The 266,893-nt window shown below is 38.1% G+C and overlaps 1 protein-coding gene across 4 annotated transcripts; it reads left to right on the forward strand.

Annotated features, from left to right (window-relative positions):
* The first annotated feature begins 9,919 nt into the window (after positions 1 to 9,919).
* Positions 9,920 to 240,898, forward strand: enox2 (ecto-NOX disulfide-thiol exchanger 2). Of its 4 annotated transcripts, none has more exons than XM_030145753.1 (16): positions 9,920 to 10,074; positions 73,052 to 73,145; positions 124,280 to 124,426; positions 164,518 to 164,649; positions 180,384 to 180,539; positions 193,734 to 193,940; positions 198,278 to 198,511; positions 201,738 to 201,950; positions 207,230 to 207,336; positions 214,186 to 214,300; positions 217,586 to 217,773; positions 221,936 to 222,076; positions 227,614 to 227,670; positions 228,428 to 228,533; positions 233,022 to 233,107; positions 240,075 to 240,898. In XM_030145753.1, the coding sequence occupies exons 2-16, from the start codon at positions 73,112 to 73,114 to the stop codon at positions 240,204 to 240,206; spliced, it is 2,055 nt and encodes a 684-aa protein (XP_030001613.1). In that variant the 5' UTR covers positions 9,920 to 10,074; positions 73,052 to 73,111; the 3' UTR covers positions 240,207 to 240,898. The 4 variants fall into 4 exon arrangements, with proteins under 4 accessions (XP_030001613.1, XP_030001614.1, XP_030001616.1 ...); XM_030145756.1 differs by lacking the exons at positions 9,920 to 10,074; positions 73,052 to 73,145 and adding exons at positions 88,960 to 89,050; positions 138,888 to 139,047; XM_030145754.1 differs by lacking the exons at positions 9,920 to 10,074; positions 73,052 to 73,145 and adding an exon at positions 88,480 to 88,745 and having other exon boundaries at positions 240,075 to 240,206.
* Positions 240,899 to 266,893: the final 25,995 nt, after the last annotated feature.

Raw genomic sequence — 266,893 nt, forward strand, 5'->3', positions numbered from 1 at the left:
AACTTTACATCCAAAGTAATACTTGTAGGCAGTTTTCACTCTGTCAGCAAGGTTTTTACGCTGGCCACGTGGAGTGTATTTGCCACAAATATAGCAAAAGTTATCAGGGTGATTTACACAGCGACGCCTCTCCATTTTGCTCTTATTAGTGAAAAAGATTATGTGATTGTAAAACTATATGTTGTAAAATGAAGAGCTATTCTATGCATGAAAGACACCTTAACGTTCAAGAGCTTGTTGAGCCAAAATACTTTTATTCTCTTGCATTTACACGGCCATCATTATTATGCGGTTATTCATTAAAAATAAAGCCTATCTATAATAAGAAATCCTGATGTGCTGGCAAAATTTCGACTTCAGATTAGAACTCAGTGGACATGATATAGCCTATAACACATGTTTTCACCCCAGTAGCAAAATCTCTGTTGACCAGTGTAATTAATTTACAAGACACATTTTCTAGAAGGACACCCCAGAAGCAGTCCTCAGCTTATAAATGGGGGTCTTTAAACATGTGACAAGAGACACAATTGACATTATAATCTTTAATAAATTCAAATGTTCTAAATAACTACAAACATATCTATCTAACGATGTTTCATTTCATTTCCTTTTCCTGAGTTCTGTTGTAGTCTTGTTGTCAAACTTTAGATCCAATTCACCAACGTTACATAGATGGAACTGACAGGTGAGACAGAAAAAAGACTGACTCAACTAAAAATATACAACATTACTAAATCAAATATCCCTAACATGAGATATTTGTTCAATTTTAGCCACAAAAAAAGTTCGAGCATTACTTTATTATATCATACAACACAGTTCCTTTCTTCCTTGAATATCCTTCCCAAACCACTCTCCGACTGACCCACACTAAGCCACCCTTTTCTCACATCCTCAGCTTTAGTGGTTCCTAATAGGACTTATTTTAAGACTAGTGAGATGTAAGAATAAGACAGTTAAAGGCAGGTCAGAAACCATGAGGGACAGGAAAAAAATGTGTGGGTGTCCAATTCAACCAGACAAGATAAAATTATTTCAATACTCTTGTTGCCTTACATGACCTCGTTAAAATATACAGCGTGGATTTAACTAGACAAATAGATAAGAGCCTTAGGTTGAATAAACACTGTTTCAGCTGCAACAATTTCTTTAACGGATGCAGTGTGTAGCTTCACATTTCTTAAGCCTTTATCAGACAAGTGACTATTTTAGGTCATTTCCACAAACATTAAATATGGGGCCAATCCCGTGGCCCAGTGAGGTCAAGAATCATGTTGTGTTTTTTAAAACACTACACAGTGATTAAGAGAGATTTTATAGACATTTTGAAACTATAAATAGTGAATATGAATGATTTTGTCAGTTTATGACCTTATAACAGTTGTTTTATTGGATGTGTTTACTTTTTAGCAAGTGCTGCTCGGATATTTTATGGCAAGAGGAGGAAGATGATGATATCCAATAACATACAAAGGTTGAAATTTTGAATTTCAGAGTATTTCAATGAGTGACCTCTCATCTCTTTCTGTCCTAGTCAGTCTGTTGTGTCCTTGGGCAAGACACTTCACCCTCCTTGCCTCCAGTGCCACTCACACTGGTGTATGAATGTGTAGGAATGTTTGGTGGTGGTGGGAGGGGCCGTTGGCATGAATTGGCTGTCACGCTTCTGTCAGTCTGCCCCAGGGCAACTGTGGCTACATATGTAGTTTACCACCACCAGAGGGAGAATGTGAGAGCAAATGAATAATGGGTCAATAATGTAAAGCGCTCTGAGTGACCAAAAAAGCGCTATATAAATCTAATCCATTATTATTATTATTATTATTATTATTATTATTATTATTATTATTATTATTATTATTAAAGGGCTAAACATCCATTAGTTTGATAGAGAGTTTAAAGATTGGACTGCGTTGTAATGCAAAAATATCATGTGGTCTGATGGGTCCAGGTTGACTCCACAAACCCCACAAACTTAAGAAAAATTTGTAGCTTTTAACATAACAATCCCACAAATGTAATAATTTTCCCTCAAATATAATAACAGTCACCTACCACAAATGCAATACATCATGTCCAGACATTTTATTTACATGGTTTGAACATAGGCCTCTATTATATTTAATGAGAATAAATAATATCCAGTTCATACTGAAGCTTTTATAATAACATTTTTGCCCATTCTGCTTTGTTCCTCCACTTGTATTTGTAATTAAACACCTATTAATCTGGAATTAGTACCATGTGGTGTAACTACATTTGATCATTCTAAAAAGGCAAATCAAATCAAATCAAATTTTATTTATATAGCACCAAATCATAACAAAAGTTATCTCATGACAGTTTACATATAGAGCCAGTCGAAACCAGACTCAAGCAAATTTATAGAAACCCAACAGAATCCTCCAGGAGCAAACACTTGTGACTGGTGACAGTGGAAGGAAAAACATCCTTTTAACAGGAAGAAACCTGGAGCAGACCCTGACTCCTGAGGATGGATGTCTGCCTTGACCAGTTGGGGTTAAAGAGAGAGTAAAGGAGGAGAAAAACAGAGAGAGAGCTAGAGAGACTGGGGTAGAGGGGGAGAAGGGGGAAGTAGGGGGAGACACATGGATGCAACTGATGCACAGATAATTGAACTAGAACTGTCAAAAAGTAGATCAGCTGGTGTTAGTATAATTACTAGAAACCAGAACAAAGGTCCATGACTGTTTATACTACTACTACATAACAAGTAGTAACAGTGGATGGACTACTACTAAGTATCTACTAGCAAGTATCCAAAGGACAAGAGTAAATGGGAAGAAAAAGAAAGATGAATGAATATTTATTATTTTTGTGGGAAGTTATTACAATTTTGGAAACTGAATATTTTTACCATCTTACAAACATAATAAATCCCCACAAAAGTAATAATCATTACATTAGTGGGAAATGAGGTATCACGTTTGTGGTAGGCAACTGTTATTACATTTGTGGGATTATAACATTAAAAGATGCAAATTTTTATCATGTTTGTGGGAGTTATTATGTTTGTGGGGTAAACAGACTGCTCCAGTGTGATGGTCCATCAGGATGAGAATAGAGGTGGATGATGTGATTACCCATCATGCATAGTACCTGCAATACAAGCCTGTGGGAGTAGTGTTATAATCTGGGGTTGATACAGTTGGTCAGGTTTAGGGTAAGCACAAAAGAGAGAGAGAGACGGGGGGGGGGGGGGGGGGGGGGGGGGGTCAGCTGACTACCTGAATTTGACTAGGTTTGAACATCAGTGGGTTTTTTAACTTCCCTTATGACACAGACATATCCCAGGACCATAACACCAGGATTCACCAGGCTCAAATTGTGAGAAAGTGATTCAGGGAGCATGAGATATCATTTTCACACATGGATTAACTACTACAGAGTCCAAACCTGAACCCCATTGAGAATCCTAGGGATGTGCTAGAGAATACTTTGCACAGCAGTCTGACCCTGCCATCATTAATACAAGATGTTAGCATTAAATGAAGACAAATGTGGATGAAACATTACATAAGTACTGCATGGCAAACAAGCAGTCCAACAAAAATATTGTGTGTGACTTTTTTTTTTTGGCTGGGCAGTGTTAAATAACATCTCTGCTACATCCTTCCCTAAATATAACGTAGAATCAGCCAATATGCAAATACTATCTGTTTCATAAGAATAACTGTTAGATACATGATGATATTGTGATTTTCTAAAAGTAAATTTTCACTGATAGCTTCAAGTTTCCATATAGCATTTTACTGCAACATTAATGTGTTGGCTCTGTAGATCACAATTTGCTCCAAAATATATAAGATGTTACAAATCTTCCTTGTAGGTCTATCCTTACACTTGCAGAAAATTAGTCCCTTCAGCTGCTGAATGAGAAACAGCCTGACAGTGAAACTCAGTGATTATAATGAAGGAACATGAAAAATGACTCCTGCTACTTTTAACTGGAGGGGGGCTTTGAGAATGCTGCAGACCAGATCCACAGAATATATACACAACTGATCAAAATTTTAAGACCAGTTGGAAAAATTGCATGAATTTACATTTTGCACTGTTGGATCTTAAGAAGGTTCTAAGAAGAGTTTCAAAATGCAAAAAGAAGAAATGGGAATGAGAGAAAAAAAAATGTGAGTAAGCTATTTATTGAAAACAATTAAACTAAAATAGGCTGTTCATGAGCTGATCAAAAGGTTAAGACCACAGCCTTTAAAGTACAAAATCGGTGCAAAAATGTGGATTCAGTGTCATTTTCTGTCAGATATTCACAGTCAGGACCTCCTGATGGCAAAGGCAAAAAAACTTGGTCTCTTTGAACGTGGTTGGATTGTTGAGCTACATAAGCAAGGCCTCTCACAACACACCATTACTGCTGAGGTTGGACGCTGATAAACAGAATATTTCAGTTTAATTGTTGTTTTCAATAAACTGCTTACTCAGATTTTTTTTTGTCTCACTCCCATTTCTTCTTTATGTATTTTGAAACTCTATTTAGAACCCTCTTAAGATCCAACAGTGCAAAATGTAAATTCTTGCAATTTTTACAACTGGTCTTAAGATTTATATTTATACTTAGTGCCATTAAAATTGCACGGGTCAGAATAATATGTATATTTGGAGACATATTAAATTAATTGGTTTGGGGTTACCTTCATATTAAAGAGGGAAGCACTGGTCATTAGAGAATGAACTGCAGACAAGTTGTGATCAACTTAACACATTTATTCAGTCACTGAATACAGGTACTCAGATATGGAAAGTGTCATCATTCAATATCGGGTTTGCCCACCTCTGGATTCTAAACAAGCAGTGCAGCAACGACGCATGGAACTAAGTCTCATGATCCTGTCCTGAGGGATTCGATCACTCAGACGACTGATCGTACTGCAATGACAGCGCAGACAGAGAGTGACTTCACCAGCTCGTAACATGCCAATGGCACGTTCTCTCTGTTGTATAGTAAGTCGTGGCATTTGGAGCTGACAAAAACATTTAAGCGTTTTCTTTGCTGCCTTTATGTCAGCTATTGACCACACCTAAAGTTACCAATCAAGACTCTGTACAAGAGATTCGACTCAGTGTCCGACATTAAGGGATTAGTCCAAACGCCAACGTCACACGCATCAGGAATGAAAAAAAATACAGCTGTTAACTGTGTTTCTCATCTTGTGAGCAACATATACAAAATAGGCACCTGAGCAAATCATTTTCTGGAAATTTACTACATGTTTGGACCGTGCGTTTTTAATGGTGCTAAGTATATATAAATCTTAAGACCAGTTGTTAAATTTTTACATTTAAGCTGCAAAAATTTTAGCAATCAAACAAGTTAAGCCTGTTCCCCATGGCTCAAAATGTGTGAAAAAAGTCTTATAACAACAGCTACTTAGAATCAAAACTACACATCAGACAGAGAAACTGCACCTCATATGTTTAATATTTTTCTAACACAAACAAACAATGACATCCAAGAAAAACTCGCTGTGTAGTATTTCCACATTAAAGAACATCAGGGTTGTGTTGTGCAGCTGAGGCTGTGCAGTGGGTGTCTAATTGAAGCAGCCTGCTGTGAACCAGGTAACAGTACACCTCTCCAGCTGGGAGGTACATGTTAACTAGGATTATCACTCATTTGGGAATATTAATGGCTCATTAAGCCTTTATAGATCCCTGTGATCAGTATTTTCACTGTACCTGTTTGTTGCTTCTCATCAGAGCATATTTAACATACAGTGCAGACCTGCAAAAGTCACTGAAGTTTAGTGAAATAGCAGAAACACACATCTGGTGTAGGGAGTGCGAGCCACAGCAGACAAATCAAGGAAGATGAATGTATGCAGATTTGTTAAAACTTGTCAAATATGATCTTTGGCCCTGAGGGGAGGGCGGGCAAAGGAGATCAAAAAAAGCATTAGCAGTAGTGTAATTGGCTGTAAATAGTCCAAAACACTTAATGATGTGGGAGTGGAATGCATGCCGGCACATATGATAATCCCCTTGTAATGAGAATTCACTAGATATCATAGGCTTTGTTCATGCCCCTGCATCTCTAAAAGAGCTTAGCCACCAGAACAGTAACAATAAGCATGGAATAAGAGATGGCATGGAATACAACTGAGACCAAAGTGAAATTAACAGACAAAATGGAATGATTTGCCTAATAAGTGGTACAAAGTAGTATTAGACACTTTAAAATGACATGCTCATTATCACAGTCTGTTTCAATGAATAAATAAAGATGTTTTTGTTACGAGGGGCAGCGGCCTGATGGCTAACTCTCTCATCTATCAGTGAAGGTATACCTAAAGTGGAATGGGGCAAATCTGCTTCGACCTATTTTAGTTGGCATAGATTAAGATGCAGACAATGTAAGATCCACAGATCTGAGGTCTGAAGTGCCACAGAAACAAAGAGAAGAATAAGCGCCACAATCATTGAACATATGAAATCATCTCACATCTAATTCATGACAGTTTAAAGAGATGCATATTTGTCATCACTATATACTTTCACAGGAAGGAAAAGCAAACTTTGATGTGTAAAACATGTCAGAGAGGCTACACTGGAGACATTTAGTGGAAATCTTGGAAATTCTGTGAATAACTCTCTCCCAAAAGGGAACCTCATGCAAAATCACCTAGACTTTCAAACCAATCTACATAAGTCTTGTATTAATTTGAATTAAAATGTGAAGTGAATCCATTAAGTAACAACAAAAGAATAATGACAAGTGTAAAAGAGGATTAAAACTTCTGATAATTGCAGGAGATGGACTGACATTAGTCATCTGAGTTTCTCAACTGCTACAGTAAAAAGCTTAAGAGACAGATGTGAACTGTCAGCTTCAATAGGAAAGTGTTTTATATTTCTGGATAATTACTGAAAGATAGTCATCCAGTGCATTTCATGTGAAATAGGATAACTACTAACATTCTATCAAAGTGTTCTTTAGAGTTTTGAGGATCTCTAAAACCTAAGGCTTGATGCAATAATAGCCTGCAGCACAGAATCAATAACCAGAATATCCGGAAAAACCATGCATCCTCAAAATCATTTTGTAAAGCAAAACTGCATTTTGAGGACACACATCCTTATCTGTCAGGCACTGGATACATTTTCTGCTTTAAATAAATATCATTCTACAAAATTATACTCTATTAGTGTTAAATATTTGGAGAGAGACATGGCACAAAGCTCACTGAACAACATACAAACTTCTCTTGGAATTCTCAGTCTGAAATCTAAAGCCCCTTTTACCCAACACTTCTGTTATTCCAGCACAATGTCTGTGTAAATGAAAGGGTGGATCATTTGGTGCCACCTTTATCGGAATGGCTGTGGAGCTGGTAACAGAGCTGTGATAAAGATGGAATCATGATTACGGAACACTATGTACTGTAAATGAAAATAAAACAAGTTTAATAGAAATGTTGAAAATGCAAAACTATATTTAAATGGTATGGAAATAGAAAGACTTTATGAAGCTAAAGTTTTAGGTGTCATCATTGATAGTAAACTGTGTTGGAAACCCCATATTGAGTATATTAAAAGTAAAGTGTCAAAATCTATATGCATACTGTATAAAACAAGGGACTTACTAAACAAAAACAGTATATACATGGTATATTGTTCTTTGGTTCTGCCCTACTTAACATATTGTGCAGAAATATGGGGAAATGCAGGAAAAACTAGTACAGATACATTAATAAAATTACAAAAAAACAGCTATTAGAATAATTAATAAAGTAGGACATTTTGAAGCAACTAATAATTTATTTATTCAACTCAATACCTTAAAACTGCCATATATTGTATATATTAAAATGTTACAGATGATTTATAAAATAAAAAATAATATTGTTCTGTATAGTATTCAGGAGTTCTCTCTTTGAGAGCGAGTAACTATAATTTAAGCAGTCTTTATATTTTTGAATGTACTAAGGTGAGGACAAATGTGACGTCTAGATGTATTGTGTAACTGTGGGTGTGAAATTATGCAATGGACTTTATGATGAATTTAAGTTCACTTCTCTGACAAAGTTTAAAAAATGCCTTAAGTATAAAATCAGTCAGGAATATTAAGTTGAGATGGTAGTTGTGTTTTTGTTGTTGTTGATTGTTGTGTTATAATGAGAATGCTCGATAATGTACATATTTAATTTAATGTAAGCAGTCTGTCAGGTGAAAAGGAGAGGCACAAAATAAGATGTTGCTTCTAGTCTATTCCTTTTTTTTTGTTTTAATGATTGTGATTGTACTATGTGCAATGACTCATGTACTAACAAAAAATAACCATTCATTCATTCATTCATTCATTCAATCATTCTTTTGTACAGTACTATTAGTATAAATGTAGAATGATATAATAATTTACTAAATAAATTGTGTTTACTCACCAAATTCGGTCCTTTGTTCGTTCCTCTAGTGCAGGGGTATAAAACTCATTTTAGTTCAGGGGCCACATTCAGCTAAATTTGATCTGCAGTGGGCTGAACCAGCAAAATAATAACATAATAATATGTAAATAATGTCAACTCCAAACTTTTCTCAATGTTTTAGAGCGAAAAAAGTTAACTTACATTAGGAAAAGGTTTACATCTACAAACTATCTTTTCAAAAGATGTGAATAACATGAACAAACTGAAAAAATAAGTGTAATTTTAACAATATTCTGCCTCAGTTTATCATTTACACACGTACATTATAACTTACAGATCACAGTGGATCTACAAATACACAAAACATTTAGTATCAGGCAGAATCTTGTTAAAATTATACTTACTTCTCTCAAGACATTTCATGTTGTTCATATTTGTTCAGGTTAGTCACATTTTTGCGAAATTATACTTTGTTTTAGTGTAAATTCATGAAAATATTTACATTTACAAAGAGAAAAATTTGGATTTGTCATTACCTATATGTTATTATGATAGTATTTGACTGGTCCTACCCACTTTAGATTGAATTGTTCTGAATGTGGAACCTTAACTTAAAGGACTGTTAATATCTTAGTGTAATTTTTGCATTTCATAAATTCATCCCACGGGCCAGACTGGACCCTTTGGTGGGCCGGATTTGGCCCCCGGGCTGCATGTTTGACACCTGTGTTTTAGAGAGTTGACTGTCGAAATATGTGAAGGAAACACTAGAGCACAGGTATCAAACATGCGGCCCGGGGGCTAAATCCGGCCCGCCAAAGGGTCCAGTCTGGCCCTTGGGATGAATTTGTGAAATGTAAAAATTACACTAAGATGTTAACAATCCTTTTAGTTCGGGTTCCACATTCAGACCAATATGATCTCACGTGGGCGGGACTTGTAAAATACTATCAAAATAACATAGAAATAATGACAACTCCAAATTTTTCTCTTTGTAAATGTAAATATTTTCATGTATTTACACTAAAACAAAGTATAATTTTGAAAAAAAAAATGTAAATAACCTGGACAAATATGAACAACCTGAAATGTCTTAGGAGACAGAAGTACAATTTTAATAAGATTCTGCCTGTTATTAAATGTTTGGTGTATTTTTTATAGTATAATGTAAATGTGTAAATGATAAACTGAGGCTGAATATTGTTAAAATTACTTTTATTTTTTCAGTTTGTTAATGTTATTCACATTGTTTGAAAGGATCGTTTGTAGATGTAAACCTTTTCATAATGTAAATTAACTTTTTTCGCTCTAAAACATAGAGAGAAGTTTGGAGTTAACATTATTTCTATATTATTATGTTATTATTTTACTGGTCTGGCCCACTTCAGATCAAATTTAGCTGAATGTGGTACCTGAACTAAAATGAGTTTGACACCCCTGCTCTAAAACGAAACTGAAAAAAAAAAACGTCAACAAAACGCACGTGTCGGCCTCTCGCTTGCCGTAGTTGACTCCGCCATTGTATTGACAGGTTCGGTTGCTAACGAGAGGCTTTCCTAGTTACCCGCTTCTTTAAAATAGCAGAAAGAATCCATGAACTTCTTAAATATGGATTTCAGCAGAACCCAACAGCGGCAGAGATAACCTGGAAGAAAACAGACGATGTAGCGAGGTATTTAATTCGCTTTTTGTTTTCGTCTTTCACTTCCTGAGTGCTAACTGCCCGGCAGTGGGTGCTAGCTTCTCTGATGCGGAAAGTTTGTTTTGAGAGCTAAAAACGTCTGCGTAGAAGATTGAGAGCATTAACATGTTTTGCTGCCTCCAAAACATCGGGTTGGAGCGAAACCGAAGTGTTAAGCCTTGTATTATGTTTGAACTCGGAACTGTAAATGACACGACATCGAATTAAGCTGCTAATGTTTACTCAGTGTGACCGTGCAGGTGCAATGGAAGCGTAAGGATTTCCTCGTATTTCCACTTATAATAAACTTGCACTTCTATTTAGAGGTAGTCCGTTGTTTGTAAGTAAACCCCTTCATGCAAAGCAAAGAGTAGCAACAATAACGTAATAATACTAACAATTTATCTCTGTATTATGTCAGAGAAGTGTTTAGAAAGTTCTGGATTTTTCATGCGATTATTACAGTAATATAGCAGCAGATGTCTCAAAGCACTGTGCAGCAATACTAATCATTCCATATCTGCTTTAAAAAATGAATTTAGCAGCAGCCATAATAGCTCAAATTGTAGGTCTAAGCAAGTACTTTAACATGTTATTAAGGAATAATGGCCACATATTTAATAAAAACATGAATTTATCATCGTTGACAAAGTAACAGAGTGAAGAAAAATATACAGCAGTTATTCAAGGTTTGGAAAAGACGCCAAAAAGTACTGTGTAAATATTTAACATACCACACTTTTCTTAATATATAAGAGTACATTATTTCCAAAAATGAAACTGATATCATTGTTATTTTAGTTTTAAAAGACATTAATTCATGGTAAGAGTGAGGTGTTTGTTCAGTGTGATGCACCATAATAATGAAAGGTTTTATTAAGATACAGATTAAATTATCAGTCTTTGGCTACATATGTTTCATTACTATATTTAATACAAATCTTTCTGCTGTTTTTATAATAAATAACATTCAAAATCATTATTGTATTTGATTATTATGAAATATAAGATTCGAAACAAGCATATGTTTTGAACCTATTTATTTACACATTGCTATTTACATTCTGAATTTATGCTGTATACATCAATTTACAACCTTTACTGTTCTTAATTTACACTGTATTCTCATATATTTTCTTATATATCCAGTTGTAATTCAGGTACAAATTACATAAACACTATTTTAGAAACTAGAGACATATGACTTTCATACTGAGTAACCAAAAATATTGTTTTAGAGAAAAAACAAATTGACCTCAGATGTTTACTTTTGCTTGGTCAGGGCCCTCAGAAGAGTAGTTACAATACAACTTATATTTCAATAACGTGTTAAATATGACTACTACTGAGGTGCCTTTAGTGGAGTTCATGCTGTATGTAGATTTCAGTATCAGTATATTATAGTCTGGTGCAGTTTCAGTGTTTTAATGCGTAACTTTGTCTGTCTGGGTAGTTGTCCCTCTGACATGAGCTGTGCATGACCTTACCCAAAGGCAAATAGCCCTGAGCAAATACCTAATGTCTGTTCCTGTCCCATACCCACTACAGTTATCTCCTGGACTGTGTGCAGCAAGGACTATTGAGCATTAGTTATTAATTATTCATGTTTTCAGCTGTGTGTTTTCTGCCTATTTTGTTGCTATTGTGTAGTTTGTAATCTGCATTCTAAGAGACGCTCCACACCTGAATTATTCCAAAAGGGGAAACAGTGTATCTATTAAGGCTGAATGTCTTGCAAAAAATGTGACATTTACTGAGAATAGAATAGAATACACTTTATTGTTATTGTTTGGAAAGGCACAGCAGATTTGTGGATGCTCCTTGAAACAGTACACTGTGCAGCACTGTGATATGAGGTAAAGGAAATTTCTGTGTTTAATTTTTACTGAGAATTTGTAAAAATGGCTGTTTTTTTACTGGGACCTGCACCAAACCACATCCTTTATGTGTGGAGAACATGATTAGGAGACTGGGGTATTTCTTTATCACTGCTTTGCTTCATTTATGGGCCTGGCCAAGTGAAATTGAACATCAGGGTCAATTTCTTTTTTCTCTAAAACAATATTTTTGATTACTCAGCATGGCAGACATATATCTCTAGTTCCTAAAACTGTTTACTATTTAATTTGTACCTGAATTACAACTGGATATAAGAAAATATATGAGAATGCAGTATAAATTAAGAACAGTAAAGGTTGTAAATGAATGTATACAGCATAAATTCAGAATGTAAATAGCAATGTGTTCAAAATATATGTTTTTGTCTAATCTTATATTTCAGCAGAAAGATGTGTATTAAATGTAGTAATGAAACATATGTGGCCAAAGACTGATAATTTTATCAGTATCTTAATAAAATCTTTGATTATTCTGGTACATCACACTGAACAAACACTTCATTCTGTTACTTTTTTGGATTCTCACTCCATTACCATGAATTAATGTCTTTTAAAACTAAAATAAAAATGATATTGGTTTCATTTTTGGATATAATGTACTCTCATATGTTACGAAAAGTGTTGTATGGTAAATATTTGCACTTTCCTTGAGGAACAGCACTTTTTGGCTTTTTTTTTCAAACCTTGAATAACTGTTGTATATTTTTCCTCACTCTGTTACTTTGTCAATGATGATAAATTTATGTTTTTATTAAATATTGAGTTATTATTCATTGATGGCATGTTAAAGTACTTGCTTAGACTTACAATTTCAGCTATTATGGTTGCTGGTAAGTTCATTTTTAAATACAGATAGTCTATGGAATGATTAGCATTGCTCCACAGTGCTTTCTCACTCTGTTACTGGCTTGGCCAGGCCCTTATGCTGATGTGCTGTGGCAGAGTTTAAGGTACAATGTTGAAGATTCTTGCATGTGGACATATTTATATAAAGTTTGCAATGGGATCTGTTTTGTGCTGCGAGCCACTCAGCTGTCAGTGGTTTCAGTTGGTTCCATTTCATCTGTGATAACATTATGTGCACTGATTTCTACATAGTGAACACGGAAAATCCTCACGCCTGGTCTCATCTTATTACGTGCATGTCCTCTTCTCTTGCTGCAACCGTCTGCAACACTAGACACTGTTAGCTCAGAAATGCAGTTAATGTCAACACCCTGCTCCCAGCACAAAACAGACACCAACACATACTTAAAGGTTAACTCGCACATGCCCACATTTGACAAATACAATCCTTAATACTAACAACAACTTATAGTTCCTTTAATTTGGATGCTGTTCCTGGCCATATTGTGCTCTGTGTAACTTGATAGAGGACCTTGAACTTCGGGTCGTCTTCATTAATGCAAAATATGTGACGACCACCCTGTCGACCATCATGCCTTGCTGAATGCAGCTCATGTGTGGGCTGTCACTAGGGATGGGTCACGTTTCTCAGTGACACATCATACCATGGTCCTGCTTAGCTCCTTCTCTGTCACCCAGACTGCGGTGATTGTCCAGCATCGACCTGTTCAGCCACTATTAGCTGCTGTCTGTTCTCCCAGAGTGTGTCTGAATCCAGGTGAATTCACTAGAATTGAATAGTTTTTACAATTTTATTTTATGACTGTGACACTGGGTGATAGAATAGTGAATGGGCCCCCATTTAAAAGCTGAGGTCTGCTTCTGGGGTGTCCTGTTACAAAATGTAGCCTATCTTGTAAATGAATTGTTGATCTTAGATGTTTGTAATAATTTTGTAATAAGTTGATTGATGATGATGAATGGTAATCACTTGTCCAGATATGTTAATAATGTAATGAGTGTGAGTAATGAGCAGTTATTGATTAGCCTATATTTTACCTTGAGATGCCTATTTCTTGCCATATTGCCATCCAAGCCATATTGTCTTCAGAAAAAATAATACATTTATTTTAGTGCTGTCAAACAATTAAATTTTTTAATCAGATTAATCACAGGGTTGCTGTAGATTAATTTCAATTACAATTAAATATCATTCATTGTTAATCTATATTATTCCCGTTTCATTTTGCATGAGCAAACAGACTCAAGAAAGAAGGGAATGTATATGCACTTAACGTGTTTGTTAAACACCGTCAACAGTTTCAACAAAACAACTTGAAACAACTGTTCCATCTTGTTTTTTTTTCATATTTTCATCCAGAGGACGTTTAGTGTCTTCCATCTTTATGGGCTGGTTCTGCTGCCTGTCACTACTGGATCAACTGCCCATTTGTTCATGCGTGACACTAACTCTACTTGGACAAACTGCCCCAAATGCGGTGCCAGAGGCATTCATAGTCATTCAGCGCTGCAGATGGGTTTATTACGTGACATTTTTAAATCAGATTAATCATGATGATGGATCAATCTGCATTAACGTGTTAAATTTGACAGCCCTTATATATCTATTTGTATTTATGTGGACAGCATGTACTCATCATTTTACTTCTTTATTGACTTTAACCCATGAAATGACCTAAAATAGTACATGCTGTATATTCCAGATTACTTTTTTTTTGGTAATTTTTTTTCATCAGCTATGAATGTACACCGTCAGTGAATTAAAAAGATATGTTATATGTACACATTATAAAATTACATTTATAGTACACACATGTCCTATCCTATCCTACCCTACCCAATCCCATCCCATCCCATCCCATCCCATCCTTTTTTTCTCTATAATGTAAATAATGAATTTTCTTGAAATTACCTTTGTGTTGAAGCAAGAACCTTCCATCAAAAACTAGTTTACTGGAAGCATAATTAGGAAGTCTGCACACGTAGGAAGCTGTCACCAACAAGTGCTTCAGATTCCATTGGTTCTTATTGCTTTTTATGCCTCTTTCTTGTCGGTGAGCTGTTCAGAATCGTTGATGCAAGTATAAATTGCAGTATAAAGAAAACAGATTTTAGTTAAATGGCAAATTAATTATTAAACTTGCTTTTAATTCAGTTAATTGACTAATAAATTAGTCCAATGTACTACAGGTAGAGAATACTTTGCAGTTAGAGGCTGTGATAAATTCTCTTTGCTGTAAGATGGTAATGTGAGTATTGTGTTAACGATATAAAGAATAAAAAGACTAACCACTATAGTACTAATCTAGACCAGTCTGTGATGAGGGCACTTAAGTGAAGAACTCATCTTGAAAATACTGAACACCATTAACATTAATTTTTGCAATTATCCCTCTCCAGAAATACTCATAATTGGGTATATTTCTGAGGAGAGATTTGACGGATTACTGAGTCACTGGTAGTAACCTCATGGCAGTGATATATGAGATGTCATCCACGGCTGAAGATCTAAGGCTGATAATGAGCTGAAGCATGTCTTCATAGGTATAATTCTAAATCTTAACTCTACCTTTTGTTAAGAGAGGGTCTGCTGATAGAAAAGGTTAATCCTCCTATTGATTGAAAACCAAGGATGTGATTTATTCTGGCCCTCACCAACTTCCTGTTGTCAGCGATATAGTAACCAGAACCCGGGCAGGAAAAAAACGAGTAGTCGAAGAGTTTAATCAGTCCAGTTAATTCAAATTAAACCATCGGCAGCTTTTTCTGTATTCTACAGAGCTGTGCATGAGTACCTTATGTTTCATTTAGTGTTTTTTTATGCTAACGGCAGTAAAGAGATGACTAATAGACGATGTTAGCAATAGCAATCAATAGTTAAAGGAAACATGCAACCATGCATGCAGGCTGAGGTTTCATCACTCACATAATGCTGAAAAGATGGGAAGTTGATTCATCAGAACTGAAAATTAATCATAAGCAGTTTTAAAGCTGTTAGTATTTTAAAAGTCATTTTTCAAGACAGTTTAATCTAGGGCTGTTCAATTAATAAGATTGCACTCATAATCGCAATATCAATCTGTGCAATCATACATAAGGATGCAATTTAAAGGTTTGCATTTAGGAGGATTTAAGTTGTTGTAATTGCAGCCCTAGTTCAAGTCTCGCTAGTGCTTTTGTGTTTTCAGATTTTGTAAAGTGATCATTTTTAGGATATGAACTTTTGGGAAAAAATACAATGCAAATCACATACAGTGATCATATCTTTCTGCGTTGAATAGATGACTGTAAACTGATGATTTATAATTTTTCCTCTTGCTCTATCTCAGTAAGATTACAGCCTACTGTATTTGACACCAGTATGCTTACTGCAATAATATAAAGTAAAGAAATGGACTATGCAACTATTATGCACAGTACTGTTGCTGGAAATGTTTTTCTAATGAATGTACTGTGCAAATTCAATTACTGTACAATGTATAATTCCAACACACTATTATGCTGAGAGCAGGTCACTATTGAAGTTAGTTATCTACTGATGGCCTTAGTTGCTATGAAAACAGCCACAATACACTAATAATATGTATGTAGAGGTTTCAGGTTGGGTTTTTGTTGATTTCATAAATGATTGCCACGAATTTCACATAACCACTGGAGCGCATGCAAATTGTAGAGAACCTTTAATGTAATTATCCACTTGACGAGAGCGGCTTCAACCTCAAGTTTTTACCCTGTGCACCTTCAGTGTCTGTCTCCATCAAGGAGACAGAGTTTGTCATGGGCCTCAAGGAGACTACATTTTTCATGGAGAGAAAATGTTTTTTTTTTCTCACCATGTTTTCAGTGTGTATACAGCCTCCTGTCATCACCTGGAAGCAGATGGGTAGAGTATCGTGGGAGTACAGTAAAAATAAGTGACATACTATGGTTTTATTTTTGTTAAATAAGTTATCGTAGGAGAGCTCTGTAAGCAGATTACTTAATTACTATTGCATAAGGATAGGTAGGCACAGGGCTTTTGATCAGTATAAATGGTTTACACTAGGGCTGCACAATTTTGGCCAAAAATAAAATCCCAATTTATTTTTTTTCCTCTAAAAACTCGATTTTGCTTTGGGCTGCTGGTGGCTTTTTAGCCCACATGTCATTTTCGTGTGCGGCCCGCAATGCAACGCATTGCTCCCACTCTTTGGCGTGATGAAGTGTTAGGTGCTGAAATAAGTTGGTCATGCTGCTGTCTTTGACTGATACCACCTTCAGGCTGAGTTTGCAGCAAGGAATGATTTGGTCTTCATCAGAAACTTCAAATTCCACACAACTGATTTGCTCTTGCTATTTTTATTGACAAACTTCTCACTTCGCATTTTTGTACTGATGTGTGGAGACCAAAGACTGTGGAGACCGCTCTCGCAGCTAGGAGGAGGAGCCTATGGTAGCCCGGAGGCACGTGACCCGGAGACACAAGAGAGATGAAATTTGATTTGATTTTAAACATCGTTCTAATTAAATAATCCAATTTCGATTTAAAATAAATTAATTGTGCAGTCCTAGTTTATACTATGTTTGTCACTAAATAATCAAAAATTCAACACTGTAGGTTCGTCTTATTGTGTTCTGAAGGATGCTTACATAATGCAGTGTGTATTTAATTGACTCCTATTAAGTGAAACATTTTAACACGGCAGAATATATTAACAATGGCAGCTACTAAATGATTTAATTATGTGGCATTTTTGAGGAAACCCTTTTTCTTTTTGTCTGTAAACTCTTGCTCTATTCTGTTTATCGTGTCAAAGATCAGTTTCAGAGGGTTACCTGTCTCCCTCGACTTGGGTCGGATTTATTAAAGGAGCGTTGAGGACTGCAGGACCAACATGTAAAAGGGGTGTCAATATTCGTCATGTCAGCAAGTTGTGCATCATTAATCTGGCCGATTGATCCAGCATCCATGTGCCTCCATGATCTCCATGACCTTGCTTTGCACAAATAAGAACCGAAGCCATGCCGGTGTTACCTGATCTACTGCTCTGTTGATGGCTCTGTGCTTATTGAAGCACAGGGCAGAGACATGTGGACACAAAAGATGCAGTCACTAAAGGATTTTTTTTTTTCCTTGTAACAAAGTAGGAGGTGTGTTGTTACGTTTTGTGATGTGTGTCAGGTAGCAGTAGCAGGAGTAAGTCATTGAGGTCCATTTCTTTGTTGAATGTCTGATGGTCTGGGACTGCCAGATACTAGAGAGAAGCAGTAATATGATGAGAGGATGAGGTCTGACTGTTCAACATTAGCTGATATTGCAGACAGTGACCTCCAAACCCATACCACATACCTACTGCAGACCTGATAGTATTTTAGTGACATAATAGATAAAATAGCTCAAATTGATTTCTTGAGCCCCGCGACCTTAGTGAGGATAAGGCGGGTTCAGATGATGAAATGAACGAAGGAATGATTTCTTGAGGCAGTGCCAACTCAATGATTAATAAAAGAATGAAATACAGTGTTATTTCTCTCCAGCAAATGATGGTAGTACCTCAAGTGTGAGCGTTCTCCCTTCCATCTCTGTTTGAGTTGCATATGCGGCAGGTAAAGATGTTGAGCAAGATTTCCCTTATGCTGGAAAAAGGAGTACGGTTGGCTGGTATATTGCCTAGTGTAGTGTATCTACCATGCAGTTTTAGAGCAACATCGAAAAATATGTGGTTGTATTTCAGAGATATGTCAAGTTCCTGAAAATAAAAAAAAAAAAACACATTGCTGAAGTGCAGTAACAGCAGTTGACAGCATGCAGCTAAGAGGACGACTGAAACCCCTTGTTAACATCAATTAACTAACAGTACATGATTCAGTTTGTGTATTAGTTAGTTAAAAAAGACTATTTTTCTGACCCTCAAGACCCCGCAAGAAAAGTTTTTCGCTATGTAAGTTTCACATGCAAAGGGAATAAGGAGTTTGACAATTCAAAGAAGTTAATCTAAAATGAAAATGTTAATTCATATACCAATAATAATAATACTAATAATAATAATAATAATAATAATAATAATAATAATAAGAGGTAGTATCACAATCCATAATCTGATTCTTAATTTTCTAATGACTAGAAAATCTGCATTTTATACCATTTTGGACCATATTACTGCGATATTTTGGCAGTAGCTGATGAAGGAAACTCTCGTCCACATTTACTCAGCTGTACATAAATCTGTGATGACTGCAACATTTCCATTAATTACTCAGACTGTAGCAGCCTAATTTGGCGGGATGGAGATTTACAATGAACCAAAAATGCTTTCGCACTCTAACGTAACTCTTAAAGCATCGATGGAAGTCAGATCCACTGTCCGCCAGTGTTCAGAAGCCGGACCGTAGACACAGGCTTATGGTAATTTGTCATTTTGTCTGCCATTATTTCTTCATCTGCAGCAAAACACTACGTTGCACAAAAATTGTCAAGTTAACATGGACAAAAACCAAACATGTTACGTAGACATGGACTTAAATAAAAATGCAAGCATAACAACTTACTGCTAACAGCTCATAGTGCAGTACTATATAGTGCTGCAATGCTTGGGTAATGTATGGCAGTTATTTTAACCCTCTGACACCATTTGGGACCATTTTTGACATGAATGGTAAGTGTTTTTTTTTTGTTTTTTTTTTTTACACTGATGCGGCTCAAATCACAATAATGCATAAAAATCCATGTTGTAAATCATTGACATATACAAGGTGCTGATAACTTCATAAGTGGAAAAATATTAAGTTATCAAATTTTTATGGCCCTTTTTAGAGTAGGGAACCATTTTTGGCAATAATGGTGTAAATGTATTACAAGTGTATGGTGTCAGAGGGTTAAAGGCTTGATCTTGTACAATTCCTCTGAAAAGGACATCATAAGCCAAGTTAAACTCAATTCTGAGCTAAGATCTTGAGATCACCCAGCCCTTAGTATTTATTACTGGGGACATGTATAGATCACTAAACTAAATACATACAGACACCTTTCACTCCTTCATGTGAAGTGGTATACATTTCAGACTACTCAACCTACTCCAACAAGCTGTATTTGTCTGTTCTTATTAGCAGATATTCTGAGCCCAGTTTTTGAAATTGAAAGTGAGACGGTTTTCATACCCCATCATTATCCTTGTCGTGAAGGGCTTTCTAAATCTTATTTGATATAAATGCCCTTCAACCTCAATTTAAAAGAGAATCCCTTGCTTATGTTACAGTCAGCCGTGGTAAACTTACTATAGAATTTATATTTATGAAAAGTGTGGACTTCATTCCAGATCTGTCGGTTTAGTTAAACATACGCATTAAATAAGGTGACCCAGGCTGCTCAGAACAAAGCTCAGAGTTAATAAAAATGCAGTAACCTTACGTCTTACGTCAAAAGTTGCATTACATGCCGGGGGTACAAATGTGGGGTAGCTGTTGTCAGTTTTGGATTAAGTTTGCTCAGAAGGTGTTCTTTTAAGATTTTAAATGCTGCTAGTGATTTGTGCTGTATATATATCAGTTGTTAAAGTATATAATAAGTGGACATTTGGTGATTGTGTTTTTTTGTGTATAAATTGTCAGACAATTTTTAGTCAGATTAATCACAGGGTTGCTATGGATTAATTTAGATTAAATAAATGGTCAGTACTTATATAGCGCTTTTCCACACTTTAATGGTGCCCAAAGCGCTTTACAAAGCCTCACATTCAATCATTCATGCACACACTCATACACCAGCAGGTGGCTGCCGCCATGCAGGGCACTGCCAAACCCTACTGGGAGCAATTTAGGGTTCAGTGTCTTGCCCAAGGACACTTTGACATGTGGACAGTTGGAGGCAGGATTCGAACCGCCGACCCTTCATCGGATGACCCGCCCTACCAACTGAGCCTCAGCTGCCACCAATTTACTAATCACGATTAGCCTAAATATCGTTGATTTTTAATCTATATTGATCTCATTTCATTTTGCATGAGCAAACAGACTCAAGAAAGACGGGACTATATATGCACTTAACGTGTTTATGAAACATCTTCAACAGTTTCCACAAAACAACTGTTCCGTCTTGTTTTTTGTTTTTTTTGTCCTCATATTTCCATCCAGAGGCCCAACATGCTGTGTAGTGTCTGCCATCTTTATGGGTTGGTTCTGCTGCCTGTCACTACCGGATCAACTGTCCATTTGTTCATGCACGACGCTAACTCTGCTTGAACAAACTGCCCCAAATGTGTTACCAGAGATGTTCAGAGTCCTTCTGCGCTGCAGATGGGTTATTTTTAATCAGATTAATCATGATGATGGATTAATCTGCATTAACATGTTATTTTTGACAGCCCTAGTATAAACATATCCACTGTACACTGTATTTATGTGTTTTTCTGTGCCACCAGCAGCACTGATGATGAAAAACAACCTTTTCTTTAGATGTCCAATCTTATGTCGGCGTCAGTAGAAATATGCATGTAATTTTCTTCTGTAAAACCAATTTAGTTTATTAAAATGCAGTACCATAACAGCACTCCCACTTCCCACCATATGGTCAATATTTTTATTACTAGAAATTGCTGTGAATGGTGGGCAGTCTCTGTGCTTTCAGAGCCCACATATAAAGTGTGTGTCATGTCCTTGATTATCATAGAGCAATGTTAGAGTATCTGGAAGCTTATTGAGGAATATTAATGAGATTTCTGGTTTAAATGTTCATAGCGTATATGTTCAATCTGACTCACAACATATAATTATATTGTGCATTCTGTGGTGTTTTTACAGAACATGTCAATTATAAAGCAACCAGATGAGTGTAACCAGCAGCTGAAGCACAATTCTGAAGTGCTGCTATTGTGAAATCTGTAATTGAATATCAATATTTTCTCCATGCAGAAGAGAAAGGGAGGTTCTCAAATTCCTGTCTGAACATAACTGTTACTTCTGTTCACAAATGCAGAACAGGCTGTTGCAGTAAAGAATTCATGGATGCCATATTTTCTGTTATTTTTGACTCACCAGTCACCTGTAATGTGTGGGAATGTGTGAGACTATCATTTAATAACATGAGGACTACTTAATTTTTGTCAGACGACTTTTTGGGTTGTTATGCCATGCTGTTAAAAAGGGCCTCAGAACGCCGCAGTTTTGCTTACACGTGCGACCAAAAACCTGTCAACTGCAGCTAAATATTTTCATTGGTTATAGTGGTGTGCCTGACATTTAGCAGAGCTGTGTGAGTTTTTTTTTTTTCCCCCTTTGCATTTTGTTGAGAAAATGCCCTTGCACCGCCTCTTAGTAGCTCTGATCCTTAAGCGGGGTACACACATAAAGATAATCGGGATGTTTTTGACCCGATTTTCCCCCCTCCCGACCAAGGCCAGCAAATGCCAGACTATCTTATGTTTTATAAGATTATCCTATAGATTATTCTGTGGTCTGAGGTGTGTTAAGAGTGAATTTGTCCCGATAATTGGCTCCGAAATGGGTCGGGGCGACAATCGTAAATATTAAACTTGTTCACTATTTACGATCAAAAATCCTCATGTGTTTTTTGGGTAAGCCGACAACTCATGACTCGGTCATGACTGTGAATTGTGATGTGGAACGTAATGTAGCCAATCAAGAAGCAAGCTGACTGAGGAGCAAGGAAGCAAGCGTAAATAAAAACAAGCATGGCTGATCTGAAACATAAAGTTCAGTGGACCTCAGAAATTCATAATTTTTCCGTCAAAAATAGTCCCAAGATAACCATAATTTCCTCCTCTTGTATGTCCTCTTCCATGTTGCATGTAGTGTTTTCTGGTTGTTGCTATGTTTCTTCTTCTTTGTTTTTGTTAGATCACGTTTGATCATGCGAAATTTCTGGCTTTGGGGACTAGATTCTAGACCGGTGGTGGGACAGACTTGTTTTGTGTGTGGTGTGGTGTGTTCAGATTATCGGCGCACACCACACACAATACGATCAACACTGTTCAATGCCTGATTTTTTATGTTCATGTGTGGGGTCTGTAACAGATAAAAAATCTCTTCAGATTTAGAAAATCCTTATGTGTGTACCTCGCTTTACATTCCTCTTTATTAAATGCACCCAGCCTGAACCTAATCTGCATATTTATGTGTGAAACCGTGCCTGTTACTGCTCCTTAAATAGCAACACATTCTTAAAATATGTCAACTCAGACTCAACATCATCAGTGGAGGTAATTGTTTCATGTTTTCTGTAAAATAACTAATCTGGAGTAGTGGTTGTCTGATTTGACTTTTTGATGGATGATACCGATGCTATTTCTGACAACTTGAAGAGCTGGACATCTGATACCTGATATACTATATAATGCTGAGATCATTTTGTCATTGTATTTTGCATCTGATAAAATAATAACAAATGAGACACAAAACCACTGACCTTAAACGAACGGTCACTCACACTCTTCTGCTTCCATTGTGTCTGCTTAAGTAGACCTGCTGTTCTGTCTGGAGTGCATTTATTTTACATAACAAATCGGCAGTGCGAACGTTGTTCCTCAGGAAGCACATTGACCAAAGCAGCCTGCATTGCAGATGTGTCTGCGCTCATTTTTTTGTTTACAGGACTTGTGAAATAATTGGAGGCAGATGCTTATTATTTCAAAATGCCAAATAGTCGGCCAACCAAATAATCACTCTATCTGTAATCCTGACCCAACACCTTTGGTTGAGATGGCCTCATCTCAGTGCCTACCACATACAATCTGCCTTATTTGCCTTTTGCAAAGAATGCCTGGTCTATTTTCCATTGCTCAGATATGATAAAGGCCCATATTATGCATTGTATTTATTGCAAAGGGTGCGTTCAGATCATGGCAGGAAATGATGCCGTTGTTGAGGGCAGTGTCTCTAAGGAACACGTTTGTTGCATCCTTTCATCATCAGGCAGCAGCACTGATGAATGTGTAAGTGCAGATTATTCTGCACAGAACACAGCAAAATGTTTACTAAATTTTGATGATTTTGAAGTTAGAGTAGCGAGTTAATGATGTGAAACTATTTCACAGCTGATGTTTTTGCACCCATAAAAATAGGCACTCCAATGAAAACCATGATAAGAGTTAGTCTTGAGTTCTGTTAAAGATGTCAAGTCATGAATGTAAATGCCATTTATAATTCATATGCCTTTCCTCCCTTCTCCTAATTACTTACATTGTGATGTTTCTTGCTCCGCTGTTTCTCGTTGCTTATTTTAAATAAAATACGCCTGCATCCTTACAGCCTTGTCACATCCTGTTTATCCTGGGATTGTGAGTTCACCCTTCTAGATTTGTCCGACTGGACTTTTTTTGCCTCAAGCAAACTCACTAAACATAGCTCGGTGGATGGCACCATGTTGAGAAAATTCCTCATGTTCTGAACCGAATTGTGTTTTTTGTTCCAGTCCAGGTGACGAAAGGTGACAGTTCTCATTACGAGATGTTTTATTGACCCTTAAGGGAATTTGGGAGATAGGCTAGATGATTCAGGAGGCGATGAGAGGTTGTTACCAGTAAACGGTGCTTGTATTACAGGCATGTGTATGTACCACATCCTTTCTCCAAGACAATAGAAGTAAGTCAAAGGACAGTAAATAATAGGATATCAGTAAACGAGTATGTAATATTTTGTCTGTAAATTACGATTAACTATCTAATATGTGTATGCTTTCAAACTGTAGTCTTACCACCTCATACCCACTACAACCATTACATTAAAGGCAGGGTTCTAGCAAGCAATATACTGAATGAAGAGTGCAAGCACCATAAGTAAGGAAAAAAGCTGTGAAATAGAAAATATAAACTATTGTTTGATTGTTTTCACAGCAATGCTGTTCTAAAGCACACATAAACCCACACTATTGCAAAAGTCTGTAAGAATATTCTAAAGCCGTGGTCACCAGGAAATGGATTGCGATTGACTGGCAGATCTTTGACGCTGTAGCTTTCAATAGTTGCAGAAAATTAAACACTGATATATGCATTCCTTGATTAAAATTTTTCTCAAACACCTTTTCCCAGCTCAAAGATGAAGCCAATGCAGAAGTAACCAAAAAGTTGCTATGCCTCTGTCTTATTATGAGGTGTCAGTAAATTTTTATCCAGGAGTCATTTTCATCTCGATTCTTTTATTTGGACCCAGTGGTCCAACCTTAAAAATTTTGCAAATAAAAGACTTTGTCTGAGGTGTTGGGCTTTGATTGACAGGTCCATATGACACCTTGATCATCTGTAATTCAGACTTTTGAACGCTCAGTTTATTTAATGAAATGCATTTTTTTCCTAGACAAACACCTGGACTGTAGTTGTGGTCAATGGGTTCCACAAGACTTGGTTAAGAAATGCTTGATGAAGTTCACCATTGCAGCTAGTTAGTAAGGTAGCACATATCATTAGCTCACCTCTGAACTTTAGCCTCCCAAAGTTACACCCCTTTTGTCCAAATATGGTTACTTCTGGCTCTAAAAAGTTAATGGCACCTTATGTGAGCTGCTCATTTTCTTACCTCATAATTTTCAACAAGAAATTCAAGGCAGTCATTGTCTATTTGATATGTTTGTGTTTTATCCTAAATAAAAGTCCTCAAATTGGGAGTATAATCTGGGCTCCTCTTCTCTTAACTCTTCTATAGGTAGATTTTGTCTTTCACCAAAACTGAGGTCAGACATCTTGGGCTTTAAAACACTGAGGACCACTGTTCTAAAGGGTAAGATTACCAATACACAACCTGTAACCTACATCCTGCACTTGGTCTCACCGACAAGGAGAGTATAGTGATTGAGAGGGATTGACATTTTAAGAGTCCATATATTATTTTTTTAGCCTTTAAATAAATATGCATTAAGTATAGTTTAATGTTTTGGTCACTATTATGAAAATCGGATTGAACAAACGCCATGTAATACTGTAATTTCAGTTGGAAATCAAACCTTTATTTTTAGTACAGACAATAGCAAGATGACAAGAATTGAGAGTGACATACGAGATAGAAAAGAACATCCAGGAGATGCAGTTCACCGTCGGTGTCTTAACCTCATAAACCATAGGGGGCCCCTGTTTGTTTATTTATTCTTCCATACCGGGGAAAAAATGAGCACCCAGTCATATTATCATTCAGAGCAAATGAATAAAGGCAGAAAATGTTTTCCTCTCAATGTGCCATAATGAATCAAAAGGTGATACTAGCCAAGGTGAGGTAGAGTTTTTTTAATTTAATATTCTTTTTCCGCTTTAGCATCCAATAACACACACTGTATTAATTTTCACCATAGATATGAATGTGTAAATGATCTGATATATGCTGTATGGAGAAATGAGGGCTAAGTTAATGAACAAATGAAGACATGAGCTTGGCACAGTAACTTAATTATAGTCCCTACAGTGATAGAGGTGTGATATTACCTTCTTTTCAATCTCATTCAAATGGCTGTTAAAAATAAATCTGCTTCATAAATTACCATCACTTACCAGCGTACTACAAACAGAAACTAGCTTACATGACAGTATGGGAGCACACAGTGTCGGTTTCCCGGGAGGCTTTAAAAAACAGAGCAGCGCATTCACTCATACTCAAGTGAGTGCCACATGGGATCTACTGCATCTACAATGCAACATGGAAGGTGAATACAATTTTCACTACGACCTTGCAGGATACACACAAGGATGAAAACATATATTGCATTAGTTTTAATTTCAGGGCAAAGCTCAGCGCTCGATAACAGATTCAGTTTAATCCTAAACACTGACCTTCTATTCTCCGCCTGTTTTTCCTGCGGCAGACGGAATTGCTGAGATTGGTCTAATCACCTGACTACAACATACTTAATCACTCCCTGTGGTCAGTCATTTAGGCTATGTGGCTTGTAGCTCTAAGCTAAATCTTCACATCAGGTCTCAATGGACACTGATCTTTTGTGAAGTCTGTGAAAGGTGTGAATTAAATTAATTTCATACCCCAGTAACTCTGGTAGCTGCACTGACAGTGACAGGTAGGGGGCAAGCTGAGCTGTACTTTTTATTTTGTTTTTCTCTGATTAACTCTCCTTCTTAGGATGACCTCAGAGCTTAGCAGCAATTACTCTCCATAAATGCCATATACTTCAATAGGAATGAGAGCTACACTTTTAATCAGGCGGAGCTGATGATGGGCTGTAATTTGGGCAATTGAGCTAAATCTTTACTTATGATAAGCTGTAATGACTTTGACGACATGAAGTAGATATACTACCATTGCATACTTTTACCCTTAGCTATCTTGTCCTGGTGAAACGAATGAGATCTACACTGTTGGAGTTGAAACTGGGTAATGCAAGTTTTCAGAACCTGCAAAACCAAACCCAGGTTTCATGTGACTGGTTTTCATTTGATGTTTTCCTTTTATTTTGGGATAGTTTTATAGGCGGCTTTATATATAATATCATACACTATGAAACAAGTCTACTTTTATATCCCCCGGAGCAGGGTTGTAGCCAAATATATAACACACTGGATCAGTTTATGTGACTGTTCTCAAACCCATCAAACAGAAGCACTCTGAAAGCCCGTACAACTGAAACACACCCTCACCACGGTAGATTTTGTAAAGATAGGATAGGCCCTGCCACTGTGCCTTTTTGATGAAAGATAGTGGCTGATTAGCTGCCAAGGCTGTTGAATTGACTCCAGCTGTAAAGCCAGGATACAATTCTGACAGAGCTCTGTGTCTGAAGCAGCCAGACATCTGGATTAATGCACTGAAGGATTTCACTGGTTCCCTTTGTCAGAGTAAGTGTTGGAATCAGATGTATAGACTGAAACCAAATATTTCTCCTTTTTATTCTTTCTGGGTAAAATTTTAATTCACCCCTAACTGTAACATTTATTATAATTTTTAATACTTGGAACTTTGTAATACAAAGGCTCTAAAATCCTCGAGGTTAGTGAAGTGCTTTCAGCAACCACATGTTCATCTGTCAGTACAGCAATTGAACCAAGCAAGGTTGCATTTACCTGTTTTTCCAGAGTGATGAACATTAAAGCTGGATGTTTTTTGGCTCAGATTGCAAGCCCTGAACGTGTGCTCAGAGTAATTTGTTGATTCAGATGTTCAGACTAATAGTAGAAGATTTATTTGCTCATTTTTGAGGCTGTACTCTTGCATATATTCACTTGTAATAAATAAAGAAGTCCTCCATCAAGACCTTGTTTCAAGATATTTTCAAGGAGTGATATTTTGCTTTTTTTAAATGGAATTATGCATTTTCAAACATTTCCCTGTGGTCTACATAAACTGTGAATGCTATGCTTGGGTCTGAATTCTTCATTAATTCAATCCTATTTCTGAGTAATGACACCAGAAAGGTCGTTTTGAGTGCTGGCCCTTTAAATGCACATGAGCCACTTCACACCCCACCCCCTCCAGGTTGTTGGCTGTGCTGCTCTGTGCCGTTCAACCAACAACTGAACATTTTAGGCAATCGGCTCAAAGTTTGGACATATTTTCAGTATGGACTACAACCGCTGCTGCTGACAAACAATTATGGCGTACTCGGAGAAATGTTCGTCAGAAGTCTTGACCTTATATGTGCAAATGTTGTGATGTAACTAGTTATAGACGTAACAAATTAAGCTGGAATTAAAACAGGTTGTAGAAATCTACTCGATTTTTGCTCGGAATGAATATAAAGATAGCTTTGCAGCACCTGGAGGGTTCAAATTCAAACTTTTTGAACTATTAGGGACTCCAAATACACAAATAAATGTACCAAAGACTAATAAAAGTGGGTTTGGCAAAATATGACCCCTTTAAGATATATACTGCATAATATATATATAACTTGTAAATGCACTTTAGCTATTTGTCATAATGTGTATTTATGTTATATTTATGAAGACCAATACATATGGTAGAAGTGCTTGCAGCAAAGCCCATTATGGGAAATCTGTAAACTATTATCTTCCCCTGTTGCATTTTAGTGATCAGTAAGCTCATGTCTGTTGAGTACGTTCAATATAGGGTCATGTTTTGATGCTATAATAAATTGCACTTCCCAGCATGTTAGTGCAGATAGTTGTTTTTTTGTTTTTTTTTTTAAATATGCAGTTGCGTTGTCTTAGTGGTTGGTGCTAGGGCATTTGTCCACAGAAGGTGGTATCTGCGTATATGTCTACATTCATTTTTTTTTGTTTAGTTGCTCTGTAAAACAACTGATGATGCACCATTTGCAAAATTCTGGGATAAAACTGATGGTTAAAATATTCCTTTTTTTTTTTGTTTTTGTTTTTGTTTGTTCCTCCTTTTGCACCGAGGAGCAAAGAAATCTTGGCAACTGTTGTAATAGCTTTCAAAGCCTAGTCATGTATCTTTAATCAAAACAGTGTTATACAAATTTATAAAACATCTTTTCATATAACTGTTAAACATCAGCTACTGTCATTGATAACATTAGATTTTATTTGCTGTCTTAAAGGCTAATATTGTCCAATAATCATGTAACACAAACAATATTAGTTTCTGTCCAGAATCAGTATTTTTCCTTAAGAGTAGCTTGTGAACTGAATTAGGCCAATATTCACAAGGCGTTTAAAGGAAACAGATGTGCGATCATCTTTCTTTTTCCCAGCGGTTGAAGGTGAAGATGGTTTCACATGCCGCTTGTGATCGTGAATTTTCTTTCCTCTTGTGTCCGAGCCTTAACCTTTGCCTCCGTGTGAACTGCACCTGTGATCCTGGCCTCGGCTCACCTGGGTGACGACTGACAGCTGCTGGAATCAGAATGAGGAGTGACACAGACAATTACAGGCCTGGATTCTGCCTGGCCTAACCTTCTGATCAATGCACTCCTATTTAGAGCTGGCAGGCTAGAGACCGGCACTCTTTTTCCAGACTAATAAAGACGGTACAGAGAGCAGCTCCTAGGCTTGACTGCCAATACTTTTAACACCCCCATCGATTCTCATTACTGTTAATGGTTTCTTTGCTAGTGTGAGCCGGATGTTGAGGGGGGTGTGGGTGGGCAGTGCAGTCAGAGATTTGGGTAGGGGTGAGCTGATCATACTGTGACCCTGGTCAGTGGAGTGCCTGAGTCAGTGTGTTGATTAAGGTGTGGGTTTTCTTAATCGTAACAGTGGTGACATTTATGTGATGGCTGCTTTGTGAGTACTGCATCCATTTGCGAGTATGGCTGGCGCAGGTCCTCAGAAACGAAGGCTACGTTCAGACAACAGGTCTTAAAGCACAATTCGGATTTTTTGTGAAATCCAATTTTTTGTGTGCTCGTTCATATTACAGGGTGGGGAAGCAAAATTTACAATATTTTGAGGCAGGGATTGAAAGACCGTGTATGACCAATTAGTTTATTGAAAGTCATGAGAATTTATTTGCCACAAGAAAATTGACATAATAGAAAATGTTTTTATTCTATGTGTCCTCCTTCTTTCTCAATAACTGCCTTCACACGCTTCCTGAAACTTGCGCAAGTGTTCCTCAAATATTGGGGTGACAACTTCTCCCATTCTTCTTTAATAGTATCTTCCAGACTTTCTCGTAATAGTTTTGCTCATAGTCATTCTCTTCTTTCCATTATAAACAGTCTTTATGGACACTCCAACTATTTTTGAAATCTCCTTTGGTGTGACGAGTGCATTCAGCAAATCACACACTCTTTGACGTTTGCTTTCCTGATTACTCATATGGGCAAAAGTTTCTGAAAAGGTATGGATAGTAGTGTTAGGTATGATTATGACATCAATATATGTTTGGTTTAAAAACAATTGACGTAGTGCCTGCTGAGAAAAACAACTAAATGTTCATTGTAAATTTTGCTTCCCCACCCTGTACACAAGATGGGAGATTATTCCATCTTTATGTTATTATTTATTCAAGCAGAGGATATCAGTGATCCACTCCACTGACTGACCCGTTCAACTCACTGTGTGTGTTAGGCTGTGTAATCAGCAGCACGGAGGTTTCATCATCACTTTTCAATCACTTCAGGGTGTTACATTTAGAGACCATCTACAATGACACCTCCATAAGCAACATGAAGTTGTTTTGTTATATCATGCTTTTCTGGCAGTTTTATACAGCCTGAGAGTCTGCGTTCTGATGATGCAAATGCGTGACTAAAAATAAGTGTTACTTTCACTAACACAGTGTAGCAAGTGATCTGATTGTACATACCTCTTGATCAGCACAATAATGAATAGAGTGAACTTGGTCTGACGATTTTCTTATGACTCAACCCTCCAATGACACAAATTCTTGATGCATCTCCATTTGCCACTGCCTCAGTTCATGGCTGGTTAGGTCAGCTCCTCATGGTTGCAGATGTTAATTCAATGTTAAAACTGCTAGTGTGGTTCCAAAGATTTGTTGTATAACTTGTAATTAGGGATGTACCGATAGCACTTTTTTCCAGACTGAGTACAAGTACAAGTAGATACATTTGATAACTTGCCGATACCAAGCACCGATATGAGTACTTAATAATACCATTCCAGTTCTTTACTTTTGAAAATGTGCTTTATTGTCATTGTCATTAGTCTGACTGTAACAAAGTGCTGCTACTGATATTTAATGCATTGGAATGAGCGTTTCTCAATCAATCCACCAGAGGGCGCCACTCTTAATAAACCATATTTGCCAAATATCACGAAGAAGAGTAAAGTTTTTTGAGAAGAACAAAGTCATTAATAACAAACATGGCGACGACAGAGGAGGTAATACTAATGTGGATTCTAATGTTGATACTGATATTGATGAGGGTAGTTGTCATAAATATGTCAGTAGTTTTTCATTAACTCACACAGTCGCTCTTTGAAAAGATCCGCTACCTCCACGGTTCCTGGTGGTACTGTTTCTCCGTCCTCTGGCTACGCACAGAGCCTTATAAGATAATATGATGATCTTTACATGGCTCTGGGTTCGGATCCGCAGGCTCCCGGAAAACAGACAAAATTACGTTTGGAATGTACGCAGAGGACGGACAGAATGCTCCATCCATATCCATCTGTGTCTTTAATGTAACTTGTAGTCACCGTGACTTTTGTCACCATAGTTTATTTTTAAAATCTCCACACTGCTGACATTACTCCTCCGCCGCTGCATTATGAGTTGAACATCACGCTGCCGTCGAATGGCATCGGTGTGTTTGTATCAGAGCACTTTTACGAATATGAGTATTTTTACACGGGCTCAGTATTGGACTGATAGTTGATACTGGTATCGGTATTGGTGCATTCCTACTTGTAATGTGTCATTTATTTGTTTCATGCTTCCAAAGAACATAAAATCTATGTAGAATGATGTGCATTGTGGAAATACTGAGTGTATTTTTTTTATCACTTGCTTTATCCCTTCTACCTTCTGTTTTCTCTCCCAACATATGAAATTAAATTAAACCAAATGTTCACCAACAGTTTAGAGCAACAGATCAATATTGCAGGGTAAGAACATAAGGCAGCTTCTTGCTTTATTGTACAATAGGAGCACCATTAGTAGGTTATAAATGTGTGTAGGCCGCAGACTCCCATTGAAGTTCCGTCATTTCATGAATGCAGAGGTCCGCCTCATGATGCATCTTCGAATCACAAAATTTCCCTACCTCTAACAATTACACATCTGCCCACTTGATGAGCAAAGAACGCCTCTGAAGAATTTGAGCCATCTGACTTCATCCACATCTTCCATCTGAAGAATCATCATTGGTGTTTCTTTAAGAACACAAAGCACATCAAGCCTTTAGAGATGTGACAGGGCACGAAAGAGGATGATGAAAAGAAGACTCTTCTGGGTCTGTTGCAGTTTGTGAACCCATTCTTATGTTGGAGTAAATAGCTCTCCATACATATTTTATTGGCCTATAGAGCTGTGTATTATACTGTGTTCATTCTTTGGCTCTAATTAGTGAGCAGCCTGGATGTTAATGTGTGTTTGGGGGTAGATCTATGGGTGATTGTTATTCTGCTTATCTTAGGACAATTCTCAGTAGTGTACTGTGCCTTTGAGTTTTTGTTCCACGCTCAGATGTTATGGGATTAAAGCAACATTGTGTACTCATCATTTCTGCATTCATTGCCATATTAAAAGGTTTTCATAGCAACTGTAGCACTTTGGAAAAGCAGTGCAAGGCCATGTTAGTGTCGGCTTGGGTGGGGGTAAGGAAAATGAAATACGAATGAACAGGCCCAGGATGAAGGCTTAAAATGCAAAGACGGCGCTTTATGTCCTTGTACTCATCGAGGTTTGAGAGTGCAGCTCTGGGTAGTTAATTTTAGCTGCAGAAATAACTGTCTGCTGTATTTCAATGCTGCTCAGGTTGGCAGCAAATTAGTACGATGCCACAAGGTCCGCACTACAAGGCATTCTTCCTTATAGGTGTGTGTGCACATATTTGATTAGGCGAATTACCTTCTGCAGTAACTGAAGAACTTGAACTGTTTTCGTGAATCCTGCTGTGACCAGCTCCCCCGCTGAGCTCCAGAAGTGAACTTATTGAAATGTTAAGAAGCCTGCATTTTTGTAGCTGTATTATTGTCATTATGAAAGCTGCCCCAGGCTGCTTTTTTGCATAGAAATCTAAAATGCGCCATGAAAAAAACAAAGACTTCTCAGCTCTGGTTCAGAAGCTGAAATGTGAAGGTTAACATATTCAAGTTTCTAGCAGTGACAACTATATTGCCACACTCCCTGATGAAGCGATGATGTCTTCTTTTTAGGGGTGATGTGGCCTCATTAAGAGAAGTTGATTTATCACTGGAAGTTGACAGTTATGATCTTTATTGCATTTTCAGACATTTTCGTTGGTACAATGAGACAGCAATCTACTGCTGTCAAATGTGGTGCATTCTTAATTTGTCTGCTAAACTTCTCCTGTTGGAAGGAAATGGTTTAATAAATTAAAATATGCAGTTGCTTAGCAGTCTTTGCAGTTCGCCAGTAGCAATTTAAACACTTTGCCTCCTTTATCATTCATTTTGACACTTTTCTTTAATGCCTCCTAAATTAAAAACTTTTTGTCTTAGCACTGTTAATTAGTCATGTCTCAGGAGGAAATGAAAACAAACTGTGTTCTAAAATTGACTTTTAAGTCCTTGAGACCCCTTAAAAATGAAGTTACACTTTTACCCTTAGGTTCCAAAATGGTCCTTCTCATAAAAGTATGAGAATGTATTATATCGGCTAAATATTTTTTCTGACTTTCACCACATCAAGTCTTTGTAACAACAAATTAACCATGGATATAAAGTTTTTTAGTTTTTTTTTTTTTTGGGGGGGGGGGGTTAATGTTTTTTGTTTGTTTGTTGTCCTAACTTTTTCATTGGGAAAATACAGTATCTGGGATGAGATTTGTACAGCCTTCACTAGCTCACTAATTGATAACAACTTTGATTTTGATGCATTTCCATACATTTTTTTTGGTTCAGTGAGACAGCAATCTACTCCTGTCAAATGTGGTGCATTCTTAATTTGTCTGCTGAACTTCTCCTATTGGAAGGAAATGGTTTGATAAATTGAAATATGCAGTTATTAAGCAGTCTTTGCACTTTGCCAGTAACCATTTAAACACTTTCCCTCCTTTATTGTTCATTTTGACACTTTTCTTTTAACACCTCCTAAATTTAATTTTTTTTTTTTCAGAGCACTGTTAATTAGTCATATGTCTCAGGAGGAAATGAAAACAAACTGTGTTCTAGAATTGACTTTAAGTCCTTGAGACCCCTTAAAAATGAAGTTACACTTTTACCCTTAGGTTCCAAAATGGTCCTTCTCATAAAAGTATGAGAATGTATTATATCGGCCAAATATTTTTTCTCACTTTCATCATATCAAATCTTTGTAACAACTTCAAAATTAACCATGGATATAAAGTGTTTTTTGTTGTTTTTTTCTTTTTAATGTTTTTTGTTTGTTTTTTGTCCTAACTTTTTCAATGGGAAAATACAGTATCTGGGATGAGATTTGTACAGCCTTGACTAGTTCACTAATTGATAACAACTTTGATTTTGATGCATTTTCATACATTTTTGTTGGCTCAGTGAGACACCAATCTACTCCTGTCAAATGTGGTGCATTCTTAATTTGTCTGCTAAACTTCTATTGGAAGGAAATGGTTTAATAAATTAAAATATACAGTTGCTTAGCAGTCTTTGCAGTTTGCCAGTAGCAATTTAAACACTTTACTTCCTTTGTCATTCATTTTGACACTTTTCTTTAACGCCTCCTAAATTTAAAACTTTCTTTCTTAGCACTGTTATTTAGTTTTATGTCTCAGGAGGAAATGAAAACAAACTGTGTTCTAGAATTGACTTTAAGTCCTTGAGACCCCTTAAAAATGAAGTTACATGTTTACCCTTTGGTTCCAAAATGGTCCTTCATGTAAAAGTATGAGAATGTATTATATAAATATTTTTTTTCCCACTTTCACCACATCAAATAACTTCAAAATTAAACATGGATATAAAGTTTTTTCTTTTTCACGTTTTTTGTTGTTGTTGTTTTTTTGTCATAACTTTTTCAATGGGAAAACTCAGTATCTGGGCTGAGGTTTTTACAGCCTTGACTAGCTCACTAATTAACAACAATTTTGATTTTGATGCATTTTCATACATTTTTGTTGCTTCAGTGAGACAGCAATCTACTCCAGTCAAATGTGGTGCATTCTTAATTTGTCTGCTGAACTTCTCTCATTGGAAGGAAATGGTTTGATAAATGAAAATATGCAGTTATTAAGCAGTCTTTGCAGTTTGCCAGTTGCATTTTAAACACTTCCCCTCCTTTATCATTCATTTTGACAGCTTTCTGTAATGCATCATAGATATAATACCTTTCTTTAGCACTGTTAATTAGTCCTATATCTCGGGAGGAAATGAAAATAAAGTGTGCTCTAGAATTGGCCGGTTTAAGTGTAGCCTATTTCTGTTGTTCTTGTAAATTCCGTGAGCGCTTCACAGACAGCTGGCATTCAGGCAGGGTTTAATCCTGACATCTCTATTCTATACAAAGGGTCTGTAGAGTCTGACTGTAATGAAACGTCCTTTTGCTTAAAAGTAACACAGGGCGTGAAACGGTACTTAGAGTATTTTGCTTAGAGGATATGTGCCATTCTTTGTTGTCCCAGAGGCTCAGGCGCTGCTTGCTTCAAAGGGGTATTAATACTAGAATCTGCCTTCAGATTCAGCTGCAGATAACGGCACAGTATCTCCTCTAATTGCCTGTTGCCTAAAAACTACTAACTACTGAAGATGTGGGCTGCATGTCAAATAGTTTTTCATAACCAGATTCTGTGTCTGCATTTGGGCGCTTTAACAAATCAGAGTCAAGCTCATGTGAATACACTGCAGTAGACTTTTTCCCCCCTCACTGGCATCATTTTATAACCTTCATTTTAATTTAGAAAATGAAGGCGTATCACCATAACATCTTGTAAAATTGTTGTTGTTTTAAGACCTCCACTGACCAGCTCCAAAACAATAATGTGCACCGAGCAGATGTTTAGTGCTTAAATTATCTGTTTAACTCAGTTGTAACAGAACAGGCTATCAATGCTACACTCCTCTTTACTCAGTTTAGAAATACTGAAATGTTGGTGTTCATTTCAGTCACATAGAAGTCCATATGGCATGTGTTTGCAGTGGCCCATATACTCCACGGTGGGCAGATAATGTGGACCATATGAGTTATAGATGCAGTTATTTGTACAGTGGAGGTTGGAAGTTAACCTTGGCTAAATGCTTTCGAACTCTCAGTTTTTCACTGTTTGCAGCATTTAGTGTCAGTATATTCCTGCTGTTAGTCTAGTTAACCTTGAACAGTTGCTGATGACCAAAAGCATCTATTTAGTGCTGCAACAATGAATTGATTAAATCGATCCAAATCGAGTCTTAAAGAGTTGGCAATGAATTCGGTAGGCTCGCACACTGTGTAACAGAGGAAAACACAGAGCAGCATGGCTGAGGCTTTTGATGCCAGGCCAGATTTTTAAAGCTAGGTTTACATTATGTTCGCAGTGGCCATGGCAGCCCTGTTTGCCCGAAACGTAGTGCGCCATTTATGTAACAAAACTTGAACATGGAGGAAAAAAAATGGCCAAAATCCCACAGTGTACTATGATTCGGGCAAACTGGTCCGCCGTGGCCACTGCGAACATAATGTAAATATTAGCGTAAGATAGCCTACGTGTCGTGATTACTGTAGCCCACTAGCTAGTTAGACACCAGCATCATTATTGTAACATTTTCATCCATCTCTGTTTATCAGGCCACCAGACTAACACCTATCGTTGACTGGAACTAATACCCACAATGCTAGTTTGATAGCTTATAACCAGAGCTGGTTGAAGACTAGACTTTTGCTTGTCTCTAGCCATAACAAGTCTAGATAGTGGGTTTGTGCTTAGGGATGTAATCATTAATGACTTTTTTGCAGTCTATATTGCTTTAGGTTAAATACTGATCATTGAGAATTGAGTGTTTTGTGTTCATCCGATGAATCGATTAGTTATAAAAAAAAAAATCTACAGGTTAATTGATTGTTAAAATTATCGTTAGTTGCAGCCCTACATCTATTGATGTAAAACATTGACCATTAAACTATTAACACAACTATTGAACCATTAATCCCATCAGTGCGTTGAATTATTTTCAGGTAAAATGCAGGTTGTCAGCTTTGACCCATCAGAGACTCTGTTGTGAAATTGGGAACACCGTCATCTTCTGAACCATTGATTCACCAATAAAACCCATGTAGATTCACAAATGACAGTGGTTGTAGATGCTAGTTTTTATGTTCAGTTGATGGCATATTTCGGTTAAAAAGTCATATTTTTTTTTTCAGTTTTTCATATTTTTATATAATGACCTTGCAATTTACTCTGAGCTTGTATGAACGAATATATGGCCATTCAATTAAATGTAGGAAAATACCTGATTTTCTCTGAAAAATAAAAAATGCAGTGGATAAGATAATCAATGGTGATAAATCATCACAAAAAGTTGTAATTTTGATGATGGGAAATGTTAGGATAACTGAGAATTCTTAATTTCACCTTTAATTATTTTGTCACAGTCTTGGGCAGTATTAGGTGGCATTGCTTTTAAGTTTCGCAGTTTGAGTTTAACTGTTTGTGTAACTTTCGACAAGTTCAGAACAATCCTATATCTTGCTGCAGAACTCTTAGAACACAAAAAGGTTTGTGGGTGTTGCACGGATCTGCTTGCACTGCAAAATGTCAACTTTGTCGGACTTGACTCACATTGGTACTAGTCATTTTCCCAGAATGCTATGCCTTCGAGTGTTGTCCTGCCCAAGACCCCTGTTCTATTCATATATTCAAAGGGTTTCTGTTTCGGCATCTGACCATGATCTAGTGGTATTTAGAAGTGGAGTGTAACATTTGGCAGCATTGTACAGTTAATGACTGTGTACTGAATGTCATTTCACAGTTCCTGTTCTCATCCAAAACACACTATCAGACTCACTTTCAGAGGTTCTTGAGTTAACAATGCTTGTTACTACTTGTTTCGAGCAGGACTCATTAATGTAAATTGTTGCTGTTATTTATAATTGTGTGGAGTGGGAACTTGGCAGCGTTAAGAATTAAATTGAAGACTAACAATTTCACTGAATTGTATCTTGGTGGTTTTTAGTATGTGGTAATTAAAATATACATAAAGTAGCCTAATGGATTTAGTGTTGCCTAATAACTGCAACCAGTGTGGTTAACAGAAGTTTCTCATTTTGTTTTGGCATGTTTATCTTTTGCCCCATAAAACTTACCAAACAACACTATAAGCTCCGCTTCCCTGCTCTGTTTCCCTGGTTGGTGCCTGAGTTTGTATTACCCTCAATGTCCAGAGAGGCAAAAGGTGCAATGATGCAAAGCCAGGATGATTTAGCCTACAACATGTTGCCGTGTAAAGAAATTAAGATCCGAAGCTTCATTGTTAGCTTGACTGTTTGCTGATTAAAGCCTCTTTCTAATTTTAGACACATTAGATGTCCATGTGAGAACAGATAGTGTCCTAATTTAAGGCCCAAAGAACAGTACAGTTTTATTCTTGTTTATTTGCTTATGTTATGCTTATTTCAAGCTTCATTTTTTTCTTTCTAAAGGACTTGGCTGTTAGGTTAAGGTTAATGAAAATGAGAAATTAAAGAATAAATGTTTTTTTTTTTTTTTTTTTTATATCATGCAAATGATGAATTTAGGGCCGGGTGATAAAATGATCACAATATATATCGCAAAATAACTTTTCCTCGATAGAAATATGAGACATCCTTGATACATTTTTGATAGAATTCATTCTTCCATGTTTTGACAGACATAAGAACAGCCAGTCATAATTAAGTAGTGCCACACCAAACCAATCACGCTAGAGCCACGTCAAGTTAGGTTGACGCACACAGCACAGGCGTAAGAGCAGTCGCAGCACACACACTAATGTTTGGGCTGCAGCGGGAGGTAATGAGTGTTCCCTCAGGAGAAAATTTGACCGAGAACTCGGGTGACCGGGTTACTGAAAAGTAGGGTGCGGAATGTTTTGGTTCAGGGCCTTCAATACAACACAGAGGTGTACCCAACGAAAACATGTAGCCTGTGAGAAGAACACAAACACTCACCTTTCTTAAGTTTCACTTTTGGTTTTACGCCAGTTACAGCATTAAAGGAACCCCCCCCCCCCCCCCATGTATATACCCCCAGTATTGTTTTGTGAAGATGGTTTGTTTTGTTTGTGTTCTCTTATAAAACTTGAAAGCTTTTTCCTACTGGTCAGACTTAGTTTAATTTTAAATATATGTATCTGTTTTATTTATCTGAAACAGTTGTATAATGTTCTTCAGCACATCTTTCATGTTCAACCTCTGACAGAAAACAAATCATATTTGAATCAAAAATAACCTTGTGATGTTTTCACAACTAATTGATGAGTAATGGAAAATTGAAGCTTGACAAAAATAGTGATTTGATTTATATCATGATATATATCGATATTGTCTGATATGAAAAAAATTGAGATTTTTTTTCCATGTCGCCCAGCCCTAGAGGAATTTCAGCAGTACTAAGTGATGGCAGATATTGTGTATATATGTAAGAGGTTGATTTCACAATTTTGTTTGAAATTACTACTGTAAATGCACAAGTATTTAGTAAAACAGGACTAGAAATCTAACATTGTTCTTTGCACTGTTCCTTGTCATTCATAATGTGGACAATCTGCTGACATGTAAAAGCAGATTTTCTTTGTCTGTGGATTATTTTCATCTTAAATACATAAACAAATAATTACATAAAATAAGCAAGTTAAAGGGTCAGAGCTCATATTTTTAAGGTGTCTGTCTTCAGAGGCAGTGTTTCACAAAAATTTCAAGGTGGAAAATGTTGATTAGGACAGGAACTTGATTAATATTGTCGTGTAATACCAGAACTTTGTATTTCACCAGCTATTCATTGGTGAGAAAAGTCACTTATAACAGGGTTTTCAGTACTTTATTCACAGCACCTAAGCCAAATGAAAAGGGGAGAAATTATGCTTGGAGTTCCCGACCACAATTTGCAATAATGTAGTTCAATCCCTTCACATTAATTGCAGCTCACATCCTTTCATTATATTTTAACCACTGTTATTTTGTAATTATTATTTTTATAGTACATAAAAATGTGGGAGATTACGTGAGGACATTGCATGTATTTCATTCATGAGGCTTTCTGTGTCTCTTTGTCTGAATATAAAGTAAAAACCTGTAACCTGCTTTTTCTTTTGAATATGATAATAGACAAATAGATGATGAGACATAACCCCCAGATTCGGTATATGATGACATTCGAGCTTCTTTCTTTCAATCTTTTTATTTCTGTATTTCTTTGTACCTTTTTGATCTTCGTACTCTCCTACCACCATGACCACATACATACATTCGGTGGGAGAAATGCTCTCCAGAATAATGTTCGTCAGCCTCTTTCTGGTTATTACAGCGAACAGCTATTTGACATTTAAGAGCAACTCGGATACCACTGAAATGGAGAGGATATTACCTGTTATTTTCGTTACAGAGACGTTTCACAGACCAGGACAAATGGCTGTCAATTTCTAATTTGTCATACTGATGGAGCCATTTTCTGTCAAGTGCTATATGCATTTTTTCTACTGTCATTCTCCTACTTGTTTGGTGAGGTGTGCACTTTAATACTCTACAAGAGGCTAAAAGCACAGTTTGGGGGTGGGGAGGAGTAATAGTTCTGGGGATTGATGCTCAGTGCTCCAAAAGCACATATCTTTTTCACTGTAACAAAATAAAATCTGCTTTTTTAAACAAACGGACAGCTCTGCAGTGAGGGAATCACCGGTCAAACCGAAGAGAAAAATGAGGAGATAAGAGTAATTTCATGAATGACAAATGTACTAATGTCAGGTCTGAATCTTTTTTAATACATTAATGCATGATTTTTCATTAAAGCTGAGCATCTTCACAGACTTTATTTGTGCCAAATAATAATTTCCTCCAAAACAGGCCTGTAATTTGAATTTCATTATATTGTTATGTTTTTTTGTTGCATAATTGCTGATGACATGTTGTGCAATAGCTCCAGGCGTCTTTGGAAACCACTTTTGTTTTGGACAAATTCTAATCAACAGATAATATAAACTCATTTGCATTCATTACAACTGTTTCATCTTGTTTATAGTTTTATTTTTAAGTATTTACCCTGTTTTTTGCCTTCTTTGCTTTTGTGCTAACGTGAGGTGCCAGGCACAACAAACCCCGCCCCACGCAGGCATTGTAGCTTATTTTTGCATCGATCCAGCTGATGTCATCATGTCTATGTGTGTGCTGATGTCAGCATATCAGTTACCTCTATATATGTGCAAGTTCGAAGTAAATAGAAACAAAATGGATGTTTTTATAGACATTTGAAATTATGCCCATTATAAGTAAATGGAAAAAAAAATGGAACTTTGACCTACTGTTCTCAAAATGTAATCAAATCTATTTTGGGTCACTGGCAATTTATAAACCCAATTTGGTATGAATTCAACCAATAGTTTTGCTGCTAGAGTATTAACAAAGAAAGAAACAAACGGAACCAAAAAACAATACCCCTTGCCTCCCCTTCGGGGGGCAAGGTAGTAATGGGGGTGATCTACACTCCGCCTCCTGTTTTTTATGTATGAATGTGTTTATTTATTAGTTTATTTGGTAGGGATAATGCACATTAATGAACATCTGTATTGAACAATATCAGATGCAAATATGGCAGATTATACAAAAATGCAAATTTGCATCCATAGTCTTTAGGCAGGTAACAGAAAATATCACAATTAAAACATACAAATAGAACATTGAAAGTACAGACACAGAAAAAGGTTAAAAGTTAAAAATGACCACAAGGCTGGTTGGCCTTTAGCCACTATTTGAGTTGAGTTTTGCAGGTGGGTTATGTGGTATAGAGTAGGGCTACAGCTATCAATTCTTTTTGAAGTTGAATATTCTACAGAATATTTCAGCGATTAATCGAATTAATCGAAATTCAAATTAATCAAATTAATCAGATTTTTTTTTTTGTTTTGCATTTTTAAACAATACTATTGCAGCTGCAGTTGGGTCTGAAGGGGGGCAGTTTAGAAGAAATGGCATTTCTGACTTTGCATCACTACCTGATGTGATGGAGGGAGATTTCAGAATCAGAATAGCCTTTATTATCATTTGACAGCACAGTAGTACATCAAACGAAATTTCAGCACAGAGGAGGTTCACGTCGTGGTGGATGGATCATGGATCTCCAGGAGCGGGGAGATGCAGTGCTCCTGGGGTAACTGCGGGACCCCCCTTATATACTGTGGGATCAGGAGGATGTTTTCAACTTCTGTCTCACTGATGAGATAGTCCAGATGACCGTGGACTATACCAACCTCCAGGGAAAATGCTCCGTTCAGGACCGGACCGATACCGACCCACATATATGTGCATATGTGGGCCACCTTCTGCCAGTGGGGGTGTACTGCTCCCACAACGGGGCAACCCACAGCATGTGGGACAGACAGACGGGGCCGCTCTGTGTTTTGTGCCACCATGCCCCTAAAGCAATTCTAACCCATTAACGCCACGATCCAGTTCGATGACTGGCTATCCCGGTCCTTGCTGTGGCGTTGCAGCACGGAAAAGCCGGCAGACTTCAGACAGGTGTGGACAGGTGGACAACTCCCCCCAATATTCAACCTCAGCCATGACACCTGCGTGGATGAACAGCTGGTTCCTCACCAGGGCCGCTGCTCATTCCTCTGATTCACCCAGAGGGTGTGTGTCGGGGTGTGCCACTTCTGTGTGTGCCGAAGCAGGGGATGAACATGCCCCTCCTAGGTACCAAGCACCAGGACCCGGTGGTGAACAGCGGTCCAAGCTGGAGCTGCTTAATGAAATTAATAATTAATCGAATACTCGAGGCAAAAAAAATGATCTGAGGATTTTTTGTTCTCGAATTACTTGAATTACTCGAGTAGTTGTTGCAGCTTTTGTATAGAATAATATATATCATATGTAACTGAAGTCAAACACACACTGTATGTTTATTCTGAGTGCGTTTACATGACTGACTCCACACTTTTAAATGCATTAAGTCAATGTACAGGTATAGCTGAACGGCAGGTGCTGTAGACACTCATTTCTTTTACAGCAAAGATGCACAGACAGAGGGAAAGAACTTTTTCGAACTGTGGTTCATATTGTTAACCTCTTGTCCAAAGCGACATGCCACTGGCAGCAGCAGCAGGAATATTAGCTCTCACCTTTGCACCATGTGTCAGTCAGCCTCATGCTCTTTTTTTTCTCATTCACTTTCTCATGACAGACTCACACCTGAGTACTGCATGTGCACCCACTCAGACTGTGATTTAGCTCCACTTTGCTCCACCTGTTCTTCAGGCTCTGTACTAAGCTCTTTTCACTTCTCCAAAGTGAAGAACAGATGTCCCAGAATGCCGAGCCCCATTTCACATTCACTCCTTACAAACAACACATTGATGATTTAATGACTCTTGTTGAGTTAAATCAACCTTGAGTGTCACTTTTGTCCCTTTTTGCACCTACGCATAGTAGGACATTAGTGACTTTGGATTTTTTCAGATCGACTTATTTGTGGATGAAGTCGAAGTTGAGTCAACTAGTCATGTGATGACGTCATCACATTGACAGCAGAGGAGCACCACAGACGCACAGCTGTTCAACAATGAGCAACTTGTACTAACGTTCACTGTAACATTATCAATGTACAGTAAAGAGCAGAATAAAAAACTTGAAAGACACAAGTATCAACAGTCCTTCTCAGACATTTAACCAAAACAACCAGACTAACACCTTGAATTTTCTTTTAGATTTAAGTGAACAACATAAAGTGAGAAAAGGTTAAGACGACGGCAGCCAAGACGCACAGCATGTTGGAGAAAAGAGTGCATTGTCTTAATGTAGTAAATGAAGAGAACAATCCAAACACACTGGCTGTCCAAATTAATATTCAATATTTGTTGTGCTTCCACGCTTCACAGAACATTTAAGAACTATTTAGTAATCCTGCCCTGAGTCGTCTTCTTCCTTCAGTCTTGTCTTTGCGCTAGCGATGCGCAGGTCTTTTTTTTTATTTTTTATTTTTTTCAGCCCGCTTTTGTGGAATCATTTGACCTGCCCCACAAATAACGTGACATTGTTTGGACCCGCACCAACCCGATCTGGGTCCGCTGATCTGCGCATCACTACCTTGTGTTCCATGTTTTCATGTAGAACGATGAGAGTATCGACATGTGCTGAATGAAGGCTCACGCGCTGTCGGATGATGGAAGGTAGAGAGAAAGTAGCTTAACACATGACTAGTCAACTCCTCCAAAATAATGTCGACTTGTGCCACAGACGTCGACACCTCGACAAATCGTTTTTTCTGTTAATGCCCTAATGCACAGTTAATTATTGAGCTTTAACTGTTCTTTTTTTTTTTTTTTTTTTTTTTACTTATTTAATGATCTATGGTATCTCTGGTCTTTTGTTTGACATTACTGTAATTGCATTTTCTGACTAATAAGTGCACAGTCACATTTTCTAAAGCACTGCAATCACAGCTGAGTTCAGTGAACAGCAAAATCCCTGGTATAGCATAATTTTCCACTGCAAAAGTTTTGTTGTGGTGGTAGTTAATTAAAATATCTTTGCTTCATATCTGCCTCCAGCCTTTTATGTTTCAACAAGGCAGGTGGTGATTGGATACCTAGTAGGCTGAAAAGGCTGTTAAAGCACCTACACACTCCAGGTCTCTCTTTCACATTGACTCATATGTATGAATACCCATAAAGGGTCTGTGAGTCGTAGTCATTTCAGTGTTCAATGTTTGTGACCTTAGGAAATGATGTTGCAAAGATATTTTAGTTCGATCAAAGAGTTTACTTTTAAAGTCACAGAGCAAAATTAAAGATATAGGACACAGCTGTTGATGCTAACCACGAGTAATTAATTTCTTTTATATTTAATTTATCATTTATAGAAAAGTGAATGTTAGCTAGGCTTAGAAATGACTAAATGCAGAGCTTAGATGCTCATTTGGTTCTTGACATGTTGTACAATAGGACTACCTGCTAAGAGAATTAGTCAAATCTTCAATTGGAGACAAGACCCCTGAGTCAGCTGTGATTCTTGAGTGCCTTTTTTGTTAGTCAGTCTGCATAGTAATGAGATAAAGCAGACAGAAGCTTACAAAAATAACACGAGGTACTATAAATAAGGAGAATCATAAATATATTTAGAGCAGTTGAGTAGTTTAATTTGGAATCTATGCCGTAGTCTGGAGCATCATGAATTCATTTGAAACTGTTTCTTTTATTCATTTACAGTTTTGTTTGTTTGTTTAAGTTTATTTCAGATACAAACATAATACAAAGCATAGGAAAAAAACAAAAACAAAACAAGACAAAATAAAAAATATATATATGTAGAAATGGAAAATGGAACAACTATTGTGTCTGAAAGGGAGTAGGAAGAAGCTAGTGCTTATCCAGTCCTACCCCCCGATTCCAGACCTCAGACTATTAGTGCCTAATCACATGTTATACAACATTATATTGTGATAATCCATTAACATATATACACACCCCTACAAACTTGTACACCTATACACATATAGTCAAATACACATACACACCAAATTATATCTACATCTGTACACCAACCCATGTGTATACAGGGTGGGGAAGCAAAAATTTACAATATTTTGAGGCAGGGATTGAAAGACAGTGTATGACCAATTAGTTTATTGAAAGTCATGAGAATTTATTTGCCACAAGAAAGTTGACATAATAGAAAATGTTTTTATTCTATGTGTCCTCCTTCTTTCTCAATAACTGCCTTCACACGCTTCCTGAAACTTGCGCAAGTGTTCCTCAAATATTGGGGTGACAACTTCTCCCATTCTTCTTTAATAGTATCTTCCAGACTTTCTCGTAATAGTTTTGCTCATAGTCATTCTCTTCTTTCCATTATAACAGTCCTTTATGGGACACTCCAACTATTTTTGAAATCTCCTTTGGTGTGACGAGTGCATTCAGCAAATCACACACTCTTTGACGTTTGCTTTCCTGATTACTCATATGGGCAGAAGTTTCTGAAAAGGTATGGATGATAGTGTTAGGTATGATTATGACATCAATATATGTTTGGTTTCAAAACAATTGACGTAGTGCCTGCTGAGAAAAAACAACTAAATGTTCATTGTAAATTTTGCTTCCCCACCCTGTATACACACACACACACACACACACACACACACACACACACACACACAATACAATATAAAAACCTGACAGTCCAAATAATGATCACACCCTTCCTTGAGCAATATACTGTGACAAAACCATTTCTTTGTACATTATTTTGAATTTTTGAATGTTTGGACACCACCTGAGGTCTACCCCTGACCCATTCCACAGCTTAACCCCACACACTGATACACACAAACTTTTGTTTTTAAGTTTAAAGTGGTATAAAGTGCTTGTAGCTTGCCCGCACTTATATTTTATAATTAGTTTTTAACTCTCAGAATACGTCCCAGTAGATTTGACACTTGATTCTGTGAATTTTCAGCAACATGACAATTACAAAAACAGCTGACAATATCACAGTCTTCAGTAACAAAACAGTCGGAAATTGTGTTTCACCACAAAATAGCGTTTATATTTAGGGTGATAATAGTTTCCATGTTTAACAGTATCATGGAAGAATTTGTGTTGTAAAATTACTTTCGCACAGAAGCATAGAGGTGCACAGTTTAAAGTAGGATTTTCTGTTTACCCATCTCCTCTTGTAATATGCTAATAGCAGTTTTCCATGCTAATCACAATATTTACAGTCATGCTCTGGAGTTTAAATTGTAAACCAGAGGGGGAATAAATCACGCATTATTGGTTGAAGTGAGATAACACAGTTCATGACATTAGCTATTTGTGCTCAAAAGTTTAGTAACAGCAAAATAAACTGTCAGGGGATTGTAAGAACTGTGATAATGGGTCTGATATGTAATTTCTGAATGATTCAAATTCTTTACTTTTATTGGATCTCTTAAACACAGTGACACGTTAATTTCACTTGGTGACATGTTCATTACTGTGTGAAACGCTCTCTGGAATGAAATATTGGTGCCACCAAATTACGCACCCGTGCCACTAATGGGAAAATGTCAGCAGCGGCAGGAGCAAAAAATAGAGCTCTTTGGGGGTTTTAAGTTTAAGCAACTCGTTGCCTGGTTTAATTGCAATGTGATTTATTCCAGAAGTGACAGATAACTGCTTTTACAGTTGGGCAGAGTTCACAGAGCCAATATGACACAAAGCATATCACTTTTATTGTTTCTCACTAGACATTAAAGTAGATATGTCTGTGTCTGTGCTTTGCAGATTTTGGTGGATCTCGTGAAGCCGCTTGTCAGGTTTATTTATTTATTTTCCAACTTTTTACTCCAACTTTGACACTATCACAAACTCAAGCTTTGACATGAGCTAAATCAAAGGCTTTATTTTTTTTCCTATACTGTTTGTCAGCTATGATGGTACTCTGAGCTGAGAAGGATATTTTCTTACTCAAGTTTTCATCTTGAAATGTAGCTGTTTCTTGTGATTAGTCAGAAGCTTCTGAATCACTTTGCAAATCAGCACAATCCCAGGTAGAGCTGCACAATATATCGTGGAGCATCGTCGTCGCAATGTACGTGTGCACAATAGTCATATCGCAGATTGTGCGAAGTAGGAGGCAAATGAACTCGACATGTTCTCATCTAATTTTAACCGGGGTACCTGACCAAAGGGACATGAGGTCAAAGTGAACAACTCAAAGTGTCAACAAGGTCATATGAGGATCCATGTTGTGACTCATATAAAACCCAAACACTAAGCTGTATTTTGTGTGTTGCATTTCTGCACCATTTTAGTCCGTATTATTTCAGTATTTGGATCCGATGAAGTGAACACGTCCATGTTTTGTTCTGCACAGTTTTCATTAGTTACAACAGTGTGACTAATTTGTCGTGTTGGAGTTTTATAAATGAGTCGGAAACACTTTTTCACCATTTTGTAGCATTTTATGAACCAAACGATGAATTGATTCAAGGAAATAATGAACTAACCAGAGCTGCACAGTATATTGTTTGAGCATCGTCATCACAATGTACGTGTGTGCAATAGTCACATCGCAGGTCCTGCAATGTACAAAGTAGGGCTGTGCAATTAATCGAAATTCAATTACGATTTCGATTATTACACGCAACGATTACAAAAATTATGTAATCGAGAAAAAACGATTATTAATTTTGAGTTGTTTTAATTCACAGCGCACGCAAGCTCCCATGAGCTGCTCTGCCCCGCCCCCTCTAAGCTACAGCTGCCTGCTAGCCGGCAGGTCCACCCCAAGAGGAAAGTTGTACCTAGCGGTCTGGAAAAATGGCAGGAGAATCACAGCAGAAGTGCTTGGTAAACAAAAAAGGCAAGTCAGATTCAATTGTATGGAATCACTTTGGGTTTGATGAAGAAGACGAAGAGCAAAAACACATCACGTGCAAAAAGTGTTTCGTTGTTGTGTCCGCACCGACCGCTAACACAACAACCTTTTTAACCATCTAAAGTTTAACCACCGCACCTTTATCATATTCTTTATCTTATGAAAAACTAAAAACGCATAAAACAACTTCGTCCGCAATGCAATCTTCAGTCTCCGAATCTCTTTACGCTGCAACTCCCGTATTAACCTAACCTAACCCGGATAACCCTAACGTGCGTATTCTACAGGGTGTCCCATAAGTCTCCATACATAGGAAAATAAACGTTTCTTGACATAAACCATTTTTATTTATATAATATGCTCTATATGACTGCCATTTTGTCGGGAACACATTTCAATGCGTGTCCTCCAATGCTGAAGAACTATAAAGAAGAAATATAAAGAAATACATGTTAGAACCATATGTATTACAGGGGTTGGACAAAATAATGGAAACACCTTCTATGATGCCACAATGTTAGGTGTTTCCATTATTTTGTCCAACCCCTGTATGTCTCCTGTGTATGGAGACTTATAGGACACCCTGTAGATGGCTGTTGTATACAGAAGGCCTTAACTGAAACCTCACAGCACGCCACTGAATTTACTATGTTTCATACTACATTGAACATACTTGAATTTATAATTGCACTTTAGGTGAGTTTTTTTTTTTTTTTTATTGCTACAGTTCTATGGCAAGTCTATAGCAGTTTAATTACAGTGCACTATTTGTTTACAAAAGGAAACATACTTGAATTTACAGTACACTTATTTGATTTCAAAGATTTTTTTGTTTCGTACAAAAGTGAAAATGCTTTGCTTTAGTGGTTAAAAGCTTTATTTATGTTTAAAGAGTATATTTTACATTGTTTTGCAAGAAAAAAATAAACAACTTTAAGGTTAACAAATAATCGTTTTTAATAATCGTGATTTCAATTATTGCTAAAATAATCGTGATTATTTTTTTTTCTATAATCGAGCAGCCCTAGTACAAAGCAAATGAACTCAATGTGTTCTCATCTAAGTTCAACTTGGGTACCTGACACACACTGCCCACAGCGATCCACCAATCACAATCTTTCTTAATCAGTTTGCTGAAGCAGACCACGCCCCTGCACATGGAGTGAGTCACTGGTAACAACATTGAAAAATGAGCAGTGAACAAGAGAAAATCACTGAAAACAAAGACTTGGTGCTCAAAAGAAAAGCACTGTCAGTTATCTGAAATTATTTCAGCTACAAGAAGGATGATACACGATGAACACGTGTTCTGTGTCGACAGTGTCCTCCACCTGTCGACACAAGAGGAAACACAACTAATTTGTTTGACCATTTACGTCAGCACCACACAACTACTATATCCTCCCTAGTAGTTTTTCATATCTCAATATATAACGCAGAATTTAAAAAAAATTGCAATATCAGTTTTTTCCAATATCGTGCAGCCCTAATCCCAGGTTCTGTCGTGGCTGAGGGAGTGTACAGTAAGCAGAGGAGGCTGTGTCATTAGTTCAGTCCTCGGGCAAAGTCTTACAGGGAACAAGAAAGCAGAAGGTCATCACACTGGCTCCTTTTTTGTGTTGGGAAAGTCACACAGAGCTGCCTCCCCCTGGGTCTGTGTGTGTCTCAGCTACTGGGCAGTCCTGGTGTAAATTATTGTCCTGGGTATAAATAGGCTGACAGTCTGGCAGGGCCAGGTGGTCTAATCTGCCATTTCAGTGTCCTGCTCCCTGCCTGTAAAGGTGATGTGCTGGTTGTTTGTCCACACATTAACATTGGCCTCAGTGCCCACAGATGGGCTACTGACCTGGCACACATTTTACCAGTCTTGTGTACAGATGAATAAATAGGTGGACTCAGAAGTACTTCATTGAATATATTAAAAAATAACAGTAGATCTTGTATTAAAAATCAAAAATATATGTTTCCACAAAACAGTAAAATGGGCCCATATGTCTTCTTCCTTTTCAATTAAGGTGAAAATTTGGATTTTGTCACCATGTTTTATGGAGGATTTTTCTTTGTGTTGTAAATATTTTCTGAGGAGATATCTGGTGGTGGAGCCAATTACGGATTCTTGTGTCCATGGGTGCTGCATATTCAGAATAACAAGGATTTCCCCCTAGTGACAGTTTTTGAGCAGCAGCAACCATCATTACTATGTTGTTACTACAACCTGTCCGCCACAGTTTTTCCATTGTGGGTTTATTTGTGGTGCAACATATTTATGGTGTTCTTCTTTGCATGCTTTATTTTGTTTAAGTGGTTGCCTTATGAGTTTTAATCAAGGTATTGAAGTGTAGAGTCGTTTTCGTATTGTGCCTGCTTTACCATTCCATCCCACCAACTGCAAATGATGTTGTTTGGAAGCCATCTCAGTGTAAATTTCCTGCTTATTCTGTCTTGTCCCCATGTTGTCTATCTCGATCTCCCCCGTCATCATTTTGCCCCATCTTCAGTCGTTTCCCATCAGAGGTGCCAACATGTCACCAGCAGCGCTAAAGTATAAATGGCTATGGGAACATTTTCTTTGACACCTGCAGCAAACATGAAGCCTGCTGGGCTGCAGGGAGAACAGAGGGAGGTTTATCTGGGATGGCAGGCCTTGCCTCCATCACCATGCCAATAGAGACGGCAGTGCAGAGTTCTGTGCTTCACATCCAGATAAGGCCCCTAGACAAAGAAGCACTGCAGCAAGACCCCGCTCATCACAATGGAGTGGAGAAGACGAGATAATATGAGTAATAACCCTTGACACTTTGCTCCAGTTAAAAGCTTTAGTTTTAGCCTATGACTTGGTAGTCTTTATTGCTATCAGGAGTATAACTTTGAGCTATAAAAGTTTGAATAAGGAACCAAGGTTTAGGACACACAGGATGTTGTATATTGTACTGATTGTAAGACCCCTTGAGGTAATTTTGTGATTCGAGCCACATCAATACAATCGACTCGACTAAAGGTCAGTACCGTATCATTATTCAGAATGTTGATGGTGCCCTCAGTTCCCTCACTTGCAATGAGACAGAAGTGTTTCAGGGTGTGGCAGCAATGTGAACTCGCTGGTCTCAGGTCAGCTCAGGCCAGCTGGTGGTGTCACCTGTGACTCCTTTTGTGGCTGGTTCTAGAACACGGTGTTTATATAGAGGATGTTTTCATTATTTATAGACTATAGCTTACCTGCCACTAAGAAGCACAGTGTGAGATATCCTCCCCGGTGAAATGCTGTCTTGATAGTATGTGATTTTTCTGCCTATTAGAGGTAACACCATCTCCTTTAAACAACGGAACTACTCTGGGAATAACCTAGTGATTTTTTTTTTTTTTTTTTTTTATGCCTTTGCTGTTTTTATCAATACTAGAAACTATACTAAATGACTCACTGTCACTATCCTCGTTCATGGCTCAGTCTAGAAAACTACAAATCACACCCAGCTACAAAAAAGCCTGAAAAGCTCTGGTAAGACTGGAAGTAAAGAGAGTCATTAGTGTTTGGAAACAATGCCCCATCTTGTCTTGACGCATTGGTACAAACTGGCAGGTTTTCAGAATCTTTCACTTTGTAAGTAGTTGCAAGTTTTCAGCTCATCTCATCATGAATGGATTGGTCAGCGCTGGGCTTTAAAGGTTATCATGAGTTAGGCGTGAGATTCATGACAACACATCAGCCTTTGACAATACACACAGAGGATCTGTGTTATGAAATGGAGACATAAAGATGAGAGCATTCAACAGGCAGGGGAGGTCTAAGTAAAGATACTATTGAGTTTTATTGGGAGAATCGTAGGAGTTTGTGTTTTTAAAGCTTAATCCATGCTAGAGACTAAAATTCAGGATATCTCTTGACTCTGCTGCATTGAATATCAGTCTGTATCTAACATTCCCCCAGTGCAATACCTGATCACTGGAGTACCCAACTTATTATTACCTCCTCCAAGGAAGTTCAGTTTTTCTTATAGTTTGCAGGGTTATAAAAAAACAAAAAACTACTGCACGATTCTCATGAAAGTTGGCAATGCAAGGGAGAACACATTCAATTTAAAAGCATATTCAGTTTTTCTGGCATTGCTAGATATGGGTGAGGAAGTAGAGATCCAAAGCACTCCTCTGGTAAAAGGTTTCAACAAAAGCCAGATGAGTACTTTATTATGAGATTTCATTTCATGATGTACATTTATGATGTACTGCTTTAGATTTTCTCTATGAATGATTTGTTTTCCTCACCAGAGAGCATGCTCTAAGTTTTTCTTTCATGGGTGTTGCATTGAATCACAGGAATGTCTTTGTGGAGTAATGCGTGCTCACAATCTAGTTTTGCCTCACAAATCGAATCAAGCCTAAAATGACACACTTCCCACCAAAGTGTACTGTTTCTACTATGGACTAGTAGATTGTACACACACACACACACACACACACCACCACACACACACACACACACACACACACACACACACACACACACACACAAACAAACAAACAAAAAAAATAGTACAGCATACAGTAATAATGTGATGATTAAGCATGTTCATGTGCTTCTGTTAGGCACCAAGGTCGAAAAGGCCATATTCACAATTACTATGTATTAACTGCCTGATTAGCTTTAACTACCTGATTAGCATTTTTAAAGCAATTTTCCATATTATACAATTATGCAAATGACCTAATCAAACCAGCACTTTACTCTAGCATCTGATTAATAATCATTACTGCACACACCCAACAAGGCAGCATATCATTTTTATGAATATGAATTATTCAGATTTCCTTTTAATTCCTTTGCAGTGGTTTGGCCAAGGGATCGGAGCTATGGGTTAAAGGTGAATCCAATGTGGAAATCTCCTAAAGGGGTCATATTTTGCTAAACCCATTTTTATTGGTCTTTGGTATTTATTTGTGTATTTGGGGACCCTAATAGTTCCAAAAGTTTGAATCTGAACGCTCCAGGTGCTGCAAAGCTATCTTTATATTAACTTTGGCAAAAATCAAGTGGATTGATACAACCTGTTTTAATTCCTTCTTAATTTGTTTCGTCTTGTTACTAGTTACGTCACGACATTTGCACATATAAGGTCAAGGCTTCCGACGAACATTTCTCTTAATTGTTTGTCAGCAGCAGTGGTTGTAGTCCTAAAATGTTCAGTTAATGGTTCTATTAATGAACATAAGTGACTGAATGGGACAGAGCAGCATAGCCAACAACCTAGAGGGGGTGGGGCGTGAAGTGACTCATTTGCATTTAAAGGGCCAGCGCTCCAAACAACCTTTCTGGTGTTATTACTCAGAAATGAAGTTGAAGATGGGCCTGTGGAGTTTAATTAATGAAGAATTCAGACTCAAGCATAGCATTTACAGTTTATGTAAACCACAGGGAAATGTTTTAAAATGCTTAATTTGACTTAAAAAATGCAAAATGTCACTCCTTTAATAGAATAGAATGACTTTATTGTCATTGTGCAGGTACAATGAAATTGAAAGTGCAATCATCTTTAGGTGCCATAAAAGTATAAATATTGTATATAAAAGAGTATAAAAACTGAAAAATATAAAAGAAAGACCCTGACGGCATAAATATTTAAAAAGCAGCATAGAGAAGTGTCACTGGAAGTATAAAAGACACAAAAAAGACACATAAAACATCATCATATACCCCTTTAAACTGTAATACCGCCACTGGCCACTTGATGATGCTTCCAAAAAGAATGATTCTCATAAGCTTACATTGAAATTCTTCCTAAAATCTTTAGACACTATTTCATTACAGGTGTTACTTTGGTGTCTTTTGTTCTCTTTGGACCCTCTAATAAGTGTTCTGGTTCTTAACATTATTTATTTATAAACAGGATTTTAGTCTCAGTAGAAAGCTTTGTTACCTGCTGTCTGAGGTTTAGTTCGACAGATGTGATTTACAGCTCCCCCGGAGAATCTGTTTTTTTTTTTTTTTTGAGCCTCTGTTTATTGAATCTTTTTTTTACTTGACAGACAGCTCTACTGTAGGTCTGCTTCAAGTGTAACTATACCCCCATGCTCAGTCTAACTCCATTCTCACTGTATGATTGTCAAAGTTCCTACAAAGATAGAAAGAGGCTGAGAATGGGGTGATTATTGGCCAAATGGGCAGGTGGGGATGTGCAGTTCAAGGACATCTGTATGACAGAGAATCTCAAAACTAGAACTGTATGACGCTAAGAAGGGGTTATTTTGAGGATACTGGCTTTACTTCCCAAGAAAGTCCAGCTTAAAAAAATCAATAGCTATATTTAGAGTTTTTGGCAGTTTTTTACTGCCATCATACAGTTTTTTTCCATGGAGAACTGAAGCCCTGAAGCACTCAAAACCCGCCATTCAAAAAGAGAAAATCTGCAGCTTGTGCCGTGGTGTTATCATGGTGTTTTAATATGTGATTTGGGCTTCAAAATCACAAACAAATTAGCCGTTTGAAACAGCATTTTTGGTTTCTAAAAAGTCTTGCGTGTGTGTACTGGTTCAAAATAGTGATATAAAAGCCTCAGTTTGAAAATTCAGAAAATTAATCTGCATGTTCTGTGTGCAACAATACAGTGTTCAATCAGATATGTCTTCTAGTCAGTTCATCGAGTCCAAATTAATATTTTAGTACAATTTTAAGATTTTTCCATCTGTTCCTGAGATATTCTACAATGGCTACGCACTGACAGACAACTGATTCATATAGCTCTGGCCAATCCACACAACAGTATAGTTATTCAGAGGAAGAAATCTGTTTGACACAGCATCTAAATCTACACACTGCACAGTAAAATATTAAACCTACATCTTACACTATTTTATTTTTTTCTTTTGGAGGGATTTAGCCATTTTAATGATGAGGCTTTTCATTCCATGAGGAATAGTTTCATCAGAACAAGTCCCTTTTTCACTACATTGGCTTCCTGTGAGTCAAAGGATAGAGTTCAAAATCTTACTCCTGGTCTACAAAGCACTGAATGGCCTTGGACCCAAATACATCCTAGACTTCTTAGTTCCCTGTGAAGCATCCAGACCCCTGAGGTCATCAGGGACAGGTTTACTGTGTGTTCCCAAAATCAGAACCAAACAAAGTGAAGCAGCATTCAGTTCTTGTGCTCCTCACCTGTGGAACAAACTTCCTTAATACCTGAGGTCTGCTCAAACTCAACTCATTTAAATCAGGCCTGAAAACATTATTGTTTACTGCAGCTTTCTTTTAAAGTCTTAAATGTAATGTCTTTTAAATGAACTTTAAAATCACATTTTATTGCTGATGATTTTAATGTCTATTTTAATGTGATGTTAATGTTTTTTATATAATTAATGTCTTTTATTCTAACTTTCTGTCATCTTAAATTTATTTTTATGCCACTCATGTGATGCTGTTATGTTTTATAGACTGTATATCTATCTATATATCTATATATACACACACACACACACACACACACACACACACACATATATATATATATATATATATATATACACACACACATACATACATATATACATATATACACACACACACACACACACACACACACACACACACACACACACATATATATATATATATATATATATATATATATATATATATATATATATATATATATATATATATATATATATGCATGCCTGGTCCAAGGCGATTGAATTTGTTTCAAACGTAAACCTTTCTATTCTGGAATGATGACGAGTTCAACAACACTTTTCTTCATTGCTGGCACACCTTTAAGACATAGCATGGAGAACAAATCTGGCTCTGTGAGGGTAACACAACAGTATTGAAGCTAGTGTCTAAAGGGAGGGGAGGGTTTGTGATTGTTCAGTGACAATTGCAATAAAGTGTAACACAATGTGTGTCCATGCATTTGAAGGGAAGCACCTGAAGGAGCAGGATGTAATTGTTTGGCTGCTGAGTTCAAGTACCAAAAGTTTTTCTCAGGAATGGCTTACTCCACCTTTGAGGAAATCTTAAACGTGTTTTATCTGGATTAACTAAATATGGTGCACACACAAACAAATCTTCAAGCGTTTCATGCTAGCATTTGCAAATATTATGGTGTGTTGTGGATGTTAAAATTCTCATCACTTTCCTCTCCCACTGGCTGACTGATTGTGAATCAGTCACGATATTGACAGTGATGGCTCTGATTCAGCTTTTTTCTCATGTCCAAGGAACATGAATTTTCCAGTGCCTTTCAGTATCTTCTTTCCATAAACTCCCACTATTTTAACTGTATATGCATTGCACCCTCACAATCCGTGGGTTATTGCACATGCAATGCTTTGGCCTTGGATTTTAGCTTTATATTTTGATAACCTTGGTAGACAAATATGAGTTGCACACTGTAGAATCTCAAGATGCCAGAGCCAGTCTGTCGGCATGAATATGAATATGAATATGAATAAGTGGATTTATCTTCCAAGACTTGGATATGACCAGGAATAATATGGATTAAACCAAGTCAGGTTCTTTTGCCCACATTTTTCTAGCATGAAACCCACATCTCATTTCTGCATAGACCGTTGTTTTCATGCTTTCATGGAATTTGGTAATAGTTATCTTAGTATTTATTTGACCATGAGGACAATGTTTATCTATGTGGGATATCTGGGCTGTTAACTTTGCTGAAAAGTACAGGTCCTGTGTTAACTTCTAATTTTGACATTGTTGGAGGTTCCATTATAGGTAGTTATTGTATTGCACAGTTAGCTACCAACATAATCTTGGCCCATTACCTCACCAAGGACAAAATAACAACCCCATTCACTTGAATGTCTTGGAGGAAACTCATTTGGCATGGGTCACCTTATGCGCTTAAAATCTTTGCTTAAAGCAGAAAGAGAAAATAGAGCCATTCAGATGATTCTGTTTTTCGTTTTTGTTATTTATTGTGTGTGTCGGCATAAGTGTTTGTGCTTGTCTGGCAAGAAATTAACTTTGTCACAGTGGCCCTAGACAATAGCAGGCAGGAATTGCTGAGCTTAATGTTGCACTCTGGGAACAGTAAAGTCATTTCGCTCCAGCAGACCACTTAATAGCTTTGGCTGATGCAGAGTTTGGAAATCCATCAGTCAATTGGGGCAGGCAGAGATGAGCAGCCTTCGGAGTGCCAGGATGTTTAGTATGTGAGGAAACAGGTTGCTGGACAATGGAGCTACTCTCATTATGAAGCCCGGGTCATACAGACATCTAATGATATTTTCAGATGACACAATTTCAGCCAATAATGTGCTTGATCCACCAGAAGTTGGGTATCGGGAATAATGAAGCTCTGCAAATGACAATTGCTTGTTTAATCCTGTGTGGCGTGCCAAAGCATGTGGCATCCAGTGCAGCTAGCGATTGTCCTCTCACATTCTCAAACACTAACACTAATTTTTTCAATCCAGGATTATAGCATGAAGTAGGCTAATGTTCAACAATGAAGAGCGTGGGCTGTGTTTGGTTAGAATTGCAGACTTGTTGCCAGTTAGCGTAATCAGCTGATGCTGAACTGAACTGGTACTCTTGTGCCCAAAAATGATTTCTTTTTGTTTTTATGCTTCATGGCTCAACTAAGATGAGAGGAAAAACTAAATCTGAGTAACCATGGTCGCCACAGATCATTAAAATGCTTTAAAATGAGTGTAGTTTGTAGGAGGTCAAGCATTACATGTGATTCTTTTTTTTCTTTTTCATATTTTTCAGGTTAAGGGTAGAGTAGTATGTACAGCCAACATTTCTGCTTGGCTGTAGATACCAGATATGATTTGTATATTGCAGATAAATCCACTTTGGAAAAGTCTTCAGGCCTCACTCCCAGTCATCAGACAGCATTTGGCACTTTTTCTAATACGGATACAGTCAATTCAACTCCATTCAATTCACTTTTATTTATACAGCGCCAATCATAATCCACAATTTTCTCAAGGCACTTCACAAATACAGATCAAGGTCTTAAAAAGACTATATGGAGAGGAAACCCAACAAATCCTCCAGGAGCACACCCAAGGCGACAGTGGGGAGGACAAACTTCTTTTTACACAAAGAAAAAACCTCCGACAGAACCGGGCTCCGGGTAAGCAGCCATCTGTTTCCACTGACTGGCACTGAAGGCTGAAGGATGAGGGGAAGTGGGTTCTGCATATGAGTTGACAACACGCTTACACTTCAGATGACAGTCTTCAGGAAACGAGTTCTGTAGTCAAGTTCATTGTTTGTTGCTGCTTCAATTATTTTTCCTTTTTTGAGGTGTAGAAAAGATTTTTAAAGGGCTAAAAGTTGTAGTTAAAATGAGCCGATAAGTTTGGTAACACTGTTAAGCAGTGACTCACGAGCAACAGCTTTAACCATCTTCTCCAATTATTTCTTGTATTTTCAAAATAATGAGAGCTAAACAACAAATTTAAGAGCTGCTTGAAAAGAATTCTCCATTTTTATTAAAAAACAAACGCAAAACTCTCAGTTGGTTTTCCATTGACCCTCAAATTGCATCAATATAACTTGTGCATAAAAATTTGCCTGATGGAAAAACAATTTTGCTAAAACTCTTGTTTTTTGATGAAAAGTTTTTGTGTTGGCAAGAATTGTTTTTTTGAGCAGCTATATCATGCAAGAATTGTAATGGAAAGACCTTTTTCCGCAACTGAAGTCATGTGAATAAAAAAAACCCAAAACTGATGATGCCATTACATTACGCACCTCTGTTTTTTTTTTTTTTTACATTTAGTAAATATCAGTAAATTTTTGCACAGATGTCCAATGGAAAAGCCACTATTGATAATTAATGGACAAATAATGACAATGATCTTATATACGTACGCTATATAGGCAAAAATATTTGGACACATCATGGCTACAGCTCGTAAGATGTCCTGTTCATGCTGTTTAGAGATATAAACACCAATATTTCCCTAAAGTTTAATGGAAGATTTTTCTTCCTAAGTGTGATGTGAATAAAGTAGATGGTTAGTTGTGGTAGAAAGTTATTATTTACAGTCAGAGCATGAAAAATATTTTAGAAATTTAGAGGTAGAACATTTAAAATCATAATCACGGATAAAAACAAAATCAATGTTGAGAGAAATTAAGTAAAAAACGATCTATGAGGCATTTTGGAAGCAAAGATAACTAAACTAACCAATGCAGTGATATTTATCACAGCAGACTGTCATTGTTTTGTATCCCAGACCCCTGTTGGAAAAGAAACACCTGAATTCAACATGTCTCAGTACTTTTGTCCATGTAGTGGATGTATTTTAATGTACAGTTTGTTGTTTAATTGAGCCTAGCAGCTGCATTATTGCTGGGAATGTAGACATTTTTACATAAATGCCGTGTATGTTTGATGAAATACTAGAACATCTTAAAAACCCAGTGCTGATGCTACATTCTGAGACCAGTAGGTTTAATTGTGCCAGTGTGCTGCACAGTTTCTTTTTACCTTTAAGCAGCTCAAACCTCTTATCAGAGGCGACTCCAGTGTTGAGACAAGGTAATTAGGTGTTAAGAGAGGAGGCTGCAATGAGGAGCAGAAGTGACTCATCTGCTTTTCAATCAGAGGCTGTGCACTCTGGTCAGGGCCTGCAGAGAACACAATGGACCAGCTAAATGAGGATGCCTCCTCAAACCATGCGCTCGCAGAACAGACAGTATTATTCCATTACTGTGACTGACAAGCAAATCTTTATTCTTTCTAATTGCGGATCCTTGCATAAAATATACACTCCAGCACGAACAACACTTCACGTATTCTTTCAGGTCTTTTAGAAGTAATTGAACTGTGTGTCCAAGCGCCAGGCAAAGACACAAACAGAATCTGTTAAAAGTGTAGCAGCTCGACACTGGTGTTTTGTGTAAACTCGGGGAAGTATGTCAGAAAGCTGACATAACTTGAAATATAGATAAATCCGACTCCAACATTATACAGCACATTTTATTCACTGTGGAATAAGTGAATGAGAAGGTAAAAAAAAAACCACTGCCTGTGGTCACTGACTCACTACATCCCACACACGTGTAGTACTTGTAACATGAAGCAACACCGTCCTCAGGTCATTAGGGCTGTTTTTGGTTGCTTGAGAGTATTTCAGTCAGGGGCAGCCTATGTAATGAAAACCAGGTCTTTGGAATGTAAAAGCTATCGTTGTTTCAACATCCTTTAACCACTCAATTTTCAATCATGCCCATGAAAGCCCTGTCTGTAATGAGAATGTTTGAACTTTGATTCTCTTTAAACCAACTAAGCATTTTCATTTCTTTACTGATTTGCTTAGCCTCTTTCTAAGTATTTCCCCTCTTGATTTGCGTTTAATACATTTGGCTCTATGTTTAAGGTCTTAGCTGGAAATTAGCGTTAAAGACAGCGTGTAGTGGTGGTATTGGCGTCCTGTTCCCGTCCTTTCCCCTCTGTACACGTCCTTAAGCCCTCCCTTCTACCTTTTCTCCCTGACTTAAGTACTTGTGACAGGAAGACACGAGCCCCATATAAAGTACCTCCTCACATGCAAGAGTGCGTTTTAAACATTTATTTACCAAGGGTGGGTTGACTCAACATCTCTGCTCTTTTCCAGCAGTGCTCTCACGACACATTCAACCAGTTGTAGTGTTCAGACTCCAGATATGTGCATCGTATTAGGTAGACGACAATGGTTTTCGTGGTGTGATGGCCATTGCCGCAACTATAACAGTTTTGACTTGCTGTAGTATACATTATTAAGTTATATTATTAAATTATTAAAAATCAGTTACAGTGATCCTGAGAACTCATTTTTTGATAACAAAACACTATTTTCATTGATATTCTTGTACAATAAATACAATAAAATGAGTTGTACATCTACAGTGTGGACAAAATAAAGGAAAAATTGAGGAAGACCAAATGCGTTTTTATTTAATACTGTAAAGCTCCTGCAGATTATGAGATTTTAGCAGTCTTGTAAGTTTACTAGCAGCCACACTGCAGCAAAGATGGAAACAAATTTGGCTCTGACATGTATGTAGACTACAACATACATAGATGTACAAAAACATAACATCATCAGTTTATATGGTTTATCTGTGCCCTATGGTTGCAAACTAGTAATGTCCCGATCTGTATTTTCTTTTGCTTCCAATCCAATTTTTTTTTTTTTATTAGTTTTGCCGATACCGATCTAATACCGATCCAATACTGACTTTTTACACTGAAGTTTTGATTTAAATTTGGAGTCATTATTTATAGGCTATGATGCTATTATTTACTTGAGATCACACTTGGGCTGAATGTGGAACCTGAACTAAAACAAGTATGACACCCTTGACTCTTAATAACTTTAGTATAATTTTTGCACTTTCCAAATTCATGCTGTGGGCCAAATTAGAACCTTTGGTGTGCCGGTTTTGGTCCGCGGGCCGTATGTTTGCCACTCCTGTAGCACGTCTATGGACAGGTCCGTCCAAAGATTATATGGGGGTGCGTTCCATGCCGTACATTAGTGATGTGCACATCAGCGGGTCACTCGTGGATCAGGTTGGTTTGGGTCAAATAATTCCACAAAAGTCCTGTGGGTTGAAGATAAACTGACTCCCACATCACTACCACACATAGGCTACCTCGGAATGAGTACACACAGAGTGAAAGTGAAACTTATAGACGCTCTACTAAATCCGATCCGATCTTGTAAAAAATGCCAGATCGGCAGCCAATACTGATCTGTAGACTGGATCGGGATATCCCTATTGCAAACAATGCTAAGCTAATGGTCTCACCATTGCAAAACTGGGATTTGAATCAACAATAAAACTTCCAAAGTTTAGGGAGAAATGACAAATGAGCACCTGGTTATCGACTCGATATAACATGACAACTTTCTCTATACGTAACTGTGCGTAAAAGGAGTGCTGTATTTTAGCCACAACCTAAGATATGGCTTTGTGTTGTCATGTTTGTTCTGGAATAGTTTGAAATCTCAGTGTATACCTGACTTTAAATGAACAAATGTATATGGTATAACCCAACAGTTTTCACAGTTCACCTTTAAACTGTACACCACTGCAATCCTGCAACCATGTGTTTTAGTAAAGTTTACTAAGTGCCATTTCCTAACCTTCAAGCACATTTTAGCACACAATTTCAAGGAATTTTAGTAAATATACAACCCTTGGCTATCATAAGATTGGCTCTTAAAACTATTTACATAGACTTATTTTTGCTTCATTTCGCTGTCAGTTATTTTCTCTTATACAGTTATATATATATAATGAATATATTTTTTTGTCCTGCTAATTAGCATATTAAACTAATGATTGGCAGTAGCACTTGAGTATTACATTTTTTTTTTCTCTCGGGTGGAAACTAATCCACACAGTAATAATTATCCTCCTAAGCAGTTGTCTCTGACTCTCCAGCAGATATTAAATCCTGTTTATGTTTCCTTTATTTTTTCAGTTAAATTCTGTTTTTTTTTTTGGCACTGTTGAACAATATCCTGGAGTGGAGCTCACTGTATGTGTGAGTTAGAAAGAGAAATGATTTCCCCAAACATTGGCCATGAATGTAAGAAGCATGTGTGGCTGTGGCTGTTAAACAACACACACTGGCTTCCAGCCCACTTGTAAATTATGGAGCGAAAGCCTCTCCCTAGACTACCTTTAGTGAATCAGTTCAGGCACTAGGGTTGTCTCCTATAACCACCACCACAGCTGTCAGTTAACAGACTTCTGTGGCTTCGAGACTGAGACAGTGTTTACAAATGATGAAAAGAACTTGGCCAGGTTCATTAGTTTCGCTATTGCCTGTGTTTTTATTTATTTATTTATTTTTTATATGTGGAGAATTTTTATTTTTTTTTTCACTTTGCCTCAATGGAACTTTAACCCCTTGTAGACTGTTGTCACTAATTTGCCTCAGTATTCCACTTTTTTTGTAATGAGAAGCTGCTCAACAGTCCTTGTGAATGTACATATTTGACCTGGTTATCTATGATCCCTGACAGTCATGGGTCAATTTCAAACACCCTGTTTGGTAACGGTGTTGTTTATTTCATGACATTCTACTGATTTTTGGATCTTTTTTGTTTTGTTTGGAATGACCGGAGGAACTGATCAATAGTAGCATCAGTAAAATAATCTACATGCCTGAGGCCGGAAAATCTGTTTACTTACTATTATGACAATGATGCCTAATGTCACTAATTAGCATCATAGCTATTATATGTGCTATATTCAAATAAACAATCTCCACTTTATTAGCATCTGCTTGACACTAACAATACAAATGATTAATTTTTTGAATGTAATTGTAAAGAAATTTGGACAGTAAGTGGTTCACAAGGTACAAGAGTGACCAGCGAATAAATAACACTTTGTTTTGCAAAGACATAGAAAAATACTATAAACCATTTGTTACATGGGAGAAGTTTATTTTCAGGGATTTCAACCCATTGTTATTTGTGGGTCTGTTTAACCCAAACCGATATAGCTTCACATGGGTCACGAACCCCCAAAAAAGCTAACAGGTAAAGGCAAAGCATGTTACATTTTCCATAAAGGACCCATACAGACTTTTACAATAATAACCCTCTCAATCATCACTTCTGATCTTCTGTCAGTGTGTGGTGGAGTCTTTACCTACAGAGACCCTGCCCTCTTCCTGCTTTTCTGCTTGTCTTGTTTGGCTGTGTTTGTTTTGTTTCTGGGCAGCGACCTTCAGGTTTGCTTCTCCACCTAGGGCTGGGTGATCTTGCCAAAAACCCATATGACGATTAGGAGGTAGAATCAGAAACCATGATGAGAATCACAAATTTCTCACCTCAAATGTGGGCAAGTTACAACCAACCTTTAACAATTTTCATCTGTGTTTCTCTGATTTCTGGAGGCATAAGTTGTTTGTTGTTGTCTGACTAGAAACTCAAAATTTTCCAGTATTTTAGACCAACAGTACAACAATATTTTGACGGTATCTAGATGATACAAACATACGTCTACATTTCCTAACTCTACACATGTCTGTGACAGCTGCAGTATTTTCATTCATTAACTAGACTGTGGCAGACTAATTCTTCCTCTTGTTTTTACACTCTGAAGACTTACTGCATGTCGGAGTTCAAAAGCCAGACCTGCTGCTGACAAATTTACATTAATTGCAAGTCATAATTTATTCAGCAACAAAATAACACATTGCACAAACTCTGGGAGGTAGGAAAGTCTTAAAAGAAGTGTCTTGAAAGTCTCCTGCAACCACATAGTAGATGATAAATACTTTATGCATCACCAGTGATTTGCATTGGCCCTGTTCTCACTATGGGGCTTTAGAAATCTGCAGTTTGGCCACATAGGCTTGTTGTGTAACCATTTAATTGTATTTGATTTAACAGTTGCATTTTCATTCCTCACACAAAGACAAGCTCGTTTGTTGTCTGTGTTTGAAAGACAGTGGTGCATTGGTCTCCTGACTATATCTGTTAACATTATGGGAAATTGTTTTCAGAGTTTTAATTTGACTCATGTCGAAGTGATAGAAGACACACACACACACACACACACACACTGCTTGTAAACATTCTTTTCTTCCAATCTAATCCATTTTATGAAGCACAAGTTTAAATAAACACAAAGGTTTACAAAGTGCTGTACAGTTAAATAAACACAATAAAAACATAACAGATAAAATACTAAGATAAAAACACAATGAAACATAATAAATAAATAAATAGACTGACCACCCCAGATAAAATATCCATGCACGTAAAATCAACAACCTACATGGTGTGAAAAGCCAAAGAGAGTCCATGCTTTGTCCTTCCTTTCTCTTTTTTTTTATTCTGATATCTCTGGCTTTCTTGAACTTGGGAGAACATAAATGGCAGTTTTTTGCGATATGTTAACATGCGTAACATCAACACTGCTAATGCTTTACACTCTTAAATAAATGTTCGAACTTCTTAAAGGGATTCACACTTTTGATTACGAAAAACACTGATGACGACAAATACACGGCCGTATGTATCTTAATAAAATCCATCCAGAGGGCACAGATGACTGCTGTACTTCTTTGTTTACATTTTAATGGATTTCTAAGAGTTTGTATGTCTCCACTGCACATATTGCAGTGCTGTGGTGCTGCCATCCCTCCAACATGTTTCTCTGTGTGCAGGATAGCTTGACAGACTGTCATCTCTTCAACACGTCAGCAGGGGCTCATTAACAAAGAAATATAGCGCCGCGTGTTTATTTGTTTTGTTATGGTGAAGAACAATCATGGCTTTATTTTTAGTCCTCACTGCTGCTTCTTGTTTTGTTTTATTTTTTTACATACGTATTTAGAAATAGACAGAGGATTAATTGTAGAGCACACATAGTATTTCAAACTGCAATTGTGGGGAACGCATTACAGTAAACATGACAAAGCTGCTGTCCAATGAAGCGTTTCCATTGCCACAATGCACATATGACGTCTGACAACTGGAAAGAGTCTTCCTGTCATAACTCATATATTCATCCAACCAAACAAATGGAACCCTAATACTTGTTAAAATCTGGTGTTGACTGTTGAACATGCTTTTTACATACTGTTTGTGGTACTCCTTGCTCGCCTTTGGCATTTATCAGATGAGTGAACACTGTAATAGTCAGTTTGACTCCAGGCTAAAGCTGTTATAGTAATCTGTGAATGTAGTTTTCCTTCCCTTTCATTGTAATTTTTACATGGTGGCATTTGTTGAATAAATCAGGTGGTGGTTTTTACCCTACTTAGTGTCGCGGACAAATCTTTATAATTTCCAGACAAATGTAAACAAGCCTCCTTGTCATCTCTGTGTGGGAGAGGAGGTACTTCATCACGGAGATAAGCACACCGGCTGAGGGACAGCTACAGGAAGAAAAGGTATGAGAGTCGTTTGTGAAGTAGGGATCAGTTCTTGTGAAGCCGGTAATGATTAATCCAGTACTGCAAATTGTTGCAGAGGGCAGTTTGGTTCACGTCTTCCCTAGACTGTTGTTTCCCACTGTGAAGACAAAAGATGAATGGACCCATCCGGGCTATTATGGGGTATCTCCCTTCTCCATCACCACAGGGGCCAGTTGACTCTGATAATCCTCTTTTTGCTGAGGAGACCCTTTAATCCTCGCTAGACACAGGTGTCTGGCCTCACGGATTCCTCTGGATGACAAATGCACTTAACTATGTGTGAAAATACATAGGGAAGTTTAGAAATGCAGCTTTTTACACATGGAAGGTGGCACAATAAATATCCGACGGAAGGGATTCAAAGCAGATGTCAGACCTAATGCCGTTCAAAGCAGTAAAACTGACGGTGTCTCTGTTCACTCTATCGATCCGCTACTTAAACATGAGCAGGCATCGCTCATAATTGTACATGCGTCGCCCTGCAGATATTTTTTGACCACTGCATAAATTGATTCAAAAAAATCATCACCTCTTATATCATCCGTTCTTCCACCATCTTCATTTTAATAACCTTCATGGTTTCAGGAAGGATCTATCACTCTCACTCTCCAGCTTTGTTCTCCCTGCAAATCTCCCATATCTTTGAGCGTGCTGGATCGGAATTACAATTTCACAGACTGATTTCTAAGGCCACTGAGAAACTTCTCTCCACCCACACATGTGCTTCATTCATAATCATTAGTGCACACATTTGCTAAAGGTAGCTTCTCAAGCTTTTTTCCATAACATAGAAAACATATTTTAGAGCTAAGTGGGTAGAAATGAAAAATGTTGTTAATACCCACTATGATGGGAGAGTGGGTGCCTTAGATTGATGAATGCCATTTGTTGTTCTACCCACAAAGGAGTTGAAAAGTAGTTTTTCCTTGCTTTCCACCATTAAGAAAACTCTTATTTTTCCAAATTAGGATAACTGTCATTATTCTTCTGAAATTTAAGGCTTATGCCATGCTAATCTAGAATAAGTAGCCTATTTTTCTGTACTCACAGTGGGTGTGTGCATTTTTCTCACTGGCCTTGATTTGTCTTTATAGTTGCCATTACTGTGGTGTATGACATACTCGTATTTATACTGGTTTTACTAGGGATGCACAACCTACATTTTTTCCATGTCCAATCCGATCCCGATATCTGAATTTGGGTATCTACCGGTACCAATACTATTTCAATACCAGAGCTCGGTTTGCTTTAAAGGAGGGATATTTTGCTTTTTTTAAATGGAATTATGCATTTTAAGACATTTCCCTGTGGTCTGCATAAACTGTAAATGCTATGCTTGGGTCTGAATTCTTCATTAATTCAACTCCACAGGTCCATCTTCAACCCTATTTCTGAGTAATGACACGAGAAAGGTCGTTTTGAGCGCTGGCCCTTTAAATGCACGTGAGCCACTTCATGCCCCACCCCCTCCAGGCTGTTGGCAGCGCTGCCCTGTCCTGTTCAACCAGCAACTGAACATTTTAGGTAATCGGCTCAAAGTTTGGACATATTTTCAGTTTTTACTACAACCGCTGCTGCTGATAAACAATTATGGCGCACTCGGAGAAATGTTAGTTGGAAGTCTTGACCTTATATGTGCAAATGTTGTGATGTAACTAGTTATAAAACGTAACAAATTAAGCAGGAATTGAAACGAGTTGTAGAAATCCACTCGATTTTTGCCGGAATTAATATAAAGATAGCTTTGCAGCACCTGGAGGGTTCAAATTCAAACTTTTTGAGCTGTTAGGGTCCAAATACACAAATAAATGTACCAAAGACTAATAAAAGAGGGTTTAGCAAAATATGACCCCTTTAATATTATTACTATCATTATTGTTGATTTTATATGAGGTGATAATAAACGCCTCTCTACAGGCAAGTATGATATGTACGAATGTATGCATGTATGTTCCAAAAGGCAACCTGAGGTAAGTATAAGGTCAGATAAACAGGATATCCTGTTGACAGGAAAAATCCCACCCTGAAAACAAATATGCAACTGTAAGGGTTTCAAATTGACTGTCAATATTGAAGTCCAGTATTGTAGGTCTTGATGGAGTTTCCGCCAGTCAGTACAACGGCTTTGCAAACATTGCACGTCGCTGTCTTGCTTTGCGGTCTGTTGTGATCAAAAGTTGGTTAGCCACAGTGCTGCTCATTGCTCGCATGCTAGCTGACTGCAAAGTGTGGAATGGGTTTCCTGAACGGAGGCGTGTCTCATTACTCCGTTTCTCATTAAGACACCCCTCCATTCAAGAAATCCATTCCACATTTTGCAGCCAGCTAGCGGAGCAGCCGGCAGGGAATCACTTGTGGAGTCATTTCAGCAGGCAACATTAAAGCACAGATATGGCTCATAGTCGGATATCTCCGCAGGTGGGATCGGAATTTTCCGATCATTGGTATCGGAACCCGATACCGATACTGGATTGGATCGGCCCCCCTCTTAGGTTTTACTGGTATACTGTACAGACCATTGAGATAGCGTTGTGTCTATAATAAATGACTCTACTCAACTCAGTGCTTTGAAGATTGAATGTGCGCATTGTTTAATTTCTGCAAAACATTTAAATCATATTTACAGAGAAAAGACAGTTCAGACTGAAATCCATGTAATTTTACACAAAGCCTAGTTTTTTCTTCTTTTCTTCCGTAAAAATCATCCCTGTACTTGTTTCATTAGTAGCATTCTTTCACACTCCAAGGCTTAGTTAGTTGTTGATTTTCGTTTCAGCATGCTAAAAAAGCTTAAATAGGAAGACAAGGACCACAGGCCATCATGTGTTGATGTGTTGAAAAGGGTCCTAATTATTGGACTGCTGTTTCACCCCCCCCCCCCCCCACACACACACACACACACACACACACACACACACACACACCAAATCTTATACGATCTGTTTCTCCAACATTCATGCTTCAAGAGCCCTTTTGAACACATGCCAGTATTTTAATCATGTTCCTATTTTTCTCCTTCCTCAAGTATTTTATTACAGTCTGCATTGTTTTTTCGCAATTGAAACCATGTGGAAAAGAAGGAAACAGAATGAATAAATAGTGTAAACATCCCCTCACTACTCTGTGTGTTCCTGAGGTTTTTCTAGTGATAATCACTTGTATCAACTGAATCACATTATGAGATCATAGCAGATCTGATTATAGTCATTTTGATAATAAAGAAAAATACATGTTAAGATGACTGTGTTGCCAGCATCCCTTCGGTTGTTCTTTTTCCAATAACAGTAATGGTAGTAAACCGTTTGTGAATGTGCCAGGTGGTGTGTTGTTTGGATGCTTTAATTTTTATTGTTTGAGTCATATAAATTAGTAAAGATGAATTTAACAGGATTTCACAAAGTTCCAGAAGAGTTATTAAAATGACTCCTAACATCTCATAGTGTTTACAATGTTTGGAAGACGCAGAAAATAGCAAATGCTGAATCGGTTTATGTTGGGCAGATATGTTGGCTGTTAAATATATTAAATAAAATCCTGAAAAGGCCACATATGATAACATCAGCATAGAGAGTGATTAGCGGGGGTGACATCTGTGACTGTCAAGGGCTTTTTTCACTGTTTATCTGCTATGATGGAGGTGTGAAAAGCTGTTTGCAGAGCTTTTATGGTAGCCTTCAAAGATACCATGAACATGTCATCATCGTCATCATCTTCTACAAATTGTCATACATATAATAATACAAACCTTACATACATGTCATGTCAGGGAGTGATAAGAATCTTATTACTGCCTGACTTACAAGATAAAGCGTAACGTATTTCATGCACTGAAAAATCCTGTCGAAGCGTTACAGTGTTCTTTGAAGATGTGGTGACTCTGCCCGCTTGCACATTTTGATAACAGATGATGTTTTATTTTCAGTGGTATGTACATTATTGGAGATGCAGTGAGTTTTAGTTTTGTTGAGTAACATTAAATTACGGTAATAGCAGCCACTTTAATAAGCAATGAATCAGTTTTAATGGGTTTTTAGGGAAAAAAAAAGCTAAATTCTCTGATTTTAGCTTGTTAAATTGTACTAATTGTTTTGGTTGCTTTCCTCTTTTATATCAGTAAACTGAATATTTTTGGGTTGCAGACCAAACAATTGTTTTAATTGTTTTCCTACTAGGGATGCAAATTATCGATTAATTAATTAATTAATCATTAGTTGGTTGACCTTGTCGATTGATTAACGATTAATTGATAAGTGGTGATTTTCCTGTGAACCTCAATTTCTCTTTCAATAGGGTCTATAAGAATAAAAGCTAAATATTGTTTGTTTGCTTCATGGAAAAAGCATGTCATATTCCTTTATTGTACCATTAGGGATACAGTACAGGCAGTGACATTTATGTAATATAACAAAATAAATTCTGCAGAGGATCTAAACAAAATAAATGGATCTGAAGAGGGGCAGTTTAGAAGAAATGGGCATTTCTGATATTTGGATTACTACCTGACATGATGGAGTGAGATTTCAGTACGGAGGAGTTTCACATGGGAACAACCAGGCAACCCGCAGCATGTGGGACGAACAGACGAGCCGGTCTGTGTTTCATTCCACCATGTCCCTGAAGCGATTCTAACTCATCAACGCCACAATCTGATTCAATGACCGGCTATCCCAGTCCCGATGCTGGCCGCGGTGTCGCAGCACGGACAAGCCGGCAGCTTTCGGACAGGTGTGGGACAGGTGGACAGGGTGACTCCCTTGATATTCAACATTAGCGATGAAGCCTAGTTTAGGCAGTGTCGACATCTGTCGACATCACAAATGCTGCTGTGGAAAAGGGCAGTTAACCGACTATTACTGTAATTACTGTATTACTGTAATTTATCGAGCAAATTCTTATCGGCAGTGAATTGATAGTCGATTAATTATTTGCATCCCTATTTCCTACATATTAGAGACCTCACATTAGGGCAGCATGATACTGGAAAAACTGACATTGCGATTTTTTAAAACTCTGTAATATATATATCGCGATATGAAAAAAATACTCCAGAGGATATAATAGCTGTGTGGTGTCAACGTAAATGGTCAAACAAATTAGTTGTATTTCCTCTCGTTGTGTCGACAGGTGCAAGGCACTGTCGACACATAACACGTGTTTCAATTTCACTCTTTTTGTACCCGAAATAATTCCAGATAACTGATGTTGCTTTTCTTTTTTGCACCAAGTCTTCGTTTATGCTGATTTTCTCTTGTTTGTTGCTCATTTTTCAACGCTGTTACCAGTGACTCACTCCAAACTGATTAAGAATGATTGATTGGTGGATTGCTACGCGCAGTGCGTGTCACATACCCTTGAAATTAGATGAGAACACACTGAGTTCATTTGCCTCCTATATTGCAGGACATAGGATGTGACTACTGCGCACATTAACATCATGATGATGATGCTCAAACAATATATTGTGCAGCTCTACTTCACATCTAATCAAATAATCAAAAAGAATCATGCATAGCCATATACTTGGCTTGTGTGAGCTGTTTTATATGACATTTGCGGTGGCTGTTTTTTTATCTGTGCCACAAGCTGGAATTCTCAGAAGCAGAAAGTATTTATTATAAAAAAATAACTTTAATATCCCTCTGAAGTACAGGTTAAATTCTCTAAAAGTATAAAATAAAGGTCTCACTGTGTACCTCTAGACAGAATTCAGTGCCTGCTGCCAGAAGTGGTGCAAGGTTCGGGGATCGCTGTGACCTTCTCAGTGGTCTGAGCGTGTGCTGGCAATGCCATGACTGATGCAGATTATCATAGCTGGAGAAAGCCAATTACTCTGGTCATCACAGCACCCTCAGGGCCGCTCTGGCTGGAATGAAATGCATTACAGAATTCTCTTTACATCCTTCTTTTGGCGTTTCATATTTCCCCTATGCTGACCCCCCCTCCTCCAGTTTTAGTGTTAATAGTGCAGTCAATGGGGACACTTTGGAGCTTCAGAGCCTTGTCTGACTCGGATGAGCTTCTGCTCCACAAAGCAGGGAGGTCGTGGCTTCTGGAGGAACGGATGAATTAGATTCTCCTCTGTTTGTCTTCTGTCTCTATTCAAGACAAAGCCCTTTTATTTTGGCCCATCTTAACCGCTCCCTCTCAGTCATTGTCCTTGAATGGCTACAGAATGAATAAGTCGGGTTGCAGACTTTGTGGTTTAACAAACTCCTCCATGGCATTTTTTTTTTTTTTTTTTTTTTTTATGAACAAAACAAACAGTGACTGATCAGACTGTTGTTATTCTTATTTTTTATTCAGAACCGGATTTGCTACAAGGCTAGCGAAGCAGGGATCACACAACGACGCAGCAGCTCTAGGATGTACAAAGACTACAGATCAAGCCGAGTCGCAGGTAGGAGGCATGGCTTTTTGTTTGTGTCGGAACTTTGTACACAAGTATTTCTGCTGAGTTTTGTTCTAGAGGAGGAGAGGTGGTATTTTTAATGAAAGGCAGACATTCCACATTACAAAAAAGATTAGATGCCTTTGCAGTACACTCTGACAAATATATTCAATTTCTTTTTAATATTTACTACTGAAAAATATCTTTTTAGTTTCCCCAACCACTGAACCTTCCTCGCCTTTGCCCTTCAATTACATTTTTCTTTTTCCATTCACGTTTGTTCATGTTCTTACGACATCCTCGGTTTAATTATTCTCAGAGCTTTTGATTCAAGTTGTTTAACTCACACATTATTAACAACAAAGGCACATTTGCACTCTCTCAAATGCTAGATGACTTTCTTTTGTGAAGTGGTAGCGAATGATAATGTATTTATGAATGCTGCATTAATCTAAAGTGACATCCATATGTGCATATATACTGGGTATGTCTGTTTAAAATGCGTTCATAACCAGGCAACTTTGGTGTTAAACACGATATGGAGATCCAGTTTAGTTGAACATTGTGTACATATGCTGACTTTTACTTCAAGCCCAACATAAACTCGATTGAGTCTTTTCAAAAGTAACTGAAGACCTTCTTGTTTAGACAGGCATTTAGTTAAGGGTGGCTTTTATGACCAGTTGGTTTTGTATTTTATTGCCTGTGTCTGTGTATGTAACTGTGTGTTTTATTTCCGATGTATCTTTCTTCTGATTTGATTGTAAAGCACTTTGTGAAATCTTTCTGCAAAAATTGCTATATAAATAAACTTTATGATTATGATTATTATTATTAATAATAATAATGATAAACACTATCATTCTTTACTTTCTTAGATGTTATTAGCAGATGGAGTACCAACCAAAAGCAGCAAATCATTTGTTGAGATTAGTCTTACATCATGTTTGCTTTGTAAATGATGCAAATGTTTTAATCTGTCGTGTTTAATTTCTAAAGTGAAAAGTGAAACTTCCAACACAAATTACACACCATATTTCAGAAAATCCAGAGGTCCTATGATAATACAGTTGCGGAAAAAATTATTAGACCGTCAAAAGTCATCAAAAAACAATGGTTATGCAGTCAAGTACTAACTCCTGTGTGTATCATGTGACTAAAACAGACAGAAAAGAAAACATAGAATGTCTAAAAGCACTGTTTCTGTCAGTACAATGCTGTAACTGTTGATGTGAGAACTGAAGTGATTTTGGTTATTATCAAGAAAACATGGAAAATGGCTAGATATCAGCTCTGAAATGAAACGATTATGAGCTCTTTTTGTCGTTATCATTATATTTGTTCAAACAAATGTACCTTTAGTTGTACCAGACATTAAATTGAACAAGAAATTGAGGAAAACAAGGGTGGTCTAATAATTTTTTCCACGACTGTGTATTAGTCCTGTGTGAATTGACATCTCTGTAATTTGGTGGGATGTGCAGCATTTTCTTTTCTTCCGTGCGTTTATTCAGCCCATATCCTGGTTGAGGAGTGTGAAGGCTGCGCTAGTGATGATGATAAAACAAGGTGTTTTAGGTGGAAATCCAGGAGGCTCATACCACAATACAGCAAGGATATTCACTGAAAGGACATACTTAAATCCTTCAGAAGAGGGACATTTGAAAGCATAATAAGATGGATGAAAATAGTGATGGTTAGAGGAGGAACATTTTTCTGTTTTTCAGCAGTTATCTCCAGGTAGTGAACCTGCCCTTGACATCAGAACTGTGGAATAATGACACTACATTCGAGTAAAAAAGTGACTTTGCTCATCCCATGCAAAAACACAGACGTGGGAGGTTAAATTTAAAATCACCAGAGGTCACCAGGTTATATTAATCCTGTATGAAACATATTGTGATACCCAAGCCGTTTTTGCACGAAATTAACTTAAAATCTAAATCAATGTGGAGAGGATCAAACCAAAATAATGACTCTTCCTGGGTGTATCTGTTGTTGCATGGTAGGACTGCAGCTTACGATAATTTTAATAATCGATTAATCTGTTGATTTATCCGATAAACACAAAAGACTCAATTCTCAAAGATCGGTATTTAACCCAAAGCAATATAGGCTAGGCTACAGAAAAGTCACTAATGATAAGATCCCTGCAATGGGTTTTGGTATAGTTAGCGAGCACTAGCCCGCTACCTAGATGTGTTATGGCTAAAGACTAGCAAGCTACAGTCTTCAACCAGCTCCAGTTATGGGCTATCAAACTAGCGTTGTATGTGTTAGTTCCGGTCAATGATAGGCAACGGAGATGGATGAAAATGTTATAATTACAACCATAGTGTCTAACTAGCTAGTGGGCTAAAGTAATCACGACATGTAGGCTATCTTAAGCTAATGTTTGCATTATGTTCCCGGTGACCACGACAGCGCCGTTTGTCCCTAAACGTAGCGCGCCATGGGATTTTGGCTACTCTTTTCTCAGTATTCAAGATTTGTTACATAAACTGCTCTCTACGTTTCGGGCAAACGGGGCTGCTGTGGCCACTGCGAACATAATGTAAACCTAGCTTTAAAAATCTGACCTGGCATCCGAAGCCTCAGCCATGCTGCTCTGTGCTTTCCTCTGTTACACTACACAGCGTGCGGGCATGCCTCAGTACTAACGTGCTCAGGACCCAACGAATCGACTACCGAATTCATTGCCAACTCTTTTAAGAATCAAGTTGGATCGATTTAATTGATTTGTTGTTGCAGCACTTTTGCGTGGGCTGTGCTTACTTATTATCTGCTTCTGATTCAAAACAATGTAATATTATTTATTGGAAAATGTCTTTCACACACATAGGGAAAATGTTTTAATAATCTAAAATTCCCACACTGCGACCACAACATCTAATCCCCCCTGAAAAAAAAACCCTCTTCACACTCTGTCTTATTTGCCTCCACATGTAAGTAACAGAGTAGAAACAAAACACTTAATAGTCCTCATTAAATGAACAGATGACCAATGGAGAATTTTAAAGGATTCTTTATTATATTGGCTGCTGTGTGTCCCTCAGAACCATAACGGTACTTTCAGAAACAGTGTGATCTTACAGTACATTGTCTGAGAATAGTAACAGAGTAAGAAACTGACAGATTGTTTAAGTGAGAGGAAAGAGAAGGGGAATGAAAAGCGCCTTTCTTGCTGGGCTTTGGCCGATGAGTGTGTCCTTTCCTATTATGCTCACACAGAGCAATATGCAGGTCAGTCAGGTGATAATGAATGCTCTGTCTGATACTTGGCCTTTCTCCCTCCCTCCCTCCCTCCCTCCCGCTTGTCTGCTCCGCTCTGTATGTTGCATCCCCTCTCTTTCCTCACCTGTGTACACTGCAGAGTTTGCTACAGGGTCTACTACATTTGACTTTAGCTAGTTTAATTATCTACCAATCTCCTTCTCCTCTGTTCAGGAACATTCAGTAGTTTAAAGGTGTTTCGGGTCAGTTTGCAAGACAATGAAGATGTCAAGTCTTTTCTGTCACTCCTGTGATTAATGAACACTGACTTAAGGCCACTGTCATCTCGCTACAAACCTGGTAATTTTCGGCTTGTATGAACAAAAAGAAAAGATACCTTGATGGATAATTTGCTTTAGCCTGCACAGTGCACAAAGGATTCCATGAACTAATTTAATTCTGTGCACACCGGCCCTACACTGCATAACTGTCTGAAGTAGAAGTGGATGTAATAATGCATTCATCTAATGTTTTGCAAAGGTGCACAATGGAGAGTTCAAGGTTTGATGTGGTGATTTGTCTGATTCATACTGCAATATTTTGTTGCAAATGGGCCATGCATTTTTGCTAGCTTGAAAAAAGGAGGTTGTCCTACTTCTCAGAATCAACAAACAGGTCTCTGTTGTCCTTTAAAACAATCCACAGTGATGGTTCAGCATCTTCTTTAACCCACGTTTATAATGATTTCGTATTCAAAATGGATGCATATTTTACTGTTTTATTCATCAAATAAAGAGATGACCATGTAACGTATTGTAAAATGTAAGCATTGTCAACCATTTGACATCTACTTAGCGGTCTTATTGCTGAGCTGGAAGGATTAATCAATCTGGACAATAGGACGTTTTATAAACCATCAGTATCAGCATAATTTCTTTCTTTCAGTGGCTGGACTTTAGTGGAAAATAAAAACTAAAACTATGATAATGATAGACTTTATTTCGAACATCAGTAGGAATAAAAGATGAAGATGAACAAAAGGCAAAAAGAAATTACCAGTTTAAACAGAATACTCCATTATATTGAAAGAAATAAATCAACCCAAAAAAAAAAAAAAGTCACACAATGTACAACTATTTCACTGTGGCTCTTTAACAATAGTTTACGTCCAAAAAGGAGTAGGAAGAAGCTGAACTTACATTGTTCTACCCCAATTTTACATGACTTGGCTTATCGGCTAATGTATAGAGTCTGTAACAAAGAATAGGTTAGTTATTAAATTACTGAAAAAGAGAAGTAATTATAACATACCATCAATAACTATTACAATTGTACTCTAGGTCATTGATACCATATCTCTGGAAAATAAAGTTTATATTCATCTTTGATATTTTGTCACATTGTATTCCATAAAACCAGTCCACAACATGAAATGCATATCTTTTAAAGATTTGTTCTAGTGAAATGTTGTTTCATATTTAGTTTCTGTCTCTCTGTAAACTAGCTCCTAACTATATTTTTTGTGGTTGGTTAGGGTTAGTTTGAAGTTCAGTTTCAGATTTATTTATTACTTTTAATTTAATGATCAGTGATCCATGTTTATTCATTTACTTAAATTTACTTTGACTAGATGCTCAGTTAATGATTGTTCATTTGTAACCTACTGAATTTATTCTGTGGGTGTGGGTATAATATCTGCTTTTCCTCCTTCAACCTACTATTAATATATCTGCCTATAAAAAGTCCATTATTGGTTGATCTCTGTTGATTATGTATAAATGTTGTATACAGGTTTCCGCTTCTATAAGAACATAAAGAAGTTGGTTAAAATAGACACATATAAATGCTCTATTTTGTTAAAATATTTAATAATCAAGTCTTGGTGCTTAACGTATCCCATTTAGGCTAACGCTCACCACAGTCTGTGTAACCTATTGGTGTTAGCTGGTGGTCTGGGTACAAGATGTAACCTGGCTTTGTGTTAATGTTACCTTTGGGGCTGTTAAGTTTAACGCCTGTGGTAAAGCTGCTGGTACGTGCCAGACATCACAGCCATACGGCTGCACAGCACAGCCCCCAAAATGCACTACAGTGCCCACTTACTCGCATAAACTGCTTTTTTTCCCCTGCTCGTATCAGTGGAGTTTTTGCATTTTAATGCAGTGTGGTAATGTAGAACAAACATGATTTGTCATCGCCACCTCTTCTGGCTATATTGATGGCAAATGCCCGAGTGGTGTTTGAGTCAAGTGATCCTCTGGCTGTGAATGATGGCGGGGCAGCTAGTGCAGTTAACAACATTTCAGCATAGTGCAAAGGGGTTAACAGTTGTTTTGCACTCTGTTTGAGACCCATTTCCATCAATATTCATACTAAGGAAAGATTCTCTAGAGATTGGGCTGGCCTCCTTTTGGATGTAGCCTAATCCAATTTTTAGAACAGATGCGTCTGTTACCAAGGAGCCTACATTAACTCTCTCCTGTAACTCTCTCTTCTATCTATGGCCAAGATGATTCAAAACACATCAGCTCCAGTTACTTTTTATGGTGCCCTGTCACTCCCCCGCTACTCATTAAATTCATCCAAGTAGGAATACACCAGTATGTGAACTGGGACACTGTGAAGCTCATTTAATGAGGTGTGACTTAAGCTGGGGAGTCACCTCAACCTTTCCTGTCCAGATGATCATCTGCTAACCATCAGTCAGGGGGCAGGGATGTGAGCTAAGGAGGGAGGAGGAGAAGAAATGATGTAATTAGAAAGAGAAGGATTAAGAACGATGGAGGGCAAAGATAACTAGCGAGGGTACAAGACAGAAATGTCCCCCATCTTCAGTACAGAATTTTGTGCTGGCTGTCTTCCTCCATAGAGGGCAATGGAGTTAATGACATTTTTCACTGGTGCCTGGGCCACAAACACACCATTCATTGATCTCAAAATGGAAGACACCAAATACCACTGCAGCCACTTTAAACTGATAGGCTTTTTGCTGAGCAGAACCTTTTTAAATATCATCCTCTCCTCTTCTCTAAAGGCCTCGTGGAGCAGCTACCTGAACCCTGTTGTTTGACTGGAAAGGGCATATTGATGCTGCACAGTGCAGCGATACCAAGAGAAAATAGGACGGTGTGATTTGGGAAATAAAGCTGGCTCCACGCTAGAGATAATTAGGTCGATTTTGGGTCCATTTCTCCTTGCGTAACATTCCAGGGAGCGTTCTTATTTCGAGGCTGGTCGGAACCATTTATCTGCTAGAATTGCCTGGCATTATGAGCAGTTTACAAATATAATGTGAAATTCAGGAATGATTCTATCCAACTGTTGGAGCATGAAAAAGTTTACGTATGCAAGTGCAATGAAAACCAGTTTAGTAAATTATTGTGTCTGTGTGTGTTGACCAGTAAGGAGACCAAAACCGCCCTCGATTTGATACAAGAAACAAACATAAATGCCACATTAGGTGGAAAATGGCAACAAATGCCACAATGCATGACAAACTGCAGGAACAAATGCGAGACAAAGGATTTAACAAAATGTGAAAGAATTTGAAACAGTGTTATATGATCCACACCGATGGTTCTGTTCAAGGGGTTAAACCAGCTTCAGGTGTTTTTTTGTCAGAATACTTCATACATCTATCAGCTCCTCAGTCAACAGCTCATGGAGTATACTACTGCATGAAGTACTACATCAAACTGGCAAAGTTTTAAACCATGATGATGATGAGCCCACTCTTGATGTTCACATAACAGTAGTGGGTGGAAGATGGATGGTTTTCTGATATATTTGGATGGACAGCTGATTAGTACAACTTCGAGCTCAGTCTGCAGTCTAGAAAAGCCATTCTGAATCTGTCCTCTCAGACACCACTTCATCCACCAGTTTCTCTTTTGTTTTCTTTTGGGAGTGTTAAGTGTAAGACCCAAAACCAATTGATGATGTTGGTGTGCCTCCATGTTTGTTTTGCTCTAAAGTCTTGTTTGATCCCTCATGTTACTGTGATATCTCTGATTACTGTAGTACAGAGAGTCTCTGGAAACGCCACCTGTAGTTACACTGATTCAACACAATAAAAGGCAAGGCTTTATAAAAATGTCTATTCAACATTAATGTCTCTCTGAACACTGACATAGACAGTGTTGAAAGACAGTGAAAACTACACAGAAACATAGAATACAAAATAAGGAGTGCATCTTTCAGTCTTTGAACGTCTCTCAAGGCAAAGACACACCAACCCGACTGCCGATCGTTGGCAGAAAAGTTAGCCCAACTGATCTTTTGGCTCCTGTCTCCCCAACACGGTCAAAAAAGTGTGAAAAACACACCTAATTGACTACTGACTTGAGTGTACATTCTGCACCTGCGTGAGACGTAAACAGCAGGCGGTGTCAATCTGTATTGTGGCCCAAAAAAGCCCCCGAAAAACCGGAAATAACGGAACATCTCTCCAGACCAAAACACAGAGCTCACTATTGTCAGTCATTGTTGTCAGCAGAGAGTGTTAAGTAGTCAGGAAGGATTGTTGAACTCATTGAACGGATGGTTAGTAATAAGAAGATACTGGCATTGTCAGCTCTCAGGCCTCTGAAAGATTCCGGTCTTCTCGTTCACTGATTAGGTAGTCAAAGGTTATCCCTCTACCAATCAGATTGGTCAGACTGATCGACTGGATAATGGCCGATTACACATGTTGAATCGGCTGAAAAGAATGGCGACGGCGTTAACGACGGCCCGATCGCATGTAACACACCAAACAGACTCATGTTCCCGACCTCGCCAGACTGCCCAATGACGTCTGACTGCCGAAAATCGAATCAGTGTCTTCAGCCTTAAGCTACCACAAGGAAATAGACAGATTCCAACATACTGGCATAGCAGCAGATTCATTCAAAAAATGTTTGATAAAGTGTCTGAACTGCATCACAGTGTCCAAGTAGGAACATAAAGAAATGTTAAATACACCACAAACAATAAACAACTCCTGAACCATGTGCAGAATTAGCATCATCTTGGGGTTGTTGTATTTGATGTATACATTTTGACTAACCCATAATGCCACAGTAGAGCCCATTTCTGCTCTGGTCATGAGATCCACACATACAATAAACATTATACACAAAGCAGTCATTTAAAACCCAACATTGGCATAGATATGTTTTAGATTTTTACCAATTTTACTACTATTTTTAGCTTACTGGCCAGTAGGCCGCAAGCTATTGTCGTCATGCGGTGTCCGTCGTCGTCATCTGTCGTCATCTGTGCTCCGTTGCAAAACTTTCAATCGTCTTCGTCTCCAAAACTACAATTCCGATTGACTTCAAACTTGGTATACAGCTTCTTTATGATGATGTCAACAAAAGTTAGTGAAATTATTTGGATCCGGATCTGATTCTGGATTTGATGCGAGTTTGAAAAATTTCACCATTATAAGAGCTAGGAAGTGGATTGATGCAATAACTCAGTAAATATAAATATTATTAAGTTGAAATTTAGATATAAAAAGGCAATGTATAATGAATGCATTGTAATTCTGCTCCTTTGTATGTTCTGTTACCTTGCTCATAAAAAGATAAATTAAAAAAAAAAAAAAGAAATTTCTACAGTACAGCCCTGATGGGGAGATGACCAAAACAGAATGGCCACATGCTGATCAGGATCTCCTTCTGGATCCAGGAACTTACAGAAAATTTAACATGGGCTCTTATGGGGAAAACATTTCGATCGTCTTTTTCTCCAAAACTACAGTTCTGATTGACTTCAAACTTGGTATACAGCTTCTTTATGATGATGTCAACACAAGGTATTGAAATTATTTTGATCTGGGTCTGATTCTGGATTTGGTGCCACTTTGAAAAATTTCCCCATTATAAGAGATAGGAAGTGGATTGATCCAATAAATCAGCAAGTATCAATGATATCAAGTTGGAATTTGAATTTTTTATAGATCTGATTGGAATATGACCAAAACATGGGCTATTTCTGTAATATAATAAATACACATAACTGGGTGATAATAAATGGCATCTGGATACATTTCCCAAAGCTTTTAATTTGGCTGGTAAGCTGCAGGGCCATTGGTCCTATTTTTTACATTTGTTTCATTTTCAAGGGACTATTTAAACCCAAAGAATGAGTTACGAGAAATACATAAGGTAAATTTCAGCACTGTTTCGTTTTCTCTGACAGTTAACACCAGTCTGAAATTGCATTGAATAAACATCAATTGTGTGGTCTTGCATTTTACTAGTGTGTGTGCTCAGTATCAAAAATCTATTAAATAATATCGTTACATGTGTGGTGACAAAACCTGAAAAAATGTTGTCAAAATCTCCCCAGAGAAATAATCCTAAAATGAGTATTGAACAAATTACACCTCTAGAAAAGGTTCTCGCAGCCTTTGTTAAGTTTTTTCCGTGATGGTGGTCCACAAAGGCCAGCTGCCATTTAATTCGCTGTAATTGAAATTGAATAATTTATAGTAAGGGAGGTTTTCCTGTTAACTAAACAATGAATTAAGCATGAGATTCAACCAGTCTTTCACATTTCGGCTTTATCGTGCGGCACTGACATCAGCGGCCTAACGATGTGGACTGATTCATGTAACATGCAGCCCGAGTATTTATCTTCACATTATAGCTATTTTTCATGCTTTTTAAGAAATAAAACAAGACAGTCGTTTCAGGTAGAGTTACTTATTTCACCTCGCTTTCAAGTCAGGCAGATTTGACTAAAGAGGGCTCTAGAGTCACCAATACACACACACTTCCACGAACCATAAAAGCAAACCAAGGCTGCTTTCATCTACCGAGGCTCAGAGTCAAATTAGTGTTTGATTTGAATGTTTTGCTACACTAAGCAGGCCGCAGAAAGAACATCATTGTTTAAAAAAAAAAAAAAAAAAAAGAAAAAAATCCAGACATTTGACAAACATCATTCCCTAGGGACACTGAAATTGAACGAGAGCATGCACTGGCTGTTACTCATTACTACTGGCTGACAGAGGTAATTGAATTCTGCCTGGAAAACATTCAGTTTATTTATGACAAGTCTTTTCTGGTGAAAATGTGGACAGTGAAAAAGCCATGTGTTTTATTTATATTTCAAAATACAGATGATAAATAACTGTCTTCCAGCTGATGTGTTTGTGTCTGCTGATGGTCAGAATAGATGCGAAAATTTGACCAGGACTTGTATTTGTTAATATGTGTGTTTTTCCTCCATTAATGCACTTCACAGAACATGTGAAGCAGTGAATTCGGCTTGTCCATCCAATATTTCTCAGAAGCTGGGCTGCTCTCCCAATGTTAGAGGAAGACAGACCTCGTATTGTGTCAGGCTTCTGAAGTCCTTCCAAGGATCCTCAACAAGGTTTGAATAGTACATTTTGGGCTTGTGAATTATTCATCTAAAAGCTGCTCCATTTGGACAATATTTCCTTTTTTTTTTTGTCTTTTCTGGCAGTTAAAAACCTTGTTAAAGTATGCATAGCTGATCTTTTTATTTACATACATGCATATTTGAGTGTGAATTTTATAGTACATATGTTATGTTGTTTCCACCATAATCAATATCATCTCACCTGGACTCTTACTGACAGATAGAGATAAAGACAAGATTTGTTGACAGTGAATTAAAGTTTCTGTTATAGCATCAGCACAGCACCTTGTTTATAGAGTATTAGTATTTTTTGACATGACCTTGGACTGAAAACTGAGCAGTTGTGAGTTTTAGAGAAGGGAAAACCTATTTACCTGTGAGATGATTTTGTGATTGCGCTAAAAACAGACATATTGACGATTCAAAAGAATGTAATTTGGCTGACCAGACTTTTGACTTTTGACCAGAAAACTCATGTTTGTCTTTTTTTGGGTTGTATGTGTATTGGCAGCTACTACTACTACTTTTTTGCCCTTTGCTTAAACAAACACAACACCCCCCACACACACTAAATCGTACCTCCGCAATTATTCTATTCACATTTTGCTCATCATTGCGGTGGTTTTTCTTAATGTTGAAAACAGGTGATTAAAATGCCACTTCCAGGTCAATTTATTTGTAAGTATAGGGTGCTGTTCAGTATCATATGGTCTTTTTCAGACTTTACTCAGTGTATGAGAATCTAAAAAGTGATCCAGGGTTGTATGATTCTTCTGCCAATAACTAAACACTATTTAATTATTTTCATCTGCGCTCTTTATATTAATGTGGGTAGACTAAGTATCAGAGGTATTTAACCTTTATTTAACCCAGAATATAAAGACTGAGCCCAAGAGCATCCTGGCCAAGTACAGTTAACAAGGTTTCAGACATGATTGTTGACATGCACACATGAAAATTTGCATGAAGATAATAGAACTACAGGAGCATAAAATACCAAAAGCAATTTAACACGTATTCCTTACAAATCATTAATATCACATAATCAGTGTGAATATAAATGAAGAGAAACATCCAGTGCCAGATGTACCTGCCTCTGGGTCTTTTAACATTACTTTGAATGCATCCAATGGGACCACATCCCAAAGTTAAGGGTAATTTTATAACTGATTCCAAGTGAAGGCAGCGGCATGCTTAAACGGCCATTTATCCATCTCAGTCCAAGGCTTTGAGGGCAGCTCATATAAAGAAATCATGAGAAGAAAGACAGTTAAGCAGCTCTCATTTCTTGATAGAAGTATTTTCAATCAATACAGTGTGAAAGCAGACCATCCAACCTAAATAAACCACTACATTTATGATAAACCCCAGTATTCCAGGTCATGTGGGCAATGAGAAAATGCATGTACATAACATGGTGACGTGAGCTACAACTCTCCTACTTACCTTGAATGAAAGGGAAGACAAAAACTAAGTGCTGAGAGGATTTTTTGCAAGCTACTGGTATTGGATAGGACTTGATTTAGATAACGGCTGATGAGTATTATTAGGATTCTCCACCAGAATTCTTGACTTGGTGAAAATCAGTAGGTAAAAAAGCCCAATCCAAGAGATTTTACAGCTTGTCTGACATGTGTTTTCATTGTTATTGATTAACTGTATTGCTGGGCAGGGCTGGGCGATACAGAAAAAAAATTGTATCACGATAATTTTTTTCATATCAGACAATATCGATATGTATCATGATATAAATCAAATCACAATTTTTGTCAAGTTTACATTTTCCATTAGTCATCGCTTAGTTGTGAAGACATCAGAAGGTTATTTCTGATTTAAGTATCTATTTTCTGTCAGAGGTTGAACATGACAGATGCACTGACGAACATTATACAACTGTTTCAGATAAATAAAACAGGCACATATATTTTAAACTAAACCAAAAGTCTGACCAGCAGGTAAAAGCTTTCAAGTTTTCAAAGAGAACACAAACAAAACAGACCACCTTCACTTAACAGTACCTGGGGTTCTATACGTGGAGGTGCGTTCCATAACTACCGTAACTGGCGTGAAACCGAAAATGAAACTTAATACTCTTTGAACGTCTGACTTCCGGCTTCTATGCTGCACCCTACTTTTCAGTAACCTGGTCGCTTGAGTTCTCGGTCAAATTTTCTCCCAAGGGAACAGTCATTTCCTCCCGCTGCAGCCCAAACATTAGCGTGTGCTGCGCCTGCTGTTACGCCTGTGCTGTATGCGTCAGCCTAGCGTAATTGGTTCGGTGCGGCGCTACTTAATTATGACTGGCTGTTCTTATGTCTGTCAAAACATGGACGAATGAATTCTGTCAAAATTGTATCGAGCATGTCTCATATTTCTATCGAGGAAAAGTTATTTTGCAATATATATCGTTAGTGTTTTATCGCCCATCCCTACTTAGATCATCCCTACTTACTTAATGTTTTCCAAACCACCGTAGAACACTTAAATCACTGTGTCACTTTATATCACTGCTACACTTTATATCACTTTCACTTTTTTTTTTATTTTTTTTTTTATCAATGCCCTGAAATGTGAATACAATCAGAAGTCTTTATGTACAGTACTGTACAGGAAGCACTTTTAGAGTAATTTCTTTAGCAATTGTCTCTTAGAGTGTATATACTAACCTTTTGGTCAACCAGGTACTAACCCACTTTTGTGTTGTGTGTTGTATGTAAGCTGCTGAATACTTGAATTTCCCCCCAGGGATCAATAAAGTATCTATCTATCTATCTATCTATCTATCTATCTATCTATCTATCTATCTATCTATCTATCTATCTATCTATCTATCTATCTATCTATCTATCTATCTATCTATCTACCTACCTACCTACCTACCTACCTACCTACCTACCTACCTACCTACCTACCTACCTACCTACCTACCTACCTACCTAGAGGTTTATTTCAATACTTACCCAGTTTCTAATACAGTCAGTGGTAGTTAACTTCTCTCATTGCTGAATATTTTATGACAGAGAGGTGAGGCGATATTGGTAGACTGTCTATCAACTTTTTCTGCCCAAAGTATTGTTGTTAAATCAGCCTTTGAAAATCCAGTCAACTGCAAGGCTAGACATAATTCTACCAAAAATAAAAGGCATTTTCAGCATCACTTGGCACTTGAATCATCACGATTCTAAAACTGCTTTACTCAAATTTTTTTTTTAATTAAAATTTTTTTAATGTGGAACTATTGAGAGAATCGGGCTGAACTTGAACCCCGCCCATTGTGGTCAGGGTTCAGCCTTGTCCAATGTACACACACTACACTACCAGGGTGGTTTCAACAAAACTGATCCACCATAATCCCTATAATCACTACAAGCTTGATGAAGGTAGAGTTTAGTGCTGCTGTGTAACCCTGTAGTTAGTTGGTTTGTAGTATTTGTGTGCTGACCTCTTTCCATTGTGAATACACAGGATAAAGACTGGAAATGTTTTCATTTTCAATAGTCCCATTATATTAACTTAACTTAATCTTCAACATCTTTGACAGGTTATCATTAAGTTCAGTGAAGTGTTAACATTGAACAGGTGATGTATGTCGTGTGCCGCCCATCCTCTACTGATCTGCACTGATGGGATTTGATAAAATGAGGGCTACATGTCTCAGCTGACCAATGCAGCGATACATTTCATATCCATCACACGCATTCGTCGATGTCTCTGTACACAGCTTGTGTCTAATTATGGAAGCATAATAGTGTTTACTCTGCTGTTTTCCTTGTGTAATTAATCTTTTGGCGGTGTGTTGATCTAACGAAGACAGTGTTCACACTCTCAGAAGGCGCCGTCATTTTTTATTTTTTTTTACCAGATTTATTGTTGACAGTGGTAAGCTTATAACTACACAAATATTTGTTGGGAATGTTTCTTTATTCTATTTCGTATTGGAAACATCTATCGTTAGAGAGGAAACAAAACGAGCCAATAGAGATTTGTGGTTTAGGGAGTGCTTTATTTATAAGTGGATAAACAAATACTAGTATCTTACTGTACTGATTCATTGGAGCTGGAGTAACTCATAAAGAGACTAGAGCTCCAAGAGGAATCCCAGACATTTTAATAAATGCCTTAATCACCTATAAGAACTTAGGCAAGAGCTCTCCTATTGAATATATTTTAAAACACTGAGTGTATGTTAAGCCTTTGGGGCTGACAGGAATGCCTCTCATCACAGTCTGCATGTTAAGCATTGGTATTGAACTGATAATCTTTATGCTTCTCCTCCTCCAACTGGCAAACCACAGAATGACACCTTCTTAAAAGCGCAGCTGTCAGAAGTTTGGAGTGATTCCTTGTTTTTGTTTTTTTGTTTTTCTGCAGTGATCACTTGGCTGCGACTAAGAAAATATCGCGGTTTTTTTTTTTATGAAAGCAAGGGGGGATTCTGTGTTTTAATTTTTTAATTTGGTGTTCATCTGTGGGGCTGCTGTGGAAGGATTTTGTTGTTTTTTTTCTCTCATGTAGCGCTGACTGATCCTTCTGTAGGGGTGTCTTCTCAGCTGTATGTGGTACCTCTCCATGAAAACGACACCCTCTCTTGACAGTTCAACAACAGCAGCAGGAGTTTAGTCAGTGACAGCAGAACCCCACGGACACCCTCACAAAGCCGAAGCGGAGTCACTTCGATTGCGCGCAGGGGGACGCACCGACGGGCGCACGGACGCACGCACGCACGGACGCATGTCTGTGGAGCGAACTGGTATCGTGGCTCAGTCGCGAACAGGGCACGTCGTGGTGAGGGTGGGCTCGCCTGCCGTAGCTAAAAGGTCCCGCTTGGACTGGCTGCTCTCATTGCAGTCCAGTCTGCCGATCGGAGCGGACTGACTGAGGGAAAAAAAAAAAAAAAAAAAACAACACTGCGCGTCCATTCAAGGATTTTTCTTTCGCACTTCGTCCACTTCGCAGCGGAAGGAGCAGCTGGAATCGCACCTCGCCCTTTGTGGACAATGTTTCTCTTGCAGTACACAGGTACATTTTCCAAGTTTTTATCGCCGTTTATTCACACTGTGTCTTCGCAACCGTTATGTTGATAGCAGATATTTTTATCCACACACACACACATACACACACAGACGGACTCTGTATACTTGTGCTGGTGCAAACCTCTGACTGCAAAGCGCACGAGTTCTGCGGCGTTTGGCCACATTTCCCCGCACATCTACGGCAAGTTCCAACGGAAACCTAATCCGTTTTTTTGCTCAGTTTAGTCCGTTATTCTCATGCGTAGAGGCTACCGGCTGTTGAGACCGCAGATTCAGCCTCTCTCCTGTGAGGTAGGCTTTTTTTTTTTTTTTAACCCAGTGTCTCAGCATTTGATGCGTAATGGTGTGCTTTATGATGATAAATGACCAACAACCATCATCCGTACACATTTGACTCTTTCTTATCAGTGCAGTAGACCAGCGGCGGCTATTATCAGGGCTGACACACGCCTACTGCAGCTGTTTATGGATGAAGTTTGTAGAATAGATTTCATCCACCGCTGTTGAAATGCACATTTTCTGCCCCCCCCCCAACCCTATTCAGACCCGTTTCTATTATGTTTTTGGCAGCATATTTAAGCCCATATTTGAGTCACATTGTATTCGACAGGCCTATCAGGCATGTAGATTGTGAGTTGTTGGCTCTATAAGTTATTTGGTTTCTTTGCTGCGACGTCTCACTGAAGATTTCCGTGTCATTTATTCCCGGATCGCCACCATGCATAAATAGCTGGATTGTAAATGGGACATTTTCTCCGGGCTTACAGGCTCTAATTAAGCAAGGATGTGGATTGAACTCTCACATTAACCTGCTTATATCCTCTTTTAATCAGGCTCTCCGTTCACCTGTTTTCAACCTCATGTAGGGTATACTAATAGGGAATTTAGATCAGATGTCGCATGGTGGATACTGGCTCTAATTCTTCTCAGACTTGTTAATCTAGTCTCGTGGAAAACTGTGTTTGTCCACTTATACTCAACACAAATGAATCCATGCAGCTTAACTATCAATTTCCAACCTTCACTGTATAATATACCCTAGTGGGCTTTGTTTATATGCACTTTAAATGTTGTATAGATTGATTTTTAGTCGAAAAATATGCTTATAATTTGGGGGGAAAAAAAGGAGAAACACTGTATTTGTTCAGTGGATGTCGGCGTGTTTCTTTCCCTACTTTGATCGGAAGGTTTGCCATTCCGTTCCCTGTCATTTGTCTGTCGCAGACAAAAGATCAGTTCTCTGTTTCCTTTTTTTCCAGAGGCACAAACATGCTTTGAACCACATCGACTGAATGGGGTTTGAGTACTTCCCCATGACCACTGGGAAAGAAAAGGTCCATCAGACCCTGTGACAGCCATTTACCTCCACACTGCACTAGTCCCCTCTGATCAATTGGCAGAGCATCTTTAGATTGCCTTTAATGGTGCAGGGGAGGGGGGGCACTTTGCTTAGATCCGTCAGAGAGGAGAGATTTAAAGGTTGTACATAGAGTGCTTGAGAAGCAGCTTAAATATTTCAGCTCTCTTTGGCATTGGATGATAGCGCCGCAGAACAAATTAGGACAGAGTGGACTACTGTACGGCACCGGGAGATTTGGCAGCTTTGGAAACCCAAATTTTAATTAGTCTGCACGCGACAGTTTGTGGTTGCGATAAATAGGGGTTCAATATCAGCTCAGTTAAGGATGCAAACAAACAAAAATGACAAAGGACAAAAGAAAATTAGAGGGTAGTAAAAGATATGACTCATGGGGAACTGTGGTTTTGTGAAACCCTGGCCAATCTGATGAAACTGAACTTTTTTCCATAGTTGGTAATGCAAATTACAGGGTAGTGCTTGAGCTACAAATAGCAGTCAGACTATTTAAAAAAAAACACCAAAAAGGAAACTTAACCAATGTGTACTTCTATATTCATTTATTCTAGTCAGTCAGTTATTTTAACGCTACACAATTCTTCCTGTGTAGTTTTTAGTTAAAATTAGTGGATTTTTGAACCTCATCATGACTTTGCCTCTGTAATACTGAAGTATAACTCTATCACAGTTCACTTAACCTGTCACCAGTTTGCCACATTTAGACCTTTTGTGTGCTGATGTCAAAGTGCACTGAATGGATGAAAGTGCTGAAATGTCAGAGCTTTCCCACAACTGTATGTCCTCAGACACCCTGACTTGTAGAGCAGTCCTTCCACCGAGCTCTGAATATTTTAAACCATCCTCCTTTCTCAGTGCAGGTATATTGTTTAGTGTGTATATTTATAATAAATCCTATAATGTTCGACTAAAAATATTTCAAAGATGTTAGTGTCGCGCATATGTTTTCATTAAATGACATTTTTCAGTGTACATAACTGTATCAAATCAAAAGAATTATTGAGTTAGAGTCCAGCAATGTGTTTGTCTTTTGCGCTGCCTTCTTATGTCCTCTAGTGGTATAAAGAATAGCTTACTATGGAGTGCTCTTAACTGGTACTCCTGTAACTCCTCTTTTATAATGAGTCAAATTATGGCATGCTCCCGTTCAAAACTAAAACAGAATATTTCAGTTTTTTCTCTCCACATCATGTTGCCCTCGAGGCACAGAAAACCAGTAGCAGGTCAACTCGGTGTAGTACTCTGCAGTCCATGTAGTCAAGGTCTAATCCCTATTTATGGACAGAACCATGGAAAACGATCTTTTTAATCTCTACTCTTAATCACAAAACAGCCGTTCATTACCAAGGCTTTGCCAAAGCCCATTGGGAAAACGTGTAGATGCTTCTGCACATTACTTTTTACAAGATGCTTGGCAGCTTTTGTCAAGTCATTTTCCTTCATGCAGTGCTATCGCTTCAGCGCACCATCTGTTAGGCTGATGTTCAAGACTTTTGGTGTAATAACTTGATTGTTTCATTGCTTCACCACTCACAATAAATCTTTTCCAGTAGGCTAATGTAGGATAATGGCTTATTTATCCCTGTGTCTTAATACTCACTTGTGTGTGCCCTTCAGAAACCTTTTTTGCCTTGGTCTAGTTGTTCAACATGTGACTGAACAACAGCAGCGTTAAAGCAAAAATCAAATTAAGTTTATGTTTTAGAAAAGTATATTAGTTTATGTGGAATATCCCTCAGAGGATCAACAGTGTTGGCAGAGGCTGCAGTTCAACCTGCCATATGGTATTGAGTTGCTAAGAGAGCTTGGCAGGCTGGAGGCAACCAACTCAGAAGCTCCAACCACATAACTGACAGAGCTCTTCATTTCTAATCACTTTCATGATGAGCAACAACGTGGGGAACCTTGAAATTGGAGTTAAGGACTCTGCAACAACCAGTTCAGGAGCTACATGAAAGATGAAGTGAGCCATCAGCCTTATTCTGCGTTCGCTGTACTATATATGAGCGCTGTGTGAGACGAGATTGTGGATCCAGTAGTGCTACGTTAAACCCTGTCGACAGTCCCTTTGAGTAGGGCAGAATAGAGAAGCAGTTTGAAGAAGCTGGATTATGCTGTTCTCCAAAGAGGAGTTGTAGCAAGTTTGAACTTTTTTCATACATACTCTCAAAAACCTATAATGAAGACCTCTGTCATGAGCAATCGCATGTGTGGTAGCCTAAATTAAATATGGGAAGTGTATATTTTTACATTTGACACTGTTAATAATTTGGGCAGTTGCTATATTTTCATCAAGTGAGTAATCCCAAACTTGAACTTTTCAGAATGTATTAGTTCACCTGTTCAGAGTGAGTTCATATGTTTTTATAGCTGTTATCTTACTGAACCTCACAGCTGTCTCACTAGAGGTAAAGGCACTGTGCCAGTCAGAGTTTACTTGCTTTAAAGCTTTGGAACTTTGGAATAATAAGCCATTATAAAGTAGTTTGGGATAAAAAAAAAAAAAAAAACACCTCTGACTTGATTTTGGAGTATTCTGAACTTTCGGTTCTTGGCTATTCTCCTGGTAAATTTGGATCCTTTGTAATGAACTCCCAGATGGGATTTGATGTGTTTTTTTTCCCCCTCGTCTTTCTTTCTCTCTCTCTTTTTTTTTTCTCATTCGGGATCTATCTGAGCTAAATTATTTTTCTGTAGTGAGTCTTCTGCACCTAGCTAAATTGACTTGTGGGAACAGAACTGCCTTTTTTATCAATAGATTTGGTTTCAGATGGACTTGTATTAAAATGTTAGATAATTGTTGTTGTTGTTGTTGTTAAATAGATTGTCTTGGGTTAACCCATAAAGACCCAAACCTCCACCGGCGACCAAAACCATCTACTAATGTAAACTGTTAAGTAAGTTCTGATCCATTAATCCTATCAATCCATGTAAACAATTGTTGTAAAATACAGTTTGTCATCTTTTCATGGTCATCAGATATGACCCATTTGGGTGTTTAGAGGCTCTGTTGTGAACGTGAAACACTGTCATCTTCTACAGCATTGATTCACCAGTAAAACCCATGGAGTTGGATCAACAACAGTGGATGGACACACCTGTTTTTATGTTCAGTTATTGATATTTTTTGCTGAAAAAGTTACTTTTTCTTCAGTTTTCTCAGTTTCTGATATAATAACCCTCAATTTTAATCTGAGCTTTAATGAACATCTACATGATCAGTGAATTAAATGTAGGAAAATACATGATTTACACTGAAAAAAATGCCAAAATAAGGTGATAAATCACTTAAGAAAAGGTTAAATGTAGAGAAAAAAATCATTTGGGATCTGACACAAAAGTAGCATTGGATCTTTATGGGTTAATGAGGCCAAATGACTTGGGACTGTCCGTACTTCTGCTGCTGCTTCTGTTTTAATAATGAAAGATTCTAAAGCAGAGTACAGACACAGCTGTCACTCCGATGCACAGAGATGAGGCTTTATCTTGCGGATTTTCTTAGGTTCAGTGCACTAAGGGATAGAAACGCATACCTGGCAGTGTGTCTTTCCCTGGAGACAAAATGGACTTGAGTTTTTGTTTTTACTGTGGCATTTTTTCCCCTTACCAGCAGTGCCAAAAGAAGCAAATGAGAGTTGTGCAGCACGTGGCGTGATGGATCACCAGAGGGGATGTAGGACGCTACTGCTGTACATCTCTGAAGTTACCTATGTCCACTGCTGCATCAGAGATTGTATTACAATAAATTTTCTGCCTTAGCACAAGATGATAAATTGATCCACTAAATCTAGCTCTTATGTTGGACTTACAGGAGTATCATTTTTGTTGTTGTATTTTTCAGATATCATAAGGATTGGCTTTTGAATATAAGAGGAAGTTATTATTGAGGAAACAAAATTTACTGTTGGAAACTCCATGACGTTTGTTACAGTTTTGATGTCGTCCTGTAAAAATATGGGCTTGCAGGAGTCCACCCGCTCGAACAGAATGTGCTCTCCCAAACACTGATATGTAGAACATTTCCCCCATTGAGAGAATGCAGAAAGTTGAGACTGTGGTTCAGTGGTTTGGACCAGAGAACGGGGTGTCCACAGAGATTGGTTGTCTGGAAAGCAGCCATCACTCTACTGTAATAGAGACTGAGAGCCCAGATTTATATGGCCCTTACTTTAGAAAGAAGGAATAGCTTAAGGGGAGAAAAAGAAGCAGGAACACAATATGGTACCAGAATGGATGGGCATAATGTAACCAAGAATGCATTATTAATAGGTAGCAAAGGTTCTCTGTATGTTTGTCTTCTGGGGGCATTTTGGCACTCAGTGAAAGACTGAAAGAATGAAAGGAAGTGCTTTCATGAGTTAGTTGGTTGGAATACCACTGCAGCATCATTTTCTGATCCCTGGTTACGTGATAAGTCTCAATATTGTGAACAGGAAGCTGTAAAGCAGGATTTTTTCCATTTTCATGACACATTTTTGTGGTGACTTTGATTTGGGCTTTGGTTTCTTTACTTTTTGCATCAACAAACCTACAAGTACAGATCCCCACTGTGCTTAGTCTTTCACATACTATATCTGAAATGTCATTGGAGCTGCTCTGAAAGGTTTGGTGTTTGAGCTTAAAGGAAGCCCTGTACTTGCATGTTTACCAGACTGAGCCTGGCTCGAGTCAGACCCCGCTGCTGGATAAATGCAGGGCTTTTTCTGCGCTCAGCACATCTTACTGGCCAATGTTAGTTCAGTAGCTCTTTTTCCAGCCTCTGTCTGAGGAATGAGGGGTCAGCATTTAAGGTAGGATGATACAACGCCAGTGTAACATTTTGACCAGGGTAGTTTTCAGTCGACTTCTTTAAATTATAGCTCTGTCTATTTTGGACCATTGGAATGTGAGTTGAGGTCAGCTTTCGGGTCAACTTTAGCGCTCTCCCATTTTCATGGTTGTGGCAGGTTGAAGTGAGGACACGCAGACAACTTAAGTTCACAACCAAACACTTACAGTTCAACAGTTCTTACTTTGTTTTAACACATAGTTTGTTCTCAGAATTAATGGTCTGTTAAATGCTCAACTGTTTTGCATTTTTTCCCGCAAGATTGCCAGCCAGCCCATTATTGACTATTTCCAGATTGTTGCTTTTTGAAAAGGCTTTTGTCTCATTAAAAACTTTCTGTAAGGATTCTTGAGTGTGATTATTAGAGGTTTTCCACTGGTTTTGTTTTCTGTGAAAACACAACACCATTCTTGCCATTCATTAATGCTTATTTATGAAGGCACCACTGGTAGTTGCGGCTGATGCTCAAATTACTCACTCAGCCCTCAAGTGAGTGTCACTGAAAATTCTAGGGTTAATGGGAAACAGCCTGTATGAGGAAACATGGAGGAAACTTTTGCTGAGCTGAGTGTAATGCCACTGCACCTGTTTGGCTAAATCACAGTTAGCATAGTTCCCATGAAAAGTGTTTGACCAAACAATGGAAAAGTGGAGGAAAAGGCCAAGATGTGCATTTTAAATACCAAATGCGGTGTTTGTGCACAAGTACTGCTTTGTTGTGGCTGTCCTGATGTGGACCAGACCGGGCCCAGAGCTTTTTTTCACATCTTTGGTTGTTATATGTTCTGTTGTTTTTGTTGGTCTTAGCCAAATACAGTAGCTTTTCAGGATTGAGTGGTACATTTTTAAAAATGGATACACTTTAGCATTTGTATTTTCTTTCCACTACATAATTATTGCTTGAGCTCATTCTTATCAAAAGCATATGTTCCTAGAGTAACATCAAAGACCAGAGAATGGTTGTTGTAGCTTTCTGTACTGACATTAGATTTACAGGTCTTGTAAATTTTTAAGGGAAGAGCTTTTCAGATTATCCGGCAGCTGAGTGTTGGTCTCTTACAAGTTTTTGTGGGTTTTTTCATATAAACAACCATAAAGTCACTTACTGACTACATTTCTTCCAGTTGGCCAGGTGTGTGGAGTTAGTTCTTAATGTTCCTTTCCATTCTCTACACAAGCCCTTTGTTAGTTTGGGTTTTGCAACATTTTGAAAGTCTCTAGAGGAAAAACTGCCCTGAAGCTTGCCTGTTATTTTCAGTTTTACCCTGACCGTTTCATAATTAGCAGATAGTAGGAAGAGTTTGCTGTTGTAATCCTGCTGCAAAATATGGCTCAGATCATTGACTAGAAACCTATGCCCCCATCTTTGTTCTACATTGTTTTTAGCGCTCTCTGCTAACGAGCACAGTAGATGCCCTTTGACCTTTATCCAAATGATTGTGCCAGCAAACTAAACTTTTGTTTTTGGCTTCTTGACAGGTTGTACTACTGTACATCAAGAGTTATTTAGATCATCTGTCCTAGATGTTGAATGGTGTTCCGTGTGGATGCTGTGGCCTTAAGGACATATGCTGACAACAGCTGACTTAACATCATGGCACTGAACACAGCCATTACAGACAGGGAGGTAATTGGATTCACAAATCAGCCATGGCTCTGGGTTTATAGTGGTGCTAGGCTTTATGGGTCATATTTCAGAGACTGTTGGGCAGTTTGTCAGATGGGGCTTGGTAGTAATGAGAGACTAGTGCATGAAAGAGTCAGAGCATCTGAACTCCTTTTTAACTCAGGAAGTACAATCTTGTATGTCCTAAAGTGGTTTCTGCAGAGGAGGCCTAGTTCACACCTGCTCTACTCAAGTAGAAGTAAAGATACTTGGGTTTAAAAATAAAAACTGGTAAAAGTTGAAGTACTGATCCCACTGTAGTCAAAAACTTTAGTGCTGGCTGTTTTCTGTACATATCTAAGCAAGCTTGTCTAATGTATATAAAGATGGATGCTCTCAGTATGTAGAATTGAAAGAAAAAAACCATGGTCATGGAAGTTGTCACAGTTGTCAGCCACATCAAATAACTCAATAAAATAAACTCATCAGACAGGTGACTTGAATACACATGTTTGGAAAATGTATCGATATCCTGTTTGAGGTTTTAGTCTGGCTGAAATCTCTTTGAATAATGTGGAGCTCCCCCTGGTGGCAGGCTGCTGCAGTAAAGGACCTCCACTGTAGGAGACAGACACTAATCCACTTTAAATACAGATGTCCAAATGAAAAATATGGATTAAAGCACATTGAGACACTCTTTTGGTGTAGGATTTATGACCTATGCTCCAGCCAGTCATCAGGGGGAGATGATTATGTTTTGCTTTTTACTTTAAGTTTTCCTGATGACAGAACTTCAACTTTCTACTTCGGCTAAAATGAGAAAACAAAACAAAAAACTAAAAATAATGGTCACTGTTCTCAAGTGTGCACATTATTGTTTTCATTGTCAGCAACAGACCTCAAAACATTATTCGCTGTGCAGTCCTGTCTTCTTTCTTAGTTCTTTAGCCTTTTGTTGTTTTTGTCTTGCTATATTTGACATGCGTGATACACATCAGCGGATGCTGGATAGTTTTGGTACTTCATTATTTCAAGCCTCTGGGTTTCTGTCAAATATTATAGCACATCAGTGCAGTGGACTGTTTTGATTTGTCTTGAGACGCCTATTAGGTGTGTTTGTCCCCTTGAAAACAACGGAAATTCCTCTTGTATAAATGGGAGTTCAATGACTTTGAGAGTCAGAGCAGGAGTTAAAGCAGCGAGAATGATCTTGTCCTCTTCCTCTTCTAGAGTGCAGGTTTCCTGCAGATTCTCTGTCATGCTTTCTGTGCTTGTCTCCACTCAAGTCAGGGGGGTAGATCGATATGAAGATTAATTATTGTGTCCAAGTTGAGGGCCGCACCAACAACCTGCATTTTTCAGGCCTCTAGTGAATGTCCAAATACTTCCCTTTGCGATGAGTGTACAGCTTTAGCTTGTTAGTGTGGTCTCTGAACCGAAGCTGTGCAGAGAGAAAATTGGACCAGGCTCCAGGGGTAACACACTGGGGCTCAATGCAACTAAGCACCACCAACAGGCAAACCATGGGTCCCACAGTATTTTCTGGGTTTAATAGAACCTTGTGGATATTGGATATTAGGTTAACTGCTCTTTGAGGTACCAGAAGCCAGGTGGTAGAGGAATGATATCTGTTTTTCCCTGGCATTCTGCTCTGCAGTGAAACATGTTCTCAGTTTAATCGGCATTGGATCAGTTATAGAAGGGTTTTCAAGACACTACTCAAGGTTGACGACAATTTATAGCCCAGTGCACAAACCATAAAAATGGATATGGAAATACTGCATTGTATCCTTTCCTCCTGCTTGTCTAGATCGGGGTTATTAGTTTGTGCAGTATATCAGTGTTTTCTATTGAAACAGCTTGATATATTATGTCTTGAAATGTCCAATATGTCATGAAAATAAATCTACAGTGCATGTTTGGATGTAGGGCTGAGCAGACAGGGCAGGGCGAGCTGCCCAACAGTAGGATGATAAATGATCCCCATGAAGACCACTGGAGGATTTCAGTGTCAATGCTCAATATGAATGAGGAGAGAATTGGAGCCATTAGACTAGTTAAACTTAAGAGTTGACATATGTCAGTGATACTCAATGACTTTAATTTTTAAATGGATAGAAAATAAATTGTAAAGTTGTCAAAAGCAGGTTGTGTCTCTAATGTAAAGGGTTTTTTGCATCATGGTTTCAGTCATATTCAGAAACAGAAATGTTTTTGGGTGGAACTTTGGGACAGAGCACTCATTTCTACTTCCCAGTTCACTCAGTCCCATTTTGAAATCACTTTGGTGGAATGAAGCTGTCAGCGGACCAGCAACTGAGAACTGTGTGTTCAAGCATACGTGGATGCTTTGTGTGATTGTTTGTTTTGTCTGTATGGATATGCGTGTTGAGAGCACTGTACAATTGTACCTCTGTCTAGTCAAATGTTTATTTTTAGATAAAGGGACAGAGAGCAATACTTTTCCAAAGGTGACGCACAACATAAGAATGGACCTTGATTTACATGTTTTTATAACTGACAGCTATTCACACTGAGTAGAAGCTGATGTTTGGTTCTTATGGCAGTTCTTGTGCTTTTTTTGTATGAGCTTCACTTCTCAAGCTGTAGCTATACCAGGGGAACTGAACATGTTAAGAGATAAGAATTTCACTCTAAATGATTACATTAAACACCACTGAACAAATGCAGGTAAAGCCCAACAGCGTTTTTTTTTTTTTTTTTTTAATGTATTACAAGATCTGTTTGACATTATTATCTTGTTCTTGTCACAACCCCTCTTTTCTGTTTACTCTCAGCATATTAGCCATCAATAAAAGTGCAACTACAGACGCTAGTGTGTCTGCTCTGATGCGTGATGGATGGGTGGATAAAACAAGAAGAGACAGGAGAAGAAAAAAAAAAACAGAAGTGTGGAACCAGGCGTAGCCAGATCATAGCCTCCAGAGTTATCCTGTTGCATGATCTATGGGGCTTCATTTGTTTTGCTGTTTGGGTAATTAAACAAGGGAGGCCCACTCAGTGTAGTCTGGCTCTTGGCTTAGTTTTCTCCCCTAATCTTCCCATAAGACCAGATAATTAATGGTGGAATGGCAGGAGAGCCCGCAGTCCTCTGTTAATGGAAGGGATTCATCTTGTTTACTCAACTTACTCCTTGTTTCCTTATTCAGAACTTGGCCAGGGTGTCATTACTGTGGTCGTCAAAGATATAGAGATTTGGCATCTGCTCTGAAGTCTAATTGCAGATGATATCGTGACAAGTCCTAGAGCAGACGTGATTATACAAGGATAGAATTTGTCCCTCGCACTAATTATCTGACAGTCATCTTGGTTAGTTTTCACCCCATATTATAAATGGATTTTTAACATTGTGAAGGTTGGGGCATTTGATAACCATGAGGTCCTCAAATGATCCACAGCAGTTTATTTATCCTAAGCTAAAGATTTGTGTTTGTTATGCTGTAGCAGGGGAGAGCTGCCAACAATACAGCACAGAGGATTTCACCATAACATTTATAAAGGTAATGCATTGGGTGTGGGCAGTAAAACCATAAATCCACTTACAGATGATAAAACACACATTTCCATGTGAGGATGAGATGTTTATTTGAAAAAAAATTGCACAATACAAGCCAAGGTCAAGATACTACATAGACCTTTCAGCGTGGGTACAACATGAGCTCAGACGAGGCCTGAAACAACTCAACATCAACAAGCGGCTCAGCATTAGTTCAGTAGTACTCACAGTACATGTACAAAATGTACAAAACACTTCATAGCAAAGTGATACTATAGTGGACGCATGATAAAATCTTGTTTGCTGCTGTCAAAACAAGTGGTGCCAGGCACAACAAACCCCGCCCCTCGCATGTATTTTAGCTTTTTTTGGCATCGAGCTAGCTGATGTCATCATGTCTATGCATGTGGTGATGTCAGCATGTCAATTGCTTCTATATATGTGCGAAGTTTGAAGTAAATTGAAACAAAATGGACGTTTTTATAGACATTTGAAATTTTGCCCATTATAAGTAAATGGGAGAAGGAAAAAATATTGTTAAAAAAATGCATAAAAAATATGAACTTTGACCTACTTTTCCCAAAATATAATGACATCTATTCTGGGTCACTGGTAATCTCCAAACTGAATTTGGTATGAATTCAACCAATAGTTTTGCTGCTACAGACGTTTTAAATTTCGCCCATTGTAAGTAAATGGGGGGGGGGGGGGGTTAAAAATTCCTAACAAATTTGAACTTTGACCCCTTCCCAAAATGTAATCAGATCTATTTTGGGTCACTGGCAATCTATAAACCCAGTTTGGTATGAATTCAACTAATAGTTTTTCTGCTAGAGTGTAACAATCAAACAAACAAGCCAGCAGACGAGCCAAAAACCATACCAAGAACAATACCCAAATAATTACAAACATTCAGTGTATTTATTTAAAAAAGAAAAAAAGACTGACCTATGACGTGCATGAAGCAGTAACCTGACTGTGTTACTATATTCAGTACATTTCAGCATCCTTACAGCTCTTTGACAGATCAAGTTGTCAGCAGCAACATTTTGCCAGGTTCAGAAGCTCAAGCACCCGATGAATATGTGACACTGCTGCCATTCACTGCCATCTGTATTTATACCTGACATTCTGAACCACTCCCTATTAACATGCCTTTACTTACCAGGCCTTGATATTAACTGGATTGCCTCATTCAATGGCTTCATGTATAGTTGTATTTTTTTCATACTCCTAGCTGTCATTGAAAGTCATTGGCATTTGAGCATAATTCATTGATTTTTTTTTTTTTTTTTCCTTTTTTTTTTTGGTTGAAATTGATATAAATAAAAGAAATGATGGTCATATAAGATGAGTTACCTGAGTGCTCAATGTTAAAGACTTAATTTCTGGGTTTTTTATTACAGTCTTTACAATTAAGATTCCTGGAAGTGATTATTCATGGATAATCTCAGCAAATGATGTGATTATGGTTTGTAACTGTTTACTACTGTTTGTTTTAAATAATTTCTAAATACTTCTCTTTTAAGTTTCTTAAAAATCACACATGCTTTATATTAACCAAGTAAATATTTAACTCAGTTGTGTTTTAGTTAATGGTATGTCTTTCGTTCCCTTTATTGACAAATGCCACGCACAGTCTGGCTTGTCACATCCTGTGCATCAGTTGGACATTTAGCCTGAAGATAAACAGAAGTGGGAAAATGAGAGCTGTACCCCTGATGGGAATGCTCCTGTGGGCAGCTACCTGCACAAATCTCCCCCCGAGCAATATTTTGACAAAGGCTTTTGAAGAGCTGAGCTGTCAACGTCAGCCTTCTGACCAGTCCCTCATTAGCCAACAGTACCACCAAGAGAGGAAGCGATACCAAGACATTTCTTGAGCAGCACTCGAGAAAAAAACCCCGTCTTTCTAACTGCAAATTAATTTTAGAAAAAGGTTTCCCTGGGTGAGAACAAGGTGGGGAGCACATTTAGCATTTGTCTGGTGAAGTGGGTTTCTGTGTATGAATGATGTGCCACTCATTCTCATTAATGTGAACGCTGAGGAGAGCTTAATCCCCAGGAGCTACTTGGAGGCAAACGGTGCGAGGATGAGATATAGTGGATTCCCTAGACAAGTTGTTTAGGATTGCGTTTAATTGTTTTTGTATGCCAGGCTTTCTACATTTGGCCTGCAGCAGTCTCCTTTTAGGTCCTCTGGTTCTGTTGTGGTTGAAAATTCAAGGGCAGTTAGCAGGTAAGACAAGGGTAGCTGTCCAAAGAGATGGTTCTATTACAGACATTGGCTGATGAGTGATTTTTTTTTTTTTTTTTTTTTTTTTTTTAAAGAAGGAGCTCTTGAGGACTCATAGACCTCTAGGGCACTTTGCTCTGGTTAAAGTGCCCGAGAGATTAGCAGAGGAACAGAAATACAAGGAAGTCATTGTTACTTTCTGCCAGAACTGCTGTGATTTATGAGCGAAGACATTTGATTTATCTTGCTTTAAATTCATGTCGTAGGTGCTGTTAGGAGACAGAGTGGTGGAAAATGAGGAAGGGGGGAGGGGGACTGGTGGCATGACAGTTGAACATTAGACATTTCCACCAGCTTATGGAACGAAGGTCATTTTACACTATACATAGAGACCGTTTTGACTATATTTACCCAGTATTTATAACTGTTTGAACAGGCAAGAAAGAGGGGGAAAATCTCAGTTTGTTATTAGATCCATGTTAAATACCCAGCTATATTTACCCCTTGCCACATTCAGTGAGCCTCAGCACTTTTCTGCCTTCTGTCACACCCTATTCTACAATGGTGAGTGGGGACAAAATGAAACAAAGGCTCCTGTAAGATTCCATTATTCAGCTCTATATTCATTTGCATTGCCAATTTGAAGACCCTTTGACAGGTCCACTGGAACCAGACCAGAATAATGCAGCCAAAAGCACATTTGGATGAAGTTTAGAGGATTTTCTTCTTTTTGTAACTGAGATGCACCAGTTCACTTTTTTTCACAACTGAGCTGATTCTGAATTTGGATCTGCTGATATGGATTTGATATAGATACAAAATAATGATGATGATGATGATGATGATGACTATTGTGCTGTATACTTTTACTGCTCTTATTGTAAAGCTGTGTTACAAGGTGATGCTGCTTATACATCACAGACATGCCTGGCTGAGTGCTGATGCATCAAACAAGAGCGCATAAATCTGATGAGGAATGTTTCATGATTGCCTGTCATCAGTAATAGGGCAGGGTATCATGGCCAATTTCCTTAATCGATACAATTTCAATTAATAAGGTTCTGAATCGATTGATCACGATTCGATTCCATCCGCTTTTGATTCAGTTAATTGATACAGATTCATTTAGTGATACCAAAGTACAATTTTGAGCTGTAACCTGATTGACTACTGCAGCCATGCAACACATCAATCTCACACCGGTATCAATATTGATGTTAGAAAGGAAATAAATATGAAATTTCAGCAGTAAATAGCTGAATCTGCTCTTAAATAATGAATGGGACAGAAACATTGCCATGTTTCTACAGTGGCTCAGAATGGACTTTTTCCACCATCTTTTTTCTGTTTTATGGCTGGTTTTATTGAAGTGTATACAAGAGAAACAAACAAAGGTACATACATATACCAAGGCACACTGATGTCAACATTAACCATGTTTGTATACACCATTAGGTTTAGATTTGCATATTTTTAAGAACAAATAACAATGACACCCGACAAAACAATAGAATGAAAAGAATATTAAGACATAGTCTGGATAAAATAACCTGGTGACATAAACATAAGCAAAAAAATACATAAATAAAAAGCAAGGGAATTACTTTCTCTCAGAAAAATCCATTAACAGTTGCCATTTATTGTAGAATTTGCTCAAGTTTCCCCGTTTTGAAGATCGAATTTTTTCTGCTTTAAAAAGGACATAACCTCACTAATCCATTGTGTGTTGGAAGGGGCTGTTGTGGATTTCCAATTAAGAAGGTGGTGGCATTTAGCAATTAAGGAGGTAAAAGCTATTACTTCCAATTCTTTAGTAGAGTATCGGGTACACTATTCCAGAAGACAAGGCTCACTACTATCACCCTGGGGTGCCTCTATCAATTTTGGGTCCCCTGAAACATAATCATGAGATGGAGCCGGCCGCACCTCGGTGTCTCATCCACTATTAATCGATAACGTAAAATTAAAATAAAGTCGATCCAAAATCAGTCAAATCATTTTTTTTTTACCCAGCACTAATCAGTAATATTAGTTATGGACAGATGCCATGTTGTAATGTTTATCATTTGAATGGAAGCAGTGAAGAAATAAACGAAAGAAGATATCTTTATTTTCTGTTATGTTAAGATAGCATTAGCATACTCAGTTGCAGACAAGGTAACATCAGTCTAAGATCTGATGAACAAACTGGGTCAGCATCAGCACCTGCTGCTCATACTGGATTGGTCTCACCTCTAAATCTGAAGAAACTCGAGCTTGAAAGGTTCCATGTGAAACATTCAGAAAACAGTTGTTATTAATGACACCAGTAGCAGAGGTTTTGTTGGAGTCTGTTATGTTGGTAACCAGGGATTTGTTTATACTGGCACCCTCCATCTCTAAGCCAACGGTAGCTACTGTTACACACTGTTGAAGTTGTACAGGAATGGAAGAGAGGCACTGAAGCACTTCGGGGAGAGCATTAATGGCACATCTTTGGATTTTCTTTGGATATATGACCCAGTTTCTCTACATACAGGAAGTTAATATCAGTGTAAACAACAAACAATGTCAGAGGGACATTATGATCTGAAGGCATCTAACACATGTATGTTTCCATAGTGTCCCACATTGTACCTTAAAATCAGGATTTCAGTTCATCAGATTTGTTTGGAATTTTTGTTATAATCACATAAAACCCGAACATTTCAGGTGGCCACACACTGTACATAGATCATAAACAGGCTTGTTATCCAAATCTCGTACATCCACTTGTCAGAAATCATGGAGCATCATGACACCATCATTCATCAGTAATCCTATGGTCCTTCAAAGTATTCAGAGTAATGGTATAGAACTGGGCCTTGTGGTACAAGCAGGATTAGGGTTCTGTTGTGGCCCATTATCCAGAAATAGCACAAGCTGTTCGCCGGCTGCCCTGGGACGGGGCGGTTACCACAGAGTTTTAAGGTATTTAGAGGTCTGACTATGTTGGACCTCCCCTAAGGCTGGTGTGATGTAATAAAAAGTCTTCACTAATCTATCAGTAATTCCTGAACAATTCACTGGTGCATTGATTGAATTTTTCTGTCTATCCCTTGAAATCCATTTGTAATATACCATCATGACATCCTGATCCTGCCTTGTATTCGATTTAGACTTCTGCACCTGTTGGACATGCCTGAAGTAATTTAATGTTCTAAACTGAAATGCGTATCTAAAAACCAAATGACTTATTTTACCATTTTCCATCTAAAGAATAGAAGTCTTCAGTTTTTACGTGCACTAGAATGGTAATGTCACACCTGGAGTCTTGGCTCTTCAAATGGAAAAAATTATTATTTGCTGATTTTGAGTACTCAATATTGTTGTTCGTGAAAAAAGTCATGTATTTGGTGTCAATGCCTACAGTGTCATTTTCCAGATTTGACTCTTTTCAAACTGCGTTATCAGTGAGATAAGTCGTATCATTTAATGAAATCACTTGCTATATGGTGTAAATGATAAATGATTCTGATGGTAATGTTGACTGTACTGGATTTCTCTTCCCATAAATTGCTAATCGTTATTGTTGCTGTCAGATTCCACGCTGCATCTTTGTGCAAAATATTTCTAATTGATGAACTACATGACAGGAATTTTCTGGAAGGGGTGTACAGCACACCTGACAACTGCTTCTTCTGTGTAAGGAGTACTCTATTGATTGAGACGGAGATTGAAATTGATTAAGATGGAGATTGAAATCACTGAATCACTTCAGCTAAAATTATGTTCTTCCACTCTGGTTTCATAGATAACGCCTTTTCCTCAGTGATATTCTACAGATGTTCAGCTCTGCCTAGAACAAAAGAACATTTTGGAATGGATGATTTTGTAATTTCACATGAACATATGCATATTAATGAGTGCTGAACTGTAAAGTCACCAAGTGTTTGCTCCTGGAGGATTCTGTCAGGTGTCTGTCAGTCGGCCTAAGAATCTGGTTTCGGCTAGCACTATATGTGTTATGAGATAACTTTTGTTATGATTTAGTGCTATATAAATAACATTTGGTTGATTAAGTAAAATTTGCTCAAGTTTATTTAAAGAAATCACCCACTGAGAAATAATTTGTGATATTTCAGTGTGTTATCATTGCTCTACTTGCACATGCATATATTTTTTAACTCTAGAGAGGCATTTTAAATGGCAGCATATGTTAAAAGATGTACTGATTTCTGGAGTTAAACCATTCATTGCTTTTCATTGTACTTTCAGAGGGCAAGAAATCATGGCTTATTGATGCATTATTGCCAATATGACATGACCCTCCCTTCAAGCTGTAGCATTACCAAAATGGAAGTACGTTACCAACAATCATTATTGGTTCCGCAATATTCTATACTAACACAGATTGCTAAATGGTATAAATTGGAGGAATGAATTACAGTTCTGTTGCCGACTGACCTATCTGACAACCACCATTGTCCCTTTGCTTCTGTAGGATCAAATGTGTACGGTTTAGGCAGAACATTCATTTTCAAGGCGTAATGGTATTTAACACATAAGAAAGGCTGCACCACAAGTGGATGAGATTTTATGTCTTCAGTGAACACAAATACTGCATTTTTTTTTTTTTTTTTACAATTTTCCTAGCTAATTTTATGTACTTCAGTTTGCTTGGATGGTTAAGAGCATATTTACTGATGTATGAAAAACTTGCACACATATATTTCTACTTTCTCAGGACTTTCTAGCCAATCTTATTTTAATGTTTGACGATAGATACTGCATTTTTTAAGTCTGAACAGTCATTGTCAGTGTAAATCTTTAATCTTTCGACACTATCGGGATATATTTCTTTTCCTCAACATAATCAGCTTCAGCTTCACTATAGCTATAGATAAAATGGAATCGAATCATGAAGGTGCGGCTCTGTAAACCTGATGTCTGATACAGAAAGCCACTGCGTTCTTTCGGCACATTAGATCTCTTAATGGGCATAAGCTTCAGATGGATGTAGGACTTTTTATTCATTACGTCGTCTCAATGGCCTCTGCTTGGCTTCGGTTGCCTCATCTATAGCTGGATAAGTGTGATGTATGAAGTGGCTAATTGCCTTTGTCCTGATTGCCTCCATGACCGGGCCATTTACTGTCTGCAAAGGTCATTTCCTGTTCCAGTTCTGTCAGTGGGAGCGTAGCCACAGCAGAAGCTAAAAGAAATACTGCTGTTAATACTGTTCCAATATCACCATTTGGTTTATTTGTCAAATCACTGTTGCTTGTCCCTTGAGAGATAAAGTGGAATGTGCAAACAGCTGGGAACGTAGAACTGATTTCAAAGAGGCCAGCAGTTGGTTATCTGAGCACTTAAGGCTGTCATGCTTTGTGCCATATCCCTTCTACTGGGTCAGAATACGAAAAGAAGTCAAAGATTAGCTCCAGAAATGGTAATTACTGAAGTCCCCGTGGAACGAAAGTTTTGGGAACTAAAGCAGCGGGGTCTCTGAATTCATGTTTGTGTATTTTCTACATCTTTTAGACTTTGTTTACAGCCAGGAAGTTGAAAATTACCTCTAGCTGCTGTGAGAGAACAACCTCAGCATATCAAAAATGTACTTCATAAATATTGTTTAACAGGCCGTGAAATGACAAATATTTGTGTAATTTCCATCCACGTAAAATTTCTTTTGGTGATGAACAAACTAAGAAACTGGAATATGTTGTTTTGTTTGTGATTCTTTTAAACCCATTATCAGTCAGCATAAATTACTGTATTTGGAGAATCTTAATGTTTTAATGGAGCAGAATCCTGTTAAATTTTCCAACAAAATGAAAGCAAATGCGGCAAAAGAAGTCTTAGAAATACAGATACACAGATAAAGTGGTTCATGTGCAGCCAGCTTTTAGGACAACCACTTAAGATTCCGATTTCAAAAAGCGGGCTTGGCTTCTACACAAAAACACAGGAGTTAGGAAATGTGTTCTTTTGTAGCTCATTGGCAAAAGAGATGAGCAGAAGAGGACAGATTTGACAAAGTAAAGCCGAGAACGCACATCAGTGGGAACATGAGATGACAGTTTCTTTAGTAGCAGCCTGCAGATCATCTGTCGTCTGTCACGACATTATTTGAACTTGATGTTTTCTGAGTAATGTTATTAACGGTTTATGTGAGATCAGTGGAATAATATAACCATATTTTTGTGGGACTCAAGGTGACACATTGACATCACTTATTTAATCATCCTCTGTAATAACGCAGCAGAGTAAAAAAAGCAAAGGCAGATTTTTAGGTTTTATAAGAATATTACAGTTCTTGCGGTGACATTTCATAAAGTCAACTGATCATAGTAAATGTCGAAGCTCTAGTGTACATTTTACCACCATCCAAATGTATAATATACCCTACGTTATGGCAGATTTTTCTTTGTGTTTTGCAGTTTCCTCAAAAGCAAAATACAATGTCCGTAAAGTTTGAGGCCTACTTCCTACTACCTACTACCCAAATATTTCTATTTTTCCATCTTGTGCTTTGTGTTCTTTGGATAACTTTTCAACTAGACCCAAATCTCAGATCAGCCCATCGTTGACAAAAACCTTTTTTTTTTTTTTTTTTTTTTTCTTAATAATCTTTTTGTTAGGACACATTTTCAGTACACACATCCTCTCAGCACAGGTACAAGCATATGCCCATTTTCCCACTTTTCCAAAAAACAAACAAACAAAACAGAAAAAACTAACAACAAACAAAAACTTAAACTAAAAAAAGAAAAAAAAAGGAGGAAAGTAGTACCCCCCCCACCCTCCACCCACATTGGTCCACATTCATTCAGTTACAAGTGTTATAGCTGTTCTATTCTGTTATGTTTTCTATAGATGTTTTATCAAAGTAAGAGAGGAGAGGCTTCCATGTAATGTAAAATATGACAACAAACAGTTGTAATCAAACAATTGTCAACTTTGTATTCAGATCGTGTCTCCGAACCCGTTTATTGCTTCTGACATGAAAGGATTCTCCTCCAGATTGGGATCTTTCTTGGTCATTTCATAAGACATCAAGAGACTGTTGAGCCTAGAGTTGTTGTGGTGGAACATCGTTTTCTTTGCCAGATATTATGAAGAAAGGAAACAGAAGTCCAAATTGACCTTGGCAGATTTTGCTTCAAAACAAATGTGCTCAAAATAATAACATTCGTGCTTCAGTGAACACCACCATCATCCACTAAAAGCAAAACAAAAATATTCATTACTGCATCAAATTACTGTGGACCTTACCGATTGTACAATTTGTTAGCTCTTTCTGAATCCTGTTGCAGTATTCATCTTCTATCATAGAGCATTTGGTGTTTTACAGTTCTGTTTTTTCTGAGTGCATACTTTACTAGTGAAGTTTCCACCCGGAGTCACATTAAAAAGATGATTCACGCTACGCCTTATCACTACCCGTCTCTTTTAAATCCATGCTTTCTTTTGGCATGCATCAGTGGAAACCCCTCCCATATGAATAAATCAAATAAATCATTGTGTTCCCACATGAGTGTTTACTTGACTGAATGCAACCTGTTGTGACCTCAAGTGTTCGCAGCCCTCCCCAAACTAACCAGATGTTGTTTTAGATTCTCATTCCATGACGTTCTTTGCTTTATTTATTGCCTTTAAATGTCGGTGTGGCGGCTTTCAGAATAGATTCTCTCTGACTGTTTGCCTAGTCATTACAGGAAGAAGTTTCTCTTGCTTCAGTGAATAATTCGCCCTGGCACACTAAAACCCTCCTCACCACAAACACCTTCCCTCCCATACTCAAGTGACAAAACAAGAGGCTTCAGACAATGACTGCTGACATTTTCTGCCACAGGGTCCATTAGCACTCTCATGTGTGACTAAATGTTGTTTTTTTTTTTTTTTTTTTGCACTCGCAGCTCCAAATGTTGGCATGTTTGTACTTAATGAGGACAAATGGGGGCAAAAAATGCAAATTTTTTTTGGGTGCCTTAATTTCAACGATGATAGAAGTAATGGAAGTACATCATTTCTTTTAAAGCAACATTAATATGTTGACTATTTTCATTCTATGTTGGGTTTTAAATTTATGACTTCATTCAAAGGAATATCAAAGGAAATTGCTCTAGGTTATAAGCAAGGTCACAGTGGAGCTAAATTATTCTAAAGGATGTACCCCCCCATTCTTTTTCTTGTTATGTTCTTTTGTAGTCTGTTCTGTTTCTTCAAGTTTATGTAGCCCTTAGAATTTATGTGGCAAAGTATAGAGATGTTATCATCATCATCGTCAACATCAACATATCTCAAGAACAAAACCTATATTTAGTTGATTCTTCTAAGTTGTGATTGTACCTGAAGATATAGTGCATTTCCTTAGATAATAGAGCAAACTTGGCACCATATCAACAGCCCTGTTATTAGCATGGTGTGACTTGTTTCTTAGTTATATTCAGATCATCTGCTCTAAATTCTGACAGGAAAACCTAATGTGTATGAAGCTCCCAGCATGATCAGTGAATACTGCTGTGCACAGTATGTGTTCAGTGTATAGGACTACGACTATGTGCATAAATGCATGTCATCTGTGTAGCACTCGCTATTGATCTCCAGCTCTGGTGGTGAGTCGGACATTTTTAATTGTGAATAATTCACTGACAAGCCTCCAACGGGCCTTAATTTGCCACTAAAAAGTTCTTCACTTTCTACAGTTATTTAAGCAATGTTTGTTTAAACTACAGTGCCAAGATAATTGAAGTTGTTTTTTTTTTAGCTTTCAAGAACAAGATCTGTGGTTGCAACACAAACAAATGGGCTGTTTGGGACGAATAGTGCAAATGGGAAATAAATCAGGGCCTGACACTTGTTGACATGTTTGGGTGTCTTGATTGGATTGGTTGAGAATAACAAAATATAGATTATTGTCCTTAAAAAATGTATAATTGCCTTTCATCACTGGACATCCTAGTTTATTTACAACCATGTAATTATCTGTTGGCTCATTTTTAATGTTGTTGTGCCTATTTTTAGGTCTAAACAAGTTCTTTTTTATATTATAACCAAAAGAACAAGCAACCAAATCACAAGTGGAATAACCAATAGTTTTGTTTTTCATGTGATGTTTGAGTTGTGAGTGCAGAAATGAAAAAACAAACAACAAACAAACTTAGGTCTTGTTTAGATTTAGCAAACAACATATAGTTTAGTCCAGTAAAGAGAAAAATGTCAAGTGGGAACCGCTGAAATGGCTGCCACAGGATTGTCTGAATAATCACTATGGAAAGTGAAATAAAAGGAGCTATATACTGCATTGTATTGTTGAGCACCCCTGAAGTTATTCCTGCAATATTTCAGTCTCAGCTGTCAGCATGTTTGAGCAGGGAATAATACTTTCCCAAGTCTTTAAGTAGGAGCTACTGAAAGCACAAAACACGATCACTACTATGCTAATCTGTGGTTTTTATCAAGGGAGCATATGCGTCCCTGTTTGCAGCGTAAATCGTGATCAACATCTGACTTCACAGTGTGGACTGAGGCTTCCCAGACCAGAATTCAGAGCTCCAACTCATGGGGAATGACAAATAGCCATCTGGTGAATCTTCCTCTCCAGACCCGTACGGTAACTACCTCCCAAAATAGCATCAAAGGCGAGGAATTGTCTTTTGAAAATGGGCTGTTGCATCGACAGCGCTGAGATCTCACTCATATTGTCACTCAGGGGGTCTGATACATTTGGAGACTGATTCAGTCACACTCATTCTGATTTTAGAGAAGAGAGAGGAAGCCGCATGCACAAGACAAACAATACAAACAACTAAGGAACACTTTTTACAAGTATTAATTGGCACACAAGGGAATAAAGCTTCTTATCTACTCCCCTTGAAACTAAGTACAGCCTCTGGGATGTTCTGAAGTGAGCTGACAAGGTGTGGGCGTGATTTTCAAAAACCTAAGCTAAACCATGGTTTCCACAGAAAGCTATGAAGTTGTGACACCAGTGTGAGGGAGGAAAATTAATTTCTTGGACTGGCTAGGAGTTGTTGAGTTTTTACAGACTAACAATTATCATATGCATCATCTGTCAGCATACATGTGAATTAGTACTTTGCTTTCCATCAAGTTAAGTAAAAAGGACAGTCACCAAGTCTTCAAGTCCCAATTATGTGCTGTCCAACATTAGAAGTGGGTAGAACTTTCAAAACATCAATTTTTAGACAAATGGCTGTAGTAAATACTCAGCCATTCAGTGAAGTCATTAGTGAGTGGAACCAAATGGGGCAGAAAATGACTGAAATGCAAAATGAGAAATTGAGGGTGAAAGGCAGAGGGGGGAGAAAGAAAGGGATTAGTGCTTTCAGACGTATGTTGAAATAATGACTGGATACTGGCAGTAGATATGCGATAATCTTGGCATCCTTTTCCACTTTGACTTTTCTCCAACCTTTAGGGACTGATTTAACTTGCAAACAAAGTGAATTATCACATTACATCGAATTAAGGAGGAAATACTTAATATAAGAAGCATTAACATTGACCTTTTGTAGGTTGCTTTTTCTAATTTATAATTCTGACATTCCTTAATGCACTTTAAGTAATGATATGCTCATTATTCACCGCATTTCAACTGAGATGACAGGTTTATTGCAGTAGTTCTGTATAAATTTAGCCCATGTATCTGTATTAGTGCTGACTGCTCTGCTGAATACAAAATGTTGACTTTATCACTATTTTGCTTTGTTTTCCACTGTATGAGATCTGACTGACACTCATTTAATGAAGTCATTTCATTCTACTGCCTTGTTCTCAAAGTGCTTAACTTCTGTTGGTACCTGTTATCAGTATTTTCCATGTATTTTGTAGCATTGGGATTTAACTGTGAATTTAAAGATCCCTGCCATGTGTAGTTTTTTTGATCACTTTTACAAAGCCTCATCTTACATGGCCAGACCGTTCTCTACACTTGGTTAATGCTATGCTGGTATCGTAGATAGGTCTGGCACCCTCTACTATTGCTCTGGGATAGAGGTAAAAGTTGTGAAGGTTGGTTGGATAGATCTTGAGGGGAGCTGAGCACTGGTTGCTATGACAGCACATTTGCCAAAAAAAAGTGTTGGGATAGACATTGTTTTAGTCGGACATGTGCAAATTAGGGGGCACGAAATTTCCTGCAAAACAAACCCACACATAAAAATAAGTACATCTTTGAACCGACTTGTCATATTCGGGGTGCTGTTGCCGCTCAAAGGTTGATGTTTGTTTACATTGCGAGAGGAACTTGTAAAGGCGTCATGCCACTATTGCAAAGGAAATACACATAGATGAGCCATAACATTATGACCGTTGACAGAAATGGTAATACTGTTGATTATTTCATTACAGTGACACCTTTCACGGCGTTAGATATATTTGGCAGCAAGGGAAAATTTAGTCTTTGAAGCTAATGTGTTGAAAACAGACAAATGAGTAACGTAAGGAACTGAGTGACTTTGACAGAGTCCATATTTTAATGGTGATGACTGGGTCTGGGCATCTCCACAACTGCAGGTGTTGTTGGGTGTTCTTGGTCTGCAGTGGTTAGTACTAGCTAATAATGGACTAAGTACATCCAAATCTCAGGTCAAATGAGCAATGGTGGGATTTGTTGGACCAATAAATGCGGTCCATGGAGGCCCCACCTCTTTACTTCCAGGGCTTCAGGAATCAGCTGCCAATGTCTTGGTCCAGATACCACAGCACACCTTCAGAGGTCTGGTGGAGTCTAGGCCTCAGGTCAGAGCTGTTTTTGTGGAAAAAAGAGGAACTTACACAGTATTAGACAGAAGGTAATAATGTTCTGCTTCCATAGATGCAGGGATGGTTGACATCTGGTGGTGGTTGTTGTTGTTGTTGTTGTTGTTGTTGTTGTTGTTTAGACCACTTTTGGTGGGTACAAACCACTTTACATTGGGAAGGGGCAACAAGATCTCTGACCCAGTGATTCAACCATCACAATTTCTCCCTTGCCAAAGTCGATCAGGTTTTTGTCCATTTTGTCCTTCTGTCCATTTTCCTTTTTCCAATGCATCAACTTTGAGGGGTACATGATCACTTGCTGCCTAATATATCCCAGCCATTGACAGGTCCCACTGTAATGAGATAATCATAAGTAATACCATTGTGTCTGTCAGTGTCATAATGTTATGGCTGATGAGTGTACACTCATTCCAGCAGAGCACTTCCATCAAGCCAGAATATACAAACACTAAAAGGCAAAAAGAAACACTATTTCTATTTGTATTCCAATCATAATCCTTTCTACAAATGGTTCCTGTTCATCATTAGGTCCAATGTATAGGTCTGAAGAAACTTTTGTCAACCTTATACTAGCTGTGACATAAAATGAACAGAACAGGACAATTAAATCATAAATTTTTTCATTTTTTATGTGCCTAATTACCATACATCTTGTGTGATTTTGATCTGTATGTATGATATAGTTTTTGAGCAATAACAATGTCTTATCTCAGCAAGCTATAGTTATGTGCAGAGAAATGGATATCATTGTTAGCACAGGATAACAGGATATAAATACAGAGTTAATTTGGACAACGGCACTCAAAGGCAGTGGGATTGTGCCGGATACATCTTGCAGCTTTTTAAAGCACTTGTCACTGATGGCAGCTGCTCATCATAAATCTCTTGTCTCCTCTGCTTTGCTTTCCCAGATAAAATATAGGTGGTGTGGGTCAAATTATAGAGCAGCTGAATTTTAAAACAGCAGGATATAGGTAGATAAAAATTAAAGAACTGCAGTGAAAGGGTCCTAATTAAGCCTGCATTTAAGAAGACAGACGGGAGAGAATAAGAGGTGGCGTAAAATGAAGCACAGTTTTATAGACAGGCAGACGGTGCCAAACGATGGCGGAATACATTTGACGCCTTGAAAGAGCGGGCAGCCCCTTCTGCCACCCAATGCAATTTTAATTAGGAGGAATGACTTGCACTTTACTGTGGAACGGCACCCATGTTTGCTTTAAATAGCATCTGTCACATGAGAGCCGGGCATAAATTCTGTCATTTTCAGCTGCTTATTGTAAGTAAGCACTTGGTCAGCCAAACGTCGCCAGGGTCAAAGAAAGACACTGTTTTCCTTCTTTAAGACGAGGCTGCACTACAGCAGTCGAAGCAAGCCATCAGCAATTAAAGCGCTGAAGTAAATCCCTGACGTGTGGAAATACTGATCGACTTAGCAGAGTATGGACAGATATTCAGAGCCCTGTAAAGATAGCTGTTCACTTCCATTCGTGACCACGCATAAACACACATCTCTCCCTGCTCGCCATTGTCGAAGCCACCGTACCTCTCATTAGCCGGCCCCCTGGAACACAAACACATCAACATAGACTGGATGTTTTTCTAACAGACTGCAAATAGCTTCACCAACTATTTAAGGGACGAGCGAGTGCTTCCAAAGTCATTAGCATAAGAGCGTCTTTGCCAATCATAATGGATGCCGTACTGTTATGATGATACAGTAATTCCCCACATAGCTAAGATATCCTTTGTACCACAGCCTAACTGATATCTCATGCTGACCGCAGATTGTATTGTAGTACCAGGGCTTTCCAAAGAGACGACAGATGGATCTTAAGGACAGAAGAACAGATTCTCTCGGGAGGAGCATTCGTTTGGACTTTATTGCCTCCTACCATGAGTGCCTTGTAGACCTATTAGTCCAGTCTTATACACTGCTCTCAAGAGGACCTCGCACATGCATGTGTAAGCTAACATGACCTTATCAAGTGCGGTGTTGTCTTGTTAACACACACACAGTCGTTCACTCGCTGCATTGCAGAAAGGGCACAGACCTTTGACAGTAAAAAGCGGATTAGACAGCAAACCAAAGATTCTTAGTGAGTTTAATGGAATAGAGATGAGTGGATGGGAGATTTAAATAAATTAACCTTCAGTGGATTCCCTGAGGCTTGGAGAAATGACAGAGGGAGTCTGAGAAGGAATTTATTTTTTTTCCCCTCTTGTCACTGATGCTATGAATAATCATAACATTATTATTGTGGGCTAGTACTCTCCGCCATGCCTGTTAACCTAAAGTTGTGTGGGAAGTCCAGTAGAAATGAACAGTAGACGCTAACTTAAATGCCTCAATAAATGGAGAATAAAAACGGTTGCCCACATGTGTATTTGCATTTCACATTGTGTCCTGTGTTCCTGCTTCATATGGCGGCGTACAAGCAGAGTTTATATCACATGCTGTGCACGTTGAAATGCATAAATGCACGATGAAATAATGCATGCATTGTTTGAAAATGTCATCTTAACATTGGGGAATAGATTAACCTTTACCAAACTCCCAACTGGAAGAACATAAGTTTTCCAACATACTTATCGTGATATTAACCCTGACTGGTGTCTGTGACATTTGGGTAATGATGCAGAATGCTTAATATTCAGGGTAGTCCTACTGCTTTACTAATTAGGATGCACTCAAACACTGCAGTCGAACATTTCTTGAACTCAAGAGAATAGTTCATTTTGACGTTTGTTAGTTTTTTGTGTAGTATTTTGAAAACTGACTTATTTCTTGATATAATTTTTTTAAAAATGTTATTTATATTATTGCCCTTTCTGTTACTATGGATATTTGCCTCTCTTGTTAATGTGAAGGTTATTGAGAGATAACTGTTCAACTTGTGTAATTGTATTAGAACAATAACTGTATGTTATGTACTCAAGGGCAAATATTTCAAAAGAGATGCTACTATCTGCACTCTGTAAATGTCATGTTAATAAAGGAAAGAGGTATTCTGTTTTATGCGCACAATTGGGTAATGAAAAATTAAAAAGCCTAATACTGAGTTGTTTAACTCAAAAATACTCACCTTCCACTTTGTGCCTCTGTTTTCGTATACAATATGCCTGTAAGAGGTTATTATGAGTAATGCAATAAAAGGTTATTATTTAGTTAATTAATCAAGCTGCTACACAAAGAAGCAGGGAAATCCTCAGAGTTCAGACTTTGACAGCTACTGTAAAAATAATTCTAAGAATTAATGACCAAAATTGATGCTTGTTAGGTTGCTGTCAGTCAACTAGATTTTCCCACTCAGGCTGCCTCCAGTTTTAATAACACATGAAGGTTTGCTTCATCGTTTTCTCCAGCTCTCAAACAAAAGTCGATGCAACAAAATAAACGCAGCACTCCCTGTAACTTGCACCTACAGTATTTGTGGTCCTTAACATCTTTGTAAATGCATCACGATGACTGTCACAGTAAAAACTGTGCCTTAGTTCAAGTTTAAACAATAAAGTTACATATTCTATAAACAGTTCATGGTAATAAAGATGTACTGTTGGCATGTGATTACTTGTGCTGTGTAAGGTAATGTTTAGTGTGAGCAGCTGCTGACCACTGCATGAATAAGATGCAACTCAAAAAGTCAGATATTGCACTTCTATTTAGGAATGTGTAGTTCAAAAGCAGAGCACCATGCTCTGATCCATTTATTTCCTTTGTTCAGATCAGCGTTGCCTGTAGCGGACTGCAGCTGTATTTCTCTCTGTACTCTACTTGTGTGGACTGCTGGTTGTTCTAACTGCTTTGTCTTTGCTATAAATATCTAGGAAGTGAAAAGCTTGGCTAATAGCCTCATGAGGATGCCACAGCTGCTTGGCATGCTTTACCATCCTTTACTAAGCCACATCAGTCAGACACCTTGTTTATGCATCTGTTAAGGACACTCATAACTTCGCAGTCAGCTCCTTTTTTTAGATAACTTTGACCTCGTGAGCATCGTCTGAGGCCAAAACCCTGTTGTTCCGATTTGAAACTCCTCTATGAATAGAGCAATATCTCATTTAGTTGTGATGACTGATCTGGATTGAAACACTTTTAGTAAGACTTTGCTGAGGCCTTGTGACTTTGCTTCATCCGTAACCTTTCAGGTGACTGAATGCTTATTTTGGATACCGTGTGTAGATTTTCCAGCTGCCTCCAGATTGGAGTCCAGCTATAGCCTGTGACCGTTGATGTAACTAGTCTGCAGTAATTGAAATGCAGCACGATTGTGCCATCAGAATGTGACTTGTGACTTGAATCGCTAATATGATCTCTCTTACTTCCTTTTCAGTCCATTATTGGAAGTCTTGAATCGGCTTGTTGTCCACGATAGGCATCTATATTGTGGCTCGCTGCAGATATGGGCAGCATAAATACTAATGGAAGAGGGAGATAAATATATATATTATTAATATATTATTAATAATATTTTATGGAGAAGGGGTGGGATTAAATAAATTGTACTTCTTCCCACCCCTTTTGGGGCATGTAAATGAAACTATTGTGCTGTTCCTCTGTCTAAGATTGTCTTGATTACTGATTATTGTATCATTTATGCTTTACTTGTTCACATATATGTTAAATTTCATTGCATGTTCGGAATAAACCAGTAAATCAAATTAATGGAGTGTATTAGAAATCTGATAATGAACCAAAAATTGTAAGCCTGCAAATCTTGTTGCTTTGTTTTATTGTTTTAAGTTGATATTGAGCAACAACACTCTTGATTGCGAAGTAATTAGAAGACAAGTCTTTAGATGAACCACACCACGCAGACGTACTACAAATTTCTGGGGGGAAAAAAAAAGTCTATGCTAAAATGTGTTATTTGATAATATCCTCACAAGGATTTTTTTCTTGCGGGCTGCTCAGACTGTATTACCTTGCAAATGAAATTCATTGTCTGCTCCCTGTAGACTGTCTACATACTCGTACTCTGTCAGGTCTCTATAATAATCAGTGATGTCTGCTTGGGCTTGGATCTGAAGTTTAGGCAGAAATAACTCATAGAGAAAATAATGAAAGAATAAAAATACAGAAACCCTTGGCTTCATGTTTGTAATGGGACAGCGTCTTTGGGATTTCTTGCTCCCAGTAGTTCTTGCTGAGCAGAATCTGAGTATCGTGAATTACAGTTTTCTTTTACAGCATTAATTCAGTGAAGTAGATCAAGTGTGCATTTGTAACCTTGTCAAAGTGAAGTGGTGTTGTTTTAATTCAACTGTGTTCTCCTTTCTACATATCATTATGGCCTGGGTTTTTCTGTTATTGTGGAAACAGAAATTTGTAACGTTTTTACCCAATTTCCCCAAAATTCACACTTTATTTTAAAGTTTTTCCTGTGGCTTCAGCCTGTTTTATTGATTTCAGGCTTGACTTATTGTGTTTTAAGATGTAAGACAGAAGAGCGCAAATGTAGCAGTGGTGAAGTCAAAGATTTACAGTTTTGCTGTTAAGTATTTTTGTAAACCCTCTTCACATTTTTTTCCTGACTGGTAAATGTTCTCAGCCTCTTGAGTCTGTTATCACAATTCAGTGGAGCTGAAAGTTAGTTTGTTGACACACAGTTATGGTTTAGTAATGAAGTAGAGTAGCTGAGAAACAAATTTACTGCCAAGGTTGGGAATATGTTAATGTTGCGTGTCTCCATCTGGCCCCCCACCTCACTCAGATGACTGAACATGCAGTAGTCTACAAGGCCCGTATAAGGTTCACACTACTATCTTAGATTAATAGACACTCCGCAGGCCATTCCCCCACTTAAGCACTTACCAGTGTTGTGCTGATGTACATTTCCTCATGCTTTGCATTATTCATACAGAACCATTGGGTTTATTATCCGATAAGTGTTAGATTAAAGAATACACGAGAATCAGACGTATGTGTTATTACAAGAAAAGTTTCCTTAGTGGTGAGTGAAGCCATGCGTTGTACCTCAAAGATCATAGGTTTGTTTTCAACAGCAGCCAGAAATCACAATTGGGTGCTTCTATGAAACAGGGTTCACTTTGGTACCTTTTTAGATCCAATAATAAAAGAGAAATTTTGACATATTCCCCCCCAGGAAATACCTAATGATGACCTCAGATAAATGCAAAACAATTATACTCTTACTCAGAGCCATCCCAAAATTAATGAATTTTTAATAAAATATTGGGGCCAAAAATAGGACCAAAATCGAGACAGGAAAAGCTACCTTAGTGTCAGTCCATTTGATCTGGAAAACATGGGTTGAAATGGTCTTATATACCGCTATAAATAAAGACACTGTGTTAAATTTGAGGATCCAAGCGTTTTTTCTAATCCAGACATGCATGTTTTTCATGAGTCGGCAGTTTCATTCCAAGTTTTGTGTGTAACCCATCATGTCCACTCATGTTACAAGCAGAACCTGCCATTAAACGCATATGAATTGCGAGTGATTTTTGCAACAGTGGTCATTTTTGTGAAACACTCTGCCTTGCATATTTACTTTGATTCCTAAAATGTACCTGTGAGAGAATAAAAAGATATTCGATAAAATAATAGTGCATAATTTTTGTGTCCTTTTTAACGTGTTGCATGCAGATTTTTGTATAAAAATAATATAAAGATGTGTTTTATCTGAAAAATAATTTCTCTTTTGTCTCAGTTAATATTTGTTTTTAAAATAGACCCAGTGTGCTTCCAAACTTGCTTCATAACATTAGTCTACATCTGGTTTGAATTTTTAGCCCCTCTGTCCTGTTTTTAGGGACCAGTTTCATAGAAGCACCCATTTAGAAACAAATGATTAGTGATTATTATTATGTTGACATTTGATGATGTGTGGCTGAATTGAATGCTTCCATGCTCTGTGATTACAGTAACTAGAGCCCAATTATGCTTTTATATTATTTGAGCTGATGCACTTCCCGGCTTTTGAGCTCATTTGGTGTGGACCTCTTGTAGAAATCTGGTTTCTGTTGAGATTAACCACCCGTAGTGTGTTTTTTAATTGGTTTTCATGGCATATTTGTATAGCATATAGTGCAGTTAACTTTGCATGGTTTCTCATTTTACAGATATTAGAGACACAACTAGAGCTACATCAGTAATCTGCAAATTCTTCTTGATAACCAAATAAATACAATTTCAATAATCACAATCTGACTTTTTCACTGAAGTCTACAAGCCTAGCTACAAGTAATCACTGTTGCCATTATTAATACATTTATTTGCTAGTTATTGAGCTGTCTTAATGATTACATTGGAGTAATATGGGGATTATATTCTGCACACATTTGCCAGCCATTCTCGTGGGGAATTCACAGTGTAGATGCACTATTTGGTTTCAGATTAAAGGCAGTTAAATGGTGTTTTAATGACCCACTGAGTTCCATTCTGTATTCTAATGGTCCTGTCCTTTCCTGGCTCACTATACCATTAATGGAGCATGTTGATAATGCATCCTTGATGTAAGACCGGGTCAGTTTCATTTGTGAGGTTTCTTGTATCCTATCTTGAAGATACCAAGCATAAAGTTTGTCTCTGAGTGCAGTGTTTTCATTTCCTGTCTTTACTCTGCAGCCTCTCTGTCCGCAGGCCTCTCCCGTCTCCACCCAGCCTCTTGGTATTTATTTTCTTCCTCCTCTGGGGGGTGATACTCTCCGACAACACTCCTCCCTCTGGCCAGATGTTGAAACTTAAACACGCCATCCATCAGCCTATAGACACATGAGCAGCATAGCAGACAGGGGCAATGATCCAGCAAAGGCACTCATAATGCACAGTTTTACACCCACGATGATGCACTAAGGGTTCGGTCTTCAGTTCTGTTCCCACCCCTTCATTGATAAATCAACATACACGTTTTATGTGTGCGCTATAGCTATGCAATAAATGAACAGATAACTATGTTTATGATGGATAACAGTGTGTAGCCAAAATCTCATTTCTTCACTTATTATTGCACAATGTTACACTGTAAAATGTTATCTCTTAAAACCAAGATAAGATAACAATATTCCCAAAGATGTTCATTTAATCAGTCAAAAACCTTTTTGCATATCTTCTTTATTTTTTTTATTATTAATGCAGTACACTAAAAATTTAAAGGTTAATCCTGTCATATTTTCCCACCTTCAGACCTCATTTACAGGCTGTTTTTTTTATTTTTCTTTTCTTATTACTACTTATCAGACAAATGTAGGACTTTTTGGGGCATCTTCACCAATTTGAGAAAAAGTCAGCTTTTTGCCTTCATCTTGAACTTAACATGACTGCTGAATCTGACTGGTACACTCTCAGCTGTTCAGTGCTGTTTCACTCTTTCCATGGTCTGTTGGCCCTTTTTTATCATGAGACCTCAGAAATGCTTTCTCCTTAAATATAAACTTAAACCGTTCATCTGTGACAGATTGGCAGTCATGGACTTTTGATGGTCATCTTCAAAGAAGTGGAACAGATGGATGCAGAGTATGGATCCACTTAAGAGATGCACTTGGCTCACCAAAAAGACCCGTACAGATATGTTGTGCAAAAATTACACAGCTCCCTGTGCCTCAATCAAACAAGTCTCCCACACACAGGTTTAATATCGTTAAAGGCCTTATTTCTCAGGGTGTGTTTGAGGAACATAAGCATGACCTTTGCTTTAGCTGAGACAGTTTGTGCTAATTTTTTTTTTTTAGAGATATTTATCCAGATTCTCTCCATATGGAGGCGTTCTGATGACCGAGGTTATATGAATATGGAAATGATGGCATACTGTACAAAAAGGCTAAATGAATGAGACATGAAGGTTTATATTTTACAGTTTTCACTTATTTAGTGTTTTGCTCAATTATTTTGAGTATTGGTTTTAGCTTGTGTTTTTTTGTTGTTTTTTTTTAAAGAAACTGAAGTTCAAATGATTCAAGATGTCAATGTCTTATTTGTTTGTTTGTGCCAATGAAAGTACAATCTTAAACTGTTGCACCAAACAAGACACTTGAGAACTAAACAGCAAATTGACTGAAATAACTCAAATAAACTGGCAATGAAAATAATGTGCATTTTTTTCTCTATAGGATCTTACTACTTTTGTGTAATATGACATTTAGATCCGATCTAGCAGCAAAACACACCTTAATAGGGATATTCTTTTAGTAATATTAGTTGTAATATGTAATGTTGTGACATAAATTTTAAAATCTGTCAACAGACTCTATCCTTAATGATGACATTGATATTTACAATAATACTTTGTCTGGATTTGATAGTATTTTGCAAGTTAGTGAGAAGGTATTTTGGATGTTTGATAGAGCCACGGTAATGTGGGGCTTTTGTTGTGCCATGGAGGGAAAAACAAATCTGCAAACAACGAAGTATCATGAATTTTTCATGAATGTCGGCCAAGTCTCTACAGGACCCTGCCCTGAATTATAAACAAGTACACAACCCTTAAAGAGCGGAGAATATCTGAAACATTAAGCAGAAAGCACAAGTTACTCTTAGTTGTTTATCATTTATTACAACTCAGGAGCCATCTTCTCCATTTTGGTTTTCATTTTTAATGGCAGTAAGTGCTCCTATTGTGTTGGATTCATGATATGAATGTTGATTCTGTTATTGCAAGATAACAGTAAGCAAAACAAGAATGCCACTTAAAATCCTCCCTGTTCACAACCGCTGTATAAATCGGTCTCATTACATGTCTGAGATAGAGTTTTTCTGAGAGTTGATTACCCTTTTATAGCTGGATGAAAATCTTTAATGGTTTTGTTTTCCTACTTGACATACACATATTTCATTTCAAAGCGATCTCAAGACAGGGTTTCCTAGTTGTCATTGAATTGTAGATGTTTTAAGTATCTATGTTCCTGCAGTCATCTCGGGTCCAAAGATCATGATTGACAAAACTGTCTCTCCACAAGATGAATGGATTTGGATCATATTACATGCCCTTTAAAGATAGTATGTTTCAGTGGGATTGAATGTTCTTTCTTGAGTATAGCAGTGTTGAATCTTGGTTGTTTCATACATTATATTATTTCCATTAATATGATTAGAATAGCATTGTTTAGGAAATCATCTACATTGATTAAAGCCTCAGTGATCCAACATAAAAAAAAAAAACACTTTAAACCGCGTTTTCGCCTTAAGTCGGGAGTGTTTTAGTTCACATTGTGTAACATAGTTTTCTGTGTTGTCTTCTTCTTCCAGGACTCAACGCTTTGCCCTTTGATCCAGCGACTAACAACGACCCTCTCCAGTTCAACACCTCCAGCGGACCGTTGGTGACCGAGTGTCCTCCTCTTGAAAACGGGGCTGAGAATAGCAAGAAGAGGAAGCGAGCCAGCCTGCCTGCAGGTACTTCAACTTTACAAGTATCTCACCACCACTGCAGTGTTATTCCGTCTTCTCAAATCCACACTGTGTTACCCTCAGCCGTGGTGAATCCTAAATGCAAGTGTCCGCGACGATAAATAGATCGCCCACCTTTCACTCAAAGACCTTTGATACAACGTCTAGATTTCTAACCTAGAGATCGCCTCTTCCCTTTCCTCCACCAACATCAAAACCTGCAATGGGAATTGTTGCATAATCCCATTATTTGGTGGCATGGAAAAAAGTAGCTTAGTTCAGTCTTTGTTGTTTTCGATTAGCTTGCCATGTCCTGAGGCTGTGGTTGTCTGGCCTGGTTAGAGGTCAGGCAGCTGCAGCAGGAACCTGCTCAGCTGAGATTGTGTGCCTGCCTGTCTGTTACCATGCCAACAGCACCTGCCAGTCAAAAGCTGTAACACGCCTTCAGCTTTCTCAGCCACACACTGACCTGTCACACAGCATAACACACGGAGGAATGCGTCTGCATGTGTGTTTATGACTTTTACAGAGTGCACAATAATTAAACACTGATTGAACTTGTTAGTGCTAATGTGTCAAATTAGAAGATTTTTACAATTAAAATGGTAAAGAAAAACTAACTAATGAATTGTTTTGTAAGTAACAGAAACAAGGCGGCCCTTAAAGGAGAGGTGTTATTCTGTGTTCTGTTTTCTTGGCAGTGCTAATTAGACTGGATTAATATGCTACATTAACATTGCCCTAAACAACTATTCATCTTTTCATCCCATATTCACATTGATGAATCCACGACTTGAAAAAGAATTGCTTTTGTAACTCCATTGAACATGATAAACAGTAATTGGTTAATGTATAACAAATGCCTGTCAAACAAGCCCCAATGTGTTTTCAATTACAAAGGGGTTTCAGTGGCAGAAGTTAGATGTTAAACTTGAAAACAAACACATGAAACAAGTTTAGAATTCCAAAAGAGATAAAGCAAAGTACTTCAAGGTCATAGAAAAGCATGAATTATTTTATTGTACAACTAAACTGCTGTCTGGCACGCACATTATGTGAAGAGGACTACTCGCTTAAAGCTATTCCTACCAATGTAGCATTTCTCACAGCACTTAGTAAAAGTTTGAACATGAACAACCCGCCTCCCTCCAAAGCCCCGCCCACTTCCCTCTGCCTGAGCTCTGAGGCTCCTCCTCCTCTCACCTGATGCGCACGGAGGAAGCAGAGGCAGAGGTCCGGTCCGCTTCGGTGTGTCCGTGGACCCCTCCCTCAGTAATCAGATACATCATCCACCTGCCGCGGGCTCGCGGCTCCTGTTTCATCAGTAGATCCTGTATTTAAGGGTCTGGTCTGTGCGGTACTGGGTCAGTGTCTTCACTGCACCATGGAGATGAGATGCCCAGGCGAAGGGCGCACACACTGTGAACGCGTGGCCTCCGCGAATTTTCCATGGACATTTGAGGTTTCATAGTCCATACATTTATCATCCTACATAATCCTACACTGTGTGACACCAAGTACATGTACCTGTATGAGTCCCACCGTCATAAAAGCTTACCTTTATGCAGACCTGTTTAGTCCAGTACACCAGACTTCCGGACTTTCATCTCCATCCTTTATTCATCGGACTCCTGTTTGTTCCCCTTGGTTGTTGTTTCTGTTAACAAATCCGTTTTTTCCTTCCACATGTGCATTTGAGTTTCATCCATTCACATCCTAGTCAGTAGACTGTGGTCAGTGACAGGAGTAGCAGCACGAGTGAAGTGTCAGATTCAGTGGTACCCATGTCAGATGCGGGGACGGCGATAATGGATCGGATGCTGGACGGCCGTAATGGATGATTGACAGGAGGCTCAGTCAGGTTCAGCCAATTATTTCATTCGGACCGAATAAAATGATTGGTCAGACTTTTATCAGAAATATATGAGAATTAAACATTTTTGAGTTTCAATACCTGGTGGATTTCTTTTACATTTTAGTTTGACACACGCTTATTAGGAGCATTTTAAGATGACTAAAGAAAAGTGTAAAAATGCCACATCATATGGTGTAGCTTTAAAGGAGCCCTGCCGCACAAAACCGTTTTTACTTGCATTTTTTTGAAATATGTTAGGTCCATAGGTGTTTGTGTTATGTAGTGAATGTGAGAATGAACCGCTATTGCCACTGAAAAGAAATAAGCGGAGAAATCAGGCCAATTAGAAAAGCTGGTCAGTCTGATGTGTTGTTGCCTGAGCTCATTACTATTCTTGAGCTCGCCCAGGTGAAACCGCGCCCACAGAATTTATCTAGCTCAGTGACATGTTTTTGTATACTGCAAGGATGGCTGAATGTGAAGGTTCTTGTGCACTATGCTCGAACAGAATTTCAACACTGCACATGTTGTCCAAGAACCCAGAGTTGAGGATCAAATGGCTTCAGTTTATTTTTGGAAAATGCCACAACACTATAATTCGAAATTAACTCTCTGTTCCTCACATTTTGAAGCCTGGAGCAGTACCATCGCAGCAGTCTACTGAAAAGCCTGGCTCTCATTGGCTAGCTGTTAGCCAATCAGTGTCAAGCAGATTACCATGTTGAATATTCGTGAGAACTGGCACAAATTGAGCTGAGTCTTCCAGCAGGCTTTCTATACCACGTTGGAATGGCTTGAAAGTTGGTAACCAAGGTATTTTTTCCATGGTAGATCAGATTCAGACATTACCACAAAAATAATGAAATACATGTGGCAGGGCACCTTTAAACTAAACTAAATGTATTATAAATCCAATCTCGTGAGTAGGAAGGGGTGAGTATGACAGAGTAGCTTTATGCCTTATCCACATTAATACAAGTATTTTGCAAAACTGGTATTTTTCTTTATGTTTTGACCTCTTGTCAACACATAAATGGTGGAAAATTATAGCATCACACCCTATTTTGTGCATATATATTAGGCCTACTGTTTTTCGTAATAAACCAGCTACATCAAATCCAGGTGTATAAATCAGTGTACAACTCGTGGTAGATTGATCATCATATAAAGAATACACTTCGACAACCTGAACCAAAATTTAAGGTAACTTACTGTAAGTTTTGTTGTCATGGACAGATAAATTTTGTAAAACTAAGGTCATATGGACAGAATTAAAAAAAAAAAAAAAAAAAAATGGATGAAACAAATAACTGTCTTGGAAAGTGTCCATATTATTGTGGACGTGGCATTACTCAAGTGTTGTTGAAGTGTAATGTCCCAGTGGCAGTTCTTGTAAATGGGGCTCAGTGATGAATTTCTGTTGCCTGCTTCTTTTCAAGGTTTTAAACCAACTTATTGCCAGGAAACATGAGTGAAAGAACTGGCCATGGGTTCTTAATACAGCAACTTGATGCGTCAACGATGCTACAAACCCCTGCAGAAACGAATATATGCAGATATTTTTTTGTGAGCAGGGTGCGTTATGTAATGGTGGGGTGGGGTGTTCAGTGTCGGATTCAAATTTAAATATGAGCAATGAGTTTTCACTTGTCAGATTTCTCACCACAGCACTGAACGCCTAGTGTCCCACAGTCATAATATCATTAACGATATGTGAAATCACACTGTCAGTACAAGCATGCAGGTTTTCACTCCCACCGGTAGAAACTGAGAACTTGACAATGTTAGGGGAGGTAAAATAATTTCAACCTCTGAAAAAACATAGACAGCTACAGTCGTATCAGGGAAGGGTGTTATACGAGTCTACTCGACAATCTATGATCTCATTAAGTCAAATCTAACAGAGAAAAACACGGCATAATAAAACCCAAGAGCTGCATCGTCAGCACAACACACAGGCATTGTTCTAAAAGGGACAGAATCCTTAATGATGTTGACATTTGCAGTAATCATTGTCTGGGGTTGATGGTCAGCGATAAGGGGTCTATTGGACGTCTGATGGAGCCAAAGTAATATTTGGCTTTGTTGCGTTACGGAAGGAAAAACATGTCTACACACAACGAATGAATGTCATGAATTTTTCATGAGTGTCGACCAATTCTCCAGAGGACCTTGCCCTCTACTCAGATAATTAGAAAGCCTTAAGATGAAAGCATTGAGAGTGTCTGAATATGTTTTACCGGGATGGTGAACAAACATTCCATTTTACGTAAACGCCATCAACATGGTAAGAAGAGCCGTTTTTCTGAAGCTACTGACGATATTAGCTGGAAGACACGAATGATGACGTTGACCCAGAATTCAGTATTCAAAGATGTGAAAGCAATGACTGGAGATGTGCTTCCTTTAACCCTTAAAGACCCAAACAGCCACTGGTTACCAAATTCATCTACTGATAATACCTGCTGATCCACTTATCCTATCAATACATGTAAATAATTGGTGTAAAATGTAGTTCATCTTTTCATTGTCATCAGATATGACCCACTTGGACGTTCAGAGGCTCCGTAGTTACCATGAAAACACCGTCCTCTTCTACAACATTGATTCACCAATAAAACCCATGGAGTTGGATCAGTGAATGTGGATGGAGATGCTCACTTTTACATTCAGTTGTTGATATCTAGCTGAAAAAGTCACTTTTTTTCAGTTTTCTCTGTGTCTGATGAAATAACCCTCACCTTTAATCTGAGCTTTTATGAACATCTCCGTGATCAGTGAATGAAATATAGGAAAATAATTGATTTTCACTGAGAAAAAAAATATGCAAAATACAGAGTTTAATAATATAATAAACCGTGATAAATCACTAAAGAAAGGTTAAATATTGAGAAAATTATTTGGGAACTGACACAAAAGTAGCACTGGGTCTGTATGGGTTAAATAATCTTGGTGAAGTAACTGAAGAAATAAGAATAGGGTGAGCTACATTGTGAATGTACTTGTATGTAATCAGATTAATCCAAGTATTTTCATTTGGAAGCATTATTTACATGATAATACACCTAATTTATCACAGGACAGTTCTAAGAAACACCATTTGCATCCACATCTTAAAGGCGTAAAAAAAGAATTTTGCAAAATAGTTGCTGCCTCCTTGATGTAGTCTTTACCTTTTTAACAGAACAGTTTGGAGCCAAACTCATGACTGATCAGCGTCTTTTTGAGTACTCCCATAAAGTACAAAAACACAACAGGTAGTCAACATGGGTGTCTTTCTGTATAGTCTAGAGAACAAGCTTGAACAGAATGCTGCCAGTCCGTCTAGTTTATCTGCTTTAACCCTTAAACAACACCAATCTCTCCGGCGTTGTATTTTCCACTTTACAGCATTCAAATTACTGTAACTCCTGACTGCGTCGGAGAGCTGAGATCCTGAGCTTTCTGACACTATATAACACTTTGTGGCGGCAATGTGGAACTCTATTACAAGTAGAAAGGAAGTGTTTCAGAGACTTCCACACAGGCTAAAAAATGCCTGGAAATAACAAACGGCTTCACCGTTGTATGGATAAGCCTACTGAATGTTCAAGACCAATAAGCATGTTTGAGCTGATGTAAAATAGCCAAAAGTTTATTTCTACAATCTCAAAAAGTTTTGTCATGGACATTAGAGTTATTTCCAATAATAAGTATGCTAAAAACTTCAAGTCCGTTTTTTTTGTCTTTTTCACTAAAATGCACTGTTTTAAGTATTTATTATTTATAATAATGATAATTATTGGCCAGATATTGAAAGTTATGTTCTTTCTGAAAACAAAGAAGCAAAAGAAATGGCCACAAAGACATTTTCTGACACTTTTATTGCAAAGAAAACATGAGAATATCTAGGCAGCCGGTCTGAAAAGGGTTAAACCTGTTGATGGAAATGCGACTATTGCAGGTTCATGTTTTTGTTTTGATTGAAATTTATGTCGTTTTATGAAAAGTTCGAGAGCCCTAAGGGTTAACTGCTCTTCTTCAGTCCTTTTTTGTGCTTTTGTCTCTCTTTGTATTGTCATTAGTAACATAAAGTGACATAACAGTTGCCATGTATTCAGTCTAACAGTGTTGTTCTGCGTGACAAGCAGTGATATCAACAGAAACACACCACGAACAGCGCTGAGCGTTGAGTGTGCGTCATGGGTTTCATGATAATGCCAGAGTTGGAAAGAAAACAGTGCAAGAAAATGATGAAGGTCGACGTTAAAAGATGTTTACATGCATAATATTTTAGAGGTTTAATACAAGTTTTTAAAATGAGTTTCTGGTGCTGTATTCAGTTTCCATCACTCAGAGCTCCTTCAGGAAGATATCTACCTATAAAAGCATGCTGCAGTACCCTTTTGTTTCCTTAAAGTTGCTTTTCTCAAACTTAAAAGCACATGATTCAGCTAAATATTATTAGGAAAAGCTCAGTTTTTACCCGTTTGTTCGTTTGTATTAGTTTTAAGTCTAGTTTGACCTTTTAATGAAACTACTTTAAGACAAGAACTCAAAATGGGCCTCATTCACTAATATGTGTGTGGAAATGTTCTTACTTTGTGCACAAAATAAGTGCGTACGCAAAATCGCCATGGAATTCATGACACCTGCGCTCCAGCCAATTTCGTTGTCACCACCTAGCATATGTGTGTGAATCAGAACTTGTGCAACTTGTGATTAGCATACTACCACGCCCCCTTTTCTCCTTATAAGGAAGCCGCTTGCCTAGAGTTGATTCGTGAGTGAAGGAAGCGGTTACACGAGGAGAGAAGTAGTAAATTTCACAGTTTGTTTGAAGCAATAGGGCCTTAAAGGTAAAAAAACAAAAGAACTTTACAACCACAGAAATTGAAACAATTGTGTCCGAGGTGGAAACCAGAAAAGGAATACTTTTCAAGAGTGTCTCCTCGGGGGTGACGATGGCAAAAAAAAAAGATACTTGGACCGCAATAACCGAGGCTGTCAACGTAGTATTCCCGGAGAGGTGCACTGTGGACAGATGCGTAATTTCATGCCACAAGAAATTGTTGGGAATAGGTGATCATTATAGGTGAAAACAATTAAATGAAAGCCAAAACTGTTAGGCCTACATTTTCAAAATTCTTCTCATATATTCCTTTGTAAACTAGGACTGTTGTTATTGTTGAATAATTTAATTCGTCACAATGATAAGGGTGAAAGTGTGTCAATTTCATGGTTGTTTAATACATTTGGCCAATATATTAGTAAATTAATGACTTTAAAAGATGTTAATTAAATCTCTTTTTAATGAATGGGATTTTATTTGCTCTGCATGTACTTAAAAGGTATGTGTTTGTATTTTCTATGTCAGTTCGGCCTTCCTCATTTGTGCGTACGCGTGGTCTGAGGCAGTTCTAAATCTGCTCGCACAGTAAGAACAAATTCGGGTAAGAAAATATTGATGAATCCCGGATTTGTGTGTCAAACGATCGTACACAGAGTTTAAGCACTGTTTGTGAATGAGGCCCAGTGTCTCCTGTCATTCAGTTAGGGGTGTTTTTCACTGCCTTCATTATAGACCGTACATTTCTCTGTTCTTCCATCTTGAATGCTATACCTGAAGATTAAAACTAAATGCCTGATGCTGAGAAAATCTGGAGCTGTGGATGTCTACGTCAGATGGTCTAATTCTGTCTAGCTGCTGATTGTCCCCAGTTCAGGTCACGTCCTCTATGAAAAGGACTGCACAGGAACTCATTTCCACCTTGCTGACAGCTTACTCACTTAAGCTTTTTAAAGCACTGTCCCAAGACCAAATAACCTTATCTCCTGCAGGAAGTATTTGGAGTTGAATTGATAATCTGTCCACTCTGCCACAATTAGACATTATTCAATAGTCCACTCACTTCGCACTTAAACTCAATATGACTAACTCGATATTTTATTTAGCTGACTGTGAAACGGCTTCAGACGAAGGCAGTTTCCTAAAGAGTGCCCACTTGGAGATGAATGTTTTAAAAAAAAGAACTCTGCTTTGGATTGAGGAAAAACATTCTTCATTTTGCTGTAGCTTTATCAAGCCCTGCTTCTTTATACCTTCAAAGCTGGAGATAATGTTCTTGGCCCCACCACATGTTTCCCCTTTATCTTCTTTCCTGTTTTGTGTATGTCTGTGTGTGTGGATGTCTTTTAAAAGTCCATAATAAGCAGTGCCTTGGGGCAGCAGGCAAACTGCAAGGATTTACCTTGTTCTGTTTTTATCAGTTTTAGAACACTGCTAGGGAAAGCTGTTTCAACTTCAAGTTCTGCTGTGTTTGAGCTGCAGGTGCTCGAAACAATGTTGCATTTTTCCTCTTTACAATCGAGGTAAATGTCATTTTTACGCCTCGGCCAACTTCTGGCCGAAGGGGTTTTGTAATCATTTTGTCGTCTGTCTGTCCGTCCGTCCGTCTGTTCAACGACATAATCGCATTATCTGAAGAATGTATTGAGATACCTGCATCAAATTTATACTGTGGATGCATCTCACCATGGAGCAGAAGCCTACTGAAAATACTTTTTCAAGGTCAAATGGCCTTGTGCAGTTGGAATATGTGCAGTAAATTTCAATAGAATCTTACACTATATTTGGCTGAGGGATATTAAAAGTGCGCAGGACGTTACGTCAGTAACTCTTGTTGCAGTTTGTGTAATATTCTGCACTAATAATCTTCATTTGTGGAATGGTTTGATTTACACCGAAAGTAGAAACGTAGCAGCTTTTAAAGAGTAATGGGAAACCGTCCTTTCCATTTTCACTACTAAGAATGTCAGGAGAAAATAACCTGGAAGAGCAGCAAATGAACTTTGTAGAATCGTCTCTGTTGTTAGGAAAGTCTGGAACTGATTTGAAGGTCTGATTAATGGTGTCTACAGCTGCGGAGCACAAAAATCCTGTCAGGTTTGGTAATGAGGTGTGTTTTCACTCAATACTCTGCCTGCAGCATTCCTTAAATACACTCCACTGTGGGTCATTTAGAGCACACACATTAGCTGAAAATAGCCAATGACAACAATTAGGCCACATTAGCCCAAACATACAGTCTGGGGTGAGGGTGTCGTGCATCACAGACTTAATTCTTGAGATCTCTCTTATAGACTCCTTCCTCTGGATACTGGACAGCAGCAGCAAATAACTTTGTTTGTATGAACAAGCTCTTTGAAGGAGAATGCTTGGCCTTTGGCTAAATGGATTTCGAGTACCCTTGTAACAAGGATGTTTGACTGGAGGAAATATTGAATAGTGATCAACACTAAAGCATATTTTCAAACCCAAGGCCGTGTATATGGATTTGTCCAAAGTATTTTCAATGTTAGGATGAAAGAAATGCCCTCAGTCATGTTTTCCTATGCCTAACAATCAATCAATTAATATTTTCACAAAGGGCAGTCAGAACTCCTTTTTTAGCAAATAAAAGAATTGTTCTCCCACCGATCCAGTCTGTTGTGCATTAACCTTTAGTGTGAGCTCAAAGTGGCACTGAATAAAATACTATTGATTCTGCAGGAGAAAGGTTAATGTTACTGAGCCAAGGAAAATAAGGATACAGGTTATGCAGGTAGGGAGCAGCAATATAACTCAACCAGCTGGAACAGCAAGGCAGGAAGTGATGTCTTATGTGGGTACATATTACACACAGCAGGGACATTTTATAATTGGAATAAAAGCTTTAAAAAAGAAGGTTTCCTGTGGAGTTCATATTATACGCAAAGCATTTTTCAAGAAAACATACTTTATGAATCTGTGAGGCCTTAACAAATATAATTAGTGCATTTATTTTAACATCAGGTTGCATCTTGTGTTGACAAGGAGCTTACACTATTACTAAAGCTTTTATAATGGCAAAAGAAGCTTTACTTGGTATAATGTTGTCTGTTCTTGTGCTATATTTAGCAGAGATGTGATATTCAAAGAGACACTAGAAAAACAGAGAGAACACTGTGACTTTCTTGCTATGGAATGACACAGGACAGAATTTCATCACAATAAGGTTTGTGGAATTTCATATATTTTATTATGATTCTTGAGGATAGGTTTTGAGCCTCACATTGAAAACCCACCAGACCTAATTTATGAGCAAGGTCTTGTAAGATAGAAATAGGAAATTTCAGATTCTGCCTGAAATGATAAAAAACTCTTCTTAGGGACTTCACATTTATTTTTTGAAAAACTGATTTTAAAAAGTGTTGGATAAAACTATTTACCTGAAGTAAATTCATGTGTGTGGAGAAGATGGTTATTATCATTGCAGTTTTCTGGAACTGTCATTGATATGCGTCTTTCTTCTAACATTACTTTTAAAAACAAATTCACAGTTTGAGTTTGGCACAAACTCAACTTAATTGTGGAAGGAGATCATAGAATCCACTCGTACTACTTCTACTTAAAAGAAAGTCATAGAGTTCTGAATTTCTGAACTGCTTTGTAATGTTTGGACTGAAAAAAACAAACTTTTTACTTGCATAAAAATGTTTCTAACTGAATTTTTGTACACTTAAATCACATGTTGGTTTTCTGACCAGGGAACAGGCTCATTACAGAAGCTTGTCTTGTTTCTTTGTGCTCGTTACTGTTGGATATTTGGCAGGACTGAGCTGTCAGTCCGAAGGGTCCTCCATGACTTCACCTGTGGTCAGGGTTTGTATTGGAGATTCTCAAACGGTTTTGTCAGTACAAGGTCCCCTGTGGCAGTCTGGTACACACCCTGTCTTTTTATTTGAGGCTTATGATGAATGCCTTCCAGTCTGACTGGGTTTTTCTGTATGAGACATCATAACCTCAGTCAGTGAACTGAATGTGTTCTCATGTTAAAAAAATAGTGTATAATAGTTTCCTTACCAACATGTACCAGTATTTCCCTATTGTGGCTTCTTTTTCTGGAAATTAATGGATTTTGTCATAAAAAATGTAATCTAACATGATGTCAGTGACCATCCACTGGCAGGCAAGAGCTTTGGGAAGGTAAATAATGCAATAGGCTACTTAAGCTGTCAGAGCTGACAGTCCATTGAGATATATGTCTACGTGATTGTCCCAGAGAGGTGCGTTTGTGAGTGTGTATGTGTAAACATGTCCAGATTGCTTTGTGTTGAAGCTGGGGGAGATCTACAGCTGCATGTCAGTCTTTATGATGCAGAGGACATACAATGTCACAGAACATTTAGAGTGATGTTGATGGATGGAAGACAAGAGATGACAGAGGGAATTTAGATGTGAACTCATTAACTTACACACAGGATGTATAGGCAGACAGGAAATTTAAAGGCTGATGACTCAATGATTTTGTAGTGTGCAGCCTGCGAGGAATAGCTGTGTGTGTGTGTGTGTGTGTGTGTGTGTGTGTGTGTGTGTGTGTGTATATAAGGCATGCATTTGAACTCTAGGAGAGAATAGTGATTGAAATGCATAACAAGCTGTAAAGAAGCTGCCTCTCCTTATTCATTTGGGATTCCTGTGCTTCTGTCAGAACATAACAGTCCACTTGTCTCCACTGCCGCTCAGGGAGAGATGAAAACTGCACATTGCCTGAGTGTCTGTATGTACAGGATGTGCATCCATAGGCAAAATATGCATACTTTTAGTGTAAAGTACTGATCCCATGCACTGTTCTAAATCCACTTCTGTGATGATGATCAAACAAAGAAATTAAAACGGGCTTCGTCGCCTGTGCTTTTCTCACTAGCATCATTTTTTAATTGTGCTCTCCTGCTCCCCGTCACTCTTCTGTGCACTGCAGTGATCAGGGATTTAGTGCCACTTCACCCCGTCTTGCAAAGCCTCCACACATGTGAGACTTAAATAATTCACATTTCCAGGAGGCGGCCCTCTGTGCTCACACTGACGTTAATACCAAAGCCCCGAGCAAGGCTCAAGCTCTGAAAAGATTCAAAGGATAAAAAAAAAACCAACCCAAAACCTCACCTTCCTTTAACTTTTTAATTGTTAATTTTTCTAATAAAAGAAAAGGGGCCGAGCAATTTTAACTCCCCTTGTATCAGTCAAATCAGACATCGCCATAGTGCAAGGAAGACAATTTCAGTTTTTCTCTTCAGCCTCAGGGAAATGGATGCTAAAGTGAAAACTCAAACCACAAACGGTTCTGTTGAAATGATCTGACTTATATGGCTTATTATCTCTGCAACTTGACTTTAAAGGATTTATAAAATGACAATTGCCTGCAGTCTAATAGGAATTGTAAATCAGATTAAATTAGCACAAACGAAATAATCACACAGTTTGCAGTGTATTTTGTCAATAACACATGGAAATATTATGAATATAGAACTTGTTCTCTTATCCAAAGATATTTTGACTATGTACACCCTTCACAATTTTGTAGTGTTTCACACCATAAGTTGTCTGCAACCTTCGAGTCACATTGCTGCTCAGTAATCATCTTTATCTAGAATGAGTTTAGATATGCTGCAGCTTTTGGGGGGTTTAGATTTTTTTTATCCGGGCATTATCTGTAAGACCGTTGAACCTTGTCTTTTTATTTTGACTTGAATATTCATGTTGCCTAATTGCCTTTGTGGAATATTAATGCATCAGGAAAACCAATGCAGGAAAGTCATTTCAAAGTTAAATATTCTCATCACTTATCTTTAGGTCTTTTAGGAAGTGCTGTAATCTACGCAGCATCTCAACCTTCCTCGAACCCTCGTTATTTCAGATGAAATAGAATCTGCCACCGATTCTTGTTGAGGGCATGTTCCCTAAAAGACTAGGCTGGCCCCAGATTTAAGGGCTCAGAGGATTCAATTACAAATGTAAAGGCTGTTCGGAGGTTTTATCCACAGTGTTTTTCATAAGGCCACCAGCCACCGTCAGATTTATACATGTCTGAGACGGACCAAAATCACCTAGGACTAACCGCCACCTCAGATAGGTCGGATTAACTGATGAATTATTTATGTTGTCAAGGGGGGCGGCATGCTTTGTTTTTTCTTTAAATGAGCCAAAATCTTGTTTGGACTGTCCTTTGTGTGTTTTGGGTTTTACAGCAAAGACAGTTGGACCCTCATTAGCTGTTCTTCTAGTATTGAAAATTGGCACGCTGATGTGATATAACACAACGCCACATTATGTAAAGACATGTCATGTTCTTTTTCATTAAATTTTTATGAAGGGTATCCAATAAAAAAAGCCTATGCCATATGAATATGAATATGAATTGTGATACTAGATATATAGTGTATTTTGTGGTGTCTTATTGGTCTTAGCCTTATTAAACAATATTTGTCATCATGGGTGCTGGCAGAAAATTACATAAACACTCCGAACAAAGATAAAGATGTGAATGTGACAATAATTCGGAACAAAATGAAAGGATAATAATCTTGTTTTGTTGTGTGTATGTGTGTGTGTTTGTGTATATTTCAGAATTGAATGAGAAATATGATGTTCCATGTGACAATTTTATATATTACTTATAAAGTATCACATGCATTAAATATACAGAAAATATGTCAAATCATAGCATTTAGCATTATCTAGATTAGTGTTTGTCAATGGGAGTGCTACAGCCCCCCCGGGAGAGTTAGGACAACGTTGGGGGCTGTTTGGAAGGAGAAAGCTGAGAGGGGGGCACTGAGGCACAAATGGGGGTGTTAGTCAGTGTTATTTGTCACAATGTATAAGTAGCCATATCAGAAGAATCTTTGTCTCAAGTGCTGCTTGTGCTGTGGCTTTCCAACAACCAGCATGTTATATCAATGGCAAATGTACGTCTCCTGCCCACCGCCCCCCAGCCTGGTCACCAGATTTGTTTTCAGAGGGGTGGCAGGAGGCTCATGATGATGTAAGGGGGCGTTTATCCAAAAAGCGTTAACAACCACTGATCTAGATGTAAAATTTGAAAGTGGGTTTACATGACACTAAAAAAAAAAAATAAATTATTGTGTTTGTACAACTACAAACTGGACTTTAAAAGTGTACGTAAACATGTTAACTCGACTGAAATCCAAGCTTCAATAGTCGGACTAACACACCCAGATAATTCAATTAAAAGTTGATCTACCCCTGCGTGTAAACACACCAGTCGGACTGAAACTGGACGAGCTCTGCACCGAATCCTGGCTTGGAAGTCATCTGCACATAAAGTCGAGCGGCCACAAAGTATACTATGTACAAATTCGCAGTGTTGTCCATTGTTGTGCCAGTTTATCTCTGGGTTGCTAACTTGCAAGCTCTCTATTGTTGTTGTTTGTAATGGCATAGGTTAACAAGCTGACAGAGTGGATATCGCCACCTATCGTAGCGGAGGCGACATGATTTCCACAATAAATCCATTACACTCTCATGCATGTAGGCTGGGACAAAGACAACAGTCCAATTAAACTAGCTGAGCTGCACCTGTAAACATTAACTGATACGATATTTTGATCATAGAACCATTTTTGTGGCTTTGTATTTCACTTTTATTTCATCTGTGCTGTAATCCATCAGTTATTTTAGAGAGAAGCTGTAGGAGTCTTTTTTTTTTTAACACCAAAGACCCTTCTGCTCTCTCTTCCCTTCTATTAACACCTCTCCCTCCATCCATCCCTCGCCTCCTCTCTCTTTCTGTCTTCACTCTGCACCTCCAGCAGGGTTAACTGATGTACGCCAGCTGCCTCCTTCTTTCTGGCGTCAGTGTTCTAAACCAGTGAGCTGAACATCTCTGCTGCCTCCTGTCGTCTTTATCATCCTGCCACCCTGTGCGTGAGGGTCCCATTGAACAAGAACAAATAAAAGATCACGTCACAAGTAATTAAGCCCTTTTACACCCTTCTACTTTAAATGCCTGAACCGTGGGCTGATGATTAAATGGATCAGAGGATGCTCTTAGTCCCTTTTGTTTGTTTTTTTTTTTCACAAGATGGCCCATTACATGCCACCAAAACTGGACGCAACTTACTTTTAAACTTCTTGAAAAGATTGATTCCTATTGCAGAGATCCCAACTGGTGTCTTGTTCATATCCTCCTCGTTGTGCATCAGGAATCACAGCTATAATTAATGCCTGACTGAACCAGCTTTCTTGCAAAACTCTGAACTCTAAGGTGTCGCTGGAGAGTTGCAAGCACACAGACAAAACTCTATCAATATACAGCAGTACTTGCCACCGGAAATGTGGTTTCCTCCGAAAAAGGAGGGTCAATAAGTGTGTAGCTGTGTGTACGAAGGAGAGATATGTGAAAGACATTAATTGCTCAGGATATTGGCACAGTGGCTAGTAACCTTTTATTTAAAGTAACCTCTGTCTTTTAGCTGCTCCTCCAGTCTCCCCTCTGTTACATACTAAAAATTAAACTCCACTTTCGAGTTTTATGCTCCAAAATGCAGGGTTTTCAGTTGTTTTTCAGAGGAGTTAGGTGCTGTCTGGATTCCAAAGATTTCACATTGTTCTCCCATTGGCTTGGATGTACAGATTTTTATGTAATAAAGTACATAATTGACATAAGTTTTGACTATTGTTGCTATTAAAACGACTGATCAGTCATTTCTACACAAAACGGAGCTGTGCACTGCTGTGTAAGTGTCCATAAGTGTGGTCCTATTTTTGGATGATGATGAAAGCGGTTGAACTCCTGAATGAGTTGTGAGAAAATGGTAAATGTTTTGTTAAAAATGTTGAAAATAGGGTGAATATGCAAGCTTTTATGTGAAGTAAATTGAGTAATTCTCCTAGGACTACAGAGGCCCATGCCACTTTTGAAGAAGCTGTATTACAATACAGTTGCGGAAAAAATGATTAGACCGCCCTTGTTTTCTTCAATTTCTTGTTCATTTTAATGCCTGGTACAACTAAAGGTACATTTGTTTGGACAAATATAATGACAACAACAAAAATTGCTCATAAGACTTTAATTTCAGAGCTGATATCCATCCATTTTCCATGGTTTTCTTGATAATAACCAAAATCACTTAAGTTCTTACATCAGAAGCTATGGCATTGTACTGACAAAAACAGTGCTTTTAGGCATTCCATGTTTTCTTCTTTTCTGTCTATTTTAGTCACATGATACACACAGGAGTTACTACTTGATTGCAGAACCATTGTTTTTGATGACTTTTGATGGTCTAATATTTTTTTCCACGACTGTATGTATGCATTAGTTTGTGTAGCATGAACACAGTTAGAAGGAAGCTATTTGTTACTTATTCTAGAACAGTAATCCTTACTCTGGCCCTTTAAATCTAGAAAACATCCAGTGTGAATGGTGTGAACTAGGGCAGGGTAAAAAAATCAATTTAATCGATCTTAGGTTGATCTCATTTTAATTTTGCGTAATCGATTAATAGTGGATGAGATCGATTTTTCAGAGCGTGACGTGGAACCATGAGCGGCTCCGTCTTGCAAACCCTGGGGAAGACTTGGTCTCACTCGCAATGCCTCTGGCGCGGAAAAGATGCGGAGGAAGGGTGGGGAAAACCCCTCCACTGGAGGTCCTCCCGGCTCAAATGGGAACCCGCATTGTGAAGGAACTGGCCGCCCGGCGAGTCACAGAAGCCGGTCGTTCTTGGAATAATAACTTGGATCCATACTATCACCTGTGGCTGAGTATGGAGTTAGAGGAATAGCAAAGCAACAATGTCTGACAGCTACATGTGCACCCCCCGGCCCGCCTCGCTCTGCTCCAACCAACATTCACAGAGCACAAACCCCCCCCCCCAGTAAAAGCCTCCAGCCATAAAACAGAATAAAAATGTCAAAGAAGTCTGTTCTGAGCCACTGTAGAAACATGGCAATGTTTCTGTCCCGTTCATTATTTAAGAGCACATTCAGCAATTTACTGCTGAAATGTCATATTTATTTCCTTTCTAATATCAATATTGTTAACAGTATTGATGTGTTGCATGACTGCGGTACTCCGTGAATGTTCGTCGGGGAGTGGAGGGTAGCATAGCCGTCGGACATTGTTGCTTTACTCTTCCTCTAACTCCATACGAAGCCATTGGTGATGGTATGGATCCAAGTTATTATTCCAAGAATGACCGGCTTCCGCAAGTCGCTGGACGGCCAGTTCTTTCACACTGCAGGTTCGAGTTTGAGGCCGGAGGACCTCCAGAAGAGGGGGTTTCCCCACTGCGTCTTTTTCGCGAACGAGACCAAGTCTTCCCCTGGGGTTTGCAAGACGGAGCCGCCCGTGGTTTCGCGTACTCCTGGTCCTGCTCTGAAAAATCGATCTCATCCACTATTAATCGATTACGCAAAATTAAAATGAGATCGATCTAAGATCGATTAAATCAATTTTTTTACCCAGCCCTATACTTTGGTATCACTAAATTACTCTGAATCAATCAATTAATACTGAATCGAATCGTTATTGAATCTAATTGAATCGTGATTAATCGATTCAGAACCTTATGAATCGAAATCAAATCGATTATGGAAATTGGCCGTGATACCCAGCCCTAGTGTGAACTGTACATTTTCCTTTGTATTGTGCTTATTATGATGAGTTAGGAATGCCTATATGAAATGAAAACGTTTGTCTCCATTCAACATCAGCAGGTTGTTTTTTGTTTTTTTCCCTTTATTTTTCTTTAACGAATGAACAAAGAAATAACATTGCCCCAATCCTGGCAGAAAAATACAAATCCACACATACAGAAAAGACATAATGATACTCTGGCTTTGTTCTTTCCTTCATTGATTAATGGTTTCTTGTAAGCGCATAATGAGCCGCGTATATGAAGTGCATGACACAGTAATGAATCAACGCAATTAATCGTTTCATTAGTTATGATGGTCTCTACATTGATGTGACTCAGGCAGTGCCCAGAATTGTTTGATCATGCACCCAAGTAGAAGGGGAAATCCTGAACTGGGTTTATAATTTCAGGTTTACTGTTTGGGGAAAAAAAAGAATCAATTAAAAAAAAAAAAAAAAGGCGTCAATCATGTCGTGAATAATTATTTCACTGAATATTTACTTCATGCACCAGTAGCTTTTTACACAAAAGTTGAATTGTGTATGTAATTCACGGACTGTTAATAAAGAACTGACCTTTTTTACTTTGTTTTTATCTTTTTTTATTTTTTTAATTTCTTCTCTGTTCCAATTTCTTTTTAATGATCAGCCGTGCTACAGCGAATCCGACCCGACTTTATTCATAGACACACCTTTTATTACGCGGAGCCATTTTCTAAAGGGCACAAATCTCACCACTCTCGAGCTACAACTGCCACGACTAACTCAGAATTACATCATACGGCTTTTGTCGGCAGTTTGAGGAGTTACACGGATTAAAAGAAAGTCACTGCATTTCTGCGAGGATCTTGTTGGGTTCTCTTTCCGCCTCTTCTCTCAATGACTCTGCCAAACTTGTTGTAAAAAGGGCGAATATACTCCGTGCTGCAAAAGTCGAACAATGACTTTCGTCCCCCTGGATCTGGCTGCTGCTCTGTACCTCTTTTTATTCAGCATCTATTTCCTTTTTTCCCTTGTTCTTGGGTTAGAGACAGTACCGTTCTTGTGTGGGTGGAGAACCAAGATGACAATATTTCCAGTGCATAACATTTCCTTTGCATACTTACACTTTGTACATTGTTTTGTCCCCATGGGTTGCAGCCTATAATGCAGACCTTTGAGACAGGACATCTGCTTTGTGTTGCAAATGTGGCCTAATTATCACAGCGTATTGTTGATGTATTTGGACATGAAGTACAATAATGAAGTCAGTTGTGACATATAGCTTCGGGACTTGCATGAATTAAAACATCTAAATTAGAGCATATTGAGTAAATAACCTAGACAATTCCTTATTAATCACATCACTTTTGGACACGCATGCACATTACATTGACGAAATGAGAATTAGTTTTGGTTTGGATTAGTTTCAGCTTTTTGTAGTGCCAATTCTAATATACTATGAATGCCGCAGGGTATTTTAGCATGGTAATGTTTGTGTCAACGTGGTGAAGATTTTGTGAACGGCCTTTTGCGGTTCGCTTTCTTGTCTTGACTCACCCTCAGGTCTTTGAATTGTATAAGGAGGGTTAATGGGTTTAATCTAAAGTCAGCACACCAGATGATTAGGGTTGTTAAATTCCAAAGTTTGTTGTAATGGCATTGACCCAAACAGTGTTTCAGCCATTTGTCAAAGCCACAGGGAAGGAAAGTTGAGGTGTTTTTGTAATAACTTTACACTGTTTTTTTTTTTTTTTATATCTGGTCTCAATTTGCTTTTCAGTCTTAGGTCTTTATCCTCCTCCACTGCCAAATGTTTGCCCCTTGGCTATGACAACCTAGAATTATTGAGCTACATAAGGTGAAGATTGCACAAATATGTTGTTTTAGCCAATGACCTGATGGGAATTGCAGGTATCACTTAAAAAATAACTTAGTAGTGAATAGTTTAGGTCAAAAATGATCAACTTAAGCAGCAACTTTGCTTAATTAAGTGGCCAGACAGGGATTTTGGAAGGGTTTTAAGACATGCTACTGGAATTTATCCTTGTCCACAGCTTTGTCTATACTGTATAACTCCTTTAATTAACCAATAAATTGCAATAAACTGAATAAACTGTTGAGTTGTTTGTTCAGTAGTCCATTTAAGCTGCCAGTATGACTACAGTCACAGCCATAGTTTCACCTTGCTCCGACCTAAAGCCATAAAAACAGAGCTCAGCAGTTAACCACTGCAGCAAGTGTACAGTCGAATGTGAACAATCGTGTTACATCACACAACACAGAAAATGTCTTTACAGCATTTCTGTTATTCTAAGCCAGTGGAAAAGTGGATTTACTTGGCATCAGATGTTTTTGTCTGCCATAGGCTCTACATTTCTGCCACTGTAGATATCGCTCATGACTCTAGTCAGCCATGCCACCATTAGAGAAAAGATGAACCATTGGAATAACTGCAGTGACCTCCATTCTGAAAGCTTTAGTAGAGAAGGCAGCAGACCATGATTCATTTAGGACTCCAGAGTCTATGGAGGTCAGTTTCTGCTAGAATCGTGTATATAGTCTTAAAAGCCAGACCATACCATACTTCTGTGCCTCCATTAAGTTTTATGACCCACCATGAAACTGATGATGTTCTGATAGAAATGTGCTTGTCCACATTCAGTCACACTATAGAAAAAGTTTAAATGTGATTTTTCACCTCGAGTTCAGGCAGAAGATGAAAATGTGTCAGTAATAAAAAGCAAAATCAAGTAGAACTCCACTTTGACAGTCCCTCATCATATCTGACATATTGAGATTAATGAGAAAAAATAGTCACCTTCTGAGCAGTGGAGTGTATTGTCTTTTAGAAGATAGGGTTTATGTAGTACTTATATATAGTCAGTGTATTCCTTGTTGTAGATTATTGTCAGCATGACCCTATTTTGGAGAGGCATACAGCAAACAGCACAGAAGCAAAGAAATTTACTGCTATTGACAGGAGGAATGTACGCTGTTATTTGGAGATTCACTCCTTTATCCTGACACTAAAAAGGTCATGTGGTCTGATGAGTCCAGATCAACTGTGTTCCAGAGTGATGGGTCTGTCAGGCTTAGATTAGAGGTGGAAGAGGTGATTACCCATCTTGCCTAGCGTCTACTGTGCTAATCTGTGGGGGCTAGTGTTCTGATCTGAGGTTGATTCAGTTGGTCAGGTCTAGGTTCAGCAACGTTGCAAGTTCCAAAACTGTGGTCATCTGCCTACCTGAATATACTGAATGACCAGGTCTGAACGTTAGTGGATTTTTTTCTTCCCTAATAATAAAGACATGTTCCATGTTAACCATGCAAAGACTCATCAGGCTCAAATTGATGCAGCAAATCAATGTGCGAAAATCTCTCGTGCTCCCTGAACCACTCTTACACAGAGACCAGACCTGAACCCCCAATGAGAATCCCATCATCAGTGCAAGGCCTTGGCCAAAAATTACTGAATGGAAATAAATGTTTTGACATTGCGTAAGCTTATCAAAATGGCGTGGGGGGTGCATGCCTTAAACAAAGCTTAAAGGTGGTCCAATGAAGTAATCGATTGTGGATCTTTTTTTGACCAGGCTACATCAGTGGGGTGTACATGTGGCGAATTTGATCAATTCTTAAATTCTTCTATCTTCAGATGTTTTTTATTTTCACGCTGGCAAAACTCAAAGAACAAACAAGGTAAATGGGGGGGAGAAAAAATGAAATAGAACCTCTGGGAAAAAATGAGCTCAGTTTCTGCAATGTCAAGATCTGTCAATTTCACATCAGTATAATGTAAATATACAGAAAGCTAACAATCCATCTGTCTGTCATTGCTTACAGATCTTCACTTGCTGTGAAAATGAGATTCAAAAGTATGTCATCGATTCCCTAGTGGAGATTTCTAAACAGATGTTTATGTTTCTAAGTGGAAATAATGATTCCTACCTGTCATTCACGTCAAAAAGCTATGAAAAGAAAAAACAAATCTTTGGGTCTCTTTTGCTGAGATGAATACCTTATTCAGGAACAAATGCACCTCTTTGTTGTCTGTGATTTAGTTTTAATATCTTTCCTAAGCTTTGGTTTTCACTCATAGTTCAGTTGCATCCTTGAGTCCATGTGAGTAATGAAGGATGGTTGTAGGTCTGTAGTTTTCAGCTATATATATATATATATATATATAAAAATAAAAAAAAAAGACCAAAACCCTGTCGTTTTCAGGTCTGACGTCTGTCTAGAGGCTTGCTCTTTCAAACCCTGCTATACTTGCAGCCGTTCTTGTCACAGTGTTGCACAAGCAGTTGTTACTGTGACAGTAGATTCAAAGAAAGCAGCCTGGTGAAGAGGCGTGGTCAGATAAGGCTCAGGCAAGTTCACTGAGCTGTTGACATTTCCTCACAGCAACTCCCCTGGTTCTAATTGGCTACTGCTGATAAGATTCCTGTGTCGTAATTGGCAGCTGCTGATAAGATGCTGTCAACTGCTGCAGTAGTCAGCATCAGGGTGAGATGACAACAGCTCAGGAGGCGGTGGGCGGACAGGACTAAATCCAGGGCCTGAACCTTGTTTTCAAGATACTTTTCCAGTCGGGCTTTGACAGACTCGCTATATCACAATTTTAGAGTGGGAAAAATCTGCTATGCATGAAATACGTTTGATAGAATGGACAGCACTATTCACAGCAGCCCTCACTTTTCATATGAAACACAGAAAAAGAGACCTAAGTCACAGTGACCTTTTCAAATGTACATTTTTAAAGGCTGAATGTAGGAATCTGTGCCTGAAGAACATCTACATACATTTCACTGGGAGTGTGCCATCATTACATCTCTGCACAAGTTGTATATAAAGAATTTAAGCATGGTCTGTCTCGCTCCATCAATTTTTCATCTTTAATATTTTGATTTAATGATTTTTACACAAAAAAACTGTTGCTTGAAATGGTTGATTTTAAGTCATCTCTGGCATTTCATGAAATTGCATACATCAGTAATGTTTTTATTATTCTGGAATGTTCATTTCATGAAATATAATTTGTTGTAATTGAACGTAATTACCCTTGATCCTTCCATATTCTTCATTACCCTTAATTTATTTCTAATCCAATCCATTATTTCTGGCCCACAGACAAAAAACAAACTTTCAATGAAGGTGACACAAATACAGTCCATTGTTAACTGGTTTAGGATGACAACTGTATCCATAGCAACAGGGACTGCTATCAGGTCCTCAGGCAAAGTAGGAGGTTGTTAACAGAAATCTCTAGAGTCTATGACCCACATGTAGCATTAAAAGTATATTCTATGATAGTGTCGTTCGTTAACTACCTACATGTATCCAGGTCCTGAGGCCACGGGTTTAGTTTCATACAGCTGATTCGGCGGAATCTAGGCCACTTTTATCTTGAATTTTCAGTCCATTCGGTCATGTTTTAGGCCATAATCATAGATGTAGCAGATGTTTTCACTGGCAGAACTAGCCCCAAGTCTCTTGAGCTTGAGTTGGAATTGCTGATCTAGAGATTTTTCAGCTATTGTTCCTTTAGCTGAGATCCCTGTGTAATTAATACACAGAAAGCTCCTTATATTTTTTCCTAACCCAACTTCCTGTTCTTCTTGAACTGCAGGCCATTATTCCATATTGTTCTTACCATGCATACTAGCATAGAGACGGTCTTTATTTGATTGATCTTGAGGAAGTAATTTTGCTTCTGTTTTTAGTTAATGGAATGCACAAGAAGCTCTGCCTTACAGGCTATCTCCTTCATGTGAAATTTCTAACAGTATTACAGTCCCTAGTGTCTGTCTAATGGAAGGGTATGTGGTCATGTGTGATCGAAGGCGTTGGTTTCAGGGCCTCTCCATCCGACTGAGGTTTAAGGAGGCGAAAACCTTGAATTCCAACCATGCTTGTGTCTCCAGTAGCGTAATATATAGGTTCTTGAGAGTCCGATCTATCATAGTAACTATATACTGGGCTGTCTCCTGAGATTTTATAAATGAAGGGGGAAAACCACAATTGTTTAGAGTAGCCTGTCCTTTGAGACGGCACATGGAGCTCGAACACAAGACATTGCTGCTCTTGTCCTGTTTTAAAGGAAGAGGAGGATTATATATTTTAGACTTGACTATTCCCATAACCTTTACTATACTGCTTCACAACTGTTTATTGTTACAGCGGCCAAAGTAATGACAGTGACTACAAAGGTATTGATTCATGTTCTTTCCCTAAGCCTCAGTAAGCTGTTTTTGTGCCTGTACTCCTCAAACCTCAACCACGACATAGATGTTAGTAATTAGGGATATGCTATATTAGAGGGAGCGGATACACATGGTTGAAAATTTTACATCAAAACTTTTCATACCTGTGTCAAGGCAGGTTTGTTATAGTCTGGTAAAGGTTCATACTGTCTTCCTCATATAATTATTGTAGGTGATTAATTTATCAGACCAATCCTCCTGAGCAGCCGATAAGATGCATCACAGCAACATCATGTGACACCTCTGACAAAGGCTACAGGAAGTAGCTGAAACTAGTCAAGCAGGTAAACAAACGACTCCTGTCTTATAAATTAGTTACCTAGAATAATCAGATTTATGATAAGTGTAACTCTTTTTTTTTCCAAGTTGTTTGTTTGTTTGTTTGTTTGTAGTACCCAAGGAAAAAACTGTCTCCCTTATTTCAGTCATGTGTTCATGCTAGCTAGCTAATTGGATCTACCACTGAAGTGATTAGGTGAATGCTTTAGATGAAGTGGTTTGTATTTGACATTTTTTACAGTTTGAAAGCTCCAAAACTGTTTTTGTTCTGAGAAAAAAAAAAAAACTGCAACAAAAGATCGACATTTTCTATGAAAGTACTGATGACAAAAACAATGCTTTGAAAAAAAAAAATTAAGATGTGAAGCACATGGGAAAAAGCCTTAAATTAGCAGTCTTTTTCTCTTTCTTCTGCCAAGTGCTTTTACAGGTTCAGATTGCAAATAATGTGGTGAATTTTGTCCCTTGTAGCTCACAGGCATAAAACATCTAGTTATTTTCAAATGAACAATAATACTGTTAATGTGCGCTCTGAACACAGGTCTCTGTACGGGGACAAAGATAATTTCTTAGGTAAAACTGTAAGACTGCATAATTATTCATTAATATCACAAGTCAACATGTATTTTATTTCTTGAAAGGTTAAACTACTCAACAAAGGGGAAAAAAAAATTTTCTTGTCATGGGACTCTTGCAGTTTTTGCCTGAACTTTTCCAGCTGCTATTAACTACGACTGTCAATGATGTTTTCCCTTTCTGGCGTGCCATAGTATAAAATGCTTTAAGGACTATCGCAACAAAGAATGACATATCCTTAGCTTTCTCTGAGGCCCTGGTCTCCTGTTCTGACAGTTTACACTTCAAAGGGGAAAAGACACAGATTTGAAGAAGCTCTCCAGCTTGTTTTGCCTCCTAGCGGGTGTCAGACTGTCCTTCAGGCATCAATAGACACTTTCCATTTTCATCTTGTTTAGCTGTGTCGTGAGTACTTGTTAAACAGAAAAGTCCTACAAGGCTGCAAACTGGACAAAAGCTGTCAGGATAATGTAGAGTCCCCGCGCTAGGGAGCTCATACAGCTTAAATGACTGCAAGGTTTGGGGATTATTTTTAAACTACAAAAAATACGGTGTATATATTCAGGATTCACCTCTTAAAATATATCACAGCCCAGGGTGCCATATTGTAAAGCCTAAGCTGATTTTCTTGGATTTATCTTTGCCATCAACATTGTCCTAACCTTCAGTCACGCTCTCCCTCTCGCTGCCTGCCATGTTGTCGGAATTCCACTCATGAAAGTAACATATAAAAATGTTTATTTATATATAATTTATTTTCATGAGGGGAATTCCAATAACACCCCCCTCCCCTCCATATCTTTGGGGAATAATACAGGATGTACATTAAGGACCGACAGAAGTGAGGAGGAAATTAATCAGGCTCTCAGAACTTCACACTTGGTCACTCTAGAGATTTCCGTGTGGTCTGGGGGAAGGCTATGGATTTGTCTTCGGCTCTCACTTTTCTTTTAAATCTCTGGAATATTTACACTTCAAAAGCCAGGGCTGTTGCCTTGGTACTGCTGTTTCATAAGGACAAACAGGAAGTTGATAGCTTACTGGTTGTCAATATATTAAGGCTGAATTAAGACAGGCAAGGTCAGGGAGGAGGGGAATCGCCTCTGAACGGGCACTAAGCACAATTAGCAGGCCATTAAAATGGTTCATTTGTATTTACTGTCATCTTTTTTTTAGCAACAATGTGCACAACCTATTCATTATAAGAAGTAAATTAGTTGGCAATGAACGTCAAACACAAGAATAGAACAGACATTGTTTGTACTATAAGATGGCAGGTCACAGTGAGGCTCAGCTCAGTTAAAAGATTGTACTGATTACAGCAGTTTTCAGATAAATTCCATGTGGTGATGACCTCTTAATAGTGCTGATTTGTGTACTGGTGGTAAAAAAAAAACCCTCAGTTGTCATCCTCTTTATCCTGACGACCAGTTAACGCACACCTGTAGACATAGATCTTCACTAAACGGAAGGATTCCCATTGTATCTCCTTGCTCTCAGTTGTCTTGGAGAGCATTAACCTCTCCCAGAACAGTCTGTAAAGGGTTGTGTGCTTGTCATCACATGTGGGATCAATTATATTGCACAGCTGCTCACTTTCCCACCTAATTTCACTGGCTCCGTACTAAGACTACAGTACAATTTGGATCGCATGCATTGTTTTCCCCCCCACATCTGGAGGCTGTCCATTTATTTTTCTCGTCCAAGGCACCATCTGATCCATTCACAGTTGGCAAGGAAGCTTTCAGAGGTTTTTTTATTGATCATCTGTCTTTGCTTTCTGTCGGTTTGGCATCACTTTTTGATCATTAGAGAGCATTTTCAGATATACTGTCTCATGAAGGATTGAGCTGGGAAAGCATTGGGGTGAATGAAAGTTGTAGTAGTGTACATAGGTTAGATAGCCAAGAGTGAAAACATAAAATAGAATATGATGGAAGCGAATGGATTTCAACACAGACGGTCGCCGTTTTTGCCGTGCGATGAACTGGCAACGAATCCAGTCCACCTTTTGGTAGTTGGAATAGGGTCTGGCTCACCCTGAGCTGTTCAGAACATCATTGAACAACTTGCTGTATTTTCTCTTGCCAGCACCAAAACAACATTTACCGATCTTTTATTGTAACAATTTATTTGTTTTTACTTTCTCTGCACTGTATCAAGGTATTCTTTTCAACTAGGAGAAAATGACAGAGACAATGGAAATATCCCAAAAAAAAGTAATGAGCTCCCACTCAAGTCGAATTGGCCATAAGGTCATGTGGAGTTGAATAATGTAAAATATGATTCAGAGCAGAACAAAAAGACAGACAAGAGTATAAAGGTCCAGACTGGATAGTTTGTTCTTTCATCTGATATCATTTCATGCAGATTTAATACAGTTTTTTTTTTCACCTAATGATCTAAACTTAATATTTATTTATGAAAGTGCATCGGCTGTACTTGTTTTGTCTCTAAAAATATGTCCATCATGCCTGTTAGTTGCTTTTGAAATGTAGTTTTTGTATTGAATAGACAGCTGCTGCAGGAAATGGCAAAGTTGTACAAACTGCTGAGAAGTCACACACCCATGTAATGCAAAAGAGATATGAGAGAGCTAAATTAATAGAACATGCACATAAACCAAACTGTCTAATTTAATTAAGATCCATGTTTATCAAAATTCACTCACATGGCATTCCGTGATCAGCATTGAAGGTTGGAGCCTCTGTAGATTTCCATCCCTCCCAATTTATCGTTTTTATTAGAACATGTAATTTTCACTCTCAGTTGTGGAATTATTCAGTTCATGAAAACGCTGGAGGAGCTTTTCCCACTTTCTCTCCAACAGGGACTCCATTCCATTCCCATTGTAATTAGACATGCTAAAGTTATGATAAAATGAAATGGTCATGTGAAAACTGAACTGCTTCGAGCTACTATATATGCATTATATATGGATTTAGAGAAACTTGACTGAATTTAAGGGGGCAGTTTAATTTTCGACATTTGAGTCACCATTAGTCATGAAATTATGCACTTTTTGTCCGATTTTAAGTGGGGAAACTGAGGTGGAAAAGGAACTGCTGTATGAAAACTGAATCCTGACATGTCTCCCCTGACCGGTGGCACCATTTAGGAGTAGGTGATCTGTGACTGCACTCGTGGGTATGTGTCACATTGATCCCTGTCGGCCCTGATGATCTGAACCAAAACTGTTTAGCTTTTAAGCCTCTGGGCCCCAAACAGAGACATGCACACACAACCGACCTTTTTCACTCGGCTGAGTTTCCCCGAGTGCTCAGTTCTACAGCAAATGAATGGACTCCCAATGACACGCTGATCATGTTTCTTTGCTCCACAGCAGTTCTCCAGCTTTCACTCTGTGTTGTTTTGCATGCTGGATGACCATAACTTTGAATGTGACACTATAATTGGAGTGAGTATAACCTCCCTGCCTCTGTAGAGACAGAGAGATTTTTCACATGGGCTCTTTTGCATAAAAATCCTGTGTACTTGTGTAATACCATGAGAAAAGTCATTGAGTACTCCACACCAGTCAGCATCATACTTTATTAAAACTATCTGACAAATGTGTTAGGTGTTTCCTAACTTCTCCTATGATTAACACAGTTTAGCGGAGATAAAATTCTAGACTGTATGTAATTAGTGGAAGGAGGAACCACTGTGTCACACACTGGTTTCTAAACTGTGGTTTGGAAGCCAGAAGTTTGCAATTTGGATGCCATCATATTGACCTTTTGGAGCAGAAGTGACCATATTTGGACAAACGGGTGGGTCAGGACGATCTTTCAGGGGTCAAGGGTGAGCTAATGCTAAATGCTAGCACACTGACATAATAAAACTGTGCTTCATCAAGTATTGCATATTGTCATCTAGGGCTGGGTAAAAAAATCGATTTCATTGATTTCATTTTAATTTTGCGTTATCAGGTAATGGGGGATGAGATCAATTATTCAGAGCGGGACAGCGAGTAGCTGACCCGGGTACCGCTGACGCTGAGGCACAGCTGGCTCTGTCTCGCAGGCTCCTGGGGGGACAGGGCGTCTCAATCTCACTTGCGACTGTTCTGGCACAGGAGGGACGTGGAGGAAGGGTTGGGAAAACACCTCCACGGGAGGTCCTCCCAGCCTCAAACTCAAACCCACTGAAACTGGCCGCCCGCACCGTCTGGTCAGCGGAGGCTCTCCAAAGCAGGTTGCAGAAGCCAGTCCTTCTAGGAATATTAACTTGGATCCACACTCAGCCATAGGTGATTGTAATGCACCTTCAGCCTAGAAGCCACCAGCCATAAAACAGAATGACGATGACAAAGACGTCCATTCAGAGCCACTGTAGAAACATGGCAATGTTTCTGTCCTGTTCATTATTTAAGAGCAAATTCATCTATTTGCTGCTGAAATTTCATATTCATTTCCTTTCTAATGCCAATACTGATATGGGTATTGATGTGTTGCATGGCTGCACTAGTCAAATAATCAGGTTACAGCTCAAAATTGTACTCTGGTATCACTAAATGAATCTGAATCAATCAATTAATACCCAATTGAGTCAATATTGCATCGGATCAAATCGAATCTTGATCAGTCGTTTCAGAACCTTATGAATTTAAATTGGATCGATTAAGGAAATTGGCCATAATACCCAGCCCTATTGTTATCATATTAATATAACGTGTTAACCACAAATACAGTCAAAATTAAAATGAAAAATCTGACTTAACAGGTGACGGAGCTATCATGCAGACTAGACAAGAGAGTCATCAAAACCCTTTTATTCAACCAAAGAAGAAAAATGTAAAGATGGACCAGGTAACACTGTGTTTCCAAAGGCTTTTTCTTTTTTTTTTTTTTTTTTTTTAAATCTTAGAGAAATTTTAACTTTATGCTGATAGGAGCCAGGGCTTTTTGGAGACACCCCCAGCCGCCACTAGTGGTATTACACATTTAAGATACTTCAACATTGGCTCCATTTGGAAGCTGAGATTTTTGCTTTTGAAAATGTAAAAATATCACTATAATAAGTTAACATTTAGCCTGGATCTTTTTGCTTTTGTACAGCTACATGTTTTCCTGTGAAGACACAATGGCAGCCAGTTCAAGTTAGTAAAATGTGCCATCTGTTCTGATTGGTCATCTCCACTTAAGCAGTAACAACCCATAATGGCTTGCTAGCGTGTCGGTCATCTGACCGGGTCTTAACAATTCGAGGACATAGTTTATGAGCACAAAATTAGTATATGACTCAGAGTATAGGATGAGCAAAGTAAAATATATTCTTTTTTTTTTTTTTTTTTTCATTTTCCCAGGAAACAAAACATGAGAGTACAGTTAAGAATACCTACACAACAACCTTTTTGTCAGAGTGGGTTGGGTACTGGAGTCAAGGTGACATGTAGAGGATATAAAAAGACAGTAGGACATTGAATTTGTTGTCATGGGGAGGATTAAATAAAGCAAAACAGATGTGAATATAGTGTGTGCAACTCCACAGACAATATAGCTGTGCAACAAGTTTGACATGTAAAACAGGCATTCTCTTTTGGATTAAGACATGCAAATTTCCTTTTTTATATAGGATAACAGGGGTAAATTCATAGAAAACAAAATGATAATACACCAGGTGCTTATTCTGTTTGTCCTCTTGAGATTCTTGATCAGGTAATGGAGTCACTTCACCAAACATCTGCACTGCACTAGACTGCATATTCACAAATCTGTCATTATTGTTGTGACAGCATGGCCATCAAAAAGTATTTGACATTCATAGTTACCACTACTGTCACTCTTTTAATCCTGCCAGTACAGTGGAATAGATCCCTACATCATTTGCACATTAAAATGAGACAGCATCTCAGCTGCTCAGTAATGAGATCTGTGGGATTTGTTGTTTTCCAGCTGGTACAATGCAAATATAAGAGAGGTGTTTGGAAGGAAACACGCAAACATTGCTTATGGCGTGGAAGCATATTTTTCTGTCAAGCTTCATACAATTTTATGCAGTGCTTCACTGGTTCATTGTGCATATTTAAATTAATAAGCCAGCAAATGACAATAGAGTTTTACAATATATCATGCTCCAGTGCTTCATTGTGCATGTTCGCATTAATAAGCCACGAAATGAAAAAGAGAAGCGTTTTCCCATTCTTAATGTTCGTCTCACAGATTTCCCAGCTGTGTTGCATTTTATCCCAGGTGGGATGGAAATACAGGACAATACAACTTCTCTGTAATTGGGCAAATCTAAACCGCTGTCAATGTGGACAGGACGTCTACAGCCATCCCTATAAACATATTCATTCCAGTCACTTCCTGTCTCTTAGAGCTCATTATTCTTATAGATTAGAAGCATATGTCTCTGTCAGTCATGCAGTAATTTTCCTACTTGTTGATGTCTAAAGTGTCTTTAAAGAACAACGCTTCCACTATTTATAATTACATTAGAGAGCTTAAACCAATTTATCTGTCAGTACAATTTTAAGCTGCATAATAACAAAATGTTATGTATTTCTGCTAAGATTCGCTTTGATTTTAACCCGTAGCGGTCCACGGTTACAGCCCCGTGACTCAATCACATGACATTTTCAACATGTTGTAGCGTCAGAAGTCAGTCATGTATATCACTGGGGACAATGCATTCAAAAGTGCGAACTTGAAACACTTTCCCACTTTATATTTGATGTCGATAGAGCAAATACAGCCGGAGATATGACGGTTTGAATTCAGAGCAAACAAACATGAATAAAAGTATGAAAATGAGGTGGGCGGGCGTTATATTTCTTACCATATCTTTGTCATTTTTTGTCCTTTTTCAAAACAGAGAGAGAATGACCCCACCTGAACCAGATGCGGAAACCAGGAGGGGTGGGGGTGGGGGGTGGGGGGATGAGAAAACCAGAGAAAACGCCTGTTTAAAGATATGCTTTTATGTCAAATATTTAAATACAGTTTTAATTTATTACAATTTTGATTTTATGTACCTAGTATTTGGAACCAATATTCACTTTTAAAGTCTTTGAAAAGGTTAATTTAAAGCATCTTTGTGTTATTTATGCAATAAATTATATAAATTTTTCAAATCAGATTTTATATTTTTTGTGTGTTTTTTGGCCTTTTGTGTTGATATAGTAGGTTAAAGTGAAAAAAATAATAGGCAGGTGAGATAGATGAAGTTGTGCTAAAAAAAAAAAAAAGATACCAAACATGGGTATAGTAAACATTTCTTTATATAGAATATAAAGGCAAAATCAAAAGTACTCAGAAACGGCCAAAATAGGCTCAGACCCCTAAGGGTTAACTTCATCTTCACATTCAGTCTAACTTTATTCCAATGATGCATCCTCTGGAACCTCTGTGGCAGATATTTTTGCAGATGTCTCCTTCAACCACCAGTCTGGCAGCATTTTGCACTTAAAAGACATGCCCATTGTGTGCCATGTTAGTGACTCCACAAAAAATATCACATCCCATTATTTTGAATAGTGCGGCAGTATTGACGCGGCAAGTTTACCGCTCTGTTTGACGTCGTCTTCTCTTTCATGCTCTTTATCGCCCATCCCTCTTTCTCCCAGCAGATATCAGTGTAATCTCTTCTTGTCTGTCACCTCTCTCTAGCCGATAAGGAGGGAAGGAGTCATGCTCCTGTCCAGAAACGGATGTTCCACCTTGACAAAATTGACAGAACACAAGTGCCTTTGCTTCATTTGTTTTTAAAAAAAAAAACGGCTTGTGATAAGGAAATGGAAAGTGGATTTAGTAAAAGTTATCTATCCATTGAAGTCTTTCAGTCAGACTATAAATACTGATGTCCACTGCGCATTTATTGTCTTATCTGTCGGTAGCTGTTAAATACTGAATGTATACTCTGTGGAAGCTGCGGTCCCATCAGGGGGTTTATAGCTCTACATTCCTTGTTGTACATTAGTTTTTCATTAGTCGATGCTTCACAGTATAAATCATGCAGTATTTTCAAAAGACGCAGCTGCAGCACATCACCTTTTTAAGCCCAGCTCTGAAACCCGGTTAGGCATTTAGCAGCAAACACTGAGCAAGTCATGACAGAACAGCTTTGATTTGGTGTTTTTTTTTTTTTTGTTTGTTTTTTTTTCCCCGACTTGCTATAAACATGTTTGACTTGGCGGAGATTAAAAAATTAAGTCACGTTAACGTAAGCATTGTAGCAGCAAGAGCAGCATTTGTGAAGCTAAAGACACAATCAGTATTTGGTTATTTCAGATGTATGTAATTACCTCAGGGCCCATACATGACAATCAGAACCCGGCTGTTTCTTAAAAGCACAGGAAATCCATATCTAACACCACCATATTATGTTATCGTTCTATTTTCTGTTTGCTGATTGATTGCTGTCACTTTCTTTGCGGTGATTGGCAGTTTCATATGGTGACCGGTCTGCTCATTGATTAGGTAGAAGGCAGCATGTCTCCTTCAGATCAATGCAAATGTATGTGCAATTTGTTGAAATGGATTTATTAACCATATGGAACAAGTATATAATTGATATGATGAGGATCTAGTGGACGTAAAAAGGTTGAACTGAATCATGTAAGTCCTGTAGACCAGGTCGATTCAATGCCCCTCAACACAACATGACCACCACACATTATTATAACTAGAATAAGGGCAGAAGATGCTTTAATCTAGAAATATTGTGTCTCATATTAAAGGTTTCAGACACTTATTTTGTAGATTGGCTAAAGTAACTCTTTTCAATCCAATTTTGGTGGTTAATAATTCGATTTGAGAATGTCTGCTGCTTCAATAAGGTCATGTTCGCCTGTTGGATACGAAGGGCTTTACACAGTCACTTCAGCCGTAGACGTATTTCCAACATATTCTACTCACTGCAAGCGAGTATCTTCTTTCACTTTCCTATGACTTAGGACTTTTGGGGTTTTTGGTTATTGTGGTCAGGCAGTAAAAGGCGGCTCCTTGTTGAAATTCTTTGTACAGCAAAATGCCTGAGGTTTTCTCTCAGCCAGTTTGAGGCCAATGAAATGACTTCAAGAAGACTTTAAAGCACAAGTACAAAGTTAGGGTTGTGAAGCTTCTAAAATAGTTTCCAGTAAAAGTATTTTAGCTTGATGGACTTTTTGTTTGCATCTTTCTCTCTGTCTTACAAATGGTACACACATTTTTAGTTAAGTACAGATAGTTTTGATACAAAAAAAGACCTAATGTACTTTACTTTTTTTTTTTACTTTAACTTGAGTAAAGAAGTTGATTCTGCAGTTCACTACTCAAGTAAAAGTGAAAAATTACAGTTACTATGGTAAACTAACCAGAACTCTTATGATAATTACATAATGTGTAGATTATTCTGTGTGTATTTTTTTTACCCATTTTATCTTGCCATATAACAATAAAATGAAAAGATGAACTTTGCTCCTATATCTACAATCACTTTTAAACAATAGAGCCTAAAATGTTTATATACTTTAATGTTCCCTGTACTGTTTGCATCCATTTTGTCTTGTTTTGTCTTTTTCATGCTACTCTGTGTGTCATCATCAAATTGATTTTAAAGGAAAATAATTGATAATTCTCTTTAAATGCATTGAAATTATTGCAATGATTCTAAGTGAAAAATGAAAAGTTAAATATTAAAGTGAAGTTTACATTCCTGACCACGTACATATAGAAGTAAAGTATTCTTTTTTTTTTTTTTAATTAATACATATCAAGAGGCACAATCCTCCTCAGTCTTTATCCCCCATGAGGAGAGGTTCTCTTAAAGCCTCTTCTCTCATCTCGACATCTTCACTTTGTTGTTTTCTTTTCTGCTCTTAAATTAGAGGCAGTGTCATGTAACACTCAGGGCACTCTTCACTGTGTCACTACTAATCATCAGACCCCTGCCAGTTTTATCGTAATTAACAGATCAAAGAAGCGGAGAGAAGGGCAGTCCTACATTATTAAACAGACACCGGCTGTATGTGTGTGTCAATGAAAAATAATATACTGGTCAAAGCTACTACATTAGAAATAAAACTGTACAGACTGTCTTCTAAACAAGACTTTGCCCTGTACTTTTTAGATTCTTCTCACATTCTGATTACATTTATTTTTCCAAATGACCCAGGAGGAGCTGTTTGACCTAACTCTCTACTAAGAACTACGCTTATAGACAAACACACACACACACACACACACACACACACACACACACAAACCCAAACCCAGATTCACTAGATGATTAAGGTCAAAGAGGCATCCTGTCTCCAAGAGTAATTTTGCACTGAAGGCATTTTCCTGCTATGTGCTTTCCATTCTTAAATATGGACACTGAAAATACCAGGCATCTACAGTATTATGTATCAGACAAACAGCAGTTCTTTATTTATTTATTTATTTATTTATTTAAATTCTTATGCTGTGGACGTGTATTGAAAAAACATTCAATCTCAATCGGCCCTTTTATGTTCAGCGATGACATTATATGATACAATAATGATAGGTTTTTTCAGTTCCTACTTGGTGAAATGACTATTATCGGGTGCCTCTACATTATTCTTTGCTTCAGTTCCCAAAGTTCATTTTGGGGTTGCTTCCATTTTTTTTTTTTTACTTCATTCTTCTTTCTGTCATTCCATCTCATCATTGTCACATCTGTCTATTAAAAGTGACCTTTTCTTCCTCTTTCTTTGTCACACTGCCTCTCTCTCTCTCTCTCTTGACTTTTTATCTCTCTCTTGAATTCATTCTCTGGTGACCATAATAAACCTGTAGTTAGCTGTTAAAACCATGTGCATTTCAGACTAAATGGCCCCTAGCGTCTCGCTGCCTGCTGTTGGAGCTTACGGCCAATGGGCCTTAAAATGACTTAATTTTCTATCTGCCTCCTGGGGGAGCTTTTAGGGGAGCTAAAAGCTGGTCACAGCCCGCGGAGAGCGAGTATCAGGAAAGCCTTGGGCTGGCCTGGACCCCAGCCCGAATCCATATCACTATCATGTTAATTGCCATGGGCCAGATTCACACAGATATGAACTGTATTAGAGTGATCTTGCTGGAGGGTGGGCTCTTAACACTGCATCTGATTCTTTGCTCTAATTTTGATGTTTCTTTTTGGTTTATTCACTTATTGGAGTTTAAAGAGATCCAGAAAGTCATTCCAAGTTCATATTTGAAATAAGTTTATGAGTTTAGATATTGGGTTTTGGTTATTAACCGTTAAAGGCCCACAACAGTGTTTCAGACCTCTGCCTCGAGTAGAGTAGAGTAGAGTGTCTTTATTGTCATTGTAACATGTATTCATTCTGTTTTTCTATACCTTTGCATCAGTCAGCATCAGTTATCTTTGATTTAGAAGAACCAAAGGTTTCATCTGTTTCATTTGAAGTCTGGAATTGAGGTGGGTTTTTTTTGTTTTGTTTTGTTTTGTTTTGGCTTTTATTGTTGTTTTTTTTTGTCTGAGAATGGATTGTTTTATTGAAATTGCACTAGGTGCGTTCCGTGCCATATGTACGTCACACTGACTTCGCGTACACCATATGACCATACAAAGTGTAAATGAAACTGACGATGCTTTACTAATTCCTCTGTCTCCCGTTGTTGTGCACCTCATTTTCCTTTTCCTTACCTTCGGAAACTTTTATTTGAAGAGGCAGGACGTTTGTTTAAGGTGGTAGTGCCCACTCCCCCCCCCCCCCCCCATAACTGGGCCAGGCCAGACCTATCATAATTATCGTATTTGTACAATAATTTTACCTTCTGTACGATTTATGATCAATAATTTCAAAAATCCCATAATATATGATAATTTGACCCCTTCATTACACGACTAAATTAATTAATTACCAAACAAATAGGATATGGATCCTTCGCATCCTTGTTTTCATTCATCCTCTACTCATGAGTCAGGACCTTGATCCAGCCCAAAGCATCTAGAAGTTGTGAATGTATAAACGGTGTTCTGGTCCATACAGTGCAGGGGTTCATCCTGTGTTCCACATATTTAGACCCTTGCTTTTTTCCAAGGTTCTGCTAGATCATTTAAAAATAAAACTGGGTTTCAGCATGTAATATGTATGGTCTATGATATAGTGTTACTAAAGCAGATGGTCTGAGCCACGTCAGAATAAAAACTGAGTGTGTATGATAATTTTCTTTCAAATATGAATATCATTTTCAGCTGCTGGTACGATACGGAACTCACTAAAAACCAGGCGTTTCAATCAGTCCACCTGTTTTCATACAGAAAACCTGGCAACTTTTTTTGCATACTTTAGTACTTTTTTTTAAATGAATATTCTAAGGGGAAAGTTACATTGCAATGTCTTGTGTGTTTTAGGTGGAAAAAATTAGGTCAGAATCGGCCAAAATTGGTATCGGCCCTACAAATCAGAAATCGGGATCGGCCCAAAAAATTGTAATCAGTGCAAGTCTATTGAAATTCTAACAAAAAATTCCAATTCTACTGTGAATGCTGAACAGTCACTGCTTTCAGTTTCCACATGAGTTTTTTTCTCCACATGTAATATTTACTAAGCAAGTTAAGGCCTTTCATTTTAATTGTGTTGTTTTTTATGGTGTCTATTTAATGTTTAACTATCTGACCATGTACCCATATCTAAAAAATAATCATATTTTCAACTAAACAAATGCAAACATTTAAATATATCTGTTTACATAAATTATGGAACCTTTGAAAAACAAGAGAAACTCCACACTGATACAATTAGAGGTTCAGCAGTTATTTTACAGCAGTAGATATTTTCAGACTCTGCTTTTGAGGATTAAACTACAGCATGTTATTTTGCTCACTGATTTTCTTCACACCTGTTCAGAATTATTCCTCGTAACCTAGTACTTTCATTTGGATTATAGCATTTAGTTTATGTAATTAGACATGACATTTGTATGAGATCAAGCTAAACCGAGTCACCTGATGGTAATTTGGCGTATCATTTCCTTTCACCATTAATTCTGATTTGCTCTGATCACTTGAACTCAGTCGGAATAAACAGTTTATTTAATTCCAATTTTATTCCATGCTAGTGTCAAAACGGTAAAGCAAAGTGCATTAATCTATGTATTTAATTAAAATATTCGCCATTATCGGCTCCCTCATTAGCAGGATTGTCTCAGGCTCCTATTAAGTCGTCCTGACAAGCTTAAGTTCTGTGTCGAGTGTATCAGTGCCTCCCTCAGTGTGTATTTGTACACGCCTGTATCCCTGTGAGGATTTTTCAGCAGCAGATACTCGTCTTTCTGCTCTACATATCGATCCACCGGTATAGGATGTTTTCCTTTCAGAGGAGTCGAGGCTAACTCGTACCCTCAAGGTCAGTCTTCGCATCAAAATCAAACGCTTATAGCGAGTGATGCAAAGACCCACGTATGTGAAATGTATAATTGATCCATTGAGCAAAGTGGGAATATGGGTGGTGAAAGGAGGAGTGGATCGAGTGAATGCAACATGAGAAAAAGGAGCATTGTGACAAAAGGAAACATGATGATATATGGCAAAAGAAGTATTTTGACCCAGATCTCACAGTACAGCTCAACACCTGTGGTCCAAACAGTCCATTGCACGAGGCTTTTAAATGTATGATCAATAACATCTCTGTCCTCTAGTGAGGAACGGAAAGGATTTCTATTTAAATGTCTTTAGAAAACCAATGACCTGTGCAATGATTTTCCCATCAAATGCAATGCCCAGTGTTTTCATTTACAATTCAGTAGATTAGATGGGTGGACAATTTTACACAGGTCTTTATATAGTCATCCAAGTCACATTAAACCAGTGAATTCCACTTTATAATATAATACAAAAGTAACATTGGCTCACAGCTTTATAATTTCTTTGCTGTTTAAGTTTATTACTCAAAAATGCCAAAAATAACTAGGAAAATGTGTTTCTGTAATGCTTCTGTGACACTTTAAATTGGATTTTGGATTTGGATATTTGGGTTTTGGACTGTTGTGTGGACTGTTAATTGGATTTGGATTGGTTATGAAGAAATGAAATGTACAGAAATTAATTTCTTAAGTTATGTGAAAAGAATTAATGATTTGACAAAACTTTAAGGCAGTCCAGTTGGTAATAGAATTAAGAAAAGAAACTGTACAAAACTACATGAACTATACTTTTAGAAACACTTTGAATATTAATTTGTACTCTGAACATGTCAATACAGTAAAATCTTTTTTTTTTTTTTTTTTTTTTTCCCCAGCTGTTATTGTTATACAGTAGCCAAGCAATCAACTCTCAGACTGAGGCCATTATTTTTCAGCCTCTGACCCTTTGCATCCATCAGCAATGTGGAAATGATAGTTAATGTACTGTAAACTGTAGTAAAGCTGTTATAAAACAACACACCGCCACTCCTCTTCTGCTTCAGGTTTAAGTCCTCAGAAGTGCCCAAAGTTAATGGGGTTGTGTTAGTTAACAAGCCTTCGTCAGCTGCATTATCACAGCAACGCACAGACAGCGACTGCTTTATCACCCCTCTCTATGGCAGCGACGGCAGACAGCTCTGAAATTAGTCGCAGAGAGAGTGAAAGCAAAGAGGCAAACAGCATTATTATACATCGCCAACTGTGTCTGAACATCAGGAATACTGATATGCCGGTTGTTTTGGAGACAGACGCCCACAAGCACATACACACAGAGTAGAGTGTTCTCTCCACAGTGGGCCCTGCCACAGACCTTCTGAGGTGTGAGCATGGCGCTGCGTCTCTTATTATTAACAGTACTGAGGCTTTGGCATCAGGAGAGAAGAGGGCAGCTAGGCTCAGCCAGCAGTCACAGCAATTTACAGGTCTGTCAAAGAGAAAGAGGTCGACCAGAGGAGAGAATTAAAGAGCATTTAGAGCTGTGAAATAGAGTGCAGTCTGGGAGAATGAGCCGCTGGTAAATGTATGATGTGTTCATGTTGACTTTACTGCAGGGTTTTTATTGCACAGATCTAAATGTGTTTGCTTTATTATGCAACACTTGGCAGAAAACCACCAGTCTGGCGATGTGAGTTGGAGACGACGGTGTGTGTATTTGTCGTAGCGAGTTGGAGATTTTTCAAAGTTTTCCAAGGTTTAGTACCCAGAGTGCCCAGAAAATGCCTGATAGCATCAGGATTTGTGCTTAGTGCCATGATAATCTTGTTTTACGCTGTATTATTTTCCTCTGGCTTGAAAATTAAAGCTCTACTCTTTCACTGGAGAACTCCTCTGTGTACATATGGGGTATTTGAGATATTTTTGAGATATATATGAGTATTTTGAGAAACAAATTTATTCCATGACTTTTTATTTGTGTGTTATAGAGTAGGATTTACAGTTGTGAAACAGACTCGAGCAGCAGAGTAGCTTAAAAAGTAATATGGGATACTAAAACGGGAAGGGTGAAGAGATCAGGGTGTTGACTTCAGCAAAACTGGGAAAAAAAGCAATGACATTGATGTGAACAAATTTGAAATTGCAGTGTTGCTGAAGTCACTTTGGTGTCAGACCGACCACAGTGTCAGAGAGGCCTCCCCGCTCCTCCGTGGACAGAGCATCAGATTAAAGAAAAGATTTACTGAAAAGAAAGGAGCCTTCTAGATATCCCATGATAGGTCCACACGGTTAAAAACAATCTTCTAAGTCTCACTGTGTCATTTTTCATTTTTGACCCGGCTATGCCATGATGATTTTTAAGTCACGGGAACAATAGTAACTCTTCTTCTTCTCTGTCTCTCTGCAGAAGGGATCCGTAACATTGCCATGGACTCCAATTCAATGACGATGCCCATGTCAGACCCCAACCCCTGGGCAACAGCCATGAACAACTTGGGGATGCCTCCAATGGGCATGACTGGACAACCAATTATGCCAGGTACCGTACCGTTTAAACTTTACTACACAAAACGCACTGGCAGATGAAAAGGGGCAGTCGATTGCTTTCACACTGTGAGTAATCGAGTTTGCCCCTTTTTTTTTTTTTTTGTTTTCACATTCAGTACTATAAATATAGGGAGCAGCAGAAAGCATCGTGGTGATGTTTGCAGTAGTTGCACTTTTTTATCTTCTACTAAAAGCTGCAGTACTTAATTTTTTTTTTTTTTTTATTAGCAAAGGTTCCACAGTTATCTTTCAATATGCTGTTATTCAAGTGGTCTGAGAGGAAATAAGAACTCTGCCAATTTCTGTGGTCTCTGCTCTTAGACTGTAGGAAATCTACAGTCTAATGCTGATTTGGGTAATCACAGATGTTTTCAGACTAGAATAGGACTTAAATACATAACTGAGTGTAATTATTATCACCGGTCAGATTCTCTGCTCTTGGAAAAGCATCTTGTCTTGTGTGTCATCTGTGCTTTTTTCAGTCTTGATTTTATCTGAGAGGAGATGTATATTTTTTGGTTTTTTAGCCGTTACCTGGGAACCAGATGCATCTGCTTCAGGGCAAATGTTTCATTTAATCAGGCGAAGCTGTCTAGCCCTGCTATACTTATGACAGTGTATTTTCTGTTAAAGGACATTGAACAGCTGCACTTAAAGCCTCCGTTGATGAGAAAGATCTGTTCCCTGTACTTCTGTCCAGAATTGGTTAGCTTGATTTACCAGCATGCTCAGTGTTCCACTTTTCATTGCTCTGATTGGTTTTACATCTGTCCACTTGTTTCCAGAGGCATTTGGGTGTGCATGCATTAATGACACCCCTTGGAAGTTGAACACTGGAGGACGAGAATTTCCAGACTAATTATCATTTGAGTATTGGTGTAACGATGCCAGGCAAGAGTGCCATAGCATTACAGAAAAGGGTGATAAACAGCAGGTCCACCCAGGTGTTGTTTCCATCACTGTGGAATGGAGTCGATAGTGCAGATAGATACCTGCCAGTGCTACAGAGCCATTTAACCTGGGAATTAATGCTAATTGTACCCTTTACCGCTAAAGACAAAAGCCATTTATTATTCCACTAGCGTTCGTCGTATGCTATTGTTCCTCTTGGTATTTGCCGATGACAGGTTATTTACGAATTCAACTCAACTTGTCATTAGGTATTGGCTTTCTCATTGCCCTGAAATTGTTGTGTGGTTGAAATGGACAATATGCTCACTGAAAAGGAGCAGAAACCACATGTTTATGAGAATTAAAAATCTTTGAGTTGAAGTTATTACAACCCTAAGAAGCACTCTGTAAGCACACCACATTCTGATCTACCACTATAATATTCAGCCTCACCGATCGCTCTCCTATCAATAACATTAGTTTGAGAGGCACCCTCCCACTCTCTCTCCATCTTCGAAGAGTTATTCTGCCCTGTCTTTCTCTCTCCTCAGTAGAAAGCCTTTCCCTAAAGCCTTTTATAAATCACTTCCCACTTCTTGGCTTAAATGCACTTTCGTATTTGAAATATGCCAGGCTTGTGTATGTGTGTCTTTATAGATATATGTGTGTGCATTTGGAGACGAGCAGTCTTGCAAATGTATTCCAGCAGAAATATTAAGGGAGGCACATGCACACACACTCAACAAAAATATAAACGCAACACTTTTGTTTTTGCTCCCATTTTTCATGTGCTTAACTGAAAGATCTGACTCTTTTTCTGTACACAAAAGGCCTATTTCTCACAAATATTGTTCACAAATCTGTCTAAATCTGTGTTAGTGAGCACATCTCCTTTGCCAAGATAATTCATCCACCTCACAGATGTGGCATATCAAGATGCTGATTAGACAGCATGATTATTGCACAGGTGTGCCTTAGGCTGGACACAGTAAAAGGCCACTTTAAAATGGGCAGTTTTATCACACAGCACAATGCCACAGATGTTGCAAGTTTTGAGGGAGCGTGCAATTGGTATGCTGACAGCGGGAATGTCCACCAGAGCTGTTGACCGTGAATTGAATGCTCATTTCTCTACCATAAGCTGTCTTCAAAGGCGTTTCAGAGAATTTGGCAGTACATCCAACCGGCCTCACAACCGCAGACCATGTGTGACCACACCGGACCAGGACTGGCATTTTCACCTCCAAGATCGTCTGAGACCAGCCACCCTGACAGCTGCTGCAACGATCGGTTTGCATAGCTGATGAATTTCTGCACGAACTGTCAGAAACCGTCTCAGGAAGCTCATCTGCATGCTCATCGTCCTCATCGGGGTCTTGACCTGACTGCAGTTCATCGTTGTAACCGACTTGAATGGGTAAATGCTCACATTCAGTGGCGTTTTGCACTTTGGAGAAGTGTTCTCTTCACAGATGAATCCTGGTTTTCACTGTCCAGGGCAGATGGCAGACAGCGTGTATGGCATTGTGTGGGTGAGTGGTTTGCTGATGTCAGCGTTGTGAATCGAATGGCCCGTGGTGGTGGGGTTATGGTATGGGCAGGCGTATGTTATGGACAACTGAACACAGACGCATTTTACTGATGACATTTTGAATGCGCAGAGATACTGTGACCAGATCCTGAGGCCCATTGTTGTGCCATTTATCCACGACCATCACTTCATGTTGCAGAATGATAATGCCTGGCCCCTTGTTTGAAGAATCTGGACACAATTCCTGGAAGCTGAAAACATCCTAGTTCTTCTATGACCAGCATACCCACCAGACATGTCACCGATTGAGCGTGTTTGGGATGTTCTGGATCAGCGTATACGACAGCGCGTTCCAGTTCCTGCCAGTATCCGGAAACTTCGCACAGCCATTGAAGAGGAGTGGACCAACATTCCACAGTCCACAATCAACAACTTGATCAACTCTATGCGACATCAGGAGATTCAAGGGAAACTGAGACTTAATCTAATGCTTGAGACGAAGACTGCCACACATTGTCGCACATATCTGTGGACGTGTGAAAGGATTAAACTTGCCTCTAGATTCTATTTTTGAAGGTTGTTGTTTTTTCCCCTCTCACAGTTAACTTGTCATAGAAGGAATAGCACAGGTGTGACTAATAACTTTAATGATGTGTCTGTACGTGATCCGGCATGCACAACAGCACGGCCTTGAAACTGGCTTGCATAAATGGAACCCAGCAATTAGTCATGTTATTAAGCTGCACCTGTGTTTTGAAGGTCTGCTGTGAGACAGATCAATTAAAGTGCTCTAACGTTTAACAATGCCAGCGTTAGCCTAGAGTCTCACTTAAAACAGATACACGTGCTGTTTTTGGACTTTTAAATGGGATGAAAAACTAGCATAGGCGCATTGGACCGCAATCAATGCGCTAAAGACGGAGGTAACCCTTAACTGGGATAATACAGCAGGAATCAGAAGCAGTTTGGTGTAGGCAGGAAAGAAGCCCAGACTCAGACAGCTGTGTCTCCCCTCATGAATCATCTGGAAAAGCAGCTGGTGCTTCCCTACCTTTCTCATCCTCCTTCCTCTTTTCTCCTCTATCCCCCAGTCTTACTAACTTGCCGGCCTACATTACCCAACATCTCATTCGTGTGTCGTTACAGCTGAGTCAGCCGCTGAAATCCTGAACCAAAGTAAAGCACATGAAGTTCATCTGCTCTTCACACACCCTGAGCTCTTTACACTTCCCTGCACCTAGTCACAGTGAAATGCTCATCTGTGTTAAAACAGTAAAAATATAGCACACTCCGAGTGGTAATTATAATCAATAATGTAAATATAAATGATGTTTTTTGTCTCACAGGAGGAAAAACGTCTCATATTTGAATTTCACAAATGTGCTATGTTTCATCATCTCCTCACCACTAAAATGAATTTTACATAAATTACTCACAGGCCTATATTCCCTTCTGATGCAGATTTAATTCACTTAAGATAAGGGGTTCTAAGCGTTGAGGAGAGATATGCAAGCAGGATGACCACTCTTCTTTGTCGCGCTTCATAATGCACTGTACGTATGAGGAGAAGCTCAGTGTTGGCCACTTATAACATCCTTCAGTGTCATTTAATAAATATTCACCTTTGTGTTAAACACGGGCACAGCTATTTTTAGCTTCTTTCTTTTTTTCTTTTTTTTTTTTCTCTCAGAAGTCACCCCGGTTTTTTTCATGATTTTATTAAAATGAAATCCCTGTGAGCACAAAGCGCCAGGCAAACGCAATCACACCATGTCGCACACAGTGTTGTTCTGTCATACAGCACTTATCACCAGAGCACCCTGTGCCTTTTCAAGTAATCCAGGTGGATTAGATATTGATTCTCCGTCAAGACCAAACATCATCTTTGTCTCCTTTTTGTTTCACCTTTAAACAACAGGAGAGAACCCACTGTCACCCTCTTTGTCCTTTTCCATTGTGTGGGTGCAAGCCTACAATTGGTCACACTTCTGCATGTTTTGGTATAAGCAGGTTTTTTCTTGTTTCGGTCGCAGGCTCGTTCATTAAAAGTGACTGCCTGTGCTCGAGTGCTTTCATTAAACATTAGACTTTGCTGCTGTTTCAGCCACTGTGAGCCAGGAATGTGTTTCTTCACCAATGAGTGTTTTTGCTGCCTCTGGCCAAATGGATTTATCCAGACAGACAGCTGGATAAACAGGCCACTGTGGGCAGACACTCTGTAGTCTCACAGAACCTGCCTCACGTCTGCAATGATGACAGCTTTATTTCTATAGATGAACTCAACAGCAGATGAATATGACAAGTTATTAGCACAAGTTTACATTAGTGAAGTGTTTGGAAAGAGCTGGAGTTTGGATCGCGTCCAGATTCAGCTGCCTCGTCATAGGCTTTATATGGATTTGGTATTTACTGCGTGGTGCAAAAAAGGTTTTGCTGTTCCTGTGTTGCGCAACATCCTCTTCCTTACTCACACTGTCAGATTTTTATTTGTGACTTTGGTCAATGTAGATACAGTTTTCTTGACTTGCAGCCCAGTTTTAGCAGCAGTGTCGAACTCGGTCCAAGGTCCTGAAGACAAAAAAGTTTAAGAGAGAAAAGAGACAGGAAAAAACAGGAGGAGACCCGCCTCTTAAGACAAGCAATTGAAACCATATGACGGAAAATCACAACAACGAAGTATAAGCAAAAATGTTGATTTCCGTACCAGTTCAGCACTGTCCAATAAAACACACCCTAGTAACGACATCACAGTCCAAGACGTCAACTTGATGCGGTACTCGTCAGAAGGAAGTCTCGCTGAAGGATGTTTGTTTTGACAGTCATACTCGGCCTGTTGGTAGAGAAGGGAGCTGAGTCGTTTGAAAGGTGTAGATGGCCCAGGTTTTCAGAACAGCTCGGGGTAGAAGATGAACACTGATTCCTGGAAGCAAATGAGACCCAAAGCACCCGAGGTAGAGAAAACCAGCAGGATGTACAACAAACACTATCGATCAGCAGGCAGGACTGGGCACAGCTGAATTTAAAGATCTCACATAGGCTGGCAGGAGAGGTGGACTCCAGGATATCTCCGGAGGAAGAGGAAATAGTGTAGTATAATGGTATTGCTTTGTTGCCCTTGTAATAACTACAGCTGCAGCCTGCCCACTGTCGATTCTGTTCTTCATTGTTATGATCATAGTCGACATTATGAGTATCTATTATAGTACTTCGGTGTGATTCAGCAGGCAGCGCCAGAGTCGATGTGAGAACTTGACCTACAAGAAGTGACAGAAGAGCAGTTTAAAGTTTGTGCAAAAGAAATCCAGACGAAGCACATTATGTGTTAGAAAACAGTTGCTGAAAACTTGTGAAAAAAGCATTTAGTATGTTACACTGAACTGAGGATTTAGACAAACTCTTGTCTTTCATTTTTGTTTTCAGGATTATTTTGGGCTGAAATCGTGGCTCAATGATGCATCGGAGCCATATTTAACATGACGCCTTCCCCAGTAATGTCTCATTTTTAAAACTAGAGCACAATAGCATCAGTGCTTCTCCATCTTGATCACAGTTGTAGTAATGTATTTTGCTAAGTTGTGTACACCTCATTCCTCACAGCCTCTGAGGAGTGAGGTTAATTCTCAGATAGTTCCATGTTTATCTGAAATCCAATGTCGGACAGGGCATCAATTTTTCAAGTTTTAGTGTTTTTTTTTTTACTTGATTGGGTGTGGTTTCAACACCTTCAGTGGATGTTCCTCTGGCTTTTTCTGTGAAAATTTTGAAACCTATTTTTATTGACATAGTATTTTCTAAATCTCTAAAATTTGACAGGGTGACAAACTCAGAACTCATGTTTATTTATGCTTCACAACTTAAAACCAGAAAATCCCAAAAAGCTTGACAGGTTCATTAGATGGAACATAAATAAAGGCCTGTAGTTTTGGAATAGTTAAAATACTGTACTTAAATCGGTGGTGTTTTTTGATTCTGCTGAATGATCCATGGTTTAAATATAGAATATTCTGTTTTTAGGTAGCTGGACTTATTAATATATGATGTAACAGTAGTACATGAATCACTTCTGCTGATGACTAGTCAGAAACCACAAAGCCAATCAAAATGGCATTTTGTCATACGAAATGTGTCTCATGTCATGAATCTGACAGGTATAATTCATTGTATGATTATTAGTGTGACTTAAACCCAATAAGTAAAATCACAGATACAGTGTGAATTGTGAGAACAAGGCAGGGATGGAAAAAGTAACAGAAGGAATCAACATCTGGTTTCAACATCTTTGACATCTGACGGACGGGGAGAGTATTTCCTATTCCAGAAGCGTTCTCCATGTATTTCCCCAACCTTCATCAGCGTTCTCTCTAGTACGTCCAGACTCTAAGTAAAACCAGATGGAGGGCTATAGAATTCTCCTCTATAGTTTCCTTAAAATACTGACCTCCCAAGAAGGTTTTTATAACCCAGTACATTTGACAGAATGGATATAAACACTGTTATGCTACATGTAGCTGTGTATTATTTATATATTCAAGCAGTTTGATTGCAAGTTTCCAGAGTTTTTGGCATTAATCCCTTAAAATGAATGCATCTTCTGTGTTCTATAGCATCCAGACACGAACATGGGTTACAAGACGTTTTATGTGGGTTGCCAAATAAATGAAAAAACCTTGATCTAGAAGTATGTGTTTGACAGATCTGAATGTTGGTACCGTCATCTGCATAGAGGCTGATTTTATGATGCATGTTTTCGGTCCTAACGCCTTTGATGAGTGTATTTTGTCAGATAGCAGCGGCTAGTGGTTCAGTGAAAGTAGTGAATAAAAGAAGGTGAGAGTGGGCACCCTTGTCTGGTCCCTCTATGCACAGTGAAGCTTTGTGAAGTCAGTCCATTGGTGATGATTGTGACTGACAGTGAGGTGTACAATAGTTTGGCCCAACTAATGGATGAGTCCCCAACTCCAAACCACTCTAATGTACGAAAACAGGAATTTCCAGTTGACTCTGCCAAATGCTTTCTCAGCATCTAACGTAACAATTATTGCGCTATTTTTTTTGTGCTGTGGAGTGATACATAATATTAAATAGTCTGCGGGTTTTACTGGAGGCCAGTCTCCCTTTAACAAAGCTGGTTTGATCCGGACAAATTATGGATGGTATAAGCTTTTGCTAAAAATTTGACAATGATTTTTGTATCTACATTGATTAGTGAAATTGGTCGGTAACTCGATGGTAAAATCTGCTCCTTATTGGGTTTCTGTAGTAGTGAAATTGTTGATGTGTTTGAGGATGCCGGAAGTCTGGAATCCTGTTTAGATTCGTTTATCATTCGAATGAAGAGTGGAGCTATAAATGACCAGAAATGTTTATGGAACTCTGCAGGGAAGCCATCTGGGCCGGGTGCTTTGTTGTTCGACATTGATTTGAGAGCAGTGTGGAGTTCATCTTGGTATTGAGTGTAATATGAAAAACAAGCATTAATTCTGAAAAAAAAAGTTAGAGCCTATTAAGTGTAAGCTTAAACACATAAAACAAAGCTGTGATTTATCAAACTTACCTGTATATGTCTTCAAAACTGCAGATTTATCTATTCAAGGTTATATAATTTTGTAGAAAATGGTCGGGTACATTCATTTACGCACAAATTATCCTTTCGTTTTATAAATGAGGCCTATTTTAAGAAGTGGGTCTGCAGAAAACTTTGCGTTGTTTTAAACCTTACTCCATCTCTAAATATCGTGAGACACCTCAGATTTATCTTTCATAAAGAAAAATATAACACCTCATTTTTTGATAAGGTCTGCTATAAATTGCAGTACTGCTTTTGTTTTCGTGTGACCTTGAAAGTTAATGTTCTTTCGCCTCACCTGTAACTGCACAACAGGCCTGCAAACATCAGGAATAGGCATCTCTAATAATAATAGATGCATGTTTTCACTGGAATAATGGATGCGATTTCCCTGTTTGGTTTGTCATAGTTGAGCCTCGTCTTAGGTCGAAGGTACTTACAGAACAAAGATGTGTGGAAGTAGCAAAAGATGCCACAAGGACACGTAAACACACTCACTCACATAATCACCACACGAGCACAAAGGAAGGAATTTATCTTTTCTTACATATTTATTTGCAGATTTATTAGAATTAATAGAGTTGCTCTCACTTGTACTTTTGCATTCAGATACATTTTAACACCCTGGAGAATAGATGAGCACACTCCAGGGACAGAAAACTATTCCCTGAGTAAACAACCATTCCTTTGTCTGATTCATCCCACTCATCCTCGTCCCTTATCCTCAGCTGCCACAAACCCCCCACAACCACTGTACGCCTCTACAAATACACACGGAAATCCAAAACAGTAGTGGAATATATTAAAACGCAATGCAATACCTCATAACTTATCATCTAAACGGCGCTCTTCCCATGAATTTAAAGTACACAAGGCCCGACAGATATGAATCGGGGTCTTCTTATTCTCGCATTTTAGCTCACCTGGATTAACATCAGGAAATGCATTAGATGACACTCACCCCCGTCGCCGTGAGCACTTTCCAATCCTGTGGCTGAATGCCGTGTCCCTTTCTGCTGACTGCTCAGGAGCTGCACTGGTAAGATGCCAGAAGTTTTTTGGCTTCATGTAGGCGGACAGAGCGAAGAGGCAAAGACTCTGTTCGTCCGGATATATTGTAAGACTGAAAAAATAGAGCATTAGTTATAGGGCTACTGAAATGGGACTTTCTGACAGTTATTCCTATCCGTGGCAGATTTATGATATTGTTGGTGCGGTATTGTTAAAAGCTAGATTTGTTATGGAGATTTGGGCATTGAAGTGTCAGATAAAGAAGAGGGATTTTGGAAGGCAACATAAGCAAACAGATTTCTATTTAGATGTAATGGGGGGAAAAAAGAGGAAAGACTAACTTTTCTAAGCAGTTTTTTTATATCCTGCTGAGGAAATGTCCCGTTTAAAAAAAAAAAAAAAAAAAAAAAAAAAAAAAGAGAGGAAATGTTCATATGAAATTGCAAAGAAGGCGACTCTTGGCAGAGATGAAGAGAGGCAGATTTCAGCCACTGGTAGTCTTCCAGGTGGCATGGCTAGCTCGCCTCATTACAGAATATTATCCAGCATGCCTCACAGCAACCGCTTATGTCTCCCTGCAACCCCCACCCTCCGCTGAACGCTAGGAGGGACGTTTACCCTGGAAATCAGAGAGCAGTACAGCCAGGGAGGAGAGAGGAGAGACAGATTAATAGCCAGGAGCTTAACACAATCAAATGTCAGTTTTTTTTTTTTCTTCGTTTTTTTTTTTTTTTTTTATATATTCTCTCTGCACCTCCTGATGGATGTGCGGCTTAAAATCTAATTATTTTGTACGAACCTCCGGGATACGCTTTGTTTAACAATCCGAAAGACATGACCGGAAAGGGGGAAAGTTAGTTTCACGCAGGGAAGATGTTCCTTAGTTTGTGAACATGACAGAGAATAAAAGCTCATAGACAGATGGACTAAACACATTCAGACAGATGTGTGACCATATGTGGGTGGACTCGTCCCCCTGTTCCTTTTTTATTGTTTTTTTCTTCAAGGGGACCTCTGTGCTGCCTCCTGGGCTAAATAGTCTCACTCCCCTTTTCTCTTATTCACTGGGTATTATCTTATAAATAAACAGTGTCGTTATTGCGCAGCTTATTTTGTATAGTTAACGTCCTGCAAAGGGGAAAATTATAAATCAGTGCCTAATTATTGCAGCAAATAAATGCATTATAAATATAAAAGTTGGTCTCGAGTCCATTTATAAGTGGAATTGTCCCTACCTATTTGCTGCCTAGGGGTTTTTTAATTCACCAATAACACACAGGTCTTTTATTAGGTACATGATGTCTACTTCAACAGTATTACAACCAAACTATGAGAAACTGACCTTGAGCCTGCAGTGGCATGGCATAATTGACTTTCATTTTCTCACAAGTGCTGTCGCAAAATATGTGTATAAATCCTATGTTATGAGCTGAATGTATTTAAGGCTAGCTATCCCCCCCCCCCCCCCCCCCCCCCCCCCAAGGACATTCTCTGGTCATTCATGGTTATATGAGTTCAATTAGACAAAAACTACTTCACTGACGCAAGGCTGTGATGCGCCGAGGACAGACGAGCAGACACAAAAAAGTTAACTGAGTTAAGTGTTCATCGCTTTTTCCGTCTGAAAGGATAAAAACACGGGTCATTCTGTAATACGCAGTTTAATGATACTGCAGCACGAAAAAGAAAAACGTATTATTTGCCTTGTTGGAGGTCTGGACTCTCTTAGTGCCCTTGTAGTGTTAAGTGTGATAATAGCAGTATTCAGTGTTGTACAGCTGAAAAGGAAACAAGTAGTGGAAGGCTGCTCAGAGGATGCTGTAAGGTTAAATAAAGCACGTGTTATCAAGATGGCCAGATGAGGCATTGACATTCTTGTAACAGTAGTAGTATTATTATTTAGAGGAGCTCTCAGACTGCCTGTCATTTAGCTTTTTGTGAATGTGTAGAAAAACTCAGGGCCCAACAGCAGCGACTGCTTTTTACTTTCCTGGCACCTTCAGTCATCAGGCTACAAATGTAATTTCAGAATAATTTTAAAATCGTATTGATCTCCTCTAATGTTACCGTTGGCCTCGGGCCTAGTAGGGGTTTTTTTTTTTGTTTGTTTTTTTGTCTGTTGTTTGTTAGTTTCTTTGACATGCAAAAATGACCCCAGTCACCCTTACACCCAGAGCTTTTGTTACATTGTTTGCACCTTGTTGAACTGATCTATCAAAAGTGCAGCCTTTCAGTGATTTATTCTACAGTGCGTGTCAAAGTTAATGGCCTTTGTTGTTACTGTAAATTGGTTCTTTTCACATCTCTGCATAAAAAAATATCATGCAGGGTGGGAGAAACTGTATGTTTTTTTGACAGTAATACCAAACACAAAGTAAAACACAACTATTGCTTTGTAAATGAAAATTCTCCAGTGACTGAAGTTGAAGCAACACCCATATGATATGAAACCCCTTTGAAAATTGCTTTAATGCATACAGCACATGCGACGTATTCCATCAGAGTGATGTGTATGTTCATGTGCATATGCAATTTACTGAGTGTCACCGAAGCAGGAAGGAAATAATATACATGTCCTCGGGCTGTGTTGTCAAAAATGCAGATGAGGGGACTCTGGAGCAGCTGGAAATCCCTGGGAAGAAATAAATTCTTATTACACACAGCTCCACTACATGCCACCTTCAGGTCGTCAGCTCTTACTGGGTAAAAGCATACACACGAATACATGCACACACACTTACTGTAATACACACTCCAGAGGGAACATGAGCAGCACTGCCATGAAATTACACCACCTTTGCCCGACGTAACCAAATCTTTTCTCCATGTGTTTGCTTTGCACTAGTGTGAGACACACGGACTCACTAATTACTTCTGGAGCAGCAAATATTTGCATCGACATAAATAAATTGGTCTGTTTGTCGAACTATACCTTTTGTTTACTTCTCAAGGATCATCTCCTACACCTAACTGCAAAGTGTGTTCAGATTGGCAACAATGTCACCCTCTAATCTTCCATCAATCTGTCACTGTTTTTCCTCCTACTATCATCTTTGTTTTCTCCACCTTCACTGTGTAAGAAAAGTCCTTCATTGTCTGGCAGCTCGGGTCCTTCTCATCATCCATTTCTCTTATCAGATGAGACACTGTTGGTCATCAATAGGCAAAAAATATATATATATCACACTGGTTGCTATCAGTTCTCATCACTTGTCTTCTGTCTTCAGTTCAGTCCTTCTGTGATTACTCTGATGTATTTGTTACTGCCTCTCACTCCAGGGAGCCATTTGTCATCTTCTAATGCACTCATTGCTTTATTCTCCTTCACTGTGTGTTATTTAATTTCTCTGTCGTAGTAGATTTAGATCAATCTTCTGTAATAATTGTGCCCCAAAAATCAAGTTTTGGGGATATAATGCTTTTACCTCGAATGCCACTGCCGGATCCACTGCTGCTGGATCTGCCGCCGCCAGATGTTCATTCATGTTAACGCCATTACTAGGACAGATTTGGTTGGATTTCTTCTCGCTTGATAACCAACATAGTGGACCCCTGGTAGAAGAATCCTATCGTTTTCAGCTTCTCGATGAGTATTAGAAGTCATCCAAATTGGGGCGCTTTAGTTGAAAATCAGTTTTTTGGACATAAATCAAGCAATAAAAGACTGATTGAGATTGAAATTTGGTTCCTCTTGATCATCTTACAAATATCCATCCAGAGTTCATATAATGTTATTTTCATCCACTGGGTGGAGTTTTGTGGGAGAAAATTGGCTCTCTGACGATTATTCTGCCACTATCAGGTCACTGTAGCTCAAATTGAGTTCATATCAATTGTCTAACAATTATTGTGGATAGATTTATATATACCAGAGGACTGGGGGAATTTTGGGGATATACCCTTGCTGTCGGCCCCCTACAGTGTAAGCTTTGTTTCTTTTTGGCTTAATAGGGTATAGTCCATCTTAAATACAGTGTTCTTACGATATTTTTCCTTTACTGCGTCCATTTAATGATATTTTAGACCAGATTTGAGGTTTTTTGTTTGTTTGAATTAACCAAAAGGCTGTTTTTCCATCCGTTGTCCTTGAAATAAATAGCATAGGGGTTTTCAGTTATTTTCCACGTTTTTCACAATAACTGTTGTTTGTCAGGGAGAAAAAGCAGGTCATGTTTTATGGTCTTTTCCATCATACATTTTGCAGCTTCTCCATGTGTCTGCAAAATGTGACCATACACTGAAACCATTATAAGGCCTAGATACATCACCCAACAAAGCCAAATTAATTGTGAAGAGCATCTAAACTAAATAAATTGAGCTAATGACTGCGATCGGTCTCCAGTGGACACCTTTATCATGTTGAATTTTTTCCTTGTGTCTGTCTAGTTTTGCTTTTCCATTATTTTCCTTTTCCTTTTTTTTTTTTTTTTTTTTTTGTTTTGGATGAATTACCCACCGCCCATGCATGGAATAAATGCTGAAACATGGACCTCGGCCTTCTAAAAACCTAAAGAAAATACTCACTGATGGAACCAAAGTCATAAATTTACTAGTAAAAGAAAACAAAACCAAAGTTGGAAGCCAAATAAGTTAGGTCATGAGTAATAATGTACTGTTTATTTTGGTTTATTTTGCAGTTATGACTGACCTATTGCACATCATCCTGCTATTTGCTAAAGATTTCTATATAAAACTCAGTATTAGAATTAGGGCTGTGCAATTAATCGAAATTCAATTACGATTTCGATTATTACACGCAACGATTACAAAAATTATGTAATCGAGAAAAAACGATTATTAATTTTGAGTTGTTTAATTCACGCGCACGCAAGCTACCATGAGCTGCTCTGCCCCGCCCCCCTCTAAGCTACTGCTACCTGCTAGCCGACAGGTCCACCCTAAGAGGAAAGTTGTACCTAGCGGTCTGGAAAAATAGCAGGAGAATCGCAGCAGAAGTGCTTGGTAAACAAAAAAGGCAAGTCAAATTCAATTGTATGGAATCACTTTGGGTTTGATGAAGAGCAAAAACCCATTACGTGCAAAAAGTGTTTCGTAGTTGTGTCCGCACCGACCGGTAACACAGCAAACCTTTTTAACCATCTAAAGTTTAACCACCGTGACCTTTATCATAATCTTATGAAAAACTAAAACACATAAAAAAAACTCTGTCTACAACTTCGTCCGCAATGCAATCTTCAGTCTCCGAATCTCTTTACGCTGCAACTCCTGTATTAACCTAACCCTAACCTGTATAACCCTAACGTACGTATTCTAGATGGCTGATGTATACAGAAGACCTTAACTGAAACCTCACGGCACGCCACTGAATTTACTATGTTTCATACTACACTGAACATACTTGAATTTATAATTTGCACTTTACGTGAGTTTTTTTTATTGCTCCAGTTCTATGGCAAGTCTAGAGCAGTTTAATTCCAGTGCACTATTTGTTTACAAAAGGAAACATACTTGAATTTACAGTATACTTATTTGCATTCAAAGATTTTTGTGTTTCGTACAAAAGTGAACATACTTTGTTTTAATGGTTAAAAGCTTTATTTATATTTAAAGAGTATATCTTACATTGTTTTGCAAGAAAAAAATAAACAACTTTAAGGTTAACAAATAATCGTTTTTAATAATCGTGATTTCAATTATTGCTAAAATAATCGTGATTTTTTTTTTTTCTATAATCGAGCAGCCCTAATTACAATGATTTCCTTGTTTCAGCTAAATTCTAACAAGCAGCAGAAAATGGATGTATGGCATATATGTATTTATGACAGTGATTGTCCATTATTACAAAAAGGTGTGACAGTGTTATCATTGGATTATCAGAATTGAGAATTCCCCAAAGCTTTGTAATTGATGCATTTTTTAATTTTTTTGTAATATTTCTCCTAATTATTGTATTTTTATGGATGTAACTTTTACTTTGATGCAGTTGACAAATATTACCTTCTGTAAAATTCTTGTTTATTGACTGATGATGATGTTATCTGTCCGGTATATTAATACGTCTGGGTAATTTCTAGTGAAGGATTTGTTTTGCGAGCGGTGTCCCTGCATGCACATGTGTATTTTATTACACTCACCCTGCGGCATAATTGTCAACACCAAATCCTCTGCAGGTGATGTTAAAGCACATACTGGAGGGCAGCATCATTTCCATTTCAAACAGCCCCATACTGATGTGTGCACGCACATGAAAGCACATGTAGCCATGGATGCATATGTTTGTGTGTGTGTGTGTGTGTGTGTGTGTGTGTGTGTGTGTGTGTGTTGGTCTGCATATGTTTTCCGAGTAGAAATCAATACTGTAAATAAAAGCTACTGTTATGTTGCCAGCTGTGTGCATTATCTGTACACAGCCATCGCTCAAACAGTGGGATTGACGGGGAGAATAATTCAGTAAAAACTTCTTCAAATATGCATGTTGTTTACGAGATGATTTATTCATGAACGGATGAGTGTTTCTATTATGTGTAGGCTGCTTGGGTGTCACTGGAGTTGACAGAAGAATCAGTCAGAGAGCAAGTACACGAAGTGAGGGGGAAAAAAAAACAAAAACCTTAAACATTTAGTGTGGCCTGCACTGATACGACAACAAAGATTTGCTGTTCTTTTTTTTTTTTTTTTTTTTTTTCAGGTACTTGCATAGGTGTTATTTTATTCCCATTTGGAGGCTGTAGTGTGATCTCTTTCATTTTTTCTTTCCTGTTTCTAGATTTTGATCCTAACCTTGGTATGATTCCTGGAATTACACCCATGAACCCAATGATTCCCGGCTTGGGTATGGTACCCGCACCCCTCTCGCAGGACATACCCGTCATCAAAGAGATCATCCACTGCAAGAGCTGCACACTGTTCCCCCCCAACCCCAGTAAGTCATGATGTTATTGCCAATGTTCCACTGTGGATGCTTTTTTTTTTTTTTTTTTTTTTTAAACTCGTGTCTTATTCAATATTTCCAACAATGTTCAAACAAAGAGAAAATCTATACTTTTATCCAGTGAAATGGCAGGTTGCATTCAGTTGTCTGTCATCATATCCCCCACATAGGGTGAATACAGGAAAGAAGCACTAATACTGCAGTGTTTTGGCCACATTACATCTTTTTTTAATGTGCATGTTATATTGGAGCATAGTAATCATATACAGAGGTAATAGTCTGTTACAGTGTGCCATCAGTGGTTCAGGTTGGCCACCAAGTTAATGTGAGCGATAATATCCTGTTAATGGCTTACTTACCTTCAGACAAATCCTGTTAGGTCAGTCTTTAACCCATAAAGACCCAGTGCTACTTTTGTGGCAGCTCCCAAATGAATTTCTCTCTATTTTTAACCTTTCTTAAGTGATTTATCTTCATTTATTGTAATATTACGCTCTGTCTTTTGCATTTTTCAGTCAAAATCAGGTGTTTTCCTATATTTAAGTCACTGAACATGTAGATGTTCATAAAAGCACAGATTGAAACTTGGGGGTTATTATATCAAAAACAGAAGACTTTTTCAGTTAATTCTGTCATTAACTGAACATAAACCAAGTGTCTCAATCCACTGTCATTTATCAAACTCCATGGGTTTTACTGGTGAATCACTGTTGTAGAAGATGACAGTGTTTCCACATTCACTACGGAGCTTCTGAACGTCCAAATGGGTCATATCTGATGACCATGAAACTGTATTTTACACCAATTATTTACATGTATTGATAGGATTAGTGGATGAACAGATATTAAACAGTTTACATTAGGTGGATGTTTGGATTTTTATGGGTTAATGTACATGTATTTTTGTTTGTATTTTTTCATACCTTGCAGATGCATTATGGAAGACTAGCACATACTCATTTGTCTTGTTTTGTGCTTGGAGTCAGTTGTTTAAGTCGAGCTGATGCTAGTACTAAGCCAGTAATAGTCTGCATTATCTGTATTTGTGGTAACAGCTGCAATATAGTGATTTCAGTGGCAAGGCTACGGGTCACATTTTCTTTCAGAATCATTAAATTTGTTCTTGAGTTTTTCATTGCCTCTCTTTTACTCCTTTAGTGCTACAACAGTGTGCGACGCCAGTTACTGTTAGCTTAGAAAAGCAGCTAAAGCCTGGCACACACTGTACAGACAAAAGGTGACAAAAGACTGTCTTTAGTCTAAAATGCAACGGTCCTTCATCACACAGTGAGGGAGCTTCACAGATGGTTGTTCTTGTCTCGCAACCAAGGAAAAAACTCAACAGTGTCAGAAATTTAGGATGTCCATTTCACAGCGTGACTGCTACTACAGCCTGTGTCTACTTCACAACCAGAAGGAATTTAGCTTCAAATGACACACTGATCAACGCATCCTCCCCCCCCCCCCTCCCCCCAGCCTTTTTTTTTTTTTTTTTCAAATTTATCACGTTTTCTTTTTGTTTTGGGCATTTTGCCTGTATTAGTGATGGCAAATATGGGAGAAAGGGGGGATAACATGCAGCAAAGGATCTGTACTGGAAAGCTGGATCAGTGCTGCAAGATCTCAGCTTATGTACATTCTACCAGATGTCAAACGGGACACCTCAGATTTAATAGTATGTACAAGTGGTGCATAAACAGCACTTATGTAATGGTGTGATCATTAGCTTGGCTGTGTGTTGTTTACAAATATTGTGGTGCTGATAATTATGGTACATATTGCATAAGTAATTAAATGAAATAAGTATATAAATTACATATTGTATTGTATTTAATTTCTACGTCTAGGAGATTTGGGGTTGTTTTCACACTGGGTATCCAGATCCGTGCCATACCTGGATATGCTCACACCTTTCCCGCAGAGGTTGCATTCACAAGCACATACTGCAGCCCGTGCCTGAGTATGAGTGGATGTTACAGGACTGAAACAGTCGGTGGCGGTGTGGAAGGAATTCTGTCGTTATCCAACAAACGTGGAAGTCAGAAGAAGACAAACCTTTACGTCATCAATCGAGCGACTGTTCTGTTCATTTGTCTACAATGGCGGCAATACTTTTCTATCTGTTAGCCTGTTTGAGGCAAAGAGAAGAAGAGCGACCTTCGTTGTTCGTGATATATCACCGAGCTGTTCGGTTGATAAGGTGAGCCCATGCTGCGTGAATCTGAGGCTTTTTCCGGAGACAACAGGAGCACTGTCTGTGGTCTCATGGTGATTGCGTCACTTCCGGTCTCGGGTACAGTTGCTTTCACACGGCAACGTACCATACTGGAATCCACGCACCCCAGGACTACCTTCTCAGCTGTACTTGGGTACGGTACTCACACATAGAACGTTTGCATTCACATTGATAAAATTAAGTGGACTTTGGGGTCCAACGAACTTGGATACGGACTCAGATACCCAGTGTGAAAACTCCTCAAGTGTAAAGTAGTAAAGCTAGTCATACTGAGTAAATGTAGATCTTGTATGTCTTATATAAATATCTTGTAACTTGAGATGCAAGAAAAAAGTGTGAAAGTGGAATCTGTTTATGACAGGCAGCATTCTTATGTTTTTGGATGATTCAACGTTTTTGGTCAAAAAGACAAGCTCCTAAGTTTAATTCAGACTTTAATGGAAACATAAGTCAGCAGTAGAAGGGTAAAGAGATAATGCCTCGTGTTGTTCTAGTCATTGTTTCTTTCTTCTTTTTGCCCAACAATTAACCTCATTCATTCTATCAGAAATTCTGGAAACATCTCAGATCTAATAGATTTGTATTGTCTGACTAGAATGTTGCAGAAACTGTTGTTTATATTTATTTCACCTCCACCCTCCAATTACCCAGAGTTAGAAGAGAATTAGTAGGGGGTCCTTTTGATTGATCCCACCTTCACTTTTTAGAATTCCTCCTCCAGAAAAGTTTCTGCCTAGGGACTTTTTTTTTTCTCCAAAGAAGTCTAATATGTCATGTTCAAGGTGTAATAAAACAAAAGCGTCTCACTACAGATCCATTTGGGAGTTTACAAGTCTTCACAAAATAAAACAGACACTTTTGCATTCTCTTAGGCAAATCTCTTTTTTTCAACTACACTTATAAAGCTGTTTTTAAGATATCCTGTATTGTTTGCTTTCTCGCTCACTGCAGCTGAAACTGACACAATGTGATGTTTCCAGAAAAGATGATTAAAGGTTTAACTTCACCTGAAAATGTCTTTCTAGTTAGTCCTCAGGATAAAATAGGGAAACAAACTATGTGCTCTGTACAAGGGCACATAAACACCCTGAGGCTGTAAAAAAAACAAAACAAAAAAAAAACCCTAACAAAACAACACAAACGCTCAGGTACCCATGAAACAAATGGAAATTACTGCAGTTACCATGTGTAGTGTTTTTAATGTAAATGAAAAAATCAACGCCTTTTATAAGATGTATATTCAAATCAGAAGCAGTTTCTGATGTGATGATGAAAAATAAATTAGATGCAGTTTAGTTTCTTGTTCACATATCGTTAACTGTGAGTGTATGTCAATTCCCATCGCTTCTTATCTTCTCCTCGTCTGTCACCTATTTAGGTGTCATAAAGGGCACTTTACATCCCATGATTCGAGTCTCCTGATAGGAAGAATTGTCACAAAACACTGTTAAACCTATTTCGGCATGGAGAATGCCACTGTTTGACATGCATTCGGGTTCATTAGGTGGGAATTTAGCCATCAGTTTTTTGTATTTGTGGTATTCTCTATTTTTTATTCTGTTTATTTAAGTAGTGTATGCCCTTTTTCTCTTAATTGGTAAAAATAATAGTAATTTTACAGTGTTTCATCTACCCCTGCATCCTAGGCGCATAAAATTAGAAAAGGACGCCGAAGTGAGCAAATGAGTCCTAGGGGATGCAAAGATAAAACAAAATTTACAATCGTTTTTTTCCCCATAAGCGGTCAATAAAAATGTTTGTTAGCATTTTCCTTTGAGCCAGCTATTTAGTACACGCTTAGTCATACGGTCCGTGCATAACTCCGTCCCATACATCTCTTTCTCTCTGTTTCGCTCTCTCTCTCAAATTTCACTTGCAGCCTGTGCGTACTTAGTGCACTCCAGGCGCCAATGATAGTGCTAATACTGTCTTGCATTTGTCGAGCGAACACCAGTGAAAAGATGCCTTTGAAATAAACCGTAGAACGACTAAGGCCATCGTTTGATAAGGATCTTCCCGGCTCAGGCTGTTCAACTACCAGTGAAATGTTCTGTTTTGTCAGCCACGGATCTTGTGCTCGTAATAACCTCTTCCCGGCCCCCATTGCTTCATCAACGACATTGAGCCTATTTTGAAATTGCCGTTCTTTAAGGATATTTACATTTATTCATATAACAGTTCAGAAAAATATGTTTGTGTTTCATTTTCTGTTTATGTGTGCACAATGGTGTATTTGTGAATGATTTGAAATGGAAAACGAAGATGATGAAACAAACAACATACTTTTTAAAACTGAAGTTTTATTTTGGGACTCAATGGTATAGCGGTGGGACTCAACAATCAATCAGAAGGACTCAGTCTTTTTTGGTGAGCTGAGTCCCAGGACTCAGTCATACCAATTTGTCGATGAAACACTGTTGTATATCTCGGGCTCTTTGTCAAAAAAGAGCAATGACAGTATAAAAAAATTTAATGGAACAAATCCACTGGAAACCACTTATAGTGGCTAATATCTATCCAACTGATTATACGTAGATCATTATTACAATCAAACTTTGGTTGTATGCATTGTTGTTTTTTTCTTTTTCCTATATTGAATGCTGGGTAGCTTAAATTGTTATGTAGGACAGGCATTAATATAAGCATTCTGCTGCTGCCTGTGCCTTTTCAGTCACTAACCTGTTGGTAATGTTTGTAGTGTTGACACTGGTTGTATGCAATGACTGAATAAAGAATTTCATCATCATCAAACTTAAATCTGTCACCTGTCAGTAATATCAGTTTTATATTAGTAATACTAGTAATTGTAATAAATGAGCTTATTTGTGAGCTACTGGTAGTTTTGGTCTTTGTGGATACATTGATACTTGTTATACTGACTCCCATGATGTACAACATGTGTACTAGTGAGAAATACACCTGAAATTATTTCCATTTATAGTCACAGTTCAAATGCTGTGACGTGAGCTTCCCCATTTAGTTTATCGAGTACAGCATTTTCCCCCTATAAATCCCTCAAACCGGTCTATGGAGACTCGAAATTGTTTTCACCTATAATCATCGACCATTCATCTGCATTTTCCCTCAACAAAGGCTCGCTAAAGGGGCATTAAATAACCGAGCATTATCAGTGCACTGCTTCAACCGCAGGTACTTTTCCCTTTCACATTTGTCTTTTGTGCCCGTCTCTGGGAGCCTTGACTTCTCATTGTTTGAATAGACAACACAGGGAAGCCCGAGGAGCACCACATTTCACTGCTGCATCTCTTTGGCAGTTTGGCTTAAGCTAAGAGGCGATCACATTTTATTTATTTATTAATTTTTTCATGGAGAGAACAATTCTTTTTCCTGCCAAGACTTAAATATTTACGCCGCACCAGCCTCAGGTTTAAAGAGTTCAGAATGCACACTGTAGGCAGGCTGCTGGATTACCACTGAGTTAAACATCATTCATATGAGAATTATTCTATAAGGATTATTTTATCCATATAAGTGCTTTCCACTATATATGTGCTCTGTATCTTTGGCTCTTGTTAGGTTTGGGTTGTTATAGCCTTAGGCTCATAGCTGAGGGAGTTTGGAGCTGGTGTTGGACCCCAGGTCCTGCATATTGGATGAGTGAAATGCAGAGGACAAACCCCCCCTAGTGTGAGGAGCTTGAACGTTCTAAAAGCTTTAAGAAAAACAACCAGTTATTTTCACTGAGAGAACCCTGATGTCCTGAAAAGAAATCAAAAAACTCAGAGGCTTTGTTTCTGGGGAAATTTTACTGTTTTTCCCTTTGCAAATTATCTTTTCATTCAAAAACTAGTCTCATAATAAGAAAATATATCTTACTTTGTCAAAGTTATTCCAGCCCAAAAAAATCCCAAGAGAAATTAGATTGTTTCCAACTTCTCAATTTTAAAGAAAATGAAGTTTGCTTAAGTCTAACTAACTGTTGTTTGATGCTTGTTCATAAGAAGCACCGCTGGCTTAAACTGGCTGTTTTTTGTTTAATATCACAGTGTTTAAAGACTTTAAAAACACTGCTGTCATGCTATCTGCAGGTTGAGTGGAGTAGGGCACCACTGAGCATGTCATCCCTTCTTTCTCATCTCTCACAATCTGACAACTCTCAACTGTTTCCTGTCAAAATAAGGCAAAATGTGCGAAATAAATACTTTTAAAGAAAAATGAAGCCTGGTGGTTCAAACATCTGATCAGGATTCACCCAGACTCCTCCATGCAGTGTTATTCTGGACACGTCCATCAGCCTCAGACTCCAGCAGAAAGTTAAAAAAAATATGGGAGGGATTATACTGTATATCCCTCTTGGCTTTGAAACATATCTTATGTCAAATGTCAGTGGAAACCTCTTTTGATAAGTAGGAAATTTAATTTAAGGAAGTTAAGCAGCAGAAGCAGAGCAGGCATTTCACACTGAAAACAATGTGATTAAAATTAAGCGCTGCGTGGCAACATGTGTTAAAATCTGCTGTTTTAAAGGGGTAATATTTTGCTAAACCCACTTTTATTGGTCTTGGGTACATTTATTTGTGTATTTGGACCCTAACAGTTCAAAAAATTTGAATTTGAACCCTCCAGGTGCTGCAAAGCAATCTTTATATTCATTTTAGCAAAAATCAAGTGGATTGCTACAACCCGTTTTGATTCCTGCTTAATTTATGTTTTATAACTAGCTACATCACAACATTTGCACATATATGGTCAAGACTGCTGACGAACATTTCTCCGCGTACGACATAATTGTTTATCAGCAGCAGCGGTTGTAGTAAAAACTGAAAATATGTCTAAACTTCGAGCCGATTATTAAAATGTTCAGTTTGTTTTATTAACAAACACCAGTGGCGGAACAGGACACAAAGCACGGTCAACAACCTGGAGGGGGTGGGGCGTGAAGCGGCTCATTTCAGTGCTCAAAATGACCTTTCTGGTGTAATTACTCAGAAATAGGGTTGAAGATGTACCTGTGGAGTTGAATTAATAAAGAATTCAGACCCAAGCATAGCATTTACAGTTTATGTAGACCACAGAGAAATGTTTGAAAATGTATAATTCCATTTAAAAAAGCTAAATATCACTTCTTAAAAAAAAACAGCTGTCACCTCCCAGTAGTCAAGGAATGATGGGAACATTAATAATGGGTGATGTGGCATTACCTAATGATGAATGCAGTCATAAGTACATTTAGATGCTGAAGTGATGCAGGGTGGTGATTGTAGGAGATAACAAAATGTTTTACTGCCGTATTGGTTTTCGGGGCTGAGAAGGGTTGATGCAGTGTTGAAACCAGAGATGCATTATGGATCCGGTGTGTCTGACAGGGAGGAAAGTGAACCAAATATTGGTGCGAGCTGCTTTCAAGCTTGTAGGTAATATCGCAGGGAAAGTGCTGGCATGTATGCAACAAGGATGCATACGGCGTCCATCAGAAGAAGTCATTAGTCTGTAGCTGCACACACTCAACCTGACGCCACGTGCAGCATCCCCTTTTAGTGACCTTTAGCAGAGCTGAGCAGCCATGCACACACACACACCCCCACCCTCATCTGCTTTTATTCGCCTATCTCCTCTGTGTGCATAACCTTAGTGTCTTTGTGCATCTTCATCAACATCCATCTCTTTTCTTTCTTATTCCCTCAACCCTCAGCATTCAGCTTTGTCCCCTCTTTCACCTTCTTTATGCTTTCCCGTCTAAGTCGCATATCTGCATCAAAACAGATTAGCCGACTAAAGACCCAGCGTTCTGCGGTACACAACTGTTTCTTTAAAGTTTTACGCTGAAGAAAAGATTAAATGCAGTTTACCTAAGGGTAACGTAGAGCACTTGATAGTGTTTTAATGTTTATGGGCATTTATGTGAGTCAAATAAGCATTTTTGTTCAATCCAGGAAGTATTGACAACATATCTGTCAAACCCTAAATGAAAATATTTAGCGCATTTCCTTGCAAAAAAGGACAACTGGTCAAAATAACAAAAAATAAAGTGTTTTCATGCCTCAAGTATTGGAAAGAAAAAACATTTCATTTCATTTCATTTTTAAACAGTACCGCAATAAAGTTTCAACTTGTGTTCACAAATCAATATTAAGTCGAAATAACCCTGATTTTGTATCCTGGCTTTCATGTGTCTTGGCATGCTCTCTACCAGTCTTTCACTTCGCCGCTGGGAGATTTATGCTACTCCTGGTGCAAAAGTACACGTCTCTCTGCTTTGTATCTTCCTCTTCATCACGTTCCAAAGGTTTTCATTGAAGTTTACGCCTGGAAATGTAGAGCCAGCACTTGATTTTACCGTTTACCTGACTTCTGATTTACAGATGTATGAGAAATTAAAGGACAAACCTGATGGGAGGGGTCTCTGTCACAATGCCAACGCCCCATTCATGGGACTCGACGGCTCAAAAGTGATGCGAATCATAGTCTGACCTTTACAGACACCAGATTGCAACCCAATTTAAACACCGGTGGGAAATTTTGGACCGATATGATTGGTGGTCATCCCTTCAGGAGAGTTCCCAGCCTTGTAGAATCAATTCCAAGATGCATTGAAGCTGTTCTTCATGGTGTTTTTTTTCCCTTTGTCAGCCATCTGTGGATGAGTTAGGGACTGTCTGGAAAAAAAAAATATTGATTTTATTTTTAAAAATGTGTATATATATCAAATGTCGCTGTGAAAGACCTTAGTAATTGGCCAATCAACAAATCATCAATGGTGGCAAAGTCCAGCTGGTGGAAGGTGTGTAGTGACAGTGTAATGCATTTCTCTGTATGGTTAATGTTCATGTGTTATGTGAATCCACTAAACACATTCACTTGACTCTGTGTAAATGCATTTTGTTTTCTGAAGAGCAGTCTTCAGAGAGTTCAGTCCTCCTCCTTGTAGCAGACCTCGCACTATAAAAGGTGTTTAGCCAGTCTAGGTGATGGATGGTGATGACCTGTGTTAGCGTAGCAGACCAGTGGGTGGCCACATAGACGGTGGACCTCTGGGATAAGGCTAGACTAAGAAATAACACCTACTTTCATGGCCGTTCAAGGTAACATATAAGCAAAAAGAGCCCTGGGCAGCATATTAGTCAATGAATCCAAATTTCTCAAAATACAGTCTGCTTATTTCTTAAGATCTGTAATCTATAATAAGCAAGCGAGTCCACAAAAATTGGGATTTGGTACATAATAGTGGTCAAAAGTGGAACTTAACTTGACTGTTTTTATTTTTATGCTACACTTTAGAAGAAAATATTGCATTTTTTTTGTCAGTTTAGTTACTTTTCAGGTCATAATCTTTCATCTTTTTTCTATTCTGTGAGAACTACTCATCCCAAATGTGTTGATAAACTGAAAGATGATATGTTCTTCCATAGATACAGAAAATTCTCCTCTGTGTTAAGCTAAATAAACTCTGGAATCTGCTTAAAATGCATTGGGTCATGCATTGGTAGTTAAACATTGACTTTCTAGAAATATATGGTTCTGACAGAGCAACGACAGAAACCTACAATTTATTTAACATAATGAACATGATGCAGTGTTGTAGATTAGATAGGACAACTAGTAGTGTATGAAGTACTTCAAATGAGCTCAGCCTTGAACATCTACAGCAGTAAGATACACATAAATGCAGCAGTAAAATGAAAAACATCATATTTAACCGTAAAACTCTGACGGTATATTTTACTACTCAGTGGCTACTTACATACTTTAACTTAAATGCATAATTTTCACTTGTATTGGAGTGTTTTCGCCATGCTAGTAGTACATTACTGCCATCTGTACATATAATTCAGTGCATTTATATAATCCACCATATACTGATTATATTTAGGACATAATGGATACGTAAAATATGAGAACCCTGGATATTCATGTACTTATTTTTCTGCAAAAACTGATACAGGTATTGAAATCTGAAGCCGATCTATAGTGCTTTTTAATTACATTATAATATAAGGTGTTTGTAATATACTACTGTTTGATAAGAGAATGAGCACATGATGCCTTGGCCCTACCTCTGCGTTCTCTTCATAGCCTGCCATCTGATCCCTACCTACATGTATTCGCTGCTGTTTTTGTATTCTGGACTGTGCATCCAGCCTCTCCTTCACTTCTTTTCCACAGACTCTCTTTCTGCATTTTAAAATGATCAGCCTTGAAGTTCCCTTCTTACAATTACTCATAGGGACACACACGTCGAGTTAAAGTTTGGACAAAAAATTGCTTTTTAAACTCTATCTGGCTGAAGCATGCACCTGCATTAAACACTATCCAAAGCTGCTCCTCCATCCTCTCATTTTCTTTTCCCTTAGGTTAATCTGCTTGTTTAATTTACATAAAAAATACAATCACACCGCTCTTAGTCTTCCATATTTTATATATAATTTTCATTGCAATTCAGTCAGAAAGTCATGAGTAGCTCATTTGTTTTTTGTACAGAGTATGTGCGTTTAAAAGCCTCACAGCTGAGTGGGTTTCAGTTGCACAGCAGCTAACAGAAACAAGTAAAATTACCTTAACCTTTCCAGACATTTATTTTCAAATATAATGCTCCATTTGAGCAAAAATAATAGATAATCTCTGACACTGGGAAACAGTTTTATATACATTACAATTGGAAATGTTAGCGCACTGCTGCACTGCACCCTTTCTCCTTTCACTGTCTGCCCATCGTCACCATCACACCATCAGCTAGTCGTGGACTGAAAAGGTCAGTTAATTTGAGACTCTTTGTTGCATCTGCTGACAAAGCTTGTTCTTGCTTTTGAAAGCTTTTTTCCTGCAACACCTATACTTTTTCTGTCTATCTCAACTCAAACTAGTTTAATCCTCCAACTCTGGAGGTCAGGGACTGAACTTCACCCAATATGTTGCTTTAACAGTCACTTAAAAGACGACACAGAGGGTGGGATAAGGTGCGTGTGCGTGCATGCGTGTGTGTGTGTGTGTGTGTGTGTAAAAAGATTAAAAAACACACAAATACAAAAAAAGACTTTGACTACCCCCATGGATTAAAACCACCAAGAGTATTTGAATTTCCACTGACCTGTTTGAGTCGGCGGTTCTTCTGTAAATGTGACACTGACTGAACAACAAGCTCTGACAGCAAAGAGTTTATGAGCTGATACGTTTTCCCAGCCAACTGTGCCTTGAGACTTTTATGTCTTTAGTGTTTGACGTCCCATAACTCTTACTCTTTTTGTAAAATGCATATTTCAGCTATTTTATTTGGTGTTGTATTACTAAAAGGCATTGTAAAATCCTAAACTATGTGTCGTAGCTCTTCCAAATGTGAAGCAGCAACAGCTCAATACCGTCGTCCTCCAGACTGCTGAGCTTTTTAATTTGGCACATTGACTGAGCTCAACCACCCTGCTGAGAAACTGTCTGTATTTAGGATCTTGGTTTTTCTTTCTCCACCCAAACCTTCAGAGAATAGGTGAAGGTTAGAATAAAGATGTAGCATAATATCTAAAGTACTTTTTGTAGCTTTGCTGTGAAAAGACTGTAATATTGTAGCCAATGAACCCTGCTGAACCCAACCTACTTAGTCTTGAAATCCTGATGACTGGTGAATAATAACCAACCATGAGTAACCCTGGTTCCTTTCCGAGTATTGATATGTACAGCGGGCTATGTGCAGTAACACTGATTGCAGAGACTTTTTTTTTTCTAAAGACATCCAGAAATACAGCATCCTCAGCGTTCCACTGATTAGCCGGTTCACTCCTCATAGACCCCACTAATCACATTCATCATGGATGAGAAGCCTGATCTATTGGAGATTAGATCAGTCAACACTCATCTGTGTTGAATAAGTGATTTCTGCAATGCAGGGGACCTTCCACATGAGAGGATTTGCAATCACTTTGTGGCCAAAAGGATTTCATTTTCATGCATGGAATGGTTTGATATTAACATTTGTCTAACAAAAAACGATCTGAACATATTGCTCCAAGTTATCATTATTCATGCATTAATCTTTATCATTTTTTTAGGTCATAAGTTCTGTGTTTTGAATATGATTTAATTGAATTTTGCTGGATTAAGCTGCAGCATAGGTTCGCTTTGATCATATGATATAGACATTTCGTTTTCTGTTTTAAATGTCAATGTGACCTGGCCCTTATTCTTCTCTGCATCAACATTAAATTCAACCTCAGGCCCATCTTATGATGTACTGCTTTTATGTTCCTTAGTTATTTGCTCAAATTTGCATGCTATATCATCATTCAAGCTTACAATACCTATAGGTTTTAGAGGCCTTTAAGAAGGTGGTTTTTGGAGTTTTCCTCAAAAGGTGCTTAATTTTTGTGAATATTTGTCAGCTTTTGTTTGTATGGGTATTGTGTTTTATTCAAATGTAGAATATATTCTTCATTTTAATATGTATGTATGTTTTTATATTTTGATTTGCCTGCTAGGTACGCCAAAATACTATTAAAGCTAAGGCTTTTTTTTATGCTATAGCTGATGGAAACAATGCTGTTAAAATGTAATTGACAGAGAAGTGAATCAGTTGAAGCTTCAAATGCGTAACTACTCATTTTCCTGTCTTTTCAATCATAACTGCATTCAATTTTCTTTTATTCAATATCCATACAAACATAAATATTTCTTTTTGAGAACAAAACAGGACATCAGAGCCTCCCTTTTCAGGTCTGCCAAAATGATTTTCTGCAATGTTTGAATCAAAGCAGCGTGAGCTTGCCATTGGACATACTATTACTTTTCAGACGGCATAATTCATACGGAAAATGTATTCTCAGTGGTTTTTAAGCAGCTGAGTGATCTCCCTAGTGTCAGTATTTCAGCTTTATCAATTCAGCCCGATCTTAATATTTTAAAATTATTTTAACTGTTTTTTTGGTGGTTTTTTGGGGGGTTTTTTGGCTCATACAATGATTCTGTTTCTTCTCATTTGTCTGCTCTCCTTTTCTTTTTCACAGATCTCCCCCCTCCGGCCACCAGAGACCGCCCTCCAGGGTGTAAGACTGTGTTTGTAGGTGGTCTGCCAGAGAACGCGACAGAGCAGCTCATCATGGAGGTCTTCGGACAGTGTGGCGACATCACCGCTATTCGCAAAAGCAAGAAAAACTTCTGCCACATCCGATTCGCCGAGGAATTCACTGTAGACAAGGCACTCTTCTTGTCTGGTAGGCTTTTGCGATTTGTTTGTCGTTAAGTTTTTAGTTAAGGATTAGAGAAAGTTGGTCCACACAATAAAGCTGGGCACAGCCTGTTAAAAAGCACAAGAAGAAGAAGAGGAGGTGGTCTGTTCTGAGCTACTGCAACATGGAAATGCATATATAAACAACCCACACTGAAGTAACAAAAACACAACCATCCCTATTTTCCAGTAAATATACACTAATTATTTCTATTGTTTTGTTTATTAATCTTTATTTAACTAGGAAAAAAATTACCGTACTTTCCCGTCTATAAGCCACTACTTTTTCCCACACACTGTGAACCTGCGGCTCTAAAATAATGCGGCTAATTTATGTTTTCTGAGCTAACGATCGATCCAGCTGACAAAGAAGGAAATAGAGCTGCTGTACGTAAGCTTGGCATCAGTGAAGCGATGGTGAGACGTTGGAGACTGGGTGAGTGCGGCTTGTGGTCAGATGCGGCTTATAGTCCGGAAAGTATGGTACGTTTGAGGTTAAAAATTGCTTTTGCTAGAATGTCCTGGCCAAGACAGATCTTACAGAAAATAGAAATTTCATCCATACATCCGCACTAATAACATACATAAAAGACAAGTAAACACCATACATAAAATACCATAATAAAAACATACATGTAATATAAACGTGACTCTAAGTATAACATTTATGTCGTGCGATTAGATCCTCCCTTGGATTCCCTCCACTTTCTGATCCACTGAAAGTTTCAAAGTGCTCATGGGTAATGATTATTTTAGTGAATTTATTGTAGATGAATCGCCAGTAAGATAGATTTAATGCACAGCAAGAATACAGTGGCAGAAAAGTATATACATCCTTTGAAATGTCCAGTCTTTCTACATGAATTGGCCATAAAATGTGACCTGATCTGTAGACACACACTATGTTCTTAACCTAATACCACACAAACAGTTTTAACAACATTGTATTTCGCTGTTCCTGTGACTTGCAGATGATGCAGATCAGATCTCATTTTATGACCAATTCATGTAGAAAACTATGAATTTTCAAAGGGTTCGCCCAGTTTTTACCCCTTAGCTAACTTCTGGCCGAAGGGGTATTGTAATTGTTTTGTCGTCCATCCGTCTGTCCATTCAATGACATAATTACATTATCTGAAGAATGCATTGAGATATCTGCACCAAATTTACACTGTGGATGAATTCCCCCCCCCCCCTTTGTTTAATGAATAAAGAAATAACGTCAACAACAACAACAGCAACAATCCTGGCAGAAAAATACAAATCCACACATGCAGAAAACACATACCCAAAAGTAATTACCATAAAATTGAGGGTTTTGTAAATAAGTAGAAATAGTAAATAATACAACTAAATAAATGAAATAAAATAAAATAAAAATGACAGTACTGTGGATGCATCTTGGCATGGAGCAGAAGCCTATTGAACATAGGTGACCTTGACCCATTTTTCCAAAGTCAAATGGCCTTGTACCTTATACAGTTATAATATCTGAGTACTTTCAAATATAAATATGTATGTAATAAGTTTTGCACAAAGACAATCTAATCTAAATTATAGGGCAGTAACTTTCAATAGAACCTTACACTATACTTGGTGGAGGGGTATTAAAAGTGCACATCACGTTTTGTTTCTTGCTACTGCAGGTGGAGTTTTGTGTTACTAAAGTCACGTAGGGCACTAACAGTGATATAGTTTCTCTACAGCCTGATAGAGGCTCAGATAACCAAAAAATGAAAAGACCACTGAGTTAAAAAAGCATTTGTTTGTGACACCACCTGATGGTTCATCTTATCCTTATTTTTACTGCAGCTACTGGAGTTCAGATCTATTACATCTCTCAGTACAAACTGCTGACTATATGTTCCGACTTTAAAATCTCTTATTTAAAGCGCAACTTTCAAAATGCTCCAGTTACTGGATTTCAGAACATCTTTTTCTTCTTTACATGATTAAAGTTTTTCTTTTGATTTTGTCTTTAATACTTTGCAACTGTAATAGTTCTATATTTCTGTGTTTCTGTTAGTGCAACAATGCCTGTGTTGTGCTAAAAATAGCGAACTAGCTGCGATATCTCAGTACAATTGGCACATTTAGAATGCTATTTTTGAGTTATAATTATCACGTGACAGTGACATTTAACTAATTTAATGTACGTGTTAGTTTTCCTCAGAGATGTCATAGCAACTAAAGAGTTTCTTTTTCACAATCTGTTTTTTTTAGGTTGTATTTTTTTTCTTTTTTTTTGTTATTCAGTCTGTGTTTTCAGTTATTCAACAAGGCACACTGTGGGAGATGACTTTTTCTTTTCCAACATTTAAAAATACATAAGTGCAACAAACAGGAATATAGCGAGCCTATACTGACTAATATAATTAATGCAAGGAATTAACACTCAACAAGCTACCATAAATTATAAACAAATATATAGATAAAATAAGATAAGACTTTATTGGTCCCACGGTGGAGAAATTCAGTGTCTCAGCTGCCATTGAAATGCAGAATGACAGTAAAGTACTAAAATATGAAAAATAAAAATAGAAAATATCCATAGAAAATAGTAATAAAAAGGATGTACACATACAGATATTTGCAGACCAAATGAAAAATGAAAAAACACATATAAACTATGCCACTCCTGTTGTTTTCCCGGTATTATTAAGCGTATTTACTTCATCTACTATTCAACTGCTGTTGTGTTCGACTGAATTCAAGACGTCGATCCAGTGATTTTTTTTTGCTGTTTTTCTTACAGCGAGGTATGGAGTTGAAGTTCATATATTAGCCATATGACAGAGCTGTGTAGTTTTCCAATAAATAATGTCCCGCCCACACACATAAACACACACACTGTGCAAACACAGTACCCAGCAATGACACGCACACACACACACACACACACTCCAGTAGCATCGGCACACCGAGGTCTCGTCGTATGAAATATTGAAGCAGTGGTAGATTGGGAGCCTCAAGCTGAAAGAGCAGACTGAAGTAGAAACCCCCCGAACTCCTACTCATTTCTTTTCCTGTTTGCTCTGGCATGCACTCCCCCTTCCCTCCTCCCCTTTCCTTATCCCACTCACCCCCCCCCCCCCCACACACACACACACACACACACACACACTCCTTTTCCAATGATGAGAGGGAGCGTATTGAATCACACCGGGCATCATTACAGTGTCCACCCCAGAACACATACTCAAATCACATGTGTACCCAAGCACCCACTGAACGCTCTCTGATCATTTCAACCAATTAAATCATAAAATGGGCATGATTTCACTTCAGATCCACAACCAGCCATTAGTGAAAATTGAGTAAAGAGGAGAGAGTGAGGATAAGAGGGAAATAGTGTACAGAAGAGGGGGTAATGAGGTATATTGTGGTCTTTCAGTGCCACTAGAGAAGTAATTGGCTTTTCTAAGTCTCTCCAGTGTATCGATAGGAGGATGCAGTGTTTCTGTACACCTAAAAAAAAAATTCCTACAGCCGTGGTATATGTTTTCAAATGATGGTTCCCAGCTGTAGAAAAGGTAACGGCAAATGAGTAAACCCCCCGAGGAAGAGCTTGTCCAGTGGTTTGTCTAGTGGTCTAAATATGATTTGTGGGAAGAGACTTACCACTGTCCCAGAGCAGAACTGAACATACTGTACGATTAAAGCCTGGTTTCACACTCATTTATCCCTGTCTTGTATTCAGTTCAATCAAATTCACGACTCCGGGAATATATTACATTTGGGGTAAAATGATTCACAGAGTATTTAATTCAACTTTTCATTTTTCTTTCTAGTCGTTTTAAAAGAATAGACTTCTAAAAAAGAAGAAAAAAAAAAAACAGCCGTGGTTATCAGTCTGCAAAACCACTGGGAAATGTGAATAATTTAAGAATCGGACCATCAGATGTGGACGGCACATGTGAAGTTGGCAGCTGTCAAGAATTAGAAGCAGTCATGCATTACAGCGGAGCAGCAACGGAGGATGCAGATCATGCAAGTGTGACGTCCTCAGACTGCATCTAGCCATGGACTTTATGTCACCTTTTCCACACTCTCTCTTCGTATCTTTACTCTATCTTTTTCGTCATCAAATATAGAATAAAAAGCAGAGTAGTACAAAAAAAAAAACTTAACAGGACTTTTACCCACCTGCAGAAACACTGAGAATTTGTCAGAGCAGACAGATTAGCTCATTTTAATTGAGAACTTCCCCGCTGCCCCATCTGCTTCTCCTCATCATTTTAAAACTATTTTTCCCCCATCGTCCTTTCTGCTCACATCTGCTTGTATTTCCATTTTTATTTCCTCCGCTCATTGTCTGTCAAGGTTACCGTATCCGTTTGGGCTCCAGCACCGACAAGAAAGACACCGGCCGACTCCATGTGGACTTCGCCCAGGCCAGAGATGACCTCTACGAGTGGGAGTGTCGCCAGCGCATGTTGGCCAGAGAGGAGCGGCACCGGCGCAAGATGGAGGAGGATCGCCTCCGGCCGCCCTCCCCTCCTCCCATCGTCCACTACTCGGAGCATGAGTGCAGCCAACTGGGCGATAAAATCAAAGGTTGGTGTGGTGTTAAACTTAATCAGTAGAGTTGAAAACAGTAACCCTTTACCCCTGACAACTGTTTTAACCCATGAACTATTTTTACCACAACTTCTAAAAGATTTTTTTGTCTTTCCCAAGTGATTTATCACCATTTATTATAATATTATCCTCTGCGTTTTCATTTTTCAGTGAAAATCAGGTGTTTTCATATATTTAATTTATTGGTCATGTAAATGTTCATAAAACATCAGAGTAAATTCAAAGGTTATTAGATAAAATCAGAAGGAAAGGAAGAAAATCTGACTTTTTAACAAAGTATATCATTAACTGAACATAAAACAAGTGTCTCAGACCAGTTTGTCATTTGTCAAACTCCTTGGGTTTCACTGGTGAATCAACGTAGTAGAAGATGACGGTGTTTTCATGTTGACTATGAGCCTCTAAACATCCAAATGGGTCGCATTTGATGACCATGAAAAGATGACAAACTGAATTTTTCTTGACTTGTTTTATGTTTTGATAGGATTAGTGGATCAACAGGTATTAAACATTTTAGATCAGGAGATGCTTTTGGTCAACGGTGGATACTAATAATGATTTTTTTTTAAGTGATAAGTGATTCTTGAGCAAAAACACTTGTTTGCTTTTTAGATTCTTAGGATTAAAAATGAACTGCTTGTAGCTTTGATCACACCACACATTCGCTGTGGCATCACTTATCCAATGTCACATCATTTATCTAATTTTTAAGGTAAATAACGTTGATGAACGTAGACCTGATCAACTGAAACAACCCCAGATCATAACACTGCCCCCACAGGCTTATACTGTAGGCACTAAGCATGATGGGCAATCACTTCTCTCTTCTTATCCTGATGTACCCATCACTCTGGAACAGGATCGATGTGGACTCAGCAAACCACATGACCTTTTTCCATTGAGTTCCATCAGTCTTTATGCTCTTTAGAAATGAGAAACTCTTCACTGCATCAGTTGTTGCAGCTGAAACATATGAATCACTACGGTATTTATCCAATGGAAGGCTCTTACCTGTTTGTGGAGTTAAATCCAGGTGGTGACTGTAATATATCTGAGCATTTCTCACTATGTTTATGATAATATACACCAAAGGAACCCAGCTTTAATGGTAGACGCATACATTTAATGAACCTCAACATTAATTTTAATAAATGTAAATGAGAATGCACAAGTGAAAGAGTAGTTGCACCCACTCTTGACATTTTTGTTATTCATGCAAACCTCAGACTAACAAGGAAGGGAATAAGAGAGAAGAGTTGTTTGTGTGTCTGTGCTTGCCCTCGTGTGTGTGTGTGTGTGTGTGTGTGTGTGTGTGCTTGGAGAGGACAGCCAGTGAAGCACATTATAGATATGGCACTAAACTGCAGCTGGTAAGACTGACAATGCAGTTCTCTAATGTCCAACAAATTCAGGGAATTTGTTTTCAAAGGATGTTACACAAAGGCGGTTAAGCACGTTGTATCGTTTTACTCTCCCTCAGCACATGCTCCTCTCTCTTATCTTGTCCTTTCTCTTCTCAGTACTCTCTGTTCTCCTCTGCTCATCCTTTCCATGTTCTTTTTTCTACTCTCCTTTCTCCTCTTCTCAGCTTTCTCTAGAGTTTCTGGCTGAATAAACTTGTTTCACTAATGAGCAATGACACTTCCGAGCCTCAGTCACAGCCGATACTAAAATGGCTGTGACTTTATGCATGTGTCTTTTCCTGTTCTCTCTTTCCTGGCCTGGATGTAAAGAATTGGGTTTTGGTTTCTGATCACTGTGGGCCACACATTCTGGCTTCTTAGTCTTTCCTGAATCTTCCTTTCTGTATATTTAGTAATACAGTCATTTTTGCCTTATTGTCGTCAGGCGGCGTTGGCGTCTGTCATCCGTTACAAACATTTCAATCGTCTTCTTCTCCCAAACTCCAGTTCTGATTGACTTCAAACTTGGTATACAGCTTTTTTATGATGATGTCAACACAAGGTATTGAAATTATTTCGATCTGGATCTGATTCTGGATTTGGTGCCACTTTGAAAATGTTTCCCCATTATAACAGATACAGGGTGGGGAAGCAAAATTTACAATCTTTTGAGGCAGGGATTGAAAGACAGTGTATGACCAATTAGTTTATTGAAAGTCATGAGAATTTATTTGCCACAAGAAAATTTACGTAATAGAAAATGTTTTTATTCATGTGTCCTCCTCCTTTCTCAATAACTGCCTTCACATGCTTCCTGGAACTTGCGCAAGTGTTCCTCAAATATTTGGGTGACAACTTCTCCCATTCTTCTTTAATAGTATCTTCCAGACTTTCTCGTAATAGTTTTGCTCATAGTCATTCTCTTCTTTCCATTATAAACAGTCTTTATGGACACTCCAACTATTTTTGAAATCTCCTTTGGTGTGACGAGTGCATTCAGCAAATCACACACTCTTTGACGTTTGCTTTCCTGATTACTCATATGGGCAAAAGTTTCTGAAAAGGTATGGATAATAGTGTTAGGTATGATTATGACATCAATATATGTTTGATTTCAAAACAATTGACATAGTGCCTGCTGAGAAAAAACAACTAAATGTTCATTGTAAATTTTGCTTCCCCACCCTGTAGGAAGTGGATTGATCCAATAAATCAATAAGTATCAGTGATGTCAAGTTGGAATTTGAATCATTTACACATCTGATTGGAATAGGACCAAAATATGGACTATTTCTGTAATATAATAAATACACATAACTGGCTGACAGTAAATGGCATCTGGATACATTTCCCAAAGCTTTTCATTTGGCCGGTAAGCTACAGGGTCATTGGTCCTATTTTTATTCAATAACCCAGCTGTCTCTTTGTTGCTCTGTCCTTGTTCTCCATAATTTCCTGAAGGTTCGTTTTTCATCTTTTTCCGTGTCACTATTCTTTTACTTCTTTTCTCTAAAAATAAGACAACTGTGTCTTGCATCTGTGTGTATTTGAAGTGATCTGAAACTTCCTTTACATCATTGTAAATGACTGTGACATACTCTAGGATTCTTTTGTGGTTATAGATTACTGGCTTGTCTCATATGAATGACTGAAATTTTCATTTTCTCTAGGTTTTTTTTTTATCCTTTTTGGCTTATTTCTTTCAACTCCTGAAGTGTCTCTGCGGGAAACGTATTATTGCCTCTTTTCTATACCAAACCTGACTCTTTTCTCTCTGTATCTTCTCACCCCTTGACCAGACGACGGAAAATTTGCCGAAGCGGTGCGTGTGCTCTTGACCTGGCTGGAGCGAGGTGAAGTCAATCGCAGGAATGCCAACAACTTTTACTCCATGATCCAGTCCTCCAACAGCCACATCCGACGGCTGATGAGCGAGAAGTCTCAGCATGAGAAGGAGATGGAGGAGGCCAAAGAAAAATTCAAGACCGCCCTGGCTGGCATACTGGCTCAATGTGAGTCTTTTGTTCTCAGTTGTACACATTACAGATCGGAGTACCAATCTGTACTGTAGATACTCTTCTAAAATTCAGGAAGACACAGGAAGACTAACAAATTTAAAGTTTACACACTTTAACACACGCTGGATGAGTCCAGTCCTTTCCAGTATCTGGTTCAGTGTAAGTTTTCCTATCACAGCATCATATACAGCACAGGCACATTTAATTCAATATACAGCAAAGCATCCAAAGCCTAAGAAGAAGTCCCAGTCTTACTGTTGTGCCTGAAGTACTGAATGCAGCAAAAGAAGTAAGTATGAGTGTTGACTGACGCAGAGTATTGTAAATGCATAAGGAGGATGCAAAGGACTGTGGAGTTTATTAACGGCTAGTTTCTTTTCTGAGATTGATTAAGGTAAGCCTTAAAGGTAAGTCTGAATGTCTTTGCTGAACACTGTTGTTCTTGATGTCACTCCAGGGACATTCAGATCTCCGCTCCTTTTTTTGTTGCTTCAAAATGCAAAAATATCTTTAACAGTAGAGAAGATAGAGTATGTGTAGTGACAGCGGCTTTCATGGATAAAGAGATGAAAATTGTAAGCTGCCCAACTATAATTTCACAAAGCTAAAGCCACGTATGTACAGTAAATGCATGCAAGTTAATTTCAGTTGATGGAAGCCAAAGGGAAAACTCTGTTCCTACCCTCTTATGACAGCTCAGGTTCCGCACCTGCTGGTTAATACCATAGCCTGCAGCATTTTATCTCCAGAAATTCTTCCATATGCATGTTAAATAGAATGTAAACATCCTTGAGCATCAGCTAGAAGTGCTGGTTTTTGTTTTCTTTATTGTTAATGAGATAAATAAGTAAATGCGGAAGATGATGGAAGTTGTATGTGGGTGTGTGTTTTGCATAAGCCACCGAGACAGAGGTAGAACTGCTGCATTATTTCATCCCGTAACACATTTCTATTCATGACTTTGTCTTTGTATTAAAGTTTGTGTAAAATAATTCAGCGACTTGTTTCTAAACACACTGCACAATAGGAGATTGTTGCTGAAAACATAAAAAGAAAATGCTGCTCATGTTTTTATCAATTTGGGATCTAGTCCTATATATATGCCTCCTTTATTCAGCAGTGTGTGTGTTATCTCTCCCTTCCAAACAAATTCAGACCATCTTTTTTTTTTCTTGGTCTTTCTCTTTGGAAAAATACCATCTGAAAGGGTCAGTTCACCCAAGTCTCCAAAAAAAAGTCTCACTTAACCCCCAGCTGTATCTAGCCAAGCAGATAGTTTTCATTTTATGTGCCCAGGTTGTGGGGATATTGGCTTTTCAATCTTCTGCTCCTACACTGATGCAATGGAGAAGCAGAGAATTTAATTTATGGCAGCTCGAAGAACAGAAAAAATACATTTAAAAAAACTCTCTGCCTTCCAAAAACAATGTCCCTTTTATTTTATGTAATCGACAGACCCCAATGAAATCCAAAAATGTTTTCACACACCGGTACTTAGATATAAGCTCCCAGCCACCAAAGTCTATCTGGACCCTTTCTTCTCTGCCTCCACCATCGATCTGCTCCATCAAATTACAGGGTGCTGGGAAGACGCTATTGATCCCTGTATTGTTCTCTCTCTCCAATCTGAGAACACACACATACACACACAGACAATATGTACAGGTACACTTAGCTGGCAGTCCTTATTGACTCCACCCGGTGTGCATTAGGACACACAGACCACCCATATAGATGTCCGAGACCACCCACACGACCGCAGATGCATGGCTAATAGGCCATTTGATACCAGTGTTGACAACTTAGTGATTTTTTTGCTAGCTCCGGTGGTGTTTCAAACTCCTTTCATAACAAGTCTGGCAACTTTTTTCCAACTCCTTGAAAGAGATTGAAGAATGTTTCAGTGAAAGTGTTTCTGGCTCGCTGCTCTGAATATTTTGTAGTAGACGCAGGTGGAGAGCAGCAACCCATTTAGTCGACCAGACAACAGCCAGAGAGATATTGTGAAAGGATAAATTAAACCACCAGTCACTGATTCTCTGGTTTTGTTTTTGTTTTTTGGCAGGAACTCCATCTGCATCTTGGCTTTTGCTCAAAATATAATAAAAATAGTGTTACTAATGATCATTTAAATTCAGATTTTTCACTAAATACTTTCCAGACTCAAACTATTTACAGCATGGGTCACCAACCCTGGTCCTCGAGAGCTACTATCCTGCATGTTTTTGATATGTCCCTCTTCCAACACACCTGATTCAAATGATAAGCCTATCATCAAGCTGTGCAGAAGCCTGATAACGACCCGTCAGGTGTGCTGGAAGAGGGAAACATCTAAAACATGCAGGATAGTAGCTCTCGAGGACCAGGGTTGGTGACCCCTGGTTTACAGTGATCGTAGCCATAGTGTTCAACCACCTAGAAACGCTTCAGTTATAATGAAAAAAGCCAGGAAATGAATTTACACAAGTGGTTATAAGTGAATCCATAATGTACAGCCACTTTACAGTCGACATTTAGCCTGACAGAGGACGATTTTACAGTTTCCATAGTGTTTGTCTACATAGGAAATGTCACACTGAGGCAACTGGAGTTTGCAATCGCACTACGTTCTTGTCGCATCCTTTCAACCTTAACTACAAGCAGCTGAGTCATTTCAAAACATTGTGGACAAATTAGAATAGAATAGAACGGATCTTTAATGTCGCTATCATAGGATCAATGAAAATCAGTTTAGCAGCTCTGGTCTATTTAGCAGCAAAAGCACTTCTTCTTCCGTTCTCGTGATCTCATGAAATGTAATCAGTCAGGGCACAAGTACTGTTGCAGTTGAAAGTTTGCACAAACCAAGAACGCATGGAATACCCGGATGTTGCTCTTGTCTGCTAGCTTAAACCAAAGATGCACTGGTTGGCTGGCAAATATCCCAAGATGCACTTCATGCTACTCTCGAATGCAGCGGCGGCTTCTGTGATAACTTAATTCAGAAATGTTTAATAGACTAGACGACCGTAATGAGATGATGTGATACAATGTCGTAACACGTGCCAGAGGCAGAATAGCGAGAAATACATCTTTGTTATCATATAGGATTTAACGAAATTTGTTCCAGTTTTGAAAAAAGTACAAAATTTATAAAAAATATAAGCAACATATAATTAGTAGAACAAATGTATTGATATCTAATTTAGTGACATATTGTGGTGATTTGAGGGAAATGCGTTAGGGAGCTGATGACAGAAATGCAGCAGAGACAGAGAAGAAAGTTCACAAGTACACAGCCGTTCCAATTACAGACAGACCTGCATTCTTAGGAAGTCCGTTCTCTGGGACCGTTCTAACAAGACTGTACTCTGCAAAAATAGTATTGAGAAACAGCCTTAGTGCAAAAAGGACTGTATAAAAATATCATATGAAATACTAAAGAAAAATGTAGGCACGTGCAAAAGCTCCAGAATAAAATATTAAATACCCATATGCTACTAAAGTACTACTGAAATATACAAAAGCTAACTCTATGATGAGAGATATGTACAGTGAATAAGGATATATACAGACAATATAGGATATGATATAAGGTAAGATTAAATTCAAAGTCCTACAGTGATGTGATTTGACCCAGACAGATGGTATCACTACAAGCAGTTTGCACTGAATGTATTTTTTGATGATTTCACAACTATCCAAATTAGCATTCGATGTAATCTAGTGACATTTCAGCCAAACTCCAGCCACTACATTCAAAATAGTGGACACCTCTCATGGATCCGCTGCAGCACTGATAGAATATTCGAACATTTTACATATATATACTTAGTGCCATTGAAAACGCATGGTTCAAACATGTGGTCTAATTTCCAGAAAATGATTTGCTCAGGTGCCTATTTTGTATATGTTGCTCGCAAGATGAGTGACACAGTTAACAGCTGTATTTTTTTTCATTCCTGACGCTTGCAACATTGGCGTTTGGACTAACCCTTAATGTCAGACATTGAGTCGAATCTCTTGTACAGAGTCTTGACTGGTAACTTTAGGTGTGGTCAGTAGCCGATATAAAGACGGCAAAGAAAACGCCCAAATGATTTTTCCAGCTCAAAATGCCACGACTTTCGATACAACAGAGAGAACGTGCCATTGGCATGTTACGAGCTGGTGAAGTCGCTCACCGTCTGCACTGTCATTGCAATACAATCAATAGTTTGAGTGCCAGATCAGATCCCTCCGGACAGGATCATGAGACTTAGTTCCATGCGTCATCGCTGCACTGCTTGTTTGGAATCCAGAGGTGGACACACCCAATAGTGAATGATGACACTTTGAATTTCTGAGTACCTGTATTCAGTGACTGAATAAACATGTTAAGTTGATCACAATTTTTCCACAGTTCATTCTCTAATGACCAATGCTTCCCTTTTTAATAAGAAGGTAACCCCAAACCAGTTAATTTAATATATCTCCAAATATACATATTATTCTGACAAATGCATTTTTAATGGCACTAAGCATGGAATCTATGTAGTTGAGGTCGTGGCTTTTTAATCGTGTCATCTTAGACACTGTTCCTTCTAAACTTGCTGATCTTAACTTCATATACATTTCCTTCTCTGTCAGTGTGCAGCAGGACTTAAACTTTACTGTACAGGGCTTCATTTGTACTGCTCTTTCATTAAAATCTGACAAATTCTCCAAAAGGGAAAGTAAACAAGAAACACTGTGCGACTTCAACACAGTATCCTTGGGCAAGGCTCTGAACAGCTCGTCGCTGTAGTGGAGTTGCGCAGTGGTCAACAGCGGCGGTTTTAAAGTAGGTTATTTTTGGCAATTTCCAGTTGCTTAGCAAACTTTGGCTTGTTAGAAAATGCAAAACAAAAACAAAATTAAAAAAAAAAAGCCAGTTGAAGCAGCGGTTCCATGTCTGAGAGTGATGAGGGACTGTTCTGAATATTTTTTTTTCACTTATTTATTTATTTAAATATGTTGAAAGTGAGTATGATTAATTAAAGTTTTACTTGTGAGAACTTTGTGACCGGCTATCCTCAAGATGATGCAGTGGTAAGCTGGTAAGTAGAGCACACGCTTGCACACACATACCATTGCATATACTCAACACACTTTCTCACACACACACACACACACACACCTACACACACACGCCCAGTTCTTTACATCCCTAGTTGACTCCACTTTCTCACTCCTCTGCTCCTTCCCACCTGCCCTCTGTCTTCTCTCTCTCTGTCTCTGGATGGTCTCTGGTCCTTCCCTGCATCCTGCCACAGTTGAACAGATTGTGTCTGTATTCCAAGCTGCTTCCAAACAAAAGGCATGGGACCATTTCTCCAAAGCTCAGCGCAAGAACCTGGACATGTGGCGCAAACAAGCAGAGGTTAGTACACTTTGATTCTATTCCTAATGTTCACCTGATTCTTGGAAATTTAGACTCTATTCCGTTTTGTTCTACACCTGCCTTCGCTCTTGCTTGTTGTAAAAGTCCTACATTTTTCAGTACGTAGTTTGAAAATACCCAAATGAAATTAAAGGTGAAATTGGAGGTGAACAGAGCAGACTCCTTGGTACAGTAAGTACGCTGAATGAAGTCAGACTGCAGTGCAGGTGCCTGCTCATTCCACTCACACAGGCCCAGCTTTAAGCCCCTACCTCCTCCTCTCCTTGTACCACTACCCTCCTCTGTGAAGAGAGCTGCTGGGTGAGTTTTCCATCTTTAGGGGTATCCAGTACACAGGTAAATCTATTCATGTTTTTACTCTGCAGCAACAAGTCAGATGGATAGTATAGGGAGAACATCTTGAACAGTGATTTCAAGTCTGGACTGAAACTGCATTTTTCCATCCAGTTTCGGCTCACCGGTTTCTCTCGCTGCCAAACGGAGCATGAATGAATTAATTTAATTAGCATGATGATAGGTTGTATGTAATAGAGGGCTGTGGAGTGTTGTGCAGTCCTGGGTCTAATGGATCATATATGATCTTTTCTGATTGGTAAGTGTCTTTAAATCTCTGTACGAAAGACAACTGATTTTAGCTGCAATTTTAGATACACACACAAACACATACACACACACATACAGCTCTCAACTTCTGTACTTTGAAAAACTTCTTTTTAAAGGTAGGTGTTCCAAAGCAAGAAAAAATGTTGCTCTAATGTTCATATTTCATGTTAAAATAATCAAATAAACAGTCTTCATTCGTCTGTAACAGCAGGTGGTTACACAAAGGCAGTGTGCTTTTAATAGCCCTTGTGGAGGTCGAGTAACACACATTAAACTTGGAAGCAGGGTGATGCATGTTCATACGCAAATGCTTGGTCGTGTGACGTCCGTTAAGGCGCACATGTATTGTTCTTCTTCACTCAGACCTTGAGGATCTCTCAGGGATCTCTTCATTTGAGACTATTTCTCTCCTACATTTAGCATTGCATATTAAGAACTATTATCCGGCTCCCAGAGTATTTTCATGGGGCTCTTGAGAGCAATTTTTGTCCATTCCTCTTCAGATTCCTTTTTACAGAGTGGCTGCATACACACCGTTTTACTCCAGGGAGTAGAGCATGAACGCACAGTAGATGGAAGTGAAAAGAGCCGCTGTGGATGTCCTCATTTATAAAACATTGTCATGGAAAAATACTTAAAATGAACTCCTCGTTAAAACCTCGTTTGTCGTTTTTCCCCTTTCAGCTATTTACCACTTTGTTGTTACTGATAATTGACACGTCATCATTCACACACGCACGTTTATATACATGCCACAAGCTTTCGTTGGTACCAGTGGAGCTCACGTATGTTGTAAAATGTTTATATCTTGTCTCCTAGGATTTAGTTTTTCGTAGATCATGGGCAGTTCTGTCAAAACAAGACCAAAAAATGTTACTTACAAACAAGGTTGCACATGCTGTTAAAAGTTCAAATATGCTTTACCCTGATTTAATGATCGAATTTTAATCGATTGTAACCATTTGTAGCTATATTTACATGGAATTTGAAGCTCTGCCGTGCCGCTAGGAGACAGAGTGTCTCCCAAACAACAAGCCATCGATTTGTTTTGACTAACCTGCAGAGGAGGACAGAGTAGCCAGAAACTGCACTCATGTAAAACTGATGTTACTTTATGATACTTGTGACTCAAGTAGGAGTAGCTGCAAAAGTAATTATCTGAACGTATCTATTGAAGAGATTACTTGAGTGACAAACATGTAATGCAGTCCGAATCAGCTTTTCCCAAATGTTTTCAGGCAAAATCCAAAAGAGCAGTTTGGCATCTCCCTCAGACCCAAATATAAAAAGAAACATCATTATGGACTGTTTCAACATCTACATCTGTTCTGCCATCCCAACACTGCACAGTACATCTGAGATAAACACATCAGTAAAGTAAAATACTCACTGTAACTGTAGCTCTGTTCGTCTGTTTGACACAGTATTCACATCCTTTAGTGCAGGAAAAAATAAGTTCTGAATGTTTCATAAAATGCAGTTTAAAGTATCAAAAGTTAAAGTGGGGCCTACACATTTGATAGAATGGCTGTTTCATAATTATTATAGAACATTATATTAGCAAATTATCACTAACAAATGCATATTATAGTATTTTAATACTATCATTTGTCATTAAATTACTGCACATGACTGACTAGATTAGTACTCTGTTGCCCATAAGGTTGGAATAATATTGTTTTCACACATGCCTCTTTATATTCCTATTTATACACATCAGTCATCACCTTTCACCAGGAGAGATAATTACATACCGAGTCCCAGTTACACTTTATCTACCAAGAATAAATCTTATTGACAGTCATTTCACGAGAACTTTATGGGCAACAGTGTAGTTTCAACATTTATGTGTGAGTTAAATGGTTGAAATGTAAGGGATTCAAAGTATAACGCAGCATAAAATGGAAATACTTTGGAAGTACAGGGTGGGGAAGCAAAATTTACAATCTTTTGAGGCAGGGATTGAAAGACAGTGTATGACCAATTAGTTTATTGAAAGTCATGAGAATTTATTTGCCACAAGAAAATTTACGTAATAGAAAATGTTTTTATTCTATGTGTCCTCCTTCTTTCTCAATAACTGCCTTCACACGCTTCCTGAAACTTGCGCAAGTGTTCCTCAAATATTCGGGTGACAACTTCTCCCATTCTTCTTTAATAGTATCTTCCAGACTTTCTCGTAATAGTTTTGCTCATAGTCATTCTCTTCTTTACATTATAAACAGTCTTTATGGACACTCCAACTATTTTTGAAATCTCCTTTGGTGTGACGAGTGCATTCAGCAAATCACACACTCTTTGACGTTTGCTTTCCTGATTACTCATATGGGCAAAAGTTTCTGAAAAGGTATGGATAATAGTGTTAGGTATGATTATGACATCAATATATGTTTGGTTTCAAAACAATTGACGTAGTGCCTGCTGAGAAAAAAACAACTAAATGTTCATTGTAAATTTTGCTTCCCCACCCTGTACATATATGTCTAATTTGTTCAGCTGTAAAAATATTAAGTTGTTCATTCTACCACTGCAACCAGGAAAATGTTTACTTGTAATTGGACTTTGTTTTGTCAGTATCAGTATCTCAGCATATTTCACTTCATAAACATTCTTTAAATAAGTTAATTAGAAGTGTCCTGCAGTAAAACCATACAATATTATCTAAAACTATTGCTTGGGTAAAGATAATGGAGTAAACGAAGCATGTTACAACTCATCTCTGATAACCTGTTAGTAAAGGTTTTATCTGTGTACATTATAATCCCGACATAAATCTACATTCTAGTCATACGTGCACTTTGGTTTGAGAACCCTTTCAGATGCATTTGCTTGTTCAAGCCTAGTCATCTGTGATGTGTTTACTTCAGCCCTGTGTTGCAGTTCGGCTCGAGTGCACTGAGCTTATCTGAAATGGAGACTGCAGCTTTTGGTTATATAGAGGGAGCTAATTGGAGGAGTGAAACTGTATACAAGAGCCAAAAAACAAAACAAAAATAGTGGGCAAGCATTAAAAGACTGCACAGACCTGTGAAAGGTGATGTGAGGTCTCATTAAATCGTGGGGATAACATGGGCCTAACATGGAGTATACGGTTCACTAATCTGGCTTAAAGCAGGTTTACTTTCACATTGATCATACAGGGCTGCCTCGGAGGCTGCAGTGTGTAGGACTGGCTGCCGCTGGCCAGTATAAAGAGCATAGGTAAGTACGGGCAGCTGCTCAGAGGTACTTTATCATCAAATAGGCAGCCAGTTTCACTCCGAGTCATATTGTATATTCAGTATGATTCTCTGGCCTAGAGGTAAAAAAAACTGGAGGAGCAGGCAGCAGTGTTGACTAGCCACAGAATCAGACAACAGCTGCCTCCCTTTATCAGTGTTTTTAATGTGTTGTGTATCTGCAGTGTGTGTGTGTGTGTGTGTGGTACTCGCACACCAGATGGTTGTGTGTCTGCATGTGTTTGTGTGTATAGTACCTGTTTGACCTCTGCCATGGGCTCACACTGATAACGTCAGCTGACAGATGGTTGTAAGTTTATTTACTTCCGGGCAGCATTTTGCTCCCTTTAGCTTTTTCATTCTGTTTTTCTCTCTGTTGTTTTTGTTTTGTTTTGTTTTGTTTTGTTTTGTTTTGTTTTGTTTTGTTTTGTTTTCATTCAAAGAGCCTTGGTCATAGCTCTATCCCCAGGTTATGTTCTTTTTTTTTTTAGATGTGTATTTAACTGTTTCCACACTAGTTTGTATTGGAATATAATGCGTGGTGTCAGCCTGTTTAACCTACATTCTTCACTTAAAGCATTTTACATCTAACCAGGTGGTCTGAATGTAGCGGTATGCAATAGATATTGTAGTTTTAGCTTGTGGCAATGCTGTAAAAGACACCTAAAAATTAGTAATTCAGTATTTTATGTATAGGACAGACATTAGGAATTCACATTGCATTAAAAATATGCATTTATTTCTGAGATGCACAATGAAAATAAATAAAAAATTGATCAAAAAAAAAAAATATATATATATTCATTTACCCTCTGACTACTGGTCAACAGTTTTCAGTATTCTGTCACAGACACTGAACCTTAACCTGCAACCTAATGCCTATTCTGCTATTTTTGGAATTACCAGCAGATTATCAATAAGCACAAAGACATTATAACATTCCCTACTCTACTTGCCCGTCAAAGGAATCTCTTGCAATGGAAATCCCCCAAACCGCCTAGCACCTCCCTATGGATGAGTGACCTCATGCTCCATCTAAGTCTTGAAAAGGTTAAATACACACTCAGGGGGTCCAAAAACCTCTTCTTCTCTACCTGGAACCCTGTAATGTCCTTTATCAGCACACTAAAAAACCCTCCGATAACTCATGAACTCATGAGTTTTAAGCTAGATCATGAGCAGAGGTGGGTAATCCCAGCTCCATAGAGTAAAAGTCCTGCCATGTATTGGTTCTACCTATTCACTTAACTCAGGTGAGTCCACTCATTATCCATCTACCTGGATGAGGAGTTGTGCTCATCAAAATGGGCTGGTTCAGTGAGTGGTTGGAACAAGTACAAGGCAGGACTTTTACTCGATGGAGCTGGGATTTTCCACCTCTGATCATGAGGGGTGAAGCGTGTCGTTACGCAGCCCAACACAACCTCATTTGCTCTCAAATCTGGCTCGTAGACCAGCTCAATTCTTTTTTTTCTTTTTGTTTAATTATTTATGCCTGATGAGTGTCATACCTACTAATATTATTGCTTTTATATAGATAGATAGATAGATAGATAGATAGATAGATAGATAGATAGATAGATAGATAGATAGATAGATAGATAGATAGATACTTTACTAATCCCGCCGGAAACTCAAGTATTCAGCAGCTTTGCATACAGCACAAGAAGACAAACAACAGACAGACCAAAACAAAAATAGTGGGTTAGTAACCAGGTTGACATTAAGGTTAGTATATATACTCTAAAAGACACTTGCTAAAGATCTACCTCTAAAAGAGCTTCCTGCACAGTACTGTAAATAAAGACTTCTGATTGTAGATTATTTGTTTTGTTTTGTTTTTATCTCAGATTGGTGTGCATTACGTGGGACTTTATAGAGTAGGGAGCTGAGATGAGATGGAAATTGTATGTTACGTGGAAAATCTAAAAGTATAGTGTTTTTTTTTTCTTGTATGACTCACTTTTTTTTTCCTTGATTCCAACAAAAAGAACATTGAAAAAAAAAATCATTTAATATTGAAATAGTCAGATGAAGGTGAGGCATTTCTTTCAAAAACCGCTTAAAGTATATCCTGTAACTCAAACACAACTCAATTAAACTTTATGGCATGTTATAAATTACTTGTCCGTCTTTCCTACCTGTACAAGCAGCAAGTGATAATATAGAACATGTGACTGTGATATGAATGCCAGTGGTCTATTTTGGTCGCTAGATGCCAGGAAACATTTATATAGAAACCCACTGAGTAGAAGTGTGACAGGGGTGTCAGCTGTGTGTCAGTCCAACAGTTAACTCCTCTGTAAGCGCTGATTGTAATATCTAATGTGTGCAATGAATCGCAGGGGTTTTGTTGATTGTTTGCTTTCCTCTTGACTCAGACCTGGAGGGTTTGCTCTCTCATTTATCGCCAGACCAATTCTCTGAGTTGACCTTAATCTTTAAACCATTTTCAAACCGCTTCTGGTTACCGGTCTCCAGACAGATGGAGTCATTAGTGTGTGAGGAGAAAGTAAAGCACATTGTTATGGTACAGTTACTGGTGGACTTTACAGATGTGCACCTAATTTGATTTAAAAAAACAAACAAACAAACAAAAAAAACAATAGGCTTGATTTGCTCTGATTTACACTTTGTTTTTCTCAATACTTTAAATTACTTTTGCTGTGATAGCTTTTGTTTGAGACATGCTGGTTTCGACAAGAAATAGTGAAACAGCGAGGCTCAAAACTGCTGTGTCTGAATATTTGTGCATTCATTTCCCCCCTGTGCCAGAGGAGGAACTGAGCCATAATTCTGAGACCATCCGCTGCATCTTTTTCCATCTAAACCCCTTTGTTCCTTATTGATTCATAGCTAACACCTTATGGCAAACTCTTCATACTGACAATGAAATGAAAAAAGTTGCCACCCTACTGATCTGTTATTCCTTTGAACTCCAGAAAAACCTGCTTCACTTGCGCATGTTTTCCACTTTTGACCCACCTTCCTTCGCTGTGTTTTCCAGGAAATTCGAAACATGCACAATGAGCAGCTGATGGGGATCAGGCGAGAGGAGGAGATGGAGATGTCTGACGATGACATGGAGGACACCCCTGACAGCAAGGATTCCGAGGACTCAGGTATACATATACATGCACACGTCTGTCAACACGGCACAGTGTAAACATATCTGCATCTCCTGAGGATGAACACTGATAGCGTCAGATAACCCAGGAGATAGCAGCGTTCGACTGAAATGAATGTAATCATCCCCTAAACATATGACAACCATCTGATATCCCGGCGTGAATAAGAAACACATTGAAACTACATCAAGATTCTGGCACAATACACTCTTTATTCAGTTGATGTTAAACATAATTACCAAATTACATCCACCCTGATCCACTTTAGTTATGTACACAACTCAGTGTGGGTATGTGAATGTGTCCACACCTGCCAGCTGCCACTGTCCTCCTGGTTGCTCCTCAAAGTAGTTGTTTGTGTGACCTGAAGCAACAAAAAACTACCAGAGCTGCTAATATTTTAACCCCCATCTACTATTACAGCCTCTGCACACCAAGTTTGGAATTTTTGTAAACATTGTAACCTGCATCCCAAAACAAAAATGCGTCTTATTATTCTGTTTATTGAGAAATTCATAACATTAAACAAGATGAACGTAAGGGTGAGGCTGATTTGTGGTCGTCTCGATACATACCTGTACTGCTAGAGAAGTGGGCACTATGTGATCACCTACGTCCTCCTGAGTCCATTTTTGTTTTTTTGTTTTTTTATAGAATGTCCTTTGCAGTGGACAGTGTGTTTTAAAGCTGTGAAATGTTTGTCCTCTACATAGGAGGAGGATATGACTGGGTGGATGTTACAGGATTCAGGGGGAAAGTCTCTAAATACCACAACATACAAGACCACAGTCAATACTTGTCCAGTGATGTCTGTTTATCACCCTTTTCTATCAGAGCTGATGGTTTTTGTGTTTTGAGGTTAAGTTGGAAGTCTGTGTAGATCCAGTCGTGAATACTGATGAAGTTTATGCCATCATTTTAACTGTTGCATGAATTTTTACATGAAGCTTCTTTAGTACAGATCCCAGTGAAAATCATATTTTCATATTTTTTTAAATCAGTTTTATATTTTTTTCCAATGCAAACAAAATGCAAGAAGGATCATTCCTACTAAAATGATGGCATCTTTTTTTTTACTTTTTTCATATAGTTCAGTCCTAATTATAATAACCCATAAGTGTGAAGTTGTCCTCAGGGCAGCATGCCACTGCAGCCACCATAAAACAAGGTCATCTCTCATCTGTGTGTGCTTCGCTGCTTGTTGTTGCACTCTCACTTTGCGCACTCTTTCTTCTTTCCTTTTAATCATTCTGATCTCTGCCATTTGCTAATATGACAGCCTCTCTAATCAGCATGCAAATGTATGTAAATGCAGTCGTCTGTACAGCCCCTTTACTTTTGCAGCCTTGCTATGTAGCTATCAGTAATTAGCATTGCTGTCAAAGACTTGTCATTCCACTCGATGTTACAGGATTGGTTGAGGTGACAGGTGTTAATGTGACACTTTTTGGTATTTGTGTTAACAGGCTGACTGTTACACCTCCTTTTACTTCATAACCTTTAAGCAAAGGAGCATGTTTACACATCAGGCAGTAGTGTTGAAAACACCTGTGTTATGACTGCAGCCTCTTAAAAAGTGAATCGATGCTTTGTGCCTGACTTACGTACAGAGTAGAAAGTAAGAGTTCTTCTCTCCAGTTGTGTGTACGTACGTGCACACATGTGGATATCTGCAGGTCGATATCGCTGGTCGTTATGTAACAGAAGGGGAATTGCTCAGAATCTGGCCAAGTGGTTGACATCTCCTCACACCAAGTTGATGAGGCTCTCGGATCAATACTCTTCTCACCTCAAACCTTCATTTTGCTGGTTTAAAAAAAGTCCACACAGACCAGACGCGCGCGCACACACTCACCCAGCGAGAGTTCATTAACACTGCCAATGGTCCTCCATGATAGACTGCAGCCGACACTCATGAACACCCACACAAAACCGAAGCAGACATGCATTCATGCACTCTCACACTCTCACAGGATGGGGCTTATCTCCCCAGTCCAGTCAGTGTTCTGCACTCTCCCAAAGAGCTTCCCCTCGAGGCCCACAGGAGGAGAGCGGCGCTGATAATACTGGACATCTCGGGAGCTGAGCAGGTCTTATATAATAATAACTCCCACTGTCTCGTCTTTTTGCTCAATAGGTCAGGTCAAATGTCCAGTAGAGAGCGATTGGACGTAGCACTCAGGGATTATCACAGGTTTTAGTGGTCTTTCCTAATACACTATATGTTTTTGATCAGCGGATAATAAATAAAAATTCAAGTAACATTTTGACCCCTCCTGTGTGTATGCGGATTAGTGTTCAGGCTTTTTTTAATGCTACTTAGCTTATTATATACATTTTTCAGCTGTCTTTCAAACAGAATCCTGCAGAGATATTTTGAACAGTCGACACCTATCAAAAGGAAAGCTGCAATGAGTTGTGAGATGCTTGAATTTGCATAAAGTAAAAATGAGCTCTCCTCATTGCTGTTACGCTTTGAATTTTAATGCTTTAATACTCACCTTTCCTCAGTTCTTCACTATACCTCTGTGCCAGCTCTCGCCAAAATAAAAAAATGATACTTTCAACCACTCTTTGCAAATTTCACAGCTACATGCAACCTTTGATATTTTGTTTTCCTTGTAATGTTAAGAAAGAGTTGGGGTAGGAAAACAGAACGCCAGATCAGAAATGTACATGTTGGATCTGAGGCGAGGTTCACAGCATTAATGGCATTAATGTGTATCCTGGGGTTCCACAAGGAATTGTATGATGGCTTTTCCATCCTTTTGTAAAGGTCTAGTATATCCTAATGGTTCTTTCCTATTATCATGGTTAGCACTTAGATACTTCCAGGTCACTTAATTCAGTTTTGAGCCATCCTAAGCAAAACAGGTTATTCCACAGCAACCTTAGTCTGTGTTCTTTAGTTTTTTCTTATTTTATTTTCTAGTAGACAAGGCATGGTAAGTGCATTGCCGCCTCCTCTCCTCTCCTCCTCTTAGTGCCAACAATGCAGGATTTGCCTATGTAAATTATGTTTATTTGCATATACAGCGGGGAGGTGAGAGTAGGCAAGTGGTCACTCGAGAGACGGTAGAGAGAGAGATGTAGTTAGAGTGGTCCACTTGTGATTGGATCAGCCAAGACACATGTTAATGACAGGTGTGAAGAGGACCTGAGACTGAGCCTGATGATAATTTGTATCCATGAGGTGCAAATTGAACTGTAATGACACATGTCTCACTAATTAAAAACCTATTCCACCGTGTTCTCTGTGCTCTGCATATCCATCTGTAGGTGTATCACAAGCAGAAGCCTTAAAGGAGGAGAACGACTCTCTGCGCTGCCAGCTGGACGCCTACAGGAACGAGGTGGAGCTCCTCAAACAGGAACAAGGGAAGAACCAGCCAATGAGGAGTGAAGAGGACAACACACACTCACAGCAGCTCAGCTTCCTCCAGCAGGCACTGCAGGGCATGCAGAAGGTAAGATCTACACACACACACACACACACACACACACACACACACATATACATAGATTTATTTGTTACCCCTTGGCCCTTGCCTCCCCTTTGTTTTTGTTTGTTTGTGTCTTTCTTTCTTTGTTAACACTGCTGGTTGAATTTCATATCAAATTTGGTTTATAGATTGCCAGTGATCCAGAATAGATCTCATTAGATTTTGGGAACAGTAGATCAAAGTTCAGATTTTTAATGAATTTTTTAAATCTTTTTTTTTCCCCATTTACTTATAATGTGCAAAATTTCACATGTCTGTAGCAGCAAAATTATTGGTTGAATTCATACCAAACTGAGTTTATAGATTGCCAGTGACCTGGAATAGATGTCATTACATTTTGGGAGAAGTAGGTCAAAGTTGACATTTTTTTTTATGAATTTGTTAAATCTTTTTTCTTCTCCCATTTACTTATAATGGACGAAATTTCACACATCTATAAAAATACCAATTTTGTTTCAGTTTACTTCAAACTTGGCACACATATAGAGGCAATTGATATGCTGACATCAGCACATGCATAGACATGATGAAATCAGCTGGATTGTTGCCAAAAAAAAAAAAGCTACAATACGTGCAAGGGACGGGGTTTGTTGTGCCTGGCACCACTTGTTTTATTTACCTTTATTTAACCAGGAAGTCCCATTGAGATTAGAAATCTCTTTTGCGAAGGAAACCTGGCCAAGATAGCAGTCATACAAAGTCAAAACTATATAAAACACATACATGATACATTATAAAATAATAACAATATTCAGCCATAATGGCCTCTCAAGAACATCAACAACATTCCTCCTTCACTGCGTTCCCCATGATACTTTTAAAACCTTGAACAGAGATGAATGTTTGTAGTTTAGGAGTTTTTTGAAGATTACTCCATGACCATGGTGCACGGTAGGAAAATGATGTTTTGCCAAAGTCTGTCAGAACTCAGGGAACAAACAAAGAACAACCACTTAGAGGCACATAGATGGAAACTACTAGAGCTAAAAGAAAGAAGGATGCTGAGGTATTCTGGCAGTTTACGCAGCAGAGCTTTACAGGTGAAGATGCATCAGTGTCGTCTACGAATAGTTAATGATGTCCAACCAATTAAATCACAGAGAAAGCAGTGGTGAGTGAGAGATTTGGCATTTGAAATAAATACTGCACACAGAGACACACTCTGTATCATCTGTCAAGTAGTTTAATCCCATATTTGTTACCTTTCTGCACCAAGTTCTTTTTAAGAACAGGGTCACTCAGGTTAACCCATTGAAATTTCCATGTGAGATTAAAAAAAAATGTCACCCGTCATTTATTCATGACCCAGCGTTTGAAAGGGAAACTAAAAGCTGTCTGGGAACAAGTCATAAAGTGCATCTGTCTGGAGCAGCTGTTAGTCTGCTCTGAGGAGAAACTGAAAAATAGTATTTTTAGGTTGACTGTCATTTTAATAAAGCTCATTCAATGATAGAATGGGTTTTAGCTGGAGTTAGAGGAGTGTGTGTGCTGTGATTCCAACAAATCACAGATGATTCTTGGCCCAAACCCAAGGCTATTATAACAATTTCAGAGCATGTATTAAAAAAAAGATAATGAAGTATTGGATTTTTTTTAAATGCTTCGAAATGTTGTTGGAGAGTATCTTTACACTCCTTTCCAGTGGTTATTATCCTCTATACAAATGTATCAGTGAGGGGCACAAACAGCCATTCCAGATCCAATCCCCATGCGTCAGTTTTCCCATATGTTTACATCCTTCTCTAAAGTTCAAGTGCACCTGTAGTGGAGACAGTTTCCAGTTTTTCATGAAGATTGTTCTGTTTCTTGTCATGTTTGTGCAGAAACAACCACAATCTTGAGCTCCAGTACTCATTTAAATATGCAGAGCAGCATGGATGGAGAAGAAGGCAGTGATTACTTGTTGATGTTTAGAAAAGACAGTCTAGTTTCCGTAGCCGATTGAAGTCGTCATCTCCAATTCTGCAAAGTCTTCTGTTTTTGTGTGTTTTTTGGATTTGTTTCAATACAAACTGCACTGCAAATTTAAGTATCACTAGTGGACAAATCAAATTTTACAGTAATGGTCAGTGTCTGGTCATTACTGAACAATGTGTTGTGCAGTGGATTCACTCAGTTGTTAGTCGAATATCTGTTCTAGTTGGGAGAAACCATCTTTAAGTCTCCTATCTTCACCTATGCATTAATTTTTTCTATTGTATATAATCCTTCCATAATTGTGATCCATTGGTCCTTTGTTGGTGGTTCTGTGTGCTCCCACCCCCTTTTTACAAACTAATAATTAAGTTAATTCCACTTCCTTTGCTTGGTTAATACCTTTTTTTACAGTAACACAAAACATCCATACAAACCATTCACCATACACTTTTTTAGCCACCTCACAGAGTCACATTTCATTTGTTGTTTCATTAATGTTATTTCTAATTAAGCTATTTATAAGAAAATAAGTCGGATATCCAACTGTTTCAGTCTTCTTAAAGTGTTTAATACTTTCCAAGTCCCTTGGATATTATCCTTGTTCTGCTCTAATACTTTATAATAATAATACTGCTTATTTAATCTTCATATATTTACCATTTGTTTTTTTATTTTTTATATCTATTCTTAGCTTCACATAATGAAGTGTCATTGTATGTACGTTTATTAGGGCTGTACTTCACTCAAATTCAATACTTTGCCTAATCAATACAAAGAATTGAGTTTTTTTTTTTTACTTTTATTTTCTATATCTCACATTTATAAAATCCATTGCCTCTTGCTTCAACTACATTAAATGCAACATATTAGTAGTATTATATTTCTGAGCCTAACACAACCAGATATAATCATCCAGTTGACTAATGATTAACTTACTTAAGATCTGGGTGAGAATTAAGGGACATGTGTATGAAATATGTGGGAGGTTCTAATTAGAGCATCAGGGTCATAACTAACATATGTTTCACATCCACACATCAGGGAGTATTGGTATATGGTCCACATCACTTTGAACAAGTTTTCATGGTCACAAAGAAAAAAAAAAAAAAGCTCTTCCTCGTTAACTGCTGCAGAGTTGACAGGGCTGCCTGTTTGGTAATGTTTCGTGCTGTGTTCAAGTGCTTCTCATAAGCCTCCGCTCCTTATCCACAGGTTGGACTGGAGGCTTTTGTGCGCTTATTTGAAAAACGGTCAACTTGACACATCTCAGTCGACTTGAACGTTTTGAAGCATTACAAGAAAAACTGCAATATTACAATCTGATGAACGTGCCTTTTGAATTTTGAAGAATTACTAAATTGACTCATTTTGTCATTTGTCAAGTGTCCTCTCTTAGGTAGCTGCCGCAGGTAATGAAAATGATCATTTCATGTTTAGAAGAAGTGAATCCATTAAGGTCCTGCTGTTCATTTCTTTTTACCGAGAATAATTACCTTTCCACCTCACGTCCCTGATGGTATGTTTATTAAAAGATTAGGTGAATGGATTATATGAATTGGAAGACAGTGGAATCGGGTACCATTCCTCATTAAGGTGATCTTGCTGTAGCATGCAACCTCACAAATTGCAATGAAATATTATCAGCGTGTATCGGCAACCTGTTTCTTCCCTTTGAATTTTTATGGTGCAACAAACACAAAAGCTCACAAAGTATAGCTTTGCGGATAAAAATTTAGGTTGTACAGACCCCCCTTCGTCTCACAGACCCACAATTTGTTGAAATGCGGCAGGAGGTAAATCTTTTCATCTTTGTGTAGCAGATACCTTCAATGGGCAGACAAATATAGTTGTCGGCTATCAAAGCTTTGTCAAAATACCAAAAGCGAGACCCAAATGAGTGCTAATTTTCTCAGAATGTTTTCCCGCTGTATGTAATTTGTAATTTTTCAGTGTTTACAAGCAGAGCATTTGGCTCGTCTTCATCACATACCACAGGAAGGAATGGTTTTTACTCTAGAAAATGTTTATGAAAGATATAATTCATTCTAATTGCCTCTTTACACGGTGCAAGTTCTAATTAGCGGTGCAAGGATTACAAGCTAAATATTAATAAAACAAATGACTGATTGTTCCTCTTCTTCCTGAGCAGTTTGAGGATGGGGTTTCACAGCACTATAAGCAGCCCTCTCTTCATCTTTTTTTTTTCCAGCAACTGTTAAAAATGAGAGAAGAATTAAAACAGCGCGAGACGGACCTCGAGAAGAGTTTGGAGGACAAACAGCAGCTGACGAACCAGGTCCAGACTCTGAAAGAAGGACTCCAAAACCTGCAGAACACACAAATAATACAGGTTGGTTGAAAAGACCTTCTATCTCAGAAAACAGTGCATGCAAAGTGTGTTTCTGACTCAAGTTCATTTCTGGGTTACTCTGGGTTTGAAAGTGAACACAGTGTTATTTGCACTTTAATAAGAAAGAGATTAGTTTCAACGCATGAGAGATATTGGAGAAATAAATCATCAATAAACAAAAGGATAGAATGTGGTGAATGTAATGTGCGGTTGAGGCGTAGAAAATGACTCTATAATCTGAGGGAGTTTACATCAAATGTCGCATCTCATCAGATCCCAAAACAGCTATTTGGGTGCATCTTTAGAACGTGAACACAATGGAAAAGGCCTTACCATGGAAAAAACACATGATTTTCTAATTCGACTCAGTGTTTTGGTGTCCCCATTTTCCTCCAGGGGGCTTAAGTCTTTTTTTTTTTTTTTTCTCACCGCACAGGATAATGACTCTTTAATTTCTCATTTCTTTCTAGGAAGTTAATATTAGAACTTTTAATTGGTTGTGTAAAGTTACAGTTGATAGGTTCATTTGACCCTTATTGTTGTACAGCAATGCATCTCATAGAGAAAGGTTCACTGAAAAAAAACAAATAGTGTTGATCCTATGTGTATAGTAAATATTTGTCTTCATGACTCTGTTCAAGGTTTGTTCTTAAACACTATTGCACATGATGCATGACAATGGATTAAAATTACACCATACTGAATGTGTAATCAGGGTTATTATAGTGAAATAAAAGTCAGATTAAAACTAAAACAACCCGTTAAACATTAGCAGTGAAAAATAATTTTAAGAGAAATAAAGTAAGAAACGCCAAAAAACAGTGCAACGAGTAGAATTGCAGATAAAATCACTTTTGTTTTGCAGTTAAGTTTTTCTATTGATATGGTTCTTGCTGAGCTCTGCTGTGGATGGAACACTGTTAATGGTTTGTGTTGTGGAATAAATAACATGGCTTTGGCCAATACAGGGAGAGAGCAATAAAAAAACACACACAGCGGTGTAGCTCTCGTGCAAAGATTTATTCCAGCCATTAAATTTTGAGGAGCATTGCTCTTCTTCAGACTTCTAGAGAAAACAAAAATAGAAAAGCCGTCTTAGAGAGAGTTACGATAAAAGAAGGAAGGAGTTGACCCAGTGGATGAGATGAGATGAGAGGAGATGAGATGAGATACGATACCACAATGGAGAAATTCACTGATTTGGCATGAATAAGGTTTCATCCTATCTTATCTTGAGATAGTGAGCCATTATACAGTCGTGGAAAAAATTCTTAGACCATCAAAGGTCATCAAAAACAATGGTTATGCAATCAAGTACTAACTCCTGTGTGTATCATGTGACTAAAACAGACAGAAAAGAAAACATGAAAAAGCACTATTTTTGTCAGTACAATGCCACAGATATTGACGTAAGAACTGAAGTGATTTTGGTTATTATCAAGAAAACATGGAAAATGGTTCGATATCGGCTCTGAAATTAAACTCTTATGAGCTATTTTTGTTGTTTTCATTATATTTGTCCGAGCAAATGTACCTTTAGTTGTACCAGGCATTAAAATGAACAAGAAATTGAGGAAAACAAGGGTGGTCTAATAATTTTTTCCGTGACTGTATGTACTGAATATGTAGTGCATATAGAGCAGAGTTTCTCAACAGGGGCAGTACCACTCCCCAGGGGACATTGGGACATCTTCGGGGGACATTTGGAAAAAGGGAAGCTGAGAGGGGGCGCTCAGGCACAAATGGGGGGGGCGTTAGTCACTGTTGTACATTACTACATTATACGGCACTTGCCCTCCTCCCCTCCCTTTCCAAATTTGTTTTCAGGGGGCAACAGGTGGCCAATGATGAGGTGAGAGGGGCTTTACCTACTTAGCTACATAATCCACCACATCCTCCGCAAAAAAGGTCCGCCGGCTTATTAATAGAATAACGTACCCCCCTCGTTCTGAATTAGTTTTCAGGGGGGCGCCAGGTGGCCAATGATGAGGTGAGGGGAGCTTTACCTACTGAGCTCTATAACCCACCACCTCATCCTCTGCAAACAGGTCCGTGGTTGTCGCAGTTGGGTTTTTTTCAGGGATGGGGGGGCACCAGGAGGCTCCTGATGCCGTTAGTGGGCATTTGTTTGAAAAAGGTTGAGAAACTCTGACATAGAGGTTAAGTCTTATGAAGGACCCCAAAAATTTTAGATGTTTACCAAGTCTTATAAAAGGATATGATGTTATTTCATTGTCATAAACAGATGTAGAGGATTATATTTATATTATTATTATTAGTAGTATATATGATTCTACAGGGTGTCCCATAAGTCTCCATGCATAGGAGACATAATACATATGGTTCTAACATGTATTTCTTTATATTTCTTCTTTATAGTTCTTCAGCAGTGGAGGACACACATTGAAATGTGTTCCCGACAAAATGGCAGTCATATAGAGCATATTATATAAATAAAAATGGTTTATGTCAAGAAACGTTTATTTTTCCTATGTATGGAGACTTATGGGACACCCTGTATATAGAGGATCATTTTTACCTGAAAACACATATTTGCAAAGTATGGGTTCTTTTTGGGAAATTCTCCTTAATGTCAGAGATTCTTTCATTTTACTAAAAAAGCGCTCTAGAAATCTAATCCATTACTATTATTATTATTATTATTTTTATTATTATTATTATCATTATTATTATTATTATTATTACTTTTTCCAGCTTCTAAATACCTGGTAAACACTGAAACTACACTTGTAAAATTAAGCAAACCTAAACTGACATTAAAAGCCAAACTGAGAGATTAAATAAAAAAAAAGAAAGATCCTGAGCCACCATTTACCATTCCAGTGAACTACGCTCCTCAGCTGAACAGTGTTGTTCCATCCTGTTACTCCGTCCACTCGTGTGTAACTGCCTGTTCTCACTGCAACCATGTTAAAAAAAAACGAAACAGACGAACAAGTCTATTCATTCTCTAACTAGAACCATATTGAACACGGATGACTGCGGTTAAATTGTTTCCTTATTATTCTGCAGTTTAGATTTCATGCGACATCAAAAAAAAAAACCCAGCAACCCCAATCAAATACTCATACTCATCGTTTAACGCTTCCTCCTCGGGGCTGCATTGGCACAAAGCAGTCGTTCCGTAAGAACCGACCGAGGGGCAGTAACTAAGAGATGGGGCTGATATCAGCATGTACACAGAGTAATGGTGCGATCACCAGATGGGGGAATCTAACCTGCAGAAACGGAGCCTTAATGCAAACCAGTGGTGCTGCTTCGGAGCCCATCATCAGCCCCACCCACAGCGTTATTCATCCAACCCAACATCACACACACGCTGTTTGATTGAATATGCCGCTTACACTGATACATGTTTTTTTTTGTTTTTTTCCAGACAAAACTCTGTCTCATATTGATTGGTAGCAAAGCGTGCACTGCTAAACACCACCAACCGCAATCTCATTAAACAACTTCAGCTTTCAAAGGTCATTTTTCTCTCTTAGACGTGTCATGTTTACTGATGTTTCAGGTGTTGTCTCATATCTCTAATATTCCTGCGCTAATGTTTGATAATGTTCTCTCTGCTTTAGGATAATGAGCAGAACGGCTGTCATTAAAACCAGCCTCGGGTTCAATCGCCTATTAAATTGGATAATAATATAAACGAAAGACTGCGTGTGTTTTCCGTGGCTACAGTTGCTCCGAGACGTATGAGCTCGACTGTAGATTTCATACGACACAGATGTGAATGAGTAATCTGCCAACACTTGTCTTCTTTCAGATCCACCGGTGACAGAGTTGTCAATGGCACATTAATGGTGATGGGTTTGATTAGAAAGCTGTGCCACACTAAAATGCGTCCCACCCCCTACCCCTTCTACCATAGGAAATATGCTAATTAAATTCCAGCATAGGTCCAAACATGAATCATAAGAGGCAGCCTCATTAAAAAGAGAAAGAGAAATCAATTTTTAGTAGAGGTTTCTGTGAAGATTAGCGAGCTCTTTGTGGTGATTTGTCATATTGAAGACATCGCTTTATGCCATCAGTTCTCCTTCGCTGGTTCGGTCACTGTTCATGCTGTCACCAAGCTGTCGCACACATTACTGAGCTACACCAGTCCAGTGCAGGTCACTCAGTCTGTTAACCTTATCATGATCACAACAAACAACACTGTCTTTTTTTCTCCATTTGTTTTGTAAATGCCACAAACTGTTATTTTCACTAATTGGTCTCTTGATGATCTTGTACATTAAATGGACATCTCACCCAATGAATAATGCATCTATTTCCCATGTTTCAACAAAGGCACAATGTTGTGCAAAAATAAAATATAAAAAAAGATGACAGGGTATTCATGGAGATCCTGGAGAAAATAATAAAATGATGTTGGAGTAGTCAACACCGCCAAAATCTTAATATTTTTAACTATACATCACAGTATACTGTAGTTATTCTGTAACTTCAGCTACAGATTTTAATGATTTTTTTTATCTTTATTTAAAGATGACAGAACATATATCTGTAAATGAACAGGATTTGTAAACTTCCCTATCATATGGACACAAGGTGACATATTTTAACTACCAAACGGTATTGCCGTTCCTCGCATTTGGATGTTGCAATTGATCAACTGTAGTTTCACCAATGTTTTGATAAATTGTGTACTCCCAGTCGCAGCCTAATGATGTCTTTAATTAGTACATCCATGTTCGTTAATATCAGCATCTTTCACCTAAAAACACTGCTTTCAGTCCAGATGGTTGAATAATGTAGCACTTCTTATAACAGCATTTTGCAGTGGTGTACAATTAGCTGCAATTAATTTTAAAAAGTAGATGATGTGTTCAGATTGCTTGTTTGCTTTCACCAAAAAAGACCAAATTCCAGAGATACCTATTATTAGGCTAGAAAAATAATATTTTATCAACGTTTCGCAAACTTACTTATACTTCCTCAGGGAAAATACAACAGCAGGTGTTTTATTTATCTTCAAAGTCACCAAATAAAATGTTTGTTCATAATATGAAACTGAGAATTCTTTAATATATCAAGATAATAATGGCACTCAGTATGGCAGTTTCATGTAAACTGTAGGATTTTTGCTTCTTTTTTAAGTGTTATTGTCAAACTCTATGAATGAATATTAGCTGTTTTTATATATATATATATATATATATATATATATGCACAAGTTTTTTGTCCTCATATATGTTATCACTTTCAGTAGACTATAGCAAATGCCTTTCCATTTAATCAGGACACACAAATGTTCCATTGTTGCAAACACCATATTGTGCAAATATGGGCGAGGAGTTAATTATATCCATGTGGGGGGGATGGGGGGCCTTTGTTTTTTGTATTTGTTCAAAATCAGCACAATTCTGGACGCAGCTCCCAAAAAAATAAAAAATGCATGTGTTTGTGTGGTTTTGCGCACCACGCTGTGTGCACCCTGGCTTCTCCGTCTGTCTACATTAGTGTTTAGCTTGTTTCTCAGTGGCTTTTCCTCACATGTCTCTAATGTGCCACAGCTGGAGATGTCGACGCAAGACGACAGAGGCAGCGAGGAGAGCGCTAATCAAACCAATGTAAGTGGAAAAAGGTTGAGCCCTCCCCACTCCACTCTCCATGTTGTTTTGTCCTCATTCTCCCTTCCTCCTCTGACTTTCCTCTCCAGCCTCTTCCAGTGACATGACAGATCATTACAAGCCAATCCAGTTCGCAGCAACTGCATTTGTCACAGAATAAATCACCCAGACACAACTGGGCTAGGAAATAAAGGAGTCATAAAGTCAAAATGCCTCGCACATGTGCATGTGTTTACACACCCACACACAGACGCACACTCGCATGGTGTTATGGATAGATTAAAAACAGAAGAAGGCCACCAGGCATGAGTGAAAATGGGACACACAAAACAAAATGTAGGACAACAAAGACAGACAAAAACTCTTATTTCTCCTGGTTTTTTCCCCCTGCCACCTGTCAGCCGTCCAAAACAAATGGCTTGATCATTTGTCCCTTCATTTTTTTCCCCGTTTGTTCTTCCCATACTGTCTGTGTCTTGTGTTGGTCTCTGTGTGATGTGCATTTCATCCTTCTGTCAGAATCATGGCTGCTGGCTGAATATCCCCCTCACCTCATTATCCTCCGCCTCTTTTTGCGTTGCTGCTGAAACTTTCTGATGGGTTCATCCCACTTATTTGCGTTAAATTGTCTTTTTATTGTGTGCCATGCATCACCTTAAATTTAAGCTTGTTTACTTCACGCCCAGCCGGTGCCAGTGTTGCCTGTGGCTCCTGGCAGATTCATTTAAGGTGAATGTGTGTTTATTTGCTCATGTAGGAAGGAGCTGCGTCGACGGTGGTGTCCTGCAGTCAGGAGAAAGAAGGTCCCACAGAGAAGAGTCCACAGAGTCCTGTCCACTCGGAGAGAGAGGCGCTGCTAGTCGGTACGTTAAAACAACTTGATATACTTCGAGAATCGCTTCGATAGGATTTGTGTTATTTATTTAATCTGTGGATTCCTTAGTAATAGTAGGAGCTACATCCACACGAGCCCTTATTAGGGATAGGTGGTAAGGTGTTTTATTTTACAGTTCTGGAAAAATTGAGAGATCCAAATTTATGTTTACTGACAATGTACTCAGAAATTTTAATTAAGTGTCTTAATTTAGAAGAGGGGTGTCAAAAATACTGCCTTTTGGGCCAAAACTAGCTCTCCAAAGGGTTCTATCTGGCTCACAGTGCAAAAATTACACAGAAGTCATTAACGGTCACGGGTGTCACTGAGTCTTGATAAGTTATTTATCATAAAGTTAAATGTTATACGTTTCAGTTCCAGATGGCTGTTACTAAATATTCTGTGCCTTTTGTAGGTTGATTACACTGTGATCTATAAGTTGTAATGCACATGTGTAAATGATAACCTGAGGCATAACATGGTTAAAATTGCATTTATTTTTCTTAAGAAATGTCAGATTCTTAATGGATATTCAGGTTATTCACATTTTTTTGTTACTTCGTAAATGTAAACATTTTCACACTGTAATTTTACTTTTTTGAGTTCACAATGGGCTGTATGTGGCCCCTGAACTAAAGAGTTTGACATTTATGATTTCCAGTAAAAAGTGTTGCATTTTCCTGACGACACACTTAATATGCACACTTAAATATCTTAAAAATTGCAATTAACTCGACCAAGTCTGTGCATAAATTAATATTATTGACCATTTCAGTGTAATTTCTACATCACTTGATGATGTTTTCTTAAAGTAAGTCACTTATATCAAGGAGATGCAAGTTTTGTAGGTCCCAACTTTGTTTTATGCACATGTTCATGAAAACATATGCACATTAATTTCTTTGAGTCCAAACAAATAGCTCTGATTGACTTTATTTCCTGTTATCAGTAAAACAAAATACATCTTAACTTCTTCACAAATAGGACAAAGGTGTACTACATATATAAACCTTGAATTAAAAAAACCCTGGAAGACATTCTGTAAATGTATCTTCAGTACAAATAAAATCTCCAGGTCTAGATCAACTCTGAACTGATGATTTTAGCACTTTTATTATTTATGTCAATAGGTTTTACCTTAAGAATACAGAAAGACTACAGTCTTTATTAAAGGGATTCAAGTGTAGAAATTGGGAATAGACTCTTTGTGTAAACTCTGTGTCTCTTTATCTGTGGGTTTGAAGTCATTATATACGTGTATGATTATATAATTATATAATAGAAGAAGCTTTCTGGAGGCAAATGAATAAGGCACCCTGTTTAGTGTTGTATACACTGTCCTTAATGGCTCTCTGAAAGGACCAGGGTAAAACAAGAAGCTGATGACAGTTCAGTTTGGCTCAAGAGTTTCTTAGCAGTTTAACACAGGCAGAGCAATGTACAAAATCCAAGTGTAAAGACTTATTAAAGCCTCTGTGTTTATGCCCTCTGGAAAAACAGAAAACCAAATGACAGCACAAATTCAACACAATGGCTCCACTAACAGTCAGTGTTTCTCACCTGCCGGGAAGGAAAATGATGTAAATAATTGAATTATATTGAAACCATTGGCTTCGGAAACCTAAGCAGATTCTAAAAACACAGGATGAAGTTTTACGTGATTTAAAGGTCCAATGTGTAGATTAAGATTTAAAAAAAAAAAAAAAAACTGTCAACAGAGGGGGGCAGTGTTTTACCAGAAAGTATTGGTGTTAGTATCAGCTGTCAAACAGGAAAGTGAATCCCTCAAACTCCTTAGAGCCAAAAGACTCCCTTAACAGGAGATCTTAGTTTAATGCTGCCTTGATCCGTTAGTTTTTCAGCGTTACTTTATGACTTAATACATTTGTGTGGGATTTAATACATTAGTAGGTGGTTTACTGCTGAGTCAGCTGGTTTGTTATTCTAAAATTAATGCGGTTGTAAAGGGTGTCAGTTAGCAAAATGACAATACAGCTTACCCTGCACAGTTTTTAGTTGTAAATCAGTACCATTTGGGAGGCTATAGTGAACATATTATTGAACAAAGTTGATAAGTGTGTATATTTTCACGCCGTTTCATCAAGATAGTGTATAAAAAGTGAGACACTAATCATTGTTAGCATATTAGAATTAACTACTATTTGAAGTTGGAAGTCAAGATTTACAAGTTCCTTCGGTAATTTCAACCACAACCCCCTCTGAAATTGGATTTTTAACTTGGAAAAGTCATCAAATCTGACTTCTAAATGTAAAACAACTGCTCTGTGAATTAACAGTAGTAAAAGTCATTATTTACATACTTTATCTTTTTTTTTTTTTTTTTCATTAATTACATCTTATGCATACAGGGTGGGGAAGCAAAATTTACAATAAACATTTAGTTGTTTTTTCTCAGCAGGCACTACGTCAGTTGTTTTGAAACCAAACGTATATTGATGTCATAATCATACCTAACACTATTATCCATACCTTTTCAGAAACTTTTGCCCATATGAGTAATCAGGAAAGCAAATGTCAAAGAGTGTGATTTGCTGAATGCACTCGTCACACCAAAGGAGATTTCAAAAATAGTTGGAGTGTCCATAAAGAGTGTTTATAATGTAAAGAAGAGAATGACTATGAGCAAAACTATTACTGCAAAAAACGTACCAAAGCTTTTATTCAAGCTCTCAAATCCAAAATCCTAAAGGATCCAACCAAATCCATGAGAAAAATGGCAACTGAACTTGAGGTAGACAACAAGACCGTTAGAAATGCAGTAAAATATGATTTGAAGTTAAAATCTTACACAAGAACACCAAAACACTTGTTGACAACAGCAACAAATCCAACTTTAGCAATTTTTGGGAATCATGTTTATGGCCGCCTTCTAGCCCAGATCTAAACCCTCTGGATTCTGCTATTTGGGGCGTTTTAGAACATGCTACCAATAGAACATCACACAGCAATGTCGACTTTCTTAAAGATACTGTTAAAGAAGAATGGGAGAAGTTGTCACCCGAATATTTGAGGAACACTTGTGCAAGTTTCAGGAAGCGTGTGAAGGCAGTTATTGAGAAAGAAGGAGGACACATAGAATAAAAACATTTTCTATTATGTCAATTTTCTTGTGGTAAATAAATTCTCATGACTTTCAATAAACTAATTGGTCATACACTGTCTTTCAATCCCTGCCACAAAATATTGTAAATTTTGCTTCCCCACCCTGTAGTAGTGTCCAACATATGTCAATGGGCAAGTTACTGTGTTTTTTTGTTTGTTTGTTTGTTTGTTTTTTGTTTTGTTTTTTTACAGGTAAAATACAGCAGAATGTGTTAATATTAACTGGTATTGCTGACAGTGGCTAACCTGGCGAGCTAACTTTGCTACACGTTCTTACAGTGGTGTTATTAGACAGGAGTTAGCTTGTTCGCATGCTAACTGTGGTAGATATATGTGTAATACCTTGATATATTCGAAGTTGCATCAGTTTCTCTAGAATTGAATCATCTGATGTTGTTTTTGAGCGTTTCAAAGTACTTCCTTGCAGATACAAGATGCGTAGCAGGGAGAGGTGATTAAAAATTGAACATGTGGAATGTTGCTAACTTCAGAGACAGACTTCATCTTTTGAGAACCATTAATGATAGTGAATCTGAGTCTTAAATCCGAGCTCTGTAACACACACACACACACACACACACACACAGAGGCATCCCCACACATGGAGTGGGTGCATGTTGTTACAGTAAACGTCTGTTACTGAATTTGTCTGTTGGCTCTTTTTTATTGCAAATAAACACAGGCAGCGAAACCTCTCCGGTGGGCGAATTCATGCAAATAAATCACCATGAAATTGTACTTTGTGGTGTACCCGGGTGCACCATTAGACTCCCCTTCAGTTTGTTATTTATTCATTGTCGGTGGAGCAGTGGAGCAGCTCCAGGCAGGCAGGTTTGAGTATTGACTGACCTCCTGCAGGTGGCAAAAATGAAGTCTTGGAGTAGTGTTTTTCTCTTTAAGTCCCCAATGATCGTTTTATTCTGACTTCAGTGTCCGAACAGTTTGTGTGTGTGTGTGTGCGTTTTCAATTGTTCTTCTCTTGATGATCTAAAGGTGGTTAGTAAGCAGAGGTGGAGGATTATCTCTCTCCTGGCCCACTCTGCCAGCCGATAGCAGATGGTTTGTTTGAGCGAGGGGAGAGTACGGCTTTGATGAGAGACAACGGCATCAAAGCTGTCATTAAACACTCCCACTAATCTGAAGCCACAATATACAAGAGGCTTTTTAACAGCACTGGGACTGTGGGAAAAGACACCCAGAGCTTGTGTTACTCCGAGTCGAGGGAGAGAGAAACAACATAAACCGGTGCCTCTTAACGTCCATTGAAGGGTTTTTTTGTTTTCTTTTATAGTTTGACAGGTGACTGAAACCGTAGGTGTGTGACATGCCTTTGCTTTTGTTTGTTCAACTTCAGGGATCATCTCGACGTTCCTGCACGTCCACCCGTTCGGAGCCAGCATCGAGTACATCTGTTCCTACCTGCAGCGTTTGGACACGAAGGTAAACAGGCTCGAACGAATCCAAACTTCCACTGCAGCTCTGGCTTTGGGATCAGGCTTAGAATACATGGAAACATACAGATACAGTGTCGCCCCCCCCCCCCCCCCCCCCCCCCCCCCCCCATAGGGTTGACATATGGGTTTGTACTGTGCCAGGGTCCCGCTGTGCCGTTAAGTCAGTGCTCCTTGATGCAAGCAGCTCTCTGTATTGCCTTTACAGCCCTCTCTGCAGAGCGGGGTTTTCATTTTGCGGAAGAGGTCTGGAGGTTAAATGCTCAATATGTCATTTCTACCGCTTGGGGTCTCCAAAACAATAACAAACAACGTAGATTAATGTGGTGAAATAGCAGCAAGACCCAGAGTTATTATGATCTCAATATTTCCAGCAATTTCTATGTGTTGTTTTTTTTTTTTTTTTATTTTGGTTTTTATTACAGTTTAGTGTTAAGTGCATAAATAGTCTTGGTTAGATTTTTATTTTGAGGAGTTGGATAGTTTTATCTCACTTTTATTCACTTTAGTGTCACTTTTGTGTCTGGTAGTATGAAGAACCTGAATAAAACAGTACATGGCATCAATTATGAATGATAGAATTATTTATTTAAGGTCAGAACCCAAAAATGGATCGCACAGATGTTCCTATTGGGTCACCGGTTGGAGGAGGAATATTCGCAGAAGAACAGTGTTCATAAAAGTGTACAGAAAAGAGTTTATAAATGTTGACCTCGCCAAAGCCATGTCAAATGTTGAGGAGAACCTTCAGCTGTGAAAGACGTCAGATGATAAAGTGATGTAACGAGACTAAAATGGCATAACAGACGCAAGCTGACAATGATTATGTCAAAGCTGGACATGATGTATGAGGTGGAACAATGTTATAATGATGTAAAAAGGCAACAATGAAGTCAAATAGGTAACAAGATTAAAGTGGCATACTTTACATAACAAGACAAAAACAACATGAAAGATGCAATAACGAAGTGAAAACAATGAAACAGATACGAGATGACATTCAAAAAAAGCTTTCAGAGTCGGTGTTTGATCGTGGAAGAGTAAATAATAATGTAGATCTGTGGGAATTCAGGTCATGTTTTTGTGAGTCTGGGTCCCGAGGAGACTCGAGCTGAAAAGGTTTGGTTTTAATATACCGTGGAAAACACATAATTTTTTTCAGTCAGAGTCAAAGTTGGATGCTTCTATGAAACTGGGTTCATTTTGGTACCTGGCACTGTGCCAGCTTTTTAGACCCAATAATAAAAGAGAAATTTAGACATACCCCCCCCCAGGATGTACTGAATGATGACCTCAAATAAATGCAAAAAAAAAATGATTCTCTTGCTCTGAGCCATCCCAAAATGAATGAATTTTTAATAAAATATTAGGGCCAAAAATAAGACCAAAATTGAGATATGAAAAGCCTCCTAGGTGTCAGTGCATTTGATCTGGAAAATCTGGTTTGAAATGGTCTTATATACCACTATAAAGACACTGTGTTCAATGTGACAATCCCAGTGGTTTTTCTAATCCAGACATGCAGGTTTTTCATGAATCTCAGTCTCATTCCAGGTTTCGCGTGTAACTCATCGTGTCCATTCGTGTTACGTGCAGAACCCGCCCATTTAAACACACATAAATCGCGAGTGATTTTGTAGCAGCGGTCATTTTTGCGAAACACTCTGCCTTGCATAATTAGTTCAATTCCCAAAATGAACCTGTGAGAGAATAAAAAGATATTTGAAAGAAAGTAGCGCATAATTTTTATGTCCTTTTTGCTGTGTTACATGTGGATTTTTGTATAAAAATATATAAAAGTGTTTTATCTGAAAAATAGTTTCTCTTTTATCTCGGTAAATATTTATTTTTAAAATAGACCCATAGTGCTTCCAAACTTGCTTCATAACATTAGTCTATATCTGGATTGAATTTTTAGCCCCCCTGTCCTGTTTTTGGAGACTAGTTTCATTTCCATAACCTTGTAACCATGGAAACGTACAAAACGACAACACAATTCAACCAAATGTACAGTCCAACACAGACCCAGATTATGATGAATATATTACGTCTTATAGCTTTAAGTCAGACTGTTTTGGTAAGTACTGTCATTGGTTTTCTTCCTGGAGGTATTTGGGACGAATGATCCCATTCTCATGTTTGTGCACTAAATATAAAGTTAGACCCAGCAGACATGTTTTAACCGGAGAAGGCAGGAGGAGACGGATTTTTATATCAAATGTAAAATATCTGACCATCAGCTCCACACAGATATGAGAGACGTATTGATTTTCTCATCCAGCTCTTGTTTCAGCGAGAATATCCCGATGTGCGTTTAGTCGGAAATCAAATCTAAAACATGCCCAAACCCTTTTCATAGAAAGTTGAACTTCGGAGACAGTTCTTCTCACTTTCCCATTCTGAAGCGTCAGAGCTCTGCGCCCGGCCATGCCTGGCTATTTGTGTGATTTCCCTTGATGCTCGAACATATCAGAACTAGATCCCTCATTCTGACACTTCAAGCCCAACACCACCCTCAGTCCTCAGATACCCTTAGTTTCCACTCTGTCTAGCGAAGCACGGCTATTTTATCCCCATCGCTCAGGCATTTTAGACACATTATCGCTCGTCCCTGCCAGTTACTAGACGCTTTCAAAATGCCAACTTTCAATGTCACCTCTGCACAGTAACGCAGAGATTAATGGCTATTTCTGCCTACGAGAGGACGTCGGTACAGAGTCCGATCGTCACCACTCTATTTCAGAGAAGACACATTATTATACATCCGTGATGAAACCTTCAAATTGCAATTTCAACTCTAACTTGTTAATCTCTTTGAAACTCATTTGTCATCTGCTAAAAGTTTGTAGCACATCCACAAGGTCACCCCGAGAAATGGCTGTTCCCTGTAGCATCTCCTCATCATCAGTCTGACTCATTCGCACACATGCAAAGAATAGAGTGCGACCGCTTTTCTTTCTTGCCTTATGGGGGTTTTTTTGGTCTGCTGTGCGTCTTCGTGTGTGTAAGTGTGTAAGGGTGTGTGTGTGTGTACGTGAACACCCACCCACATCTGAGTTCTCTTTTGCATCTGTTGCTCATACGTCGACTCCACTCCACTCACACACATCAAGCGGCCCACCGAGTTTAGTCAATATCACCGGCTAGACTCCCCGACAACAAGCCCAATCCTCTGTGCTTATCTGGTGGCTCCACACACAGCTCCTTTGTGTACGATGACACACCAGTCATACCTCCATGATGGACCCTAATGCGACCTGACATCAGCGCGGGGCTCCGACGATCTAGTTATTAATGCAAGACACTGTGGGCTGTCATCAGCGGCTCGTACGCTGGATTTCGGCTCTTGTCACCTCAGGATTTCGGTTGAATAGTGATTCTGGAGCCAGATTAGCTTCGTCACGCAGCTGCCGTGTCATCGCTCGGTCGCTATAAATTTAGTTAAGACTCTCCACTTGCTGCAGAGGTGTGGAGTGAATGTTTTGCGAGTGTTTGCGAGTATGAATCGAGCACAGAGGAGGTGTGGAGTGTGGATCTATGAGCAATGCTCAACGTTAATTTGCTGCCTCCGAATAATTGTGTAACACAGGAGTGGGAACTTTGCTCATATTAGTGCTGGGTGATCCTGCCAAAACATCATCTGACGATACTCTGAAGAAGAATCACAATCCACGTTCTGAATCACTATTTTCTCACTTTATAAAATGTAGAAACAGTTACAAACGTAAACAATATACGTTGTGGTTTTCTCTGGTTTCTGGGTCAGGCTGTGTGAGATGGATTTAGGTGTTGTATCTGAGTAAAAACTACATTTTTGGATCATTTTGGACCAACATTGCATACAACATTGTCTACATGAAGTAAATGACGGACAGTTTTGTGGATGTATAGCTGCAGTGTCTTCAATAATCACTTGGGCTACGTTCACACTGTATGTCATAATGTTTCATTCAGATTTTTTTTGCTGAAATCTGACTTTTTTTTGTGTGTGGTTATTCACACTATAATTAAAATGCAAAGTATGATAATGAATCAAAAACAGGTACTCACATAGAATAATGTTAAAGTCTGACCTGTGTAAATCAGACTTATTTCACATCAGAGTTCAGAAGTCTCATTCAGAGGTAATGGACTTTCTGTGATTCTTTATTATTATTTCTACAGCAGCAGCAGTGACACAACACATGACACAAACTATACAAGTTAATGGAGACTTAAACTGAAGACTTAAGTGCAGGTAGATGCCAATGTATGACTGTAAACACACTGACTGAAAGAAACTTGGTAGCCTAGCAACCTGGGCTAATGGTGTTAATGCTACAAAAAAGTGCACCAGTACCCCACCTGTATCCCACCAGTACCTCACCAGTACCCCACCTTTACCTCACCAATACCCCACCTGTACCCCACCTGTATCCCACCAGTACCCCTCCTCTATCTTGCCTGTACCCCACCTGTTCCCCACTAGTATCCCACCAGTACCCCATCTGAGATATGAGGAGTGTTTTTTTTTATGAGAACACCGACGTTACCAAGTGGTTTTGATCAGGACCCTGGTCCCGGTCCCCCTCAGTGATGACAGATTCAGGATCTCTGTGGTGTGTTTGTAAAAATCGAACACAGTGAAGGTCAGTGAGTGATGTGGATCTGCATTCTCAGCAGGATGCGGGTGTTGATGTTTTTTCTGAATGAAGAACATTTAATCAGGCCTTAAGGAGCTCCATGTACAGTTTAATAGATCTCACCAGGTCCACAAAACCTGAGTCCAGACCTGAGTTCACTGATGAGCCTGTGTTTAATAACTCACAGCTGCACACTGTACTTACTTTAGTTAAGTGTGTTGGCATCAGGCTACGTATTTGTTGATTGAATACCCAAAATAGTCATCATTAATATGCTGGTGCAGAGGAAAGAGAATGTGCAGATATCTGACCTGACATCACTCAGCTGAAAAAAAAGTTTTGGAAGTTGAGAAGTTAGTATTAGAAACTCTTAATGGATAAATAATGGAACATCTGTTCCTGTATCATTTTTCCCAAAGTGTTTCCTTTCATTTGCTGTAAATTACACGGTCTTCAACTCACTGTAGACAAACACAGCTCATGAAGCATCGAAAGCAGCATGAACTGGTGAAGAACACGCAAAAAACGCTTATTTCACCAAACATTTAATGTCTGGAAGTTAAAGTATAGACACTTAAAAGTTTCCACTATCCCAAATATTATCATTTGTGTTTCAAAAGGTGTGGCTGCATCAGACACAAACAAATACAAGTACATTTTTTGGTTTATTGTTAACAAGAAAACATGTCATGTCCTGGATGTGTTTCATTATCTGCTGAAACATCCAGTTTTGACGGTGACAGAACAGAGCGTGTGCAGAAGTGACCATGTGTGTTTGGAGAATGGAACTATACTTGTCAGAGTTCAGTGACTGAACACTGACTGTGAATGCAGTGTATCCTCCTGAGACCCAGGACAGGACAAGTTTGGCCTTTTTTACTTTTTAATGAAATGAGGGCTGGAGAGTTGAAGGGTCGCCGGTTTGATTCCACAAACTGGCAGGAAAGTTTTTGGCTGATGTGCCATTGAGCAAGGCATTTAACCCCCCATTTGCTCCCTGGGTGTCTGATATGGCAAGCCCACTGCTGTTAGTGTGCAGTGTGTGGTGTGTTCCTGCATGTTCTAGTGATGGGTTAGATTTCTGTGTGTGGTGCATGTACGGTACACTGACAATACAGGAAGAACCTTCATCTTAGTCTTTGCAGTGGACAGTGTTTTGTTTTTGTTTTTTTGTTGTTTTTCACTTTCTTTTTAAATGAAGTTGTGAAACTCTTGTCCCCCACAGAGGATAAAAAATGCACTGGTTGGTCTCAGGAGGATATCACAAATGCATGGGGTGTCCACAAACCTTTGTAACTGGAATTTTCATGCAACATTTTCTTAAAACACACACCTGTGATTAGTAGGCCTGTAACAGTACACATACCGAACCGAACCGTTTGGGATCAGTTCAGGTCCTGGTGAAAGACAACAACAGGGAAAGAGACGTTAATAAGACGGACGTTGTTTACCACCTATGAACTACGGTAGTTCTAAAACACTTACACTAGCTCTGTCTGTCTCTCTCTCACACACACACACACGCGGTATAAAAGAGGAATCGAACCTGGAGTTAGATGTTGAAAGTATATAAAGTTGCACTTTTGTTTCACGCCAGCGTTAGTTACGGACCCCCCTGGCTCCGACCAAAAAAAAAAAAAAAAAACATCTCCCCAACAAATCACACCCTGCACGCGCGCGCACATACAGTGGCCTAAACAGTTTGTTCTCTGTCCTAAAATAAATAATTTGGTTAATTTTTTGTTGTCAAAGTTTCTCTTCAGTTTGTTTAAACAGAATACCAGTTTACCCTCTTGTTAATGTTGCACTTCATGTCGAATTTTTGGGGTATTTTTCTGCAGAATGTGAACTGACAGAGCTGAGATTTGATTTTTGTCATTTGTTCAAAACTACCTTTCAGGGAAAAGTGCAATACTAATGTTTAAAATACATTTAGTAATATTAATAATTCATTTTATTTTCTATTTGATTTATAGCAGCAGAATTATATTCCTGTTTTTCTATATTCTATTGTCTCCAAAAACTGGGGGAAAAATGTTCAAAAATTCATAAATGTATTAAAGACATTTTGAGGGGTTTTCTTTCTTCCCGCACCAAACCGAAAAAAACGAACCGTGGCTTTGAAAACCGAAAACGTACCGAACCGATAATTTTGTGTACCGTTACAGGCCTAGTGATTAGTGAACCCAGTGGTATGTTACTGCACATGTTCGGTCCAGTAGGTGTGTGTTTTTTTCAAGTGCCGTCAGTAAACGGTGTGAGCAGGTGTTTTGTTTGCGTCCAGGCAGACGCGTCTGTGTTCAGTGTCTGACCTGTGTTTTTGTGCTCGTGCAGATTAACCCCGGCGAGGTGGAGGCTCTGCTGTCACGACTGCCCTGCACCTTCAGACAGGAGCTGACCGGCGTGGGCGCCAGTCTGGAGAAACGCTGGAACTTCTGCGGCTTTCAGGGCATCAAGAGCACATAAGACCTTACTGCTGACACTTCTGGGACGAGCAGACAAAGCAACACAGGGACGTTATATAAAATGTGAAAGACATAAAAACCCACAGATATCAAAGGGAGTGGGCTGAACCTGACTGTAACAAGGACACAGAAGACTGAGCACAAATCTCAGATCAGGAGGAATGTTACATGAGCATTTCAGAGACTCTGTGTAGGTGGCACAGACGTACAGTACAAACGCGCCATCGCCATGGTTACAGGAATGTTGACACCAAACCTCGGTGACAAAATCCTCATGAGCTTGAACTCTCAGTATCTCAGTGTCTGCAAAATATTTTTAGACATAATGACTCTGACGGTGGCAGAAGAGCCGATTCCTACAGTCACTGGATTATAATGTAGTCGCCGTCTACGGGGGGGGGGGGGGGACTTTGTACTGTCTGAACCTGTGATTGGCTCCATGTGCTGTCAGTGTGGGCCAGGACTACAGGGCTAACAGGGAGGTTATCAGGGTCTACGTGAACACTTCAAACCTCTGTACCCTTCATCCTCCTCCTCCTCCTCTTCTCTCTGTTCCTGGTTTGTAAAATAGATCACAAATGAATATATTTCTTCATTTTCTGTAAAGGCTGTTCAGAGTTGCATAGAATCATTTGTTGTAATACACTGTAAATGCCTGGATGATATTTTTGATTATAAAAGGACATTTGAGTATATAATGCTCTGGCTGTTTTCTGTGGGCGGTGTGTTTGTGTGAATGTCTGCACAAGCATCTTTTAAGCCTGTCAGGCCTTTACTATCAGTCCTGAGGGACACACATGCACCCACACAAGACAAGCGTCTGCCTCCGTTTGGGTCCATTCTTGCTTGAAGGGCATTCTTTTTCTTCTGATGTCTACTCTTTTTTTTTTTTTTTTTTTTTTTTTGCTTCTCCCGACGCTCAAGGCTGGTATAAGGACATTTGTGTCTTTCAGAACACACTTACACCTTCACTCACTCAACCTTTATGTTCACTCGGAGGATATACTGACATCAGGGCACCGTTTTCAGATTTACTGAATGAAGCCGTAACATACAGTCGGCGTCGAGGAGTAACTGTCGTACAGTTTACAGAATAAGTCTTAACACTTCAAAGGCTTATTGGGTCAGGTTCAACAATCCACCTGTTCCTGGTGATAAATCGTACACTTTCACTGTCAACTTTTTAACCCTTACGTCTGTTTATAAGAGAAAAAGATCCATTTATTTTTGAAATGGTGCGTATTTTTCTAAACTGCTTTTTTTACTTGAAGTACTTGACATGTTATTGAAATACTCTTTAAACTCTGTTGGTTGGCTGCAAACAAATAAGAAAAAATATGCAATTAAATGACAGCTAGCACTAACAAAAGGTGAATATATTCTCCACAGAAAACCTTGTGTAGAATATACCGTTTGTTCTGATTTGCATCTTTTTGTGATGAAGAATGTCTCCCTTTGGTTGATTTTAACACAGATCAGCGAAGCCTTTGGGACGCATTCGAAGGCTTGGCTCATAAAGAGATGCTTCTATGTTTAGACAGACTCCATTTTGGAATATACACCCACATTTTGTTTTTTTTTAATTGGTTTTCTTCTTTAAATTTGCTCCATCACTTGTCAATCAAATCAATGCGAACTGCTCTGAGCAACCTGAGTCTGGAAATTCAGTCATATTTAACATCAAAACACTTATTCTAAACTTTTCAACAGCAGTCAGTGTTGGCGTAGTGTTGCACTGTCTAATGTAAATATACAGTTCTGTGCAGAAGTCTCAGACTATCGTTAGCGTTGTTGTTTTTTGCTGAATTAAAATGAGCATATGTATTTTTTCCTCTTCTGATGCAACAGGAAAATACTGGAAATATTTTCACAGCCTTAAAACACGCACAAAAATCAGAACAAAATGGGTTCTAAAGGTTAAAGCTACTATTTAGTGTGACCCCTGACCCCATGATGTGGACCAGCACAGTTAGAAACATCTGACGTGTTGAATGAAACCTGGTATAAAACATCAGAGAATTAACGCAATTAATCTCATCCTGTCTGAACTAAAGGGTTAAAGAGACTAAATATGATCACTTTGGTTTATAGAAGCTGTTTTCACCCTTTATTGTTGTAGATACTTCACATATATCCAGGTTGGATCTTAATACAGATTGACAAACGCATATGTGCTCATTAGAACGTTACTAAACCAACAAACCTGATGTTGGTCTGGAACATTTGCACAGGACTGTGTGTAAAGTAACCAAACATATAAAGTGAACAATAATCAACCCTTTACAGGGCACTCACAGAAATACTCTGAAATTCAAAATGCTAACCTTAGTGTGTTTTTGGCGGACCTAAAATGTTACTTTTGTGAAATTTTTCAACATTTTTTTAATGTCATGTAGAAAATCAAAGTCAGGGATATGAGTGGGGATCGAAAACCGGTTTCAACTTAAAACCATCAGAACTGTACACCTCCAGCGTTATCAATTCTTTGTAATACCTCTCATTTCCCAGCATGACGTTTTCTGGTTTTCATTACATCACGTCGCAGTACATTATGTAATGATGTCACCCGCTGATCTGCTTTAACCACGAGGAATCATGGAGAGGATAAAGCCATTTTTTTTTATTTTTTTTTTTTTTTTAACCTTTATTTACCCAGGCAAGCAATGAAGAACAGATTCTTATTTACAAATGCAGCCTGATCAAAGAGCAATGGCTCCTTGAGGGGTAGGGGGTGGGGGTGGGGCTAAAAGTAAAAACAAGATTATACAATATACAGAAACAAACAGTTAATAAATAAGTACATTACAAGTGTTCACAGAGCACAAACCTCCACCAAGCACCTCGAATGGTGTGCATGTGTGGATCGACTATTTCTTTTTAAATTAAACTGTTTTAAGGTTCTTCCACACAGCAGAAAAAGTTGAAACTTGGTACCAGTCGTGTATGTCCAATTAGATTAAATTCCAATCAATGTTTGTTGAGTTATAATGAAAAATGTGTTGTAAATGGGATTTCCAATGTCAAATGGAAATGTCCACAGAGTCCACATTCCACAGTGGATGTGGACGATTTTGTGCCAGATACAAGATATTGTTCTAAGCTACGGCTGGATCAAATTGGAGGCTAATCGGAGTCGTTTTGAATTTTTTATGAATTTTCGAAAATTGCTCAATGATGAATGATAGGAAAATTTGAGATTTTGTGACCTTGCTGTGACCTTGAACTTTGGCCTACTTACCCCAAAATTTAATGGGTTGGTCCCAGGGCCTAGGCCTATCTGTGGGTACAATTAGGTAAAGATGGCTGGAATAGTTTTCCTGTAAAGTTGCTAACAAACAAACAAACACACAAAGCAAAGTGATGACTACCTCCTGGTGGAGGTGATAATAACAGTGAGACATGAAATATGATCCAAAGTTCAGCTACATTTCACCAGAGGAGACGAGGATAATGTCGGCTTTAGTCCGTCTAATGCTGTCATTTCATGTAAGGGTGCAAGTACCAGCAACATGATCAAGCATTTGTTGACCCGGCATGGATTAAATACCAGGGATGTCATGTGTCCGACCACCTTCATACGAGCGCTTCTGGTCAAACAAGCTCCACTGTGACCTGTCCAACTACTTTTTTCCCTCTCAGGAATCAATAGGAGAATTGATAAGGAATAGGATTGGTAAGCAGAATCAACAATAGCATTGATATTGATAAAATCCTATTGATTCTCACCCCGAGGCAATGAAGTTACCATATTTGGTCTGTTACCCATAAGTGGCCAAAAAAAAAAAAAGTAATATCCAAGAAGTATATGTAAAAAAAAATACAAGAAAAACACATGTAAGGTGAAAGGAACATGTGTTTTAGGACATTAGACCAACATCAGTGCTGATCCAGACCCCTGTCCACATCCAACATGATCCCTTTGAACATCATTCCTTACATTAGTACCATTACTGCATGGTACCTAACAAAGCAGGTACACTCACTGTTCCTGCAGAGCTGGACCTTACAGACCCTGGAGACCACATTGTAAGGTAATAATAGTTTTGGATTTGTCATTATAGTTTAGTTTTATTTTGACTTTTTTTCCTGTAATTCAGTTAGTTTTAATTTGTTTTTCGAGCAGGTTTGCTAGTTTTTATTAGTTTTCATTTTTTTTCTAAATGCTCAGTTTTACTTTAGTTTAATATTAATTTTAGTTTTGTCGTATCTTTTGTCTTCTTCGTCGTCGTATTCACATAAATCCCAGACAGACTCTGCTGCTTTCTCCCAGCTTCAGTCTCCGTGTTTCCAGGTAGAGCGGTGACCAGAAGACGACTGAACGAGAAGTGACGGACCGTCAAGTGTCGTATGGTGCAGCTAGCTAGAATTGCTAGAGCAAAATAAACCGCTTTTGTATCAATCCGACATTGACAAAGACAAAAATGAAGGGAGTTTTATCCATAATTTGTATCCGTTTTAGTCAGTTTTGTAAACATACATCATCATCATCTTTATTTGCAGACTTGGGAGTCCATTTAAAAACAAACAAACAAGCAATCAACAATACAGTTTCAGTTAGTTATCGTTTTTTTTTTCTTTTAATTACTGTTTTATTTCAGTTAACGAAAATGTTTTTGTTTTTTTTTCAATTCTAGTTTTCCTCATTTCGTTAGTTTTCGTTAACGATAATAACCTTGCCACATTGGATCTGAAATTGTTGACTCCCTGTCTTGTAATGTGTATGGAAATTACCAAAAATAGTCACTTGCCCGACACTATACAATACACAATAGTGATTAGAAAGGCAATTGAGTAAAATAACAGAAGCTTGAGAATAATTGCAGTCATTAACGTCCACCTGACTGAGCCTGGCCCGGGGCCTGGCACTGCCACATCACTCTTCACTCAAGTGGGAAACACACCTCCGGGCTCGTGTTAATGATGTTTAATTGGGGTGGCGGTTATGTGGAGGGGTGGGGGGGGGGGGGGGGCGTTGGTATCCTGTGTAGGCTATACAAAATATTGTTGCTGCTTGGATCCATATATTAAGCAGTTCTACAACACCACAGAGGGGAGGTTTCTGCTTCTTCACCTTCACATGATAGAGAGCTCATAGCAGCAGACTGGAGGCTCCTCCCAAACGCCCAGTCAAGCATTTTTAATGTGCCTCCGCTGGGCTGTTCGGCGGCACACATTCCCCCCTCGTTGCTCTGGGAAACAAAGGTTTATTATTACACATGATTTGCTCTCGTCGGCCTCCTCCAGCTCCTACAGGCATTGTGTTTGAAAAATTAGTGTTGATGCACTTGGGCACTATGTCAGCATACTAGTCCTCGTACCTGAATTAATAATGAGTATGTTTTGCCTACAAGCTCCTACAAGGCTTCCCTTCGTACGCGCATATTCATTATTAACTGCTGCGGTTTAAACTGGAAGAGGGTTTCATGGGTGAAAAGTGAACCTTCTGTCGTGGGAGTGGAAATGTTTGCATGTCAAATCCAGAACGGAACCTCCGACCCCGTAGTCTTTAGGCTTCTGTCGAGCATGATTAGAAAAGTAGAGTGAACACTAAAGCTGAAATACAGCGCATTTTTAATACGCGGAGTGCAAAGGTCAGACCCGCTTCTGTCTTTTACAGCGTCGTTCAGTGATGTTGTTACTCATTCTTTCCTTTTCAGGTGGTGCACATGGGAAAACAGGCTGAAACAGGCTGTCTATACCAGGCTGTGCATCAGTACGCTTCCTCTACACACTAGTCGCTTTTCCGTTGGACATCTGCGCAAAACTTTACCGATATTTACTAAATGTCGAATAAACACAAGTGCGTAATGTCGATTTTTCCATTGAATCACAAATGTCGATGATTTCTTTGTTTATTATCGCGAGTTGACACAAGAAGTCATTCCATAAACATTGCAACAAACACAAATATCATGTTGATTTACAAATATACTCATTATTATTACCTGCGCCAAGAGGTATTGTGATCACTTTGCTTTGTGCGTTTGCGTGTGTGTGTTTGTTTGTTAGCAAGATAACTCAAAAAGTTAAGGACGGATTTTCACGAAACTTTCAGGAAATTTTGATACTGGCACAAGGAAGAAATTATTAAATTTTGGTGGTGATTGGGGGGGCAGATCTGTCTTGGCGGAGGTCTGTGCTCTCTGAGTGCTTTTCTTGTTCTATGTATTATTCCTCTATCTCATATTAAATTAAAAATGACTCAGTTTCCTGGTGTGTCCACACATACCACACCATGTTTTTTTTTTTAAAAACTCTTCTTCTTCGTTGTAACATCCATCAACATCCGTTTTTTTTTTTTTTCTGTCTGTCAAACCGCCGGCGTACCTTTTTTTTTTTTTTTTTTTTTTTTTTTTTTTCTTTTCTTTACAGCGCCATCAACCCAAACTGCCATCAAGCCAGGTACAGGGTGGGGAAGCAAAATTTACAATATTTTGAGGCAGGGATTGAAAGACAGTGTATGACCAATTCGTTTATTGAAAGTCATGAGAATTTATTTGCCACAAGAAAATTGACATAATAGAAAATGTTTTTATTCTATGTGTCCTCCTTCTTTCTCAATAACTGCCTTCACACGCTTCCTGAAACTTGCGCAAGTGTTCCTCAAATATTGGGGTGACAACTTCTCCCATTCTTCTTTAATAGTATCTTCCAGACTTTCTCGTAATAGTTTTGCTCATAGTCATTCTCTTCTTTCCATTATAAACAGTCTTTATGGACACTCCAACTATTTTTGAAATCTCCTTTGGTGTGACGAGTGCATTCAGCAAATCACACACTCTTAGACGTTTGCTTTCCTGATTACTCATATGGGCAAAAGTTTCTGAAAAGGTATGGATAATAGTGTTAGGTATGATTATGACATCAATATATGTTTGGTTTCAAAACAATTGACGTAGTGCCTGCTGAGAAAAAACAACTAAACGTTCATTGTAAATTTTGCTTCCCCACCCTGTAAGTAGTCGCCATCAATCCAAACCGCCATTGTGGGCCTATCAACGAAACATCAACGAAGCAGGGTGCCCACCTGAAGACCCCAGTGAAGCTTTTACCCCTACCCCACTCATCACCAAGTGCTGATCAATTAGGGATTGGAATACCAAGTCCTGTTAGCTCAACATTCACGTGACTCTAGTTGTGGAAAAAGGTCTTTCCATTGCAGTTTGATGTGACATATCAATTGCGCTACACCCGAAAAATGACCTCTTGCCAGAGCACAAACTTTTAAGCGAAAGATGAGTTTTGGTGGAATTTTTGTTTATACATTAGGTAACTTTTTATCCATAAGTTATATTAACAAAATTTGAGGGTAAATGGAAACGCGACTTCTGTACGACTTGATTTCAGCACACAGTAGACACTTTTCCATTGACCCTAAATTGTGTGAATATAACTTAAAATTAACCTAATGGAAAAACAACAATTTCACCAAAACTTGGTATGAAATAGTGTATCACGCAAAACTGCAATGGAAAGACCTTTTTCCACCACTAGAGTCACATGAATTTAAAAAAAACGGATGTTGACGAACGTTAAAACAAGCAGAGAAGAGTTTTAAAAGAAACATGTCACAGTATATGTGGACGCACCAGGAAGCTGAATCATTTTTTAATTTAGTACGAGATAGAGAGGTAATATATAATAATAATGAATATATCCGTAAATCAACGCCATATTTACGTTCGTCCCCATGTTTATTGAATGACTTCTCATGTCATGTCGCGATACTAAATAAACAAATCATCGTATTTGTGATTTAATGGAAAAATCGACATTACGCACTTGTGTTTATTCGACGTTTTCACGCAGATGTCCAATGGAAAAGCCACTATTAACATGCCTCAAACCATCCTTTTCTTTCTCATTCATTCGTTTTTCTTTTGCCCTCGCTGACACAAATAAAACACTAATAATGCACATTCATTCTTTTCTTTCTCCCATCTGTGTTATGTTTCCTACGCATTGATCGGCCGTAGAAATCCACAGTTTATCTCTCTTAAACCCTTTGTGTGTTAACGTATGTGTTAAACAAATGTAGGCGTGCTTGTGAGTTTGCGTCCGGTTCTCAGGCATCGCACGAGGAAGTAAACACACAGACTCATTAAATTTACCAGCGTGGCCTCAGTGGATGCTGCTCTCCATTCACTGTTGTCTACTCCAAGCTGCGACACAGTGAGGAGCCTGCTTATTAATTCAGTTCAAGGTGTACACAAACTAAAACTATTCAAAAGTGTGGTTTACGTCAGCGGCCCAGACGATGCCTTAAAGGAGGATTCCAGCCTCGTTAAACCTCTATCAGGACTGTTTGGAGATGTCCTTCTGATGTTGAGCTTAAGCAAATTCTGGGTCTGAATTTACAATTTTGTGTTCATTGTAGGATTGAAGGGGGATTACGGAGAATAGATCTATATATGTACACAGTCCCATCACACTGGGGATATGAATGTATAATTGGACATGAGGAGATAACCAGGTTCTTTTGGGTGATATCATGATGCTCAAGATGCAGTTAATTACCTCTTCCTCTCATATTGTTCCCTGAAGGCGTCCTGATCTACTTAATTATGGTTATAGCTTCTCCTGAATGAGCAGGTGAGAGGATGAGGATGGAGGCTGTGTTTGGCAGGATATGACCCAAAATAAAACCCCAATCACCCCAGAGAGCGGATTAGAGGAGCAGCCCTTGTCCACACTGATAATCAGCCCAAATGTTTCTTTTTTTTTTTTTTTTTTTTTTTTAATACAGATGAATGGATCCAGACAGACGTGCATCACACTGCTCCTGTGGCACCATGTAAACCACTGCACATGGAGATCTGAGACAGATATCCCTGGATAAAATGTAAATAAAAGCCAATGGACAAGAGGCAGTGAGACAACAGCTCCTCCTACTGAGCACAATGGGAACTACAGCTTGAATCCATCAGTCAGTGTTTGCATTGATTAGATTAGATTTAGATCAGATAGAACTTTATTGATCCTTTGGGCTGAGCCCTCTGGAAACTGAGGTTCCAAAAGCAGCACAAACAGCGAATAGACACACATGAAATACAACAAGATAAAAGCTGTAAAACAGATATACAATAACTATAGAAAAAAATAATAATAATAATAATTTAAAAAACAGTGGTGAAAAAATTGCAATTGCACATTGGAAAGTACTGGGAGAAACAAGTGGTAAAGTGGTAATAATAATAATGAGTATCTTATAATGTTATATAAATTATAGTATGCATAATGTGTATATGTATATACACTGAACAAAAATATAAATGCACGACTTTTGTTTTTGCTCCCATTTTTCATGAGCTGAACGCAAAGATCTAAAACTCTTTCTATGTACACAAAAGGTCTATTTCTCTCAAATATTGTTCATAAATTTGTCTAAATCTGTGTTAGTGAGCACTTCTCCTTTGTCCTTTGCTGAGATAATCCATCCACCTCACAGGTGTGGCATATCAAGATGCTGATTAGACAGCAGGATTATTGCACAGGTGTGCCTTAGGCTGGCCACAATAAAAGGCCACTCTAAAATGTGCAGTTTTACTGTATTGGGTGGTCCAGGGGGGTCAGAAAACCAGTCAGTATTTGGTGTGACCACCATTTTCCTCGAACAGTCTTCTTAATGAATTCTCTGAAACACCTTTGGAGATGGTTTATGGTAGAGAAATGAACATTCAATTCACAGGCAAAAGCTCTGGTGGAGATTCCTGAAGTCAGCATGACCAGTGCATATTCCCTCAAAACTTGTGACATCTGTGGTATTGTGCTGTGTGATAAAACTGCACATTTTAGAGTGGCTTTTTATTGTGGCCAGCCTAAGGCACACCTGTGCAAAAATCATGCTGTCTAATCAGTATCTTGATATGCCACACCTGTGAGGTGGATGGATTATCTCAGCAAAGAAGAAGTGTTCACTAACACAAATTTAGACAGATTTGTGAGCAATATTTGAGAGAAATAAACCTTGTGTGTACACAGAAAAAGTTTTAGATCTTTGAGTTCAGCTCATGAAAAATGGGAGCAAAAACAAAAGTCGTGCATTTTTATTTTTGTTCAGTATAGTTTAATGATCACAGACTCAAAGTACGAGTAGAAACAAGTGGCAAAATAGTACTACTAATAATAATAAGTATCTTGTGTTCTAATATATATTATTATTATATTATAGGGCGGCTGTGGCTCAGTTAGAGCGGGTCGTCCAATGACTGAAGAGTTGGTGGTTAGAATCCTGGTTCTCACTGTCCACATGTCAAAGTGTCCTTGAGCAAGACCCTTGCTCCCAGTAGGGCCTGGCAGCAGCTGCCCACTGGTGTGTGTGTGTGTGTGTGTGTGTGTGTGTGTGTGTGTGTGTGTGTGTGTGTGTGTGTGTGTGTGTGTGTGTGTGTGTGTGTGTGTGCGTGCGTTCGTGCATATGTGCGTGTGTGTGTGTGTTCATGGGTGAATGTGAAGGAGGCTTTTACCATAGCACACACAATATGTATATATACTTTAACCCTTTCATACATAAATTATGAGAACCTTAAGATTTTTTTTCCTGAGTTTTTTTATTCCTCTTTAGGCATTAAAAAAACAATGCAATTGGGAAAAAAATGTATGAACTTATTTTTCATGGAGTTGCAAAAATGTCCACTCAGCTGGACACTATGTGTTTAATTTTTGAAGCAAAGAAACATGTATTTACTGATATACTGTGTGAAAACTATGAAATATAAACATGTTTAATGCTGTTAATCTGATGTTTTGTCACATTTTAACATACTCTAATACTACTTATTACTCACTTCATGGAGATAATATGCAAAAAAAAACACCTTTTTGTTAAAAAAAAAAAAAAAAGCAAAAAACTGCTTTACACTTAAACATGTTACTGCAGATCAGGTTTATCAAGAACAGCAATTTACAATAAAGGTATGAACTGCAGCATATGGGATGATGCATAAGTGTCCACTGTGTTGGCTGATATGGAACTAAAACAACAAAACCCATGAATATACGAAAGAACAGCTGTAGAAGGACTGTCCACTGTAGTAACCACTGTGTATGAAAGGGTTAATAATCATAGAATAAAAGTACACTATAGTAGAAACAAGTGGCAAAGTAGTAGAAACATTAATAAGTACCTTATTATGTTATAATATATAATAGCATAATGCATGGCCAGAGCACTGGGGGTTCATGTTTATGTTCATATGACTTTGTGTCTCTATAAAAGCTGCACAACCCTCATTAATTTATGCAACAACAACCAAAAAAAATCCTCGACTTCCCTCTGTGCCAGGGCTGCAGCTCCAGAAACACTCGCCTGCAGGCGCTTGGAATGACATCTTAGAAACCGAAAATCTATAGAATATTAAACCTAGAACGAAAGACATTTCTATTCCTTCACAGATTATTAGTTTGCCAGATAGCGAGTCATTTTTCGGACAATGTGTTTTTGTTTACAGTGTTTTGGTATGTGCTGAGGATTGCACGCGTGTTTTAGTATGAATGAACGGCAAAGTGTTGGAATAATTGCTTTACTCTGCGCTCTCTGGGGTGTCTGAGCGCAGGATATTAAGCTGCACATTTCAATGGGGATGAATGACACACTGAGCATTTCCCTGTTTTCCACCTATCTGTGCTTTGTCTGTTCTCTTCCCTCTTCCTCTGCTATACATAGATCATCATACAAAGTAGGGAACAGTTGAAAGCTCAGCAGTGAATGCCCATAAGGTATTTTCACCCATTGAGCAGGTTCTTCCACATCAAATATCCACACCCCACAGGTGAAAGGAAGGGTGCAGAGGAGGGAAAGTATTCCTGTGAGTCTAAAATTCTTCCATGCACTTGAGTGTTGAAAGGCCTGTGCAGACGCTTCTCCTCCTGTCGGGTCCAGCGGTGGCATCTCCGGCCCATTAGTTTCTGAAACCAACGGGCCTGATCACTGTTTTTGATGTGAAATGCCAGCAGAGTGCAGCTCATGCCAGGTTAGATGGGAAAGTGAAGCGCTCTCCTAATGAGCGATGGTCACTCTTCATGCTGTTATGAATCGAGTGACCTTTAGCAAAGAAGAATTGCTTTGCAGCACCAGCAATTATCTGCACAGTGGAGACTTATTTGGACAAAAAATACACAAAAAAAAGTGTATTTTTAGTCAGGAGAAGTGGTTGTGTTGGCATCACGGCTTTGACATGTCCTCTTGTGTACGTTTACTCCTCAGACACTAATTTGAAGTATTTATGTTTTGTATCTTAACTGGTAAACTGAAGTTATCCCCATGTGGGGTTTTGTGTTCTGTGACTGTGGGACTTTCATTAAGTTGATGTTGAACTACAAACGCCTGAACTCCTACATGATGAGACCCCAGGGGATAACACCTTAAAGAAAAAACATTTACACAAGTGAATGAGAAATACTTTAATCGTAAAACCAGATATTTAACCCATAAAGACCCAAACACCCACCAGTGACCAAAATCACCCACTGATCTAAACTGTTTAATAACTTCTGATCCATTAATTCTATCAATACACGTCAATAACTGGCGTAAAATACAGTTTGTCATCTTTTCATGGTCATCAGATATGACCCATTAGGACGTTCAGAGGCTCTGTAGTTACCATGGAAACACTGTCATCTTCTACAACATTGATTCTCCAGTAAAACCCATGAGCTGGATCAATGGCAGTGGATGGACATGCTTGGTTTATGTTCAGTTAATGATAGATTCTAAAAAAAAAAAAAGTCACATTTTCTGCAGTTTTCTGTTTTTGATATCATAACCCTTAAGTTTAATTTGAGCTTTTATGAATGTCTACATGATTAGTACAGTAAATAAAGGAAAATACACGATTTATACTTGAAAATGTAAAATACGGGGGATAATATTAAAATAAATAGTGATAAAACAGTTAAGAAAGGTTAAAAAAAATGGAGAAAAACTCATTTGGGAACTGTCATCAAAGTAGCACCGGGTCTTTTTGGGTTAATAAACCAACAAAACTATTGTTGGTCTAACCCTTTTACACAGTTCTGTTCATCAGTCCAACACTGACTGAATATCTTGTATTGTTCATGTTCTTCTGAGTCTAATCTTTAGGTCTTAAGGAATTAAACAGTAAATTCAAAGGATGTGTTGATACCAGAGGTTTTCCTCCAAAGGGCTTTTCTCATCATCATTCAGAGGCTCTGTAGTGAACATGGAAACACCGTCATCTTCTACAACACTGATTCACCAGTAAAGCGCAAAAGAACTTTCAGGTTGTTCAGAATCAGAATTTATGTGTCATTGCACAACAACAAAATTAAACCCTGAAGTGTGACCACATAAAACAATAAACAGTAACAATAGACAAAACAATAGCAATAAACTATTCGAATAAAGTGACAGTGCAAATGAGTGATGGTGAATAAGTAGTCAATAAATAGAACTCTGTATGTAATGAGTGTAATCGGTTCATATTTGCATTCAGTGTCGTGATGGCTTTGGGACACAAGCTGTTTTTTAGTCTGTTTGTTTTGGCCATGATGCACCTGTAGGGAAGCAGGTTGAACAGGTGATGGCCTGGGTGTGAGCTGTCCTGAACTGTGGTTCTAACTCTGTTTGAGCAGCGGGAGGTGGAGACGGACGGAGGACATGGAGGGGTTCAAAGCCACGGTTCTTTTTTTTTTTTTGGTTCAGTACGGGAAGAAAGTAAACCCCTCAAAATGTCTATTAATGCATTCATGAATTTTTAAAACATTTTTCCCCCAATTTTTGGAGACAATAGAATATAGAAAAACAGGAATAATATAATGCTGCTGCTATAAATCAAATATAAAATAAAATAAATTATTAATATTACTAAATGTATTTTAAACATTAGTATTGTACTTTTCGCTGAAAGGTAGTTTTGAACAAACAACAAAAATCTAATTACAGTTCTGTCAGTTCACATTCTGCAGAAAAATAACAAAAATAATCCACATGAAGTGCAACATTAACAAGAGGGTAAACTGGTGTTCTGTTTAAACAAACTGAAGAGAAACTTTGACAACACAATGAACCAAATTATTTATTTTAGGACAGAGAACAAACTGTTTAGGACACTGTGTGTATTTGTGTGTGGCTGTGTGCACAGGGGATTTTTTTTTTTTTTTTTTTTTTTGTCAGAGCCAGGGGGTGGGGGGGTGCGCAGTTATATACCTGGGGGTGTCGTTTCACGACAGCGTTTGTTCCATCAGTTATGGACCGCACCCCCAGGTACATGACTGCGCACCCCCCCACCCCAACAAAAAAAGCTCTGACAAAAAAAAAAAAAAAAAATCCCCTGTGCACACAGGCACACACAAATACACACAGTGTCCTAAACAGTTTGTTCTCTGTCCTAAAATAAATAATTTGGTTCATTGTGTTGTCAAAGTTTCTCTTCAGTTTGTTTAAACAGAACACCAGTTTACCCTCTTGTTAATGTTGCACTTCATGTGGAATTTTTTTGTTATTTTTCTGCAGAATGTGAACTGACAGAACTGTGATTAGATTTTTGTTGTTTGTTCAAAATGACCTTTCAGGGAAAAGTGCAATACTAATGTTTAAAATACATTTAGTAATATTAATAATTTATTTTATTTTATATTTGATTTATAGCAGCAGAATTATATTATTCCTGTTTTTCTATATTCTATTGTCTCCAAAAATTGGGGGAAAAATGTTAAAAAATTCATAAATGCATTAATAGACATTTTGAGAGGTTTTCTTTCTTCCTATACGGAACCAAAAAAAACGAACCGTGGCTTTGAAAACTGAAAACGTACTGAACCGAAAATTTTGTGTACTATTACAGGCCTTGTGTGTGTGTGTGTGTGTGTGTGTGTGTGTGTCTATATATGTAAATATATCTCTATATATATCTATATCTCTATATCTATCTATCTATCTATCTCTCTCTCTCTCTCTCTCTCTCTCTCTCTGTCTCTCTCTCTCTCTCTCTCTCTCTCTCTCTCTATATATATATATATATATATATATATATATATATATATATATATATATATATATATATATATATATGCCAGGAATTCCGTCTGTCAGTCTGTCCATCTGAGACTTTTGTCCATCCCATTTCTCTGACCATTCACCCAATTCTTTTCACATTTCACACACATGTTCTTTACCACTAGGAGAGGTCACAGTTTAATGGCTGAATTTCAGTTTTGGGATTTTTTATAATAGATTTTTTTAAAAAATTCATGTTGAAATTTTAAAATTAAAAAAAAAAAAAAAATCAATTGGTCAGATTGTCTAAGTTGAAATTTTCAACTTAGAAAATCTGTCCAATTGATTTTTCAGACATTATTCACCCAATTCTTTTGAAATTGTGCCTTTCTCTCAATTTTTTTTTTTTTTTTCCCAAATTTTTGAACGTTTTAAAAAAGATTGAAAGTTAAGACTTAAAATTCATCCCTGGGTATGCAGGGTATCAATGAGCAGGAGGGGTAAAGTGTTGTGCAACCAGGTGGGGGGATTACTTTTTCACTTGTGCAAATGAAATGTGAGATGAAACTGGGTTAGATGTGGCCCCTGAATTAAAATGAGTTTGACACCCATGGCTCAGAACAGGGGTCACCAGCCCTGGTCCTCCAGATCGACTATCCTGCATGTTTTAGACGTTTCCCCTCTTCCAAACCACCTGACGGTTGTTATCAGGCTTCTGCAGAGTTTGATGATAGACTTATCATTTGAATCATGTGTGTTGGAAGAAGGATTCTTCTAAAACATGCAGGATAGTCGATCTGGAGGACCAGGGTTGGTGACCCCTGGCTTACAGAGTTTAAGGCCCCTGACGTGGAAGCCCACTGCCCTTAGTCTGATGATGTTTTTCCCACCTATTTGTATTCTCCTAATATAATGGCTGTATCCTTGAAATATTACAACTTTAATCTCATAAAAGTATGACATTATTTTCGTTAAATAATGAGTTTTTTAAAACTACGACTTTATTCCTATTGTTTTACGACTTTATTCTCGTAGTGACAAGCGTTTTTATTTTCTCATGCTGCCTTAATACTTAATAGTCTCTGGGTCTACCATCCAACAGTATCTATATACAAGCATACATTTCTTTTTTTGTCTTTTAATTCTACCTTTTTCTGTTTCGTGTTCATATTATAAAACAGCACAGTCAATGCTACATTCAGGATTAGTCTGTGTTGGTGTGCATTGGCTATAACTACATTTGACAATAAAAGAACAATAGAATAACACCACGTTTTGTTGGTACAGTTTGATATAGGCTGTAGAACGTAGAAGCATATTCAGTTAAAAGTCATGCAAACTCTTCTTCTTGCTGTGAGGTGTAAGTACTAACCGCTGCACCACTGTGCCACCATTTTCTTGTACATAAAGACAGAAATTGCACTGAAACATGATGTAACGAGCCTATTTCAAAATGACAGATGGATGGATGACCCAAGTAGAGTACACATTTAAGCTGTTCTGCAGGAGTATTTGCATTTTATGTGACATACTCCAGTACATTATGGAGGCAGACATTGTCTCAGATTCTAATTTCACATTTCCTTCCAGTCCATTCGAAACCACAGATCTCTGAATGTGCTGTTTTTTAGAGGTTTCTGCTAAACTGACTATGACTATGGCTTGAAACCGTTCCCATCCTTCTTAAACAGAGGACAGTCTTTAAACCCCGTTTGGATTAACTGGAAAATGCATTTACACGAAGATGAAAACAGGCACGTTTTTCTGAGATTATGACGAGTTAATGCTTTAGATACACGGCTCTTTATACGCTGCCATTATGAACCTATAGAATATGTACATATATATAAAGTGTAAAATTTATTGCTGTTAATTGAAACAGTATAGAAATATTTAAATGAACTGGGTGTTAAACATCTACAGCAGTAAAATTACAAAAGTAAACACTGACAGAAACCATTTACTGCACAATCATTTTCATATTTAACATACATGAAAATAACACATACTTAAGGGATTGAATGCAGACCCTTTACATGGAGTGGATTATTTTCACAGGCTGGTATTAGTAGTTTTACTCAGTTAAAAGGTTTAAATACTTTTTCTACCACGTGGATGAATGGACGGACAGGGAGATGGATGGATTGGAGGGACCTGAGGCAGACTTCCTGCTGATTTCACAGGACCTGGTGTTCAGTGTTGTAGATGATGAATCACATCAAAGTGGCGCTGAAACAACGAATTAAATCATCCCACAGGGTAAATGTTTAATATGTAATTTGTCGCTGCTGCTCTTATCAAATTCTGCTTTAATGCTAGAGGTTAAAATTATGGTAACATCATTATTGTAGAAAGTAAAAGACTGTAAATACTTAACAATGTGTAATCCCTTGTTTTAACTTTTTTTTTAAAGCAACAATATTGATGATTTTTTATTTTGCTCCCTTTAGTGTCCCCTACTGTTGGTAAGTATAGTAGTTACAGTGGTTATAATAATATATAATAATATAATAATTGTGGTAATTGCATTTTTCCCCCCATCATCAGTCTGCAAACAGTTGTATGCTGTGGCCACACCCCCATTATGGTAAGGTAAGGTAAGGTAAGGTAAGGTAAGGTAAGGTAAGATAAGGTTTCTTTTTTTCCTTTTAATTCTACTTTTTTCTGTTTTGTGTTAAAAAAAAAAAAGGAAAAAGTCCATAAGCATATATTATAAAACAGTACACTCCGTGCTACATTCAGGATTAGTCTGTGTTGGTGTGCACTGGCTGTAACTACATTTGACAATAATAGAATAATAGAATAACACCACGTTTTGTTGGTATAGTTTGATATAGGCTGCAAAATGTAGAAACAAAAGTATTAAATGAGTGAAAACAATAGCAAAACCTTTACATTTGTTTTTCCTCCATATCTGTTTATTACATTCCCTCTACTTGGGCTGTTCCTGACTCATAGTTTTTCCAGTGGATTCGGATGGGACAGATGCACAGGATGAATCCAGTTGTACCTGATACATGCAGCTTCTCTTCTCTCTGCACTACTGGACAATCAGTTCTTTCATATATGCAGACCTGGAATGCACAAGACATGTGTGGATGTAATGGATCACATTAATGATCACTGTGAAATGTGTTTGTTTTTTTTTTTTTCAACCTTGAATAAATACAAAGTTAGTATTGTTATTCATATTGTACATCTGACATTGTCACTGAAATCTAAATAATCACAATTACACTGTTTTCCATAAAGTTAGATTCAAATGTTTTAAACTCTTCTCATAAAGTGACTGTGACAGTGTGATTTTTTTTCTTGACAGATAAAGTGTAACTGGGATTCAGTGTGTTATCATTGCACCAGGTAAAAGGTGATGAGATAAGAGATAAAGACTTTATTGTCATTGTATTATCATACAATGACATTTGGGTGCACCTCCGTATCATATCATATGCATATGGTGTTAAGATGTAAATAATATTTAATTTGAATTGTATATTTATATACATATTTATTGAAATTAGTGCTGTCAAATGTTTAACATTTTTAATCAGATTAATCACAGGGTGGCCATAGATTAAATTTGATTAATCATGATTAAATATTGATTTTTAATCTGTAATAATTGTGTCTTCTTTTGCATGAGCAAACAGACTCAAGAAAGAAGGGAATATATATATGCACTTAACGTGTTTGTTTCAAGCTGTGGGATTAGTTAGCCAAGGTGTTAGCAGAATACCCGACTAATGTATTCTTCGCATTAATGTGGTATTTTAAGCAGGAAGTACTTCAGTGAAAAGAAAACTCCTTCCTGCAGAGTGTGTATAATACTTGATGTCGGCTGACCATTCTGTTTTTTTTTTTTTAACTCATATTTCCATCCAGAGGGCCAACATGCTGTTTAGCGTCTTCCATCTTCATGGGTTGGTTCTGCTGCGTATCACTACTGGATCAACTGTCCATTTGCACATGCACGACGCTAACTCTACTTGGACAAACTGACCCAAATGCATTGCCAGAGACGTTTAGAGTCATTCTGTGCTGCAGATGGCTTAATTGCGTTAAAATTTTAATCAGATTAGTCATGATGATGGATTAATTTGCAATAATGCATTCATTTTGACAGCCCTTATATAAACACCAAAGTTCTTATTTTTCTTTCCATTCTTCACTCATTTATGTTTTTTTCTTCCTATCTTTTTCTCTGCACTTGCTTGTTGTACGTTGCTGCTGTTAACTGTAAAATTTCCCCACAGTGGGATAAATAATATCTGATCTGAACTGATCTTCTAAAAACCATTCATATATACATATAGCATACAACATGTAGCACGCAACATGTAACACACAAGGCACATTTAATTTTTGCAGCCAGTTAAAAAGTTAAATATTTCAGTTAAAAGTATATATACATATATATATATATATATATATATATATATATATATATATATATATATGATGACTATTGTGTTTAAAAAAAAGAACAAAAAGAGGAATGTGTCTGAAAACAAATATATTCCAGCTTTATGTGCCTCAGTGTATAAAATCACACTGGGTGACATTGAACTCACACTTTAATTAGTTGTTAAAATACTATATTTGAACACCAGTGCCAAAAACCTCCGACTTCTCCAATAAAAATGCTTGATGTTTAAATATTGACTTTGGGACTGTTGCCTGGTTGTTGCTGCAGATCTGGTCTTAAATAATGATCCTGAAAAGCGACAGAGATAATGTGGGCTCAGACAGACCTTGAGGTGAAAATTATCCAGCCGCTGTAAACATATTTGGTCTGTGAAAACTCTCTCTCCATCATTAACAGTCTGTCTACTGTGCTTTGCTGGTCAGTTTCAGACATTCAATAAAGTCCTTTAGTCTGGTTTCATGAGCTCTGCCATCGCACTGATTATAATTCTGGAGTTACATAAGGCCAAGTTTTCTTTTTGCATATAACAAAGTCCTGCAACGTTTCAATCAGTCTCCTCCATGGTGTTATTTTAATAATAAGAAACCTGCATTCTAATAAATGCCAAGTAATTAGAATGTGCAATGCCACTGACTGATTTATAAATATTAATGACATTTGACAACTCTCCACAAACAAGCTGTGCACTGCATTTATTAAGGTATCATCAAGGGAGAACGAATTTGGAAATTAAGTTTTTTTTCTCCAAAACTATGTACAACTATCTTCTAGTGATAGTTTGTTGTTTTATGATGCATTTTTCTTGTGTGGATCCGGTCAAATGTAAACAATGTTATGTTTTGTGGAGATACTTGGAATGCACATATACAATATTTAATGGAATACATTTTCCCAGCAGCTTCAGTGGTAAACGTGGAGCTTTTTTGTTTCCATTTCTCTGAAAAAGAGTAAGGTCCTTTTTTTAGACCCACAATTTTATACATATATTCCACAGTCACTATCATAAGAAAAGGCAGAGAAAGCAATTTCTTTCTGACACTAGCCTCAATAGCCCATAAAAAGTGAAAACGTCTCCCCTACAGCAAAGTTCAGCGTGTATAAAGAACTGTATTCCTTTGAATAAAATCTGGTGTGAATATATTGTGAGCTGTAAAGGTGAACATAAAAAACCCAAATGTCAGAAGTGTTAGGTCTATGTAAATTTTAAGTGTCTTAAAGTTTTAAATGAGGAATTGTTTCCAAAGTGTCTCTTGTGTGATAGCAGTGTGCTCCAGACTCAGCCATGCCTCGGCTGTTATCGGCTTTAATGCCCTCGGAGGTTGATAGTGAAGTCCAGATTTAGTGCGTTGATTACGGGACTTCAGCAAATTTCCCAGCTCAGTAAAGTGAGACCCTGTCAATGATTTTCTTCACTATTTCATGTATTGCTTTTTTCTGTCTGTCAGCGGTGCAGGGAAAGCTGCCGGAAAGATTGCATCAGCGTATTAAGTCATACAGAATAGAGATAATGCAAGGAAAGTCAAGGCATGGTTTCCAAAACTGTTAAAAATGTGTTTTATATTTGCTGAGGGCAATGCAGCCGTGCACTGTCTGTTTGATATGACTTAATTAGTATTGTGTCTGTTTTCAGACTTTTGGATGATGAGAAAAGCCCTTTGGAGGAAAACCTCTGGTATCAACACATCCTTTGAATTTACTGTTTAATTCCTTAAGACCTAAAGATTAGACTCAGGAGAACATGAACAATACAAGACATTCAGTCAGTGTTGGATTAATGAACAGAACTGTGTAAAAGGGTCAAACCAACAATAGTTTTGTTGGTTTATTAACCCAAAAAGACCCAGTGTTACTTATATGACACTTCCCAAATGAGTTTTTCTCCATTTTTTAACCTTTCTTAACTGATTATAATGTTATCCCTTGTATTTTACATTTTCAAGTATAAATCATGTATTTGCTTTATTTAATTTACTGATCATGTAGACGTTCATAAAAGTTCAAATTAAAGTTAAGGGTTATGAAAAACAGAGAAAACTGAAGAAAATGTGTTTTTTTTTTGTTTGTTTTTTTAAATCTATCATTAACTGAACATAAACCAAGCATCTCCATCCACTGTCATTGATCCAACTCCATGGGTTTTACTGGTGAATCGATGTTGTAGAAGATGACGGTGTTTCCACGGTAATTACAGAGCCTCTGAACGTCCAAATGGGTCATTTCTGATGACCATGAGAAGATGACAAACTGTATTTTACACCAATTATTGACATGTATTGATAGGATTAGTGGATCAACAAATATTAAACAGTTTATTACCTTCACCAGGAGGTATTGGGATTGCTTTGCTTTGTGTGTTTGCATGTTTGTTGGTTTGTTAGCAGGATAACTCAAAAATTTATGGACGGATTTTCATGAAATTTTCAGGAAATGTTGATACTGGTACAAGGAAGAAATTATTACATTTTGGTGGTTATTGTGGGGGGGGTGCAGATCTGTCTTGGCGGAGTGCTTTTCTTGTTAATCAGTCGATGACTTTGGATGTTAGTGGATGTTTGAGTTTTTATGAGTTAAAGTTCTAATGACCACACACATGCATTTCTCAGTCTCTGCATTAAGATTCAATCTGGATATATGTGAAACATGTATGTGAACGTATTCTATAAGCCAAAGAGGTTGTATTTATGCACCTCTTAACATATCTTTAACCCTTTTGTTCAGACAATATGACATTTATTGCATTTATTTGTCTATTGTTTCATACCAATCTCATTCAACACGTCACATGTTTCTGTTTGTGCTGTTTCTTGCCTAAATAGTGACTTTAATCTTTAAGACACATTTAGTTCAGTTTTTTGTGTCTTTAAATCAAAGCACATATTTCCTGTATGGTCTTATTGTATCTGAAGAAAATAGAATGAGAAATAAACATGTATGCTCATTTCAACTCTGCAAAAACAACAAAGCTAAAAGCATTTTAAGTCTTTTGTACAGTACTGTTTGTCATAAGATGATTGAAATCCCAGACATTCAGTAGTGATTTGAATGGTAACTAAACTCAGCATTAAATGTTACCTATAATATAATATAATATAATATAATATAATATAATATAATATAATATAATATAATATAATATAGTGTAGCAGCCCTTGGCATCAATAAGACAGTGTAGAGTTCAACAGGTACAAAACTTTATTCCATCATAGAGCACCATGAAACTAAAACACAAACATTTGTATATATATGGTTTTGCTAATTTGATTCAGCTTACATTGTCTTTAAAAGCACAAACATTACAATCAAATATAAAGCATATTACTCATCATTAAAAGTGTAACTTAATGCACACAAATGTTTCAAACAAACAAAGGAACAAAACATACCACTATATTTAATTGCCACATTTCTTGCTCCATCTACCAAGGGTGCAGACTCTTCATTAACTGTTCCCAGTGTCCACACTAAGACTCATGTTGAGGCCTCATTCAGGTTTTACTGAATCTCTGCACTGCAACTCTTACTTTTATATGTGTGTGTTTTTATTTTTCTTTATATTTTTTTTTGTTGGATTTTATGTGTTGTTTTCTTACTTGCTGTTTTTAATCACCTTTTACATGTTTCTTTTATAATGTTTCAAATGTGTTTCTTTTTATTTCAATGTCCTGTGTGAAGCACCTTGAATTGCCTTGTTGCTGAAATGTGCTATACAAATAAACTTGCCTTGCCTTTTATGGCCCCAAACTATGGAACAGTCTACCTGAGGACCTGAGGTCCGCTGCGAGTGTTCATATTTTTAAAAGTAAACTCAAAACTTATCTTTTTAGTCTAGCTTTTAATTAAACCCTTACTGTAAACTTTACTTTGTTGCTTGTATTTTTATTTGCAACTGCGGGACAATGGGGGGTTTTGTTGTGAAGCACTTTGTGCTACATGTACCATGTATGAAAAGTGCTATAGAAATAAAGTTTGTTTGATTGATTGATTCATTCATTCATCTAGTGAATTGCAACAGGTACATGGACCAAACCACACTTTGACCAGAAAAAAAAAAAAACAACAACCCCAAAACCTTTTACATGAGTATCAAGTTTGACCTAATTGTCCAAAATGGTATTGCAATCAAATCAAACTTGCATGTGCTTCTCTGCTCTCCTTCCTTCTCTGCTCAGCATAACCTGCTCTGTTCAGCTCTGTGTGGAAACCCAAGTGAATGTGGCAAACACAGGTGTGTGCCACTCAGCCTCATTTAACTCTAAGGGTTGTGTCAGTAACAAAAAACAAACATAACTGAAATTTTCAAACTAAATTTGCAAAAAAGTCTTAAATGTCAACATGAAAATTTCAAGTGTAGTGTAGTGTAAATGAATCAAAGGTATATAACGTAAAATAAGAGGGTGCATAAATATTCGTCCCTCTGAAAGTGACTACCTCAACAGACGTCCAACCAGGTGATGCGTCTGGACTTTTCAGTGTAAATAAACGTGTTGACATCAGGTCACTGGTTGATCGTATTCCTGGGTGTTTAGGAAGGTTCCTAACTGAATGTCAGCTGGAATAAGAGCTGTCTGAATCCTCTAAATCAAAGGAAAGGAGCTTCAGTGCCTCCATCAGTGTCCTCCTAAGCACAGACCACACTTAATGGAAGGAGAGGACAGAATGACAACCCACAATTCACTGCAGCAGCAACATCAGCAGACACAACTGTTCATGAAAACATGTTATCACCATGACAGACAGAATGTGCTTTTTCATCTTATGCCACAAATGTCCAATTGATGATATGTTTTTTGTTTTTTTTTTATTTACAACACTTGGTGTAAAATGGGAAGTTAATGCTTCTGAATATGAGCTTAGCTTGGATGAGTTAAATATCCTCTGTTGTTAATTTTCCAGTCACAGACACTTTAATAAAATGACACTTTACACAGTGAACTGGATACAGTGGAATCAGGCTGGAGGAAGTGTATTTGTTGGTTAAAATGTTATTAAAAGTACAGGCAGATGATGTTTTTTAATTCACTGAATAAACTGAACAATGACCATACGAAGGCTAGTAGAGTTATACACATAATTTATAGATTTATGTTTATCTCACATACATGTAACATTTTAATACAATCATGCTTTTTCAGGATTCATATTATGTTATACATATTAATATTTTTTTCATTTTGAGCAGGATTGTTTAGAATTTATGTTGATGTGTATGATTTGTTAAGGTTTCTTTGAGGAGCTGACATTGGACTTTGTGATTGGTAGAAAAAAGATGGAGTAAAGGGGTGGCAGTATATAAGTTGTACTGCATTCCGCTCCTTTTCAAATGTTGTTTTTTTTTTTTTTTTTTCATATATATATATTCGAAATAATAAAATAAATAAATAATAAATCAAATCATTAAATAAATAAATAAACCTTGACACAACCTTGTCATATGTGTAATAACAACAAATTTTTGCCGCATTGTCCATGTTTATATTTTGTATTAAACAACATAGGAAGTATGGACCAGGGTAAGTTTTTGGAGTCCATCCTCAGAGCATTGTAGTTTCATTATGGTTAATATCCGTAACATCCAAATAGTGTGACATTCTTTCAGCTCTGTGGTGTCTGTATTTATTTATTTACTTATTTATTTAATTGTTTGTTTGTTTGTTTGTTTGTTTCAAACATACAAAGAAACAAAATAAAACAAAACGAAGCAAATTAAGACAAAAACAAAAAAAACATTTAAATCACAGGTGACAAACATGCGGCCCGTGGGCCAAATCTGGCCAACCAAAGGGTCCAGTCCGGCCCTTGGGATGAATTTGTGAAATGCAAAAATAAGATATTAGCAATCCTTTTAGTTCAGGTTCCACATTCAGACCAGATGTTTGTTTGTAAATGTAAATATTTTCATGTTTTTACATTAAAACAAAGTATAATTTCGCAAAAAATGTGAACAACCTGAACAAATATGAACAACCTGAAATGTCTTAAGAGAAGTAAGTGCAATTTTAACAAGATTCCGTCTGTTACTAAATGTTTTGTGTGTTTGTGGATCCACTGTGATCTGTAAGTTATAATGTACATGTGTAAATGATAAACTGAGGCAGAATATTGTTAAAATTACACTTATTTTTTCAGTTTGCTCATGTTATTCACATCTTTTGAAAGGATAGTTTGTAGTTGTAAACCTTTTCATAATGTAAATTTACTTTTTTCACTCTAAAACATAGAGAAAAGTTTGGAGTTGACATTATTTATATATTATTATGTTATTATTTTACTGGTTTGGCCCACTGCAGATCAAATTTTGCTGAATGTGGCCCCTGAACTAAAATAAGTTTGACACTCCTGATTTAAATGAACAGAATCTATCTTCAAGTATGTGCAAGTCTGAATTTTGTGCGGTCGAAAAGGAATAGGAAGAAGTATAAACTTGATATATGAATTACAAGTGCAAAGTAAAAGCAGATAAGAGCAGAATTCCACCATGAAGACACCATAAATAGACACTACATTTCACATACACACCCAAACCTGGCATTACATTTAATTACACGTTTCTCTCACTATATGTTTGACATCTAAGGGTGGTGTTAACTGGAAACAATAGAGTTTTAGTCGCTGTTTATGTGTTTGGTGACGCTGTATAGAATGCAGTAGTTTTCTTGAATTGAGGCGGGATTCGTCCCCTTCAGGCAGATGTCTGGACAGATGCTCTGCTGCCACACTGATGGGTCCTCACGATAAGATGGATGAGATATGTCTAATCTGTACACACTGGTTAAATGGAGTTGTGTCAATATTTATCTTTACGTGTCTGTGCTTTTCCTAGATATGAGGCGCTTCTACATATGACGTGTTGTTCTTTAATACTGTTTTTGCTTTTGTATAATCTGCTTCCTAAATTCCGCTTAATACATGTTTTGTCATGTTTTGATGTTCTGAATCTTTTGCCTGATAAAGCAGTCAGTGTCCAGAGTTTGTACGCGTCAGTTTTGTCCACAGATTCAGCTGATTAACCTTTGACCGTGCACTTAAACCCATCAGTGAACCATGGATCTGAGATGCAGATGATACTGTGCGCATTTTTTTTCAGGACGTGTTGAATATGTTTATGATAGTGGTCTGCAGGTTTGTCATGAAATGTGTTTTTATTATTTTTTAGCATCTTAGTCATTTCATTTCATTTCACTGTTGAAGTTATTGCCCGGTTGTGGTTCTGTGGGTACTGACAGGTGAATGTGTATGTATGTGGCTGTCATTTGCTGCTGTGAATGTTTTTGCATTTGTTTGTTTGTCCCTAATTGTTTGGACATCC

Source organism: Sphaeramia orbicularis, chromosome 10 (genome assembly GCF_902148855.1).
Source record: "Sphaeramia orbicularis chromosome 10, fSphaOr1.1, whole genome shotgun sequence".
NCBI classification, from domain to species: domain Eukaryota; kingdom Metazoa; phylum Chordata; class Actinopteri; order Kurtiformes; family Apogonidae; genus Sphaeramia; species Sphaeramia orbicularis.

What these genes read in the sequence shown, in the direction of transcription:
- enox2 (XM_030145753.1), top strand. Translation starts at nt 73,112, where the DNA reads ATGTACAAAGACTACAGATCAAGCCGAGTCGCAG. An exon ending in TGTGGCGCAAACAAGCAGAG is followed by an intron (nt 207,337 to 214,185) that starts GTTAGTACACTT and finishes TGTGTTTTCCAG; the next exon opens with GAAATTCGAAACATGCACAA. An exon ending in CACTGCAGGGCATGCAGAAG is followed by an intron (nt 217,774 to 221,935) that starts GTAAGATCTACA and finishes TTTTTTTTCCAG; the next exon opens with CAACTGTTAAAAATGAGAGA.